Source organism: Canis lupus, chromosome 16 (assembly GCF_048164855.1).
Source record: "Canis lupus baileyi chromosome 16, mCanLup2.hap1, whole genome shotgun sequence".
In the NCBI taxonomy this organism is placed as follows: Eukaryota; Metazoa; Chordata; class Mammalia; order Carnivora; family Canidae; genus Canis; species Canis lupus.
Genome location: NC_132853.1, coordinates 2,617,621 through 2,848,981, shown reverse-complemented (window position 1 = coordinate 2,848,981; position 231,361 = coordinate 2,617,621). Strand labels below are relative to the sequence as shown.

General features: G+C 39.5%; 1 protein-coding gene, 2 long non-coding RNA genes and 1 other non-coding gene across 13 annotated transcripts; 1 reads left to right on the top strand and 3 right to left on the bottom strand.

Moving 5' to 3' along the window:
* Window positions 1-598: 598 nt before the first annotated feature.
* Window positions 599-222,595, top strand: NR6A1 (nuclear receptor subfamily 6 group A member 1). Of its 4 annotated transcripts, XR_012008275.1 has the most exons (11): window positions 599-888; window positions 40,061-40,102; window positions 186,102-186,344; window positions 193,815-193,870; window positions 201,600-201,754; window positions 203,061-203,288; window positions 204,727-204,981; window positions 213,044-213,165; window positions 214,943-215,095; window positions 217,356-219,408; window positions 219,499-222,595. XR_012008275.1 is itself a non-coding variant. In XM_072777881.1 (10 exons), the coding sequence occupies exons 1-10, from the start codon at window positions 789-791 to the stop codon at window positions 217,442-217,444; spliced, it is 1,440 nt and encodes a 479-aa protein (XP_072633982.1). In that variant the 5' UTR covers window positions 599-788; the 3' UTR covers window positions 217,445-222,595. The 4 variants fall into 4 exon arrangements, 3 of the variants coding, with proteins under 3 accessions (XP_072633982.1, XP_072633980.1, XP_072633983.1); XM_072777881.1 differs by having other exon boundaries at window positions 203,064-203,288; window positions 217,356-222,595; XM_072777879.1 differs by having other exon boundaries at window positions 217,356-222,595.
* On the bottom strand, window positions 41,679-113,048 carry LOC140605712 (uncharacterized). Its single transcript, XR_012008283.1, has 3 exons — window positions 112,686-113,048; window positions 77,858-77,958; window positions 41,679-41,922 (listed from the first exon to the last, which is right to left on the bottom strand). It is a non-coding gene; the product is annotated as an uncharacterized lncRNA (long non-coding RNA).
* Window positions 199,645-225,620, bottom strand: LOC140605711 (uncharacterized). Of its 7 annotated transcripts, none has more exons than XR_012008278.1 (7): window positions 225,511-225,620; window positions 224,008-224,136; window positions 221,919-221,958; window positions 217,345-217,416; window positions 211,720-211,860; window positions 200,036-200,154; window positions 199,645-199,936 (listed from the first exon to the last, which is right to left on the bottom strand). It is a non-coding gene; the product is annotated as an uncharacterized lncRNA (long non-coding RNA). The 7 variants fall into 7 exon arrangements; XR_012008282.1 differs by having other exon boundaries at window positions 200,044-200,154; XR_012008279.1 differs by having other exon boundaries at window positions 200,036-200,151.
* On the bottom strand, window positions 224,492-224,598 carry LOC140607592 (U6 spliceosomal RNA). The gene has a single exon (XR_012009560.1). It is a non-coding gene; the product is annotated as a U6 spliceosomal RNA (small nuclear RNA).
* Window positions 225,621-231,361: the final 5,741 nt, after the last annotated feature.

Genomic DNA, 231,361 nt, shown 5'->3' with positions numbered 1-231,361 from the left:
CCATTCCGTTGGGCAGGGGAAATGAAAGAGGAGGAAGAGAAACCGTAGTCTTTCCCGCCCACCCGGAGGTAAAAGGCTTTTAAGAGTACCCCGGGAAGCGGAGTTTTATAGATTCCATTTGCATACGAACGCGGTCACCTGGAGTCAAACCCCAGCCCTTTAATCTCTGGTCCAATTTGTCCCCAAGGCGCGGAGGAAGTCCCTCGTGAAGATCCCCAAACTCTGCCCCCTAAGCCCCGCCCACAGGGCTGGGCTTCACTGCACGTGCTCACCCGGCTCCTTCGCGATCCGCCCCTAGGAAAGACTCATTATCTAGGTGGGGGGGGGATACGCGATTCGTAGGGAACTTTGATATTGGAAAAATCAAATAAAGAGAAGGCGCTGATTTGTCAGACTCTTTAAATTTCACCAGAAGTCTTTATCACGGCTTGTGACACTGGCAGGCCTTGGCCTTCGCTTCCTAGGGCTGCTTATCCTGTCGCTCACCCCTGCAGTTGGTGCGGTCCCGCGTGGCGAGCCTCGCCAGGCGCACTTCAATTCCCAGCGTGCCCCGCAGGCCCGTGCGTGGCAGCGGCGCGTGACGTCGGGGGAGGGAGCTGGCCAGTGCTGAGGGGGCGCGGCGCGGAGGGGCGCGGGGCCGGGCGGCTCGGGGCCCAGAGAGCGCCGCGGCCGGGAGCCCGCCGGCCCCTGACAGCCTCCTCCCCCCCGGCGGACGACGGCGACGATCAGGACGAGGGCGCCGGTCATGGCGGAGCAGCGAGCCGAGCGCGGGCCCTGAGCACCGCCGCATGGAGCGGGACGAACGGCCGCCTAGCGGAGGGGGAGGCGGCGGGGGCTCGGCGGGGTTCCTGGAGCCGCCCGCCGCGCTCCCTCCGCCGCCGCGCAACGGTGGGTGAGGGGCGTGCGGAGCCCGGGTCCGGGAGGGACCGACTGCCTGTCTCTTGCCCCGGGGGCTCCCCCAGTTCTCAGCCGACTCTCCGGGAAGCCGTGGCGGCTCTGGGTCTCCTCAGCGTGGACCTTCACCCCGGTTCCCTCAGCGCGGACCCTCTCCTACATGTGGACCCTCCCCCCTCCTCCCCGGTCCCCCTCAGCACGGACCCTCCCCCTGCCCGGTTCCTTCCACCCGAACCTTCGTTTCCTCCTCCCCCCGTGTCCCCTCAGTGCTGGCCTCCCCTCCCCCCGTCCCCTGTGCGCGAATCTTCCTCCCTCCCCCCAGGTCCCCTCAGCGCCGAGCCCTCCCCTTCCTCTGGGTCCCCTCAGCGCGGACCCTTCCCGCCCCCCCCCTCCCCGCGTCCCGTCCGGTCCCGTCAGTGGGGGCTTCTCCTCCTCGGTCCCGTGTGCTCACAGCCTCCCCCCTTCTCCTCTCGGAGGGTCCCTTCGGCGCTCTCCCCTCCCCCCGGCACCTCGGCGCCCTCCCACGCGGGTGCTCCCTCCCCCTGCGGACGCCACACCCTCGTCCCGTCGGTCTCTGTGCCCTCACCTTTCTGCAGCTCCTTTCCTGCTCCTCTCTAGTCCCGCGCCTCCCATGCCCCCCCCCCCGCCCCCGGCCCCGCAGGCACCGCGAGCCTCCACCTCAGTCCCGACCCCTAGTTGGTTAGCTCCCGGCTTAACGCCTCCTTGTCGGACTTCTCGGTGGCTGCTTCACACCCCGTTCCTCTGCTCCCGCCTCCGCCGGTGCTCAGACCCCCTTCTCTGCTGGCTCACATCTCTGGCCCGACCGGGCCCCCGGGACACCTGCCTGTGTCCTTTCTCCCTCCGGCCCGTACCGGTCCGTGCCCGCCCGAGCTCAGCTCTCCCCTTCCCTTTCCCGGACCCCGGCGCAGAGAATTCCTCACCTGGCCGGGCCCTTCCTCTCCCAGTCTCCCCCTTCCCCCACGTCCGGCCAAGTCCTCGGGTTCCTCCGGGCGAACTCACCCTCCTCCCCTCTCCCCACCACCCCACCCCACCCCCCCTCCGGCTCCCTCCCTCTGCGGAGTGTTTTATTTGTATCTGTTTGATATTTTCCTCCTCGGTGTTTGCCGCGGAATGTTTTTATTGGTAACGTGTAAGGAGCTTTTGTGAGGTCGTAAAAGGTGAACTTTTGAACTTGGAAAGCGCCCTGGAGCAATTAGCGCAGGCGATAGCCCCGGGAGGCCTGCATTACAAAGGGTGCTCGCACCGGCAGGCAAACGCTCCGGCTGCAAACCCGATTTATTTATTTATTTGCCCTGCCTTCCACCTTTCACATCTCATTTCCGAATAAAGGGCAGGCTCTCGGAGATCCGCGCCTCCTCCCCTCTCTGCGCCATAAACTCGCAATTCTCTGAAAGATCTAGGACGGAACAGTGTCTAACAAGTAACAGATTTCAAATTGAATGCAAACACCCAGGACAGTTAGGAGGCACTAAAAATTAATTGCTTCAGCAAGAAGTTTCTCAATCAGGACAGTGACCTGGCAGGTGTGAGGAAAATAACCTGAAAATAGGTCATTTAGGCGCTCAGTTGTTGAATGAATGAAGAGTTACAGAAGGGGAGAGAGAGATCTGGGGTAAATCTGCGCCTCCTTGTACTTACAAACTCATCAGACATTTACTGTTAATTCAGTAGATCCGGTATTTTTACCAGTTAGGGGAAAAGTCTGTTTAGAAGAGAGCCTGGTTAACTTCACTTGATGTTGCTGACCAAATAGTGGTATGTTTTAAAAGCCCTTGTCCTTTTTTAAGATGTATGTGCTGTGTGGTATCTAGGTGGCTGGCAGTCCCGTGGGATGTCTTTGGAGAATAATTTCTGAATGTGAACATGTTTGAGATCAATAAAATTCCCGTGTCACAAAGGAGGAGGCTGGAATCCATTGAGGGTAGAAGACAGTGTCATAGGAACAAAGGATTTCTTTAATGCTTTTGACTTTTAAAGCTTATTAAGTAAAGATTTGTTTTGATATTGATGTATGAACGTTGTAAATCCTGATCCAATATTTACGCTGATTTTTTTTTTACCCAACCTGTATCTATTTTATAGACCATATTAAATACATATATTTTCATAATGTCTTTCTACATGTGTGTACTTCCTGTAGCACCTGTGCATAACCTGTAGATGATCGATTTTACTGCAGACATTTACTTTCAATTCTACTTGAGAATGTTGTAAGGGAAGCCTAGGAACTGCATTTGCTATTAATTATTCATTAGTACATTTTAAAGAACTCAATGGTAATTTTAACTCTTAATCAAATTTCCCATTCATAGTCTCATTTCCTCAATTGGTCAAAACCATTTAAAAGAATGTTATCGAACATTCCATTTAGGCCAAGGTGGCGTTAATATTTTACATCAGTCCATTTTAGTGCAACAAATATTTCCTTTTTGCTGAAAACACAGTGGGACTTTGGGCAGTTTGATGGGCTTAAAAGAAAATACAGGAAACATTAGACTGTTGTGGGATGTCTTATTTTTTCAGTATAAAAACGAGTATTGTATACTACTGTTTTACGATTTATCACAGAAGAATTACCAAAATAGAAAAAGTTAAAAGAAAGTTTACCTTTGGAATGGTGGGGACTTCCCCCCCACCTTTTATACTTAGTAATATTTTTCTCCAAAAGTAAATGAGACTGCTTAAGTTCTAAGCAGAGAAAATGAATTCTCCTGACTTTTTATCCAAGGACTGATACCCATTTTGTATGAAATATTTGCAATAGATAGCTATCTAGATATAGGAAGTCTTTTAGTTTGTGTCATGATGAAATTAACTGGAGGTGGAATTTTAGAAATGTTTTCCTGCCAGAAACGCCCTTGATGCCGAATTTACGGTCTTGTAGATGTTTTTAGTTGCTAGTAGTTGTTTTTGATGCACCATAACTCTTTCAGGAATTTCATGTGCTGGCTGTGCTAGATATTTTCAGTTGTTGCTGTAGGTTTTCATAACAAACACGAACTCATTTAGTCATAATAGAGGACTGCTCGCTTTTTGGGGTTTCAAAGGAAGATGAATGATTTGAGGAAGTATATGCTGGCTTACATTTGTTGTATTTTAACAGAATGAAGTAGTAGTCTTTTAGATATTTTAAGTAGAAGAAAGGTTATAAGCCATTATTAGTAATTAAAAGCATGTTTTATGTAACTATACTTTAGAGGAGATGGGGAGAAATTCGCTAAATAACTTGAAGCCTTTTTCCTGCATGACTGTGTCATGCAAATGTTTATCCCTGAAAATATGATATTTTCGATTACACTAACTTTTCAGTTCTGTGACTTTATTATTTTATTTTATTTTTTAGTTCTGTGACTTTGAAAGTTAATTCTGAATCCCCTCAGAATTTTCTACTTTCATTGGAAAAAAAAAAAAAAAAGCATACTGGGGTACTGTTGTGTATACAAATGGCACACAGGTATTTTTTAGTAAGTTCCACGACTTCCAAAGAACACTGAAAGGCAACAATGAACTGATTCACTGGTGATTTTGAGCAGCTGAGGTGCGAGATGGCATTTCTGATCTCATTTCACTATCCACCAAAATCTTTGTGAGCATTTCTGTTCCTTGTAATGAAAATATGGTTGTGACATGCTTCATAATCTTGTTATTCTGAATTCCATAGCAAAAAGGTGTGTGGATGCATGTGTCTGTGTTAGCATGTTAAAGGAAGTTCAATGGGGAGGATGAAGGGGAGCTAATGAAAAAAAAACTGCTGGTAGATTTCCTAAACTATTCCCAAATCGTGCATTTTCAAATTTTATTCATAATTTCTTGGTTTCTCATTTTTTCCACTTTCTCCTGAGGTGGTGGGGGCAAAGGTAAAAAAAATAAGCTTTAGAGTAAAATAATTTTAGGTTAGCGGAGAATAGGGGTTAGAAATGCCAACTGCTACTGTGATATTGATAAAGAAATTTCTTATACCACTTGTAGTATAAAAGTATTGTAGTGCTTGTTGTGCAAGTTGCCTTAAATTACTAATGAATGTTTGTGTGTTTGGGGGCCCGGGACTGTGTGTGTTCATCTTGTATTAAGACACTATCATTTTGTTTTTATAATTAGGTAGATATTTATTGGTTTGTGCTGAACAATTTAGTCCGTTGATGAATTGTCTTGAGATCACAACCTCTGGCTTCAGAATTTCAAAAGCCAGGGATAGCTCCTTCCATATCAGGAGACTTCGTGTTCAACAAGCTCATTTAGGTCTTGCGGCCTTGTCATAATTTTTGGTTCTTGTATTTACTTTTGTGTTATAGCCAAGTTAAAGGACACTTTGTTTCAGTTATTTATTTTCATGTATATAATTAGGTTGGAAGTTAAATTTGTAAAGATGCCTTTTAAGAATAAATTCTACATTTTTGGTCAAATCTATTCTTTTAAAGTAGGGCAATAAAAATGCCTTATTTTGTGTGAACCAATCACCTTATATGTGAAAAAGGGTCACAGAAAAATTAAAGTTCTGAATCAACAGTTAAACAAAATTTGCATTTCTGCAAAAAAAAAAAAAATCCTTGAAACAATTTTAACAGAGGGTAGCTGCTGAATATGCCCATACAAACACCTAATTCTTTGCAGTTCTTTGAGCGTATTTCCAAAACCAAGATTTTGTAAAAGAAAGTGTTTTGTTTGGAACTTTTTAAACTTTTTTGTTTCAAACTTTTGTATTCTTAAGGTCGGCTTTTTCCTGACTCAGGTAATTTCTTATGGGTTTACTGATGCCTTTGATAACTAGAGTTCAGAAATATCAGAATTATTAAAAGTCGGCAAGAAGTGCTGAGCAGGTAATTGATTTTTAGGTGTTGAGCCCCTGTTACAGCCAAAGTTTTGGATTCATCTGAGCTTAACCTTAGAAAAAAAAATCTGGGTGTAACTTTGATATATACATTATTACTAGAATCAAGGCTGGTATTTATTGCTTGTTTTCCAACACAGCTTGTCTTTACAAAAAAGAAGGCTGTTAGACTATGGATAGTGGAAAATTAGAAGAAAACCATTGTGAGATGTCTAACCTGCTTTTCAGTGTGGTTTAGAACTAATTTTGTTTGAAAGAATAAAATATTTCTGAATTATTTCATCCTTCCTTTATTACCTGCCGTTAAATAGCAGTCTGTGTAGAACAGCTTCTCGAGAAAACAAGAATTTTTTGCTAGTTCTGCTTATTTAAATAAAACTTTACTATGTAACCCGGTAATTTTGATTAACAGTGATTTAGTTGGGGAGAGAACCAGGATTTCCTCAGCTGGCTGCTGGGGAGCTGAATTGCTTTTTTCCCCACCCCCAGCTGCACCAAATCTTTTGATCCCTAAGCTACAGTGGTTGTCAAGTGAAAATGCAATCTAAGAGAAAATAAGTTGTGAAAATAGCCTACTTTCAGGCTTAACTTGCATTTCTGAATTTTTGTTCTTGAAAAAATTATGGGGATAATTGAACCTTGAAAATTTGTCTTGAATGGAACAAACTCTCATGTCTAAGTAGAAAATTCATTAAAAATACATTTCTTTAAAAATTTTGGAGTTGAAATAATAGTGAAAGGGAATATAAGGGAAGGGGGAAGAAATGTGTGGGAAATATCAGAAAGGGAGACAGAACGTAAAGACTGCTAACTCTGGGAAACGAACTAGGGGTGATAGAAGGGGAGGAGGGGGGGGTGGGAGTGAATGGGTGACGGCACGGGGGGGGGGTTGTTCTGTATGTTAGTAAATTGAACACCAATAAAAAATAAATTAAAAAAATAAAAAATAAAAAACAAAACAGAAAAAAAAATTTTGGAGTTGTTTTAGTGTTGATAGTCACTATTTCACAAGAGAAATTACCCTAATTATAAATTCACAGAAGACAGTCAAGTGTTTTGAATTTCTTTAGGAATGAGTGTTTGGGAAAAATGAGCCTTGATGCAAGGGAAAAATTTTCATTTAAGGTAGTTTGTAGTTTCTCCATCAGTATTATAGAATAAGTTCAAATAGAGAATCCCAAATTCTTATGTCATACGCTAAATAAACTCTACAGTTTGTTACATTAAGAGTTAGCTTAAAATATATTCAAATAATGAGGTCTTTGGATCTTAATTGCAAACTGTACACCCTTCAATTTGTTTATGCCACAGAAGCTATTCAAGCATAAACCACAGATGGCAGTAGTAGCGTATTTTTCTATTTTCTGGAGAGATTCTTGCCTTAAATTGGTGTCCATTCTGTGGGCACTGTTGATAAGTCAGCTGGCAAGTGTAATGTTTCCAAAACCCAATTCCCTAGGCAGCAACATGTAATCTACTCCAGAAACAAATCTGAGTATTTGATTTGAAGATCTACTCTGTGGGTGGTTGGAACCAGAATGGTGACTTTGTCAAAGGGCAAAGTTATAAAAAGAAGTTGTTAGTAATGATAGAGGGCATTGTTTGAATAATAAGCACATTGGAACTGTAACTGTGGTATTAGCAAGATGTATTAACCATAGATATTTGCTTGAACAGCTGTTTGCATAAGAAAATTTATAATTCATTTAAAATGATATTCAGTCATACTTTTGAGAGAAGTATCACAACTAAATTCTTCATGTGGAAGAGGTAGCTAGTCTTCTCAGCTTTTATTTGCAACTTCTTACATTTCATAGTATCATGGGATTCTAGATCTGTCTATAAAGCATTTCAGAGGTCTATGAGTGGGTTCTGCTTGCTTTTCCAGTCCATCTTTATAAGTATCAGAATTTCTGTGTTAATTTCCTCCTTTAAAAACATTGAAAAAGGATATGATTAATCAAATTTTTAAACCACCTTTATTTCCTTTGCATTCAAAGGAAACAGAGGTATTACCCTATAGTTTAAGACTGAGGAAACAGTTCAATAACAAATCTGTGCCAAAATGAAGGACAAGGGAACTGTCTTAACCTAAATATAGTTTTCATTCAAAAAATTAATTTTATGTAACTCATGCACTCATTTCAATCTTGAAGCTGTGTCATCCTGGAAGGATTAAAAATTCAGTCTTAACCATTTTTGTTAACTTCTTATAAAATGCAGTGTTCTTGGGGATCCCTAGGTGGCTCAGCGGTTTGGCGCCTGCCTTTGGCCCAGGGTGCGATCCTGGAGTCCCGGGATCGAGTCCCGGGATCGAGTTCTGGGATCGAGTTCCGAGTCGGGCTCGGGGCATGGAGCCTGCTTCTCCCTCTGCCTGTGTCTCTACCTCTCTCTCTCTCTCTGTCTCTGTCTCTTTGTCTATCATGAATAAATAAATAAATCTTTAAAAATAAATAAAATGCAGTGTTCTTTGTATAACAGTTAATTATTCAGTTTAGTTTTTTCCCTTACAAAAGAAAGAGGACACAACACTTCTATGAAGTCATATACATTTTTTATTTGGCTTTATCTCTTGCCTTTAAAATTTATAAATCATTAATGAAATAGTACTTAGTTGGATTGTATTATTTTCTATCATTCATCATTTGTTGGTCATTCATTTCTGGATTGTTTCAGACTTAATTTCTTCCTATTCATTGGGTCCTTAACTCTGTTTTTTTACTATATTATCTAAACCAGTGATTTTCAAAGTGTGGTTCAAGAACTTCTGGGAGAATCCCTAAGACCCTTTCAGGAGAGTCTTGAGGTGAAAACTATTTTTATTGTAACATTGGCATTGTTTGCCTTTTTCACCATGTTGACATTTGTACTGATGTTGCAGAATACGACAATGGGTATAAACCGTTCGCACTTTAGAAGAATCAAGGCACCAAACTGTGCTAGTAGTCATTGTATTTGTCACCTTCATGCACTTAATATTTTTTTAAAAGCCATTTCACCTGTCTGACTTTGATGAAGGGGTAAAAATGATTAATTTTATTAAATCTCAGCCCTTGAGTACATGTTTTTGATATTATATTTGAGGAAATTGCAAGTAGGCAAGTACACACAAAGAATTTCTGCTGCATACCAAAATAGAATACTTGTTTTAAGGCAAAATGCTGGGGATCCCTGGGTGACTCAGCGGTTTAGCACCTGCATTTGGCCCAGGGTGTGATCCTGGGGTTCTAGGATCCAGTCCCACATTAGGCTCCCTACGTGGAGCCTGCTTCTGTCTCTGCCTCTCTTTCTCTGTGTCTCTCATGAATAAATAAAGTCTTTAAAAAAAAAATAAGGCAAAGGACTTGTGCAATTATGTTGTAAGCTGAAGTAGTAGCTGCTTTTTTTCATGGAACATCATTTTCACTTGAAAGAACAATTGACAAACTATGGTTTATTGGGACTTAGGTATTTGGCAGTCCATTTTTTTTTAAAATGAACATGAGCTAGTTACATCAAGGAAAACGGACAGTATTTGTTTGTTGCTGGTGAGTAAAATTTGAGCTTTCAGAGGACAATTAGAATTTTGGAAAACTTGCCCTTGTCACTTTGAGCTTGACAGCTACCCAATACTTAAGGCCTTTTCTTTTCTTTTCTTTTTTTTTTTAAAGGCTTTTTCTGATGAAGAGAAGTATCACTGTTAACAAGTTTGATTTTTCATTGATACTGTGTGATGAAATATGCTAACATTTTGAAGTTCATATGTCAGTGAAGGAATATTTTCCTTTGTTGGTGTGTGATGTTAACAAAATTCTGCGTGGGTAAAAGGATCTATCAGATTATCAGACCAATGGATTTTATTGTGACAGAATACACAAGTTTATTGATATGGTTTTATATTTTGCATTGAACTAACTTTTTTTTTTTTTTAAGATTTTATTTATTCATGAAAGGCACAGAGAGAGAGAGAGAGGCAGAGACACGGGCAGAGGGGGAGAAGCAGGTTCCACGTAGGGAGCCTGATGTGTGACTCGATCCCCGGACTCCAGGATCATGCCCTGGGCCAAAGGCAGGTGCTAAACTGCTGAGCCACCCAGGGATCCCCTGAACTAACTTTTTTAATATTAGTTTTACAGTGCAGGTGAGGGTGGGATGAGGTGGGGGCGGGGGGCAGAGGGAGAGGAAGAGGTTTTTTTGTTTTTTTTTAGATGTTATTTATTTGACAGAGCAAGAGAGCACAAGCAGGGGTAGCAGCAGCAGGAGAGAGAAAAGCAGGTTCCCTGCCAAGCAGGGAGCCCGATGCAAGGCTCAAACCCAGGACCCTGGGATCATGACCTGAGCTGAAGGCAGACACTTAACCCACTGAGAGACACCCAGGCACCCTGAGAGGGAGAGTGTCTTAATTTTTTTTTTAATTAATTAATTTATTTATGATAGTCACACAGAGAGAGAGAGAGAGAGGCAGAGACATAGGCAGAGGGAGAAGCAGGCTCCATGCACCGGGAGCCCGACGTGGGATTCGATCACGGGTCTCCAGGATCGCGCCCTGGGCCAAAGGCAGGCGCCAAACCGCTGCGCCACCCAGGGATCCCCGAGGGAGAGTGTCTTAAGCAGACTCTACGTGGAGCCAGATGTGGGGCTCGATTTCATGATCCTAAGATCTTGATCTGAGCCAAAACCAAAGGTCAGTTGTTTAATTGACTGTACCACCCAGGCACCCCTCACACTGAACTAACCTTTTTAAGAAACTACCACTTACTAAGTCTTGGCGAATTATCAAAATACACAAATTTTAACAAGTAGATACTTCTTCCTTTTCCAGTTATAAATCAGGCCAGATTTTCTGCCTATACTTCAACCAAAACGGCTTAACACGTCGTACTGAATGCAGACACATACAGGAGAATCTAGCTGCCAGGATTAAGCCAGATGTTAGTACCAAAAAAATATAAAACAACGCTCTTCTTCTCACCAGTTTTTATTGTTGTTAAAAAGCTTGTTTTTCATAAAAACATGTTATTTATATAATGTGATAGGTTTATTGTTACTTTAAATGAATAGATATTTTTGGGACACCTGGGTGGCTCAGTGGTTGGGTGTCTGCCTTTGGCTCAGGTCATGATAATCACTCAGACCAAAACTATGTGTAAATGAATTTAAGATGGAAGAAAATGATGACCCCATAAAATCCTATTGTTAGTACTTTGTTGCTTTGGGTTGTTTCGTCTTTCTGTCTTTCCTTCTTTCTTATTTCTCCTCCATAAAGGGACTACAGAGGGGGGATAAATGAAAGAGTTCATATCATTTTAGGTTTTCGTTGCTTGAGACTAAATGAAGTGTGTCATAGTTCACCCTCACTGAGTTCTCTGATAAGGCTTTTGTTACCTGTTACATGAAACCTGTTACTTAACTGTTAATTATCTTGTGGTAGAAATTTTCCAACAGAACCTGTTTCCTCACTAAGGGGAGATTTATAATTGTGGAAATAAGTCTTGTAACACAAAAATATTTAATAGGAGTCCTTCCTATAAAAATAAAGGAATACTTACATGAGATTTTAGAAGATCCTATCTTGCTTTTTAAAACTTGCAGGAGTAGCTTGCTTGTTTGCTTTCAGACAAGTTTGGCTTTTGTTGAGTCTCTTAAAATTGAGATTTTGGCAACGTCATTTTGTAGATTGGTTTGCCTTTTAGCCTGGTTTTCACTGAGGGAGGTGGTAATAAAGCCTATATAGAAGAAACATCTCCTCTTCTCAAAGAATACCCTTTCCTAGTGTGAGTAACATTTTAGTGTAAGTCAATTACTGTGTTGTTAAAGAATTAGGGATTTACTCCTAAGGGTAGTTGCTAGGTAGAACTCATTTTGTAGTGAGCTTGCTGGCAGAAGAAATGTCACATAACAATGTGAATAACAATAAGGAATTACTGGATCAGATCTTAAGATGAAACTTGGTGGGTGATGAAAGATCAGTGAGATATTTGGGCTTCTTTTCTTAAAGAGCTCTGTAATTTGATGTTCTTGGAGTTTCATGTAAAATATCATTTAAAGCATTTTTGTATTCTGTGGGGGTTGCAGCTTTATAAGAAGATACAAGTCTTTCCTTTTTCCTATTAATATTTCAAGTTTCAGATGAAATTTTTAAATCCATCAATTGAGTTGTTTTAATTACTAAAATTAATAACTGAGGCAGATTATTTTTTCTTCCATATTCTTGCTATAAAAATCTAACCTGTCAGGAGACTTCCTCCCTAGCCTTACAATCCTTCCTCCAAAATCGCTTTTTAGCAGGATAATAAACCACCTGGGGGAAACCCCCCACTGATACCTATTTAGAGGGCTTTGTTTTTTGGAAGTGGCAGTAGTAGTTTCTGTCAGGGAGGAAGGGTTTTGGTTAGATGGTGTGAGAGGGAAAGAGCATGGACTCTGGAGTGTGGCAAAACAAAGATCACAGCTATGTGACTTTGTCACTTGACTTCTCTGAACTTTGGTGTTCTCATTTAATTATAGCAGCTAACATTTATATAATATTCTAAGCGCCTTACATGTATTAACTTAGTTTATCCTCATAACTCTACGAATTAGGTGTTCTGCTATCCTCTCCATTTTGCAAGTTTGAAAACTAAAACCCATAGAGGTTCAACCCCAAATTTTATAGTTAGTAACATTGTAAATAATTGTTCCCTAGATTTAATTCCTCCCAACCTCCATACTTAACGTTTTTGAAATTGACTGTAGGGTTATTAGTGATTAAGGTCTATAAAGTACCAAGCAAAATGGCTTTCGCAAAGCACACACTTGCAAATCCAGGCCATTTATAGTTGTGGAGGCCCAGAATTCAGCTTTCTGTAGATAGTCACAAGATCCACTTTTAGAATTCCAAGTGACTTTTTTCATTCTCTTATGTTGGCTTTAATAAGCCAACCAGAGAACAATTTTGTGGAGTCAGGGACAATCCTTGGTGGCCCTAAAGGGTACTAAGGAAAGAAAAGTTTTTGAGCTACTCAGGGCAGGGATAACCTATCTTGCATCTGTGTCCTCAAGACTAAGCACAAGGAATTGATGTTTTATGAATGTTGAATGAATGAATGAATGAATGAATGAATGAATGAAAGAACAGTCAGGTCAGGAATCTGAGTCTTGATTTTATCAGAGATCTTTGAGTCTGAGTCCTTTGTTGGTATTCAGAGAAAGTCTACAAAACATAAGGGAAGAGAATGTGCTTCTCAGTCACTTGGGAAAACTGGAGCCAATATCTAAGTCAAGAAGTGTGTTAAAAGCTAAATCGAAGGTTTGATGGGCCCTCCAACCAGAATGTAGTTTCTGTTTGGAAATGTGGCTTTCCTTGTAGGTACAGTGATTAGATGCACCAAATTAAGATGAGATGACCAATAACTCCTGGCTGTTTGACTGCACTGGGGAATTCAGTTTAGGAAAGATGGCTTTGTCCTTTTTTACCGTTTTTAATTCTGCCACACAAAAGTTAGCTTTACGGAGGAGAGGAGAACCAAATCAAGAAGGTTGATGTAACTTTTTGGAATTGGTAGTATAAGAGCCAGTTGTCCAAAGCTTGTAAAATATAGAAAGTGATTTTCTAGCAAAGAGAGGTATAGTGAGAAAAATGTGGCAGTGTGGGTTAATAGATTATGGTAACAGTATAGTCTGAGTAGGAAAGGACTTGAGAGAAAAGGCCAACCAACCATATTATTTGGGGAGTTTTGACACCCATGAACTAGTTAATAAGGCCTGGGTTTTGTCTGGGTTCTGATTCTAATTCTGTTATGAAGTCCTGTTTATATGTCACCTGTAAAATGAAGGAGCTGAATTATAAATTAGATAATCCCTGAAGGGATTTTCCAGCTTTATTAGGGAATGAATTGGGTAAAACAGGAAGTTGCAATTTAGGAAGCCCTGCCTAAAGCAAATAGCTATTACACAGCACAGATTCTCTGGCATGATTTGGATTTCAGATACTGTTCAATCATCCCTCAGCATTTGTATTTATCATACATACTCTGTTTCCCTGTTTTGATTTTAGGACACCTGGCTGATTTAAAGTCTGTAGGATCACATAATTTATGTGCAAATTCCATTCTATGTGTACTTTTATAGAAATTTACAATTTCTAAAAAATTTTAAATTTTAGAAATTTACAATTTCTTAATAATCTATTTACAATTAAAGCTCTAATGCTATAATTTGTAATGTAAACTTGAAATTAGACTTTTGGTAGACTTTTTTTTCTTTTTAAAATGATCACTTTTTTCTCCATTTATAACCCTTTCATGCTGCACTTTTTTTGTAAGTACAATTTCATTCATTGAGTCAAACCTATAGCTAATTTCATTTTTTCCCTTATTGCTTGTAAAGGGATTTTTATCTGCAAAACTCATTCAGCATTGGGAAGAGTCCTATCCTCTTAAGATTAAATGCCCTGCATTTGAGAACTTGGATTCATTAAGGAAAATTGCAAAACCTCCTTAAATGCTGTAGATTCTTAAAAAGGGAACCCAGCAGGAAAGGGGCAGCAATGCATGGGGGAAGGGGAAAAATGGGGGGAGCGGTAAGCAGGAGAGCTGCAGTTGAAATATTCATCAGTCATTTTACTGGCATCAGGAAACCTATCAGCCTTTTAGAGGAGAGAAATTACAATTACTTTCCCACACACACAAAAATATTCTCTTGCTGACAAATCAAATCTGAAAGATAATTGGGCTGGCCAGAATCCAGAGCTAACCAAAAGTACTACTGTGATGAAGAAATGCATTTAACATTTGTAGATAAAATTTTGTCTGTTTTGAGCCTTTCCAAATATTTCAACGTGAGTTTGCTTTCTATACAGTGTGTTCCATTAATAAGAAACTATTACCAAGCACACATGGATAATACAAAGTATGTGAAATACTGTAGATTTATTCTTCAGTGCTAGTTTAAGGAGCATAGATGGGGCTCCTGGCTGGAGAATACCCAGTGTTTCTAGTACCTCATTTGGAAAGCAACTTTAGAGTGTTGTCTGAGGGACACATCCTGGGGAACACAGTTGGAAGTGCTTGCATATAAATAAAAGCAGGAGGGATTTAGCTGTATCTTGTATTTAGATTTTAAGTGGCGTGATCCCTGAACTGTGTGCTTGAATTGCCTATGGCTGTTAGATACTTAATGTGAGCTGCCCTGGAATCTGTTTTTAAATTAGAAATGCATGATCATTGTAGAAAATACAGAAAGTGGGGGGAAAATAACCTATATTAATCTTGTATCCAAGCAGTTTTCATTAACATTTTCTTATTTTTCTCTGAAACTTTCTTCAAATCCTTGTTTTTTGCTTGTTGTAATCATACAGTAGATGCTTTATGCTTCTTGTTTAATTGTAAGCTTTTTTCTCATGTTGTAAACTTTATTCATTCAACATGAATTTATTTAAAACTGTTAATAGTATATCACAGCCCATTGTTTTTAATTGATGGACATTTCTTACTTTGTAATGATACTGCCTGAACCATTTTGTGCTCTTTTTAATTTGGCTTATTTTGGAGGGATAGATTTTTAGAAGTATCTATCTTGTTGTACCTTCTTTAACAACCAGTTTAATTTACACTGAGATATCTAGGTCTGTTTGCAGTACTTTTTTTTTTTTTTTTTAATGTCTGGTGCTCAAGATAGAATTGAGATACTGTGATAGGCTATTCTCTTCTCATTTTTTAGAGAGATAAAGTCCTTCCCAATGCCTTTCGTCCCCTGAATCTTTTAGATTTCTGGCACCAGGCCTCCCTCCCATGCACATTGCTTTCCACCCCCCACTCCAGTATCTTCAGCCTCATCAGACAAGTGTTTAGGGACCCTTCTGAGGCTACCTTCTTTCTCTTATAGATTATTAGGGAATGGTTGGCAAAGACGCTTTGGAGCCTTCGCTGGTTGCCTCTAAAAATCTCAGAAGGATGGATTAGGGTGTGTGCATGTCTCTCTCTTTCTCTCTTTTTCTTCAAATACAACAATATCACCTCCTCAATATATTCAGAAACTTACAACTGAATTTGGTTAGAAATTAAATACATGGAAAGAGAAGTTAAACTTGCATTCCTTTAGAAATCTGCATAATCCTCCTGGGTTCTTCAGTGGCTTTTATCCTGATCTTGCATAGAGTTTGATAGTGAAAAAGAGCAAAATCTTGTGCTAATTTGAAAGGCATTGGCAGTTTTTAACAGGGCTGGTTTCAGAATGGAAATAGTAACATTTAGGGAGGCTGGCTATCTACAGATTTTGAATTAAAGCATACATTGTACTTGCTAAAATTAAAGAGTCTTACAGTAATTTGTTAAGTTTATGTTGATTAAGGGTAAAAACAAATGTTTGAAGATCATTTGCTCTGCTTCTTTGTTCTCACCACTGGTGGTCAGAGAACTTGCAATTTGCCAAGACAGTTTTTATAATGCTCTTTAATAAGAAAGAGAATAAGCCAGCTGCTCTTTCCCTTAACTATACCATTTGCAAACCTCCTAAAGAACTGGTTAGTAATTAAAAACCTTGTGATGACCTTGAATCTAACTGAATTACAAAAGGCTGTATGAAGTTAAATTTATAGCTTTTGTTGATTTCAAAAGAGATTAGGAAGAATCACATTCTATTTGCTAAAAACATGAAAGGTAGCCTTGGATGATGTACATTGAAGATCAGAAATAATAGGCATTATTAAAGTGCAAAAAAGAAGACTGGAATGGACTAAAAAAAATTAAGTTTGTCATCTTTTTGTTGAGCATTTAAAAATGTGTACTTGAAAAGGTTAAAGATATGGTGGTATTTTTTAGACCGTTAGTTTGTGATATTCAGATTTTTAGAAAATCTGTTCCCCCCATCCTAATATCAAAGAAATGTTTGAACGTAATGGAAAATTGGAACAAATGTTTAATGCTTTTTAAAAGTAACAGCATAATTGGTTCTTAAAATATTTTACAGGAGTGGGAACTTCGTTAGTAAAAGTTTCTGATTAGGGATCCCTGGGTGGCGCAGCGGTTTGGCGCCTGCCTTTGGCCCAGGGCGCGATCCTGGAGACCCGGGATCGAATCCCTCGTCGGGCTCCCGGTGCATGGAGCCTGCTTCTCCCTCTGCCTATGTCTCTGCCTCTCTCTCTCTCTCTCTCTCTCTCTCTGTGACTATCATAAAAAAATAAAAATAAAAATAAAAGTTTCTGATTATACTGAGGCAGTGTAAAAGTAAAAAATACTATTTTAAAAATGCTTTATATAATAGGTCATATCATAAGATCTATGAATAAAGAATTGTTCTGTTTACCAAAAAAGGCAGAATGCATTTTTAAATGCTTAGATAACCTTGAACTCTCCTATCTTATTGATAGAAAGAGACTTGAAATTGTCACTGTTAAGTCAAGTTTTATGTGTAATTGGTGAGATAAGACATGTCTCCCAGCATCATAAATCCCTGAAGAGCCCATTTTGTAAGGCAAATAGTTTGAGCAAGCACTGATGTCTTATATAGATCTTACAGATCTAAGGATTATTTTGGTTTTTACATTTATTTAATGAGACTAGCCTACACTATGATCAAAATAATTGATCATAAAATTGTATACTTGTGTGTGTGTGTGTGTGAGAGAGAGAGAGAGGGGAAAGAAAGAGACAGAGACCCAAGATAATTTAAAGCAGGGGTTGCCAGTCTGGGATCTCTAGGTATGGTAATGGGGATTCTCAAGCAATTGCAGTTATTTGTTCTAAAATCATATGAAAAATGATGTCTGGCTAATAAGATCTTTTGACTTTTGGCTGAAATTATTCCAACTTAGTCTGGCAGCACTGCCACTCAGCGTCTGAATAGCAGGTAGAAATATTTCTAGAAAAGGGTAGAGTAAGTATTGTGTAGCATGATAGACAAACTGCACTGGCAATTAGAAATGATTTCAGTGAACTATTATTATGATACAGTGATAAGTAGATATATTAGAGCATGAGCTTCAGAGTTAGACTTGGCTTTAAATTCTGTCTGATCTAATTTTGTGGGTTTTTATTTGGAGGGTAGTGGTGGTGAAAGAATGTTAGAATCACCACACACCAGATTAGTGGTAAATGAAATGGTGTAGTGTGTGAAGAACCTAGAATATGACTGTATTACTTTAGAAAAGTTTTAAAAATATTTGAGAGAGAGCAGATGTGCACATGAGCAAGAGAGAGAACAGCTGGAGAGGAAGAGGGAGAAGCAGGCTCCCCCCTGAACTTACCACCAGGTCCCCTGCTTGAATAGGCTTGCGCAGGCTGGATCACAGTCCCACAGCCAGCCAGACGCCTTTGTGCAATTCATATAACATGCCCAGCTCGGTGCTTGGTGAGGCTGGGATTTGAACCACATCTTGCTGTATCCAAAGCATGTGTTCTAAACCACCTTGTTTTCCTTTCTTCCTTTCTGTAATGGACTAGATGATTTTTGGTGTCTTTTGACAGTATCCTTTTCTTGTAGAATTTCTTCCAAACATATGAGCATCCATTTTGCCTTTTTTGGTATCAAGAACTGTGAAATTGACTGAGATGTCACCCTACTTGTAAGCTAACAAGTTAGCCAGCCAATTTCATGGATGCTGGCAGAAGACACAAGCCTGCTGGGTCAGAGACAAAGGACTTTATTACTCATAGCAGCCGGAGTACCTACATTTTCTTGAGATGATTCTCCCAGCACCAGTTCCTATAGGGTGACACAGTGAAGACCAGATAGCACCTGCGCACACAGATTGGGGTATTTTTCAGGAGTGGAGCCCCAAGCTCAGAGAATCTGAATTTTTTATAATGGGCACTGAACACGCCTTCCCTACTCTGGAGGGAAGATCTCTCTCTCTCTGTGTTTCAAGGCTGTTTCCTATACAACAAGATGTCCTGGAACAAAGATAGTCAGTGCCTCTGCATGCAAGACATGCAGCGAAAAGCAAGAGACCCCTGAAAAATTGTCTCCAACATTTGGCTAAAGGTGTTTTATTATTATTTATTTATTTATTTATTTATTTATTTATTTATTTATTTATTTATTTATTTTATTTTTTATTAATTTATGATAGTTACAGAGAGAGAGAGAGGGAGGCAGAGACACAGGCAGAGGGAGAAGCAGGCTCCATGCACCGGGAGCCCGATGTGAGATTCGATCCCGGGTCTCCGGGATCACGCCCTGGGCCAAAGGCAGGCGCCAAACCGCTGCGCCACCCAGGGATCCCTATTATTTTTTTAAAGCGAAAAGCAAGAGACCCCTGAAAAATTGTCTCCAACATTTGGCTAAAGGTGTTTTATTATTATTTTTTTAAAGATTTGATTGATTGATTGATTGATTGATGAGAGAGTGCCCCCAAGCAGTTGGGGGAGGGACCGAGAGAGAGAGAGAGAGAGAGAGAGAGAGAGAGAGTAAGCAGACTCCCCGCTCTCAGCAGGGACCCCATTTAGGGACTCAACCTCAGGACTCTAGGATCACGACCTGAGCCAAAGGCAGATAGATGCTTGCTTAACTGACTGAGCCATCCAGGGGTCCCTACTTTAGGAAAGTTCTTTAACATTTCTCAATTTCCTTATCTATAAGTAAGGTTAAGACCATCTACTTCATGGGTAGGCAAGCTAGTTCACCAAAATCCAAGTCATTGAAACTAGTTTGCCAATGCCCAATTTGCCCAATATGTAATTTAATAAAAAGCAATTTGCTGAACCTCATTTTTGAACTCAATTTGTTGTCACTCTCCCTCTCCTTAGTTGCTCTTACCATTTTTTCCTTATTCTCCCCTTTTCCTTTACCTTCTTTCCCCCATCACCTGCAGCCCAGACAAGGCTCTATTTTTCCACCAGCAGGAGACCTCTCTGCCCTGGTTCTTTGCAGCCACAGCAGCAGACAGCTGGGTTAGAGACAAATTGAACGTTATTGAAAATGCTGCTATCCTGTCAATCTTAATTTGGCAGACATACTTAAAAGCTAATTAAACTGTCCTATTAATATGCATTGTTATAAACCGTATAAATAGTTAAAACAAGTTTTTGGTAAATTTAGAGATTTGGCTTTTTGGAGATTTGGCTGGCCATTTGGTAACTTGACTAGTGACTATAACTACTCTGACCTTTCTCTCTCTCTCTCTCTCTCTCTCTCTGTCTCATGAATAAATAAATAAAATCTTAAAAAAAAAGAGAGATGCAGAGGGAGAAGCAGGCTCTCCATGGGGAGCCTGATGCGAGTATCAATCCCAGGACCCTGGGATTACGACCTGAGCCAAAGTCAGATGTCAAACCATTGAGCAACCCAGTGCCCTCCTTTCCACAACTTTTTGTTGATAGGTAGTGATAATCCCATATTACAGATGAGTTAACTGAGTTGGGAATAATTTACCACTGCTTATACCACTATTCCACCAAACCGATATTTTCCAAACTTTAGTTTTTCTTGTATCATCATTTTTGTTATTTCCTACTATATTTATTTAGTATTTTAAATATTATATAGTTAAATACTTTGCAACCCAAAATGTATTTTAAAAGGAAGTTTATTAATCTAAATGGAAAATTATTTGCCAGAAATAGTAGGTAACAGTAAAAAGTAATACTATGTTAAATTTTAGCTAAGATGTTTGCCCAAGTCTCTCTAATCAGACCTTTGTTGGAAAAGGGAGATTAGCAAGAATGGGAGAGACAATGGACAAACTAGTACTAAACTGAGGTTTTTTTTTTTTCTGATGTAATTAGAAGTATTAAAAGAATTGAAAAGGTGACAAACAACTTTGGAATGTTTTAAAATGTTTTCTGTTTGTACCACTTAAAATCTTCTAGTGATCTCCTCACTTTGGGAAACACTGAATAGGTGATGGTGTGCTCATTTTCTAAATGAGTAAACTGTGGAGAGGAAATTTGTTTGAAGTTGAACCCATAGTCCCACAGACCTTATTTATCTAGTCACCCTCCTCCTCCCCTTTACTTTTCTTTCCTGTTTTCTCATCCTTCCTCTTTTTCTTCTGTATCCTCAAGGAGAATTCAGAAGATCTTAGATGGATTTTTCTGATTTTTTTAATTTGTTATTTTAACTGCTAGGAGACAGGATTTCATCCTAAGGAACTCAAGTCTTCCTCCAAACATTGTATTTCTTGGTTCTTATGGGATTATAGAAGTTGGGTGTACAATATACAGTAACTTTGTAGGTATTTGTACCCCTACATAAAGTATTTATGGAAGTAAATCTCAAAACATCATAAGCTTCGGGGATCCCTGGGTGGCGCAGCAGTTTAGCGCCTGCCTTTGGCCCAGGGCGCTATCCTGGAGTCCCGGGTTCGAATCCCACGTCGGGCTCCCGGTGCATGGAGCCTGCTTCTCCCTCTGCCTGTGTCTCTGCCTCTCTCTCTCTCTCTGTGACTATCATAAAAAAAAAAAAAAAATTAAAAAAATTTTAAAAAATTTAAAAAAATTTTAAAAAATCATAAACTTCCTTTGACTACTAATTAGATAATGTTGGAAAAGTAACCTTGAAAAAAAGATACTGCCAGCAGTTTGTTTTTAAAAGATTGTATTTGGGATGCCTGTATGGCTCAGTGGTTTGGCACCTGCCTTCAGCCCAGGGCGTGATCCTGGAGACCCAGGATCAAGTCCCGTGTTGGGCTCCCTGTATGGAGCCTGCTTCTCCCTCTGCCTATGTCTCTACCTCCCTCTCTCTGTCTCTCATGAATAAATAAATAAATCTTAAAAAAATGTATTTATTTGAAAAGGAGAGAGCACACACTGGGTGAGGGGCAGAGAGAGAGGGAGAAGCAGACACCCTGCTGAGCAGGGAGCCTGATGATAAATAAACCTTAAAAAGAAATTGGGGGACACCTGGGTGTTTCAGTGATTGAGCATCTGCCTTTGGCTCAGGGTGTGATCCCGGGGTCATGGGATCAAGTCCCACATCGGGCTCCCTGCAGGGGTACCTACTTCTCCCTATGCCTGTGTCTCTGCCTCTCTCTGTGTATCTTTCATGAATTAAAAAAAAAAAAGAGGTGGGAGGCAGCCCTGGTAGCTTAGCGGTTTAGCGCCTGCCTTTGGCCCAGGGCGTGATCCTGGAGACCCGGGATCAAGTTCCACGTCGGGCTCCCTGTGTGGAGCCTGCTTCTCCCTCTGCCTGTCTCTCTCTCTCTCTCTCATGAATAAATAAATAAACTCTTTTAAAAAATAATAAAAATTACATGCTCTACTGAGCCAGCCCAGGCGCCCCCTGAATTATTATTATTTTTTAAAGAGTTTTTATTCATGAGAGACACAGAGAGAGAGCACGAGAGCGCAAGAGTGCCAGAGACACAGGCAGAGGGAGAAGCAGGCTCCATGCAGGGAGCCTGGCGTGGGACTCAATCCTGGGTCTCCAGGATCACGCCCTGGGCCAAAGGCAGGCGCTAAACCTTAGCTCAGTCACCCAGGCTGCCCTCCCCACTGAATTATTTTAAATTGGATCTTTAAAATTCTTCATGGAGGAATCCCTGGGTGGCTTAGCGGTTTGGCGCCTGCCTTTTGGCCCAGGGCCTGATCCTGGAGTCCCGAGATCAGGTCCCACATCGGACTCCCTACATGGAACTTGCTTCTCTCTCTCTCTCTCTCTCTGTGTCTCCCATGAACAAATAAAATCTTAAAAAAAAATTCTTCATGGAAATATTTTGTACTTGGAAAGAAATTTTGAGGAATTTTCTTAGAAAGCACAGTTATGAGGGAACCCTGGGTGGCACAGTCGAGCATCAGACTCTTGGTTTTGGCTCAGGTCATGATCCTCAGGGTTGTAAGAGAGAGCCCTGCCTGGGCCCTTTGAGCTCAAAGAGGAGTCTGCTAAAGTTTCTCTTCCTCTTTTTCTGTCCCTCCCTATGTTCACACACGTGTGGGAGCGTGCTCTGCTCTGTCTCTCAAATCTTAAAACACAGTATGATAATATGTAGATCTAAAGATAATATGCAAAAAAAAAATAAAGATAATATGCAGAATTTATTTGGTGACAATTTTCCTATATCTTTTATTCTCTATGTTATGTAATATCTTAGAATATTTACTATGAATTCTTGATAAATCATCTTGTGAAACCTATTCCTAATAGGTCTATAATTCCAGGGACCAGGCTGGTATAGTATATGGTGGCCTAAATTTGGTTCAACGGATATTTTAATTAAATTTTTCTAATATTTGGCATAAACAAAAATATATGATTTGCTGCTCTGTGACATTCTGAATCCGTTTCTTTCTTTCTTTTTTTTAAAATTTATTTATTCATGAGAGACACAGAGAGGCAGAGACATAGGCAGAGGAAGAAGCAGGCTCCCCGTGGGGAACCCTATGCAGTACTTGATCCCAGGACCCTGGGATCAGGACCTCAGCCAAAGGCAGATGCTGAATCACTGAGCCATCCAGGTGCCTTGAATCTGGGGTTTTAACCCAGAACTTATCCCAGGGTAAGATTTGTCATTGTGCTTGCATATATGGATTAACGAAAACTTCAGACCAAAGAGTTTGAAATTTTATTAAGCTCAGATGTGCTCTCATTTAGAATTTTATTTTTTATTTTATTTTTAGATTTTATTTATTCATGAGAGACACACAGATAGAGGCAGAGACACAGGCAGAAGGAGAAGCAGGCTCCATGCAGGGAGCCTGATGTGGGACTCGATCCCAGGTCTCCAGGATCAGGCCCTGGGCTGAAGGCGGCGCTAAACCGCTGAGCCACCCGGGCTGCCCTCATTTAGAATTTTACCACTTAAAGTTTAAGTAACAAAAATTTTATTTCTCTCCTCCTGAGTGGACATTGAAATATTTGTGCCCTTGTTAAAAAGAAATTTTTTGTCTCAAACTGCTTGCTTAGCTGAATTGTATATTCCTGTGTACAATTAGCTAAATTGGTAGTTTGTGACCATCGTCTTTCTATGAAAATTTTGTAGGTAAGGGTTTGCCTTTTATTTTTTCTTAAGCTGAAGTTTATTGTGTACTCTCTTGGTATTATGTATAGCAGTCTTTTTTTTTTTTAATTTTTTTTTCAATTTTTATTTATTTATGATAGTCATAGAGAGAGAGAGAGAGAGGCAGAGACATAGGCCGAGGGAGAAGCAGGCTCCATGCACCGGGAGCCCGACGTGGGATTCGATCCTGGGTCTCCAGGATCGCGCCCTGGGCCAAAGGCAGGCGCCAAACCGCTGCGCCACCCAGGGATCCCTGTATAGCAGTCTTATAAGGGAAGTAATGTTATTATTGTCGTTTTTGCAGATGAGAGAACTGAGAGCATTTAATGTGACTTGGCCCAGTCAGTGGTAGAAATGGAATTCAAATCCAGGTCTGTCTAATTCCAGAACTCACACTCTTGGAATCTCAGCACTAGTTCCTTATAGGGGACAATCCTAGGGGCCATTTGTACCTTCAAGAGTTGAATATTTAGAAGACATTGTTATTTATTTATTTATTTATGATTTTATGATTTTATTTATTTATTCATGAGAGAGACAGAGACACAGGCAGAAGAAGCAGGCTCAGGGCAGCCCGGGTAGCTCAGTGGTTTAGCACCGCCTTCAGCCCAGGGCCTGATCCTAGAGTCCCAGGATCGAGTCCACGTCAGGCTCCCTGCATGGAACCTGCTTCTCCCTCTGCCTGTGTCTCTGCCTCTCTCTCTATCTCTCTGTGTCTCTCATGAATAAATAAATAAAATCTTTAAAAAAAGAAAAAAAGGCAGGGAGCCTGATGTTGGACTCGATCCTGGGTCTCCAGGATCACACCCTGGGCTGAAGGTGGCGCAAAACCGCTGAGCCACTGGGGCTGCCCAGAAGACATTGTTTTAATAGTGGATGCAAAAGTTATAACCAAAATTCATGGGTGCCTGGGTGGCTCAGTCAGTTAAGCATCTGCCTTAGGTTCAGGTTGTGATCCCTGGGTCCTGTGTGTGTAGGGGTGGGGTGGAGGAGTGGTCCCTGCTTAGTAGGGAGTAGTCTCCTCCCTCTCTCATTCCTCATGCCCCCATACTTGCTTTCTGTCTCTAAAATAAATAAATAAATAAATAAATAAATAAATAAATAAATAAATAATATTTTAAAAGTGAAACCCCTCTATCCACTCTTGTGTTCTCTCTCCCTCGAATAAATAAATAAAAATGTGTGTGTGTGTGTTTAAAGATTTTATTTATTTGAGAGAGAGCAAGTGAGCACTACTGGAGGGGAGAGGCAGAGGGAGAGGGAGAAGCAGACTCCCCACTGATCATAGAGCCCCACGCAGGACTCCATCCAGGACTCTAGGATCATGACCTGAGCCACAGGCAGATGCTTAACTGAACCACCCAGGTGCCCTAGTAAAATCTTGAAAAAAAGAAATCTAAGACTCTTGACAACCCCTCAAGTTAGACATGATTTGTTCCCCCTAGAACATACAACTGTCAACTTTTATAAACTCACAGACTTTAAAACTAATAGGAATATTAAGAAAATTGGCCAGATATCCTTTTACTGAAGAGAAAATACAGAGGGAAGTACAGAGGGAGTGATATCAGAACTCCCTGAAAAGTACAGAGGGAGTGATATCAGAACAGGGTTGATGTTCAGGTGTCTTGCCTCCCTTGCATATCACTTTAATGCTGTCTAAATACTAGGAAATTGTTTTAACATCAAAGTTGGTATAGACATTTTTAAAATCTCTGTATAAAGAGTTAGAGTTTGGGGTCACCTGGGTGGCTCAATCACTTAAGCATCTGCCTTTGGCTCAGGTCATGATCATGGGGTCCTGGGATGGAGCCCCGCATTGGGTTCCCTGCTCAGTGGGGATCCTGCTTCTCCTTCTGCCCCTCCTCCTGCTCATACTTTTCTCTTTCATTCTCTCTCTCTCTCTCTCTCTCTCTCGCTCAAATAAATAAATAAATAAAATCTTAAAAAAAAAGAAGAAAAAAAAAGATGGGCACCTGGGTGGCTCAGTTGATTAAGTGCCTGCCTTAGGCTCAGATCATGATCCTAGGGTCCTGGGACTGAGTACCTCATCAGGCTCCCTGCTCAGCAGGGAGTCCACCTCTCCCTCTGCCTCTGCCGCTCCCTTGCTCATGTTCTCTCTCTCTCTCTTTCTCTCTCAAATAAATAAATACAGTCTTTTTAAAAAAATAGAGTTTGGAAATAGGAATTTATATATTACCTTTTCCAAGCTTCAGGATGTGTTAGGAAAATAAACATTGCAATAAGTAGCTTTCCAGATATTGGATTTATTCCTATAATTAAGGTTGTGAATATCATGCTACAAAGTTGAAAATGGGGACCCAAAAGAGGAATTTTGAGTAGAAACTCTAAGTTCTAGGAAGTGAGAAAAGAAAGTAGCAGGGAGAACAGTTATAATTAAGATTCTAGTGTGGTGAAAAGGCTTGAACTAGGCCTGTGGAGATTTGAGAGAGAATGAAAATACTGTGGTGATTGATTAGATTAATTGAGGTGGGAAGGTAGGGGAGGAGGATGATAAAGTGGCAGAGTAGTAGGAATCCCTTAGGGATTTTTGGCTTAGGGGTGAGAGTTGGTGTTATTTGAAGTTGGTATAGGAGTGGAACACAGAAAAAGTAGGTTTTGAAGAGAAAATAATAGATTCAGTTCAACATGTTGAATATGATGGAGCCTATGGGGTATCCTCATAGATATTGACAATATGCATTTGGATAGGTAGGGTCTGTATTTTAGGAGAACAGTCTTATCTGAAATTGAACGTTTGGGGGATCATCAGTTGGGAAGTATAGGTGAAAATGTGTGTGGTGAGACCAACACAGGATGAAAGGTTAGTGTGTGTGGTGAGATAGGCCTTTCTTGCCCTCTTGACTTCAGTTAGGGAAGAACATGTCTCAGACAGGACCTTTTATAATCTTCATCTGACCATTTAATCTTCATATGACTACCTCTGGGGGAAATACTTGCCAGCAGAGTGGGTAAGGACAACTATCTAAAAGATATACATGGCTTACTGAATGTTATTGACAGTCTGTGTTTACATTCTCCCTTTCCTTCCTGACTAGCCTGATTAAAGTACCACTTGCCATCAAAGTCTTTTCCAGTTCTCCCTAGAAAGAAATAAGTGCTGTTTGGCCACTGTTACTAGTTTCTCCATTAGGACCATTGCTTCAAAATTCTGTATCCAGTCAGTTATCTATTTTCTTTTTTAGGTTTTAAGTATCTAGGGGTAGCCTAGATACTTAAAACCTTTGTATCCCCTCCCCCCCTTTAAAATTTTTTTATTCATTTATTCATGAGAGAGGCAGAGACATAGGATGAGGGAGAAGCAGGCTCCATGCAGGAATCCCAATGCAGGACTCAATCCTGGGACCCTGGATCATGCCGAGAGTCAGAGGCAGATGCTCAACCACTGAGCCACCCAGGCGTCCCCATCTTTGTATCCCTTATGTAATAATCTAGCACAGTGCCCTATACATTCAAATTGCTAGGTTAAGTGTTTGTTGAATTCAATTTTAAGATGTAGGAATATTTATTTTTATTTTATTTTATTTTATTTATTTATTTTTTTAATTTTTATTTATTTATGATAGTCATACAGAGAGAGAGAGAGAGAGGCAGAGACACAGACAGAGGGAGAAGCAGGCTCCATGCACCGGGAGCCCGATGTGGGATTCGATCCCGGGTCTCCAGGATCGCGCCCTGGGCCAAAGGCAGGCAGGCGCTAAACCACTGTGCCACCCAGGGATCCCTATTTTTATTTATTTATTTTTTTAAAGATTTTATTTATTCATGAGAGACACACAGAGAGAAGGCAGAGACACAAGCAGAGGGAGAAGCAGGCGCCATGCAGGGAGCCTGATATGGGACTCGATCCCTGGACTCCAGGATTATGCCCTGAGCCAAAGGCAGATGCTCAACTGCTGAGCCACCCAGGTGTCCCAGGATATAGGAATATTTTATATTTATATTTATATTTATATTTATATTTATATTTATATTTATATTTAATTAACTTCAGTGAGAGAAGCAGGCTCCATGCAGGGAGCCCGATGTGGGACTCAATCCCGGGTCTCCAGGATCACACCCTGTGCTGAAGGCAGGCGCCAAACTGCTGAGCCACTCAGGGATCCCCGGAATATTTAGATCTAAGAAGCAGCAAGAGTTTTCCACCTATAATCCTATTTGTAAAGTATCCTTTGTATTATGTAGTGCTACAAACATAGGTTGGTTGTTGCTCTTTTATCTTAACTTCAAGTTTTGTTAGTTTTTAAATATCTTTTGGGGTTATTTCATTGATATGATTAACTAGATTTGCTTCAGGTTTGAAAGATCCAGGGGTGAAAGGTTAAAGATGTTTTATCTTGTTGCCACACAATGGATTTTTGAAGCTGGGAGATGAGAGATGGTACTGAGCTTTAGGCATTAATGACTAACTAGTATGTCAGAAAGATTAGTGCCCAGAATTTTGTTTCTAATAAGTAATTTAAAAGTCATTTAGATGGACGCCTGGGCTCAGAGGTTGAGCATCTGCCTTTGGCTCAGGGCATGATCCCAGTTTGAGGATCAAGTCCCACATCAGGCTCCCTGTGAGGAGCCTGCTTCTCCCTTTGCCTGTGTCTCTGCTTCTCTCTCTGTGTGTCTCTCATGAATAAATAAGATCTTTAAAAAAAAAAAAAAAGTCATTTAGAGAATGTGTGGTAGATTTTTTTCCCCTTCAGTTTAAGTGGTCAATTTTAGAGAATTAAGCCAAATGATTTTGTGATCATTGGGATAAAATAGACTAAAATGTGCTTTGTCATGTATGTATGTGTCAGAATAGCTGAGCTCATCATGAGAGTACAGTTTTACACCTTTTTTAAAAAGTGGCATTTGCCCATTATAAAGTCTTAATTTTTTAATTTTTTCTTTTTTTTTTTTTTTTAAATTTATGATAGTCACAGAGAGAGAGAGAGAGAGAGAGAGAGAGGCAGAGACACAGGCAGAGGGAGAAGCAGGCTCCATGCACCGGGAGCCTGACGTGGGATTCGATCTCGGGTCTCCAGGATCACGCCCTGGGCCAAAGGCAAGTGCCAAACCGCTGCGCCACCCAGGGATCCCCCCATTATAAAGTCTTGATAAACATTTAAAATGTTTGCAAAATACCCTCATTGAATAGGTGTACCATAATTTGGTCATTCTGTGTTTGGATTTTTTTTAAAGATTTTATTTATTCATGAGAGACACAGTAGAGAGAGGCAGAGACACAGGCACATTCAAATTGCTAGGTTAAGTGTTTGTTGAATTCAATTTTAAGATGTAAGAATATTTATTTTTATTTTTATTTTATTTATTTATTTTTTAAATTTTTATTTATTTATGATAGTCACACACACACAGAGAGAGAGAGAGAGAGAGAGGGGCAGAGACACAGGCAGAGGGAGAAGTAGGCTTCATGCAGGGAGCCCGACGTGGGACTCGATCCTGGGTCTCCAGGATCATGCCCTGGACTGAAGGCAGCGAGCGCTAAACCGCTGAGCCACGAGGGCTGCTGTGTGTTTGGATTTTTAAGTAGCTTTTTATTTTGTACTATTTATTTCTGGCCCTTAGGATAAATTTCCAGGATTCATCCAGAGGGACAAACCTCTTCAAGGGCCTTCATGCATCCATGTTGTTCTCTTATTATATGGGAGTTTTCAAAGAGAATAAGGAAAAAGTTCATTCTGCTGCTTGTGAGACATCTCTTAGTCGCATCTGCTTCTTACTAATTTCCTGAACAGAGCTGACTTCTACTCTTGCATCAAAACATCTGTTGATGATATGGGGCACTTTCTAAGATGACCTCAAAAGCTTTCTGACCATGTTTAAACAGACTTCTTTGTAAGATTCTTTTTCAATTAGTTTTTAAAATGAATGAACAAAATATCTCCATCACTCTCACTACTCTTGCTATTAGCAAGTTAAAATTTTTCAAAAGAAGCTAGTTCTTGCCTAATTATTTTATTTATTCATTCATTTAAAGTTTTATTCTTTGGGTTTGACCTGGTTGGTGAAGTCACTCTACCTTCTTCTGACATGGACATTTTGGATTATTCAAGAGAAGTTTCTAAGTGGATCCATCTGAGGTGTGTATTTCTTCTTGAACTCTAAGGCCCTGTTGTTTTGGGAATGTCAGGGTTTATTCTTTGAAATAATGTCAAATTCCCCTCTATCTGGCTGTTGCAAAGCACATAAGTGCAAAGGCAGGGTTTTTATTAGCCCTACTGCTCTAAATACAGGTTCCTTTGTTTTGACTTTTGTTGCTTTTTCCATAAAGAATTATAGAGTTGATAATCTCTTTAAATCTATAAGATGGGGATAATACTAGCTACTTTTGGTTAGAATTCATGTAAAGCACCAAACCATTGCCTGGTATATAGTAAAGATTCAATAAATGGCATTTGACAGACTATTTTATATATTTTCTTATATGTATGCATTTTGAAATTACTTTAACCTCTAGGCCAAATGAAGAGTTATCAATAATCCCTTCCGTTACTTTAGAGAACCAGAAATTGTAAAAGAAGAATGTCAGAGGCTCATCAGTTCATGTGGTTTTCTGAGAAATGCCTGTACTATATTTCCATAGAAACACTAGTGACCTCTGACATCTCAAATCGAATTGCCTTCCTAAACTGTTTCCACCTTCTGATTCTGTGGCCACAGCCTTGAAGTTGTGTGTACTGTTATTTTTTTTTTAAATGTCATAAAATTGAAATGTCATGATCTTAGGCTAGCTTTTCTGCCTTTAGTCTGATTTCAAGGCTGTAATTTACAAAGCTAGAAGCTGAAAAACTGTATGAAAGGTGATGCATGTTGATTAGATGGAAGTTATTAATGTTTCCATAAAAATGTAGACACTTCTTGTAAGCAACATTTAAGCTGAGCAAATATGTGGGTGTAGTAGGTTATATAATTGAGAATCCTTGGCTTTCCTTCCCCCTACTCTTTCTTTTGCCCCTAAGATTTCACATTAAAATGACATTGGAAAAGGGCATTGTTTTTGTTGTAGTTTTTAAAATGTGACCTTGACATTTATAGGTGGAGAAAGGGAAATAGGACTTGAAGCTCTGCCAGCCAGCTAGCTTTTGCTTTGTGGACTGTGGTGCTATGTCCCTGCATTCAAAAGCATTTTCTATTATATCTGAAGTATGGTTTGTCAAGTTGCCTATGAGAAACAAAAGCTAATGGCCCAAGTGGTACCCCACTCACTGGAAAGAAAGGAAAGAGGCAAATGTGAATTTAGGCTCAGCCAATTCTAAGAAAAGTGTTTCCATATCTGCTTAGGTCTGGGGCTAGCTTACAGGCTGCAACCTGGTTGTAGGGCAGGCCTTGGTCTGACTAGCTAATGTTTGCTTATCTCTTCCCCCCCTCCCCCACTGCCCACTCTCCTGCCCCAACACACATATTTCTTCTTAGCCTCTATCCAAGCCATTCATTGTACCAAAAGGAGCCTAGAAGAAGCAGTTGGGCAAGAACCCTGAAAAAATGGGAAGAGTTCCTAGAATTTAAGGAGCTTTATCATGTTTATGTTGGCTAACCCCACAAAGCTCTTTTAGATTTTTTTTTTTTTTGATTTTTAAAAATTCCTTGTGTTTTTAGTTTCCTGATTGAAATATTATTTTAAAATTTTTTATGTTTTGGTTGAAATTTTAGAACCACTGTATTGAAGTAGTCAGAGTTGGGCTGGGATTGACAAACTTTCTAGGTATATACATATATTTCCTTTACTCAGTAACTCTGTTGCCTATAGAATAAAAGCCAAAAATTCCTCATGTATGGCCGTTAAAATTCTTTGTGATATGGTCCTGCCTAGGGCTTCAGTAAAATCAAATTACTGGGTAACATTCTGTTTCTGCTCTCTGTGCATGCCGTTTACATCCAGCTTCCTTTGCATATGTTTCTCAAATAGCCCTGTTTGTCTGGTGGATGCTTATTCCTTCCACATATGCCTCTAGCCCCATGGCTACTTTCTGCTCTCTCACTAATACTGATCACAGCTACCAAGCACTTTCCACTGATCTAAGTGTATTTTCTTATTGAATACTTACAACAGTCTATAGGAGAGGAAATTGGCTCAGAGAGGTGAGGCCACTTCCTGAGCTAACATAATTAGTAAGTTAGGGTGCCAAAACTCAAATCTATTCTGATATCAAAATTCTCTTCACTGTGTTCCATTTGCATCTTGTCCATCTGTCTCCAGTTATCTGCTGCAGTATGGGCATGTACTTAATGACATTTGAGGGAATAAGTGTATTTGCAGGCTGATGAAATTATTTTTCTTTTTTTTTTTTTTTTTATTATAGTCACAGAGAGAGAGAGAGAGAGAGAGGCAGAGAGAGAAGCAGGCTCCATGCACTGGGAGCCTGACGTGGGATTCGATCCCGGGTCTCCAGGATCACGCCCTGGGCCAAAGGCAGGCACCAAACCGCTGCGCCACCCAGGGATCCCATGAAATTATTTTTCTGATAACCTATAAACTTGTAAATTGGAGAGTATTCTGAAAAAAAATAAATTGGAGAGTAAATAACACTAGCCTGAGCATTTCTGTATTTTAGATTTTTTTTTAAAAGATTTTATGTATTTATTCATAGAGACACAGAGAGAGAGAGAGAGGCAGAGACACAGGCAGAGGGAGAAGCAGGCTCCATGCAGGGAGCCCGATGTGGGACTCGATCCAGGGTCTCCAGGATCACACCCCAGGCTACAGGCGACACTAAACCATTGTGCCATGGGGGCTGCCCATTTCAGATTTTTTAAAGTTATAACAGAATCCAAAAGGTGGCATAACAAGTTTAAAAGGAGGGATGACCTTTTCCTAGTCTTACATTGTCCATCATCATAGGGATTGGCCTTATGTAACTAGTTTAATTAAAATTTTTAAAAGTTTAAAATTCAGTTCCTTAGTCACACTACTCACTTTCCAAGTGCTCAGTCACATGTAGGTAGTGGCTACTGCATTGGAAGATAGAGATAGAGAACATTTTTCACTGTTGTAGCAATTTCTATTGGGCATTGGTATTCTAGATATTAAAGGTAGAGAACAGTGAAACTGTTCTCTCAGAATTTGATATGGTAAGAAATTCATTGTGGTGGCATGTTTATTTAGTACTATTGCTTTTTGGGGAAACTGTTCTTCAACATTTACTGAGCAGCCTTTCCTGGGATCCAGGAATATGTCTCAACTTTAGGGCTAGAAAATAAGTAGGGCTGAGACCAGATCTGACTTAAAGAAGGACACAAGTTTCATTGAGTACCTAATCATGATCAGAGGAGACAAGACAGATGGGAAATGGATACAAATGACCAGAGCTGGTTGGTTCAGAAGGGATCAGTTAATGACTGTTACATATATCAGTACAAATCCTGTGTAAAAATTTTTAGCTTTTTGTTGAGTGTGGAGAAAGATTTCTGTGGACTCTAAATTTGCTGTCATTGGCCCTATTGTGTGGTGTGCGAAGCAAAAGAATATGGAAGTACAGAGTTAGAGACACCTAATTAACTGGAGCAATTTCCTTTTTCTTTTCCTTTTTTTTTTTAAGATTTTATTTTTTAATTCCTGAGAGAGAGGCAGAGACATAGGCAGAGGGAGAAGCAGGCTCCCTGCAGGGAGCACAGTCAGGATTCGATCCCAGGATCTTGGGATCATGACCTGAGCTGAAGGCAGACACTCAACCATTGAGCCACCCAGGGGCCCCTCTTTTAAAATTTTTGTTTTTTTTTTTAAATATTTCATTCACGGGACACCTGGCTCAGCGGTTGAGCATCTGCTTTCAACCCAGGGCATGATCCTGGAGTCCCGGGATCAAGTCCCACATTGGGCTCCCTGCATGGAGCCGGCTTCTGTCTGCCTCTTTCTCTCTCTGTGTGTGTCTCATTAATAAATAAATAAAATCTAAAAAAAAAAAAAAAAGATTTTATTCACTTGAGAGAGAGAGAGCACAAGCAGGAGGAGAGGTAGAAGGAGAAGGAGAAGCAGACTCCCCACTGAGCTGGGAGCCCAACTTGGGGCTCCATCTCTGGACCCTGAGGTCAGGACCTGAGTTGAAGGTAGGCACATAACCATCTGAACTATCCAGGCGCCCCCTAACCAGAGCAATTTCAAAACCCTTTTTAGATCCCTGACTTCCTTCTGGGAAGTCCTACTTCACTTCATAGCTCACATTTAAAACAATGTGTAGAACTTGAATGCAGTTGACAAGTGAAAAAAATACCAGGTTGCTTACTTAAAACATTTAGTGTAATACTTGCAAGTCTGGTTTGTTTGTTTCTTTGATTTTTGTTTCTTTTTTTTTTTTTTTTCTTTGATTTTGAAGCCAGGTCCCCCCCCCCCACCCCAGAGGTCCCTGAAAAACTCCTAGGTTCAGTCATTGTGTCTATAGTGCCTTATTGGACTTGAGTGTATTTAGGAAGGGAAAGGATTGGAAACCTGAGCTGAGCCCTGACATGAGTGGTAAGAGAGGGCTCAGGGGGAGAAAACAATGTGTACAAAGGAATGGAGGCTAAAGATAAAGAGCATGTTGAATTTAGGGAGCTACCGTGTAGTACCGTGTGGATGGAGTGTACACTGTTGGATAGGATGGGGTAAGAAGCAAGAGATAAAAGTTGAAGTGGTAGGCAGATAATGAAGGATATATGTTGTCTATTTTGGGTAAAGATCTGATGTTTGATTAGAATTGTAGAATTTTGCCTTTTAAGAGCCTCATCTTAATTTTGCCTATGTGCCGCTGAGACTTCAGAGTAGACTGAGTGGCATACAGTCAAATTAAATCAAAATATTCCTAGAGTAATATTTAACTTGATGTTGTAAAAGACACATAGATTAAAATAACTACTGTTTCAGCTTAAATTTATTTACTGGTGTTACCCATAGCTTTTATTTGTTCACATTTGGATAAAAATGGATACTCATAGTTTATTTATGATCCTCTTGTGGTAAATATATGATTTTTCCATTATCAAAATAAAACTAAAGAAAAAGATCAGTAACTCTTTCTTTTATCTTTGCAGTTAGTCACAGATGGAGGAGTCATTAATCTTTTTCTTTTTGCCAAATGCCTGTTGGAGAAAAGCTTGTCAATTGGATCTTTTTTTTTTTTTTTTTTTTAAGATTTTATTTATTCATGAAAGGCACACAGAGAGAAAGAGAGAGGCAGAGACACAGGCAGAGGGAGAAGCAGGCATCATGCAGGGAGCCCGATATGGGACTCGATTCTGGGTCTCCAGGATCACACCCCAGGCTGAAGGTGGTGCTAAACCGCTGAGTCACTGGGGCTGCCCTGGATCATCTTTTTTATTAAAGAAAATTCCTAGACTTAGAGCCATTTATTGATGATCACTTGCCACAAAGTAGGTAATTTATGTATATTCACCAAATCTTATGACAATTGAACAAGGTGATTATTTTTATCCCATTTCAGGAAATAGACCTAGTTAGTTAATTGAATAAAAATAGTGGCAAAAATCTGGGATAAGAACCTAACTCTCAGACCGGTGCCTGTTTTACTATGCATCTGTTTTTTTAAATTGAACCATGGTAAGTCAGTATAAGCTTTGCACTAAATATCAGATTGCTTATGAACACACTGACTTGGTGATATATATCATCTTAGGAACCAATCTGTGTTTCTTGTCTGTCCATTTTTAAAACAATTTGAATCAGTAGCCAAAGGTCTTGGATTTCTCAGAACATTTCCTAATTTGTTTAATATGTGATATTTTGTGAGGCAGATGGTTTTGCGGGTATGTTCGTGCATGTATTTATGTGACTTTGGAGTCTGTTTTTTACTGAAAAACTCTTGATAGCCTTTGCAGTTGTGTTGAATGAATTGAACAAATAATTGGGGTTACTTCCAGCAGTGAGTTGGATTCTTCTAGCTATGAATCATTTTGCTAGCTAGATATGGTGGTTGAGAATCTAGGCAAGACTCTAGGGTAGCCAGATCCAGCCATTCATTCCATTGACTTGTTGTCAGGAGATAGGATTAACATTGTTTTACATATCTCCTCAGGCTTCCTGCACTAGTGATGATCTGTAAAACCAGAGATAGCATTATTAGCCAGTGGTCTCAGGGATGGATGGAGGGAATATAGATACAGTTACTGACATCCATAATCCTTGTGACCATTGGAGGAATTTATTTTAGGACAAAATATAAAGACCCTCCTTTCCTAGGGATAGCTTATGTTTGGCATTACTACATCAAGCACTTTATAAGCTCAAAATACTAGAAGGTTCAAGAATCACCGCAAGTAACTAAAGTGACCTAGAGTTCCACCCCAGGGCTTTGAGGATGAAGTCATGAATGGGTCAGTAGTTCTGCTATGTACTGTTCTTTGCTACCATGGACTCAGCACTGAGTTGAATGGACCCTAGGATTACTTAGTAGTAGTTCATATGTGTTGAGCTCTGACTTTGTCAAGTACTGTGCAAAGCTTTTAGTTTAATATTGTATTTTTTTTTTTAAAGATTTTTAATTTGTTTATTCATGAGAAACACAGGAGGAGAGAGAGGCAGAGACACAGGCAGAGAGAGAAGCAGGCTCCATGCAGGAAGTTCGATGTGGGACTCAATCTCGGGTCTCCAGGACCACACCCCGGGCTGCAGACGGCGCTAAACCGCTGCGCCACCGGGGCTGCCCAGTTTTGTCCTTTCTTGAGACTTCTAGTATAGTTCTTTCATTTAAGGTTCAGAATCTGAGATCCTGAATTGGGAGTGTCCTGCCTAAAGTCATGACTAAATCGAAAGACTTTAGGAAAGACCTAACTTTCCCATTATATTACCCTGTCTTCCTGTGCTTTTCACCTGTTTTCAAGTCCATTTATATTAAGTAAATGCTTATTCTCAGTTCATTTCTGGCAGGATGTCTTGTATTGAAACCATGTGTAATGCTGAGTTGTTTCCTTGTTGCCATGCATTTCTCTACAGCTTTTCTCATTCTCCTCACCTTCTTGTTTGTAGAAAGGCTTTGAAGTTGCTTTGAGGTGAGCCTTCTCATGCATCTTAGCCACTTTTAGCAGCTTCCAAACTCTGCTGTTCCAGGTCTAATTCTCTTTTTCAGACCTTCCACACAGTTTTCATTCTAGACTTAGATTTTCTAATTCTGTGACTGTGATGTAGAAGTAGGATCGTGTTTTCTGTTTAGTTCATCCTGCATTTGAGCACTTTCCATAATGTATTGGCAACTGTTCTGGGCATAGGAGCAGCCCCTACAAATGGTGGAGCATGGTTCCTAATCTTGAAGAGCTCACTATCTTATGGAGGAGGCATTTACTGAAATTGTTCCTGGGGCCCCTGGGTGGCTCAGTCGTTTGGGTGTCTGATTCTTGGTTTCAGCTCAGGTCATGATCTCAGAGTCCTTTTGATCAAGCCCCATGTTGGGCTCAACACAGAAGTCTGCTAGTCCCTCTCCCTCTGCTCCCCCCACCACTCCCTACCCCTCTGCATGCATGTGTGTGAGCTCTCTCTCTCTCTCTCTCTCTCCCAAATAAATAAGTTAAATAAATAAGTATCATTAAAAAATTTGTTCTTTATCCTTTGGTGAATGCAGGATGGGCCTCTCCTATTTTCCATGTTTCATAGTGGTGGTTGATATTTGAGCTGAAACCTGAAGGATGAATAATTCTTTCCAAATGGAGGAAGGAGGAGGAGGAGGAGACACAGGCAAGAAGGGATGTGGCATATTTAGTGGATGGCGTGGTCAAAACAGTCATGATTGCACAAGACTTTAAAAGTTGTGGTTTTTGAATCATCTCCCTGCTGTTTTCAATCCTTCTTCTCATGATTCCCAGTGGCTGGTCCAGCTTACGGTGGCCCAGATATGATGACAGAAAATGTTTTCACAGGGGGTGGGGAAAAAGAGGAAAAAAAGAAGAAAAAGAAAGATGAAGAAAAAGAGAATGCTTTCATATTCCTCCAGTCCTAGTTTTGCTCCTCTTTTTTTTTAAATTAAATTAAAATAATTTATTTATTTAATTTTATTTTTTTTGCTCCTCTTTTTTTAAAAGTAGGCTCCATGCTCAACATGGAACCCAGTGAGGGGCTTGAACTCATGACCCTGAGATTAAGACCTTAGCTGAGATGAAGAGTTGGACTCTTAACCGACTGAGCTACCCAGGAGCCCCTGCTCCAGTATTTTTAAATTGACCATTGAGATATTATAGTTGATGTTTGTTTATTTACTTTAAATTTTGTTTTTTTATTCATGAGAGACAGGAGAGAGAGAGAGAGAGACAGACATAGGCAGAGGGAGAAGCAGGCTCCTGGTAGGGAGCCTGATGGGGGTCTCGATTCCTGGACCCTGGTATCACATCCTGTGCCAAAGGCAGATGGTCAACCGCTGAGCCACTAGGCATCCCGATAGTTGATGTTTATTGCACCGGTTTGTTGTGCTAGTCTTGGGGGGTAATTCGGATATAGTTGTGAACAAGACAGGCTTGTTCCCTTCTTGTAAAGAACAGTTTCATAGTGGAGTCAGAAATTGAACAAATGATTTGTTGATGAGTGCACAGGGTGTTATGGATAATTATAATAGGGTGCTTTGACCTGTGCATGAGAGACAAGGGTACAAGAGGCAAGACAATTTTTTTTTAAGAGTTTCTTTCTTTCTTTCTTTCTTTCTTTCTTTCTTTCTTTCTTTCTTTCTTTCTTTCTTTCTTTCTTTCTTTCTTTCTTTCTCTTTCTTTCTTTCTTCTTTCTTTCTTTTTAAAATTTTATTTATGATAGTCACACAGAGAGAGAGAGAGAGAGAGAGGCAGAGACATAGGCAGAGGGAGAAGCAGGCTCCATGCACCGGGAGCCCGACGTGGGATTCGATCCCGGGTCTCCAGGATCGCGCCCTGGGCCAAAGGCAGGCGCCAAACCGCTGCACCACCCAGGGATCCCTAAGAGTTTATTTATTCATGAGAGACAGAGAGAGGCAGAGACATAGGCAGAGGGAGAAGCAAGCTCCCTGCAGGGAACCCGATGCCGGACTCCATCTCAGGACTCTGGGATCATGACCTGAACCAAAGGTAGACTACTCAACCACTGAGCCACTCAGGTACCTGAGGCAAAATAATCTTTTCTGAGGAAATTTTTGTTTTGTTTTGTTTTTTTGTTTCATGTCTTTATTGACAAAAAAGTCACAGCATTTCAGACTTTAGTTAAATACACAAACAATAACAAACGGCACCCACAAGTGACAGGCATGGTCCCTCACCTCTGGGTCAAAGGCCATGCTAGAGGGTGTGGGTGTCCTCTTGGCCTTACCCTCCCAGCATCTCTGTCCCTACCTCCCCTACACCTCGCTGACACCCCTGAGATCAGTTAAGACTGCAGAAACGAAGTCACTCTAGAGGAGGTTGGGCTGTGCCTTGCTGCCAAGGAAAAAGCAGGTTCTGAGGGAAAGACGGAAGCGCACTATTGTGGCCCCTCCTAGGAGAGGCCAGGCTGTTTTGTGAGCTGGGCCTGTATCGCCTGCGGCCTCAGGCCTGGGCACAGAACAAAGAAGGAAGACACTCTCCTGGCAGCACTGGGCAGTTGGAGAGAATGTGGGTCACTGGCCATGTGACACCCCCAAATCGATGGCCAGACCTCTCTCCGAAGTCATTAGCCAGACTCTCCCAGGGGGAGAGGGCTTTCAGGAAAAAATACTGACTCGGTTCATAAAGGGCTGGGGTGAATACTTTTCCAGAAACCTTAAGAAATGAATCATCCTCAGATTCAGGAGCACTGGAACAATCGTCATTGGGTAGGAAATTTTTTTCTTTCCTGAGTAAATATTTAAACTGAGGATGAGTAGAAAGCAAACTGGAGAAGGTAGGTAGTTGTTCCTTGGAAAAAGAACTTTCATCAGCTACATATAGAACACCTATAGTGTGTTTGCTATTTGCTATGCTTGATTTTTCTCCACAGTATGATAGCTACACACTAGTCAGACAGATGTAGCTCAGACTTTTTGGGCCTGAAATGAGCTTTGAGAGATATTTATTCCAACCTGGACTGCATACTTATTAATGGAAAATTGCTTCCATTTGTGTAGGTAAAATTTTCAGTATTTGTGAAAAGTTTAAGTAGAATACCTTGTTTGATATTTTTCGTAAGTTCATATTTTTTTGGGGAGGGGGAAATAATTGAGAACGTTAAGTAGAGCATGACAGATATTTGATGAATTGTAATCTTTCTATGAATTTTTATTCCAACTAACATTGGCATGCTTACTCAGGCCTCATCACTATCTTGTCATAAGTGCTATTACTCTTTTCATTTTTTTTATATGATGATGATGAAATGGAGGTTCAGGGAGGGATACGTAGTAGCTAAATGTAATAAAAGTAGTATTCAAATCCAAATTTGACTTCTCAGTCAGAATTTTTGAATCACCTTTGCGTAATTCATGAATTGTAACCTTTTTTTCCTATTGTTTTCTCTTTAGGTTTTTGTCAGGATGAATTGCCAGAGCTTGACCCAGGTACTAGTAAGTTCTGAATGTTCTCCAGTGTTCGTAAGAAAAAGATATATGTGTGTCCTTTTTAATATATAACTTGAGGGTGTTATTATTGGTGGCCATAATGACTCAGATTTTATTTCACTTTGTTTATAATTAATGGGGAGGGTATTCTAGCTTTTCTCATTCAGTGGCCAGAAATGTAATCATTTAGTAGAAAATTGGTTTGCTAAAAATTTCTATTTAATATTAATCTCCTTTCCCTGTTGTTCTCCATCTTCCATGAAACCAACAACAAAAATTGTGCTTTGAATGCACACATACAACCGTATATTCATAACCACTTCTCTAAAGTATTGACTGGCTTTGACATAATTTTTTATTTCCTGAAATGGCAATGGGGTGGAGGTGGAAGGCATAATTTTTTAAAAAGAGGGATTATGCTTGATTTAGGTATTTATAATCAATAACCTTTGTACCACAGTTTAATTTCTAAAGCACCTTTAAGGTTATGAGGGTGACCGTTTCAAGGTCTAATTAAATGATGCTCTCCAGGACTTTTTTTTTTTCCCCCCAGGACTTTGTCTTGATCATAGATAATCATTGGTATTTCCAGTTGCTCTCAAAATGTGGCATACACCATTCTAGGATATGGTTTTAGCTGTTGGAACTAGGACATGGGAATATTCAATATCTTTGTTTTGCTATAATGCCAGAAGGTCGAATGATAATTCAGACTTGAGAATTCTTGAGATGATCTAGAATTATTTTTCTAGTTCTGGTACTTTTTAGGGTCATGAGACTGGCTATTTATCACCAATCTGCTGTCGATGTAAGCGGTAAAGTTTACCTTTTCATCATCCTAGCTAATATCAGCTCTTGAGGATGCACACCTTTTTATATATTTTTCCCGCCTATCTTAACAGTATAAAAATTCATGTCTGTTCAACTAATAATTAGTAACTGCAAGACCAAATAAGTCCTACAATGCTTATCAAACATTCTTTCTAGAATTCTTTCTGGAAATTGTAGAGTTCAGAGTCAGCTTTGTAGGCAATATGGGGTTCCAGTACCTTTAAGTGAACATAATATTTTCTCTTTGCCCTTCTCTTATGAATAGCCTTCATTTAGGAGGAGGAAAAGTAAATTCTTGTCATGGCCTTTCTTGGATTTTTTTTAGCATTAGGAAGGATATTGAGATGCCCTGAAATCTTTCAGACAGAACTATACAAAAAAAATGTGGCAGATAATTGAGGACTCTGTTAAGCATTGCATACTCTATTTACTCTAGGCTTAGTTCTAGGTTCCAGGGATACACAAACAGCGAAGTCTGAATCCTGTCCTCATCTATTAAGTTTATTGGAAAGTATTTATTTGTCTAGAATTACTTGAGAAAGCATATTTTAAACCTCTCATTTAGCACATAATATTCAAATGTATTCTCCTTTTCTGCACTTAATAGCAGTTGAAAACAGCTCCTGCTCATCTTCCAGGAAAGGCCTTCATTAAGATTATTGTTACATTATTCTTCTTGCTGGGCCAAGTAAGCCTAACTCATTTAACATTTCTGCATAGAATCTCTAGCCAAATGTGATTTAGACAATTCTTTTTTTTTTTTTTAAGATTTTTATTTATTCATGAGAGACACAGAAAGAGAGGCAGAGACACAGGTAGAGGAGGAGAAGCATGCTTCATGCAAGGAGCCCAATGCAGGACTTGATCACACCCTGAGCCAAAGGCAGACGCTCAATTGCTGAGTCACCCAGGTGTCCCATTTATACTTTTCCATTCCATGAGAATCAACAGATATCGAATCGTAATTTTATTTATCAGTGTAGAATAGGAGTCACCTAAAAAAAAAAAAAAAGCACTTTTAAAAACTGTACTTAGCTTATGTGGGCAATATTCTCAGCAATCCCCGTGTTATCTTTGTGAAGTTAATAGTGTTTTATTCCTCTCTGTTTTATAATATTCTAATACTAATGTGATAACAAATGGGCAGAAGTAAAAATTCATCATCTGTCTCAACCTTCTTGGGGATCAAATGAACATGCCCAGCTGTATGTAACAAGTGGTAGGAGACCTCAAGACTAATATGGACTGTTTGTGTTGTCTTAAGTTGGTTATGAATGTTAATATGCAAATTCCATGGCTTCTGACTGAGAAGGAATAACATCTTCTATGTTAATGTCTCATGACTATTATATATGAGATTGAGAACAATGGGGATTTCTCTCTGATGCCGCTTTGAAATTTAGAGGCCCTTATGTTGTCTCTACTCCTCAAATTCTTGATAGGGAAAGCCTGCTCATACTTATTTTGGAACAGGAAATACCACTGTTGCTGATTTCCCATTGTGGTTGGCCATGGTTGTAGATAGTAAGTTTGGGACAACAGGTAGGATGTGTTGGAACATAGGTGAGGAAAAAAATCTGACTTTGTCCTGTTCAGATGGCTTTTTTTTCCTCCAGCCTTTTCTATGATAGAGCAGATGGGTAGCCATGCTTAGAATATGGGCAGCTGTTCACACTCTGGCTGCCTTCTTATGATTCCTGGGCTTCTTAGAGTCCAATGTTATGGCACAGGTTCAGGCTAAGTTCATTTCTACAAGAAGCATCTCTGTACCCTGCTCATTAGCATAAGCTAGGGACAAGGGCAGTCAAAGGTCAAGAAAAGTTCAAAACAGCATAACCTTTCTATGCTTCTGTTTCCAAATAACCCCAGTCTGCCTTGCTCCCTGAGTTTTTTCCTCAACCACCGTGTTTACTGTGTAGTTGTAAAACTCAAGAGAACAAGGACCAACTTGATACAAGGGAAGTTAAAGAATAGAAGTCATTGTTGCTTAAAACAGGAGAAATAATTGATTTATGTTTGGGGGCCAATTAGGCTATAAAACAGGAACAGTAAAGGGACCTATGACTTTAGGACAGCTACTTGCTCTGATTTCTGTCCCACAGACAAGGGGCTCCCCAATAAAGGCTGTCAGCTTTCTAGGCTAAGTTATTAATTCCTTTCATGCCTTTCAGGGATTGTAAACAGCACATAATACAGGAAAACAATTGATACTGTTCAGTTATTGGCCAGATAGAGGGTCAAAGGGTAAATAGTTGGATTAGCAACAGCTGGTCTTCCTCTTCAGTCAAACTTTTGTTCCTTATTATCTATTTCAGCAAAGTCCTTCCTGAGTTTTTGGCCTCTAAATAGTTAAATCCATTTCTTTTCTTGTAAAATAAGCCTACAAATAATTATTGATCAAAATTGAAAATACTCATATTTTAATTCAGTTTCCAAAGTTGAAGATGAGCATTCTCTTTGGTTGACTATGTGTTGACTGTGTTGATATTCAAAGGGTATTATCTCAAGGAAAATAACTACCTAAAGTTAGACAGATTAGAGGCTTTTTAGCTATTTTTACTAACTGCTTAAAGATCTTGGTGCAGCTTGATTTAAAAAAAAAAAAGTTGTCTTTACTTAAACTGATAATAGTAGGATAACGTATATTCATTGTGGAAAACACTAAGAGAAAAATATAAACACTCCTGATCCCACCACCCAGAAATAACCACTGTTTCTTACTTGAGGGTATATCCTTCCATTCCAGCTTGTGTCTGAGTTTGTTTTTTACATAATTTGGAATCATAATACATGTACAACTTTGTATCTCCCCCCCGCCCCATCGTTATATTGTAAGCATTGGCCCAAGTCATAAAACATTTTTCATAAGTATTTTTAGTGGCTGGATAATATTTCATTGTAAGGGAATAATTTTGCCATGATTTATTTAACCATTCTCCTGTTTGGCATTTAGGTTTACAGATTTTTCTATATTCTATAAACATGTTTTTGTATAAATTTCTTGTCTACATTTCAAATGAACTCTTTAGCATATAAACCAAAACTCTTTTGAATTAAGAGCATAACCCCCGGCTCAAGATTGCTTGGGTTCTGTTTGGATCCATTATTTACTGCTATGTAATCTTGGCTAAATTATTTAACCTCTCTGGGCCTCAGTGTTTTCATCTGTAAAATGGGAACAATAAAAATTTATTTCTACTTTACAGGGCTGTTGTAAGGATTATATGAAGTAATAGATACATGCCCATATATTTATATTTAAAACAATGCTTGGCAAATGATAAACAATGTTAAGTATGTGCTGTTCCAGGCTATGTAACATAATGTTGAAATTCTTAGTCTTTCTGTATTAATGGACTATTGTAACTGCACTTTATTCAATTAAACTAGCCTGTGTTTCTTAATGACACAAAGATAAATCATTCCAGATGTTAGCAGATGTAGGTTACTGCTTCAAGTAAATTGTTCCCTCAGAGGAGCAGAGCTCATATATTGCTGACTACTTTGGCCAAGACTGCTCTTTACTGTCTGGTTAACTGTTAGGGTGTTTTGGTCCCCTTCCCTCAGCCAGCAGCAGGTAACCTCCCAAGTGACCATCTGCCAGCCCATTTTTTTACGTCTTAGGAAACTAAAGAAGTTAACTCTCTGCTTATTTAAAACACATACTGAGATTATATACTCTTTGGTTAATACCATGCGTATGTTGGGGGAAAAATTTGTGCATTTAGAACCTGACCATTACTATTTTAAAAACACTGGGATTCTTAAAAATACTTGGGATTCTTGCTGACTCAGACTACACGCACACATATACACACCCGTTTTTTGTTTTTGTTTTTGTTTTTTTTTTTCACTTTTTACTGATCAAGGATTTAGGTATAGATAAATGGACATTTAAAAAGAGACATGAGGGTGGCTCAGTCTGTTGAGCGACCCACTCTTGATTTCAGCTCAGATTATGATCTCAGGTTTGTGAGATCGAGCCCCGTCTTGGTCTCTGCACTGGCGTGGAGCCTGCTTAAGATTTTCTCCCTCTCCTTCTACCCCTCCCTCTCTTAAAAAAGAGAGAGAGAAATGAAAGTCTGTTTTTGGAGTCTTTTGCCATGATGATGGATGCCCACCAAATAGGGATCTATTGGTGCTGATTGGATGCACAGGTGAGATAAAAAGCAATTTCAGAATCAAAAGCTAACATCACTGGCTTGCTCTGGTTTTGCATTCATCTGTCAAGTGTTTTGGGATCCCAAGGAGATTTATTTTTAAGATATTTATTTATTTATTTATTATGAGAGAGAGAGAGAGAGGGAGAGAGAGAACAATCAGGAGAGAGGAAGAGAGAGGGAGAAACAGATTCCCCGAGGAGCAAGGAGCCCGACTTGGGATTATGACCTGAGCCAAAGGCAGACACTTAACTAACAGCCACACAGGAGCCTCTCAAGGAGACTTTTTGTGGATTCTTCAGACTACAAAAGAAGAATATACTTCTCAGCTAGAGTACCCCTGGGTTCTGTTCAAAATTCTAATATTCTGTATCGTGTCTTAATGGGTTAATGCCTAGTTGTCAAACTATATGTCACAATTTTTGATCTCAGAAGATACTTCATATAAGCTCAGGTGTGATCTGCAGAGAGTGAATTTAAGGCTGGGTGTTAGAGATCAAGGAAGGAAAGAAAATTAACATTTACTGGGTATTCCTTATGTGCCAAGCACTTTGCATATATTCAGTAGGAGTGAGAAGGATTATATCCTATAAAATTATCTAATTTTAAGTTTGACTTTATAAAGATTTTGTTTATTCATGAGAGACAGAGAGAGAGGGGCAGAGACATAGGCAAAGGGAGAAGCAGGCTCCATATAGGGAGCCCTACGTGGGACTCAATCCCAGGACTCCAGAATCATGCCCTGAGCTGAAGTCAGACACTTAACCACTGAGCCACCCAGGTATCCCCTCAGTTTGACTTTATAATACCTTGTCCATTGTTCTTTTCTTCCCTCCCCACTTCTTTTCTCTTTGATGTGTGTGCCAAGCTGTGACAAGCTGTGACACAGTTCATGCCCTGAAGGACTCTGGTTTAGTCAGTAAGACAGACATGAAACTAGATGATATGTGCCTACTACTACTACCACTACTACATAGTAGCTAATATTTATTACGCACTAAATGCTTCACATGCAAGCACTCATAAAATTTGTTTTAAAAGATACTATCCTTATCTTACAGATGAGAATGTTAAGGCTTGGAGAGGTTAAAAGACTCACTCCAAAATATAGAGTGGAGAAGTATCTGAGATTTGAGAACTGTTTTTTAAAAAAATTATTTTGGGAACCCTGGGTGGCACAGCGGTTTAGCGCCTGCCTTTGGCCCGGGGCGCGATCCTGGAGACCTGGGATCAAGTCCCACGTCGGGCTCCCGGTGCATGGAGCCTGCTTCTCCCTCTGCCTATGTCTCTGCCTCTCTCTCTCTCTCTGTGTGACTATCATAAATAAATAAAGAAAAATTAAAAAAAAAAAAATAAATAAATTATTTTATTTTATTAAAATTTAATTAACTTGTAGTACATTATTAGTTTCAGAGGTAGTTTAATGATTCATCAGTTACATGTAACATCCAGTGCTCATTACATCAAGTGCCCTCCTTAATGCCCATCATCCATCTCCCTCCCACCCCCCTCTCTACCAGCAAACCTCATTTGTTTCCTATGGTTAAAAAAAGTCTCTTATGGTTTCTCTCTTTCTCTGATTTAATCTTGTTTTATTTTTCCCTCCCTTCACCTGTGCTCCTCTGTTTTGTTTCTTAAATTCTACAAGAATGAAATCATATGATACTTTTCTCTGATTGACTTATTTCATTTAAATTCTCTTCTATCCTGTCTTTAGTTCTCTTGACTGTGACAGGCCTCAAATGCTACTGGAAGAGCTTAAAGCAATATAATGATTTATAACATACATCATATTTTTTTTTGTATACAGAAAAATATACTATTTTCTAAGTGTTATTTGAGCTCTTTTTTATATATTAGAATGATTTTGGATACAACGTAGGATAATTCACTGTGGAGTACGTTCCCAAAGAGATTTCTTCTCTGGCTCAGGTTCAGGATTATTCCACTATTTGTCAGACAGGTTCTTTCCTGAAACAAATGAAGATAAATTCACAGATCTCCCTTGTTTTTCCCTTTATGTCCCCTTTCCTTCACAAAACTTATTTCGTGAGTTTTTCACATTCATAACTGTTCCAAGAACCTTCTTCCAAAACTTCAGCTGGATCTGCTGTATCAGGTCTCTTGAATGTGGGTTTTTGCTGGGGAGTTCTCTTCTGATAAGAATTCTTTTGAACAGGGTAGGGATGGGATGAGATTCAGAGCTTTAGGCTGAGCTCTCATCCCCTTGACCTCTGCCCCTATTACAGAGTTTATACTGACTTGGTAGGGACTCCCTATGGAGCCAAGAGTTTAGGACTTGTTTACAATTGATGAAAAGATAGTTGCATTCAAAGGCTGTTGTTGGGTCCTTGGATGCTCACGGATCTCTGCCATTATCTCTAGTGGGTGCAGGGAATGCTGGAACATCTGGGTCTGGAGATTTGTAATGGATGACTAAGAAGGAATGAGAATAAACTAAAGCTAGATAGGTTTCTGAAATTGTTCTTTCTACAGAAGCTGTATATGCAGTAACATTTTTGAGAACGGAAAGATTTGTACAAATCTGTGCTTTGTTTCATTAAAAAAAGCAGAAAGTGGTTTAAATTCAGTATATGATATAAGAGGATGTGTGAGAATTCTTTCTTTTTTGATGTCTTACCAGAGAAAATTTGCTGTTAGGCAAATGTTTCAGGTAGTAGAGGGAAATGCTAGATTATTAAAGCCATCTTCTTCAGAGTTATGCATAGTTTTACAAATTAGTATTTTCTCTGAAAATCTTGTGGTTTAAGTATGCTGGGGGAGATTATAGCAACTCAGTCCCAACAGTCTTCATATACCTTTACCAGCCACACTTTGATCACACTTTTTTTAGCCTCAGTACCTGAAGTTACATATCTTTTTTTGGGAGTGGGGGTGGGGGGTGTCCAGTATTTGTTGTAGATGTGAATCTGGGGGTGGGGGGAAGATAAGCATCTTCCTTTGAAGGGTGCTGACAGTCACTATGAACCAAAACCATACATCCTTTGTTGGTAAACATAGGAAAACAAACTTCATGAATAATAAGATTCAAAGTGAAAATACAGTGTTATTACATCTTTTTCATCTCAGCACAAAATTCCATGTACTAAATGTAGTCTGGCCTATGGATGTATTTTTGTCTGAGTAACCACATATTCAAATAAATCATGTTGTCAACATTTAAAACCTGCAAGATTTTCATAAAAATTTGGAGTTTTGTCCTTCTTGATAAATTCAGCTTGGATTTCTTCACAACATCTGTTGGCTGGAATAGAATAGTGGCTGCCCTTCTTGATGTGAGCATGCACTTTCAGGTTTGTCACGGACCTAGATGGCCTCCTTCATCCAAGTATGTCTCCTGCACATTCTGTAGGCTTTTGAGTTTGTAGCTCCTATACTAAAGAATGATAATTGTCAGTGCAGCTGAAGGTGTGGGAAAATAGGAACCATTATGACTATAATATATCAAAGCTGAAAATATACGGGTTTACTTTTGCAGATTTAGTGATTTAAAAATTAAAAATTACAGATGTAGCATTTCATGTCTCAGTCTTTATCCTATAAGAAATGACAGGTGTGCAAAATATATAGTCAAAGATACTCCTTTCAGCATTTATAATAGCAAAAAAATTGGAAAGAGTTTAAAGTTTAACAGAGGACTGCTGGTTTCATAGACTCTGGTTATCCATGCAATGGAGTACTACTATAGAATTGCTAAAGAAAAGGCAGATTTTAGTCTGGAAGAAGGGTATACTGAACTGTTTGTTAACAGTATAATATCTTTGGGCAAATAGTATCACAGGGCAACTTTCATGATTTCTGTGTTTAAATTTAAAAAAAATAAAGCTCTTGTAGTTTTATTTTTTAAGAGATTTTATTTATTCATTCATGAGAGACACAGAGAGAGAGGCAGAGACATAGGCAGAGCGAGAACCAGGCTCCCTGCAGGGAACTTGTGTGGGACTTGATCCTAGGACCCCAGGATTATGACCTAATGAAGGCAGTGCTCAACCACTGAGCCACCCAGGTGCCCCAAAACTCTTGTATTAAGAAAAAATGGGATCCCTAGGTGGCGCAGCGGTTTGGCGCCTGCCTTTGGCCCAGGGCGTGATCCTGGAGACCCGGGATCGAATCCCACATCGGGCTCCCGGTGCATGGAGCCTGCTTCTCCCTCTGGCTGAGTCTCTGCCTCTCTCTCTCTCTCTGTGACTATCATAAATAAATAAAAATTAAAAAAAAAAGAAAAAATGATACATATTTAATTTTTTGAATGAGAGAGTGAGCGTGTGTTGTGTGCATGGGTAGAGGAGGAGCAGAGGAAGAAGGAGAGAGAGAATCTTAAGCAGGCTCCATGGCCCAGTGTCAAGCCTGACATAGGGCTTGATCTCATTACCCTGAGATCATAACCTGAGCCAGAATCAAGTGTTGGGATGCTTAACCCCTGAGCTACCCAGGTGCCCCAAAAGAGATATATTTAAAAAAAAAAATCTCTGGCTCTCATTTCTTTTACCAAATTTGTAAGGCTATTCTACCAAATTGAGCTACTCGCATTCTAGCTTTCCACCTTAGATCACAGGTTTTTGCATTCAGAATTCTCTTATCTTGAAATTGCTCTAAGGAAAGGGAATTGGTATCCTCAAGTAGCAGGACCCATCTTGAAGCCTGAGAACAGGGTAGAAGCCTAGAGCAGTGTTTGCAGGCTTCTACAGTCTTGCAGTTCTCCTTCCATCCACAATCAAGCTGTCCACATTGGCCAGCTTTTCAAAATCAGGCTTGACACTACCATACTATGGAGAATAAAAGGATCCTTAATAGCTTCTCATTTGAGTGTGTTGCCCTGGCAGTTGCAGGGTTACATTGCTGGAAATGACCTTAATGGAAGATAGCATGGTGCAGTGGAAAAAACATGAGTGAGAGTTTGCATCTTGGCTTTTGTCACTTCCTTGCTGAGTGACCATAGGTAACCTGTGAAGCTGTTTCTTTATCCATACAACAGTAATAATCCCTGTTAGGGGTTGTTTTAAAAAAAAAAGTGAGATATATATGAATTCTCTAGCATCTAGCCGTTCTTGCCAATCCTGTATGTTTCTTCTTTGCTGAAATACATGATGAAGGGTTTCTAACTTTTTTGGGTAATATTTAGTGAGCATTTACTCTATGCTAATGGTTTTAAAACATTATCTCATTCTTGTAATTTTTATAATGTTTTCAACTCTTGTTCCCTCCATTTTACAGATGAAGAAACTGACAGTTTAACACTTGGCCAAGGCCACAGAGCTGGTAACTGGCAGAGCTGGAGTTTGTGTGGTTACAGAAACAATATAATTTTTATCTTTTTAAAACAGTGGTATGATTTACATACAGTGAAATGCACAGATACTAAGTATAAGGTTCAAACACTTTTTACAAATGCATGCGCCTTTGTAATCCATGTTCTGTCAAGATACAGAACATTGCCATCTCTTCAGAAAATTGCCTTATGCTTTTTTTCTCCATCAATTCCACTGTTCTACCCTAAGAAGCATTAACTTCTCAACTCTGTAATGATAGATTAGTTTAGCCTGTTCTAAAATGTCATAAATGGAATCATACAACAGGTGGTCTTTTGTGTCTAGTGTTTTACAGCATAATGTTTGAGACCTAGCCATGTTGTTCCAGGCTTTAGTAGTTCATTTCTTTGTATTGCTAAGTAGTATTCCGTTGACTGTGTCACAGTTTATCTATACATGTGTTGATAACCTGTGCTGTTTCTATTTTTTGGCTATTACGAATAAAGCAGCTGTGAAAACTCTTGTATGAGGTTTTTGTGGATGTATCTCCATATATATATATATATATTTTAAGATTTTATTTATTCATGAGAGACACACAGAGAGAGGCAGAGACATAGGCATAGAGAGAAGCAGTCTCCCTGCAGGGGAGCCTGATGTGGGATTCAATCCTAGGACCCCGGGATCATGACTTGAGTCCAAGGCAGATGCTTAGCCACTGAGCCACCCAGGCATCCTGTGGATATATGTTTTTATTTCTCTTAGACACATATCTAGGAATTGTTGGGTTATATGGTAGATGGTATGTTAAGCCTTATGAAATTGCCAGTTTTCCAAATTGTTAATATATTATACAGCTCCAGTAGTGTAAGAGTTGCAGTTGTTCTACATCTTTGCAAGCATTTGGTGTTATCAATTTTCAAATTTTAGTCATTCTAGTGAGTCTGTAATGGACTGATCGTTTTTTGTTTTGTTTTTAAATATTTATTTGAGAGAGAGAGCATTAGTTGGGGGAGAGGGGGAGAGAGAGAATCTTCAAGTGGACTCCCCACTGAGCGTGGAGCCCAATGTGGGCTTGATCCCATAATCCATGAGATCATGATCTTGATCCCATAATCTATGCATAATCCATGAGCTGAATCCAAGAGTCAGACACTTAACTGAGCCACCCAGGCGCCCAGTTAATTTGCATTTCCCTAATGACGAATTATGTAGATCACCTTTTTATGCTCTTACTGGCTGTTCATATATCACTTTTTATTCAGGGGTGCCTGGGTGACTTAGTTGGTAGTTGATTAGGTGTGTGCCTTGGGCTAGGGTCATGGTCTCTAGGCGCTGGGATTGCCCTGAGTCAGGCTCCCTGCTCAGAGAGGAATCTGCTTCTTCCTCTCCTTCTGCCCCTCCTTCCACTTGTGCACACACAAACTCGTGCTTTCTCTCGTTCAAATAAATAAAATCTTAAAAAAGAAAAAAAGTATCTGTTGAAAGTTTTTTTACTATTAAAGTTCTATTCTCAATCCTGTTTTTGAGCTTTGTTTTGTTTTTTTAATTCGGATGCAAGTCCTTCATCAAATAAGTGATGTGAATATTTTCTCCCAGTCTGTGGCTTTCTGTTTTATTAATATGTTTTTTTGATTAGCAGACGTTTACATTTCTAGGAAGTCTAATTTATTAATTTTTACTTTTATGCTTAATGCTTTCTGTGTTCTAAGAAATCTTGGCCTAACCTGAGGTTGCAAAGGTGTGCTGTTCTTTATAAAAACTATTTTTAGTTTTTATATTTACGTCTATAACTCCTCTAAAATTAAAATTTTTGTATGGTATGAGATAGAAGTCCAAGTTTTTCTTTATAAATAGTCATTTGTTTTAGCACCAATTGTTGAAAAGACTTTCTCATTGAATTTTTGATGCACTTGCTGAAAAATGAATTATTTATATGTATGAGTCTATTTATAGATTATATTATCTTTCATTAATCTATTTATCTTTCCCAGTACTGCAGTGTCTTGAATACCATAATAACTTTATAATCAGTCTTGAAATCAGGTAGTGTTAATGTTCCAACTCCATTTTCCCTTTAAAGTTGTTCAGGCTATTCTAGGGTGTTTGCTTTCTTTTCATTTCTCTACAGATTTTAGAATCAGCCTGTCAATTTTTTCTTTTTTTAAACAAAGAAGCCTCCTGGGATTTTGATTGGATTATATTGATCCTATTAACTTCGGGAGAGTTGTCATTTCAGAACTGAGTCTTCTGTGAATTTAGTGTATCTTTTGCACATATTTAGGACTTACTTGTTTTTTCTCATCAGGTTTTTGAAAGATCACTGTTGAGATGTAGTATATCTTTCTTTAAACTTACCCTAAATACCCTTTTTAAAAAAATGCTATCGTAAATGGTATTATTTTAAAATGTTGTTTTCCCATTGCTTATTGCTAGTATAGAAAAGCAGTTGATTTTTGTATATCGAATTTGTATCATATAACATTAAATTTGTTTCCTAGCTCCAGTAAGTTTTAAAATTCCTTGGGACTTTTTATATGTATATCTATGAATAAAGACAATTCTGCTTCTTCCTTTTTGATGTTTATGAGTTTTGTTTATTTTTATTACCTTATTGCATTGGTTCAGATTTCCAGTCTAATAGATAAAAGTGGTGAGAATAACATTCTTGTTTTGTTTTTGATCTTAGGGGGAAAGATTCAGTATTTCACTATCAAGTATGTTAGCCATACTTAGATTCTTTTTCTTCTTTTTTTTAAAGTTTGATAAAAATACACATAGCATTTGCAATCTTACTAACCAATTATTTATTTATTTATTTTTAAAGATTTTATTTATTCATGAGAGACAGAGAGAGAGAGGCAGAGATAGACAGAGGGAGAAGCAGGCTGCCTGATGTGTGGGACTCGATCCTGGGACTCTGGGACCACGCCCTGAGCCTAAGACAGACGCTCAACCACTGAGCCACCCAGGCATCCCATTAACCAATTTTTTCAATGTACGGTTTAGTGCCATTAAGTATGTTCATACTGTTGTGCAGCCATCACAACCATCCACCCACAGAATGTATGTAACACTTTCATCTTATAACACTGAAACTGTACCCATTAATAATGGTTCTCCATTCCCCTAGCTTCTAGCAGCCACCATTCTACTTTCTGTCTCTTGTGAATTTGACTATTCTAGGTATTTGATATAAGTAAAATCATAGTATTTGTCTGGTTGTGTGTGGCTTCTTCTTTTCTTTCTTTTTTTTTTTTTAAAGATTTTATTTATTTGTTTAAGAGAGAGTGCATGAGCCAGGAGGAAAGGGTAGAGGGAGAAGGAGGGGCAGACTATCTATCTGCTAGCCTGATGTGAGGCTTGATTCCAGGACCCCAAGATTATGACTTGAGCCAAACCAAAGGCAGACGCTTTAACTGATTGAGCCACCCAGGTGCTTGTCTATCCATTCATCTGTTGATAGACACTTTGGGTCACATACACCTTTTGGCTATCATGAATAGAGCTGCTGTAAATATGAATGTGCAGATATTTCTTCAAGTCCTTATTTTCAATTCTTTTGGGTATATGCCCAACACTGGAGTTGCTGGATCATTTGGTAATTTTGTTTTTAATTTTCTGAAGAGCCAATATAATTTTTTACGGTGGCTGTATCATTTTACATTTCTCCTAGCAACGCACAAGAGTTCCAATTTTTCTACATCCTCACTAACGCTATTTTCTGTGTTTTTGATAGTAGCCATCCAAATGGGTATGAGGTGATACCTCATTGTGGTTTTGATTTGCATTTCCCTAATGAATGATGATGTTGAACATCTTTCATGTGCTCATTGGCCATTTAAGCTTTTCCTTGTTTTCCTCTAAACGTTTTATACTTTTGGGTCTTACATTTAGGTCTTTGATCTGTTTCGAGGTTAAGTTTTGAGCATATGGTGTAAGGTCCACATTCGTTCTTTTACAAGTGGGTGTTCAATTTTGCTATCACTGTTTTTTTTTTCTTCCCCATTAGATGGTTTTGACAACCTTGTTGAAAATTATTGACCATATATGAGAGATTTTTTAAATTAATTTTTTATTTTTTAAAAGTGATTTGATTTATTCATGAGAGAGAGAGAGAGAAGGAGGGAGAGGGGAGGGGGCAGAGACATAGGCAGAGGGAAAAGCAGGCCCCCCACAGGAAGCCCAATGCAGGACTCCATCTCTGGACCTGAGGTCACTCCCTGAGCCAAAGGTAGATGCGCAACCGCTAAGCCACCCGGGTGTCCCTATATGTGAGAGTTTATTTCAGAGCTCCATATCCTGTTCCATTTGTCTGTATGTCTACTTTTATGCCAGTACCACACTGTTTTGATTACAATAGCTTTGTAGTTAAGTTTTGAAATCAAGAAGCCATACATTTTTTTGTAGATGCTATTTATCAGTATGAGGAAGTTCCTTGTATTCCTGTTTGCTAAGAGTCAAAGCCTGGGTTAAGAGATTCTTAACCTCAGGCCATACTACCTCAAAAGATTTTTATTTAACTCATTATTTTGGATACATTCAATTTATTTTGTGTGAATCTATTTTTTGTGTAGCCATAAACCAACTAGTTAGTTTTCTAGGTTAGTTTGAGAAGTCTTTTATTTCAAACTTTAAGTCACTATCTAGTGGTGGTCTTCTGGAAGGAAGCACAGAGGTGAGAACTTGTGGTAGTGCATTGAGATTTATTCCCACTTAGTCCACAAGGTGGCAACAGGCCCTAACTGAAGAACCAAGAACAAGGAATCAGACTGAAAAATAAAAGAAAATGCTTGTAAATTTCATAATTAAACGACAGAAAACCAAGATTTTCTGATAAGTAATACTGGTAAACCTTAGAATTTGAGAGAAAGAATGAACCTTTAGCTCATTCTAAAAGCATGCATGAAAACTCTAAAATATGTTGGAACCCATTTTGCCCCCTCCTTTTCCTTTCAGACTTCAAAATCGTGACTTATTCAGTAGTAGCTATCCAGTTGTTTTACTTTGAATATTGGGGGGAGGGAGGAGTAAGGTGAGAGAGCCAACCATTAATGCAAAGGGATCTGAGTTTGGGGGTGGAGACAAGAAGGATATGCACTTATATCTGTGAGTTGAAAATCTACTTCCAAGAAAATGCAAGAAGAGGTAGTAATGGCTCCATGTTGTCCTTTGAGTCTGAGACTCCTTTACTTGGCGTAAAAAAAAAAAAAAAAAGGCCTTTTTAAATGAATGTTACAGTCTAATGTGTGGGCTTTTCTTATAAAAATGGAAATTGGGGGAAAAATGGAAATTGGGAGAACAGAGATATTCCTGGTTAAGGAATTAAGATAATGATGAAAGAAGAAAGTCCTTTAAGGGAATATGAGATTCCAGGAAGTCATGGGCAGAATATATGGGGTTCAGAATATATGAGGTGAGTTTCTAATGCTCCTTAAGGTAGTTCAGAGAAAAAGTTTGGGAAGATTGCTAGGCTGGAAGTAATGTGACCTGATAACCTAGAGTAGCTTGCTTGGTTATAGCACTGATGACATCTTTTTTGACCTCAGCCAACTTAGGCAGAACCACATTACCTACTTAACCTTACTGTTCCTGTTTTCTATTGGATATGGAATGTTATGCACAAATAAATTTGGGGTAAGGATGATAAATGTGCTTTAGCAATTGAGGTATGACTCCTATTTCAAACATGACATGTACACATCAAAGTCTAATTACTAGAAAATTTAAAGTAAAGATAGTGTTGATGCAGTACCCATCATCATACACAACATTTATCAAACTGATTTGAAAATAACATTGCTAGGTGTGTCTAGCATCAGTCAGTTGAGTGCCTGACTCTTGGTTTCAGTTCAGGTCATCATCTCATGGGTTGAGAGATCAAGCCCTGAGGCAGGCTCTGTGCTGGGGTGCGGAGGGGGCGGGATTTCTTGAGATTATCTCCCTCTGCCCTTTTGTACAAGTGTGTTGAGTGCTGTCTCTCTCTCTCAAATAAATCTCTGAAAATGACATTGCTGAATGACCCATAACTGAAGATTAAAAAGCAAGAATAGTAGCAATTGAAAACTACCACTAATTCCTTCAGCAGTGATATTGGAGTTCTTCTGAGAACTGCAAGATTTCCAACTGATTTTATATGTGTAGTAGGGTTTTTGCAACATTGTCACCCATTTTGTAGCAGCCAGGCTTTTTAGTGGAATACTGAAGAGTCTTCTTAATTTTAGTTCATAAACAGAATTTTATTAACAGTTAACAAGTTACTTAAAATAGCCTTTTTTTTTTTTCTTTTAGAGATTTCATTTATTTATTCATGAGAGACACACACACACAGAGAAGCAGGCTCCATGCAGGGAGCCTGACATGGGACTCATCCCGGGTCTCTAGGATCACGCCCTGGGGTGAAGGCGGCACTAAACCTCTGAGCCACTGGGGCTGCCCTTAAAATAGCCTTTATTCATAAGTAGAAATGAATTGAACATCAGCCATTCATATGGTAAATGAATGTTGGATTAATTCACCACAAGGATCCTGTAACTTCCTATCTTTAGAATCCTGGAGCTAAAAGATTGGGAAGGAAGAGGAGAAGGTAGAAAAATAGAGGCTAGCCAGAAGGAGGCTCAGTCCAATGGGCCTTTGGAGCTAGGTGTGGATTAGAATAAGAGTGTTCTTCTGAGAATTAAAGCAAAATCTGACCATTTTAGGTGTATGAATATGTGTGGTCATTGTTGTATCCACAGATATTTATAATAATAGCTCTAATATTGTTTTTTTTTTTTTTGTTTTAGCTCTAATATTGTTGATAGAATTATTCCTCATAATGTGGTCAGTCCTACTGACAATTACTATTTGTTATATGAATCTAAAACCAAATGATCTGGGAATTGTTTTTCCTTATGTTGAATGGAGTAGATCTGTGTAATTGAGAAGGAAATAAAATCCTTTATGTAATGATTTTTGTGCTGGGACTTTTGTTGATTTGTTTGGCGTCTGGATTATTTAGCACCTTAGTTGTCCAGGAATCTGTCAACATAACTAAGATGCAGTAAAAGCCAAACCATAAATGTAACTTTTATCAAAATAACCTAAGCTGTGATATTTAGTCTCTATCTCTGTCCCTTACCCCCTTTTTCTGTTAGAGGTTTTGTTTGACAAAAACTTAAAATGCTTTATAACCTTTCCTAAGAGTAATGATAATTTTGGCCCTTGATTATAATTCACTAATAAGATATTACATTCTCTTCACATAAATTTGATAAATGTGATTTTTGACCAATTAGTTTCAACCTCTGACTTTTGTTTCTATTTTTTTTTTTCAAACAAATTGGTAAAAATATCAGTAAGCAAATCTTATAAGCGACATTGGTAAATGTAAAACTGATCCTAGAAATGCAGGTGAAAGCCGACAGGATCATTTTAAAAACTTCAGAATTACAATGGGACTAGAAACAAGTTTCAGAGAAATAGATATTGATTTGGGGAGTTGGTATGGCTGTTCACAAGTTAAGATTATAGTGCTGTCATGTGAAAAGAATACTATCCAGCAGGAATACTGTTGATTAGTCTTCTTAATATGGCTGGTGCCCTTCAGATCTTAAATATCAGTGAAATAATTTTTACCTAATGTTCATAATGTACACATTTAGTCCATTTAATACTAAAAGAAACTACCTTTAGTAGGGCTTCTTGTGTGTCAAGTGATGTGACAAGGACTTTATTCTCACCTTTTTTAATTCCTGTTACAAATTTATGAAGTAGGTGGTGGTTCTCAAGTGAGAAGCTGAGGGTAAAAGGTGAAGATCATACCACCTTTCATTGCTTGTTCATCATAGCCAAAGAAAACTCCAGAGCTTCTAGAATAGGATCTAATCTTAGAGGTTTGTAAAGAATCTTGGTGTAGCAAACAAAACAAAACAAACAAACAAACAAAAAACATGAGCTGAACACAAGGAGCTTTATAGATTCTAACTAGAGTGTGAGTGATGTGGATTTCTGGGAAATAGAGGCTGGTAGCAAGAGAAACCGGAGGTGTTAACTGGAGTAGTTCAGTTGTGAGGAACAGAACACCCACCCCTCCCCCTTAAGCTACTTTGAAATGAGGACACTAGTGGAAAGTACAGGGTTTCTCTTGTGGCCTTTTGAATTTCATGAAGAATTAAGACCAGAATTTCTTTCCCATCTCTTTGTGGTCAAATGGAATCTTATTTTTCCTTTTCTGGTGCCTCTGCTTCATATTTCTTTTTTCCTTCAAACTGATATTCTTTGCATCTGTATCCACTATAGAAAATGGCTGCCTCTGCTCTGCCTTGTCATGGGTGTCTTTCCAGCACCCATGCCCAACACAGGCTAACTGAAGCATTTGTGTTCAAATTTTTTTTTTCCCTTTTAAAAATTTGTTTGTTTACTTGGAGAACATGTGCAAGTGGGGAGGGGTAGAGAAGAGGAAGAGAAAAATCCAAGTAGACTCCTCACAGAGTGAGGAACCCGACACGGCTCCATCCCACAACCCGGAGATCAGATTTGAGCCAAAATCAAGAGTTGGATGCTTAACTGACTGTACCACCCAGGCACCCCTGTCTTCAAATTTTAAATGCTCAGGAAAGAAGATAAGCCCAGCTTGAGTTGGTGTCCATTTGTCCTGTCAGGGGCTATAGCCCATTGACTATTTAGTAGAAGGTACAAATATATTTTAAGGAGGATATGAATAGAATAGACAAATTGTCAGACATGATGGAGGTTTTCTAAATTCACCGTCAAGTCCAGCATTGAGGGACAGTGGCAGGGCAAATTCAGGGGCATGGTTGATTACTAATTATTTGTCAGCCCTGGGGTAGGAAGGCATGGGGAGGTGACAAATGAAGTGAAAATCCGGGCATTAGGTGATGCCTGAAGTTTGGCAAGTAGAATAGATAATTTCAGACTGTACTCCCAGACAATAACTGGTTAAAGTATCTAAGACTCAGGACTTTGGGTCTTGAGATGGTAATGACCAGAGGGGCCGAGGAGAGTTAAGCCCAGGCTAGTAAGCAAGGGACCCATGAGATGGACACTTAGGCATGCCGATGGGCATAACTGTGGTGGGCAGGGCCAGCTGTAACACTCAAGTGTCCTTTGTGTAGGACCTATTTAATATGTACTTGGTGACAAGATTTGAGGCTATGTACTCTTGTCCTAACCATGATTGGCTTTAGGGCTGTTGAGATTGTATATACATCTACAGAGTACTAGTGACTGCAATAGTTAGGGCTTTTGGGAGGTGGGAACTGAAAACAACTACCTGATATTCGAATTTTTGTATTATTGTCTTCTGGAATTGAAAATAATTGCAATATTCCGAGTAACTTTATTCCTTTGCTTTCCCCAGGGAAATTTTTTCTCTTACGTATTTTTTTGGAATTGAGTTGTATTTGAACAATTTAGGTATTTCCTAATTAATTTCCTAATTTCCTAAATAATTTCCTAATTAGGGTCTAATTCCAGGGAAATAGATTGGATTTCAGACTGTTTGGCTTTACCAAGGTTAGGATTTTTTTTAAAGATTTTTTAATTTATTTATGATAGATAGAGAAAGAGAGAGAGGCAGAGACACAGGCAGAGGGAGAAACAGGCTCCATGCCGGGAGCCCGACGTGGGACTCGATCCCGGGACTCCAGGATTGCGCCCTGGGCCAAAGGCAGGCGCCAAACCGCTGAGCCACCCAGGGATCCCCAAGGTTAGGATTTTATTAGGAGATTTATAAAAACATATCTGAGGAGGAGATTCATTTCTGGTATGAGTGAGTGAGCAGGTCAACAAATCCTGCCCCCCAAAAGCAACTATAAAGCTGGAAAAAACTGTCAGAAACAATTATAGGCTTTTAACAAGTTGAGAAATGTTTATTCATGAAAACCACTGAATTTTACATAAAACGCATTTGTGATCTTGCCCAGGATAGCTCCTGTTTTTTCAACTGTGATAGTGTAGTAGTTCAACTAGGGTGGGTTGGTTGTGAAAATCAGCAGCTTAACTACTCCAGTGGGAGGGGACTCACTTGATTTGGAATATTATCAATTAAAAGTGATGATCTTGGTGGCAAGTGAAATAAGGAGAGCCAAGCAACTCTACTAGCCTAAGGTTACAGTCCTGTTTGGGGCAAACAGTGGAGCAGACTAGACAGGGCTTTAATAGAAAGATCTGGGAGGTAACGCAACTACAGGGAGTTGGATAAGCTCTCCTTATATCCTGGGTTGCTTGGAGGCTTCATGCACAGTTAGAAACCAGTGCAACCCAAGCCACCTACACATTTTGGCCATGCAAAGGAAGTGTGAGAAAGCCCAGCAAAAGGTAAAGTTTATAGTAGACGTGAAGGCCTAAAATGAGAATGTGCTCCCTATCCCAACCACAGGTCCATCAACAGAATAAAAGGGCTCAAGGTGAGCACCACCTCTGGCCAGTCAGTAAGTTATGCAGATAGAGGGGTAATGCTTAGAAGTCAGGCTTCAAAATAAAAACAAGGGAAAAAATCCTGAGCCATCAAGCACCATACGTTGTAGGAGAGAAAGATTTTACAAATTTATTCCTGAAAAGTTGGTAAAAACAAAAACAAAATCCCACCATCATCACAAAACCTTAATTGGGAAAAATTCAGAATCTACAGTTGTCAGTAGTACCTTACTTTAAATGTTTAATATTCAACAGAAAAGCTAAAATTTAAGACATGCAAAATAACCTATACTCAGAAAAATCAGTAGAAACTGTCTTTAGTGATCTCAAATGCAGAATCTGGCACACAGATACTTCAAAGCCTCTATTAGAGATGTTTCAGTGAAATAAAGGGAATCCTTTTTATAAAGGATTAAAGGAAACATGATAATGACTCAATAGAGAATCTCAAAGAGAAATTTTAAGAGAAAATGAAAGTGCTTGATTTGAAAATTATAACTGAAATGAAAAATTAACTAGGACGGACTCAACAGATTTAAGATGGCAGAAGAAAGATTATTGGTGAACTTGTCACCAATAGGCCGTTAGGTCAATAATTATAAAGAACAGAAAAAAGCTTGAACAATGAACAGAGCCTCTGAGATCTGTGGGACAACATCAGATATATACCTAAGAGTATACATACATAAAAGGAGAGGAGTGAGAGAGCAGCAGAAAAGATTATTAGAAGAAATAGTGGCCAAAATTTGCTTTCCACATTTGAGGAGAAGCATTCATCTACAGATACAAGAAGCTTGATAAACCCAAGCATGATAAACCCATATCAGAGTCAAATTGTTGTAAGACAAAGAGAAAAATCTTGAAAACAGCAAGAACAGAATGATTAATCACATACAAGGGAATAACACTAGAATTTATGGCTGCCTTCTCATCAGAAGCAAAGAAATCTGAAGAGAGTGGGATGACATAGTAAACACGTGGAGAAAAAAACATTAACCAAGATTTCTTTATCTAGCAAAACTCTTCTTCAGAAATAAAGGCAAAATAAAGACATTTCCACATAAAAAGGGGAGAGGATAGCAGACCTGCCTTAAAATACTAATGGAAGTCCTTAAAGCTGAAAGGAAGTGACAGCAGATGGTCACTTGAATCCATAAGAAGAATGAAGAACATTGGAAATGGTAAGTATATAGGTAAATATAACTATTTTTCTTTTAATTTTTAAGATTAAAGCAATAATTATAATACTATATTACTGAGTTTATGATACATATATAGTAAAAACAGAAAAGAGATGGAATAGGAGATATATTGGAGCAAATTTCTGTATTTCCTGGAGTTAAGTTAGATTGTGATAAGTAAAAGATGCATATTGTGATATCTAGAGCAACCACAAAGAAAAGAACAAAAAATAATTGTGAAAAAGTCAATAGAGGGATTAAAATGGTATGTATATATATATATATATATAGAAATATTTCACACACAAAAGATAGTAATGGAGGAAAAGAGGTTAAAGACAAAGACATGAAACAAAACCAGTAAAATAGTATACATAAATCCAGCCATGTCAAAAATTATATCAAATGTGAATGGACTAACTGCCTATTCAAAAGGTGTAGGTATTGTCAATCTGGATAAAAAAGCAAGATGCAAATTTATGCTGTCAATAAGAGACATACTCTAGATTTAAAGACACAAATAGGTTAAAAGTAAAAAGATGCTAAAAAATAGATCATACAAACAGTAACCATAGGAGAGCTGGAGTGACTATATTAATAACATATAAAATATAATTTAAGAAATAACATTAGAGAAAGAGGGACATTTCATAAGGACAAAAGAGTCAATAAACGAAAATATAACAATTATAAAAATATACCTAACAGCACCAGAATATCTGAAACAAAAACAGGACTTAAGAGAAATAAACTCAATAATAATATAGATTTCAGTACCCCACTCTCAATAATTGATAGAAGAACTAGACAAAATTAGCAAGGTTATAGAAGACAACGCAGGCAACCAACTCATTTATTGAATACTCTATGCAGAATACACATTTTTTTAATATACATTTTTTTGAGTGTACATGGAACAGTTTAAGAATATTCTGGGCCATAAAATAAGTCTTAATTATTTTTACAGATTGAAATCCTACAAGATACGTTTTATGACCACAACAGAATTAGAGATCTATAACAGAAAGATATTTAGGATATCTCCAAATATTTGAAATTAAACCAAATTACTTACAAATAACCCATAGGTCAAAGAAGAAATCCTAAGGCAAATATAGACTAAATGGAGGCAAATGTTTGACTAAATGAAAAGGAAAATATTTCATCGAATGCAGCTAAAACAGTGCTTATAGGAAATTTTATAGCTTTTAAATTTACAACTATATGAGGAAAGAAGAAAGGGTCTCAAGCATTAACCTAAGCTTCCACCTTGTACCACACTAGATAAAGATGGGGTGCCTGGGTGGTGCAGTTGGTTAAGCATCTGACTCTTGGTTTTGGCTCAGGTTGTGATCTCAGGAAGGTGTGATTGAGCCTGGCTGGCATAGGGCTTCACAGTCTACAAGGAATCTGCTTAAGTTTTCCTCTCAATCTCCCTCTACCAAATAAATAAATCTTAAAGAAAAGAAACTAGATAAACCCCAAATCAAGATGATCATTTTGGGATTTTAAGAAAATATTAATATGGAATGATACAGAGGTCAGCAAACTATGACGTGGGACAGTTTTTTTTTTTTAAATAAAATCATTAAATAGAGAATTAAAAATAAAACTGTCTTTATACATAGATGATATAATGCCATATTTAATGCCATGTTTAAGTAATTCACAACAGACTAGAAACAAATAGAACTAATTGACTTTAGCAAGGAAATCACTCCAAAGAAATAAAAAAGATTGTAAGAGAAAATTATGAATAACTTCTTCTCAACAAATTAGACAACTTAAATGGAGTGGACAAATTCCTAGACACAAATGCCTAAGGCACAAATTACTAAAACTAACTCAAGAGGAAATAAATAAATGAATAGATCTATAACAACTAAAGAATTAAACCAGTAATTAAAAACCTTACTGCAAAGAGAAGCCCAGGCCCAGTGGCTTCATTGGCGAATTAACAATTAAAGAAACGTTTTCTGTATCTGTAACAATGAAAGAAAATGAATCAGTAATTAAAAATCTTACTGCGAAAGAACCCCAGGCTTAGTGGCTTCAATGGTGAATTCTGTTAAACATTTAAAGAAGCACTAAAACTAATCCTTCACAAACTTAAAAAGTAGAAGAGGAAGGAACACGTGGCAACTCATTTTATGAGGACCCAATTCCCCTGATAAAGCCAGACAAAGATATAAGAAAACTGCAGAACAGTATCCTTTATGAACATAGACATAATAATCTTTAATAAAATATTAGCTAACTAAATTTAGCAACATAGAAAATGGATTATATACCATGATCAATTGGGTGTTATCCCAGGCATGCAAGATTGGATTAAAATGTATATACCAACATACCAAGGGTCAGCAGATGTGCTCTTAAAAGGCTAGTTGGTAAATATTTTAGGCTTTTGGACCATTACGGTTTCTGTTGAAACTACTCAGCTCTGCTGTTATACTACAAAAACAGCCGTAGACCATATGTAAATTTAAATAAGTGGATGTGCCTATATTTCAGTAAAACTTTACCAAAATAGCTAGTTCACAGGTCAGTTTGCTATCATATAATAAACCATACTGATAAAAGGTTTCTTTTTAGATTTATTTATTTATTCATGAGAGACAGAGAGAGAGAGGCAGAGACATAGGCAGAGGGAGAAGCAGGCTTCATGTGGGGAGCCCGATGTGGGACTTGATGTGGGACTCGACCCTGGACTCCAGGATCACACCCTGAGCCGGAAGGCAGACACTTAACTGCTGAACCACCCAGGTGTCCCCTAATAAAAGATTTTTTTTTTTTTTAAGTAGTTTTTACCCCACAGCTTGGTCAGACTCAGTCACTTCTTTTTTTTAAGATTTTATTTATTCATGAGAGACACAGACAGAGGCAGAGGGAAAAGCAGGCTCCATGCAGGAAGCCTAACGTGGGACTCGATCCCCGGTCTCCAGGATCACGCCCTAGTCCAAAGGCAGGTGCCAAACCGCTGAGCCACCCAGGGATTCCCCCCTAATAAAAAGATTTTTGGTTTTTTTTTAAATAGTTTTTAAAGAAAATCCCACATGATCATCTCGGTAGACACAGAAAAAGCATTTGATGTAATCCAACACTCCTTCCTGACAAAATCTAACAACAAACCAGGAAGAGTAGGCAATTTCACCTTGATAAGGGGCATCTGTGAAAATCCTAAAGCTAATGTTATACTTAATGGTGAAATATGAAGGCTCTTCTAAAATTGGGAACAAGGCAGGTAAGAATATGCACTCTTTTTTTTTTTTAAGATTTTATTTATTTATTCATGAGAGACACAGAGACAGGCAGAGACAGGCAGAGGGAGAAGCAGGCTCCATGTGGGAAGCCCGATGTGGGACTCAATCCCAGGACTCCAGGATCACGCCCCGAGCTAAAAGCAGAAGGTCAACCACTGAGCTACCCAGGCGTCCCAAGAATATCCACTCGTAAGTCCACTCTTAGTGCAATGGGGTGGGGGAGTGGGGGGAGGCATCTAAATTGGAAAGAGTTAAAAATGTTTTATACATAGACGACCTAATCCTCTATATATACCTAAGTAATTCACAAAAAAGCAAAAACAGATCTGAGTTTAAGCAAGGCTACAGGATACCAGATCAATACACAAAAATCTTTTGTGTGTGTGTGTGTGTGTGTGTGTGTGTGTGTACTAGCAACAGTCCAGAAATGAAAGTAAGGAAAAGAATTTGATTCATGATTGGCATCAAAAGAATAACATACATAGGAATAAATTTAACAAAAGAAGTAATAAGATTTGTACACGAAAAACTAAAATATTATTGAGAGAAGTTTTAAAAGAACTAAAAAAGTGGAGATATTCCATCTTCATGGACTACAAGTCTAAATGTTGTTAAAATGATAATTATCCTCAATTTGATGTATAGATTCAATGTAATCTCTCTACAAAAAAATTCCAACTGAATACTTTTTTTTTTTAAGATTTTATTTATTTATTCATTGGACAGAGAGAGAGAGAGGCAGAGACACACAGGCAGAGGGAGAAGCAGGCTCCATGCAGCGAGCCCGATGTGGGACTCGATCCAGGGTCTCCAGGGTCACACCCTGGGCCAAAGGCAGGTGCCCAACCCCTGAGCCACCCGAGCTGCCCCAACTGAATACTTTAAAGAAATTTAAACCGAAAATTTCTGTGGAGATGCAAAGGTCCTGAAGTAGAGTAGCCAATGAAATTTTGAGAAAGCATGATTTCAGAAACTACCATAAAGTAATTATAATCAAGACAGTGTGATATATTGGTTTAAGGATGGGTACTAGAACTGGGTTGAGGGTTCAGAAATGTATCTTTACATATATGGTGAGTTGATTTTTGACACAGGTGCTAAGACAATTCAGCAGGGTAGGGGGAGAGTAGTTTTTTCAGCAAATGATGCTGGGAAATTGGGTATCAGCATGCAAAAAAAAAAAAAGAACTCAGGCCTTTATACTAGACAAAAAATTACCTCGAAGTGGATCATACACATAAATTTAAAACTACGAAATTTCTTTTTTTTTTTTTAAGATTTTATTTATTTATTCATAGACGCAGAGAGAGAGAGAGGCAGAGACACAGGCAGAGGGAGAAGCAGGCTCCATGCAGGGAGCCTGATTTGGGACTCGATCCCGGGTCTCCAGGATCGCACCCCAGGCTGCAGGCGGTGCCAAACCGCTGCGCCACTGGGGCTGCCCAAAACTACGAAATGTCTTGAAGAATATCTGTGACTTTGGGTATCCTCACCAGTGGCACAAGCTATTAAAGAAAAATTTGCTAAGTTGGCTTCATTAAAATGTAAAAACTTTTGCATTTCAAAAGACATGATTAAAAAAGTGAAAAGACAAGCTCCAGAGAGAAAGATTTGCATATCTGATAAAGGAGTGTCCAAAACATATAAAGAACAAGATCTTACAAATCAGAAGACAAACAAGCTGGTTTTAAAACTTATTTTTTTAAATAAAAATTACTTTTTGTTGTAGGACTCCATTTACGTGCAATAACTAGGCAAATTCATAGAAACAGAGTAGACTAGGGGAAGTGGTCAAAGTGTGGAATGGATAGTTATTTAATGGGTAAATTTTGAAAATATTCTGGAAGTGGATAGTGGTGGTGGTTGCACAGCCTTTTGAATTTAATGCCACTGAATTGTACACTCAAAAATGTTTAAAATGTTATTACAATAAAAATAAATGAAAAAAACCAAAAACATGAGATAAAAGAACAGACATTTATTTTATCACATAAAAAAGATGTTTAACATCCTGTTAATTATTAGGGAAATCAAGTTAAATTCATAATGAATTTCTATATACCTTCTGGAGTGGCTATCGTCAAAAAAACTATAAAAACGTGTTGGTAAGGATGTATAGGAACTGGAAACCTTGTGCATTGCTATGAGAATATAAAATGGTATAGTCACTTTATTTTTTTATTTTTTATTTGATTTGACTTTTATTTCTCTGAATTCATATCTTGAGTTTTTACAAAGTAAATAATACAAAACTGTATAAGAATATTTTGGGCAGCTAGAAAACATCATCACTGGTAATATGCTTTACTTTCGATCCAAATACTAATATATGGAATATTTTTTTCCAGCTTTATGTAGGCATCATTGACAAGTAAAATTGTATAAATTTAAGGTGTCCAATGAGTTGACTCGTATCCTTACATATTAGAAAATGATTACCACTATAGCATTAGCGAACCTCTTCATCATGTCATGTAATGACCCTTTCTTTTTTGTGATGAATATTTTAGATCTGTCCTCTTGCCAACTTTAAAATATATTATACTTGTATTTTATAGCTTAATATTACTTTAGTCTTATTAACTATAATCACCATTCTGTCTTGCCAGAATTTGTCTGTCTTATAGGTATAGTCACTTTAGAAGTCAGTTTGGCAACATCATTAAGTTAAACATAGGGGCGCCTGGGTGGCTCAGTCGGTTAAGCATCTGACTCTTGATTTTGGCTCAAATTGTGATTTCAGTGTGTGAGATTGAGCCCTGTGTCATGCTCCACCTTGGGTATGGAGCCTGCTTAAGATTCTCTCTCTCTCCCTCTGCCCTTCCCTCCCTACTCTATCTCTTAAAAAAAAAAAAAAGTTAAATAGAAACTTACCATATGATGCAGCAGTTTCATTCCTAGGTATCTACCCAAGAGACATATAAATGTATGTCTACACAAAAACTTGTATATGAACATTTATAGCAGCATTATTTATAATTGCCAAAATCCAGAAACAATCCAAATGTCCATTAGCTGGTAAAGGCATAAACAAAGTGTGGAATATCCATATAATGGAATGCTATTCAACAGTAAAAAAGAATGAACTACTAACATATGCTACAACAGGAATACACTTCAAAAATACGCTAAGTGAAAGAAATCAGACTCAAAAGACTACATTTTACATGATTCTATTTATATGAAATATCTAGAAAAGGCTAATTTATAGAGACTGGATGCAAATCAATGGTTGGGTCTAAAGGTAGGAGTGGAGATTGATTGGACACAGGCTCAAAGGGAGTTTTGTAGTGATACTGTTCTAAAATTGGATTGCAGTGATAGTTGCACAATTCTATAAATGAGTAAATAGAAGTCATTGAATTGTACATTTACACTGGATTCATTTTATGGTACACAAATTAAACCTAGATAAGGGATCCCTGGGTGGCGCAGCGGTTTAGCGCCTGCCTTTGGCCCAGGGCGCGATCCTGGAGACCCGGGATCAAATCCCACGTCGGGCTCCCGGTGCATGGAGCCTGCTTCTCCCTCTGCCCCCCACCCTCTCTCTCTCTCTCTTTCTCTCTCTGTGTGTGTGACTATCATAAATAAATAAAAATTAAAAAATAAATAAATAAATAAACCTAGATAAAACTCTAAAACTAAAAAGTACCTAAGATTAGTTGGAGACTTTTGCATAAACCAGTGTTTTGTGGGATTTTTGGAGAAAATGGTTTTAAGTGATGTCCTATTGATTTGTGTGATATCTCAGATTAGTCTTTCACTTGGAGACATATACCATCCCTGTTCCCAAAGCCTTACCCTGTGCCCTGCTTCATAAAAGTCCATCAGAAAGACCTTTCTCTTTGTTTGGGAGAACTGACTCAACTGTTTGGAATGTGGCTCTCATGGACTATTTAGGCAGATGATACAGAAAAATGCCTTCTTTCAGCACCAGGTTATAGATCAATCCCAGCTAGACATCTTGCAAATATGTGCTGCTGATTGAGAAGCAGGTGAGAATTTGAGGAATGAAGATCTTGTCTACTGAAAGAGGAGAGCCCGTGGAGTGGTACCATCACATACTAGGATGCTTTGGGTTATATTGCTATGTGCTATTCGTAGTGCATTTTCACTGTTTTTTTTTTGTTTGTTTTGGTTTTTTTGCTGAGGTCTCAAAATAATCCTGTGAGATAAGAGAGGTATCCTTAGTCTCCATTTTACAGAGAAGGAAGGCTTACAGAGTGACTCACTTGTCTAAGAGCACACAACTGTGGCAGAGTTGGATTTAAATTCAAATTGTTGGGGATCCCTGGGTGGCGCAGCAGTTTGGCGCCTGCCTTTGGCCCAGGGCGCGATCCTGGAGACCCGGGATCAAGTCCCACGTCGGGCTCCTGATGCATGGAGCCTGCTTCTCCCTCTGCCTATGTCTCTGCGTCTCTCTCTCCCTCTCTCTCTCTCTGTGACTATCATAAATAAATAAAAATTAAAAAAAAATAAATTAAAAAAATAAATTCAAATTGTTTTTTTTTTTTTTTTTTTTTAAGATTTTATTTATTCATGAGAGACAGAGAGAGACAGAGACACAGGCTGAGGAAGAAGTAGGCTCCCTGCTGGGAGCCCGATGTGGGATTCTATCCTTGGACTGGGATCAGGCCCTGAGTCAAAGGCACATGCTCAACCTCTGAGCCACTCACGTGTCCCATTAAATTCAAGTTTTCTGACTCCTTATCCTAAACCACTTCTTTTAAACTCTCCTGTTTTACACCTGTTCACCGGAAAGAGGAGCAGAGGGGGATGTGATTTTGACTGATTGTACATGTTGTCACTAGATTTAGTCTGAAGAAAAGGATTCTATAGCAAGTATACTAATCAAGGACATACCCGATAACCTGGTAGTTATTAAAATTATACCTGGGTTGGAACTGTAATCATGGCACAGATGGTTTAAAGGTATCCAGTACTTGGTTCAAAGAGCAGACCATTTCCTGAGTTATAAATATAACTGTGCCAGAGATCGTAAGGAAATTCATTTGACAAACATGTACTGAGTGTCCATGCCAGGCTCCTTGCCAAGATACAGGATCACAAGATCCAGCTGGGTCCTATTGAGATACAGCCTGAGAGAACAGAAGTAGGCTGGAATTGCCTTCATCATTTTCATTCTCTGAGGCTGATGTGTCTGCCCTCCAAAGTGACCACATCCACATGGATCTGGAGCCTGTCACTTTCTACTATCCTTGTAGCTGTGCTTTCTACAGGTTCCCTGTCTTGATAAAAATAGTCTATCTTTTCTTCCTTTTCCACTGTGGATTCTTCCATCTGCTTTTCAGCCAAACATAGGTAGATCTTGCATCTAAAACACATCTTTGCTTTTAGGGATGCCTGAGTGGCTCAGTGGTTGAGCATCTGCCTTTGGCTCAGGGTGTGATCCTGAAGTCCCGGGATCCAGTCTCACATTGGGCTCCCTGCATGGAGCCTGCTTCTCCGCCTCTCTCTCTCTGTGTCTCTCATGAATAAATAAGTAAAATAAATCTTTGCTTTTAAAGAAAATACATTTAAAAATAATTTTTCTTAATGGTTTAAATAGTTTATGCTTATTGCTAAACACTTGGAAGACATAGATGAGTTCTAAATAATAAACATAAAAATCACTTTTAATTCTACAACTTAGAGATTTCAGTGATTAACATTTTTGCTTCCAGTCTGCTTTTTACTTCCTATCAGCCAGTGTTTGCTTGTACATGTGTGTGTCTGTGCACATACATGCAATTTTAGTATTTTGTTGTGTCAGGCTCTGTGTGAAATAATTTACACGTGTTCTTCTCAAGTAGCCTTGTGAAGCAAATACTGTTACCATATCTCCTATTTACAGATGAGACAGATTTCAAGGTAAGTGACTTGTCCATGTTTACATAGTTGATAAGTCACGTAGCAGGAATTTTTACCCTTACTTAGCTCAAGCTCTTCACCACTCTTCACCACTACCTTTCCAGAAATCTATTTTCTTCTGTGACTATCACTCCAAGATTGTTCTTTACAACACTTATCAGTAGCTGTTTCTTTCATTCATTCTTTCATTCATTTATAAATATTTTATTTATATCTTTATTCATGAGAGACACAGAGAGAGGCAGAGACACATCTGTTCCCTCCATATCTCCTGGCTTCTGTTGCAGTCCAGGTGCATGGTTTGTGTTCAATAAAAGAAAATTCTTTTTCTTTCTGTACTTAGCTTATTCACTCTTAGCTTTATGCTTGTAAATCACAAATGTGCATCCTCTTTTCAAAAAATGAACTTCTCTTTTTTCCATTTTGAAATTGTTCATTAGTGCACTCCAGGCTCCTAATCTAGTCGAGAAAGTTAGGCACCATTTTTAACTCCTTGATATCTTTTCTGTTTAAGCTGATTCCTTGGAAGGTGAATCTGGTCTATTGATCTAGAAAGATGGCCACAATATTTTAAGTGAAAAAAGCTTCCAGTACAATATGTATAGTTTGGGCTATTTTCTCTAACTACAGATATGTGTATTTTCAACATTTCTGGTATTTATATATGGGAGGGTATTTTTTTTTTAAGACTTTATTTATTCATAGAGACACACAGAGAGAGGCAGAGACACAGGCAGAGAGAGAAGCAGGCACCATGCAGAGAGCCTGACATGGGACTCGATCCAGGGTCTCCAGGATCACGCCCTGGGCTGCAGGCGGTGCTAAACCGCTGCGCCACCGGGGCTGCCCTATATGGGAGGGTATTATACACGCAACAGGATGATGTGAGGGGGGCCAGTTAGTGGACCTTAATTTTCTCTCTTTTGAATGACTTTTTCAGTAACTACATAGTACCAAAAAAGAAAACAAATCTATTTGGAAAAACAGAAAATTACCAAAAACAAAAGAAAAATGCCTTTTGGAGATATCCTTTCTATTCTTTCCACTCCTGCAGCCTCAGTTTTAGTTCATTTCATTTGTGGAACATCTCTCTCTCTCTCTCTCTGTCTCTGACTCTGTCTCTTTTCACATTTCTCTTTCTTTCCTTCTGCTTCATATACTTGGTCAGTCTTCCCAAAGTCTTGCTTTCATTATCTCTTTTTGGAGCTCGGTGCTTAAAGTGGCTCCTTGTTGCACTAATTCTGAATATTTCTGCCTGGCTCACAAGGTCTTCTGTCATTTGTCCTTCTACCTTTTCAGTGCTGTTCTTCATGACTCCCCAACACAATCTCTGAACTATTCTGCTTATGTTCCCTGTATATACCACAGGTATTCTCCATTGCGAGTGTTTATTTACAGTCTTAGCTGCAAAAAATACCCTTAAACACATAATTGTTTCCCTTCCTGTAGCATTTAGTTTTATCCAAGAGAAACTACATAGGATTTTGGTGGCTGAAATGTGTTATTTTTTATTGGCATATTTAAAGACTATTGATTCTCTGTGTAAATAAGTAAGTGGCATACTTATGCTGCAGGTACATTTTCCAAAGAACATGTTGGACAGTCTTTTCTAATGTTTTCAGAAAATTTGAAAGTAATTGGTGGGTGAAAAATAATCACTAGAATGCTTGTTAGAATACAGATTCTAGGGCAGCCCCCGTAGCTCAGCGATTTACCACCACCTTCAGTCCAGGGCGTGATCCTGGAGACTTGGGATTGAGTCCCACGTCGGGCTCCCTGCATGGAGCCTGCTTCTCCCTTTGCTTGTGTCTCTGCCTCTCTCTCTGTGTGTGTCTCTCATGAATAAATAAATAAAATCTTTTTTAAAAAAAAGAATACAGATTCTTTTTCAGGACCCTATATCTGGTGTAATATAGAAATCTGCAATTTTTAAAGCAGCCAGTCTAAATGATTCTGATATACAACCAGATTGGGAAACAGTAGCCTGAACCCTTTGTTTTCCCTGAATTCTTGTCATTTTTTTTTTAATTTTTCTCTTGCCTTTGATTTTTCTTTTTTAGTTCTTGTCTACTATACCTGTACTTCTGCACTTCTACTTCCTTTCTATCCCTGATTTTGGAAGGCTAACCTGATAAGTCACTTTTCCTACTGCTTTATTTAGTTTGACTTTGCTGTGAGAATCTGTTTTTCTCTTAGACTTTTTTTTTTGATAGTCACATAGAGAGAGAGAGAGAGAGAGAGGCAGAGACACAGGCAGAGGGAGAAGCAGGCTCCATGCACCAGGAGCCCGATGTGTGGGATTCGATCCCGGGTCTCCAGGATCACGCCCTAGGCCAAAGGCAGGCGCCAAACCGCTGCGCCACCCAGGGATCCCTTCTCTTAGACTTATGTGTATGATTAAATTATTGGTGACCAAAGCCTTTATTTTCCTGTCATTATCATGAAAGATTTAGTGGCTCATCTCATTTTATGTTACAGAAGTCAGAAATGGTACTATATTACATTTTGTTTAGAAAAATGTGCATTTCCCATTTCACTTAGGTTATTTTCTTGTTTGAGGGACATTGCAAAAGTTGGAATGAATGGGCCTCATAGTTTGAGTCAAAAGAGATTAAGCATATCTGAATAATAATAACCAGGGCATTCATACTAAGGCATAGTATATAGTCATTTAAAGAACCAGTACAAATATGACAAGATTGTTGCAGAAGGCTATTTATAATAGCTGTCTAGTATAGCTGAGTGAAAAAGATTGTACAGCAGTAAATATAAAATGAGCTCATGTTTGTTTAAGCCATCTCCCAAAAGCCCCAGAAAATTATAGATAGGTATCTATCAGTATGTGCATGGATAAGGCCTCTAAAGACTTAAAATGTCTAGTTTATGGTATTTATTATTTTAATGATAAATACTAGATAATATAAGTTTGATTATAACAGGTTCTTAAACTTATTTATTATATTTATAGGTGATTTCCATTAAGGAAATGGAAGATGATGAGGAAAGAGATGTTCAATTTTTACTTTATATATTTCAATGTTTGAATTTTAAATAGTATGTGATTTTTTTAGTTTAAAAAATTATGAAAATATTCGTTTTTTAATACTGTGTGATATCAAGCTATACAGTTTGTTCTACCTATAAAATATCATTTCTTTTGGGCAGCCCGGATGGCTCAGTGGTTTGGTGCTGCCTTCAGCCCAGGGTGTGATCCTGGAGATCCAGGCTCGAGTCCCACGTCAGGCACCCTGCATGGAGCCTGCTTTTCCCTCTGCCTGTGTCTCTGCCTCTCTCTCTGTGTGTGTATCTCTCATGAATAAATAAAATCTTTAATATATATATAATTTCTTTAACTCTAGAACATCTTCTAAAAATAAGAAAAAGAAAAGCACTAGGAATTTAGAGTGCTTATTTCATATTAAGAACAAAAGAGAGCAAGAGAGGCTTTAGCTGGTGTATTGGAGACAGCATCAGCTTCCACCCAGCACAGTAACTGATGCACTCAGGTGACTCAGCTTTTGCTTCCCTTAGGTTGTTTGGTCCGCAGTTTGCATTCATTGATCAGTGAGTTGATTCAGACTCAAACCCACCGACAGCAATGAATGTTGAGTGCAGCCATCAGTGTTTCCATCTTGGCCCTCCTGAATTCCTGGCTCTTCTTTCCACACGGGTTCTTTGAGGTCTGGGTCTGGTGTGTCTCTTGGTAACCAATGATTGAGGGTCCACATAATGATAGCTAACATTGATACTGGAGCTGTGAGAGAGTCTTTAAGACAAGAAACTATGGTTCAGAGAATGGAAGGAACTTGTGGAGAAGCTAATAGATAGCTTTGTGACCACACAGGCAGTTCTTGCATACCTGGTAGATGTAAACAAGAGTCAAGGGTCCTGACTCTTCCTCTCTGTTTTGGACTGAGAAATATGAGTGCTTTTCTAGGTAAATTAGCACAGGATATGTTTTGGGTTAAATAATAATAGTAGTTACGTATACTGAATATTTGCCGTGTGCTCAGAATGGTGCAGAGCACTTTATGTATTAATCTCATTGAATTTCAAAACTCCATGAGGTTAAGTGTTCTTATTATCTCCCATTTTATACATGAAAAAAATGGAAACTCAGGTACTTGCCTGTAGTCACATAGCTAGTTAGGGAGTTGAACCAAGATTCCTCCCAGATATCTGACTCCAGACCTGACTTTTTCTTGAATTTAACAAATATTTGAATAAGCATATGTGTGGATAGAAATAGACAATAGTTGCTTTCAAACAGCTCGTATTCTAATAGGGTTGTCAAAACTTAACCATATTAACTGTAATTGGAGGTAGACTGTGATAAGGGCTGTGCAAGATGTTAGTTATATGCTACTTTACTTATTAAATCCTTCTCTTGCCCTTAATTAAAGTTTTGAGGGGATGTGGGAGAAATGGGTGTAAAATACTTAATTGGATTTTGCTCAAGATCAATATATATTTTTAATCTTTCTCCTTGCTATATCCTGTTTCTCACCAGAGTGGCATATTTCTAGGAGACATTTTTAAGTACATTAAGTATTATAGTGGAGTTCTCCTTATCTTGTTAAAATGAAACGCTTATTTGTTAAGAACACAACAAAGAGGAAGGAACGATGGGCAATATAAATAGGGCGAGCTCTTACAAAATTCACTGGACCACCTTTGGGGGATAGGCAGCAGGACTGGTTCTGGTGATCCTGTGTGACATATGAAGGTACAGCCTGCTCCTTTGCTTCAGGAAATGTAGTGTTGTTTGTAAGGACCCCAAGGTACAGTCAACGGTCGGTGGTTTTTTCAAATCCCAAACTCACCGACAGCGTTGAATGTTCCTTGGAGTCCTCTGAAGGCTGGGTTCTGGCCGTGGCAGCCCTTCTTCAGCCTGTACCCATGTTCCAGGAGCCAATGAGCAGTGAAACCACTGCTTATAGAGGCACTCATACTCTTTTCCAGGTTTCAACTTGAGAGTATTTAGATTATGAAATCAATTTGTGTACAGCAGAGAGCTAATGAACTTAATGAACTTGCGAGACTGTAGTTATTTATACAAGCAGTCTCCAATGGATGGCTGAGAAAATGGCTTTGAGTGGTATTATTTTTTAATTCTGAAAATGTCAAGTGCCTCATTTTATAGTAGGTTCATTATTAAAGGACATGAATAAGAAAGAAATTAACACATATTGTGGACTCTATTATGTGCTGAGATTTGTGTATTTTTATCTCATGAAACTCAAAACAACCCATTTGTACTTCAGGAAAAAACTGAGTCTTAGATGAAGTGATTTGCGCAGTTACATAGCCAGGAGTCACAGTTATAAGCCAGAACTTGAATACTGGACTTTATGAATGTGCAGCTAACTGATCATATCACCTCTTCCTTGTTCACCACAAAACTTACTGTTCTATATCTGAGAGTAGCATCTTCAGTGAGAGCTATATTGAACGAGTAAACTCTTTCTCCTTGTTTGCCTGTATGAAGAGTAGGTGGGTCTGTAGGTGAAATATTTCATAAAGAAGATGAAAAAAATTGACCTTCGTAATTGGTAATCTCTCTGGCTGAGATCCTGGATCACTAAGTTACCACAGAGATTTAGTGGTAGTCTACAAGTTATTTTCCATATTGAAAAAACAAAAACAAAAACCCCATCACCTAGTAGAAAGCCTCTATTTCTCCTCTGTACGGTCACAGTAACTAAAATGTCAGGTGTCTTTGCCTTTGGTATAAAGAGTATTGGTACATTATAGACATGCCATGCAGGTTATTTTTTATTGGCTACTGAAGGTCCTTGATTAAAAATCTGGAAAATGAATTAATTATATGAGTAGAGATGGAGGGTTTCAGAACGTAGGATTTTATTATGGGAGGGATTGAGGAGTGAGTGCTCAGTTGAAGAAAGGCTTGCAGAACTCCTGGCTGAATTAAGGTTAATCTTTAATCAGGGATAGTTATTGTCATTTGCTTTGAGTTTAAATATTAAAGGTTGACTCTCTTCAAATTCATTTTCAAAGGAGCCAAATGGTACACATTTAAAAAAAAATCAGGCACTGAAAATTTGGTTTGAATGTAAACTGTTTACATTCTATGTCAATTTAATTATTTCACCCTCTGTCACAACACTCCAGTTAGCCAGCTTTATTGAGTTCTCAGTGTTATGACAGTGAATTGTATACAAACGACAACAAAAAATCAAACAACTGTTACTGTGTAGTAGTTTAAAAACTCTTTAATGTGTTTAATTTAAACAGTTTTCCCCTTGGTCTGATAGTATGAAGAGATGTTGGTACCTTATACCATTTGGATGGATGTTCAGACTTTAAAAAAATACTGACTTCTGCTCCAAGCCATTAGATGTTTACATAATACCATTGCTTAAATTCATTGCATTCTAAGAAGAATGCTTTTCATAGACTTGAAAAACTAGAGCAGAGTGAAAGGCAGGTTTCTAGAATGACAGGGGTATTTCCCACTGTGTTTGAGATCATTAATTTTCATGGTAGGGCAGGCCACCATCATCCTCATCCTTTAATTTGCTTTAAGTCCTTAATTTTAGTTTTTATCATCAGGCAAGTTTGAGGCATACACTGCATATTTTAAATGAATTTGCAGGGATAAAGTCTAAGGGCTAAAAAAAACATAAAGAGTTAAATTAACCAAGAGTTATAGGAACTACAAATTTAACTACAAATTTCATTCTTGATTTAGATTGGTTTTCAGTTTGTCAGAATTCACCATGCTATCCTTTACTGTTTCACTTACCTCTTTTCCTTTTCCAGAGATTCTACAAAATATTGAAACCCGCATTGCTCCATGTTGGAGAAGTAATTGTTTTCATAGTCCTCTTGAGGCCTCTTGATATACTTGAAAGAAACAAGAAGCATAGACTCAATAAAAGATTTTTTTTTTTTTTTTTTATTTATGATAGTCACAGAGAGAGAGAGAGAGAGAGAGAGGCAGAGACACAGGCAGAGGGAGAAGCAGGCTCCACGCACTGGGAGCCCGACGTGGGATTCGATCCCGGGTCTCCAGGATCGCGCCCTGGGCCAAAGGCAGGCGCTAAACCGCTGCGCCACCCAGGGATCCCTCAATAAAAGATTATATTTGAGGGATTAGTAGCATGGGAGAGAAGAGGAAGTCACTATCTCTGGTGGCTGTCTGTTTAGACACTTCTCAAAGCTGTAGACCAAGATTTCACCATCCAGTTTTGTCATTGGTGTAATGTTGCTACTTTTGCAGCTTGTCACCATCATGTAGTCACGTCTTTCCCTATGCTCTAACCTATAATGTAATCAAACAGTGATAACTGGACAGTGATGATCACTGGAAAAGTAGTTATTAGGCCTCATCAAGTTCTGTACTCAATTGCAGATACCAACTATTAATTAAAAAATCTGTGCTTATACAATTAGAATTTCTAAAAGAAATTGCCAGATGAGAAGTTACACAAATATTTGAATGAATTTAACATACTTTGCAACACCCCTCCTCACTTCCCCAGCAACCATTTGGTTTGGATCTGATCCCAGCACTATGACTACTAATTCTAGCCTTAAGTTAGGCTGAGAGAATGTGTTGTTTCACGGCAGTGCTTACAAAGCCTGCTGGATCCAGAGTGTTTACTTGGATATTAGGGAGGAGGAAAAAAGTACACTAAAGATTGCAGTTGTATATGGAATTTTTGGTCATTCTTATGTTTAGGCTGCTTGAGGTTTTACCAGATAATTGAGAGGTAGAAAGAAATTTAAACTCTGCAGCTTGGAATGTTTTGCCTTTTTTTTCTTTAAGATTTTATTTCTTTATTTGAGAGAGTGAGTGTCAGGGAGAGAGAGCATGAGCAGGGGAGAAGGGCAGAGGGAGAAGAAGCAGAATCCCCGCTGAGCTGGGAGCCTGATGTAGGACTTCATCTCAGAACCCTGGGATCAGGACCTGAGCGGAAGACAGACACTTAATGGACTGAGCCACCCAGAACCCCAGCAGCATTTTACTTTTTGACATGGCAACTTTGTATCAGGTTATTTCAGATATTTTAGATGAGTGGGAAAGACAGGAGGAGGTGCCCAGGCTAACTCACTGAAATAGCAAATTGGCCTACTGCCAAAAGACAGTATTTTTTTTCAAATGGGACATTTCTTTTCAAAATCTATTAAAATATTCTTAAGGTAATATATGTCAAGTGTGACATATATTACCACCTGAATTTTCTATCCCCTAGTTACAATGACTTGATGTGTTAAGATTTTACTATTTTAGATTATTTTGCAAACCCACAGGAAGCAGAACTTAACATTTCCATGGTAAATTAATTCACAGGGTATCTGTAATCAATGAACAACTCTTCTAAGTAACTCTGTACCAAGGATTGTTGTTCAGCCAAGCTGAAGGAGTGAATATATTAAGTGAGTTGGGAATGTAAAGTTATAAAAGAAATAGGAATCAAAATCATGCAGTAGTTCATATTCATGGGCATTAAGCTGGAAAGAATCTTGGATTTTATTGTGGTATGTGAAAAGCGTTGGCAGAGATTTTAGAAGTCCTTGAGAGCCAAGAGGCATGTGTTTTGCAATAACCAGTTAATGAAATAAACTAGAACAGTAATCAAAGGACTCAATGTTTCCTTTTTTATAATGACGAAACCCTGATGAACTTTCAGTAATATAAGAATTTGTATTTCTTTCACTGTCCTGTTTGAGTTTATTGGGTCAAATTTAATCATATGATACTTTATATGCTTTAAAAACTTGATGTCTGTTCTTATAAAGTATATTGTTTCAGGTAGATTATAATGTTAAGACATTGTAAGTTATAGGTAATTAGACATTCATTCTATAACTTTTTATTTTGAACTTTCAGGAAAAAATGCTTTTTATTATGTATATGTATGTATGTTTGCTTGTACGTAGGTATATAGGCTCCGCACCCAGCATAGAGCCCAATGCGAGGGTTGAACTCACAACCCTGAGATTAAGACTTGTGCTGATAACAAGTCCAGATGCTTAACCCACTGAGCCATTCAGGAGCCCCTAGGGAAAATGCTTTTTAAATGTTGGTTTCCTTGGCTATTTCCAGCAAATAGTTGAATCTTTGCAAAGTATGATGTCCTAAAAGTTTTATTTTTGGATGTATATTTTCTAGAAAAGCTATGTTTAGATCTACCTCATACTTTCATAAATGAAATAGGTTGGGTAAGCTATTAATACATGACATTACTCGTTTTAGAGTTATTTTTCCATTGCTAACCTGAAATTGGACAATCCTGATGTTTGGTTAGGAATGCTAATCATGGATAGGGGAAAATTCCTGAGATGAAAGAGTAGAAAATAAGTTTCAATCTATAGTTTTATAACTTTAAAAGCTATCAGGAGTCTTAGAGGTCATTTAGTAGTGATTTCCAAGTCTGACTTTGCATCAGAATTAAAAGTGTGATGATGGGAAAAGTGGATTGCTAATAATGCAGATTTCTAGACTTTGCCCTAAGCTAAATAAATCAGATCCTCTGGGAATGGATTTTATAGTTTTCAGAAGCCCCCAGGGGATTGTGATTTGCCATTTCATGGACATTTGGGAATCTCTGATTTAGATTTCTCTTTAACAGATGAGGAAATGAATTTATTATTATTATTTTTTAAAGATTTTGTTTATTTGAGAGATAACAAGCAAGAGAGAGCATTAGGGGGAAGGGCAGAGGAAGAGGGAGAAGCAGACACCCTGCTGAGCAGGGAGCCCAAGGTGGGGCTCCTCCATCCCTGGACCCTGGAATCATGACCTGAGCCAAAGGCAGACACTTAACTGACTGAGCCACCCAGACGCCCTGAAGAAATGGATTTAGAATGGAAATGAAGACCTGGCAGTCATACAGTGGGTCAGAATCAAAATCCTTGATTCTGTGTGTGTGTTGGGGCGGGGGTGGTGGTGATGGTGCATGCACGGGCATGGCTGTTTACTTATACAATACTGCCTCTCCAAATGAAAAGGCTTGCTTTTTGCAGAATTTTCCTGCTATCCTATTGGCCATCTGAAAAGTACTTGAAGTCTACCTGCCTGGCAGGTCAAACATCTTAGCCTTAGGGATGCACCCAGAACTATTGCAAATGGACCATTGACTTGAATTTAGCATCCTGGCCTGAAGTATTTGACTAAGTAAGTGATGCTGAGTGGTGTTGGCATAAAAACTGTCCGTGGTATGAAATGAGGAATAGCTGTAAGTGATCAAAAGTCTGTGAAGGCTCTTCAGGCTCTGACATTTATCAGGTGCTGCTACACTTTAACACTGTTCTCTAATCAAAGGTGACTACCACTAGATGGAAGAGGCTTACAGAACCTTTGGCTGCTCTCAGGGGAAGAATTTATTTTAATTGCCAGTGAGAAGGTAGGAATGATTTCAGTAAAGATCAAGAACCTCCAAATCCACTTCAGCTTGGGCTCCTGGCCAAGTGTCCATCCTCTGGAGGGAGTTGGTGTCAGCTGCTGTCTTATGACTTGAGGTTTTTCAAAAAAGCCAAAGGCATTACAGAAGCCTTTCCTGAGTTGGCAGGCAGCAAGGGCACCAGGAATCAAGGCCTGACACATGTCATCAGCCTGGAAAAAGTGGAGTTTGGACACTAATGATGGCTCTTGTCAAGGCTTAGTGTGATAAAGCCAGGAGGACTCAGCTTGGGGGTTTGTTTGCATAGAAGAGAAGTTATAGCTTCTCACCTGCCAAGAGTTTTCACTGCCCCAGCTGTATGTCAGTGACAAATCCTTCACCCTTGACTCCTGTCACTTCTTTTTAATTGTTGATGGTAGAGATGCTGGATGGGTAAGGAAGAGAAGGAGTCTGGTTATATCTAGCACATTTCCTTATTTGCTTGTCTTCTTGCTATTCTCTGTGTAGAACTAAATTTATGTGGCCATACTCCAGGCTAGTGTTTTGTTCTCTTTATATCTGACGGTGTACTGGGCCAGAGTCTCAGGTCCTTTATTTCTATAAATGCCATTGCTGATGACCATACAAATGTTTTGATTGGCTGTTATGAGAAAGCTTTTTTGCTGATATAGCTCTTTGTTAGAAGTGTTAATTTTCAAATCCCAGCCTTGCCATGTAATAGCTGTGTGATTTTTGGCAAGTAGTTTAACCTCTGTTTCTCATCTGCAAAATGGAGGTAAGTAATTAATTGTACTTATACCACTGGGTTGTTGTGGGAACTAATTGAAAGCAGGAGTATAAAAATACGTGACACGTAACATTTCAAATTTCAGTTATTATTGTAATTATTTGGTTGAATTTCCTGCCTACTGGGAAGAATGCAATAAGAGTTCTCTAACCCATTGTCTTAGTGACTAAAGGAATCTTGATGCAGAGTAAAGGTAAAATTAAAATCAGGAGAATCCAGGGCAGCCTGGATGGCTCAGCAGTTTAGCGCCACCTTCGGCCTAGGGTGTGATCCTGGAGACCCAGGATCGAGTCCCACATCAGGCTCCCTGCATGGAGCCTGCTTCTCCCTCTGCCTGTGTTTCTGCCTCTCTCTGTCTCTGTGTCTCTCATAAATAAATAAATCAGGAGATCCAGATTCAAGTCTTGACTCTGCTATATATTACTTCAATTTCCATACTTTATCATAAAAAATTTATACCAACTAAAGCAAACAATCGGGCAGCCCCGGTGGCACAGCGGTTTGGCGCTGCCTGCAGCCTGAGGTGTGATTCTGGAGACCCGGGATCGAGTCCCACATCGGGCTCACTGCATAGAGTCTGCTTCTCCCTCTGTCTGTGTCTCTGCCCCTCTCTCTATGAATAAATAAATAAAATATTTAAAAAAATAAATAAAACAATCAGGATCTTTGAGATCTTGTGTCACACACAAAAAACTGACATTCATAAAAATTATTGTGGTTCCCAAGAGCTTTTGCTTATAAGGGATATACCTATCACCTTTCACTGTATTAGAAATTAAGTTGAGGGACGCCTGGGTAGCTCAGCAGTTGAGCATCTGCCTTTGACTCAGGGCGTGATCCTGGAGTCCTGGGATCGAGTCCCACATCGGGCTCCCTGCATGGAACCTGTCTCTCCCTCTGCCTATGTCTATGCCTCTCTCTCTGTGTGTGTCATGAATAGATAAATAAAAATCTTAAAAATTAAGTTGAGAAAGTTAAAAATATTTATTAATTCATTTAAAGTAAAAATAATAAACCTATTATATAGCAACATTAATAACATCTTAAAATAAAAATAACTAAAAATATCTATAGCTTCCTAAAAAAAACCCACTTTACTGAGAAACGTGACATTATTTTTGTAAGTCTCTTTAATATCTAGTTTTACAAAGGACAACTGAATTTTCATATCTGCGTATATCTGTATCTGCATTCTATCCGTTTCAATATATTGTTTTGGCTCAAATATATGAAGAAAATCCGGCCTCTATACATATATATGGGAAAAGGAGAATTTTTATAGTTTGGATAATTGTGTATTTTCTTCTTGATGTTACATCAGATCTCAATAGTTGGTAATTTCTTAAAGGTTATTTGCACTGCGGAATGTGAAACCATATCAATGAGCTTTCATACTCTATTCCATTAAAATCTCCTAATCTGTCTTATACTTTGCTTAAGTCTTTTACCCATGAATGATTTTGTAACCTCATGCTTTGGTCATTTGGAAAATACTGGTTTAACAAGTTACCGAGATTTTCTAAATATGGACACATTTCATCATATAAAATCCAGTAAATCAATTTTCTTAATATTACCACTAATCTCGGAAATACCTTCTGAGTAGCTGTGAGGCTCACAGTGGCAAATACAAATTTTCCAAAATTTTAATTTTTGTTTAAAGGCTTAAATTTTATCCCTGGCAACAAATACTGCCAGTTGTTTTTCTCAAAATGACATGCTTGCTTTGTTCATTTTCAAGATAATAATTATCAAACATCCAAGTCTGAATCACCATAATTTTCTGTTGCTTTTTTCAAGTAAAATGGTGGCCCATGAAAAAATTTGCTAGTTGATGTCACAACTCAAACAGTAATTTCAAGTGCATTTCCTCCAAACAGAGTATGGAGTGATTTAAGTGTATTTTCCATTTTGTCACACAAAATATTAAAAAGTTGCAGAGTCAAGCATTGAGATTTAAAATCAGTAAATCTTATTGCTTCATCAAGGACATTCTTAAGTTAAAATGGCTTTTTTTTGGTAGTGTGTGGTGGTGGTGACTACAATAATGACTGTCAATACATTTTGATTAGTGCTAAAGCCAGCAGTTTAACCCAACTTTCGCTTTGCACCATCATTGTAAATGTCAACGTAGTGAAAACGGCAAATTATGTCCTTTTATAATTAGTACAAAAATAGTTTTGACCTTGCGGGCTCTCTAAAGGGTTTTGAAGACATCTGTAGATTACACTCTGAGAATCACGGCTATGGAGTCCAATTAAGAAACTCTAGATGGAGGGACGCATGGGTGGCTCAGCAGTTGAGCGTCTGCCTTTGGCTCAGGGCGTGATCTCGGAGTTCGGGGATTAAGTCCCACATCAGGCTTCCGGCATGGAGCCTGCTTCTCCCACTGCCTGTGTCTCTGCCTCTCTCTCTTTCTCTCTCTCTGTCTCTCATGAATAAAAAAAAAAAAAAAAAAAAAAAAAAAAAAACTCTAGATGGAGCGCCTGGGTGACTCGGTCAGTTAAGTGACTGACTGGATTTTGGCTCAGGTCATGATCTCAGGGTTGTGAGATCAAGCCCTAAGTTGGGCTCTGTGTTGGACATGGAGCCTGCTTAAGATTCTCTCTCCCTCCACCCCTTTCTCCACCCTCCCCCACCCCCCACGGTGTCTGTCTTCCATCTCCCTTCTCTAAAAACCCAAAAACAAAAACTTTAGGCAAATGGTTGAAACTTCCCTAATCCCTTCAGGGTTAAGACTGTGGTGGGCTATAGGAAAGATGTTCCCTGGGATCTAGTTTTGGTTTAGCATAGTATTAAGAGGCTGTTTGCATATACTGGAAGCTCAGTGAAAGTTGCTCAGTCAATGCAGATTGCCTAAATATTGCATTTAGGAACTTTTTTCTTCTATATCTTATGAATCAGTTTTTTATGTTCTCATTGTAAATACCACACATTTTCCAAGTCTTACTGATTCCTCTGTTAAGGATTCTACAGTATTATTGCTATGTATGTTTTATTCTCCTTGTGGGGGGATAAGAAGTAAATCACATGGCATTTGTTCTTTTTTATGATCTTTGGAAAATAAAAGCAGTTAAACTTTAAAATAAAATAAAAGTTAAAATAAAAGCATACCACGGTGTGTAGACACAGAGGCACTATTTAAAGTTAAACTTTAAAATAAAATAAAAGTTAAAATAAAAGCATACCACGGTGTGTAGACACAGAGGCACTATTAGTCTGACATAGGATTAAGCTTTTATTTTTTATTTTTATTTTTTTAAGATTTTATTCATAGAGACGCAGAAAGAGAATGAGAGGCAGAGACACAGGCAGAGGGAGAAGCAGGCTCCATGCAGGGAGCCCGAAGTGGGACTCGATCCAGGGTCTCCAGGATCACGCCCTGGGCTGCAGGTGGCGCTGAACCGCTGTGCCACCGGGGTGCCGGATTAAGCTTTTAGTAAGCATTTGTAATAACTACCTTCTCTTGAGCATCCTTTCAGTGTAGGCACTGTGACTTGTATATGTAAACACACATATTTATATATAAATCTATGTATATTTGGGCAGCCCTGGTGGCGCAACAGTTTGGTGCTGCCTGCAGCCCTGGGTTTGATCCTGGGGACCCTGGATTGAGTCCCACGTCAGGCTCCCTGCATGGAGCCTGCTTCTCCCTCTGCCTGTGCCTCTGCCCCTCTCTCTCTCTGTGTGTCTCTATGAATAAATAAATAAAATCTTTAAATAAAATAAATCTATGTATATTTAATATATGTATAAATCATGTGAATATATATTATATATACTTAAGTGTATAGATTTATATGTAAGTAGATTAAAATATTTATTTGCATATAGATATGTATATATATAGATAGTATATATAAGTTTTACATAAATACATAAATCATCCACATTTAATTTTCTCAGAAGTCTGCCAGGTATTTGGTATAATCCTCACTTTCTGTATGACGAATGAGACTCTAATAGGAGTATGATTTGCTCAGAGGAGTGAAAACAACATGGGCTAGATTGAGTAGAATTAATTATTTTCCCAATGCCAGATTCTTTGTAACGCCTTCCCAGATTTCTCCCCTACATCTATTCCTTCGTCCTTGGTTCTATAGCATGTCTCATGATGTACCTTATTTTAGAATTGTGTGCAAAGCTTTTCTACTTTAATATAAACTCAGTGAAAATAGCCATTTTGTTTAGATATACAATATATCAGGCACTTGATAAGTGTTTATATTAAACTGTAAGTGCATATCCCTTGCTTTTTCATTGTATACCTGAAGAGTACATAAATGACATAATTTAAGTATACTGATTTTTATTTTTTTATTTTTATTTTTTTTAAGTATACTGATTTTTAAATCCATGCAGGATTTCCTTTTGAGATGTGAATAACCCTGTAATCTATCTATTCTAAAAGTTTCATTGTGTATCTATTTTGAGGGGGTGTGTGTCAAATGTTTCCAACTCCTAAGTTAGAAAAATCAATGAAAAATGTGAACATTTGTTCATATTATTGTTGATTAAGTAGTACCCTTTTTGACTCCTTAGAGATGACTCTACAAGAGGATGGGGGGGAGGTGCTTACTTGAGTTGATATATTTATTTTTTAGATCAAAGCACATGGAAGAAAGTTATAAAAGTCTAGCTCACTCCTTTTTTTAAAGATAGGAGTCAGTTTGCAGCTTAAAAAAATCAATTTGGAAATCAAAGCATCCTCTATAAGCTGTCAGTTGCTGTAAAATCAGTAACTGGCAGGTGATTATTTCTGTCTTCAAAATAAACAGTGATCAGAAGCAGTTATAATAATTGCTCTATTTTTGTATAGTCTCTATAAAAAGATTATTTGAAGAGTAACATCTGTATAAAGGACTAACCATAAATGCTTAGCTAGCATCCTGAGTGGAAACTTGAGATTTAGGTGTAGGAAGGAGAGTGGTGGTCATTTCTTGGTAAGCCCACATGAATTTGGGTACTTTTGCTTCCTGATAATGCCCTCAGCATATCTTTTGTTTCTAGGAAGTTCTTTAAGGCTAGAGCTCTTCCCTTTGGGGCTTTCTTACCACCTTCTCAAAGTTTTGTTTCTGCAGTGGTGTCTTAACTAGGTTATATGAAAGCAGACTCATGAAAGGAATTTATCCCAAAGCTTACTTCTTAACTCTTTCAGAGATAATTTGGTTCACAAATGAATTTGTGAAAGTTTTGTTTTGGCTGCTAGTAATAGAATCTTTATTTGTGCTGCTTCAGGATATGGAGGTGAGGAGAGGGCATTTCTGTCAGATCACAGCTTAGTCCATGTAGGTCTGAAGGGATAAGAACTGCTGAGGAGGTGAGAAAAGTAACACCCTTTCTTTGTGTTATCTTAATTAATGCTCCCAACAATCCTTCTGATAAGATAGTTGTTATTGCATTTGTCACTATACATAGATATTCTATTCCACTCCACTCCACTGTTTTCCATGTACAAAAATAATTTATAGTCCTATGTTGTCCAGTCACATGAACATGTTAATTGAACAGTGGTATATATTGTTGAATATATCAGATCAACTAGGTTGTGTTGTTTGATTCAAATACTAAATTCTACAGTTAACGTTACTCCATGAAAAAGCTGCTGATTAGGACACTTTTCAAATTCATGTATGTATACTGGGGCTAAGACTGTAGGATTGTGGCTCATTTAGGGGAACTGTCAGCTTTCAGGCATGAGAGCGTGGCCTTAAAATGGTTGTAAACTCTAAAGAAAATGTCTTTGGAGTGGGATTTATTCAGACACTGACAAGCAATAAAAATTAACATATTAAGGGTTTATTTTAGATTTTCAGTTGAATATTATCTTAAATATGGTTTAGACGCGTATACTGATTACAATATTTATTGTTTACAAAAAATTAGTGCTTTTTTTTTTTTTTTAGTTTAAATCAAAGTGAAGTCTACTTTTCCCATTGGTCTCTTCTGTGCTACCATTCTCCGCTTTCCTGCTCCTTTAAGAACGTTGGGAGGGCTTATTTGTAGTCTAAATATGTGGACTTTTTTTTTTACTGTGTTTTTTAGGTGTTTTGCTTATTTTTACTATTACTACTGGTATTAAGAGTCTTATATAAACTGCTTTTTAATGGGGTGTGTAATTGAAATAGACGCTGGCAATTTATTCAGGAAAACAGAAAAGTAAAGGCTATATCTGATTATTAGTGGTAAAGGAAAACCTAACAAAATAATGCTATGTGAGTTCAGAATAATAGACACTTTCAGGGGAGAAAGGTCACATGAAGGAATCTTGTGAGCTGCTATAAATATTCTCTAATTTGTTTTGAGTGCTGGGTATGTGTTATGCATATATATGTAAAAATTCATCAGACTTAAACTTGATTGTTTACCTTACCATATATATATGAATTATACCTCAAAAAATAAAATAGTTGTCATCATATCTGAAGTATATGTGGCAAAATCTTGATTATGACTATGAGTGAGGATTCATTTTACTATTATTAGTTTTAATGAAAACAGTGATAAAAATGAAAGAAAATCCTGTCATTATAAACATGTCAAATTATACCTCACTTATGAGTGTTAAAGGTTTTTTTTCTCTTTTCTTCTTTAACCTGTTATTTTAAAGGTGTGGGATTTTGTCCTTGGATGTTACTGGAGAAGTTTAGAGAATGAAGTCTTGTTTTTCTGATATCACTTGTTTAAAGAGGACAAACCCAATCTTGATCTTGAAATCAACTTATATATAATGTTTTTCCATTCTTGAATTTTACTAGAGAAGAGCTAGACCACTTAGCTCTTTTACGTGTATGGTAGTTCTAATTAAATACCAATTTAATTTATTTTTATTTATTTATTATTATTATTTTAAAAAGATTTTATTTATTTATTCATGAGAGAGACACAGAGGCAGAGGGAGAAGCCGGCTCCATGCAGGGAGCCCAATGTGAGACTTGATCCTAGGACTCCGGGATCACACCCTGAGCCAAAGGCAGACACCCACTGAGCCACCCAGGCATCCCTAAACACCAATTTTATTTTATTTTTAAACTTTTTTTTTTAAAGATTTTATTTGCTTATTCATGAGAGACATAGAGAGAGAGGCAGAAACACAGGCAGAGGGAGAAGTAGGCTCCATGCAGGGAGCCCGACGCGGGACTCAATCCCAGGTCCCCAGGATCAGGCCCTGGACTGAAGGCGGTGCTAAACTGCTGAGCCACCCGGGCTGCCCCCTAAACACTTTTATTGTATTTTATTTTATTTTATTTTATTTTATTTTATTTTATTTTATTTTATTTTATTTTATTTTATTTTATTTTATTTATTTTATTTTTTAATTTATTTATTTTATTATTTTATTTTATTTTTATTTTATTTTTTATTTTATTTATTTTAATTTTATTATTTTATTTTATTTTATTTATTTTATTTTATTATTTTATTTTATTTATTATTTTATTTATTTTATTATTTTATTTTATTATTTTATTTTATTTTTTATTTTATTTAATTTTATTTATTTAATTTTATTTATTTTATTTTATTTATTTTATTTTAATTTAATTTTATTTTATTTTTTCAATTTCTTTTTTCTTTTTTTTTAAATTTTATTTATTTATTCATGAGATACACACACACAGAGAGAGAGAGAGAGAAAGAGAGAAGCAGTCATAGACACAGGCAGAGGGAGAAGCAGGCTCCATTCCATGCAGGGAGCCTGATGTGGGACTCGATCCCAGGTCTCCAGGACCACACTCGGGACTGAAGGTGGCGCTAAGCCATTGAGCCACCCGGGCTGCCCTAAACACCAATTTTAAAGGTTCTGTCTTTCATAAGCCTACCTAATACTTACTGAGTATTACTTGATATTGTGAGAACTATCTTGTAGAGTAATATTATTTCATTTTGCATTTGAGGACCCAAAGAATCTGAGGTCAAGTAACTTATACAAGTTCTCATGGATGAAGTTAAGGAGGGCTTCCCATTCTTGGCCTGCAAAAGATACCTAAGCTGCCAATTGCAGTATAAGTATGAAGATAATTATCATTCTTTATAACTGACTCTATTGCCACAAATAGATCATTCTATTTTAAGAGACATTCATGTACTGTTTTAGAAGTCTTTTTAGAGCTTGTATTGAATGGTCTTTAAAATCTCAGAATTATTTCCAACACTTTATTAATAACTTAGGAATATAATATGGCTTTGTCCTTTAAAACAAAATCTGGAGTAAATATTTTCATTTTCTTGTTGTATGAAAAAAGGCTATTTGTACGTCATCTTTTTTAAAAAGGCAAGAAATTCTCTCTCCAAACCACATTAGAACCCTTGCCAACTTGGTACAGGGCCCTTACCAGAGTAATGATGTAAGAATTTGAAAGAGTACATAGTGCAGCTGCCAAAACTCACACTGTTTAGTATCAACACCGTCTGTCTGCAAGAGTCCGCAGCTCAGTATTTTTTTCTGTATGCACCAAAGTATTATCACATATATTTATCTCTTTGGGGTGGGGAAATAAAGAGTTATTGTTTGATAAACTTAGTGGTTTTGAGGTAATGATGCTCTTTTGCCTCTCATGTACTTCATGAGAGGTACTTAATGAGGGAGTGCATCTGTACCCCTCAGACTAATTCCCAAGTATTTATTCTCTTGGGTAGATTCTTCCAAAATGTGACACAGAGGGGCAATACACATCTTGCCTAGTTTATATTTTGCAAGGAAACCCTTCCTTTGCATGATTCTCTATTCAGGAAGACCCATGTGCTACATTCCATCCATTTGCCAAGTCTTGGACTCTTATCTAAAAATACAGTATTTGAGTATGCAATTGCACATGCACATAGTGGCAGCACATACTTTTTCCTGGCATCTCCTAGAGAAAGCTCAAAGCCAGAGGAGCAAATCCAGATGTTCTTCTGTCTGGCATCCTCAGTTCTGAATTTTAGATGGCAAGTCTTCATTTGGAAGTGTACCAAGCTTACTCAGCACTTGCTTTTGCTAACCATCACATTTTTATGACCAAAGATTCTGGAGTTTGCCTCCTTTGCTGAGCAGAAAGAATACCATATCAAAGCTGCCTATGAAGTGACTGCCCGTCATTTGAGAGAAATATTTGTTGCTTCAGCAGGCACGCAGAAGAGGCTAGCCTTGCTATGGGAATAATTCTGAGATGAGAGCAGGTGCAACTGCAGCTGCAGCTTCTTAACCAAATCTGGCCTCATTTAATTTTTAAATAGTCTCAAACATTTGGCATCAACATAAGTGAACCATTATGAGCTCTCTGGCACCTAACATAGTACCTTGCGCAAGAGGGGAGGTGCTCACTGACTATATCTAATAACCATTTATTGGACACCTTTCATGTGTACCAGGTTATGTACTAAAGGCTGGTGATGAATAAGATCTTTTTTCAAAACACCTGTAGCCTTGTAGGCATAGACTCTTAAGTCGATAAATTACAGTTCATCAATTTTATTTGTTGTTGATGCCGTTTAGTATTTTCTTTCTTTCTTTCTTTCTTTCTTTCTTTCTTTCTTTCTTTCTTTCTTTCTTTCTTTCTTTCTTTCTTTCTTTCTTTCTTTCTCTTTCTTTCTTTCTTTCTTTCTTTCTTTCTTTCTCTTCTTTTCTTTTCTTTTCTTTCTATTTATTTATTTTATTTTGTTCACTTCGTAAGTTAGCTACAGATACCAATCCATAGGATTGACTTCATGACCTTCTAAGAATAAGTATAGAATTTCCCTTCTTTTTTTTTTAAAAAATTTTTTATTTATTTATGATAGTCACAGAGAGAGAGAGAGAGAGGCAGAGACACAGGCAGAGGGAGAAGCAGGCTCCATGCACCGGGAGCCCGATGTGGGATTCGATCCCGGGTCTCTGGGATCGCGCCCTAGGCCAAAGGCAGGCGCCAAACCGCTGCGCCACCCAGGGATCCCTAGAATTTCCCTTCTAATTCTAAAGTATGCTTACTTGCTTCATTTTTCCCTTTAGATACCTCTCCTGACTTGTCCAGGGATGAAGATTTGTGGGGTATGAAAAGAAAATGCTAGTATAATACAGAAAGACATTTCTTTTTTTTTTTTCTTAAGCTTTTTAAATTTATTTCTTCATGAGAGACACAGAGACAGAGGCAGAGACATAGGCAGAGGGAGAAGCAGGCACCCACAGGGAGCCTGATGCGAGACTTGATCCTCGAACCCCAGGATCATGCCCTAAGCCAAAAGACGCTCAACCACTGAGCCTTCGTATCCCAGAAAGGGATTTTATTTACTTATTCATGAGAGACACAGAGAGAGAAGGCAGAGACATAGGCAGGGGGAGAAGCAGGCTCCTCACAGGGAGCCCGATGTGGGACTCGATCCTGGAACTCCAGGATCAGACCCTGAGCCCAAGGCAGATGCTCAACCTCTGAGCCACCCAGGCATCCCCAGAAAGACATTTCTAAGAAGGCTTACAAAATTGGTTATTCTGTTCTACGTGATGTTTCCTTTCTATAAAAATGATGTGCAGTTGCATCAGTCCTTCTAGTTGTGTTGGTTATCAGGCTGCTCTAAGTAAGACTAGGAAAAATGATTTCTTTCTTTCTGTGGAAAGTAGCCTGCCTTCATCTGAATTTTTGCATAATTAGGGCAGAACCAGAAAGCACTTTTTTTTCCATAATTATTTCTGTATAGATGAGGTCACGTTTATTTAGTAATGATGAAGTTCCTCTGTTTTAACTTCTTTTTCTTTTAGCCTCCCCCCCCCCCACACACACACAATTTTTGAGGTTAAGAGTATTTCCATTGGGCTTCTCTTAACCATAAAAAGAATATTAAATTACTTTCATCCAAACTAAATTTCTCACTTCATGATGGACACCAGTCTCAGACAAAACGTGTACTATTAAAATAAGAAATGGTAATACGTATATAGTACTTATGTTCCAGATTTTATTTTTAGGGCTTTGTATATAAAGTACTTAAATGAAGGGTTGTCTAATCTTCATGACAACCCAGTAAGATAGGTACTTATTATTTTTTCCATTTTACAGATGAAAACAGAAAGGTGGGGTATGCCTGGGTGACTCTATTGGTTAAGCATCTGACTCTTGATCTCAGCTCAGGTCATGAGTTCAAACCCTGCACTGGGTTCCACACTGGGTATGGAGCATGGAGAAAGAGAGAGAGAGAGAGAGAGAGAAAGGAAGGAAGGAAGGAAATAAAGGAAAAGGAAAGAAAATAGGAAGGTATAGTGAGGTAAATACCTTGCCCAATATCATAGCTAATAAGTAGCAGAGTTAGAAGTTGAATTCAGGAGTTCCAAACCCATTGTGTTCTTAATCAGTGCACTGTGTCACTTCATACTCAGCTTGACACTGAATGATACAGAATTCCCTAAAAGTAGAAGAGGATAATATCTACATATCTACCATTTGATTTCTTCCTGTATAGCTAGGCATTATACATGTCATTTTACTTCTTTTTAATCTTCTGGATGTGTGCATTGGTTCCATTTTATAGGTAATATCCGTTCACATTTATGGAGTACTTCCTATGGATCAGGCATTGTGATAAGTAGTTTACTTGTGTTACCATTAATTGTTCACAGTAGTTCTGTAGGTAATTACTAATATTCTCAAAGGTGGAGAAGGTCACTTGGCTTGGAGTCAGATAGCTAAGGAAGACAGAATTAGGATCTGAATGTAGGTTTGCCTGACTCCAGACCCCAAGCTCTTAACCATCATGTAATATTTGGTGAGAAGCAGTACTGAGGTAGATATTCTAGTGATGAGGTAAATCTCAGAGGACAAAGCCCAGCTCCCAATCTTGTTTCTCATCCTTAATCCTCATATAGTTTGCTGATTAGTTGTGACCCTTGCTTTTCTTACTTTTTCATGTTGTCATCATACAGAAACTTGATATATGTATGAGATGGCCTTCTTGTCTGAAAACAGATGATTCTTGTCTAATTGATGTTTATTTAAGCCTTTGATTTTTTCTTTAATTCCATTTGCTGAGACTCAACACTCTTCAGATTTCTATCTTCACAGAGATTTCTGAAAGTTATAGTGGGGAAATTTTTTTTTATATAGCGGGGAGATTTTAAACATCTCTGAGGTTCTAGCTTTGAAATACTGTACTTTATCTTGCCTCCTTAGGATTGTAAATCTATTTTCCTTGCCACCAAGATATGATTGGTGTTGAACATTTTCATTTTAAATTATTCTTTTATGTGGAACCTTTATGTTCTCTCTTCTTACTCTCTCAGGAGTAGAGTTGTAAGGTTTCATTTTTTATTCTGTGTACTACTTCTTACATTTTAAGTGATTTTTCAATAATATTTTAGGGCAAGCTTTAAAAAAACCTATGACATTGATGGAGGAAAATGTTAAGTAGCATGACAAGTAATAAGGTAAGATATTTGGGGCCATGCAGAATGTTGTTGCCCTACAGATCAGATTGTATTTAGCCATATTCATTTTACCGTTTGGTAAAATAGCAAGAGACATTGTTCAGAGGTTGAATAGAGCAAAGAGTTAAACCAAACCAAATATAACAAAAAAATCTTCGTCTCCCCTTTGCATTTTTTTAAAAAATTGTGGTAAAAAACACATAAAATTTACCATCTTAACCTTTTTAAAATGTACAGTTCAGTAGTGTTAAGTATATTTATAATGTTAATCAATAGCATGTAAGAACTTTGTCATCTTGGGGGCACCTGGGTGGCTCAGTTGGTTAAGGGTTTACCTTTGGCTTGGGTCATGATCCTGAGTCTCAAGATCAAGCCCCCATGTTGGGCTCCCTGCCCAGTAGAGAGTCTGCTTTTCCCTCTCCTGCTGCCCTTCCCCTGCTCATGTTCTCTCTCCCACTCACTATCAAATAAATAAATAAAATCTGAAAAAGAAAGAAGGAGAAGGAGGGGGAGGAGGAGGAGGAGGAAGAGGAGGAGGAGGAGGAGGAGGAGAAAAGAAGAAGAAGAAGAAGAGGAACTTTTTCATCTTGGAAAATGGAAACCCTGTACCCATTAAACAACTCCCCATTTTCCCTTCTTCCAGCCCCTGGTCACCACTATTCCACTTTCTGTTCCTATGAATTTGACTACTTTAGATAACCCATATAAGTGGAATCATACAGTATTTGTCTTTTTGTGACTGGCTTATTTCACTTAGCATAATGTCCTCCAGGTTCATCCATGTTATAGCAAGTGACATCTATGTTGCCACCACTGTGGTCAAAACCATCATCTTTTTAATTTGAATGACTGCAACAGCCCACATGGCCCCCTTGCCTCTAGTCTCACCCACCTCGAATTCATCTTCCACTCAGTGGCTAAATGCAAATTTGACTTTACTTGAGAACTTGATGCCCTGACTCTTTAGGATGCTTTAACCTGACATGGCTTTTACTGTTTGGCCCTAATAAACTATTTCCTAAGCTACATCATTTCCTAATAGCTCCCAAACTAGATACACTCTCTGCTTCATCCATTCTGAATTTTTTCCTTGATCATGCTGTTTTATATTCTCAATAGTATTTATTGACAGTGAATCATGAATGAACCATGACTTTTACTGAAGCTTACTATGCTTGTCTGCTGCCTCTGCATGGAACTAACTTGGAGACTTAATGTCAGAATGTAATAATTTATCAATAAAATACAGACTTCCAGTTCTTTTTTTTAAATATATATTTTTAAAGATTTTATTTATTCATGAGAGATACAGAGAGAGAAAGAGAGAGAGAGGCGCAGAGACACAGGCAGAGTTGGAGAAGCAGGCTCCATGCAGGGAGCCTGACGTGGGACTCGATCCTGGGACTCCAGGATCAGGCCCTGGGCCGAAGGCAGGCGCTAAACCGCTGAGCCACCTGGGCTGCCCAGAGACTTCCAGTTCTCAGAGCTTTTCTCAACTAAAAATAGTCTGATCTGAAAACAAGATACTTAAGAAATATGCTGACCAAATTCCCGTGAAAGGGAAAAAAATGATAGGGAATTTTTTTTTTTAAGTCTTCATTTCACTTGGCCCTTTAATAAAGAATACATTAAAGGTCTCTCTCTTTCTCTCTTACTGTAATTTAATTAAGTGTTTATTGAGGGCCTGCTATGTACTTAACCTATGAGTCAACAAAGTAAGAGTCTGCCAGAGAAGTTTGGACATCTTGAGGAGCTATACATATTTCAGTAATTACCCAGTTCAGATAACTTTTTGGTTTCTCAAGCAGCAGCATTTCCTGACTGTTTGATGGAAAGTAATTAGTGTTTGGAGCTCACATACCCATCATAAAACCAAGTATGTTGTATGTTCTTTTTTTTTTTAAAGCTATTTAGGTTGAGGACAAACTAGCACGTTAGACTCTCAAATGGGACTGAAGTAACCCTCTTTATACAAGTTGAGTGAATTACTGCATAGGGTTGGAATGAGTTTCACAGCTTGATCTTGACAAAGGAAATCTCTCCCTGCCTTATCAGACTTCTCTGTTTCCCTGGAGCTCCAGCCACATTGCATATATGGTTTCTTGAATATATGATTTGGTCTCTTCTGGCAGTACTCTTGCCCTTACTATTTCTTGTGCCTGAAAAGCTCCTTATCTTTTTCTTTTCTATAAATTCTATGTATCTTTCAGGTCTCATCTCAGGTGTTCCTCCTCCAAGTTGTCTTCCCCTTACCAGGTTAAGTGCTTTTACTTTGGACTTCCTTAATCCTGGGCTTTTCTTTATCATAGCACTTAGAACACTATATGTAGAACACCATATGTTATATGTGTAAGGTTTGTCCCTACTACGAGACTGTGATCTCCTTATGAGGTTTAAGGCATTTTTGTGCTTGGCTTGCTGCCACATAGGTGCTCAGTGATTCTTTGAATGAATTATATTGTTATTGAATGATTTTAAAAAGCATGACTGAAGGAATAACAAAAGACTAATCCCAAACCTACTAAGAACCCAAGTGATTTCTAATTATGTTTTGGTCAGTGCAGTCCTTGTTCCTATATAGGCCTTATCCACCAGCAAACTTAGACATCTGTCTGACTCTTATAGAGAGAGAGAGAAAAAAAAAGAAACCTCTCTAAAGGGAAGAGAACTAACAATAATTGAATACTACTCTGTGTTGAGCATTTTGTCATTTAAAACTCTCATTTAGGGGAATGCCTGGGTGGCTCAGCAGTTTAGCACCTGCCTTCAGCCCAGGGCATGATCCTGGAGTCCTGAGATCCAGTCTTGTGTCTGGCTCCGTGTGGAGCCTGCTTCTCCCTCTGTGTCTCTCTCTCTGTCTCTCATGAATAAATAAAATAAAATCTTTTTAAAAAAATAAATAAAACTCTCATTTAAGAACTGCTGGGTGGCTCAGTTAATTGAGCATCTGCCTTTGGCTCAGGTCATGATCCTAGGATTTTTTTTTTTTTTTTAAAGAAAAGAAAAGGTAATTATAAATGTTTAAGAACTACTTAATTTTTTTTAATAATAAATTTATTTTTTATTGGTGTTCAATTTGCCAACATACAGAATAACACCCAGTGCTTATCCCGTCAAGTGCCCCCCTCAGTGCCCATCACCCATTCACCCTCACCTTCCAGAACTACTTTATTTAATTAATTTTGAATTTTTTATGTATTTGAGAGATTGAGAGCGAGCACATTGGGGGGAGGGGGAGGAGGAAAAGCAAGCTTCCAGCTGAGCAGGGACCTGAGCCCCCCCCAACTCAGGGCTTGATCCCAGGACCCTGGGATTATGACCTGAGCCAAAAGCGAATGCTTAACTGACTGAGCTACCCAGGCACCCCTAGGAACTATTTTAAGGCAGAATGAATGCTTTAATATAACATTAATGATAATTTTGCTCTACCACTTACTAAGGGCTTTCACATTCACATGTGATAATGTAGAGATGCATTTTTTTTAAAGATATTATAAATTCTAGGCCCCTAGGTGGCTCAGTCAGTTAGGTGTCTGCCGTTGGCTTGGGTCATGATCCCAAGGTACTGGGATTGAGTACCCCATCTGGCTCTCAGGAAGTCTACTTCTTCTTCTACCCCTCCCCCCTACTTGTACTCCCACTCTCTCTCAAATAAATAAAATCTTTTAAAAAATTATAAATTCTTACAAATAACATTATAATATTGGCACAGAGCATTGACACAATGGAAACTGTAGTCTCTTAATAAATACTGTATTTCTCCAAATCAGACTAAATTGTTCATACTTCAGTAACTTTTTAAAAGAAATCATAGTTTTTCTACTTTTTCTGAAGCATTTAAGCCTAATAAATAATATCTAGCTATTTTTAGAAGTTCCATGCATAATTTAGACTGTATACACTTGGTCACATCCAGAAATCTATTTTCATCGTTTGCGAAATTATACTGTCCATGTTCTTGTGATCTTGGAAATTAGTTCTTTTCAAAGTCAGAGAAAAAAATTTATCTAGTCTCTAACAGGAAAAAATTTAAAGGAAGGAAAAAGTACCACCAAACCATGGAAAATCAGACTGCTGTAGCAAAATGAACAGGTCCCTAAGAGGCAGTTATCTGCATTCACATCTGGACTCTATTGTTTCCTAGCACTTTTGACAATGGACAAATAATTTCTTTCCAGCTTCACTATCTTCATCAATAAAATAAAGGCTAGTGCTGATAATAGTATCAGATTTTTGGGGGTGGTTTCGATTATAAAATGTCATGTTTAGAAAAGTATTACCTAGGGCCTGACATTTAGTAGGCCCTTGATAAAATGTTACTTGCTATTATTTGGAGATGGTGTATTTCTGAAACATACAAGGTATATGCAAGAATCAAAGTCTTTTAGCAGATGCAGAAGTTTATCAGAAGTCTGACCTTTTGGGATACTTGGATGGCTTAGTAGTGAAGATCTGCCTTCAGCTCAGGTTCTGATCCTGGGGTCTGGGGATCGAGTCCCACATCAGGCTCCCCGCAGGAAGCCTGCTTCTCCTTTTACCTGTGTCTCTGTCCCCGCCCCCGCCCCCCCCCCCCCCCCCCCGTGTCTCTCGTGAATAAATAAATTTTTTAAAAAAGTCTGACCTCTTACATTGAGCTGATCAGTTTTTATTTCTGGAGGATGAAGTTACTGTGACAGTTTCTTTCCTATGTGGTACAGTTATGTGCAGGAAACTGGGAGCATTATTTTCTGTTAAGGAGAAATCCTTCTTGTAAGACTCAAGTTAAGCAGGATTTCCAGGGGAAGTTCAAAGAAATTAAAAATGATAGTTTTGTTATTTTGTGGAAAGTGAAGTTTTTTTTCTTCTGTCAATATTTGAATTCCTCTTGACTGTAGGTACTTGGGTAAACATCACTATGTGCTGGTGTGAAGCCAAGTGAGTAGAATCTATTCAATTGGATAATATGACTTTGGTTGTTTTGTTTTTCCCTCTCAAAGAATTTTGATTTTTAAATTGATCACTCAGTATAGTGTCATTTTCTTTTTTAGTCATGGCCTGAGATATATGACATTTCAACAGTTAGGGCAGATGTTACATTTTTTTTCTTTAAGATTTTATTTACTGGGATCCCTGGGTGGCGCAGCAGTTTGGCGCCTGCCTTTGGCCCAGGGCGCGATCCTGGAGACCCGGGATCGAATCCCACGTCGGGCTCCCGGTGCATGGAGCCTGCTTCTCCCTCTGCCTATGTCTCTGCCTCTCTCTCTCTCTCTGTGACTATCACAAAAAAAAAAAAAAATTAAAAAAAAAAAAGAAAAAAAAGATCTTATTTATTTATTTATGAGAGACAGAGAGAGAGAGAGTCAGAAGAGAGAGAGAGTCCGAAACATAGAGGGAGAAGCAGGCTTCATGCAGGGAGCCAGATGTGGGACTCAATTCTGGGACTCCGGGATCACACCCTGGGCCAAAGGCAGACACTCAACCACTGAGCCACCCAGGCGTCCCCAAATGTTACATTTTAAAGGGCCAGATTGTGAAGGATTCTAAAGGCAAGCTTTTTTGAGGAAAGAACTCTTACTAACAACTGCATTAAAGTACCTGAAACAAAGTTGTCATTCCATAAAGATTTTTTGAATAAATTATATTCTTGGTGATCTTCTTGTCTTGGTAAGAATTTATAGAATTTTCTGTTACATTTGGGACACGAAAAATATATTTCCATATTTATATTTTTGCTCCTAAAATATGAAAATAATTTCAGTATGAAAACAATGGCTTTTTTGTCCATCTCAATTTATCAATACCCATTTCATTTTTATCTCAAAGGTAGAACTGATTCTTGATTCGTGGCATTGTTTTCAAGTAACAAAACACATCCATGAGATTGAGCATTTTTTTGTTTTGTTTTGAATTGATTTGTTTTTGTGTGTGTGACTTTTGGAACCTGATGATAAACTTCCCTGTGTCCTGTTGGAAGGTTTTCAAGATTTCTGTCAGTTGCTCAGCATGTTTAGGGATGTCTATTTCATTTACTATGGAGAGCCTTCTAGTTTCTTCCCCTATTTGAAGTTTTCCTTTAAAACTCTCTTCTCAGGGGATCCCTGGGTGGCGCAGCGGTTTGGCACCTGCCTTTGGCCCAGGGTGTGATCCTGGAGACCCGGGATCGAATCCCACGTCGGGCTCCCGGTGCATGGAGCCTGCTTCTCCCTCTGCCTATGTCTCTGCCTCTCTCTGTGTGTCTCTGTCATGAATAAATAAATGAATCTTTAAAAAAATAAAAATAAAACTCTCTTCCCTTGGGGCGCCTGGGTGGTTCAGTCGGTTAAGCAGCTGACTTCAGCTTGGGTCATGATCTCAAGGTCTTGAGATCAAGCTCTGAATTGGGCTCCTTGCTCAGTGGGGAGTCTGCTGGAGATTCATTCTCTCTCTATCTCTCTCTCTCTCTCTCTCCCCCACTCCCTTTACCCCTTCCCCCACTCAAGCATGCACTTTCTCTCACTCAAAATAAATTATAAATCTTAAAAAACCTTTCTTTTCATTATTGAACAAACTTTATTGTATTTAGGTGGCAGCTAACTATGTATAGCACATTCTCAGTATTTGTGAGCTCAGGGTGAGACAAGTGGTATCAGTCTCTGTTGGCAAGAGTAAATTAGACCAAAAAAAAAAAAATCAGAAATGTGGACAGTGATATTTGTATAAATATGTTTGCTACAGGGACGCCTGAGTGGCTCAGCAGTTTGGTGCCTGCCTTTGGCCCAGGGCGTGATCCTGGCATCCCGGGATCATGTCCCACATCAGGCTCCCTGCATGGAGCCTGCTTCTCCCTCTGCCTGTGTCTCTGCCTCTTTCTCTCTCTCTCTCTCTCTCTCTGCATCTCTCATGAGTAAATAAATAAAATCTTAAAAAAAAAACCAAAACACAATTTTTTTTTTTAAAGATTTTGTTTATTTATTCATGAGAGACACAGAGAGACAGAGACACAGGCAGTGGGAGAAGCAGGCTCCATGCAAGGAGCCCGATGTGGGGTTCGATCCCGGGACTCCCAAGATCATGCACTGGGCCGAAGGCAGACACTAAACTGCTGAGCCACTCAGGGATCCCTTAGAAAAAAAAATGTTTGCTACAGGATTTATGATAAAGAATAAGTGGAAGCTACCTGGATATCTAAAAAGTCATTTTATTTTATTTTTAAAAGATTTTATTTATTTACTTATGAGAGAGAGAGAGAGAGAGAGAGAGGAGACAGGCAGAGGGAGAAGCAGGCTCCATGCAGGGATCCCAATGTGGGACCTGATCCTGGGACTCTGGGATCACGCCCTGAGCCAAAGGCAGACGCTTAACCACTGAGCCATCCAGGCTTCCCTACAAAGTCATTTTAATGACTTCATACAAATACTTACATGTGAACAAATCAGAATCAGAAAACTATAGAGAATTGATTTCATTTCATATGAGCTATATCAATATATTAATAAGGATTTTCTCTGTGGGTAGAATTGTGGATGACAAGTTTTCATTTCCTTTTTCTTTATTATGTAGATTTTTATATAGATCACATATGTATAATGACAGAAAAACTACTAGAGTCTTTAAAAAATCACTAATATGTTAAATAACTACAAAATAAGACTAGAAGGCATTTATTAAATATTGACAATGGTTTTCTTTAGATAGATTATGAATGACTTTTTTAGGTTCATAGTTTTTATGCTTCCCAGTCTACCTGCAGTAAACATACTCTTTTTATAAGATGAAAAATAAGTTATTTTATAAAGTATATCACTGCAGTCAGCTAGGAATTTGCCTTCAGAGAAGTTTCTTTATGAGACTTTTGTAATAATCTTTAGAGGAAAGACATGCTTTCTATGCCTTTTTTGATGGCTGTGGTAAACTTGAGATCCTGAATTTTTTTTTTTAAGATTTTATTTATTTATTTGACAGAGAGCATAAGCATGGGGGAGCAGTATGCAGAGGAGAGGCAGGAGCAGACTCTCAGCTTGATGAGGGAGCTTGATGCAAGACAAGGCTTGATCCTGGGACTCTGGGATCATGATCTCAGCTGAAGGCAGTTGCTTAACCTACTGACCCACTCAGACACCCCAAGATTCTGAGTCTTTTTTTTTTTTTTAGATTCTGAGTCTTTTAAATATGTTTCTTCTATACAATTTCTGATTAAATTAGCTGAAGTAGTAATACTACTAGTGATAAAGTGTCTTACCCTTTGAAATCTGTGACCCTCATTTCACTATAGATATAGTGAATCAACTTCACTATATGCCAGCTTCAAAGTATTTTTCTTCTATACTTTTGCTATCTTGTGTTTAGCATATGCAGCCAGGAGCTCTTTAATAATCAGAAGTAGTATTTCATCTATAAATGGCTTATTCTGCTTAGCTGTTAACAAAGATTTTAGATACATTTAAGCCTTTGAAACCTGTTATTTTAAAAAACTAGGGTTATTCTAAAAAAGATGAATATTAAAGCAGGATGAATAATAGTAATATCTATTTGTAAAACCGTAGCTACTATTTGTCAAGCATCTGTGGTGTTTTAGGCACTAAATCAGACACTGACAAACATAACTCACAACAGCTCTGTGAAAGTTGTATTACATTCCCCTTTTTCCCCTGTAGAGGGAGGTACCTGTGGTTCAGAGAGAGATTTGTCTAGGGTCGCACAGTCAGCAAGTGCTCAAGCTGAGACTAGATTCAAGTCTGTGACTACAGTGCCCAAGGATAGGACCTTTGTCTTGTTTCCTAGTGTGTATCTAGTTCCTAGAACAGGAGTTGTCATGTACTAACCACTCAACATATATCCTTCAAATGAATGAGCTGTATACCTAGAAGCTTCTAAGTGAGTGGCCAAGCAAAAGAAATTGTTCTTTTCTAGTAATACAGAATTTATATAGAGAAATGAACCTGACAAAATATAATGCTGTTAGCCAAGTGGAGGTACTTATACCAAAATCTGGGTCATAATAACAGATGATCAGATTCGGATCCTCTTTTTTTTTTTTTTTTTTTTAATTTTTATTTATTTATGATAGTCACACAGAGAGAGAGAGAGGGGGGCAGAGACACAGGCAGAGGGAGAAACAGGCTCCATGCACCGGGAGCCCGACATGGGATTCGATCCAGGGTCTCCCGGATCGCGCCCTGGGCCAAAGGCAGGCGCCAAACCACTGCGCCACCCAGGGATCCCCGGATCCTCTTTTTTAATATAACTTTCCTAATTTGTTCTGAGTACATCTACCAGATCTCTTTTTCACATGACTTTGTTTTGATATTGAACAAAGAAAAAGCAAAAGACACATGATACCAAATCTTTACCAATGAAAAAAATGTAGGTAGAAACTCAGGTTCTGTAAATACCAAGAGACTAGATTGGGAATTTCCTGATTGGAACATTGGGAACCTCAGGTTTTGTAGAAATAACATTCTACCATTGTGGTATGTGGATATACTTTATTTCATTGGAAACAGCAACTTCTTTTTATAGGTCTGTGACAGTGAATACTAAATTCCAATTAGAAGAAAGGTTAATATTTAGGCTCCTTGTAAGCATAAGTGGTTCTAGTTTTTAAGATGAATGATTACAGAAGCCTAGTTGTGACTCTAGCCTTATCTTCTCTTCATATTTATTGTGCATGTCTCAAATATTCTTGGTTGCTAAACACTAGCTGAGTCATGGGTTGAGTACTCTGAGTACACTAGCTATGTAATCATGATGGTCAAAGCACGTGGCATTGAAGGAATGGTAAATGTTACAAACATAATATTAGGGAAAGGGGTGAAGGCAATATATATCATATTTAATGCTCCAGTGTATCATGATCTCCTGGAATGTCTTGCCTATACCCTTTTACTGTCTCCCCTGCAGAAATTATCTTGTTCTTAATCATCCATTAAAAGGAGACAGTTTTTGCATGAGATATGGTTTACCACAGATCTGAGTAATAGTCATTTTAAACCAGCCTGTGTGTTTCAAGGTATTTCATGTGCTTAATGGTTTAAAAACCATTAGGATCTTGTAGTTTAATGTAACTCTTCACTTGAATCAAACAGAGCTGAGAGTGCATTCTTCCTGTTCTTATGGACTGTGTTAGTTCAGCTTCAACAGATGGCTGGGCACTTTCCCAAAAATCACTGGATTCATTCTCAAAGTTTCTTAGATCCCTGCCACTTTTTAAATGATAGAGCTTCTAGCCATGGTCTTCTTAGTTTATAGTCAGCCTCACAAGGGCAGCTAATATATCTATTTTGTTCATCACTCAACCTAGGTCTAACACTGTGTATGATACATATTGGGAAGTTAATATTTGTTAGATGAATGACTAGATCTGTTGATCAGCATTTAGTAAGAACTCAAAAACACTGCCTGCTAAGGAACTTTTCCTTTGGTTACCTTTTGTCATTTCTTTGTGTATGTTAATGGCGTCCATGGAAATCTTTGCAATCCAATTTATCTTATCTATCTTTTAAATAAAGCTATCTTTCTTGTCTGTCTTATCTATCTACTTTAAGCAATCTTATAAAACCTTTTATGGTAACTGAGGCTTTGCTAGACTGAATTTGAATACACTCTTGTAAGTATAAATTTCTCACCTCTAAGTACTATCTATCCATTAGCCTCTAGTATGAATTTTTTTTTAATTTTTAAAAGATTTTATTTATTTATTCATGAGAGAGACACAGAGGCAGAGACATAGGCAGAGGGAGAAACAGGTTCCCTTGGGGAGCCTGATGCGGGACTCCATCCCAGGATCCTAGGATCCTAGGATCCCAGGATCATGACCTGAGCAGAAGGCAGACTCTCAACCACTGAGCCACCCAGGTGCTCCTGGTTTGGTGTTTTTTGTTTGTTTGTTTTTGTTTTTTTCCCCACTACTCATAACAAGGACTTAGAGATGACTTTTTAAAAGTCACCTAGCTTGATAATGGCTCAGGTGAGATTTGATATCCTCTATCTAATCCAGCCCATTTCTGGGAGGTAAATCTACCTTTTCAGATGTCTTAACTATACCTCACTATCTCCCTTATAGTTCTTGTTCTTGTTTTTCTTCTCCTCCTTCTTCTTACTCTACTACTCTCTTTACTCTAAAGGTTACGTGTCATGTCCAACATTTTTATTTAAGAAAATAAGAAACACGTACTATTTCTAGTTCAACTGGATTATTTTCAACTTTAAAATTAGTCTACAGATAGTAGTAATTAGTCTACAGTCTGGTAGTAGGATTACCCAGGAAATCTTTTTATGGCTTTGATTTTAAAAAGATATGAATTTAAAAAAAAAAAAAAAAAGATATGAATTTTCTTTCCCTTACCTGCAGGAGACTGTTTTCTCAATGAGAGGCAGTAGTTTAGAACTTCCATATTTTTGTTTTAATCACCAAGAAGGATGAGTGGAAATCTTATTCCAAAAAGAAGTATTATTTCTTAATTTAAGAAAATGTTTCTTATGTATTTAATATCATCAAATTAGTATCAATATTGAATTATATCTTATAATATTAAAATCTGAGGTTCCAGATAGTTATCCTGTATTTTTTCAACCATTTTATTATCTATGTTTCTTTTTTTAAAAATTTGTTTATTTTAGAGAGAATGCAGGGACGGGGAGGGGCAGAGGTAGAGGGAGAGAGAGAGACTATTAAGCAAACTCTGCACTAAACCTGGAGCCGCTGCAGGGCACAATCTCACAAACCTGAGATTATGACCTGAGCCGAAACCTACAGTTGGATGCTTAGCTGAGCCACTCAAGTGCCCCTAATATTTGTTTCTGGGACTTGAAATTCTTTGTGCAGTGTTGACAGTTTTTATCTTCATGCTTATTTTAATTTTTTTTTTAATTTTTATTTATTTATGATAGTCACAGAGAGAGAGAGAGAGGCGCAGAGACACAGGCAGAGGGAGAAGCAGGCTCCATGCAACGGGAGCCCGATGTGGGATTCGATCCCGGGTCTCCAGGATCGCGCCCTGGGCCAAAAGCAGGCGCCAAACCGCTGTGCCACCCAGGGATCCCTCTTCATGCTTATTTTAATTAAAATTTATTTTTAAAAATATTTTATTTATTCATGAAAGATACAGAGAGATAGAGAGGCAGAGACACAGGCAGAGGGAAAAGCAGGCTCCATGCAGGGAGCCCAGTGTGGATCCCAGGACTCCAGAATCATGCTCTGAGCCAAAGGCAGACGCATAATCGCTAAGCTACCTGGGCATCCTATATTCTAATTAAAATTTAAACCGATAATGGCCTGTGCTATAAATCAGCCTAGAGCCCTTCTGCTTCCATTCATGTTTGGGAAGAGCCAGACAATGAACTGGATCTCAGGACCTTACATGTGTTCACAGAATTGACATGTTTATGAGTGGTTTCCATGTGCCAGGATGTTCAAGATATTTTATGTATGATCCTTGAGCTTTAAAACGATTGGCAGGAAGGCTTTAATATTCATATCTTATCCATGAAGAGTCTGAGACAAAGAGAGGAATTGACTTATTTAGGATCCTGTAGTAAATAAGTATCAGAGCTAGGATTCCGACCTACCCATGTTCACTTGACACTAAAACCCCTGATTCTTGCATCTTAGCAGGCATAGGATATATTGAGAATGACATCAGAATTTAAGAACTTCATATCCATGTTTGTCATGTCCAATTTATTTGATGGTAGATTTGAAAGGTAAGACATGGTCATGATGGAATCACTTGGATTTTTTTTTTTTTTAAACCACTAAAGCCTTGGAGAGACACCACTCATTACATCTGGTCTTGACCAGATACCCAGTTCACAATAATTAGAGGCAATAAGGCATCGGATGTTTTACCAGTTCGTTATTATTATACTGAGTTATTTAAATATTCCTTGAAGGGGATCCCTGGATGGCTCAGAGTTAAGCATCTGCCTTTGGCCCAGGGCGTAGTCCTGGAGTCCTGGGATCGAGTCCCACATCAGGCTCCCTGCATGGAGCCTGCTTCTCTCTCTGCCTGTGTCTCTGCCTCTCTGTCTCTGTGTCTATCATGAATAAATAAATAAAATCTTAAAAAAAAAATTCCTTGAAAAAAAAAGCCTCAGTTTAATACTTGAAAAAAAGATTTCTATCTACAGTTTTTCTCTGTGCTTTAGTCATTTCAGCAAGGGAGAATGAGGTTATCATTGCATTTCTAAAATAACCATTTCCATTTCCTGTCTTGTTTTTTTAAAATATTTTAGACACAAATGAAAGAGAGGAGGCAGAGACCTAGGCAGAGGGAGAAGCAGGCTTCTCACAGGAAGCCCCATGTGGGACTTGATCCCCAGGCCCCTGTACCCTGAGCCAAAGGCAGACGCTTAACTGCTGAGCCACCCATGCATCCCCTTTTTCCATTTTCTTGAATAGACATCCCAGGTTCCCTATTTGGAAGCCATTTTTAAATATTCACCTAACAATGTATGCATCCCTTGGTAGAGTTTACTTTTTAGCTATAGAATACTCCTTCTATATAAAACCTAAGCCTAGATAAATACATGACTCTGAACACACAGGGACCATGCTTGTTATTTGAGCCAAGTAAGACATGAGATTGTTGTAGTAAAAAAGCCAGGATACATGGAGCAGCATTGTCACATTTTGGCTGGGGAAAGCTCTCTGGCATACAAATATTTCCATTTTATTCCAGTTGATTTACTGAGTGGCCAGCGTTAGTATTTTAGGATACCTGTTTATAATAGTTTATTTCGTGTGTTTAATAGTATCTGTCAATCTATAGCGAGTCACATTATGAAGATTTAGGGGGGGAAATATAATAATAAATAATAGGTACCCCTTTTAAAATTCCCACTACATGCCTAGCACCTTACTCTGGATGCTCTATGTACTTCATTGTGAGTCCTTCCATATATCATGCAGGTTGGCTATTTATCCATTTTGTAGAGAAGGATACTAAATCTCAGAGAGGTGGATTAATTTGCCTAATATTTTCTAGCTAGTAGGGTAGATACTGGTAATCAAACCCAGGTCTGACGAACTTCAAGCCCCTTGTTCTTTGCTGTTTCATTTGTCCATGACAGTAATGTAAAGGAGACTATGGAATTATTTGCTTCATATGTTTAGGAAGAACTTTTTGCCCTTAATTTTATTTTTTGTTTTTAAGTATACTCCAAGCTGTCCAATATGGCGCTTGAACTCACAACCCTGAGATCAAGACCTGAGCTGATATCAAGAGTTAGATGCTTAACTGACTGAGCCACTTAGGTGCCCTCTAGGAAGAACTTTTTGTTAATAAGTACTATTCTGGAACATTTTTTTTTTTTTTAAAGATTTTATTTATTTATTCATGATAGTCACACAGAGAGAGACAGAGAGGCAGAGACACAGGCAGAGGGAGAAGCAGGCTCCATGCTGGGAGCCCGATGTGGGATTCGATCCTGGGTCTCCAGGATCGCGCCCCGGGCCAAAGGCAGGCGCCAAACCGCTGCGCCACCCAGGGATCCCCCTATTCTGGAACATTTTAATTACTTTGGCCACTCTTGTCTGCCTCTACTGCCTTAATGTTCTTCATAACCTCTTTATTATGGACCAAGAAAAAAAGAAACCTTTGGTTTCAAAATGCTTTTTAGATATACCTCAGGTATCATGGTGCTAGCTGCCTTGTTTTACTTGTCATTATATTTTTTACTTAGAGATAAATTTCTTTCATGTCCAGCTGGATATATAGTTGAAGATAGGTGTTGTGGATTGAGCATAGCCTAGATCATTGCTGTCCAGTAGTACTTTTTGATAGAAATATCCTGTATCTGTGTTGTCCAGTATGTAGTTACACGGGGCTGTTGAGTGTATGAAACGTGGCTAGTGTGACTGAAGAAATGAATTTTGGGGGGAACCCCGGGTGGCTCAGCGGTTTAGCGCCATCTGCAGCCCAGGGCGTGATCTTGGAGACCCAGGATCGAGTCCCACGGTTGGGCTTCCTGCATGGAGCCTGCTTCTCCCTCTGCCTGTGTCTCTGCCCCCCCCCCCCGAATAAATAAATAAATCTTTTTAAAAAATGAATATTTTATTTAATTTTGATTAATTTTAATTCAAATAAAAATAGCCCATAGAGCTGGTGGCTAATGTATTGGACAGCAACACAGCTTGAGGTCGTAACTAATGCTTGTGTTTAGTGGGTAAGGATAGAATTTGAAGAGATCCAGTAATTGGTAGTTTAAAAGTTGCTGATTTGTTTTCCAGCAGCATTAAATTTAGCAGGCGTTCGTCTTAAAGCCATGGGACCAAACAGAGTAGAATAATTTGTGTTTCCAAAGCACCTTTTGATCATTCATGATCTCATTTAATGAATATTTCCGGTATGATATCATTTAGGATTTGGATCTGCTAATGGATCACAGAAGAAAGCCAGAAGAACAAAATCATTTACAACTTCCTTGTGTAGGGTCTCCTCCTGTTGAAATGGACACCATTCTGGTGTGTGGTGCTCAGGTTGCACCATGAGGGTCTGGACAGGAGCCTGTGCTCATTGATTAAGATTAGAGAATTAGGTCTCTCCCCTCACCTAGAATTCCATTAATTTTATTTTTTGATTCTAAAGAGAGAGAAGTAGAGGCAATTTCTAAATTTAGCCAGAGAACTACAATAATTTGATAACCAACAAAAGAAAATAAAGTTTTCCATTCTAATATACCAAAATAAGTCCTTAGGGCATTGATTTTAGTTCTTTGTTTTGCAAAATCCAACTCAGAACTCAGAAGTGTTCTGTGTAAGATTAGTTTTTAAATTGATATTTATCTTCTGAAGAAACTTTTTATTGAATTACAGATTTCATATATTTTAAAGAAAAATTTGCTTCCCTGGAGTCTTGGAACATTTGGTTTCATTTTGGTCTTGTGAAATAATTTGTAAAAGATACTACTTTTATTATATGTCAGTTGTGTCAGTAAGCATATTTTTTTCTCTGACATTTTATTTGTAAAATATTCTTCTCCTTTCTATCAAAGCTTACAACTAATAAACTTTGGATGCTTTTGATTTTTCTAACTGTGCCAGGGCATTGAATGAAGTTCCCTATAGTGAGAAAAGAGAGCACATGGGACTCGTGACTTTATGTACTCCAACAATAGAGCTTTTATGACATTGGAGGTGGTTAAAAAAGCTAGAAGTAGGTCTTAAACATGGCATCTCTGTGTTGCCTTTTTTTTTTTTTTTTTTTTGTATTCTCAGAGCTGCCAGGAGTGCATCGGGCCTGTAATTTCCTGTTCTCTGAATCCCCCATCTTTCTGCAGCTCCAAGCTTTGTGTCCCACAGCCTGTGACTCTGTGCTAACAAATCGCTATTGTCCAGTGGGGCGAATGGTGGCTGGAACTAAAGAATTGCTGTCTGGTTTCTATTCAAATCCAGGTAGTGAGATATATGAATGGACTTTTCGAATCGTCATGTGAATAATGTCTGCTCGGCATGAAGGCTCAGAGCCACATTGGAAAGATTAACTCCTAGGCTGACCACTAACATCCTTTGTGGTAGGAGGTAGAAACATTCCCAAGTATCATTTTATTCACACTTAATTTTCCGTTTTATCCTCTAAAAGCAGGGTTAACCATTCAGTTATTTGGCTACTTTTCTCCCAAGTTTTAGTGTTTCTGTTGATAATATGGAAGTTTAGGGAAATGCTAAGTTTTCACCTAGAACGCTGTATTATTTTCTGTTAAAAGTTTTCTACCTTACATTAATTACGGCATAAAGTTCTCTTTATAGTATTCATACAAAAATGAGAAAGAAAGAGCTGTTTTTCCTAGGAAACCAACCCTTGAAAATGCTTTTTAACCAATGAAGGGAAAAAAAATATATATATATATATATTTAGTGCATTTTACTTATCTGCATTTTCCCCCAAAAGTCCAAATTTATACAAAGAAAAAGAAACAACTTCAAATGCAGCATATTAACCAAACAAGCCTTATTCAAATTAGGAACCAGTTTTAACATTTATAAGTATAGCAGAATCAGGATTTTTTAAAAATCAGATTTGGAAGCCAGACTCTAAGTTATAATTCTCATTTATCCTTTGAATATTATTATTTTATCTTTGTCTTGTATACCTGAAAAAATGTCGATAGGATAGATAGAAGGGCCCTGCTTTTTTTTTGCACTCCTTCCATATCGCAGGTACTATGGAACGGAGAGCCTTTTATGTTTCTTTTTGTCTTAAACTCAGACAGCTTTGTAAGCAGTAGTGTGTAGATTACAAGAGTTAGACAAAAGCAGGCGCGACTGAGAAGAGTTGGGGGGGGGGAGCTTGGGGCACTTCCTGTCACTCAACACATTCCAGATCACTAAAAAATTTCCACACCCTCTGCATTCCCTCTTGCCCACCCCAGATCCCAGTATTTTCTGATTCCATATGTTGTGGTATTTATCACACTTCTATCATTGGGCTCTGGCAAGACTGCTTCAGAGGAGATGCATTCCTTTAGATTGCACAAAGCATAGCTGGGAAAATGGCTGGCAGTTTCAGAATCTAGTCACGATCGCATGCATGAACACCTCACACATCCATGCCCCTTTCCCCCCCTTCCTGCCCCTGCAGCTGGCTGACCTGTCTCACCCACTGCTGGCCTATCGAACGGCCAGGACTGTCTGGTTTGGCTCATGCCTTTGTCCATGTCTGGCTTAGTTCCTCTCTGTCTACGCTTGCCACTACCCCCACCGCCCCAGGCAGAGCAAGTGTTTGGCCACACAAAACTACAGATAGAAAAGGTGGTAAAAACTTCAAACTTTTTTTCTCCAACAGTTTATTCTTTTGTGAATTTCTCCCTTTTTTTTAACTACTCTGTTTTAAGAAAACAAATACGAAATTAATTATCTAAAGGCAAAGAATGCAAAACAACCTTTGTGTTCCTTATAATAACTGACTTCATAACTCTCTCCAGCTGCGTTATGGGGTGTGTATAAAAAGCTTCTGTTCTGAGAACAAAGGAGCACGTGCAGAAATGAGTCTAAAAAACTCCATTGACAGTATTTCACTACACAAATTACTTAAAAGATTTTAGTTAAGCTTCTCAACAGATTCAATGTTAAAATGGTTTTTAGTTTAAAAAAAATGAAAGTGCTTACCCAGTAAAAGAACCGAAGTAGTCCTGAACTGTTACGTAAGACTTTTTACAGTTGGATCTTTGTCAAAAGGGGGTAGGGGTGAAGGGAGAAAGCAGCAACAACAATCAAAAAAGTTCGAGCTGCTGTGGCTAGAGGACAACTTCTGTGTTTCCAGATAGGATTCTTGCTGTAGAAATGGAACTTCCAGCCAGCACAGCATCCTGTCCCGGTAGAGAAATGAGTTTGTCAGTAAAAAAAATTAAATACTGGAACCCAGGCTAGACGAGGTATTGAACTGCGCCAGATTTCCTTGCAGCCCTGTCTGCTCAGCTCGCATTGAACTATATATGACCCAGATGATGGACAGAAGCACATTCAGTCATGTGCACTCTGGAAGAAAGCGGATTTGCTGGTCCCTGGCAATGCAGGGGTTTGTCTTCTGATTGGGCTGTGCCCTGATCAGTGAAATGTGAAGCCCTCACCATTCAGAGCCCGTAATTCAGGACTGGCAGTTTGAGTGTCTGGCTGCCTCTAGTTACTGAGAGAGACTTTGAAGGTGTTGCTTTTGTTTGGTGGCATTACCTACCCAGAGGTTGCTTTACACCTATGTACTAGTGTCAGGAGCAATGCGAGTCTTTCTGAAATGCAAGAAGGCAGCCAACTTTGCCTGAACCCTGTCATCTTATTGTTGATGAACTTGGCTCTAACTTAAACCAATTATTTGCTGATAGAATTGTGATCCTGACCAAGGGCTCGTGTCCACACCACGCCCTGGCCTTTATTCTAGGGTTTGGTAAGGTAAAAATAAAGGTGGCATTTGACTTCCTAGATGATATAAATTGGTCTTACTGAAAATTGGATGGATGGATAGCAGAGAAGATGGATAGTTTTGGGTTTTGGAGTCTTTGAACATACTATACTAGGAAGGAGGTTTATCTCCTATGATCCTCTTTGTGAAGCTGTCACTCTTATTCCAGTCCTTAGTCACATAGGGGACTGCTGGAGGGAAGCTACCAAAGTGTAGACCTGCTTGGGCTGCAGCATAGCCTTTAATCATGCAAGATAGCCAGAATCTACTCTCTCTAGTCTTTCTGAACTAGGGTCATTGGGATTTTTTTCCCATCTTTCTGGGCCACTAGGAAACCAGGTCATTATACAGTACTGTCAGTTGTGACATTCTCGTTTAGAATATAAAAGTTGCTTTGTTTAATGAAAATTAACACTTTTTTTTTTTTTTTTAATTTCAGGCAGTAAAGTATTATGAGACATTGGTACTTATATATGAAATCCACTCCACATGGGCCAGTTAGGAATGAATTTATATAATCCTAATCTGGCTTTTGGACATACAAATACTTTGATATATTTTTTTGTTTCTTATACTTGTAGAAATAAACCTGTAGTCACTGTATAGCAGCTATGTATTCTGCTGTAAATTTTGAGTTTGGATGTTTGGGTAGTTGTGATTTCGTAGATGTTGACTACATTACATAGGGTCCTATGTTTGAGGATTGCCCCAGATTTCTTGTCATGTGTTAACCTGGGGAAAGCTGGCTTGAAATGCTACTAAATATAAGAATGATCAAAGTGGGGGGGGATCCCTGGGTGGCTCAGCGGTTTGGCGCCTGCCTTAGGCCCAGGGCGTGTTCCTGGAGTCCAGGGATTGAGTCCTGCGTTGGGCTCCCTGCAGGGAGCCTGCTTCTCCCTCTGCCTGTGTCTCTGCCTCTCTGTGTGTCTCTCATGAATAAATAAATAAAATCTTAAAAAAAAAAAAAAAAGAATGATCAGAGAACAGGGGGTGCATGCTCTCTCTCTTTCTATAACTCATAGGAAAATTATTCTTTTTTAAATTGTAAAATATACATAACTTTTACCATTTTAACCGTTTTTAACTTTATAGTTGTATAGTATTAAGTATATTCACATTGTTGTACCATTATCATCATCTGTTACCAGAACTTTTTCATCTTTTTCCCCAATTGAAACTCTTTATATAACACTTAACTTCCTCCTTCCCCCCAGCTCCTGGCAACCATGTTTCTACTTTCCGTCTCTATGGATTTGACTACTCAAAATACTTCATATAAGCAGAATCATAGTCTTTTTGTGACTGCCTTACTTCACTTTGCATAATGTCTACTATGCTCATCCATGTTATTGCAGGTATCAGAATTTCCTTCCTCTTAAAGACTGAATAATATTCCACTGTATGTATGTACGTGTGTGTATATATATGTATATATACATATATATATCACATTTTATTTATCCTTTCATCTGTCAATGGACACTAGTTGCTTCTACCTTTTGGCTGTTAAGGCATTTTGACCATTCTTCTTACAGTCTTGTGAGGGCATCTTTATAGAGCTGCCCTGACCCATCTTAGAAGCCATTCCATTTTATAAATTGGAAGGGTTTTGATATACCTATCAACTCTAGACACAAACCAGGCCCTAATACTAGATTTGCAAGAGAGGAGCAGATTCATTTCAGCCTTTCTGGATGAGATAATACATACTACCCTCCTACTAGTTCTTTTATACTTACTTTTTATGGGTTTATCTTTCCTGTTACACTGTTGGTTCTTCGTGGGCAGGGACTGCAGCTAATTCTTCTTGAATTGTGCCTGTGCCCCAGTATAGACACAAAATAACAAAGTAGACATTACTATTAGTTGGAAAAAAGATAAATGAATGAAATAATAATAAATGTTAATTTTTACTGGCTTTTATTATGTACCGGACACTGTGACAGGTATTTTATATACATAAGCTTATTTGATCTTCAAAATAACCCTGTGGTATAAGCCCCATTACCTTCATTTAACAGATAAAGGAGTTTGCCTAAGGTCTCACAGCATATAAAAGATATAATGAGGATTTGAACCCTTGTCTCTTTCAGCTCCAGATCCATAATGCTAGGGGCAGATTTCATAGGTGGTGATCAGTGGGGTTTAGCCTAAGCATTGATTCCAAGTCAAATATTCTTTCACTGGGTATCAGAAGCTACAGCCTTATGTAGATGTAATTCATGAGTAGATACTCCGAGGAAAGCTCAACATACTAGTAACTTGGACCTTTTATAGATTTTTAGCCGAACAACTTCTTGTTGAACTCGATTCACAGATATTCCTTTGTATGCAGATTCTTTCTCATGTTATTTTGAAAGTGCCATTAAATAGAATGCACTAGAATGAATTTATCCAAGTTCTTCATTTTTCATTTGGCAGATAGGTATCCATATACCATATGTTTATGGTGTATATGTGTTATATGTATATAGGTGAGTAAAATCTAGGTGCTAAGGAGAGCTCAAGAACAAAACAAAACATTCTTATGGAACTTATATTCTAGTGAGAAAACAAAAAATAGGTTAAAGTAAAATGAAGTAAAAGCATGCTGTGAAGAAAATAATCTGAAATTGACCAGTTAAAAGGAACTTTCTCAGTATTTTTAAATAAGGTTGTATCCAGATGTTCTGATTCTAATAAGGTTATTTGCTAATATTTGGCCCACTTTTTTTTCAACTTCTCAAATACTCTGAAAAATATAGAAGATAACATTCCCCACCTGATAGTCTCATTTTATAGGTCAGTGACTTTCAGGTTTTATTTACTATTACCCACTGAAAGAAAGATTTTATGTTGCAATTTATTATACATATGTTTGTGTGTATATATCTACATATCAATAAATATGTACCTGAAACCACTTTCATGAAATAGTACTTGTCTTTATTACATATAGTGTCATCTGATATTTTTCTTTTATTTTTTTACTTTAAAAGAAATGTTATTTGCAAGCCACTAACTTGGTTTTACAACCCACAGAAGGGGCATCCTGAACTTTGAAAAATAGTATATAGATGAGCAAACTGAAACTCTGAGAAGTTATGATTTGTCCAGTGTCACATAGCAAGGAAGTGGCAAAGCTAGGACTTGAATCAAAGCTTGATTCCAAAGCCCTTATTTGTCCTACTACATTATATAGCTTCCCTAGTGATGCTAACCTTTAATGAAACTGAACAACAACAACAAACCACAAATAACCTTTAATAATCATTACATAAAATGTAAATTTCCCAAAACAGAGGCTACAGGAAGGAGCAAAAATGGTCTTCCTTTGATCTGATCTGTCCATATGTTGGACAGAATACAGTTGATAGTACTCATTAGTTATGCTGGGAACCCATAGATTCCCAAAGCATTTGTATCTCATTATGCAGTCTAGCCCTGAGCTAACCATGGTTCTTAAAATAATAGCTATGATAAGACCTAGCTTCTGAATGTGAGAGTATGGCTTTCAAAAGTGACGTGTTATAGTGTGACTTGGAGTCAGGACTCATATATGGGAAAAGATATCTAGAGTTTGAGTTCAACCCTGCTCTCTCTGACCTGGCTGTGGTACTGGTTAATTTTGTGGAAAGGAAAAATCGTGCCCTCCTTTCTCCCTAGAGCACAAGGCTGTATTGAAGGGAGAAGGAAAGGAAATTAATGACTTCTGTCTACTATGAGCCATGCACTGTACTCTAGGCACTTCTGACATGGGTTTTTAATTCTCACAACAGTTTTGTGAGGGGGATGCTATGTTCTCTATTTTGCAGAGAAGAAATTATTTTATTTTATTTATTTATTTATTTTTTTAATTTATTCATGAGAGACACAGAGAGGGAGAGAGGCAGAGACGCAGGCAGAGGGAGAAGCAGGCTCCATGCAGAAAGCTGGATGTGGGACTCAATCCTAGGACTCCAGGATCACGCCCTGGGCCAAAGGCAGGTGCTAAACTGCTGAGTCACCCAGGGATCCCCAGAAGAAATGATTCTTAGAATCCCAGTCAGGTAGTAACTGAGGCTGGTACCGGAACTCTACTATACCTGAACTTTAAAAATCATACCCTTCACCTTAGAGCTAAGTTAGAGCTCCAAGCAAATGAGACCGTGTAGACAAGATATTCCAAGAGTTTGGAAATGAAGAGTTATGTCATAAGATGGAAGTCTATGAAAACTAATAGTGTAGAAATAGAGCTGCTTTCTTACTCCTGTGCAATGTGGGGTGTACCTTGCTAGCTTTTAGTCTTCATGCAGGGGCTTTTCAATGAAAAACAGTTGTTTAATCTTCTGGTTTCCATTATTAACCAGCAGAGTTGTTTTCTTCTCCTTTTTCTGCCATGACTTAGACATTGTTTTGTTTTTCCTTTTTGGGCTTAAATTAGATTGGCTCTTCAAGGCTTCTGGATCTCCTTATTTCTTGAGTAGGCAAAAATAGTCAGGTGCTAGTGTCTGCTAGGGAAAAGGATAAAGTAACATAACATGGGCAGGATTGGATTTCAGGCATAGGCCATAAACCACTTCTCCAATGGCTGCAGGAATATGCTCATTTTTTTTGTGAAAAAGAGACTGTGACCCACTGTTAATCATTTGACTGTATAATTAAAGCCAAGGGTTTTGGATAATTTCCTCAGATATATATATCGGAAGGCCCATTTTTTTCTCTTCCATTTTGTCTTCCCACAGATCACATTAAGGGTAAAGATGGCAAAGTAGATAAGGCAAAAAGAGACAAGAACCACCATGGGCCAAACCCCATGGTAGGTGCTTTGTAAAACTGTTACTTTGAATTCTTACAATGTTCTTATTGGTATTGCCATTTCCTCTTTAAAAAAAAAAAAAGATTTTTTAAAAAGAATTTTAATTTCTTTATTCATGAGAGACACACAGAGAGAGGCAGAGACATGGGCAGAGGGAGAAGCAGGCTCCCTGGGGGAGCCCGATGCAGGACTTGATCCTAGGACCCTGGGATCACGACCTGGGCCAAAGACAGACCAGAGCCTATCCCAGGACCCCAAGATCATGACCTGAGCCAAGCATATGCTTAGTCCACTGAGCCACCCAGGTACCCTAACCCCCCACCCCCACCCCTCGCTGCCCATTTTCTCTTTTATATAAATGAGGAAACTGGAGTTTGGAGAGGATAAGTAACTTTTTCAAGATTCAGAAGGTAGAACCAGTAATCTAACTCAGATTTTTTTATGGGTTTTGTTTTTATGGCTCCAGAGCCCTCTCTCTTTTCTCTCTTTCTCTCTTTTTAAAAATATTTTATTTATTTATTTGACAGCACAAGCAGGGGAAGAAGCAGGCTTTAGGAGATGTAGGGCTGATGTAGGGCTCCATCCCAGGGTCCCGGGCTCATGACCTTAGCCAAAGGCAGAGGCTTAAACTAATCAACTGAGCTACCCAGGTGCTCAAAGCTCTCGCTTTTTCTTATCTATTTACTGTCTTCACTAAAGTACTTCCATTTTCTCTCAGGGGCATTGCCAGAGTTCAGAGAATGTTGGTAGTGATTTTATCTCCTAGAACAGACTCTTTCAGAGTGGGGTTATGGTAACTTTATCATTTAAAATTCAGGCCATCAGGTGTGCCTGAGTGGTTCAGTTGGTTAAGCATCCAACTTTTGATTTCAGTTCAAGTCATAATCTCAAGGTCGTGATCTCAGAGATGTGAACCTGAGATCAAGCCCTGCCTTGGGCTGCGTTTTGTATAAGCAGGTATATAGCCTGCTTAAGAGGTATATGCTTAAGCAGGTGTATAGCCTGCTTAAGATTCTCATTCTCTGTCTCCCTCTACCTCTCCCTCCTCTAAAAAAATTCAGGCCATCAAAATCTTCAGGAGCTGATTATAGCATGAACCATTGAGACCACTTTGGTCTGACTTCCCATTTGTATTGCCTTCTACTAGGCCTCCCTGAGCAGCTCTGTTAACCTTTTATATAAAGATCTTGTCCAGGAGATACATAACACCAAAATAAACACACTTTGTAAAAGGTTACATGTTCACCATTCCTATTAAAATCACAAGTGCCCATTGAGTAAGATGGCAGAGATTAATTTAAGCAATTTTTAGGGAGTCTTTTTTAACTTACACATTTCTGAATAGTTTTCTTCTTGGTAAAAATTGTAACCTCTCATTTTTCTCTAGGCTTGTAAAGACAATTAACTAATACTTGAAAACTTAGAAAATTGGTATTTTTTTCTTTCATAAGTATTTTATTTAGTACATTTTATTCTTTAGAGCAGTTTTGGATTCATTTCAAAATTGAATGTAAAGTACAGAGTTCTTATATACCCTCTGTCCCCAATGTGCATAACCTTCCCCATGTCAACATCAAGCACCAGAGTGCTACAGTTGTTAGAAGTGACAAACCTGGGATCCCTGGGTGGCTCAGCAGTTTGGCGCCTGCCCTCGGCCCAGGGTGTGATCTTGGAGACCTGGGATCGAGTCCCACATCGGGCTCCCAGCATGGAGCCTGCTTCTTCTCCCTCTGCCTCTGTCTCTGCCTCACTCTCTATCTGTGTCTCTCATGAGTAAATGAATAAAATCTTTAAAAAAAAAAAAAAAAAAACTGACAAACCTGTACTGACTGACACATCATTATCACCCAAAATCCATAGTTTAGTTTAGGGTTCACTCTTGGTGTTGTACATTCTGTGGATTTTAACAAATGTTTAATGACATGTGTTACCATTGCAGTATTGTGCAAAATTGTTTCATTGCCTTAAAAATGCTCTGTGTTCTGCCTTTTCATTCCTCCCTCCCTCCTAACAACTGGCAACCACTAATATTTTTACTGACTCCATAGTTTTGTCTTTTCCAAATGCCATACATTTGGAATCATACAGTAAGTGTGTGACTTTTTTTGATTGGCTTCTTTGATTTACTGATAAGCATTTAAGCTTTTTTCCATGTCTTTTTATGGCTTGATAGCTTATTTATTTTTAGCAATGGATAATATTCCATTGTCTAGATATACCAGCTTATCCATTTACCTACTAAAAGCCATCTTGATTACCATCTTGATTACTTCCAAGTTTTGGCAGTTATGAATAAAGCTGCTGTGAGATCCCTGGGTGGCTCCCAGGGCACTAATCCCAGCGGTTTAATGCCTGCCTTTGGCCCAGGGCGTGATCCTGGAGTCCCGGGATCAAGTCCCACATGGGGTTCCCTGCATGGAGCCTGCTTCTCCCTCTGCCTGTGTCTCTGCCTCTCTTTCTCTCTCTCTCTCTCTCTCTGTGTGTGTGTGTGTCTCTCATATGTTATGTTATGTATATATGTATAAATAAATATATATATAAGTATATATGTATAAATCTATATATTATGTTGGTCTGTTTTTGGGCTTTCTCTTCTGTTCCATTATCTATTTGTCTATTCTTTTCCCAATATCACACTGCCTTAATTACTGGATCTTTGTGGTAATTCTTGAAATCAGATAGTGCTGTCTTCTGACTTTGTTCTTCTTCAATATTGGTAGTGTTGGCTATTCTGGGTCTTTTGCATTTCTTTATCAACTTTAGAATCAGTTTGTCAATACCCACAAAATACTTTGCTGGGCTTTTTTTCTTTAAGATTTCTTTACCTATTTTTTTTTAAGATTTTATTTATTTATTCATGAGAGACACACACAGAGAGAGAGAGAGGCAGAGACACAGGCAGAGGGAGAAGCAGGCTCCATGCAGGGAGCCCGATATGGGACTCAATCCCGGGACTCGAGGATCATGCCCTGGGCCGAAAGCAGGCATTAAACCGCTGAGCCACCCAGGGATCCTCTTCTTTACCTATTTTAGAGAGAAAGAGTGGAGGAAGGAGCAGAGGGAGAACATCCCCAAGCAGACTTTCCTGCTAAGTGCAGAGCCTCATTCAGGGCTCAGACCCTCATGAGATCATGACCTGAGCCGAAACCAAGAATTGGACACTCAACCGACTGAGCCACCCTGGCACCCCTTTATGGGGTTTTGGTTGGGATTATGTTAATTTATAAATCAAGGTGGGAAGAACTGGCGTCTTCACAATATTGACCCCTGTTATCCGTAAACATAGAGTATCTATGTTTATCTATATCTATCCTGGATCTTGTACATATTTTATTAGATTTAATGCCTAAGTATTTCATTTGGGACGGGGTGCTAATATAAATGGCAATGTATGTTTAATTTCAAATACCACTTGTTCGGTGCTGGTATATAGGAAAGCAGTTGTCCTATTTATTAACCTTGTATCCTACAACCTTGCTAACATATCACTGCTTTTAGTTCAAGGAGTTTTGGGTTTTGTTTAGATGTGTGTGTGTGTGTGTGTGTGTGTGTGTGTGTGTGTGTGTGGACTTTTTCCAGATTTTCTACATAGACTGTGAACAAAGACAGTTTTATTTCTTCCTTCCCAGTCTGTATATCTTTTATTTCCTTTTCTAGTCTTATGTTAGCTGGGACTTCCAGAACAATGTTGAAAAGCAGTGGCGAGGGGATCCCTGAGTGGTTCAGTGGTTTAGCACCTGCCATTGGCCCAGGGCGTGATCCTGGAGTCCCAGGATCGAGTCCCGCGTCAGGCTCCCTGCATGGAGCCTGCTTTTCCCTCTGCCTGTGTCTCTGCCTCTCTCTCCCTCTCTCTGTGTATCTCATGAATAAATAAATATAATCTTAAAAAAGAAAAGAAAAGCAGTGGCGAGGAGATACATCCTCATTATTTCTGATCCTAGCAGGAAAGCTTTGAGTTTCTTTAAGTATGATGTTAGCTGTAGATTTTCTTTATCAAATTGAGGAAGTTCCCCCCAATTCCTAATTTGTTGAGAAGTTTTAGTTGAACAGGTATTTGATTTTGTCATGCTTTTTCTGCATCTATTGATATGATCAAATGATTTTCTTCTTTAAAGCCTCTTGATGTGATAAGAGTACATTAATTGATTTTTAAATGTTGAACCAGCCTTACATACCTGGCATAAACCCTACTTGGTTGTGATGTACAAACCTTCTTTACATTGTTGGATTCCAGTTGCTAATATTTTGTTGAGTTTTGCATCTATATTTATAAGAGATCCTGGTTTGAAGTTTTCTTTTCTTGTAAGGTCTTGGTCTGTTTTGGTTATTGGCATAATGCTGGCCTCATATAATAAGAGCTATTCCTTCTGCTTCTAAATTTCTTGTATATTCTTGAAGAGATTATAGAGAATAATTTCTTAAGTGAACCCATATGGACTTGGTACTTTTTGGTAGGGGGAAGATTATTAAATATTGACTCAATTTCTTTAATAAAGGCCTATTGAGATTGTCTGTTGCTTCTTGTGTTGGTTTTGGCAGAGTATATCTTCAAGGAATTGGTCCATTTCACCTAGATTATCAAATTTGTGTGCATAGGATTGTTCATAATATTTCTTTATTATCTTTCTGATGTCCATGAGATGTGTATTGTGTTATATTCTCTTTCATTTATATTAGTAATTTGAGTCTTCTAGCTGGTAAAACATTTAAGAATAAGAAAAATAGGGGTGCTTAGGTGGATCAGTTAGGTGTCTGAATCTTGATCTCAGCTCAGGTCTTGATCTCAGGGTTGTGAGTTTAAGCTCTGCATTGCACTCCGTGCACAGCCTACTTAAAAAAGAGAGGGCAGCACGAGTGGCTCAGCGGTTTAGTGCCGCCTTCGGCCCAGGGTGTGATCCTGGAGACGCAGGATCAAGTCCCACGTCAGGCTCCCTGCATGGAGCCTGCTTCTCCTCCCTCTGCCTGTGTCTCTGCCCCTCTCTTTTTCTCTCTCTCTGTCTCTCATGAATAAATAAATAAAATCTTTTAAAAAAGAGAGAAAATAAAAACAAGGTTTTATTTCACCTTCACTATTCATTTTCCAATGTTCTTCCTTTCTTTACATAGATCTGAGTTTCTGACCTGTATTTTCCTTCCCTCTGAAGAACGTCTTTTAACATTTCTTGCTGGGCAGGTCTACAGGCAACAAATCAGCTCATTTTTGTTTGTCTGAGAAAGTCTTTATTTTTCTTTCACTTTTGAAGGGTAATTTTACAGGATAGAGAATTCTAGGTTGAGGGATTTATTTCTCTCAGCACTTTTAAGAATCTCACTCTATTCCCTTCTTGCTTGCATGGCTCTGAGGTTAATTCATTTTTTTAAAGATTTTATTTATTCATGAGAGACAGAGAGAGGCAGAGACACAGGCAGAGGGAGAGGCAGGCTCCATGCAGGGAACCCAGTATGGACTCGATCTTTGGAGTCCAGGATCACACCCTGAGCCGAGGGCAGACACTCAACCACTGAGCTATCCAGGCATTCCTCTGAGGTTAATTCAGATGTAATTCTTATTTTTATTTGTTCATCAATAAGTTGTTTCTTCCCGGGGATCCCTGGGTGGCTCAGCGGTTTAGCGCCTGCCTTTGGCCCAGGGCGGGATCGAGTCCCTAGGCGGGCTCCCTGCATGGAGCCTGCTTCTCCCTCTGCCTGTGTCTCTGCCTCTCTTTCTGTGCCTATGATGAATAAATAAAATCTTAAAAAAAAAAAAGTTTCTTCCCTCTGGCTTCACTCAAGATTTTTTCATTATCTTTAATTTTTGAAGTTTGAATATAATATCCCTAGGGGGGTTTTTGTTTGTTTGTTTTTGCACTTATCCTGCTTGGTGTTCTCTGAGCTTCTTAGATCTGTAGTTTGGTATCTGACATTAATTTGTGGAAATTCTCAATCATTACTGCTTTAAATATTGCTTCTGTTCCTTTCTCTCTTTTCCTTCTAGTAGTCCCACTGCATTTATGTTCTACCTTTTGTTGTTGTCCCACAGTTCTTGGATATTCTTTTTTGTTTGTTTGCTTCAGTCTTTTTTCTCTTTGTTTTTCAGTTTTGGAAGTTTCTATTATCATAACTTAAAACTTTCTTTAGCCATTCCCAGTCAGCGTAATGCTGCACAGCTACAAGGATCACATTTTCTGAATCCCAAATTGTGACAACAGATCTCCTATAAGGATTTTTTTAAAGATTTATTTATTTATTCATGAGAGACACAGAGAGAGGCCGGGGGGAGGGAGAGAGAGAGAGAGGCAGAGACATAGGCAGAAGGAGAAGCAGGCTCCTCACAGGGAACCCGATCTGGGACTTGATTCCGGATACTGGGATCAGGCCCTGAGCTAAAGGCAGAGGCTCAACTGCTGAGCCACCTAGGCATCCCTTTTTTTTTTTTTTTTTAAACTTTTATTTTTATTTTTTATTTTATTTTTTTTAAACTTTTTTTTTTAAAGATTTTATTTATTTATTTATTCATGATAATCACAGAAAGAGAGAGAGAGAGAGAGAGAGAGAGAGGCAGCGACACAGGCAGAGGGAGAAGCAGGCTCCATGCAGGGAGCCCGATGTGGGACTCGATCCCGGGTCTCCAGGATCGCGCCCTGGGCCAAAGGCAGGCGCCAAACCGCTGCGCCACCCAGGGATCCCTTTTTTTAACTTTTAAATAGACTTTTTTGAGAGCAATTTTAGGGTTTTAGGTTTATAGCAAAACTGAACAGTACAGTGAATTCCCATAAACCCTTTCCCTCAACCTCTTCTCATTAATATTCCACACACTGGTGTAATACATTTGTTATGGTCAGTGACCCTACATTGACCCAATATTACCACCCAAAATTCATAGTTTATATTAGGATTCACTCTTGATGTTTTTACATTCTGTGGGTTTTGACAAATGTATCATGATTCAAGTGAACTTTTTATTTTAAGAGATTTATTTTGAATTCCTGAATATTGGAATTTAGAAAACATTGGTTTGTGGAAACCACAGAACAGAATATTTTTGGAAAATCCTGAGTACAGTTATTGTATGTGTAGATGCCTCAGATGAGCTCCAATGCCTATCTGTTTTGGCTGGTGTTTTGAGAGGCTTTGATACAGACTCCATAGCAGGTGAGGAGCACGCATATAGTCTTGTTTGCTCAGGTGGCTTGGCAAAAGCTGCAGGAACTGCCATGGGGGGCTAGGAAGGACCTGGGGACTATAGAGTCAGATCTGGCTTCTCCTAAAGGTATCATGCAGCTGGAATGTGAACATACATCAGTTTGAATTCCATTTCTTTTTCTTTCACTAGTGTCTTAAAATATGTGGCACATATTAAAAGCTCAGAAATTGGTTTAATCTTCAAAATTATTGGTACATAACCTATTTTTCAGTTTTCTAGCAAAAGGATGGAAAACTAAAAGAGAGTCCAATCTGTACAAATCTATAGTGATTTTTTGTCTTACCTGCTTTTTTTTTCCTTTGGAAGAATTACAGTGTAATTCTTTCTGAAGATAGAATATCTTTTTTTCTGATCTTAAAGGCAATATATAGTCATTGTCAAACATTTCTTTTAAGTTTATCCTGAGAGCTTTGCAGTTAAGGCATGTGATTAGTACTCACTTTGGAACTATTAGATAAAACTGGAGACATAGAGTGATTTTGATATTTGATACATACACCTGCACTGACCCTTCTCATTGACTACAGGCCAGAATTCTTTTTTTGAGAGAGAGAGAAAGAGCACGCATGTGCACACACAGACTTGTGCGGGGTGGAGGCTTGGGGGGCAGAGGGAGAGGGAGAGAATCTTAAATAGGCTCCATGCCCAGTGTGGAGCCTGATGTGGGGCTCAGTCTTTCGACCTGAGATCATGACATGAGCCAAAATCAAGGGTGGACGCTTAATGCACTGAGCCACCCAGGTGCCCCTGGGCCAGAATTCTTAATACCTTTCAGATATTTGCTTGCCCCTCTGGTTCCTCAAACCTGCATGTTCTCCTGTTGTTCTTATTTCTTTTGGTGGCATAAATCACATTGAATTAAAGCTGTGGTCACCTCTGCTACCACCTTTTTCATGGCCTCCATATCCAGTCAGCCAGCCAATTTGGTCATCTCAGTCTTTGTCTTTTATATGTATGCTTTCATCATTATGTGACCACCTTCTCTTCCTTTCCTTCCCTGCAACCATTTTTTAAAGCTTATATTTACTTACCAGTTTACGTATCAGAAACTATGACAAATGGTTCTCAACTGGAATTTGTTTGGTAGTGTCTGGAGACATTTTACTTAAGATACTGTATGTGTGTATATTGTATTTGTGCATTAAAAAAAATTGGGTAATTGCTTTACACACTGAAAGGGCTAAATGTGAGATCTGGTTCTATTGGTAACTAGCTGTGAGACCTTGAGCAAGTAACCTAACTTCATTAAGTCTATTGTTTCACCTGTAAAATTATTTTTACAGGTTTTTGGAATTCAGTGATAGCTTACACGTAAAGTGCTTAACACAGGGCCTGGCACAATGTTGAGTGGGCAATGAATGCTAGTCTGTTATTAGACCCTATTATTGTTATTTCACTACTTCTTTAATTCACACCTCTGTATCTCTAATAATATATGTGCTCTGGAGTCACAATTCTTGCATTTAAATCCTGGCTCTACCACTTCCTAGTTGTGTAAACTTAAACCACCTAGGCATTGTGTGCTTCACTTTCAATATCTAAATAAAGTAAAACTTGCACCATAGGGCTCATTTCAGTATTAAATGATAATATAAATAAAACACCTAGACTAGGTCTGGCCCATGATTAATGCTCACTTATGTTAGCTCATTATTACCACTCTTCTAACATTTAATACTTCTTACCAGTGTTACACTCATTTGTATACTTGTAGCTCCCTTATCTGAAAGGTAGTTCCTTGAAGAGAAGGATTATAAAATATTCACTTCTGGCCAGAACAGTATTTTAAACTTAGCTGTAACGTCATTATATTTTACTTGATAAAGGACTTTCAGAGACATCACTTCATTTGGGCCTCACAAAAACTCAGTGAGTTAGGTAGACAGAATGCTAGCTAAGTATGTACATAACTAGGAAAGAAAAGGGGAGGCTTGGGGCCTCTCATGCTCTAAGCATCGAGTCCTTCCTTTATGTTATTCTATGTAATTTTCATAGCTATCCTGAAAGGTAGTGTTTATTAATACATTGTAAATATAAGGAAGTTAATGTCTCAGTAACGTGACTAAAAACTCAACCAGCTAATAAGCTTCAGAGCCAGGACGTGTTGCCACAAAGCCTTGTTTTTCGTTACTGAATTTTCATGGCCAGGTGTCAAATTTGGTGGTATCTAAACCACAATCTCATTCAGATCCCTTCTCTGTTTTGGGAAGCCTAGCTACCTTGCCTCCTGAAAGCTATTGATGTTGAAAGCTGAAGTAATGTCAGGAGAGAGAAAACCTTCAGACAACGACCATTGGAAAAATTAATCTTAATTATCCCTGTATTTTAAAGACCATTAAAAAAGAGTAGATGAATGTACTCAGTTTGATGCCAATGATTTCAAAGGCTCCGTGAACATTTTTATACCACTCGGTTTGCTGTAGAACCACCTGAGAATGTTCTGAAATTTATACATAATAACCTGTAGTATGTTGGAAAGAGCCCTAGGTTGTTTGAAGTCAGAAGACCTAGAGTTGGATCCCTTTTTGCTGAGATTTTGTGTAGTCTTTGAATCCAAACAGATCTGATTTGAGAAAGTTAACCTCTCTTGAGCCTTTCTTTTATATGTGTACAATTAGGAGAAAAATACCCATATAGAAGAGTTTTGAACATTAAATGCAGTGAACTAACTATAAGACATATAAGACACCATACCTACTACATAGTAGGTATATAATTAAGTAAGCCATGATAATAATAAATATATGTTATTAACTACACAAAGAAGTTTAACTGTTTAGCTTGGTTTATATGACCTTTCCTGGTCTGGCCTTCCTCAGCATCCTGTTATCTCTTCTCCAGCCACTCACTACTGTGTCTTAAACTCTAGCTGCACAAAATTACTCATGTTTTCAAAACAACCAGTGCTTGTATGCTGCTATATCTTTGTACATGCTACTGCTTTTGCCTAGAATGTACTTTCTACTCCCTCCCCCTTCTCTATTAGAAGTCTACTTCTTCAAAACTAAGCTCAGTGCCACTTCTGATTGTTAAGTTCTACCAGATGTCTCCTCACTCCTACAGATTTATCACTACTTCTTGTTAGTTTCCATTAGCACCTTGTTTGTGCTTTTCTTGTGACACTGTAGATCATTTCTAGGTCTGTCTCCCCCATTGTCTCTGGAAGACAGTGACTTTATCTTAGTATTTTTTTAGAATTCTGAGGTAGCAGAGTGTATGACTGTATCCCACTTGGGGCTTCCCTTTCAGTTTGAATTCTAAAGGTAAAAAATGTGATGGTGCTTCTCTTTGTTTTAAAACTCTCCGAGGTGTAGGCAGTCCACATAGAGGTTAATCTCATTGCTCAGATTTGGATATCACCATGTGTGCGATTTCTTTAATCCTCCTCTAGCTATCAAAATGGATTTAGCAGTTGGCATCCTCTTTTTTCTGTCTGGGGCAATTGGAGCTTTGTAGAATTTGGCCTAGGGGATCAGTGACCTTGCCTCCCTGATTTAGGATGATCCTGGGGCATAGGACTGGATGTCATTGAGGACCTAGCATGGCCTCAGTGTGGGCAGTGACAGTACTGGGGGTCCTGCTTATGTTTATTCAGGAGACTGGGTATTACTTTCAGTCCCTGATTTAATTTTCTGTGACACATTGAGTCTATGTTTTAGCCTACAGAACACTTACAGCTGTGTCCTAATTCTCCCCACTTTACCCCTTCCCTACCTTGTGATCTTCACATCACTACCTTTTAAGGCATTGCTATTCTTGGCTGATTGTCTTGCATTGAAAGTCATCATAGCACAGCGGAAAAGACAGCTCTGAATCATCCATGTAAATGGCAAAAATCACCACTAGAAAGGAGCTGAGAGCAAGGACGGGTTGGGATCAGTGGTAGGCAAGGCCATCTGTTCTTGGGACTCACTGGTGCTTCTCTGCCAAGTGGGAGAGAGATCTTAATGAATAGGAACAGAGTTGCATAATTTGTATAATGACCAGTCTGAAGAACAATAATTATAATGATAGCAACAACCATTTTCTGAGGGCCTCCTCAGGATGCTAGGTACTAGAGGCACCGAAATAGATTGGATAAGGTACTGGTTCTAAAGAAATTTGCAATCTAGTAGGGGAGATAGATTCATAACATTAGTTGTCATATTACAGCAAAATCAGCTTAGTGATTTTGAGAAGTATAGGATGCCATGAACAGCAGGGAAAAATGTGTCTGAGACTTATGAAGCAGAAAAGTCTAGGCCATTTTTTAGAAAGATATCCTGTGTTTGACTTTTTTTGTGGGTAGTTTGGTCTTTTCCCACCCTCATAATGTGCATAGTTTGAACCCCACCGCACCCCCCAGCCAAGTTAGGTCTCTTCATTGTTAAACATACCTCTTGCCCTTATCATAGTTATCACACTTATCACAATTAACATTAAATATTTCTTTACAGAAATATTGTGCCTTCTACTAACCTGTAAGGGTAGAGACTATGCCAGTCTTATTTGCGTTGAATACCTATCATGAGGATTGTAGGTACCTAATAAATATTTGTTGAATGAGTGATTGAATCATCATGCTCATCAAGTCCTTGGATTTTCCCAACAATGTATAGTGTGTCTGAGGTTTAGGAAGGAACAAGCCTATAATTTTGAGGGAGAAACATCCCACACCGGGTTAATTTTCCTCAAAGTGACATTGTTAGGTGGCCAAATCTGGTTCTTTTGCAGGGAAATCCCTTAGGTTCTGAGCCACAGTGCAAAATAGATGACTCTGACACTAGGCTTTCTTTCTCTTGCATTTTCTGCTTTGTCAGTTTTTGACTAATGATGCAGTATTCCCTGAAAAAATCCACAGGAAACAAACAAAAGAAATAAGTGCTAAAAATGGCTGACATAGTATTTTGATTCCCAATATCTCACCCAATAGCTAGCTCCTCACTCAAACTCAGTATGTGATTGTTTTTCTTTGAAACTGACAACTTTGCAAAGGCATTGGAGTAAGCTAGGTATTTCTCTAGGTTTACTCAGCATGTACTGAGTACCAGATATGAGGCTGAAACTTTTTACATTCTTTCTACTGAATTTCAGGGATTAGGGTTTGGAATTGACCTGGGCAGGATCTGCCCTTGCCTTGAGGAGATGCAGGTGAGACTTTTGTCAGGTGTGTAGCTGTCATCAGCTCACCATTCTATCCCTCATATCTAGAAAGGTGCCAGTTGTATAATAGCAGGTATTTAATTCAATAAGTATTTGAGTGAATGCATTTGTAGCTTATGTAGCACACAGGCTGTTACCTTGACTTCTGTCCAGTTTTTTCAGGCAAATATCACTTTTCTCTCTTCTCACCAGACCCTTTCCACCCCTACTCATGGTAATTGTCCTTGTGCTTCTTTAACAGTCAACAGAAAAGATACTGGAATTTCTCCTATTTAGTTTTTGGGTTTGTTGAATTCTTTGTTAGGTGGAAAGATTGCTTATGAAATTGAGACTGAAACAGCTCAAAACATAGCTTAGCTGGAAAGGGGTGTTCTGTCTTCTGGTCAGCATTTTGGAAATTTGGAGGCTCAGAAAATCCTAGAGCATCATATCTGAAAGATAGCCTTCTATGGCTATCTCCTATAATTTTCTCATTATGCAGATGAGAAAACTGAGGCCCTGAAGGGGCATACTGTGCTTAGATTACCAGGGACCCAGTCCTGATCATATTGCCTTTCGTTTTTGTTTCTGTTTTTAAGACTAACTGTGGAGAGGAGAATTCACAAAACAAAAGTTTTTAAAATGAACTTGTGTTGAAGCAGTAATTCCAGATCATTTGTGACCCTTCTGTCATAAGCCTATTAAAATCAGTACTTTGCAAATTTGGGAGATTTCACAGTCCTCACCAGTCTTCAGAATTCCAAACGCTTGCCCTGTCCTAGTCCAGAAGGAAAGCAGCTGAAATTTAAACAAATTTCAATTTTTCATCTTTACAGGAGCAAGTGCCAGTAGAGTTGCAGTGATCTTTGGGGAGAGATTCTTGGCCCCATTTTCCTTACAATGTATGCATCTGACAGCTGGCCCATCAGTCTATTTTTAGACATAATCTGTGGGATTACAGAGTGCTTTCATTTCTTTTAAAGCTGTACTTAGAAATGCAAGCTGTGTGGAAAATGGTTGTGCTTTGAAACAATTTGGAGACTATTTAGTATATAGATTTTTAACATTTTTTTTTGTTTGATCAACTAATGTAGACTCCTATCCAGATATTTCATCCTAATGACAACTTCCAGTTGTAACTGTATTCTAACTAATTCAAAAGAAATAAATGCTAAAATACAGAAATACTAGAAATGGAAATAAGTTTTGTTACTTCATTCATTCATTCATTCGTTCGTTCAGTAGGCTCCATGCATTGTATGCAGCCCAATGTGCAGGGCTTGAACTCACAACCCTGAGATCCAGACCTGAGCTGAGATCAAGACATGGACGCCTAACTGACTGAGCCACCCAGGTGCCCCAAGTTTTTACTACTTTAGATAATATAACTAATTTTCATTTTCCTCTCTCTGGGTCATAGGAGGAAAAATAGACATATACTTTATAGGGCTTTAAAAACAATAAGCATTCATTAAGCACCTACGGCCATTTATTGAATACATCTGTATCTCAGATACATACATACATACATACATACATACATACATATCTAGATACAATAACCATAAAAGGTAACGGATTGTATCCCAGTTTTGTATGAGAAAACTGAGACTTTAAGCAGTTGAGTAACTTGCCCAAGAGTCAAAAGTAAGACTTAGTAGAGCAAGAATTAGAACCCAGATCTGTCTCATCTCAGAATCCATGCTCTTTCCTTGTAGTAGGCAACCTCTGCTAGTTTTAAGAAGAAGCTGATTGGCAGAAGTAGAATGGCTAAGTTCAGAAAGGTGTAATAATTCAAAATATAACTCTAGGGGGTTTTATGTAGGTGCTGTTTTGTAAGACTGAATTCACAGATAGCTCTGTGCTCATATTCACTTTGATTTAAATCTATCATTTTGCAGTTTCTCTCTTGATTACATGAGTGAAAAAATTTAGAAAACATGGTTTACTACTTTAGCATTTCAAAAGTTTATCTGGAAAAGCCTCTTGCTTTTAGTTCATAAAATGTTTACAATTTAAGAAATGAGGGGATCCCTGGGTGGCTCAGCGGTTTAGCACCTACCTTCGGCCCAGGGCGTGCTCCTGGAGTCCCAGGATCAGGTCCCACATCAGGCTCCTTGAATGGAGCCTGCTTCTCCCTCTGCCTGTATCTCTGCCTCTCTCTGTGTGTGTCTCTAACGAATAAATAAATAAAATCTTTAAAAAAAAAAAGAGAACAATTTAAGAAATGATTAATGAGATAAAATTGCTCTAAAATTTGGAGGGAAAAAATCAGTATCACTGGAGGTTAATCTTTCCTCTGCCAGTGACTACTTTGTCTAGAAAAACTATGCCAATGATTTAGAACCTAGCAGGTATGACTTTGTTGTTCTTTACATTGGAATGTCTAAGAAGCTACAACTACAGTAGTGTTTATCCAACATTGTATACAGAATGATGTGTTAAGACAACAGGAGGAAACTATTCTGTTCTCCCAGGAAATGAAGGAAGTTAGAAGCAGGAGTATATCTCAAGGAAGTGAGTGGCTTAATAGATAAGACCTTGATAGCTTTGGGAAGTGGCCTTGACAAAGGAAAAAAAGCACTCAAAATTTGGAGTGGGGTCCCAGCTCTGCCTGCTTAGGCATTTGACTCGAATTTTGAGTGTTGATTTCTTCATTGTGTTAAAATGGGATAATGATATCTTACAGAGTGATTTTGAAATCATGTTTATGTGGATTTTTTTAATGATCAAGATGAAGGAGAATGTTTTGAAACTTTACCAGTGATGTAATTCCAACAATAATCACATTTAAATAACCAGCAGTCACACTTTGTTACAGGAAAATACCTTCTAAAGTAGCTGGTTTCTTTCCTTTTTTTTTTTTTTTTTTTGTAGCTGGTTTCTACTTGGCCTATTTTAATGTAGTTGAAATTGAATTTACTTGGCTCAGTAGCAAACAGTTCTTGTTTCCTTACTCATCATCATTCTGCAGATTTCTGTCCTTGGTTGGTGGGCTTTGCACAACAGTTCAAAATGCAGAATTAGTTTCCCCTTTTAAGTGTATGTATTTGTGGCAGGAAGAATGTGAATTAAGGATGGATCCAGAGAGACCATCTGCAGTGGGTAAAAGCTCGTTGGCCTACCTTTGGCTTGACTTGCAACTTGCACTTGAAGTGGTCAACACACAGAGGATGTGCTGACCTGTAAAGATTAAAAACAAAGGCCAAATAGGGTTCCCCGCCAATACCATCTTTACCCCATCTACATTTAATTTATTAGGACCACTGACTTTCTGTTGCTGTCCTTTATAAAACAGAAACAAAAACCTTTCTTGGGCTGCCTGGCTAGCTCAGTCAGTAGAGCATGTGACTCTTGTTTTTGGGATTGTGAGTTCAAGCCCCATGTTGGGTGTAGAGCTTACTTTAAAAAAAAAGAAAAAAGAAAAGAAAAGAACCTTCTCCTGTATGTGAAGATGTTACTGTTTACATCTAATCTTTATGGAACTGCTTGCTTTGACATTGAGCTGAAAACCCCTGTGGATTTCCAAAGGCTGTAGTAGCACAGTGCTTCTTATTTTCTACCTTTTGAGCTTTTTGCAATTCTACATCTAAGAGTGAGTGGAGGGACGGAAAAAGGTACATCGCTTCCACTTTTTTTTTTTAATAAGAGTAGAAAGTAGGGATCCCTGGGTGGCGCAGCGGTTTGGCGCCTGCCTTTGGCCCAGGGCGCGATCCTGGAGACCCCGGATCGAATCCCACGTCGGGCTCCCTGGTGCATGGAGCCTGCTTCTCCCTCTGCCTGTGTCTCTGCCTCTCTCTCTCTCTGTGACTATCGTAAATAAAATAAAAAAAAAAAGAATTAAAAAAAAAAAAAAGAGTAGAAAGTATTTAATACGTCTAGATTCTTTAGTCTGAGGTAGGTTAGGAGTGTCTGATCCCAGCTTTACCACATTCTAGTTGTGTAATCTATGCCAAAACATGTCATTTCTGAGCTCTGCCATTTGCAGAAATGGGAAACATTGTCTTTGTTTTGCAGGTATTAAGTGTTGAATAAAGCAATATGCATGAAACTTCTAGTTCAGTGTTTAGTAATACAAGGAAATACTCAATAAATGTTGTATTTTTTTCTTCCAAAAGTGTTTTCTAGGTAGAACAATACTGATTCTTGCACTTAGCCAGAATGTATTAGTCACTGTATTAGTCATTCATATAAGGGTAGCTTCTTAATCTTTTTCTGTTTCTTTCTTTTTTTTTTTTTTTTAAGATTTTATTTATTTATTTGTGAGAGACACACAGAGAGAGAAGAAGGCAGAGACACAGGCAGAGGGAGAAGCAGCCTCCATGCAGGGAACCTGACGTGGGACTCAGTCCTGGGTCTTCAGGATCATGCCCTGGGCTGAAGGCAGCACTAAACCACTGAGCCACCCAGGCTGCCCCAATCTTTTTCTTATATTCCATTTTATTTTTTTTATTTATTTATTTATTTATTTATTTATTTATTTATTTATTTATTTATTTAAAAGATTTTGTTTTATTTACTCATGAGAGATACAGAGCGATAGAGAGAGGCAGAGACACAGGCAGAGGGAGAAGCAGGCTCCATGCAGGGAGCCTGATGTGGGACTCGATCCCGGGTCTCCAGGATCACGCTGTGGGCTGCAGGCGGGCTAAACTGCTGCGCCACCAGGGCTGCCCCTATATTCCATTTTATTATTGAGAAATGCCTCTTAAGTTTCAGGCAGCTGCTTAAAAGGGACTTTGGGAACATATATAGTTTATAAATCAGGATCTATTATGCTGGAGCATAAAAGTCTCTGGAGACAAACCTAGATTTAATTTGTGCATGACATTTGCTTATTATTAGAGCTTAGGATGGTCATTGTGAATTTTAAACAGCAGTGTATCCTAGTTGTGTTAGTCAGGATTCTCCTTAGAAACAGAACCAACGTGTGTGTGTGTGTTGTGTTGTGTAGGTAGGTAGGTAGGTAGATGACTGATAGATAGATAGATAGATAGATAGATAGATAGATAGATAGATAGATAGATAATGTGTTGTAAGGAAATGGCTCACATGATTTTGGAGTGGGCCAGCAGGTTGGCGACAGGAAAGGCAGTGGTGGTATAGGTTCACTCTAAAGGCTGGCAGGCTGGAGCTCAAAAAATCAACTCAAGAGAGCTTGATTTCCCAGTTCAAGTTCAAAGGCAGTCTCCTGAAGAATTCTTTCTTTTTCAAGAAAGGCCAATCTTTTTGTCTATTTAGGCCTTGACTGATTGGATGAGGCCTACCCACATTGTGAGAGGCAGTCTGCTTTACTCAAAGTCCACCAATTTTAAATGTTAATCTCATCTGAAAATACCTTCATGGAAACACCCAGAATAACAGTTGGCCAACTATCTGGATACCCAGTAGCCCAGCCATGTTGACATGTAAAATTAACGGTCACACTAATGTAACAAAGAATATAAGATTAGAGATTCTTGTCAATATTGGTCATCATTTTTGTGCCTGTTAATAATAATATGACTGCAGCTCTTTCCAAAGTATTTTCACATACATTACCCTAAGTGAACTTACAGTAGCTCTTATGAGGTTATCAGAGTAGAGATAAAACCCTATTTGTGCGCAGAGAGTACCAAGACCAAGACATATTTGGAAACTTGCTCCAGGTTTCATAGCTAGTTAATAGCAGAACTACAGTTTTCCCAAGATCCTATAACTTTAAGCCCAGGTATTCCCCCTTGGCCATTTTCTCTCTAGCAGCTGGGGAATTCTGGAACTGGTTTTGAGAGCCTTGTGGCTTTTCTTCTTGCAACTAGTATTATACTTCTCCTTGGAACCATTTTGTGATAGAAAGTTAACAAAATATATGTTGGCAGAACCTAAAGATCTTCTTTTCATATGACTCTAATGATGCCCTGAGGCAGAAGGAAAGGGTGGGGAAGGGAGGGAAACAAAGTGGGGAGAGGGACGGAAGGACGTTAGCAAAAAGAGTAATGTCAAAAAGTAATTAGAGCAGGACAAATGGATTGTGCTGCCATGTTCAAGGCTGTTATTTCTGTAGGCAGTGAGGAGGAAGGGCCCTAATGCAATGTGACGGATCTGGAGCAAAACCCAGGGCACTGCGCAAATTGCAGAGACTCGACCAATGGCAAGGCTCAAATTGCAAGGTTTGACTGAACAATATTTAGTATCTCAAAGAGTTGTTTCATGTTGTTTGGAGAAACTTGTGTCAGGGGACCTACTTTCTTGATTTCAGCTTTTGGGAAACAGCCTCGTAATCCTGTGTAGGTAATCAGTGTGTCCTAGGATAACTCCCATCCCAGCATTCTGTCTTTGCATATCCCCAGGTTAGGCAGAGACATGATGCCAACAGGGATTTTGGAAGAAAAGATGCCTAATATGAAACTAATTGGGGTATTACGTATTTAGAGGGAATGAAATAAAAAGGTAATATTATCGGGATGCCTGGGTGGGTGGCTTAGCGGTTGAGCATCTACCTTTGGCTCAGGGCATGATCTTGGGATTTGGGATGAGTCCCACATCGGGCTCCCTGTGGGGAGCCTGTTTCTCCCTCTGCCCCTCCCCTCATGAATAAATAAATACATATTTTTTTAAAAAGTAATATTATCAATATGCTTGGTATTGGAAGGTCGACCTATTGAAATGGCCGAAGGTAATAGTTTCCTCTAAGGACAGGGTGCTTTGATTTGCTAGCCTAGCTAACTTATGAGTAGGATCCTACTGCTGCCACCATGTACAAGAAAACTGCCATATCCCTTAAGAAAAATAGAGCTTCATTGCCTAGAAGAAAGTCTTCATAAATAGATTGGCTTTCTCCTCTGTAAGTTAATCATACCTTTGAGATCTGTTATTAATTGCTGCCACCATTATGTCATGTTAGGTAAGAGCTTGTGCCTTAGTATTAGTACTTAGACATTCTTGGGTTCATAATATAACTCTGCCCTTTATGAGCTGTTAGATCTTGGGAATTTACCTAACTTCTCTGAGCCTCGGTTTCTTATCTCTAAACTGAGAATAATAAGCTTATTTCCAGACTTCTTATGAGATTTTGGTGAGATAATACACAAAACATTTAGCATTGGTGCCAGGCACAAAGTAAGGGCTCAGTAAGGGCAGGAGAAAAAGGCCTCAAATAGGGAGTTAGACACCTGTTCTTCAATGCTCTGGTCTAAGCAGACATAAATGATTTTTCTCTCAAGACCCCATAGTACAACTGAGGTAGGGCTAGAATGATTAAACCAGGCTTTCTTAATAGGCAGTAGGAAGGAGAAATTAAAACAGAATATTATGAGTCTAAAAAATTGGGCTCACAGGTTATAGATAATTGCTCTTGGCCTTTTGAAGAGAATCACCTATACTTCCTAGCTCTTGCCTTCCCTGAATTGCTATCCACTCCCCACCCACCACTCCCACCCGAAAACCCTGTGACAATTCAGAACTGACTGGTCAAAGATCAAGTCTTGGTACCCTGCCATTATTTCCTTACTTTTCTTTTTTTCTTTTTTTTTTTTAAGATTTTTATTTATTTATTCATGAGAGACACAGAGAGAGAGGGGGGCAGAGACACAGGCAGAGGGAGAAGCAGGCTCCCCACAAGGAGATCCCGGATCCTGGGATCCTGCCCTGAGCAGAAGGCAGATGCTCAACTGCTGAGGCACCCAGGTGTCCTTTTCCTTACGTTTCTTCAACTAACTTCATTTTGACAATTCTTTTCCCTTTTTTGTCATGCCACTCTCTCTGCAGAGTCCTGACTGCTAAGAAGGATAAAGAGAATCCTGTTCCCTCCCTACCCCCTGCCCAGAGACATACCTCTTATTTGTCTCATTGCAGAGGGAAATGTATTTCTAGAACTTTAGATACTCTATTTGGTGCTGGGTTCATAGCCCCCTAATTATGATTCTTTAGTTTTGTTACAATGTGAATCTTCTGAGGTACCCCAACAACCATGGGTTTATCTTGGAACAGTTTTCCAAGATACCTTTCTCTATGTGTAAAATCATGTAGAAATTGAACCCACTTGTTGGTTGTGCCATACTTGTTCAGGATCTACATCTCTATGAGAAGGCCCCAGGAACCAGAGTTGAGTCATTTCCGGCTTTTTGGTTAGATTTTCCAGTACTTTTCTTGGTTTGTCCAGAATTCCAAAACCCTGTTTATTTATGGCTTCTGGCTTCTTCCTGATAGCCTTTACATTCTCTAGGTTCTCAGATCATAAAGAATATAATACCGGGTATGGGCAGCCCAGGGCATGATCCTGGAGTCCCGGGATCGAGTCCCACATTGGGCTCCCTGCATGGAGCCTGCTTCTCCCTCTGCCTATGTCTGTCTGTCTGTCTGTCTCTCTCTCTCTCTCTCTCTCTCATGATTAAATAAATAAAATCTTAAAAAAAAAAAAAGAATATAATACTGGGTATACAGACAAAATAAATCCCAAATGTGTTAGATTTGGCCCAGGATTTGTAATTGCTGATCTTGTATTTTTTCTAGTTTACCTCTAAGAGCTTTCTTTTCAGAGAATATGATTAGGTAAAATTACCTCAGTTGTTAAGATTTAGTACAAAGTATTTTAATAAACTCGAGCTCTGATCTTTTTAGCATTCATCAACAGAAAATGCTAAGGAAGCTGACATTGTGCCTATCCGAACTTACTTTTCCATCTTTAAAATGGGAGTGCGGGATATCCACTCACATTATCAACCCCGTTTAGTGTGACAGACACAGAATTTTTCACACAGAACCAATTCTTTCCTACTGCAGTTCTTTGCACACAGTCAATAAAAGAGAAAGTTGTGCGAACATACTGATTGGTCATACTAGTTTTCATTGCTTTCTCAGTTGCTTTCCCACTGCTGGGAAGGCCTATAGAGACTGCTGATGCAGGCAGCCTTTTGTACCTTTTAGTAAAATGGTTGCCAACAATTAACCATCTGGCAAAAAAAGAATTTCCATATGGCTTATGGTTTGAATTTTATCTCTTTTCTCTACAGTCTTCTTGTACAAAATGAAATGTGGGATGCATTTAGAATAATGTCCAAATTAATTTTTAAAAATGTACAGTTTATTTTTCATAGACATTAGAGGCATATATTGAATCCCTACTATGTGCTGGGCATTTTACAAGCTACTGAACCAACACTTTCTTGTTGCTTTTGGGAATGAGCTCATGTTTAGCCAGAGTTTATAAGGGGGTAAAAGCATCTTTAATGAAAAATTTCTTACTGTGCTCATTTATTCAAAAAATTAAAGAATTTTTTAAAACTCCTGTCCTTTAGTATTAAGCCAAAGTGTGATCAGTGTGTGGTGATTATCCCTGGAATCTTGCAGTCTTGGCATATTTTTACTGACATTTATTGATTTACTTATGTTTTAGACCTGGGCTCCAAATGCTTTACTTGCTAGCAGTGGCTAGGGGCAGTTATATAACTTCTCTGAGAATCATTTTTCTTTTCTTTTCATGATCCTTACTTTGTTTACTTCACATGATGCTTGTGAGGGTCACATAGGATAATGCAAGGGAAACTCTTTTTCCAAGGAGCATTTTATGAGAATAAAATAATGCATGGTTAAAAGGATCTTTTTTCCAACTTTTTTTTTTTTTTTTTTTTTAAGATTTACTTATTTATTCATGAGAGACACAGAGAGCAGGAGGCAGAGGGAGAAGCAGGCTCCCTGCAGGGAGCCCGATAATAGTACTTAATCTTGGATCCTGGGATCATGCCCTGAGACAAAGTCAGATGCCCAACTGCTGAGCCACCCAGACGTCCCACCAACTTTTTTTTAAATGACTTCATTGAGGCACATTTTACTTATATAATTCATTCTGATTGTACAGTTCAGTAGTGTTGAGTAAATTTACCCAAGCTGTGTAACCATTATAATAAATTAGTTATAGAATATTTCCATCATTCCAGTAAGATCCTTTTTGTCTTATTATTAATCCTATTCCCAAATCCTGTTCCAGGTAATCCCTAATCCATCTTTCTCTATAGATTTGTCTTTTCTGGTCATGTCATATAAGTGAAATTATACAATACATGTTCTTTGTATCTTCTTTCACTTAGCATGACAGATTTGAGGTTAGTCCATGCCATAGCAAATATGAGTAGTTTGTTCTTTATGTTGCTGAATAGTATTCCATTGTATAGATACATACCTTACATTTAGTCTATCCATTCATTAATTCCTGGACATTTAGGTTGTTTTCAATTTTTTATTATGATAATGCTGCTATGATCATTTACATACGTGTTTTAGTGTGGGCATATGTTTTCATCTCTTCTGAGTATAAAGATATTTTTAATTGTAAAAGTAATACATACTTGTTATGGAAAATTCTTTATTTACAGAAGTATAAATTTGGTGCATTAGTTACCACCCTAATCATGCTTCCAGGTGTGGTAATGGTAGTAATGATTAGTAGTAGTAATGACTCATCATCTTCTGAGTGTTCTGAGTATTTGCTACACGTCAGGCACTGTTCTGACATGTTTATGTGTGTGCTCATTTCGATTTGATTATTTCGTATATATATAAACGTAATACTATTCTTCCCCCCCCCCCCCCCCCCCCCCCGTTTTATAGAGGTGGAAACTGAAGTTTGAAAGATACATTGTAGGGCAGCCCGGGTGGCCCAGTGGTTTAGCGCCTTCAGCCCAGGGTGTGATGCTGGAGACCGGAATTGAGTCCCACATCGGGCTCCCTGCATGGAGCCTGCTTCTCCCTCTGCCTGTGTCTCTGCCTCTCTCTCTCTCTCTCTCAAATAAATAAAATCTTTTTTTTTTTTTTTTTTTTTAAAGAAGATACATTGTAAAGTTACACTTCTAGTTAAGTGGCAGAGCCAAAATTCGAACTTGGGCAGTCTGGTGTAATGTCTTTTAGACTTTCCAAAATGCACAGTTTTTAAGAGCAGAGGTTATATACTTATTTTATCCTGTACCTTGTTTTATTTTACTTGACTTAGACATTGTATCATGGTAAATTTATAGATCTATCTCATTATTTTTTGTGGTTGTATGAATGGATATGCCAGGCTTTGTTTAGTTAATCTTTTCTTAATGGGTATTAGGTTGCTTTTATTTCCTCTCTGTTATGAACATGGCTGCAGCGAATGTTCTTGTATAATACGTAGCTTACTTGGGGAATTACTTTCTTTTTTTTTAAGATTTCATTTATTTATTCATTCATTATTTATTCTTTATTCATGAGAGACACACAGAGAGAGGCAGAGACACACAGGCAGAGGGAGAAGCTCCATGCAGGGAGCCCAAAGTGTGACTCGATCCCGGGTCTCCAGGATCACACCCTGGGCTGAAGGCAATGCTAAACTGCTGAACCACCCAGGCTGCCCATACATTTAGATTTTGGTGTTAAGTTTCCCCTCCCCTACAAAAGGTGGTAAGTAACACCCCGCTCCCTTAACTTCCTCACTCTTGCAATCAAGATAAAGGAGAGCCTGTTTTTCTCCCCTCATCAGTGCTGCATTATTATCTCTGTAATGTAGGCTACAATCATATAAATGTTTCAGAGAGAGGTCAACATATCAGGGCGAGGCAGTAGTGAATAGCTGGTATAGCAACAGTGATTCCCAGTCTTTTGATAGGTAAGGATTATCATTTACCTAGGCTCTCAAGAGCTGCAGTGTTGGAGTAGTCCAAACTGTAGTTCAGGTTGATTTAGAGTGACTCACTTGGTCGATGATCTAAAATGAACACAGACATTTCTGTACCCCAAATACTAGGGTCTGACTCCAGTATTCCTGCCTTGCCTCCAGCTCAGTTTAAAGTGAAGCTAAGAAGACACTATACAAGAACTTGAACATCTGTGATTGATAAGTGTGTTTGGCCTTTTCATTCTTTCCTTTAACAAAAACTGCCAAAATGAGGTCAACACCTTAATGCTATTCTTTTTCAGTCTGTCCAGGGGTAAGGCTCCAATCATCTCTGTTGCTGGCAGGATCTCTGTGGCCAATTTGGCATGGTTTTGTGGCCAGTATAGCACTATATAGATATCTCTTTAAGGAGAGATAAGTTTGACATTATGGTGCCAGTAAAGGAATCCAAAGACATGAGTTAAATGTTGCTAGTTGTGGTTGATTCGGTTTTCCTTCAGGAGCCAGGACCTACCACAGCTTCCAGTTCTTGGGAGCCCTGGTTAGCCACTACCATGAGGATTTTGCTTCTGTCAGAAGATCATCCCTTTCCTCTCCACTCTTCAGGCTTGGTGTCTTCATTCTGAGGCCCTGTTAGTTTGGGGGCTGCTGCCCTCTTCTGGTGTCCTGCAGGATAGCCACAACAGTTTGGATGGTCTGATTGTTAGGGGAACTGACAAACAAGGCTGTGTAGAATAGAGACTTGAAGCTTTCTGTAGTATCCAACTTCATGAACCAGTTCTAAGACTTTTCTATGAAAACAATTTGGCAGGCATTAGAAAATAAACAAGAATAGAGACTCACTGTAACACTATAGTGACAAAAGAATAAAACCTAGATGTCCAGCATTTGGGCTTATGCTTACAGCTGCTAAAATTGGCTATATAAAAGACAACATAGGGACTCCTAGGTGGCTCATTTGGTTAAGCATCTGCCTTCAGCTCAGGTCTTGGTCCGGGATTGAGCCCATGTCAGGCTTCCTGCTCAGAGGGGAGTCTGCTTCTCCCTCTCCCTTTGCCTCCTCCCCCCTTGCTCATGCTATGTCTCTCTCTCTCTCAAATAAATACATAAATAAATTTTTAAAAAGTCAGTATAGAAGAATGAAAACATTTATCACAAAACAAAAACCATGCAGAATATACCAATTATAAAAAATATATATATACCAATTACAGCCATGGGAGATATCTCTTATGTAGGATAATGGCTAATCTGCAATCCTTAGAACTAGTTGTCAAAGCTAGAATGATTGTCTTTAATATTTCATTTATAGTTAGTAAGACAGTATGCCCATATTCCCTAGCATTTTTATGTATATATAGCTGTCTTTTCTCCTGAAACAAATACTTGACATTTGAGTGGCCTGCTACAAACATCTCTAACTTGTAGCTCTCCTCCAGACCTGATTTTTCTGGGACAGTAAAGTGGTACCTAATGCAGGCACTCCAGCTGTAACAGGAATTTCCTAGGCAATCTTTTTACCCATGGTGTCTTTTATAATAGAGGAGGCGCAATAGAATGTAGACCTTCTTTTGTGTGATTTGATAAGGGTCTGACTGGCCTCTGTAGTGTGTGTCTCTACCTCAAATGATGCCCAGTGGGCTGGTGACAGCCTATAGGTTATCTGATACTTCTGAGAATTTTCTTTTTATAAAGAGTCTTAAGGAGGGAAAGGAGCCTTTTGAAAAACTAAAACTTCTGTTTTCTGAAACAGCATCTCATCGTACAACATTTGGATGGGAATAAAAAGTATTAACTCATATGTCTTAATCCTTTTTTTAACAAGTAAATTATTCAGTTTTTAACAGGACCAGGACTAGAGTGATGCAAATGAGATATCTGCAGTGCAAAGTTGAAGACAACATTCATTCTCAGGATCATACAATTGCAAGATCAGCCTAGTTTATCTTAAATAGTCCCTGCATAACTACTGTGTCAGGCCTTGTGCTCAACTCTGGGGAAAACCTCATTCCTGGTGTGATGGGATAGATTATTCATTACCCTTTCTTAGACTGAGCCTAGGGCTCCTGGGCCTTGGAAGCAGCTCTTTGGTTGAGCAGGTTTTGATCAGTCAGTTGGCTCTCAGCTATAGGTTTAACATAACAAATAGTTCAAATAGTTTTTTTTTGTTTTTTTTTGTTTTTTTTTGTTTTTTTATGCGTACCACATCTCTTTATTTCTTTGGTTTTCCAACTTGACTCTTGGACAATGCAAATTCAGTTACTTGCCTGCCAGGTCACTGTATGATCCCTCACTGATGGGGCCCAGGCTCAGGGGAGAGGCTCAACAGAAGGACGAGTGTCCCCAAGAGCCATCCAGACTGGCAGAGGACTAGAGGCTCCACAGCAGATGGGCCAAGCACCAGCAGAGACTCGACGCTCTCCCCCAGCCCCTTACCAGCTCCTTGCAAGAATGAGTTCATTCTTTAAAAAAAAAAAAAAAAAAAAAAAAAAAAAAAAATATATATATATATATATATATATATATATATATATATATATTTTATTATTCATGAGAGACACAGAGAGAGAGAGGCAGAGGGAGAAGCAGGCTCCATGCAGGGAGCCCGACGTGGGACTCATCCCAAGTCTCCAGGATCATGCCCTAGGCTGCAGGCAGTGCTAAACCATTGCGCCACCGGGGCTGCCCTAATGAGTTCATTCTTGAAAGTGTATTTTGCACTTGAGATAGTTTGGTGCTGTGAAATCAACAGATTATTACAAATTTCTCTAAAAATCACTGTCAGCATGCGTTGCTTACCTACCTCTGACCCCCTGCCCCAAGATATATTTTTGCTGTCCTACATTCTACTTTCTAAAGGATCTTCACAGCAGGAGAAATGCCTGGGAGTGGAGTCTGTCCACATTGTTGGGGGAGGAAGTGATTGAGGGAGACCTGTGCAGGTTATCAGGGATGGATTTCCTGCCTATTGTCTGACTTCATTCTAGGCACATAGCAGTGGGGAGGGAGGAACTGGCTGAATGATTAGCTGAATGACAGCCTGACTAAAATCCAGAATGAGTCTTGCAAAGTGACCAGGTAAGAACTAATAAGTCTGGTTTTGGGGCGCCTGGGTGGTTCAGTGGTTGAGCATCTGCCTTTGGCTCAGGGCGTGATCCCGGAGTCCTAGGATCGAGTCCCTGCATGGACCCTGCTTCTCCCTCTGCCTGTGTCTCTGCCTCTCTCTCTTTCTGTGTCTCTCATGAATAAATAAATAAAATCTTTAAAAAAAATAAAAATAAAAAGTCTGGTTTCTTTTCTCCTTAAGCACTTCCCTATTTCTTGGCTTTTCCTATATTGATAAATATTTTTTTCTACCTTTAGAAAATTGTAAGATGTTCCAATGATAGATCAATCTATCCATCTGTCTATATCTTTGTGAACATGTACGAGTATTTCTGTAAAATGAAGTAGTAAAAATGAATCCTTGGGTCAAATCTGTCTATACTTTAAATGTTGATAGATACTGTAAGCTGTATTCAAGCTGCATATTGATCACTGGCAATGTATAAACAAACGACTTTGTATTTTCTCAGCCTTCTCCAACACTGAAATATTCTCAGCATTTAATTTTTTTTTTGCCTTTTTGATGGATGAGAAATGGTTATTATATAATAGTTTCTTTATTTTGTGTTTGTGTTAGTGACCTTTTTGTTATTATGGCATCTTTGCTTGGTCATATTCTTTGCCACTTTAGGGGTTTGCTTGTCTTTTTCTTATCCAACGGTAGGGCTTCTTTATGTTTATAACTGTGTGTATGTGTTTGGGTATTTGCCGCTTAGAAATTAGACATTTATATAAATGCAGATGACTATTTTGTCCTTAATGATGTCTGGGTTTTATATTATACTTAGAAAGACTTACGTAAAAAAATAAATATGTTCTCTTGTTTTTCATTGAAATGCTTTTCCAGTTCTCAATGCGTGTGTGTGTGTGTGTGTGTGTGTGTGTGTGTGTGTGTGGTTCTTTTATAGCTTATGAAATTCCCATTTCAAGAACTATTGATATATTTTATAGCCAAAGAAAAAAAGTGAATTTTTAGTTTAGAGAGGTAATAAAAACTAAAGTAGTATGCCTTTTTGGTGATGATTGCTTTTCAATTATAGACTTGGGACCAGGCTACTGTCTTCCCTGCCCCATTACACCAATTATATTTGTCTTTTTCTTAACTATCTTTTTTAGAAATACCTATTACTTTTACTAAAAATAATAATTATATGGCACTTGTGCTTATAAAATGTTTCCATACACATTCTGATTTGTTCCTCAGAACACTCTTGAGTTAGGACAGTAAGTATAATTAGATAGATCTGTATAATATAGTTAGAATAGGTCGCTATTTTTTTTAACGATTTTATTTATATATGAGAGACACAGAGAGAGACAAGCAGAGGGAAAAGCAGGCTCCCTGTGGGGAGCCTGATGCAGGACTCGATCCCAGAACCCTGGGATCACAACCTGAGCCAAAGCCAGACAACTCAACTACTAAGCCACCTAAGTGCCCCAATAAATAGGTCTCTATTTTATAGATAAAGAAATTAAAATATATAAGATTATATGTAAGTAATAAGTGGCAGAGTTTTTCTGACTCCAATTCTAGCTGCAGCTCTTTTTAGTTATCTAAATTCTAAGAACATTTGAATATTGATATATATAATCATTCTTCTATTGTTCATCTTTTTAAAAAAGATTTGTGGCTTATAATCTACTTACAAGGTTTTTGCATCCTCCTGAAAAAAGGAAAAAAAAAACAAAACCCTTAAGTTTCACAAGTGTTTGTTAGATGCTTAGGGACTGGAGAATGTTAGAAGGTTGGGATTACTGGACTTTCCTGGAGTTGAAATAAATATTGTGCTGCTGTTTGTTTAATAGCCTTTTGCAGTTTCCAGTGTCTGGGCTCTAGAATTCACCATATGCATACATTTAGAATTAAAGGAGCAATGTTTTTTTAGTAGCCCAGGATTTCACCTGTTCTTTGTATCTGGCTCCCACTCCAGAACCCCAACTATATACCTGTCCCAGCTCCCTCTAAGAGGTCTATCCTGTCAGTATCATTTTGCTGAGTGTTAATTTGCAAATCATTGTGACTCTTGTAGTGAAACATTTACTGTAAAAAAGCACCTTATCCAATGTTTCTGTTTAATTTCTCTTTTTAATAAGACCATTAAAATGGCATTGCATTCGATGTAGCATCTTAGCCTGCAAATTTAGCAGTTTTTTTTATACTGCATTCATCTCTTAGAATTCTGTATTACATGATAAAGGACCTAAACTCTCTAGTTTTGTTTTAACTTGATCTGAAAATAGATATTTAATGAATCCAAGTTTTTTTATTTGTGTGAAAAGTGAACTTCGGCCAGGACTGAGTAAACACCATTAAAAGGACAATACCAGACTTTGAATCCATAATTACATCATTAGGACCAAAAGGGCAAGGAAGATTGTGAAGAGTTGTTTTCCAGGAATAAGCTCAAAAGGATTGCCTTAATGAATTTGAATGTCTCTTACAAAGAAGATAAGGTAAATGGGAAGGTCTGTTCTGAGTTATAGAGGCTTGAAAAACATCCAAGCAAAAAAGGGAGAATTTCAGTGTGGCTGACCAGGCCATTAAAGAGGGGTGAGGATGCTCTTATCTTCATAGTCATTTTTGTGCTGGGCTAATTTACAAAAGGGACTTATACTTTTAGTGGTAGATTTTGTCTGTGTCAGGATGAGCCTGAGGCAAAGTTTATTTTTAGGATCTGCTCTCTGAACCTGTTGGACTTGCCTCTCTGGCTTCTGCTGACTTTATCCATCTCTCATCCCAGAAACCAACCATCACCACTTGTCTTAAATTCTAACTTTTATGAATTGAAAAATGACAAGTAGCTAATCTTAGAAACCAGTTAGTGCTTTTAGGTGACTACCTAAGGGCCAGGTGTCAGGGATATATGAACACTAACCAGGACCTTCAGGCAACAAATAGTCTCATCTTCAAAGTTTTCCACTCTGGCTGGTGAGAACAAGAACTATTCCTGGCCCTCTATGAGCCCCCAAAATCATTTCCTCTACTCCTTTTGGGTGGTGTCCTTTTTCCTTACACACATGCACCTACTTGTCCTCAGCTGCAGACTCAGGAGAGCCCTCTGCAGATCCCAGTCACATGCTGTCTGTGCAGTTCTTTCTTTTCCTGCCCTCTGCCCGTTAACTCCAGCTTCTCTGGCCTTTCACACTCTCAGCTCTGAATCCTCAACTTGGGGAGATTTGTTGGACTGTACAGGCTCTCCCTTCCTGTGTTCAGTCCTGGAAACTCTGAAGGCTGTTAGGTGGGGCATTCACAGGACTTTTCCTCTTCGTTTCCCCTCTCAGGAATCACGGTCCTTTGCTGCCTAAAGTCTAATACTTGACAAAGTGTATAAAAGAATGATCTTCAAGTATTGTATAAACACACAGGAAAAAAAAGATATCAGAAGTACACCAAATGTAACTAATATTTCTTATGGTTCTGTCTAGGTAGTGAGATTCAGTGTTTTTTTTCTTTATATTTTTTGTTTTCTGGTATTGTTTTTTTTTTTTTTTTAATTTTTATTTATTTATGATAGTCACACAGAGAGAGAGAGAGAGAGAGAGGCAGAGACACAGGCAGAGGGAGAAGCAGGCTCCATGCGCCGGGAGCCCGACGTGGGATTCAATCCCGGGTCTCCAGGATCGCGCCCTGGGCCAAAGGCAGGCGCCAAACCGCTGCACCACCCAGGGATCCCTGTTTGTTTGTTTTTGAAATAAGCTCTATGCCCAACATGGGGCTTAAACTCATAACTCTGAGATCAAGAGTGACGTGCTCTGTCAAGTGAGCCAGCCAGGTATCCCTGTTTTCTGAGGGTTTTTTCTTACTGAATATATGTTCCTTTATGATAAGAAAAGAAACATCCTAAATAATAGTTTCCTGAGAATTTCCTTTATGGCAAGCATTGTGTTAAATATTTTTCATAAGATTATCTCTTAAAGATTTTATTTTATTTTAAAAAGATTTTTATTTATTTATGAGAGAGAGAGGAGAAAGAGAGGGAGGGAGGACACGCACAAGCAGGAGGAGTGGCAGGGAGGGGAGAAGCAGACTCCCTGCCAAGCAGGGAGCCTGACGTGGGCCTCAATCCTAGGACCCTTGGATCATGACCTGAGCTAAAGGCAGGTACTTCATCAAGTGAGCCACCCAGGCACCCCTTAAAGATTTTATTTTTAAGTAATCCCCACATCCAACATGGGCCTTGAATTTAACAATCCTGAGATCAAGAGCTGCTCATTCTACCGACTAAGCCAGCCAAGTGCCCCAAGATTATATCTTTTACTTCTCAGAGACTCTATAGAATAGGTACTGTTGGGATGCCTGGGTGGCTCTGCAGTTAAGTCTGCCTTTGGCTCAGAGTGTGATCCTGGAGTCCTGGGATTGAATCCTACATTGGGCTCCCTGCATGGAGCCTGCTTCTCCCTCTGCCTATGTCTCTGCCTGTGTTTCTCATGAATAAATAAATAAAATCTTAAAAAAAATAGAATAGGTACTGTTAACTCATTTTATAGATGAGGAAATTGAGACCGAACTTAGGCAATTTGCCTGAAGTCACAAAGCATGTAAAAGCAGGATCCAAAATTTGAATCTAGATTTAACCCTAGAATTTGCTTGTTTGCTCTTTTTATTCTATTTTCCTATTAAGCAGTAGTCCTGCATATGAGAGAATAGAGCTTGAGTTCCAGCTTAAAGATGTCCTGGAGCAGCTTAGAAGGTTTATTGTCCCTTGTGCTGGAGTATGTATCCCATATATTTATTCCCTTTACTCAGCATGTCTAAAGGTCACAAGTTGGCAAAAATCTGAATTCCAAAGCCCTGGATTGGATCATATTTCAGCATTTGTGAAAGAGAAAGATGAGTGGACATACACAGAGACACAGCAGGTAGTAGGAAAGTATCAGGGAAGCAAGGCCCCTTTCCTCAACTTGACCAAGCAGTGGTAGTTTGACTCTATTGATAGGAAACATGTCCAAAGCCTTTGGAATTAGATAGGTTTCCAGGGGGAAAGGAGGGCACAAAACTAATGGGTCTAGGAGTTTGCTAAATCTATGACATGTGAGGATTGTGTTGTTAAAGATAATTTTCATTATTTTCATTATTTTCATCTGTCTACTTATTTAATCAGTAACCCTGTGGAATCACTGTTCCATTTAATGGGTATGGAAACTGACCTCAGAGAATTGACAGTGCACTGCCAAACCTCTGCAAGTTGTGTACTTGGTATTTGATTTTGTCTAACTCCAAAGCATGTAATTTCAGACTGCTTTTTATTTTCATTAGCTGTTTCTGTAGAACTGTGGATTTCTTGGAAGCCTATGCTTTTTAAATGATCATTATTAGATTTTATACATACATAGAGATACATAAGAGTAATATAATGAACCCATGTACCCAGCTTCAGGAATCATCCAGTGTCTAATTTTGTTCCATCCATACATCCACCCACTTTCTCCCTTTCCATATTGTTTTGAAGCAAATCTTAGGTATCATTTCATTTCATCCATTAATATTCCAGTATATACCTGTAAAATATTTTTTTTAATCTACAGATTTCTTCTCCATCTTCTTTTTCCATCTAATTTAAGAGGTTAATTTGTCATGTTGAGTTTACCACAGCCCAGATTTAGCTAATTGTGTCTTTGTGTTGTAGATGAATGTGTTCCCTATAGTTCTTTTACTTAGTAGTTGGATCTAGAAGCTTGACCATCTTCAGATTCAACTTTTTTGGCAAGACTACTATTTAAAAAAAAAAAAATACTATTTCATGGAGGTGTTGAATTCTTATATCAGAAGATATATTACTACCTTGTTCTCTTGTTATCTTAGCTGTTGGTGGTTAATATCTAAGATCCAATATTTCGGGGATCCCTGGGTGGCTCAGGGGTTTGGCACCTGCCTTTGGCCCAGGGCGTGATCCTTGAGTCCTGGGATCAAGTCCCACGTCGGGCTCCCTGCATGGAGCCTGCTTCTCCCTCTGCCTGTGTCTCTGTGCCTCTCCCTCTCTCTCTCTCTCTCATTCATAAATCAATCAATCAATCAATCAATCTTAAAAAAAATAAGATCCATTATTTCATAGTAATATTTTAATTCCAGTATTTTTTGTTCATTTATTTGTTGGAATGCTTCTATAGAGAGAAATTTTTCCATTGCTGTTTATTACCTTGTGGTATATTTCATTTGGGTAAGGCAGGATAAATACATGATTCTTTGCCTTTACGTAAAAATTTTCAAAATGCTGTGTTGGTTCCCTACCATCTTTCAGAGGTGGCAAATTAATTTTGTTAGAATCATCAATAACTTATGGATTTAAACATTTGTGCTTCAGTTAATTGTAATTTTTTTTAAGGTACTCAAATTGTCCCATCTTTGGTTAGAGAGTGGCTCTTCTGGCAGCTTTTTGAGGGGATAGAAAAGACAGGAATGATGACAGGTTGAATGTAGATGAGGTCAAAGGGGAGAAAGGAATCAGGGAAAGAGTCCTTCTAGCTTGGGAGGTGAGGCCCTTCACTGAAACAGGGAGCACAGAAATAAGAGCAAGTTTTAAAGAGAGGACATGTCTGGACATGTCTGAGGTGCTTATGATCTCTAGGTGAATTTGCCCAGAAGGCAACTAGATATCAAGATGTAAGGCTCATGGGAGCAATCCATGACTCTAGGACCCAGGATAGGGCTCAGTTGCTATGTGTAGTTGACTCAAATTAGAATTATGTGTGTTATATTTTGTTTGATAAAAATCAGTCTCCTTGCTATCTGAAGCTGGGTTCTATCCCAAAGCAAGATTAGTAAATCCCTATTGCTGTCTCCTTTTGTTATGCCTATTCTTAGAGAGTCAGGTTCAATCTCTAGTAGGATGGGGTTGGTTGCAGTTAGGATTGCCACTTGGCCGGTTTACAACCAGTCCTATTGGTTTTCAGATTTATTGCACCCAATCTCTCAATTAGAGGAGAGCTCTGTGTATGGGTAGGATTTACTGGCGTTGGAATTGAGGTTGGGTGAACTGGTTTTGGTTTTGCAGGAATGGCCTAGTGTAACCTTTTTGGGAATATTTGTATTCCTGAAATTTTCTTTTCCTCTTCCACGTTCCTGCTCTCTGAAGCAACTATTTTCCTTTTTTTCCCCTCCTTTACTCAACAAATATTTATTAAGCACCTCCTTCATGTCAGGCGCAAGGGGATATAATGAACAAGAATAAGGGGCACAGTCTCTGCCTTCATATAGCTTGGAATCTAGTGGGAGATATATATGTTAATCAGAAGATCACCAGCAATGTATGACTCCACACTAATATAGGAACTTCGCAAATAGGACATACTGACTAGAAATTTTGGACAACCAGTGCGGACCTTTATTTATTTATTGAAAGATTCAGTGTCAGGTAGGCTTACAAATCATAGAAAACGAAGGATCTGACACTTATGTAGGACTCTGAAGTCGAGTTCATCCAAGGGAAAAAACTTCCTATGAAGTAAGGTGAAAGAGAAAATGTGGAAATGAAATAGAATTTTAACACACGATTTAAGTTTAATAAAAGAACTACACACTATCCACTCACCCACACAATACAGACACCAAGAGCCTTCTAATTGGTTTAGCGTATTGTGAATGCCTACTGTCTGCTGAACCCAAGGCTGGACTCTGGGATTACCAAGGCTTTACGCTTTGGGGAGTACATTCAGTTTAATACAGAAGATAGAACTATAAAATAAAAATACTAAGTGATTTGTATTGTCATGGTATATTTTAGGGATCCAGGCAGAATGGAAGAACGGTGTGATTTGACTCTAATTTGAGGGCTGAGAGGATAGAGTCTTAGAATGCCTCACAGTGGGGCACTTGGGTGGCTCAGTGGTTGGAGCATCTGCCTTCAGCTCAGGTTGTGATCCCGGAGTCCTGGGATCAAGTACCACATCATGCTCCCCACAGGAAGCCTGCTTCTCCCTCTCCCTATATCTCTGCCACTCTTTCTGTGTCTCTCATGAATAAATAAATAAAATCTTTTTTTTCTAAGATTTTATTTACTTATTTATAGAGACACACACAGAAAGAGAGAGGCAGAGACACAGGCAGAAGGAGAAGCAGGCTCCATGCAGAGAGCCCGACGTGGGACTCGATCCTGGGTCTCCAGGATCACGCCCTGGGCTGCAGGCGGCCCTAAACCGCTGAGCCACCAGGGCTGCCCAATAAATAAAATCTTTAAAAACAAAATGGAAGTAGTAAGAAGAATCACTCCAGGCAGATTGAATAGTTTAGCATGCTTGCACTACAAGTGGGTCAGTATTGCTGGAGTGATGGGCACTTACAGAGAGTGGTGATAGATGAAGCTAGAGAGATCAGCAGGGGCTGGATTATAAAGGGTGTGGGTACCTGGAAGCCATTGACTGGGCATGGTGAGATTATGCTGCAGTTATTGGTGGCAGGTGGGGGTGGGAAGAGGGTGGTGGTATACCTTATAGGCCTTTGCCCAGATTCCTCACTCACACACAACTTAATTACTTATCAACAGAAACCTCTTGTGTTATCTGACCTCCCCCCCTCCTCGCTCTGGGTTAGGCAGATGGATGGATGGAAAATTAACTTGAGAAGTCAGGGTTGACACCAGAGTCTGGAAACTACTAGGCTTCAAGTGGATTTCCTTTTTAGAAGCACCAAAAGAGAAATCTTCTCTGTTCATTTGACCTGTCCCTAAGTCTGGTTTTTACTACTTCTCTCTCTCTCTCTCTCTCTCTCTCTTTAAACTTCATTTGCACATGTGGCTCAATAGCAATTTAAGCTATTGCTATATACAGACCTACAGTATTTATTTCCATTAATCTCTGGGCTGGGCTGGGTTTTAGTTGTGAAGAAGATAAATAGGGATGCTATATGGGACCAATTAGTCCCAACTTTTTCAGACTTCTCAGGAAACATAATAGTTGGCTACATTTTTGTTCGTACACATTTTGTGTGTTTGAACTGTATATCTGGTTCTTTTCATTCAAAAGGGACAGATTTATTCATACTATAATCTGTTCTTGATTATGGTGCTTTACAATTTCACACACAAGATCTCGACTAGAGAATTATGGAGATTTTTCAGCTTACTCTTCCCAGATTCTTCAATCTGTGGGTGGAAAACTGATCTAATTAAATACACTACCCATATTTAAATTGTTTTGATGGACTCAAAAATGTCTTTCTATACTTGATTTGGGCAAAACACGATCCAAATAAGGTATATGCATTGCATTTGGTTGTTATATATAAGGTGATTTTTAAATCACACCCTATAGTCTTTTCTTCCTTAAGCCAGTGATGTTCCTTTTCTGCATAGAGATTTCATTCCTGACTTTATAGCATAGGTATTAAAACGTGTTTTGAGATGTTCCCTGTTCTGTCTATTCCTTCAAGTCCTGAAATACCTTTGCTACCTGTCTCCTTGCAGAACTACAAGGTTCACCTCAAATGTAAGGCCCTCTCGATGGCTTCCCACTCCAGTCTAATGAATTATCCATTCTTCTGACCACTCATAACATCCTATTATCAGTTATCTGTTCAGTATATTTGTACTACAAGTGGGTTAGTGTGAAGTGGTAGAAAATGAAGCTGGAGAAGTCAGCAGATGGTGAGCACCTCTAGGGCAAGGATCACATATATTAATTTCAGTCATCTCAGGTACCATAGTCCCTAGCTTATAGGAGACATTCAACTAATATTTGTAGAATTGGATGAAAAATCCCAGTTTCTGAAATATTTTTAGTTTCCAACTCTGAGTTGTTTGTTTGTATCTTGCTTCCTGAACTATAAATTCCCTTCTTCAACTCCAGGATAAAAGGCAATATTGGAAATCATATCTAAGTATGTTCTTTCTTGTTCTTTTTTTTTTTTTTCCTTGCACTCAGGAGGTTTGCTTGTTAGCCCTAGATAATATGGATTTCAGCTGGCTGTGTTTCATTATTCCTGTTGAGTTGAATTCAGCTCTTTCCCCTACCATAGAGAATGTTTGTTTTTTTGTTTTTTTATTAAAGATTTTATTTATTCATGAGAGACACAGAGAGAGAGAGAAAGAGGCAGAGACAAAGGCAGAGGGAGAAGCAGGCTCCATGCAGGAAGCCTGATGTGGGATTCGATCCCGGGACTGCAGGATCATGCCCTGGGCCGAAGGCAGGGGCTAAACCACTGAGCCACCCAGGGACCCCCCCCCACCCCCCATAGGGAATGTTTGTATCAAAGATCTGACAGATGAGAAACTGAGACCTTGGGCTCTTGTTTTTTTGTTGTTTGCAAGGTTAAAAAGGAATTTAGAATATTCTCTGCGTATTTCTTGTTTTCTGAAATGGATAGAGATTTTCTAACTAATCCTCCTCCATCATGGTGGTCACATGGCTTTCACTTTGCATCAGACTTTCACTGAAACTTCGTACAAATAAGGCTGAACTGATTCCAGTGATTGTGTGACCACTAGAATGGCTCTCTTTTGTTTTACATTGAATCTTGATACCTCCCTTTAGCTTCAAAATCTGCAGTCTTCTTTGAAAGCTGCCGTTTGAATAAACAGATAGGAAATAATGTTGAATAGTAACATCTAAGAAGAGGGATTATCTTTTTCTGTTCAAGTTATATGGTATAATGGAAGAAATAAGGGACTAGGCTATGTAGTTTTCTTCTTTGTTGGTCTTATGACTACTTACTGCCTCTTCCTTCCTTCCTTTCTTTTTTTTTTTCTTTTTTTTTTTAAAGATTTGATTTATTTATTCATGAGAGACAGAGAGGCAGAGACATAGGCAGAGGGAGAAGCAGATTCCGCGTGGTGAGCTTGAAGCAGTACTCGATCCCAGGACCCTGGGATCACAACCTGAGCTGAAGGCAAATGTTCAATCACTGAGCCACCCAGGTGTCCCTGCCTCTTCCTTTCATTGGCCCTCAGTTTCCCCATCTAGAAAATGAAAGTGGAACAAGTCTCTTGCAAGATTAAGGTCTGCCACAATTCAGACTCAACTTTTGAATTCTCTAGATATATAGTATGTAAGTGGTTATTTATTTTTTTTTTTTGTAAGTGGTTAGATATAGAATTTTGTTCTGCTTTTTTTCTATATTACAAATCTAGTATTAGCAAGTAAAACTTTGCTAGTTTATTTTCTTTGTCTCTCCTTCCCATTCATAAATTCTCAGAATCCTTTTAATCTTTTAAAATTATTTTTCTTTTATGCAGTTGTTTTTTAACAATCTCACTGGGACCTCTAGTTAAGATTTACAGTTTGTCTTTTGCATTCACATGGTAAATGAAATGTATGTTCATGTTCTCTTTCCCCTTCCTCCCAGTAAAGGACTTTTTAAAAAAAACCTGTGGAACTGAGGATGCTGAAGATTATGACTCTATCCTAAGATTAAGATTTACCCATCTTCTTAAACTATGTTAAAGATTTGTTCCCAGGCTTATGGGTGTATCAAAGATTATTACTAAGGGATCCCTGGGTGGCGCAGCGGTTTGGCGCCTGCCTTTGGCCCAGGGCGCGATCCTGGAGACCCGGGATCGAATCCCACATCGGGCTCCCGGTGCATGGAGCCTGCTTCTCCCTCGGCCTGTGTCTCTGCCTCTCTCTCTCTCTCTGTGACTATCATAAATAAATAAAAATTGAAAAAAAAAAAAAAAAAAAACAAAGATTATTACTAAGACCTGCCCTTAAAAATTAAGGGCATTGCTTCAGTCTTGATATGGGAGCCAGGCTAAATAGTTTCCCTTTTCATCTTTCTTCCAAAGGATGGTGCAATAAAGTAAAGATGCTTACTACCTGTACTCTGTACTCTGTTGTGTGTAGGTACTGGCTTTTAGATATACCTGTATTCTTTTTTTTAAGATTCCACTTATTTATTCTTGAGAGAGGCAGAGACACAGGCAGAGGGAGAAGCAGGCTCCATGCAGGGAGCCTGACATGGGACTGGATCCCAGGTCTCCAGGATCAGGCCCTGGGCTGAAGGTGGCTAAACCGCTGAGCCACCCAGGTTGCCCTATACCTGTATTCTTTAGGGAGACAGAGCTCCCCTTTGAATGAGTGTTCCCTTTTTTTTTTTTTTAACGATTTTGTGTATTCATTCATGAGTTGCGGAGAGAGGCAGAGACATAGACAAAGGGAGAAACAGGCTCCCTGCAGGGAGCCTGATGTGGGGGGCCGCTGGGGGTGGAGGGGGTGGGAATGAACACTCCATCCCAAGACTCTGAGATCATGCCCTGAGCCTAAGGCAGATGCTCAACCGCTGAGCTACCCACCCAGGCATCCTGAGTGTTCCCAATTGAATAGCTTTTTGCTGATTGACTTTCCCCTTGTTCAGGTTTTCCCCCCTCATTCTTTTTATAGTCACTTTACTAAAATTATAAGAGCTACCTTAAGTTCCACAGGGACTGAGAAGAAAATCTCTATTAATTTCCTATATGAGCGAGAGTGGGAAAAATGGGTGGATGTGTTTGTGTTGGGGTGAGGTATGTGGTCACAGTGAGAGAACATATATTTTTAGGCAGACAAAATATAGCCTTTTCTCCTCTAAATCATTGGTCACTTTCTCTTTAGGTCCTACTTTGTAAGATGACCCTAATGGTCTCTTGGTTGGAAAGCCCTCTAGCTATATTTGCCATTCAGTTATATGGCTGCCAAGTGACAGATTCCACTCCCACCTCAAGAAGGGTCTCTTCTTTTTTCTGGAACACTGCTAATAAAATGTGTTTAGCCCTAAGTGATTCCCAAGGCTAGGCCAGGGAGAAAGAGCGGTTTCATGGGGTGAAACATTTTGCACAGTTAAAAAGCATTTATTCCTGGACTCAATTCATCTTTAGGTCATCCCGCCTTTCTTGAAGAATTGGCCCTGTAATCAGTGTTCTGCTATCTGAATGGATAGCTGAATGTTTGACATCATATGTCATTAGCATATGGCTCTGATTTGCCAGCCTCTGCCGCTCTTTGGCAAGGTTTGAGCATGTATATGCATACACATACTCTGCTCTGTCATGGGGATGGTTCACCATCAGGGAGGCATAGCATAAGATTGCCTAAGATCTTAGGAGTTTTAAGGGAATGAAGCAGGAAGCTTCAACATTTAAGCTTTTGGCTGGGGGCAGGGGATGATATTTCTAAACTTTGTGCTTTCTAAAAGGATTTTGCGACCTAGTTTTTCTTTTTCCACATTCTTTCAGACTATTGTGTATAACCAGAGCATGAAAATTAAGGGCCGAAATTAAAGTGAACCCTGCAAAATAACTCAGAGCTCCATGTTTTAATTTTCTCAGAAGAATTTGCCTTGTCATTGTTTATTATAATGACAAAAAGCAGGGAATCCCAGTCTTACCCTCCCCCCCCATATATACATAACCTGGTATTTTTGTTTTGTCTTTTCCTTCTGCCAAATATTTCAATTCTAAATTTGTTAATCCAGAACACAGGAACATAGGGTATAGAAGAATAGCTCTTGAAAGAAAAAAGGGAAAAAACTCACTAGAACTCTTTTAAATTAAATGAAAATCAAATCCTCTAAACTGCTGACTTTTAATTTTAGGATCTCAGTTTAAAGGAGATCAGAGGAATATTTCTTATTAAATGTTCCTATGATACTTTTCAGAGCACATTCTAGGCAGTATTGTTAACTAAAGAAAATAAGTCTATCTGTTCTACTTAGATAACCTTTGGTAATAAACGAACTCCATACACGTTGTGACCTTAGCGCCTGAACTTTCTAATCACATGACTGGCTTGTAAACTGACCTGTGAGGATGACTGTCTTAGTCCCAGCTAAGAGAGAGAAATTGGCCAAGTGTCGGAAGGGTGGTCATCAAGCTGGACTTGTCCTGTAATCTCTGTTTCTTCATGGCTGCAATAGAACTTCTCAACAGACTTCCAGAAGCATGAAATGGAGACATGGGAAGGTAAGAGAACTGTTGAAGTCTGGGCCCAAATCTGAGGTTTAGAAATTTTCTTTGAAGACTTAGAACAAATAGTAGCCTTGAGGGAGGAGGGAGGCAGTCCTCTCCGTTTTTTGTGTCTTAGCAGAATTCAGCCAACAAGTTTTCATGTGTAGCAACTGGCTATAAATGTTTTGGATTGTAGAAAAGTGAGGGTGAAATGTAGTAAATTCATTGTTGTGGTTGATGATTTTAAGAGAAAGAGCAGGCAAAAAAAAGAAAGAAAATCTGGATTTAAATTTTATAGTGACTTGAAAAAAATTTTAACTTGATTTTGCCCACAGTCCTTAGGTAAAGTTTACATTGTAAAAAATTGTTCTGTTTACCTCTTGACAGAATTTGTTTGTATTTTAAATTCCTTAATCCAGTTCGCCATCTGTGAAAGTACTGTAATTATAGATAGTATTGGGGTCATGAGGCCGTTGATAAGACAGCCTCATTTCCTTTGGGGGAATTTAGATATTTTACGGTTTGGGGTATAAGACTAAGCCATTGCTAATTTCTTTTTAAGTAGGTTGTTTTTTAAAATGGGTAAATTCATTCTGTGTGTGTGTGTGTGTGTGTTTCATCAACAGCAACTAGTTAGTATTATAATTATAATTTGTATATTTAGAGATAGCCTCCTACTTGTGTGAGAAACCCCAGTGTCCCACAACTTTATTACTTGTGCCAGAAAGGACATACACAGCTAAAGAAACAGCTAGAAGATGAATCTTAGCATTAAAGATTCGCTGTATTTGTTTGCTGTGTTTATAAAATATAGAGTCTAAGACTTTGCCAAAGGTTTTGGTTTCTTGTAGGCATGCTCTGTTGAGCTATAGCCAGAAGAGTTTCATATTTGAAGTAATTAGTAAATTTCTAGGACATTAACTAATAAAATAGTCCTAGGAAAGCGTCCTAGCCCCGTGCAGCATGGCTAACATCTGCCACAGGCAGCTTTGCAGTTTCATTCTCACTCTGAGGATGCACAAATCAGGGAAGTGGGACTGACCTTCTCTCAAGCAACATTATTCTTTATAGTAATACTCCCTGTATATTCTCTCCCAGCACCATATATGCCAGAATTATTATTATCTCATTGGTTTTTAGTCTTTGTTAGTGGAAACAGCAACGTTTGTAGAAGTTATCAGTTACGTGCAAAACCTGTTATTTTTAATTTCGAGCAGCTTCCTCTTCTTCCCCCTATATATACACAGAAATTCTTTGTATTCTAGATATACTAGCTTTTCCAGAAAGGAGTCATTTAAGAAGTATGATTTGCTCTGGACCCATTGGAATAGGAGTTTAAGGGTAGGCAAAGATACCAGAGCAGTGATTGCATAGGTTTGGAAGGGATAGCCCTGGAGGATTTGGATATTTTTCCAACTAGCTTGAATCGGTAAGTGTTGTATAGTCCACAAGTTCTGAAAGAGAAAAAAGATTTGAAGAGAAAGTTCTCCTTCGGTTCTTATTAAGTATTGAAACTTTGATTTTTCTTAGCTGTTCAATGACAGAAAATAACTTATGGTACTAAAACAAGAACTTTTATAAAACAAGGAAGTGAATTTTAAATTTTTCAATGGAATCTTCCATATAAAATTCTAGTAAAGCAAAATGAATTATCCCAGTTGAAGATCTTTGGAAGCTTAAAAAGCAAATTCAGACTTCTTACAAAAGAGTTGAGGGAAAATGCTACTGTAAAAAAGTGTTGCCTGGTTTTAGATATTGGGCGCTTGTCCATTTAAATTAACCTTTGTCACAGCTGGGCATACAAATGTTTTGTTTTAGTTCACAGAGGGTTAACTCTATTCAAGCTTTCACTGTGGCAGGCCTGATCTGTGGAGTCATACAATCTGGTCTTTCAGCCCAGCCAGTCGCTAGGCAGGAAGTCTTATTTCTTAAGCTATCTTTCAGAATGGGGGGTTGGGATTTGGAGAAAGGTGGGGGAAGGGCCTTGGAGCATCTGTAAGGATCAATAACAGAGTGAGCCGCAAGAGAGGCCATTGTGCACACTTCAAGATAGATGCAGCCCTTGTGCATGGCCCCTGCTTGGCAGGACAGACACCTAAAACCAAAACAATGCCACCAAATGAATTCCTTGTGAAAATCAGATTGCTCTTAAAGGAAAAAATATTTAGAAGAGTGCCCTTTTAACACTGGGAATATTCTCATTCCTCAACTTGCTAGGATCATGCAATCCCCACTAGAAATAACTCCAAATTGATTTTTAAATGCCTTTTGTCCTCATGCTAATACTGTATTGAGTTGGGAGGGTGATCATTTGGTCTTAGTCACATGCATCGATGCATTGAGTAATCTATCATCTTTCTCTTTCTCTCTCTCTCTCTCTCTCTTTTTCTTCCTTTCTTTTATTCTAACATTTGCTTTACCCTACTTCGGTTGGGAGCATCATTAAGGGGATGAAAAAAAACAAAATTTGGTTAGAATTAGAGTAACACGTGTGAAATCCCTCCTCCAACAGCTGGTATTGGCTTTTGAAACTTCATCTGAACCAAACAGATGCTCTTAGTGTTATTTTGAGATCATTTAAACCAGACTCATAGCCAAGAAATCTACAGAAATCATAGGTTTTATTTTAAAATGCGTTTAAGTCATGATATCATGCCACATCTTATTGCATATTATATATGGGTATTGAACAGGGATACCTGAGCTTGGGAAAGTGAGCAGTTCCACCAATGAAATTATGATTTTAAAAGTACTACCAAGTTTGTTGTAATTTTACTCCAGTCCAGTTTTTCAGTTTTTGAATTCGTCTTTCCCAAGCCCACCTGTAACATTCCTGTTTTACTGTATTATTTTTTCAGAGGCCTAAGGCAGTTGTTCCATAGGTCCTTTTATGATGCAAATTCTTTATGGCTGTTGGAAAGAGTAATGGAGTCATTGCCGCCTCTCTCCCACTAAACCCCCAAAGTATTGGTGACAACTGATGGTAACAGCTGTGGAAAATGGAATCATAAAGAGCCTCTAATATCATTCTCCCCATTTGAAATCTTTCAGGAATAAATGCATAAACCAACTTGGGGCCCATAATGTGACTTGGAAACATACTAATGGAATAAGGGCAGAGGTGGGGGGCAGGGAGAGAGACCTCCAGTTGAAGTGAGCCCCAAGTTTAATTTATTTTATGCTTCTTGAGTTGAGACCTGACATATTCTCCTGCACAGTTTTGAGGCTTAAGAGAATATATAGACAAACACTTAACAAGATCATCTGGATATATTTAACCCATCTCTCACCTGTACCCTTTTCTGGGGAAAATGATGTATTAAAAGAATACCTAAGTTAATCATCACAATGCCTCCTTGATACCATTGTTTTGCTTCTCTGATACATTATAATTCTGCATTAATATTTAAAGGATCAATTCTTTTAATGGGCATTTTCCAGAGAGATACAAATATTACTAACAAAACTTGGAAGTTCAGTTACCATTTACATTGTATTAAAATGGGGTATGAAACCTACCATGACCCTTTTGAACAATGTGGTCTTTAATGTGCTTTAACGGGGAGGGCCTACTGAAGAAAAAGCCATAAAAGTCTTCAGAGTTCAAGATGAGGTTGGGATTTTAGCTCATTGCTTTTGTCATTTTCACACACAAACATCGCTGCAATCATGTTTGATTTAGCATCTTTAGTACAATGAGGTGAGAGAACAAAAGGATAGTAGAGGCACAAGTATGGAAACCAAACATTCTCCCTTACCCCCCAAATTTTTTCAGATGATTCTTTGTTTTCTGTCTCCCCTGCTACTGGGATTTCTTTTTAAGCCAAGGAAATCGGTCTATAAGATTCTTATTTCTGCATGCCTCGGTGATTTGCCTGGGCAATTGAAAAACAAGCCACTCCTCAAATATTTTTTTAGCCACGTAAAAAGTCATGTCCTAAAGACTTGGTAAAAACACCATAATTAGGAAAAATGCATCTACTCCTATTTTAAGGTTCAGAATTTGGGGGCGTTCCCGATGCACAGCTGTTTTACATATTTTGAAAAGCCTGATAGATGTAAAGGTCATTGCTAACTCTAACAAGGTCTTGATGCTCACACTGTCATCCAAGGACCTTGCATTAATTAGAATGAGAAGCATGGAAGGTCAGGAGTCAACTGACTGGTGGGCCTCTGTGGATTGTCACTGGGGCCAGTAAGAATTCCTATAGGATTTTTAGCCATTAAAACCAAACAAAAACAAAAATAAAACCTGCTGCTTTCATGGCCTCTGAGCAGACCTCTTGGTCTGTATGGTAAGGGCTCATCCCCTGTTGCCCAAATGGCTTCTAAAAACTTGGCTGCATCCATTGCTTTGCTACAGGATTCTCAGTGTTGGGGAAAGAATCTCAGCCACCGGGATCCCTGGGTGGCGCAGCGATTTGGCGCCTGCCTTTGGCCCAGGGCGCGATCCTGGAGACCCGTGATCGAATCCCACGTCGGGCTCCTGGTGCGTGGAGCCTGCTTCTCCCTCTGTGTCTCTGCCTCTCTCTCTCTCTTTCTGTGTGACTATCATAAATAAATAAAAATTAAAAAAAAAAAAAAAAAGAATCTCAGCCACCTGATTCTGTCACTTAGCCAAGTCACTTGACATCTGTGAGCCTCAATTTCCTCATATATACAAAAGGGGTAGTAATACCAATCTCACAGGATTGCTATAGGAGTTAGATAAAAGAACCTTTATCACAGTGCCCAGCACATACTTAACATGCCTTGAAATTGGGCAGCCCAGGTAGCTCAGTGGTTTAGCACTGCCTTCAGCCAGGGCATGATCCTGGAGACCCAGGATCAAGTCCCATGTCAGGCTCCCTGCATGGAGCCTGCTTCTCCTTCTGCCTGTGCCTCTGCCTCTCTCTGTGTGTGTCTCTCATGAATAAATAAATAAAATCTTTAAAAAAAAAAAAACATGCCTTGAAATTAAAATGAGTTTTACAAAGTGGCAAGTTTAGGGAGATTAGGAAGAAGAGGATTCTTGGGTGAGCCGGTGGCTGGTACTGTTTAAATATTCCAAGTAAAAAAATCTGCCTACCCCCAATGCCTCCTTTCAGCGAACAACATTCAGGGCGGGGTCTTTTGGAAATTTAGCCTTGAAAATGTTGTATAACAGGTGAGACGAGCTGCTGAGTCTTTGCTTTACAGCCAGTTACTATGCTAATAATCTGTTCCTGGGCTAATAAAAATAATTAGTAATTAGAGTGTCTCTGTGAAATTGGTGAATTTATTTTTGTCCCTAAGAGAGTCTCTTAACAGTTGTGGTTTTGTTTTTTTGTTTTGTTTTGTTTTTTAAGTTATGTTGATTAGAAGAAAAAGAGAGGATGGGTTCTAAGCACACAGATTAAGTGATAATTAGGAAAGGAAGGATAGTCAGATTAGTCATCTCCTTCCATGTGTTTGCTAGGTAAATAGATGCCAAGACAATGGCCATGGCCATGTTTAATAGCCCCTTCTCAAAAACTTTACCATGAAGTGGTAAAGTTGGAAATATTGTTAGTATACTAATCACTGCCCTACTTAACTTTGGAATCTTCAGTCTCCCTGCCTTCTAGGGGTTGAGAGCTTATATCAGTGGCTGATTATTATGATCTCTGTGTATAAAATTATAATTTTTGTAGACAACATTCATTGAGCATTTACTGTGTTCTAATCCCTAGGAACACAGGTGAATTAGAACCGCAGCTCTTGGATTTGAACTACAAAGAGGGAATAATGTTAATGTTGCTTAACAAATATTAACAATTGTGGGGAGAGGAGGAACACTTGGCTGCAAAAGCATTATTCAAAACCTGCAGAAGGATTTGTTTTCACTTTGGGAGGCCTGTCTTTCTTTAGCTTTTTTTACTAAACTTACCCTACATTTCTTGAAATGTTTTTGTTCTTCCAAAACATGGAAGAACAAAACGTATGGCTCCAAAATAGAACATTCCTATATTTTTCTTAGCATAGTAAAATTAGAGGCCTGGGTTTCAAATGGCAAAAGTAGGGAAATATTCTAAGCATTATTACTCTGTTTGCATCTTATTCATTGTTAGCAAAAGCATTTTCCTTTTTTGAGGTTTCAACATGTTTCCTCATAGTAATGGCTACAGCAACCTAGCTTTGCTTTTCAAAGGAACTAATAAGTTATAGGTAATTTATGGAATGTCAATTACAGTTCATTAAATAACCACTCTACAGCAAATGAATGTTTTGGACATTTGAAAAAGAAAAAAACACCATCCCAGTGGCCATTTAATCCCAAAATACATGCACATGAGTCTGTGGGGGAAAAAAGGTGTGTTAAGAGAAAAGCTTGGCCCCCAATAGGTGCTAGTCACAGAAGTCTTGGATATGTCACTGTTCCAAGATTCTGTGTACGTGCACACACTCTCCTAAGCATTGATGGTTTTTGTTAAGTTTGCCATGAGATAGTTGTAAATTATGTAAGATTCTAGGTTCTTTTTGAATATGTAGAAATTAATTCTTAGCACCTTTGCTAATGTCTGCATGCCTTTTGAAATCATGCACACTAAAATATTTGCCGTGAGTTTACCAATCTGATACTAGAGAGAAACTACCCACCATAGAATAGTTTTAATATAGAAATTTCATCATATGTCATATGCTGAAAAATATTTGGATTCAGTTTCTTCGTTCTTTATTTCTATGAACCATTAGTCTTACCCCAAAAGATGAATGTCTAGGGAGGAGTAGGGGAAAAGAGTGCTAGTTTTATGAAATACTGATTCAGTGCCTCAGGGAAGCAGAACCTTTAGCTACCTTAATAAAATTGTGCGTGTGTAGTGTGTGAAGGAGTACTTACATGCCTTGTTTACGTTTCATGATTTTTGGTCCTAGTGGTGAATGTAGAGAGAGAGAGATCCTATCACTTAGAACATAGTTTTACACATGGAAGTAGTTACAAAAGCACTTTTTGGCAAATAATATGAGAATCTCCAGCAATGAACATGTCTCTATTCTGGCCCCATTAAACTAAATCTGGCCAGAAGATTTCCTTTTAGTAAGGCAAAGGAAAATGTGGCAACCAAATCTTCCACTCTTCTGGAACATATGGTTTTACTAAAAGCATGCTAATTGGTCTCTCTCTCACCAAGACCTTAGAATCGGGGGAACCTAGGGAGCTGAGTACTGAGCTTTTAGGTATTGGTTCAAAGTCTCTGCGCTGGGCCACTAGTTAGTCATCTGAGTTCTTATAAACTCTGCACTTTGGTTTGTTAGTAAAGAAGCTATACTCTTCATTCAACTGACATTCACTGGTGGTTGTTCTGTGTTTGGTATATATTAGAGATGCAGAAAAAATAAAAATCTCTCCTTGTTTTGTGGAGCACATAGTCTTGTAGAGGGAGACAAATAGGTAAGTGCAACAAAGTGTTGGAGGAACAATGCTAGCAATCCTGGAGGGTACAGAGGATATGCAGAGATAGGAGTGCTCATTTCTGTTTGGGCTATCAGGTTCCTTCACCCAGGAAGGCATCATGAGAGGTTGGTTGACATTTGCCAGGCTGGTAAAGTGAGGAAGGCTCCCCCAGGCAGAGAGCAGCATGAGCGAAGGCATAGCTAAATAAAACAACCTGACAGGGTATCCTGTGAATTATAAGCAAGGCCCATATGGATCAGAAAGATTGGTTGGTTCTAAATGCAAGGACAGCCCAAGAGAGAGCTTTAATCTGTGAATGGATACCCTTACCAGTTACCTGTTGAGCAGAAGAGAACCCTCTTCACATTCCTTTTAATCCACCTTTGCAGGTATGTTGAAGAGATTAATGTAGCAATTTGCTAGAAGGGAACACAGGTCTACCTCAGAGCTGGAAGGCTGTATGAGACTTACTGCTGGGATTTAGGGAGAGTACACCTTAACCTTATTAACCTTCTTACAAATTGCCAGTTCCTATAAGAAGGAGAGGTCTTAGTTAAATTTGGTTTTAAAAAGTTATACTCGCTGCCTAGGGCCATCTGTGCTTTGTGGGAATGTTCCAAATAGAAAATGGGGTCTGTTGTATTTCTTTAATGAATGGAGAAATAGTCTTAATAATATATTGTCTTAATAATATCTTTTATTCGTTAAGACTAAAAGTTTCTTTTAGTTTTTTAGGGCAAGTGATACATGTTTTTACTGAGATATTCATTGTAGTTTTACTTATATATAGGTAAAATAGTTGGTGGTTAGTGACCAAAGTATTATAATGTTTTTGGTTAAGTAGTATTAGTTGTTTTTGTTTTTCATTTTAAATTTTATTTTAAAATTAACAGGCAGTAAAATTGAGGCATTTTTGAGGTGTTGTGCAGTTCTATGAATATAGATTTGTGTAACTATCACTACAGTCAAGTTTTGTTTTGTTTAAAGATTTTATTTATTCATTCATGAGAGATACAGAGAAAGAGGCAGAGACATAGGCAGAGGGAGAAGTAGGCTCCCTTCAGGGAACCTGATGCGGCACTCGATCCCAGGACCCCGGGACCATGCCCTGAGCCAAAGGCAGCGGCTCAACCACTGAGCCACTCAGGCATCCCTAAAGAGAGAATATTGATAGAAAGTATCTTCAGAGACTAACCCCTGAAGATATGCCAACATCCAGGAGTTCCAAAGATACTCAGTATAAGAGATTGAGAAACTAATAGTTTGAGAGAAAGTAGGAAAACCTGGAGAGTAATATTCTGAAAGCCAAGGGAGATAAGTGTTTCAAAAAGGAAAGAATTCAGATGCTTGTCCGATTTCTTTCATTCAGCAAACAGTGAGTACTTTCACCTTGTAAAGTTCCATGAATAGGCCCCACAGTGATCAGGACAGATGAAGTGCTGGTCCACTTAGAGTTTACACATATATTTTTAAGGATTTCAGTGTAAAACTAGATTGCAGTTCTGAGGACCCAGCTATACTTAATTCTGCTATTTACATTTCAGAAAGTTGCCTTGAACACTTTAACACTCGAGATGATTCCATGGTAATCCTAATTTCTTTTTTTTAAAGATTTTATTTATTTATTTATTCATGAGAGACACACAGAGAGAGAGGCAGAGACACAGGCAGAGGGGGAAGCAGGCTCCATGCAGGAAGCCCAATGTGGGACTCGAACCTGGGTCTCCAGGATCACACCCTGGGTGAAGGCAGACGCTTAACCGCTGAGCCACCCAGGCGTCTCGGTAATCCTAATTTCTGCGAAGAGTTATTACTTTACTAGAATAGAAAGTTTATTGCGTAAATTCATATGATCCAGAATAGCAGCCATTCAGTGTTGTAGAAACATAGGTCATTTAAAAACTAAATGAAGTAGTGTTAGAAGTTATTAATGCAAATATGCCCAAGTTACTTTAATTCTCTGGACCTCAGTTTCTCATCTGTATAGTGAGAATGAGGAATTTGTGTACTTTAAAGCCTCCTATGGCTTTGAAATTTAATGACTCCATAATCTAGGATCAAGTAATCAGAGAAGCCACAAATGTCAAGATATGTAACAAACACTGTCAACTCTCAAAGTCACTAATATCCTCATCATTGAAACCTTCAGTAGCCAAATCAGGCTCTAATTCAGTGTTTGACAGTGGAAGCAGAAAATGGTAACAGTTGGAAGCTACACTATAATGAAAGTCCTTAGGAGTCTCTTTGGAATAAGGGCAAAGACAATTTTGTGTATGCACATTTTCCTAAGGGAGATTTTGACAACTCTGGCTTAACTAGTATAATTTCACACTGCGTATTTACACCTCTCTCAAAGGAACCTGTAAATTAAACTCAAAATTCATGGAAGATATCTCTTTTTTCTCTCTCTCTCTCTCTCTTAAGATTTTATTTTAAAGTAATCTCTACTCCCAATGTGAGGCTTGAATTTGCAACCCCAAGATTGAGAGTCTCGTGCTCTATCGACTGAGCCAGCCAGGAGCCCCATGGAAGATATTTCTAAAAAGTGCTATGGACCACAGGTGGAGAAATAATAACCATGACATAATAAAATGCAACTATATTTGTTGATCCATATCTTCATTTTTAGTACTCTACGGGTCTTTTACATATTTTAATCCTTTCATTTTCACAATTCTGTGAGATGAATATTTTTATATTTTATAGATAAGGAAACTGAGCTCAGATTATCACGCAACTAAAATAGTGACTAGCTAGAATGCAAAGCTGGGGTTGCTTTTGCTTTTAACTTTATAATTACAGTAAATAAAATATGCAACAAAAAACTTTGCAATTTACTACAAAAGCTCAATAAATACATTTTTAGTTCTCTAACCCAAGTAATAATCTCCAAAATTGCAAGTAGAGATGAAGGGGGCTGCTGAAGAAAGCCAGCTATTTGAAGCTATTCTATCTATACCTGACTGGTAGGCAAACCCAGTAGGCTCCAGGCATACCAGAATTAGACATCACTCAGGTGATTTACCATCTGTCTTCATAGGCATCCTGAAGTTTATAGTATTATATAGCCCACTTTCTTATGCATTCCTATTTAGTCCTCATAAGAACCTTTCTGGGGGAATCACTGACAAGTATCCTGAGACAAACTGGTGATATGATGATAGTAATAATAGTAGCTCAGGGACGCCTGGGTGGCTCAGTGGTTGAGCACCTGCCTTGGGCTCAGGTCATGATCCCGGGGTCCCAGGATCAAGCCCCACGTTGGGCTCCCCGCAGGGAGCCTGCTTCTCCCTCTGCCTGTGTTTCTGCCTCTCTCTGTGTGTCTCTCATGAATAAATAAATAAAATCTTTAAAAAAATAATAATAGTAGCTCACATTTATTGAACTTTTTTTTATTTAGGGATTTTATTTTTTTAAGTAATCTCTACACCCAGTGTGGGCTTGAAATGAACAACCCTGAGATCAAGAGTCACATGCTCTACTGACTAAACCAGCTAGGTACTCCTATCGAGCATTTATTATGTGTCAGAAACTTTGCATATATTAACTCTGTTCTAAGCACATTACATGTATTAACTCAATTCTCACAGAAACCTAGTAACAGGTTTTACATTACTAAAAAAGAATTTAGAGACTTTTACATTTCACAGAGTAGGGAACTGAAATAATAGGACCATACATTTAATAAATGTAAAAGCTGAGATTTGAATCCAGACAGTTTGACTTCACGGCTCATCCTCTTAATCAGTGTATTTGTGGTAATTATTACACAGTATGTATAAGTGAGGTCATTAATCTGGATACCTTACATTTATGTAGTGCTCTCTGCCAATTAAATCTCAGTAAACTGGGGATCCCTGGGTGGCTCAGCAGTTTAGCACCTGCCTTCAGCCCAGGGTGTGATGCTGGAGTCCCGGGATCGAGTCCCATGTCAGGCTCCCTGCATGGAGCCTGCTTCTCCCTCTGCCTTTGTTTCTGCCCCTCTCTTTCTCTCTCTTTCTCTCTCTCTCCCCACCCCTCGTGTCTCTCGTGAATAAATAAATAAAATCTTTTAAAATTTTTCAGTAAAACTTGAGGGAGTATAAATATAAAAACATAGCTCAAAAAATAAAAATTTCAATTACTATATTATTTTTTGATGTATAGAGAAATGATCAGCCTGAGATCACAAGCCTAGCTTTTTTTTTTTTCCACAAGCCTAGCTTTAATCCTTACCTGTTTTGCATAAAAGCTGAGGTACAGATGTGAAATATGTGTCATTTGCTTCTACTGATGATCCAAAGCCAGGTAAGAAAGCTCATACTGTCTTAATAGTCAGGACATTAGGGCAACTCAGACAAGGCAATAAACAAAGTCTTTTTTTTTTTTTTTAAACAAAGTCTTATATTTGGTGCCTAGGCCTAAGCTTTTGTCCTTATAGGATGTGAATGAGGCAGCTTTGCAGCAAAACATGAAAAAAGGCTGAGAGATTTTAGTTCTTATATGCTTATCTTTCTATGCAGTCATATAGTGTATTACTTTCACAAATACAGTTGCCTAAAGGAGAGAAACTGGATTTATATTAATTAAAAACATAGTAGGTGTACCTGGTGTCTCAAGCAGTGAAGCATGCGACTCTTGATCTTGGGGTTGTGAGTTAGAACCCCACATTGGGTGTAGAGATTACTTAAAGAAATTAAAGAATCTTTAAAAAATACAAAACAGGAGCACCTGGGTGGCTCAGTTGGTTAAGCATCCAACTCTTTGTTTCAGCTCAGGTCATGATTTCTCAGGGTCATGAGATCAGTCCTGCATCACGCTCTGTGCTCAGCTCAGAGTCTGCTTGGGATTCTTTCCCTCTGCCCCTCCCCCCTATTCACATGCTCTCGAACTCTCTGTCTCTCTCTCTCTCTAAAATAAAACAGTATACAAAAAGGAATAGATGAATAGACTCCCTCTCTGTTCTGTACTCATCAAGCCACAGTAGATTTTTCTTTTTTTTAAGTAAACTCTACACCCAACATAGGGTTCAAACTTAACAACTATTTAGGGATTTTTTTTTTTTTTAAGTTATCTCTGCACCCAGTGTGGGGCTTGAACTCAACAACCCTGACTGAGATTAAGAGTCGCATGCTCTACCAACTGAGCCAGCCAGGCGCCCCAAGCCACAGTAGATTCCGAACAATTTATTTTCATATGATCTTTACAAGCAGGAACATGTCCAGAGGGAAAGGCAGATGATCAGAATGATAAGGGGACTAGAAATCATGTAACTATGTAGGTCACTTGTTGAGACTAGTGGTATTAAACTCCAAAGGCTATAAAATTCTTGGTGGAAAAAGGGAGGAAGCAGGCTTGTTCAGATTGTGAGTGTCCACAGACTGAACTGAGACCAGTATGTTTTAATTACACATTTAAGCTTCAGGAGCCGTAGCAACTACTCTCAACCCTTATGAAGTCATGAGGTATAGCTCCTCTGTTTCCCCACCCCTCATTACCACCACATACCACAGAGATGAACATCATCTCCTTTTCTGGAACAAGACCATCTCACCAGTCAAATTCACAATTCCAGGCTCATCAGAAGCTAGCAATCCTTGTGTCCTCATTACAAAATCTTGGGAATAGAGAATTTCATTGAGCCAACTTGGGCCATTGACTTTTTGTAGTCCAGTTAGCAGTAGCCATTATCTCTTATGCTCCAGTCAGCTTATCTAGCAATGTAAACCTAGTGCCTTACAGGCTAGGGCAGTGGCTGTTGTCAAAGAAAAGAATATTGGTTATGAGCTGAGCAGACAGTCCAAAAGATAACCTATTACAGAGTCTATTCTCTTACCATACACTGCCTTCTGGCAATCTCATGTATGCCTACAGCCTCCCTACAGAAGACTCCCAAGTCAATCTGACTCCAGATTGCATGTTCCAGCATTCATCGAGGCCTTCCTCATCTCCATCTCAGATAACCACACTCCTAAACATGTTTAAATGCCTACAGCCAGCAAGCCTTGTTGCCTATACTGTTCGGTTTCCTTTGACATACTTCTGCTCTAAGGCTTAGTTCAGGTGACACCTCTTCTAGATAATCTTTCCTTCAGTTTCCTCATCTAGCACCAAAATCACCCACTTCTCTGTGCCCAGTGTACCTTCTCTTTCTAGTTTAATGTTGACTGCTCTGTATTGAAATTATGGGATTGATGTCTGTCTCCTCCACTATTATGAGGTACATGTGAAGAGTGCAGAGGAGCTCTCAAATATTTATGCAGTGAATATATGTCACAAGATGATTTCAAGCAAAAAGTAGTAATTATTACATAGTGAATCATTGTCTATATTTCCAACTTCAAAAATATGTACTTGTTTAGAGCTCTCGTGCGCGGATCAAGCTATCCATTAATGAAATATCTGTATATTTCTATTTTTTTTCGGAGAAGACTCCCCAGGCTCAACCAACTCTTTTTCCCCCGTAAATGAATAAGGGATCCTTAAAAATTTCCAGTAGCAATCCAAATAGGACAAACCACAGATCTGCTTATTTCCAACTGGAAAACCTAAATTTACAGGAATATGAAAAGTCTTATACCACAAATAGAAACTTGATTCCTAATTTGAAGGTTCCTACACATAAGAGGCAAGAAGAAACTAGGACTGTGGTCTGACTTTTTCTTTTCTTGGCCCCACTTGTTGAATGATGAGGTAGCATTTTCCCTGGATTTATTTCCATGGCTCCAGCTAGTTGTAATTTGTGAACCATTTTATCTTTGTTTTCAGGCCTAAGTAATGGCAGTAACATTTTTTTTTTTTTTTTTAAGTAAGCCCTACAGGCAGCAGGGGTCTCATACTCACAACCTTGAATTCAAGAGTTACCTGCTCCACCAACCAAGCCAGGCAGGCACCTCTCTTTTGTCTTTTTCCCATCTTTCTAGTCAATGACTTGTAAGGATAACTCCTAAAAGTTCAGTCCATACTGATCTTGTGAATTACTCACTTGTTTTTTTTCTTTTCTAAAGACTTTATTTATTCATGAGAGACACAGAGAGGCAGAGACACAGGCAGAGGGAGAAGCAGGTTCCCTACCAGGAGCAGTAGAGGAGAATTCTTAAGATTTTCACTTATTTCTGTTTTAAGTTCTATGTTTGCAGATGAAATTTTGAGGGTACCTGTTCCCAGTTTCAAGGATTTCATTTCAGATGGTGGCAACCTATGAAACTGAATACAGTCAGTAGTACTTAGAAGAATGTGCAGCTGATCAGGGGAGTTAGATCCAGTAATGCAGTTGAAAATGTTTTAAATACCCTTTGTTTTAAATACCTTTTAGCTAGGCAAGTTCCAAATTGCCTTAGTTGTTAGTATAATTTTGGTCAAGTCAGCAGCTGTACTCTCCATTTCCTAAATCTGGCCTTCATCACAATCTGAAGAGCAGGTTTTGATAAAAATCAGTTTCCAATTGTAATTTGCGTAACCTGAGCCCTTGGAATGAACAAAATGTCCTGTTTGAGGTGGGGGAGGTATTTTTATAATAGTAGGGCTGAAAGGAGAGATGAGTGCAAGAGGAATTTTGGTTTCTTCTATACTTAGCCAAATTAAAGTAGAACTAGTTGCTATATGGAAGTACTAAGTAATACATCTAGTTAGTTCTTTGCTTCACAGATTGTGTTGTGACTCCTGTTGTTGCTTTGGTTTGCGGGAAAAAAAGGCAGCAGTAATACTGAGGCTCAATTTTTATATATACCATTCCTTCTCTTCCTGCACTCCACCCCTATAGGAGGTAGTGTGGTATAATGGGAGGTCTGTCTTTGGAAAAGTAGTGAGACTGAAACAGCTCCATTTTGACTCACTTTGTGATCCTGGGCAAATCACTTTACTTTTCTGACCGTGGCCAAGTAACTTAACCTTTTTCTTTAATGAAAATAAAATACATAAGGAAAATTTAAATGTTAAACTGTTTTTACTTTTCATATAGGTTTTTATTTTGAGCATGTCTAAATGATAGTCCATTCTCCTCTGAAAAGCCTTTGTTCTTGGGGCACCTGGCTGGCTCAGTTGGTGGAACATATGACTCTTGATCTAAGGGTTGTAAGTTTGAGCCCCAGGTTGGGTGTAGAGATTACTTAAAAAATCTTTAAAAAAAATTTTATAAAGCCTTTGTTCTAATCTTTATCTTCTAAATGCACACGAATCTCCCCTAGTTAAAAAAAAAAAAAAGTATCCTTTTAAAAGCTGTTGCTTCTTCCTACAAACTGTTCTTCTGTTACTTTTAAATGAGGTGACACTACTCAATAAAATACTGCTTATTTTATTTCTTTACCACTCATCTTTTTTTTTAAGATTTTATTTTTTAAGTAATCTCTACACTGAGCATGAGGATTGAGCATACAACCCTGAGATCAAAAATCACAAGCTCTTCTGACTCAGCCAGTCAGGTGGCCTACCACTCACCTGTTTTTAACTCAATATGATTTTTGTCTCATCAGTTTACTGAAAATGTTATTAGCCCTTTGAGCCCTTTGTTCTTCCTCACACTTTTTGACCCACATTGCATTTGACAAGTACTCTCTTTATGAAACCCTTTTGTTTCTTACATTTCTCTTTATCATGGATTTATATTCCACCTATGCCTTCTTTGATCATGTCACCCCACTTTCCATCCCTAACTTCTTACCTTCCCCAATGTCTTAGTTTTATCTTATTATTGCTCCTCTACACATCCCCTTCCTCCTTAGAGTTCTAATCTATTGCCATAGTTTCAATTCTTCCAGGTATTGACTCATAGATTTTTCATCCTAACAATGGTTAAACATTGTCCCCTACATAGCTGTCTTTGGAATATTTCTGCTTGACTCATCATCTTCTCTTAAATTCAAGAGAGGATGATTTTGTCCCTCACTCAGCTTTTACTTTCCTCTTTTGTATTAGTGATACCACATTTCTCAAGCCACCGTGGTGTAAAACCTCAAGTTCATTTTTGACCCTTTCCTCCGTTCCTATTATGGGATGCCCATGCCATTCATCTTGTCGCAACCTGCACATCATTGTGAGATTGATATTCCTAAAATACTACTTTGATCCAGATATATCTCCATTTAAAAATCTCAGTGGCCTTTTTTAAAAGATTTTATTCATTTATTTGAGAGAGAGCTCGACCGGGATGGTGGTGGTGGTGGTGGTGGTGCAGAGGGAGAAGCAGACTCCCTGCTGAGCAGAGCTCCATGTGGGGCTCATCCCAGGACCCTAAGATTATGTCTTGAGCAGAAGGAGATGCCTAATGAACTGAGCCACTCAGACGCCCCTAAAAATCTCCGTAGTTTTTTATCAGTAGGATAAAATGAATTCCAATGTATTCCAAACAGTTTTCTAGACTTCTGTATGACCATTCCTCTGTAAGATCTTTCTGCTTAACTATATATCTACATAGTTTGCCCAAACATACCTTACATTTGCTTCCTTTTTTTTTTTTTTTTGGCCACTGATGATGTCCTTTCCCTTACCTAAAGTGCCCTGTTATCTTTTGTTTCCAACTTTTTTACCATGAAATATAACACTTGGAGAAAAGTACACAAAACACAATTTTACAGCTTAATGAATTAATATCAAGCAAGCATCACCCAAGTCAAGAAATAAAACATGGGAGATCCCTGGGTGGCTCAGTGGTTTAGTGCCTGCCTTCAGCCCAGGACATGAGTCCCACATTGGGCTCCCTGCATGGAGCCTGCTTCTCCCTCTGCCTGTGTCTCTGCCTCTCTCTCTCTCTCTCTCTCTCGAATAAATAAATAAAATCTTAAAAAAAAAAAAAAATAAAACATTCCCAGAACTCAAAAGCTCCTCTCTACCCCAGCACTGTTCTCACTATATGTTCCTTTACTGTCTGAGCCTGTTTTTATTGTTGTTGTTGTTTTAACTTATTTAAAATGAATGGCATACTATGAATGGTTGGTTTTGGGAGGTTTTTGTTCCATCTGGCTTCTTTTACCCAACATTTGTACTAGTCATCCAAATTGTTGCAGTCATTCAAATACCTTTTTCTCCTTTTTTTTTTTCCGTTTTTTTTTTTTCAAATACTTTTACAGCTGTATAAGTATTATATTGTATGAATGATACTATTTATCTCCAGTAATATTGATAAATATTTGGGTTATTTTTTTTAAGATTTTATTTGAGAGAGTATAAGCCCCACCCCGGGAAAGGAAAGGGAGAAGCAGACTCCCCACTGAGAAGGGAGCTTGACATGGGGCTCATCCCAGGACCCCAGAATCATGACCTGAGAGTAAGGCAGACGTTCAACCAACTGAGCCACCCGGGTGCCCCATATTTGGGTTATTTTTAATTGCATCTTTGACAAAGCTTGTCATAATGAACATCCTAGAATTTGTCATTTCATATACATGTGCATACATTTCTCTTGGGTCATATATATCTGAGAATGAGTCATAAAAGAGGTATATCTTCAACATTAATAACAACACACTGTTTTCTGTAGTAGTTGTACCAATAAACATGTTTACCGATAACATAAGAAAGTTAGTTTTACCAAATTGCCACCATAACTTGAAGTCTTTTTTTTTTTTTAACCATTGTCATTATGGTTTTAATTTGCATAGCCTTGATTATTAATAGGTTGAACATCTTTTCTTAAGGTTATTGATGATGTGGATAGTCTCCTCTGTGAAATGCTTATTCAGGTTTCTTGCCCAGTTTTCTACTGGTTTGCATTTCTCTTAATGTTATATAAGAGTTTTACACATTTTGAATATGAGCTCTTTATAGGTTGTATGTGTTGCATATATCTTCTTCCACACTGGCTTGCCTTTTCACTCTCTGAACATTCTTCATTTTAATGTAGTCTGATTTTATTGAAGTTTTCCTTTATGGTTAGTGCTTTTGTGGCCTGTTTTAAAAATCTCTTCCTAATCCAAGATCATGAAGATTTTTTTTTTATTATCTTCTAAGAAGTATATTATTTTGCTTTTGCTATTTGGGTTTTCAGTCTAGTTGGAATTAAATATTTTGCATAGTGTGAGATAGAATCAAGTTTCATTTTCTTTCTGTATAGGTATCTAATTATCCCAGCACTGTTCACTGAAAAGACTTGTCTTTTCCTCATTGCTCTGCAATGCCACCTTTGTCATAAGTTAAATATCCATAATATACCTGGGTATGTTGGGGTATGGTATGTCTTCATTCAGTTCCTTTGGTTTGTTTGTCTGTCTCTGAGCCAATAAAGCATATCTTAATTAACATAGCTTTATTTTTTTTAAGATGTTATTTATTTATTTATTTATTTATTTATTTATTTATTTATTTATTTGAGAGAGAGAGAGAGATAGAGCACAAATGGAGGAGGAGAGAGCATCAGGTGCTACCCACTGCACAGAGAGCTTGATGTAGGACTCAGTCCCAGGATGCTGGGACATGATCTGAGCCAAAGGCAGACACTTAACCAACTGAGCCACCCAGATGCTCCTCACCATAGCTTTAAAATGAATACTGATACATGGTAAAGTCTTGTTTTTCTTAAACATCTGTGCTGTTGGAGCACCTGGGTGGATCAGTGGTTGAACATCTGCCTTTGGCTCAGGTCGTGATCCCAGGGTTCTAGGATTAAGGCCCACATAGGCACCGTAAGGGAGCCTGCTGATCCCTCTGCCTATGTCTCTGCCTCTCCCTCTGTGTCTCTCATGAATAAATCTTAAAAAGAAATCTATGCTGTTTTTGTTCTTTTGCATTTTCCGCATGCATTTTACTTTTAGCTCAAGTTATACATGAACACGCAGGATTGGGATTTTACTTTATCTATTGATCTTTACAGTAATAACTTAGAATCTGTGAGTGAAAAAAAAAAAAAGAATCTGTGAGTGTAGTCTTCCTTTCCAGTTACTGAAATCTTCCTCAATTTGTCTTAGAAATCTTTTATATTAATTGTTTTACAGTTTCTCCATAGATATCATATATGTATTTATTGGATTACATCCTAGCTAATTTATATTCCTTGATACTGTTGTATCATATTCTATGTGTGCCCCCGTTTTTTTAATCTGCAAAATAGAGATAATAGTAGTATCTACTCCATAGAATTGTTAGGAAATAGTGAATTATATGTGATACATGAAGAACAGAACTTATTGCATAGTACCAGGCTCTATGTTAGCTATTATCATTGTAGACTTATGATTTATTCCCTAATAAATCCATGAAGTGAGTATTATGGTTATCTCTATTTTACAGTTGATAGACTTCTAGAATTGAGGCATGTGCCCACAGTTACAGAGCTAGGAACTGGCAGTGCTAGAATTCATACTCAGTGTGACTTAACCACCAATCCAATATATTTCAAACCTTTTACACTTTTACATTTTTCATTCATTTATTCAAGAAAATGAGCATCTTTATAGCAGTCATGGTTCCAGATGTTACTATTAACATCTTTGATTGGGACTTAACCTACAGTGTAACTTTGGTTAGGTGTAATTGGGGTCCTGCTACTTTTATAAAACAAGAATCTAAGTATTGTAAAATTCTGGTCAGATTGATGAACAGATTAGTTTATGACTGCCTTTGTTCTCATTTACTTACTGTTCTTACTAAATGATAGAGATGAAAACATCTGTTTATTTGAGCAGACGCTTGTCGATGGTGCTCTGAAGAGATGTTCATGGGGCTATCTGATTCAGATTGTTATTGATTTTCTATGCCAGCCATATCAGCTGTTTTTATTCATCATTTTTATTATTTCATTTGAACTTGATATACCTACCTCTGAAAATTAATCTGTGTCCATAGAGACCCCAACTGAGCTCTGCATTTGCCCATATCTATCTCAGCAGGAGTGTTAAAATTTGAAGAACTGAAATTTAATGTGATCCTGTTACCTGCACTAGAATAATTACTGTTTTCTAAAAAAATATTTAAGGTTATCCCTAAGGTATGGAAAACTAGCAAAGACAAACATGTAATCTTTTTCCTAATATTGCTTACATATGGTTACATTTATTTATCATTAGTAACCAGCAAGTTCCTTTTAGAATGTTGCTCAGGAACAAATTTGTGGGCATATCATGACTGTCTTACACATAGAGGGGTAGGACATAACCTGATAATGTATCTCTGGATACTTCTGTGTAACTCATCTTGTGATAGTCTTGCTAAATCTTAGTGAACTATATTGGCTGTTTTAGAAAGGAATGAGATTCTTCTCAGGGGAAACCCAAGTTGAAGAGAGGTCTCCAGCTTCAATTTTAAGACATGACTTTATATGCCAATTGTTTTTTCTCCCTGTCCCCTCCTCTGCCTTCATTTGTCTAACTGGTAGTCATATGTCAGAACTCACCTCCTCAAGGAAGTTTGTCATTACCTTCCCTTGCCACCAGACTGACTGAATAATCCTCTGTGCTCATTTTTTGAAGTTTTTTTAGAAAAAAAGAAGACAAACAATAGTAATGTCCAGTAGTTAGAAGTTTACAAAGCTGCTTCATTCTAATACCATGAGGAATCCAGAGCTCCATGTCATTTATAGGCAATCTGTTAATTCCTTGATTCTTAAAACAGTTACTTGAAAAAGTACCATATTATCTGTGTTTTATAGACTAGAAATTGAGGTACCTCTGGAGAGGTTAAGAAACTTTCCAAGGTCATGCAGCTAGCAAGTGACAGCATAGGTTTGAGCCCAAGTTCTTAGTCTCTGTGTTCTACTGCCTCTGTTCAAGATATCTGGAGAGCTAACAGTTGTCTATTTCCTTTCCATCCCTTGGTGGAGATTTGCCTTGCCACAAGCCCTGAGATCAACTCGACCACCCTATCCAAGCCCTGAGATCAACTCGACCTCCCCATCCAAGTGCATTCTATTGACTGCCAGGCTGATCTGTTGACCTAATCTCAGTCTTTAATCTCAAAGTTTAAAAGTTGTTTTTTTGTTTTTTGTTTTTTTTTTAAGATTTTATTTATTCATTCATGAGAGACAGAGGGAGAGGCAGAGACACAGGCAGAGGGAGAAGCAGGCTCCATGATTGGAGCCCGACGTGGGACTCAATCCCAGGACTCCAGGATTGCGCTCTGGGCCAAAGGCAGGCGCTAAACCGCTGAGCCACCCAGGGATCCCCTAAAAGTTTAAAATTCTTAACTGTCTTACTTTCCACTCTCCTCTTTTGTTTTACTCTTGGGGACAGGGGCAAGAGAAAGATTCCAATAGTTTTTTTTTTTTTTTTTAAGGTTTTATTTATTTATTCATGAGAGACACACAGAGAGAGAGAGGCAGAGACATAGGCAGAGGGAGAAGCAGGCTCCATGCAGGGAGCCCGATGTGGGGCTCAATCCCAGGACTCCAGGATCATACCCTAGGCCGGAGGCAGGCGCTAAACCGCTGAGCCACCCAGGGATCCCCTAGTTTTTGTTTCTAATGTTTGATTTTTTTCCCCTTATTACATCAATTTTCAGAATAATGAGTTGGTGTCCTAGTAACCTCCATGGTAACTAATGAGATTTTTCTTTTTAACATTATTGTGAATGCATTGATTTTTATATTTGAAGTGTTTTAATCCATTGCTATTATTATTCTTTTTGATGCATAGGTTGCTCCAGTTTTAGGCCAGTGGGGGGCTTTTTATGTTGCTTTTTATGTCCTTTTGACATGACCCCATTATTAGTCTTGGGTAGCACACTACCACTCATCCTATATGTATATTCTGCCTCAGACCTGGAATCAAACATTTCTCTAAGGAGTCTGGGAACCTCTTTGTAGAAAATGGTATTTTCAAAGTTCACTATCTGAGTCCTTTTAGTACTGCTGATCAAGATAAACATTCAGCTTCTCTGATAAATTAGGTTCTTCTCTCTCCTACTCTATTTTTTTTTAACCATCGCTATTTTTGCAGATAGCAAACTACCTTCAAATACCTATCATTTTTCAAACCCTCAGCTTTTCATCAACTCCTTTGTCTCTTATCTTACTGACTTCTGAGCACCACAGTTACTATTATCCATAGTCTCTAATGTGAAGTACTTATTTGCCTGATTTTTCCTTTCTCTTGTATTTTAGGTAGAATAATACAGATTAAGAACACAGTAGATCGACAGTGGTGAATTAGGAATGGTTATGAACATTTCCTTTGTGTTAGCCTCATTAGTCAGAGAATGCTGTAGATATTATGAATCTGGAATTTGAGTTATGTGATAGTTGTTCATGATATTCTTATGAATAAGATAGAGAAATCCAAGCCAGACTAGAGTTTCTACTCTAGTTAAGAGACAAAGCTAATTGAGCATCTATTTCCAGAATGGTAATGGTTAAGCCAGATTGGAGAAGGGGCTAACAACTTGCCAGAAGGCCACATTCTGTTTAATATTGTTTTAAGGATGAAATTGAAAATAATCTCATACTGACCATACATGGAGAAAAGAAGGAGGTAGGAGAAATAACTAGTTACTGGATGGTAAGACTGGAGCCCTAAAGATTTCAACAGACCAGAATGACATACAGAATTTATTATATATAAAGATAAAATTGATCCAGGATGAATATTACGTTCTGCCCTTGAGTTCAACATTTACCTTCCCAAGAATGGAGTAAAGAAAGATGTGGTTGAGGCACCTCACTGGCTCAGTTGGTAAAGCTAGAGGGAATCCATGCCTCGGGCAAAGGTCTCTTTAAGGCAATTTCCAAGGCACTTTCTAACGCTATAAGATTCCAGGTTTCTGTAATATGGAGATAACGATACCTTTCAGTTACTATGGTGAATAAGTAAGGCCAGACATGTAAAAAACTTCTTGAATGTTGCCTGGGACACAATTAATACTCACTAAATGTTCTTTGTGGTATCTATAAGAATTATCTATAAGAATAATCTTTGTCCTGGCCTGGTTCAAGTGAGATAATGAAAATAAACATGCTTTAAATATCCTTCAGGTCCTCTACAAGAATAGGAGATACAGAAATCTATTATCTGACTTGAGACAGGGCACAGCTGAGGCATTTCACTTCAATTGGTTAATTTACAAAGAGCTTGACTCTTTAGCTTTTTTTTTTTTTTTTTTTTTTCCCCAAGTAAGGAAGGGCCTGACCTACCTGCATATAGTTTAGATAGATTTGCCTTGCTGTGGCCACAGAATGTAATAATGATTAGGTCCATAGACTTTGGAGGTTCCAGCCCAGCTCCCATACTTAACTACCTGGGTGACTTTTGGAAAGTGATATCACCTCATAAGCTTCAGTTTCCTCTTCTATAAAGTAAGAGTACCTTATATTTTATTATTCACCGCAGTAACATATGTAAAGTGCTTGGCACAAAACCTGGTACCCAAGTGATCACTTAGCAGTGGCTTCTCCTGTTTTTATAATCTTTTCCTGCATATTTTTTTTATTTATTTTTAAAGATTTTATTTATTTATTCATGATAGTCACAGAGAGAGAGAGAGAGGCAGAGACACAGGCAGAGGGAGAAGCAGGCTCCATGCACCGGGAGCCCGATGTGGGATTCGATCCCGGGTCTCCAGGATCGCGCCCTGGGCCAAAGGCAGGCGCCAAACCGCTGCGCCACCCAGGGATCCCTTTTCCTGCATATTTTGAGAGAAGTTTGTAAAATGCTTCTTTGAGGGGCTTCACGGTTGATTGGGAGAGGGCCTTTCTCCTGTACCTTTGAAAGATTTTCTTCTGAATTAGTTCCTGGTCTGTGGCTTAGACCAGTGCTCTTTATAGACACAGAACATGGCAGTAACAATAGCTGTGAACAGAGAAGCAGTCATAGGATTCAAAGGGAATTTGACTAGTGCCCATCGGTGGAAATACGGACTCACCTTGACTTTGATCTCATTGTGGCCTTTTAAGTGCTTGTGAAAAGAACAAGCAGTGTTATACAAAAGTAGAATCTACTAAGTAGATTCTTAATAATTCTGTATTTGATTGTTGTTCAGTGGGTCCTTTGCTCTGGATCCAGATGCTGCACAGAATGCCATATGAATGCTTTCTGAAGAGGTTACTGAACTCCAGTTCTGATATTGGCAGAGTAGGGTCAGTCACTTCCTAAATGGACAAGTTCCTTAACTTTTTCTGAGATCTTCATTTTCTCAATTACAAAATAGTAATAGCAATTGTATTATATCCACCTACGGGATTCTAAGAATTTTGTGGCACAGCACAAAGCATAATACTTAGTTGTGGTTGGTACTTAGTAAAATCATATCTCTGAAGAAAGGGAGAAAAGGGTATGGTTCTTCCAGATATTGATTAATGATAACTATTTTTAAATCTATTCTAGTAGACTTCTGGTTTGTATTTTAATGTGTGTGTCTATATATGATATGAATCCTATATGTGGTAGAATGTGAGGTGTGTGTTTTTTAATTCTCTACTGTAACTTTGCTCTAATGTTTACCTTGAGCTTCCTTTGCATTTTTATTTATTTTTCCTTTGCATTTTTAAACAGAAAAGAAGAAGAAAAAGAATGGTTATTACACCAGGGCCATTTTATATTTTAACCAAGTTTCTTTTAGTTGCAAATAACAGAAACATTTAAGTTAGCTGGGGGTGGGTGGGGAGAGTATTACAAGACATGGGAATGTCAATTTGTCGCAATAAGTCAATTTGCCCATAGTTAAGTTCATCCAAGCCTTAGAAAGGCTTGGAACGGTCTGTAACTAGGAAATATAGAGTCCTCAAGAGCCTAGGCAATTCCTCTTTCTGTATCTGTCTTTCTCTATTTCCCTAACTGTATGGTCTCCTGGACCTGCTTCTTTCTGTATATCTGCTATTTGCTGTGTGACTTTGGAGCCTTAATATATATGTCTGTTTCCCTGTATGAAAAAAAAAAACATTGTGTAATTGTTCCCTGTACTGCTGTTAAAAATTACCACACATTTGTTTTTTCACAGTTCTGGAACCAGAAGTTTAAAAGTTAGTATTGCTAGGTGAAAATAAAGGTGGGCAGAGCCATACTTCCTCCAGACACTCTAGGGGAATTCACTCCTTGTCTCATCCAGCTTGTAGTGGAAGCCATTCCTTGGCTGTGACTACCTTCTTCCTGTTTCCACATTGCCTTCTCCTCTGTACATAACGTGTATGTGTGCATGTGTGTGTGTTCTCCTCTTCTATTTATATCAAATCTCCCTCTATCTTTCTCTTATAAAGACCTGTGTGATGCAAATAGGGCCCACCTTTATAATCGAGAATAATATTTTAACTCAGGATCCTTAATTTGATCACATCTGCAAAGACCCCTTTCCCTTACAAGATAACATTTATGGTTTTTAGGGATTAGGACCTGTTATATTTGGGTGGCCATTATCCAGCCTGGTACAAATAGGGATAAGACATCTCAAAGTTGGCATATGATAAAAGTTGCCTAAATGCCTCCTTCCTTCTCTACATCTCTTCTAGATAAACTGCCATGCCCCTCCTATAACATTTCTTTCAACTGTTTTTCCTTTCAGGAGTATTATTACATTAAGCATGGATCTCTTTGAGAAAATAATGAAAATAATAGCTGTCATTTATTAAATATCCATTGTAGCCCAAGCATTGTGCCAAGTACTTTATTTATATATGTAGGTACCATTATAATCCCCCATTTTACAGATGAGAGAAACTGGATTCAGAGAGGTGAAGTAACTTAATTTTACCAAATTCAGTCAGTTGGTAAGTATCAGAACTGGGGTATGAATAAGGATCTCTCTCAAACTCTTAGGACTGTGTTCTTAATCATTTTATCTTGCCTATTACTCAGGAGTATGGTTCAGATTGCTGGTTTCTTGCCTTGGCTTCTGATCAAAAACTTTTCCTTCAGAGGTTTCTTGGCACCTGTTAGCAAGATCTGACATCACAGTTCACCAGGGCACTTTTTTGTCATATATCCGTTCTTTGGCAATTGCTTGATCCTGAGTAAATGAAATTTGAGACCAGAGGAAGTTAGCTATATTCCAGCCTGAATTTCCTCTTTGACTAACTTGTTTGTTGTGAGGCGGTAAGTTCCTTAACTCTGTGGATCATGATGATTGATTTCTGAGCACCCAGTACTGGACATAGGGCCTGGACACAGAGTAGATATTCTGCTAGAATGTAAGCTTCACCAGGGACTTTTATTCACTGCTATATCCAGACCTTACAACAATGCCTAGAATACAATAGTTGCCCAATATCAATTTGTTAAATGGATGGAAGACTGGTTGGCTGGCTGGGCCTAGTTAAAACTTCTTCACTGGTTAATAATTATAACTTTCATTTATTGGGTGTATGCCATTTGCTGGGCACTTACATAACTTATCAGTAACCCTTATCCACCTTTCTGCAGGGTAGAACTAAGTGATAGGCTCTGGCTGAGGAAGGTGAGGGAAAGGGAGGAGTTGAGGATATCTCCCCAGTTTCTGACCTGGATACTGGTCCAAGTGATGATGAAACCCCAAGAGAGGAGCATGAGTTATTTTTTTAGATAGGCTGTGTTTGTGATATCTGCAGGTAGATGCAAGGGTCTGTTCCTAGGACAGAGGCTCTAAAAATGCCCCATTTGTCAATTAGCTGGGAAAGGTGATATTCTTGATCTTTCTAGGACAAAGTTGCTTTTTTTTTTTTTTTTTAAGTTGAATTGCAGGCTTAAAGCCATCATTTCCATGTGTTCTAATTTGAATATGTTCAGTTTCTGTTCCAGATGATCGGGCTGAACAACGAACCTGTCTCATTTGTGGGGACCGTGCCACAGGCTTGCACTATGGAATCATCTCCTGTGAGGGCTGCAAGGGGTTTTTCAAGCGGAGCATTTGCAACAAGCGGGTATATCGGTGCAGTCGTGACAAGAACTGTGTCATGTCTCGGAAGCAGAGGAACAGGTGCCAGTACTGCCGCCTGCTCAAATGCCTCCAGATGGGGATGAATCGGAAGGGTGAGTGGTGCTTGTGGCTGTACTACCCATCCTTCATCCATCACTTTACCTTTAGGGTTAGCTATTAAGCCTTGGAATTTTTTATTTCCCAAGCCTACACTATATGCCTGGTCTTATACTGTGTACTCATAACCCAAAACCAAATTTTGGCACAGTTCCTTGCCTACAAGGAATTCCCAGACTAGGTGGGAAGAAAGACTAGTCAGATGTTATGGATTCTTTGAGGATGAATTCATGGAGTGGCAAGACACCAATGAATAATCAGGTTCTAACTCAAATTAATATACTCTACTAGTTCTTCTTTCAAAGCATGATGACAGAACGTAGGACTTTTAGGTGAAAGAAACAGAACAGTATGTTACTCGAATGTGATATCATTTTGTTTGCTAGAATCAAGGCATACTCAGAGGCTAGACATGTCTAGAAATCTGCATCCACTTTGGTGAAGAATTTGGAGTTTATTGGGAAGCTTTCCGAGAGCCATTAGTGTGAGATTATGTAAATAAACCAGTTTTCTAGGAGGATTAATCCAGGGCAGGCTTTGAAGAATGGATTGGTATGGGGAAAGCAGAGAGGCCACCTAGAAAGTATTTAGAAGAGTCTGAAGAAAGGAGTGAAGAATCTGACAGAGGGGTAGGAAAAGTAATGGCACAGATTGGGAGATGGGGAGAAGCTTACCTGATAGGAGTTGATAACATACTGGATATTGGGCAGCACCAGAAATTGAAGTTGCAGATTTGGATTAATAGTAACAGCCCTACCAGGAAAAAAATAATCAGGCTAAAAAGCAGGGTGGGACAAAATGTTGGCCTTGGCAGTACCATTGTTTGAGGTATCTAAGACACATTCAGTGGTTCACCAAGGAATTTGGATGTGTAGGATTGGAGCTGAAGTGAAAAGTCCTGCCTTCAAATAGAAGTTTGTGGAACTTCTCGCCATCAGGTATTAAAATTTTGTTAGTGTATAGAAATCATCAAAGAGAACTTGGATACAGAAGAGGAGAGGGCCAATGTGAGAAACTCAAGAGTATTCTCATGGAGGGTGGAAAGTAGTACAGTACATAGAGTTCAGTAGAAAGAATGGAGGCAGAGGTTGGTGACAGACTAGCTCTGTGACCTTGGGCAGTTTGCTTTATGTCTCTAATGCTCAATTATCTTACCTTTTAAAAAAAGTATGATAGGGCAGCCCCGGTGGTGCAGTGGTTTGGCGCCACCTGCAGCCCCGAGGTGTGATCCTGGAGAACGGGGATCAAGTCCCATGTCAGGCTCCCTGCATGGAGCCGGCTTCTCCCTCTGCCTGTGTCTCTCTGCCTCTCTCTCTGTGTGTCTCTCATGAATAAATAAACAAAATCTTAAAAAACAAAAAGTATTATAATACTTAACTTTTCAGAGTTGTCTAAAAGATTAAATAGGACAATGTATATATAAAATACTACTCAGCAAGGTACTAGGGTTCATAATAGCAGTGTATAGGCATAGGCGTTAGATTTAGTGAACTGTTCAAATTGATTTTGTCTGGGGCAGCCCAGGTGGCTAAGTGGTTTAGCGCCGCCACCTTCAGCCCAGGGCCTGATCCTGGAGACCCTGGATTGAGTCCCAAGTCAGGCTCCCTGCATGGAGCTTCCTTTTTCCTCTGCCTGTGTCTCTGACTCTCTCTCTGTGACTCTCATGAATAAATGAGTAAAATCTTAAAAAAAAAATTATTTTGTCATATTAATAAATGCAGACAACCAGATATACTTTTTTTAAATATTTTTTTTTCTTTATTTATTTATGATAATCACAGAGAGAGAGAGAGAGAGAGAGAGAGAGAGAGGCGCAGAAGCACAGGCAGAGGGAGAAGCAGGCTCCATGCACCGGGAGCCCGACGTGGGATTCGATCACGGGTCTCCAGGATCGCGCCCTGGGCCAAAGGCAGGCACCAAACTGCTGCGCCACCCAGGGATCCCCCAGATATACTTCAACTGGTTTTTTATTATATGTGGGATGAGAAAAATCTCTTGAAAACTTGCCCATTATGAAGAAAAATAAAGTTATAAAAGGACATTTAAATAAATTTAGGTCATTTATAATTTATTTATAATACTAATATTTTTTTATTACTGTGTATATCAGAAACTTATATACTTCCTGTGCATTATCACTGAATATGCACAAATCTATTATTAAATATTACCCTCTGTTTAGGGGTGCCTGGCTGGCTCAGTTCGTAGAGTGTACAACTCTTGATCTTGGGGTCATGAGTTCAAGCCTCACATAGAGATAAGTATATCTTAATTAGTATAGAGAAAGTATAGAGATAACTTCAAAAAATCTGTCTTTTTTATAAAGATTATTTATTTATTTGACAGAGAGAAAGAGAGTGCACAGGCAGGGGGAGCAGCAGGCAGAGGGAGAGGGAGGAGGAGGGTCCCCGCAGAGCAGGGAGCCTAATGTGGAGCTCCATCCCAGGACCCTGGGATCATGACCCGAACCGAAGGCCGACATTTAACTGACTGACCCACCCAGGCACCCCCCCAAAATAAAATCTTTAAAAAATATATATTACCCTCAGTTTATAGGTGCAGCTTGGGGAGGTAAAATGACTTACCAGTAGATAGATTAGTGGTGATTATGTTGATAATAATTATGAAGTTGTTATTAATCACAGAGAGATTGTACCTAACCACATGGACAACATGCTGCTTCACATGTCTACTGTATGGCATAGCTACTTGCATGTTGGAATGCCCGGTGTTAACTGGATGATAAATCCCTATAGTAGGGCATTTAAAACCTTGCCATCTTTGTCCTCTATGTTTCTAATCTCATCTTCTGTGTAAAACTTACATACTGTACCTCAAACTTGCTTTGCATTATCCTGCCTGTGCTTGGGTTTTCTCAGCCTAGAAATCCTCCCTCTTCCCCACTGTTCCCTCTTATAGAAATCTTTCCTAGCCACCAACACCAAACAGGTAATGCCTTGAAGAGAGAGTCTGTGGCAACCTACCCACTTTCATCTGATTTGGTCTTGGTTTTGTTTTCTCATCTCCCTTTGTTGTCCTTACTGTTTTATCAAAGCCTATTTGTGGGTTGCATCTCACTTACTCAGTTGGAGCATGAGATTCTGGGGCTTCTAACCAAACTCTCCCACTTAAGGGAAGAAGAAGCTTAACCTCCTAACTCCTGTAACCATAGCCAGAAGATGACACTTGGAGTGTGGGGGGTGGGAACTGCCTCTATGTACCTTTATATTCTTTACAGGATGGCTTATTTGCCTTGTGAAGGCTGCCTCTCAGAGAGAAACCCTGCCACCTCCTGGTTGGTGCTGAGAAAGCAGAATTAAAATTACAATTGCCATTGGAATATTTTTGGATTGATGGAACTGTTCATAGGGAACTGTGGTGTTGTTCAACATATAATTTTATGCATTTTTCAAAACCTACAGAAATATACACCGCTAAAGAAGTGAATTTTAGGGACACCTGGGTGGCTCAGCGGTTGAGCATCTGCCTTTGGCCCAAGGCGTGATCCCAGGATGCTGGATCAAGTCCCACATCAGGCTCCTTGTGGGGAGCCTGCTTCTCCCTCTGCCTGTGTCTCTAACTCTCTCTCTCTCTCTCTCTCTCATGAATAAATAAATAAAATCATTTTTAAAAAGTGAATTTTACTGTATGTAAGTTTGTTTAAAAACAAGTATATTAGGGAAAAGACAGAATGTAGACTGTGATAAATGAATATGATATTACAAATAAATCACATAGCCACACTGAAGGAAATGGGAAGAAAAGAGCTGACCTTGGGAAATAGTGTTTTGACTATATACTGTATACTATAGGGCTGAAGACAAAAAGAACTGTATACAAACAAAGCTCTCTAGTTTGTAAATTTATTTCTCTCAAGGTTATGGGTTGGGAATTCTGACACTATATATATCCCAGGGTTGAACCAACAAATAAATACATTGTTGATAATGGAAGTCAGGTTTCTCACACCAGAGAAAGAAGTTATAAATCAGGAAGGGGGAAGGCTAGACCGAAACTTCTGGTGCTAGATTGGAAGTATCAATATGAACTCATATTTAGAAAAAAAAAAAAAATGGAAAAACCAGATCTTGGTTTCCAAATATCAAAAGGAATCAGGCCTCTTTGGAGAAATGGTTGATTCTAGGATTGGGGCAGGAAAAATACAAGATGAGCCTGGAGCGTCTTGTGGTACCAGAAAGTTAGAATATGCTTTTTTTTTTTTTTTTTAAAGGAGAGGGCAGGAAGGTAGCATTACCAAAAGATCATAGAAGCCAACCTGAAAGTACTTCTAGTAGCCAAAGTTGGAAAAACTTGAGTAACAATATAACTATGTATTAGTTGAAAAAACAAAGAGTAAAATATCCATGAATTCATACTGATAAAACTAACTAAATAAATAGAGGGTGACAGTTCTTTTTTATAGAATGCTATAAACATGAGGGAAATAGAAAATCACCATTAAAACACAATAGTAACAATTGCTATAGATAGGATCTACTTATGGATGCTAAAGTAAGAGAGCATAGTTTTATTTTTAGTTTTTTAAGATTTTATTTATCTATTTATTCATGAGAGACACAGAGAGAGAGAGGCAGAGACACAGGCAGAGGGAGAAGCAGGCTCCATGCAGGGAGCCCGACATGGGACTCAATCCTGGGTCTCCAGGATCACACCCTGGGCTGCAGGCGGCACTAAACCACTGCGCCACTGGGGCTGCCCTAAAAAAATTTTTTTTAAATCAAAGTTAATTTTCAAAGGGAATTTTTATCACCTTAGTGATAATTAATATTAGTGTATTTTAATGCACATTAGGATAAGTGTGTAATTAAGAGTTTATGCCTACCTAAGATTTTGTTTCTCCAATCATATGTAGACACACTATTGGAAAAACTAGTTGTGGAAAGAAATCTGGCCTTAGTCTAATAGTCTGGACTCCAACCTTGATTATGCTGTTTAGTTTCTATTACCGTAAACAAAATACTTAATTTTTCTGAGCCTTACATTCATCTTTTCGGTAGAAGTGATACTGATACTTCCCCCACATTCTTTTTTGTTTTTTGTTTTGTTTTGTTTTGTTTTGTTTTGTTTTGTTTTGTTTTACCGGAGATAGTATCCAAAACATAGTACCTATCCATCATATAGGAGTTTCCTTAGTCCAGGTGGGGTTGAGAGACAACATGAGCTTTTAAGTAACAGAACAAAAAATTGGTAAGATGTAAATCTTTTTTTTTTTTTAATTTTTATTTATTTATGATAGTCAGAGAGAGAGAGAGAGAGAGAGAGAGAGGCAGAGACATAAGCAGAGGGAGAAGCAGGCTCCATGCACCGGGAGCCTGACGTGGGATTCGATCCCGGGTCTCCAGGATCGCGCCCTGGGCCAAAGGCAGGCGCCAAACCGCTGCGCCACCCAGGGATCCTGGTAAGATGTAAATTTTTAAGATTTGTGGTCCTTGGGATCCCTGGGTGGCGCAGCGGTTTGGCGCCTGCCTTTGGCCCAGGGCACGATCCTGGAGACCCGGGATCGAATCCCACGTCAGGCTCCCGGTGCATGGAGCCTGCTTCTCCCTCTGCCTGTGTCTCTGCGCCTGTCTCTCTCTCTCTGTGACTATCATAAATAAATAAAAATTAAAAAAAAAATTTTAAAAGATTTGTGGTCCTTTAAACAGAAAAACATGTTGAGTTCCTTCCTCACCTCCAAGGCAATGAGAGTGAGATATCAAGTAAAATGTATTCACTGTTGGATCTGCTGATGGTAGTTCTTTATTCTGTACCTGTGAGATGAAACAAAGACATGGAGAACTCAGTACTGGAAATAGAAATGTCTGAAGACTGTCATTGACTCTAGAACAGCAGAGAGAGGGAATTTTAAGGATTTTTAGAACTTGAAATTAGGTTGAAAGAAATCTCCAGACAAAAACCAGTATGCATCTGGCTCTGATGATATAAGCTGTGTATATTTCTCACTCCAGATTCACAGCAGTCTTGTAATGCAGATCTGTTGTCTTCATTTCATAGATGCTTCGAAGATGTTAAAGCTCCAGCAAAGCGGGGAATGGAATCTTGATTTTTTTAATTACAATTGTATACGTAGAAAAGAGGCTGGATAGAGGGAAGGATTAGTTACTGAATACCTACTTTATGTACCAGGCCCTATGCTTGGTGCTTTAGCTATGTTATTTTATATGTAATCCTCACCATACCCCATAAGATAGGTTCCAGAGTAGCCCCTTTTATTGTTCGGTAAACTGAAGTTCAGAGAGGTGAAGAAACTTGTCTGTAGTTAAACACCAAGCAAAAACTGGTTTTAGACCCAAGCTTGTCTAATTCTGAAATGTATAATCTTCTAAGAATACCAATAATGGTGTTTACTTTAGGAAGATGAACTTCCTGTCAGCCTTTCACCTACCACAGGAACTGAGTGTTATGCTTGGAACTCTCAACCCTGCCCCAAGGACTTTCTAGATTCTTCATGTTTTAATTTTTTGAAAGCAAATATATATTTATATATAGCAAAGCTTACTCTCACATGAAGCTGTTAGCTTATTACCTTCTGTTGTTAACATTGCCTCCTCCAAGCCAGCCTCCACAGTGGCCATCACAAAGATTTTTTGAAAATGCCAACCTGACCACATCTCCCCCTGAATTCCATCTTATCCTCAGCTTCCTCTGCTGAAGTCCATATGCTTACCTTGCCATTAACAGCTGTGATCTGGTCCCAGTTGGTCTCTCCAACCTCCAACTTCATCTCTTGTTTCTCTCTCTCTCTCTCTCTCTCTCAGACACACACACACACACGTGTGCGCGCGTGCACGCACCCTGCATGGGTGCATCCCATGCAAGTGGAGGGGGCTGAAGAGGGAGAGAGAATCCCAAGCAGACTCCACACCCAGTACAGAGCGCTACACAGGGCTCAATCTCACAACCCTGAGATCATGACAGGAGCCAAAACCAAGAGTTGGATGCTTAACCCGACTGTGCCACCCAAGTACCCCTCTAATGACTGCTTTTATAGGAAGAAACCAATCAGATCAAAATTTTGATTAATTTAAAAAAAATATCTGTTCTCCTCATCCTATAAATTAGACTCAAACTTAGCCAGGAAATAAAAAATACTTTCTTTCTATTCCTCTCTTTGGATTTACTGGAGCCTTCAGGTACATCATTCTGGTGGGATATTTGTAATTGTGCAGAGGACTATTAATGCTATGACCTTTGCTGAGCATATTAAATGTATGCAGCGTGTGCAGTGTGTGCCCATTGCCTTGGAAGCCCAAAAGTCTCTGCTGCCTATGAGGTAGCCTAGAATAATGCAAAGAGAAAGAGTACATACTTTGGGTCCAGAAAGACCTATGTTTTAATCTTGATTTCACCAATTATTAACTTGTGCTTTTGGCCAAATAAGTTCTCTTTTTGTGCCTAGACTTCTGTCGGTATGCTTTTGACTGTTGACTTATGTTTCCTTCCAGCAATCAGAGAAGATGGCATGCCTGGAGGCCGGAATAAGAGCATTGGGCCTGTCCAGGTGAGTTCTAGGCCTCAGTCTTTGTGATCTATCCTGGAAGCTCAGAGCTTCAGATGTCCCTGTAGCTGTTTACCTTGAACCTCTCATCTCCTGATGGGGAAAGCCATCTTGCTTTCATTCCTGCAAAACTGCTCTTAGAACCTGGTTCTGAAAGTGCTTTGAAAATCTTAAATCTGTAACATAATGATTAAAGCTCTTGTAATTCCCTCAGTCCTTCCCAGGGATTTCACAGGAAGTAAACTCAATTCTGGCTCTAAAACATCCAGAGGATTTTTCCTGTCACTCACTTAAGGTTGTTTTGTTTTGTTTTTCACTTAAAGTTATTGATAACTTAGCCTGGCATAAAACAGCAAAGACTACTTTGCAGTTCAGTATCTCTAAAGATAAATCAGCAGAAAGTTCATTGCCTTACTTGTAGAGTAGGAAAGATAATGCCCATTCAGTCTCACAAATATTTAAGTATTTACTTTGTGCACATCCTTTGTACTGTGAACTCAGTCTAGTGGGAGAGTCAGATGTGTAAACAGACATCAGAGTACAGTGAGTGGTAACAGAGGATGCCCAAGGAGTACAGAAAAGAGGGACTTCTTTTCAGTTTGAATTGGAGCTGTGGTTGGGGACTGAAGACATTCAGGGAAGCCTTCCTAGAGAAGGTAAAGTTTGGGGATACCTGGGTGGCTCAGTGGTAGAACATCTGCCTTTGGCTCAGGGTGTGATCCTGAGGTCCAGGATTAAGTCCCACATCAGGCTCCTTGCAGGCTCCTGCTTCTCCCTCTGCCTATGTCTCTGCCTCTCTCTGCCTATGTCTCTGCCTCTCTCTCTCTCTCTCTCTCTCTCTCTCTCTGTGTGTGTGTCTCTCATGAATAAATAAGTAAAATCTTTTTAAAAAAAGAGAGAGAGAAAGAGAGAACATAAAGTTTGAACTAAGTCTTGAAGGAAAAAGAGGAATTAGCTATGTTGGGAAGGGGTGGGGAGTGTATCTTTTATTACTATTAGACAGAACAGACTGTAAAAGACCACAAGATGAATCTTTAAGGAATCACGGAGAGTTTATGCAGTCAGGCTGGAGCACTGGGCTCAAGTAGTGGAATGGCAGGAACTAAGGCAGTCCTTGAGTTTGGAATCTATTCTCTAAAGAATGGCCTTCAACTATCTTTGATTATAGTTTCTTAGGTAAAGGCTTTGTAGGGCTAGCCTACACCAACTTGTTCTTACTTGCCAGAAGAAGAAACTTCATGAAGGTAGGAAATTGAATCTATTTATGACCCAACCAGTGAATCCCTCGCACACTAGTGAGCAAGCCCATGCCTCAAGGATTATTGGTGTGGACCAAGAGGCAACTACTAAAAGCTTTTAATAGAGAGAGAGACACATGGTCAGATTTGCATTTTTAAATGATTATTCTAGGGATCCCTGGGTGGCTCAGAGGTTTAGCGCCTGCCTTTAGCCCAGGGCATGATCCTGGAGACCCAGGTCCCACATCAGGTTCCCTGCATGGAGCCTGCTTCTCCCTCCTCCTGTGTCTCTGCCCCCCTCTCTCTCTCTAGGTCTATCATAAACAAATAAATCTTTTTATAAATAAATAAATAAATAAATAAATAATATAGATAGATAGATAGATAGATAGATAGATAGATAGATAGATAGATCGATCATTCTAGAGGGACCTGGGTGGTTCAGTTGGTTGAGTGACTGACTCTTGATTTCGGCTCAGGTCATGATCTCGCGGACATGGGATCAAGCCCCATATCAGGCTCCTTACTCAGCAGAGAGTCTGCTGAAGATTCCGTCTCTTTCTCTCCTGCTGCCCCTCTCTCTCTCCATGCATGTTCTCTCTTTCTAAAATAAATAACTTTTAAAAATTTAAAAATTATAATTTAAAAAGATCATTCTAGAAATAAAAATGGTGTTTGAGGAACTGGGTAAGGGTCAGTGAAACTGGGAGCAGAGAAAAAGCAGTTCAAAAGGTTTTATAGAAGTCTAACCAAGAGATATCGATAGTGGTTTTCAGTAGGGCACTGATAGTGCAAATTGAAGGGAAAAGAATAGATTCAAGAGATACTTAATAGGTAAAATTGATAAGATTTATCCAGGTGAATGTGAAGGAATGAGAGAAAGACAGGAATTCATAGTTGTTTTGAGACATATGTTGATGAAATATGGGGCATTTTCTATCACATGAACTTAATATGTGCACTCAAGTGGGCTGTGGGTGTGTGCTGTAATCATTCTTTTTTTAAAATCAAACTTTTTTCATGTTATTCAAATCATATCTATTTCTTGAAAATTTATTTTGATATATATCCATACGTGTTCTTTTGTGTGTGTACAGTAAAAAACATATTAACATGAAATTTATCTCCTTAACAAATTAAGTGTACAGTACAATATTATTTACTATGTGCACATTTTTGTACAGCAGATCTTTAGAACCTTTTCATTCTATGACTGAAACTCTATACCCATTGAGCAGCAACTCATTTCCTCCTCTCCGTAGTCTCTGGCAGCCACCATTCTACTTTCCCTTTCCAAGAGTTTGACTACTTCTGATACCTCATATAAGTGAAATCATGCAGTATTTGTTCTTCTGAGACTTTCTTATTGCACTTAGCATAATATCCTCAAGGTTTATCCACATTGTGGCATATGCTAGGATTTCTAAAGCTGAATAATACTCTATTTTATGTATATACTATCTTTTGTTTATCCATTCATCCATCAATGGATATTTTAAGTCGTCTCCATCTCTCGGTCATTGTGAATAATACTGCAATGAATGTGGGAGGGCAGATACCTCTTTGAGACCCTGATTTCAGTTCTTTTGGATACTCAAAAGAGAAATTACTGGGTCATATGGTAGTTTTATTTTTAATATTTTGAAAAACTGTTTTCCATAGTGGTCACACCGTTTTACACTCCCACCCAGCAGTGCATAAGGGTTCCAAGTTTTTGCATCTTCCTTAGTACTTCCTATTTTCTGTTTTTTTCTGATAACAACATTCTGAATAGTTGTGAGGTGATAACTCATTATGGTTTGGATTTGTGTTTTTCTGATGATTAGTGATGTTGAGCATCTTTTCATTATGGCCATGCTGTTCATATGTCTTCAGGCAAGATATTTTTTTTGTATGTCTATTCAAATCTTTTGCCCATTTTTAAATCAGATTATTTGGGGTTTTTTGCTGTTGAGTTATAGAAATTCCCTTTAACTCTTGGATATTAACCTTTATCAGATAAATAAATGGTTTGCAAATATTTTCTCTCATTCTCTAAGTTCATGTTGACTTTCCTTTGCCTTGCAGCTTTTTAGTTTGGTGTAATTCCATTTGTCTGTTTTTGCTTTTATTGCGTATACTTTGGATATCATATTCAAGAAATCATTGCCAAGGCCAATGTCAAAAAGCTTTTTCTCTATGTTTTCATTTAGGACTTTTATTGTTTCAGGTCTTACATTTAAGTCTTAATCCATTTTGAGTTGATTTTTGTATGAACTGTAAGATCGGAATCGAATTTCATTCTTTTGCATATGAATATCTAATTTTTCCAGTACTACTTGTTTAAGAGATCGTTGTTGTTAAAGATCTTTTGACTATATTTATGTGGGTTTATTTTGGGCTGTTATTTTCCATTGGTCTGTAGGCCTGTCCTCATGCCAGTACCATACTGTTTTGATTACTGTACCTTTTTTTTTTTTTTAAGATTTTATTTATTTATTTATTAATGAGAGACAGAGAGGCCAAGACATAGGTAGGCTCCCCGTGAGGAGCCCAATGTGGCACTTGATCCCAGAAGCCCGGGATCATGACCTGAGCTAAAGGCAGATGCTCAACCACTGCACCACTCAGGCGCCCCTGATTATTATAGCTTTTAATTTGTTTTGAAACCAGTAAGTGGGGATCCCTGGGTGGCGCAGCGGTTTAGCGCCTGCCTTTGGCTCAGGGCGCGATCCTGGAGACCCGGGATCGAGTCCCACATCGGGCTCCCTGCATGGAGCCTGCTTCTCCCTCTGCCTGTGTCTCTGCCTCTCTCTCTCTCTCTCTCTCTCTCTCTCTCTCTGTGGCTATCATGAATAAATAAATTAAAAAAAAAAAAGAAAAGAAACCAGTAAGTGTAAGGCCTCTAGCTTTGTTGTTCTTTATCAGGATTGTTTTGGTGATTTGGAGTTCTTTGAGTTTCAATATTGAATTTTGGGTTTTTTTTTTCTATTTCTGCAAAAAATTGGAATTTTGATAGGGATTACACTGAATCAGTAGATCACCTTGGATAGTATGGCTATTTTAACAATAATTGTCTTTTAATCTGAGGACAGAGGATATCTTTCCATTTATTTATATCTTTAATTTCTTTCAGCAGTGTCTAAGTCTTTCATCCCTCTAGTTACATTTATTCCTAATATTTTATTCTTTTTGATACTATTGTAACTGAGATTGTTTTCTTAATTTCTTTTCCAGATTCATTGTTAGTATATAAAAATGCAAGTGTTTTTTTTCCTGAAACTTTGCTGAATTCTTTTATTGTAAGAGTTTTTTTTTGATTTTCTACTTATAAGATCATGTCATGTATGAACCAAGGTAATTTTACATTTTTTTCTGATTTAGATGCTTTTTTTTTTTTTTAAAGATTTTATTTATTTATGATAGTCACAGAGAGAGAGAGAGGGGCAGAGACACAGGCAGAGGGAGAAGCAGGCTCCATGCACCGGGAGCCTGACGTGGGATTCGATCCCGGGTCTCCAGGATCGCGCCCTGGGCCAAAGGCAGGCGCCAAACCGCTGCGCCACCCAGGGATCCCTAGATGCTTTTTATTCCTTTACATTTCTAATTGCAATGGTTAAGACTTCCAGTACTATGTTAAATAGAAATGGTGAGAGTGGACATTTTTGCCTTGATCTTGATCTTAGAGAAAAAGCTTGTAGTTTTTCATCATTGAGTATGATGTTAGCTATGGGCTTTTCATTTATGGCCTTTATTTGTAGTCACTTATATTTAGATGCAGTAGAGAGTTTATCTATTGGGAAGAATTCTACAGCATTTCTTCAATGAAAAACCTTCCTCAGTATTACTCAGTGTCTTTTGAGTACCCTTCTCCCACCAGAGCAGGGATCTTCAATAGCTTACATTTCTAGACTCTATGTTCTCTCTAGGATGGAGAGAGCTGATGCTCAGAGAAATCTATTTCATCTGTCATTGCATTTGACTTTTTGATACTGGACATATAATTTTTACTTTTGTCTCTTACTTTTTTAGGTAGTGTGTTAGGAAGAGAGAGAGAGGAGAGCTGTGATCTCCCAAGTTCTTAACTGTGTTCAATTATAATTAAATATAGGGACACCTGGGTGGCTCAGTGGTTTAGTGCCTGCCTTTGCCCCAGGGCGTGATCCTGGAGTCCTGGGATTGAGTCCTGCATCAGGCTCCCTACATGGAGCCTGCTTCTCCCTTTGCCTGTGTCTCTGCCTCTCTCTCTCTCTCTCTGTCTATCATGAATAAATAAATAAAAATCTTTAAAAATATATATAATTAAAAATAAGGGATAGAATTTCCATTCATTGAGCAACTGTTGTATACCTGTACTTCATAACTTTATCTTAGATTAACCTCTCAAGTCTGATTCAGTTCTGCACCCTAAGAGTGAGCCCAAGCTATGAAAAAGGTGGTATTATCTTCATTTTACAGATGAGAGAACTAAGGCTCAGAAAACTTGAGTGACTTGCCCAACAGTAAGCAGCCAGTTAGGAAATGACAGATAAAATCTAAACCTAGATACAAGCCCTCCTGATATGTTCCATACCTTTAATGCATCAGTGATTGCCCAGTGTCCTGTGGAACCCATAGGGAGATATAGATGCATCCCAACTTTGGCTCCCAGCTGGAATAATCTGATTTACCCAGGACTAGTTCTCTTCACTCAGCCCAAGCACTTCCATGCCCTCTAGGCTGTGGTCTTGCTCTCTCACTACCATCACTGAGGCTGCTTCAGTCAGGGACTCTGTAGATATCTTGTAGTTCGATAGCATCTTTTGTCTTCATATCTCTTATAAAATCAGAGACTTCAGTGTTCTAAAAATCCCTAAGAGAAAAGATTTGTTTGTACATGTTATTGAATAAAGAAAGACTACCCCTCTAATTCAGTATGCAATCTAAGTTTTTTTAAGACCAGTCACTCAACTTGTGTACCAGTTAGATGTTTCTTGTTTTCCCTTCCAAGTCCTGTGTGCTGTCTGGCTTCCAGTTCTCAATGCCTCCTGTATTTATGATCAGAGAAGCTCAAGGTTTCCTCACAGGCTACTGGAACAAAGAGTTATACAAGTTTGAGTCAGACTTGAGAGAACATGTTCTCCCAGGTGTTTCTTTTCTTTCTTTTTTTTTTTTTTTTAAGATTTTATTTATTTATTCATGAGAGACACAGAGAGAGAGAGGCAGAGACAGAAGCAGGCTTCATGCAGGGAACCAGACATGGGACTCGATCCTGGGTCTTTAGGATCACACCCTGGGCCAAAGGCGGCGCTAAACCACTGAGCCACCGGGGCTGCCCTCCTCCCAGGGTTTCTTATAGGAATAAGAAATAAAATTTTATCTGGTCCTTTCTCCTTCCTGTTCATTCTCATTCTTTGCTGCGTTTAGCCAGTTAGGCTTCAACTCTGAGTAAAACTTTATAGAAGACGTGTTTATTCACTTCCTATATGGTATGATAGATGGAGCCATGGACTAAATACTTGGATACTTTGGCTTCTTCCTCAAACTCCTCCCTAGATCCCTAGACATGATCTTGGGTAAGTCAGTTCACTTGGCTGAGCTAGAATTTCTTCTTTTTTTCAGTAGACTTGGGATGTCTTTCTTACTAAGAAAATCCATGTGAAGTTTCATGGATAGTACTTAATAAGTGAACATTTATTTATCCAACATGCATTCTTTTGAGTACTTTTTTCTAGGTTCTGTCATAGCGTTAGGTCTGACAGAGGGCATTTTTATGATATGTTACTATAAGTGCTATAAAAATAACAATGATGGTGAAGATATCATTGTCAACCTTCCCTAATTGTTGCTCTGTTAGGCCCTTTTCTAACCTGTGTAAATGTATTGACTGATTTAATCCTCACAACAATCCCATGAGACGTATATTATTATTTTTCTCCACCATGCAGGCATTTTTGGTTCAAATTTTGAATTTTAGTTCAAATAGTTAAATGACTTGCCTAAGATTGTACAACTAGAAAGTATCAGAACCTGTGTTAGAACAAAGGTGGTCTGACTCTAGAATTCATCCTTTTAACCACTATGCTATTCTGCCTATCTCAGAATACACAGAATTATAAGTGGATAGAAAAAGGATCTAAAATTTTGTCTAGGTAGTGATAGGATTCACAAAGCAGGTGACATTTGAATTGGGTCTTAAAAGGCAAGTAGGAATTTATTATTGAGTGATGTTTCAGGGGTAAGAAAGAATAGACTCCAGCACAAAGTGTTGAAGAACGTGGAGGCTTTGTGGCTTGAGAGGAGGGTAAATGGACAAGAGGAAGGCCATAGTGAGCTATGGTGCTGGTAAGCAAGCAACTAAGCTGTCCTAAGATTAGTGAGAGACCCTGGAATATGGAGGTGGAAGGGAGAGCATCTGGGTGTCTTTCTAGAGAGTTCTGGGAATCCTTGTAAGGTTTAAATAAATTCTTAGTCCTAAAGAAGGAACAGAAGATATCTGAGCACTCAATCTAACATATATTAATTCATTGTCAAAGATATCAGAGGAAGAGATCGAAAGGATCATGTCTGGGCAGGAATTTGAGGAAGAGGCCAATCACTGGAGCAACCATGGTGACAGCGACCACAGTTCCCCTGGGAACAGGGCTTCAGAGAGCAACCAGCCCTCACCAGGCTCCACACTGTCCTCCAGGTGAGCTTTAAGGCAAACCCAGTATCCTTTAGGAATCACCCAAAGAGTAGACCCACAGGGAACCTCTGGGCTGGGTATTCCTGCCAGTTTGTCTCAGCTATTATATTCTTGCTGCCTCAGTCTTTTGGGGGAAGGGCCAGGATGACACAAAGCAGCATTTCTCAGCCTGCTTTTTGCTAAAGACCTTGAAAATATCAGCAGTCTCTTCTGCAGGCTAAGAAAGTGCTATAGCTGCTGTCTATACCCATACGTTCTTTACCTAACAAAATGCCATTTTAAATGTAGCCCTTTCCTCACATCACTGAAATAAACCACACTGACAACATTAAGTCCTAATTTTTCTGTCTCCGCAAGAGTGAAGACTTTGTAAATTTTAAGAAACTGAAAATTTTTAAGCTAATTAAATTTGCTGCTATCATGGAATACCAATTTGGAGACTCTTGGTTTAAGAATGTTATCTTAAGTTAGTCATTAGGTGTGAAATGTAGCCACCAACTACCAGGGAAGATTTCTTTTTTGCAGAAATCTTTCTTATAGGACAGTAATTGATAAACTTTTTCTGTAAAGGTCAGATAATATTTTAGGCTTTGCAGGCTACACAGTCTGGGTCTCAACTACTCAGCCCTACCATTATAGTGCAACAGCAGCCAGAGACTAAATGAATGAACGTGGCTGTGTTCCATTAAAACTTCATTTACCAAACAGGCCATAGGCTATAGTTTGCCAACCCCTATTATAGGAATTGCATCTAGATAAAGCCAGATGACTTTTGTTTTAGGTGACAGAGTGGTTAGATTTCTCCAGGAAAGGGAAGAAGATAAGAATCTTCCTTTCTCTTATTATAACTTTTATCATTTGATTATTCCTTTTTTGTTCCTTCCTTTAAACGTTTAGGGAGTTCTTGCCACATGTGAGATTCCTTGCTAAGTACTGGATTTCTTTTGTGGCCTGACAAGGCCCTTAGCCTGTCTATGCCTTAGTTTTCCTAGCAGTAAAAATTATATATACCTCTACCTTTGTGGATCAGAGTCTGAGTATCCATTAAAATCTCTTCAGTTGTGGCACCTATACAAAGAATTTATTCAACCACTCTTTATTCAGTACCTATTTTGCCAGGTCCTGAGTGTCCAATGATCAGTTTCACATACATATACCTGCAGAGTCCCTCTCTAGTAGGGAGACGTGCATGTAACCATTCATTATGTCCCTGATGAAGACAGACTGCATGGCCAAAGAACACCTTAGCTACCTTGAGCCGGCAGTAGACCTGACATGGTTCTGCTTGACATGAGACTCTTCTCTTCAGTAGGTCTGTGGAACTAAATGGATTCATGGCATTCAGAGAGCAGTACATGGGGATGTCCATGCCTCCACACTATCAATACATACCGCACCTTTTTAGCTATTCTACCCACTCACCGCTCCTGCCCCCACAAGCTCGAAGCCTGGATCCTCAGTCATACAGTCTGATTCACCAGCTGGTATCAGCCGAGGACCTGGAGCCATTGGGCACACCCATGTTGATTGAAGATGGGTGAGTGCCCCGTTTAACCCTTGTAACTCCAAAATGATTCCTATCCCATACCCACCTTCCTCCCTAGCCTCTAATACCCTAGGCTTTGGAATGAGTCAGGGGGATAATGAGTAATGACTCAAGCATCAGAGGACAAACCTGTATTTATCTTTGAAGTCAGTGGTCACTTATTCATCTCTTGAGCATCTTTGTTCAGAGTTGGGGCTGTTTATCAATCCTTATGGAATTGGGATTAAAGGACTTTTGTTTCTGCTTGAGCCTGGGTAAACCAAGCCCTGAGCCAGAGGTGGGCTTTAATTCTGGGAATGATTATACATCAAGTCTAGGCTCATTAACAAGGCATTCAAGGCACTAACTGGTTGTGGACTGTCTGCATCCCTAGCCAGTGTACCCCTTGGTAGCCTGATGCCCTGTGCTCTGTGTGCAAACCTGAGTGGGTGTCACTCCTCTGTCCGCTCAGCCCACCACTTTCTGCACCTATTACTCCTTAGGGCTGAGGCATAGGTTATTTGTTATCAAGCTTAGACCCCTCAGATGTATCTGGAGATTTCTCAAGCTAGTCTCCAGTAGCAGAAGAGGTAATTCAAAAATATACTTACAAGAAGACCATACAAAATCTTTATAAACCTGGGTATGGGGGTATGGGTACGAGTCATGCCAAGGGGCCTTGAGAGAAGAAAAAACTGAGATCCTATTTCATCCAGCCCAGAGATGATAAATGCCCTGCTCCTTCCATTCAGCAGTAGCTCACCAGGGCTGAACAACGTTAGTTCCTAAACCACCAGGGGGTGCAATGAGAGCAGGAAAAGCTGAGCATGTTCCTTTTAGCCATCTGGCCTCAGGCTCATTTCTGTGCCAGTCCCTGATTTGGGTGGGCACCAGATTCCCTGAAACAGAGCTTTCACTGCCAAAACTAGTGCAGGAATGATAAAATTTTCTCTAACACATGGAACATTAGTAGGCACCAACATTAAAAGTCATACTCCCAGGATGCCTGGGTGGCTCAGAGGTTGAACGTATGCCTTCGGCTCAGGGCGTGATCCCGGAGTTCCAGGATCAGGTCCTATATTGGGCTCTCCGCAGGAAGCCTGCTTCTCCCTCAGTCACTGTGTTTCTCATGAATGAATGAATGAATGAAATCTTTTTTTAAAAAAAGTCATACTCCCTAATAATTGTACAAGTTTCCAAACTTCTTTTCCTTTCTTAAATCTCTTTATTCAAGAGATTACCACACCTGTCTCTCCAGCCTTGAGCTTGCTGCTGGCCCCAGTCCTGCCCTTTTATCATTATATTCAGTTGAATGGAGTTCGAGACCCATAGTCAAGGGCAAGGAACCTACTGCCAGAGACCTTTTTTTACTCTTGGGAGTACCCTCCCTTTGTGCCCCCATCCTTACCTGTGGCCACTAGAAGTGATTTTCCATTGTTCCTACCCCCAGGTATGCTGTGACTCAAGCAGAGCTATTTGCCCTGCTTTGCCGCCTGGCCGATGAGCTGCTCTTTAGGCAGATTGCCTGGATCAAGAAACTGCCTTTCTTCTGTGAGCTCTCAATCAAGGATTACACGTGCCTCCTGAGCTCTACCTGGCAGGAATTAATCCTGCTGTCTTCCCTCACCGTTTATAGCAAACAAATCTTTGGGGAGCTGGCTGATGTCACTGCCAAGTACTCACCCTCTGATGAAGAACTACACAGGTAAGGGTTGTTGGCTGGGGAGAAAGTCCCGAGCAACCAAACCATTGTCATCCCTGCAAGGTGGGGATAGAGTATCCCCACTGTCACTCCAAAAGATAGGAATTAAAGCCACACACAGGGCTGGCTTTGAATCCTCTGCCACTAACTTTGTTACCATGGTCAAGTCTCATCACTATTTTCTGAATTTATAAAATGGGAAAATACCAATAACTCCCCAACAAGGGAGTTGTGAAAAACAAATTGTGTGGCAAACCTTAACAGAGTGGTACATTATTATTATTATTATTATTATTATTATTATTATTATTATTATTTTAGCTTTTATTTATTCATGAAAGAGAGACAGAAAGGCAGAGGGAAAAGCAGGTTCCATGCAGGGAGCCTGATGTGGGACTCGATCCCGAGACTCCAGGATCACACCCTGGGCTGAAGGCAGGTGCTAAACCACTGAGCCACCCAGGGATCCCAATTATTATTATTTTTAAATCACATCTGGATTACTGAGGTAGGAGAATATATCTGGGAAAAACAAAAACTTAAACTCTAAACTTCATCTATAAAGTGAGGGGCTCTGAGTTACTGTTTACAACTCAAGAACAAGATCTAGAAGTCACTGTGGTACCTACTATATGCTAGGCTTGGTATTTTATATTCCTGTCTTATTCTTTTCTCACAGTCTTTAGCATTATAGATGTTGTTATGCCTATTTTATGGATAAGAAAACTGAAGTTCAAAGAGAACTGCCCTTTAATATTTTGGGATTGAACCCAGAGTATGAATTTGAACCTATGCCTGCCTGATGTCAAAGCTTTGGCTTTTTGACTGCATCTGAGATGCAGTGAGATGGTAACGGCATGGTGCTAAGAGACCAAGCCATTCTCTTCAATGTTTTCTGGCATAACTTCTCACCCTACCTGGCCAGAATTCTAATCTCCCTGTCTAGCATAGATCTTTTACTCACTTTGAATATGTGGTGACACTCCAAAATTAGGACAAATGATCTGTTGATACAACTTCTCTGGCTTATTAATTTATCATGTGAAAAATAAAGCTTAAATCACATTTAACTAGACATTTCAGTAATTCACCTTATGGGACAGTTTTGAAAAATGGAAGTCATGGGATTCCAAAATACCAAAAAAGAGAGGACGAAAGATACCCCCATCAATGAAAACTGGAGAAGATGGGGTACTAGCCCCCATACTTCTCTACACAGGACCAAAGTGCCTCCCTTCCGTCACCCAGTTGCCATAAAGACAGGCTGACATTTAGGCGGAGAGTAAGTAAAGCTCCAAGACCCTTAGGGGCCCTTTGCACAGCTGAGGGAGGAAAGAGTCTGGGTGCTGACACTCTCTCCTGGTTTTCTAATATTTCCTTTTCAGTCATGCTTACTGGCTTCAGGGTAATCTGTAAATGACAGAGTTTTGACCTTAGCTGACACTTTATCCTATAAACAGAGCTATCTGATTTTGTGGGTGACCTAACTCCCTGTTTGGAGCCTCTAATTCATTGTTTCCATCAAATTCCTATCTCTTGCTCCTTAACTCAGGGCCAACTGACTATTTGAATTGCAGTCAGCAGGCTTTAATATTGTCAGGATTTGCAGAGCTGGACCAGTGAGTCTGGCCTCCTTATTCACCTGGAATCCACCAGTGTAGCCTAGGGGTGTCTATAAAAAGTCAGCTTGTGGGCTCTAGTTCTTTTAGAATGATGGGTTTTTCCCAGGCCCTCTGCAGGTAGTCAAGAGTCATTGGTCATGCAGGGCCCTTTGTGGCTTTGAACTTCATGAAGCCCCCTATCCCACTGTACCCAGTCCCTTGAGCCCCAAGAACAAGACAGGGGCCAGAAAGTTAGTGAGGGAATGTTTATTTCTAGGAAGGCTCCTTAATGAGGAGAATATAGAGCTGTACTGTCCAATATACAACTGCTAGCCTGAGGTGACTTTCTAAATTTAAATTAATTAAAATTAAATAAAATTAAAAATTCAGTCCTCATTTGCACTAGCCACATTCCATATGCTCACTTGCCACATGTGGTTAGTGGGTACTGTATTGGACAATGCAGATACAGAATATTTCTGTCACCTCAGAAAGTTCTGTTGAACAATGCTGATTCTAGAACATACTTTGTGCAAGAAGCATATGGAATTGTTCCATTGAAAAAAATGAGTTGAATTTCAACATGTTAGTTCTGATTCTTTGCCCTGTACTTAGGACCCAGTTGTGTGTGTCAGAGGGAGGGATGTTGGGATTATAGATGATGCAAACATGGTTTCTGACTCTGAGGTGAAGAACCCTTATTTTTGGCTTAGGGGGTTGGGAAACAAATAGAAACATAACAATCTATAATCCAGGGGGATACTGGTAGAGATTGGGGGACACATGAGGGACTATGCAAGCATAGCTGAGATTTAAGTACCTCTACTTGGATAATCAAGTAATGATTGCCAGAGGATAAGACATTTGAGCTGCATCTTGAAGTGGGTTTTCTAGGTAGATTTTAGAGAAGCGGGGCGGGGAGGCGGTGGATGGACAGGAGATAAAAGTCCTAGAAGCTAGAAATCCTGGATGGTTGGTTTGTGCAGGGAACCAAAGCAATTCTGTGGTTTTAGGGTATAGATAGAACATATCTGAGAGACAGAAATGAGAGAAATGACTGAAAAAAAAGTATAAAAAGGCAGATCGTGAAGGTGTTCAAATGCCAATCTAGGGGCGTCTGGGTGGCCAGTCAGTTAAATGTCCGACTCTTGATTTCCACTCAGGTCGTGGTCTCAGGGTCCTGGGATCAAGTTCCACATTGGGCCCCCCATTTAGTAGGGAGTCTGCTTGTCTCCCTCTCCCTCTGCCCCCTGCTCACATGCCCATACGCTCTCTCTCTAAAGTAAATAAATCTTTTAAAAAAAAAGATTCATGGGGCATCTGGGTGGCTCAGTGGTTGAGCATCTGTCTTCAGCTCAGGTTGTGATCCCAGGGTCCTGGGATCAAGTCCTGCATCAGGCTCCCCACAGGGAGCCTGCCTCTCCCTCTGCCTATGTTTCTGCCTCTCTCCCTCATGAATAAATAAATTATTTTTAAAAAAAGATTCATTAAATGCTGAGCTAAAGAATTTGGATTATATTATGTAAATACTGTTAAGTCATAATATGTTTTTATGTGGAGTAATGACATGGTCAGGTATCATTTTTAGAAAAATTCCTGTTGGCTATAAAGCTCAAGATGGCTTGGCATGGACAATGCTAGAGGATGGTGACTGGGTAGGAAGTTTTCCATCACCCAGGTGAAAGAAAATAAGGCCTGGCCAAGCCAGCAGTGACCACGGGAATAGAGAGGGCAGCACAGAGTTAAGAGATAGCAAAGAGGTATAGTCAGTGGGACTTGAGTGAGTGGAAAAGTTGGGGATACTGCCAGGCAGGTGAGTGCCAGTTTTCTTAGCCATGATAATGGAGCCTGAGAAGAGCAGGCTAAGTGACGAGCCACTCTTAGTTTGGTTTGGAGCCTGAGATGCATGTGGAGCTGCCAAGAGGTCACAGGAAAAGGAAGTATGAGAAGCTCTGGAATCAGGTACATCAGAGTAAAGCATTCCTTACTCTGCTAGAAACCCGGGGTGCAGAGTCTGTAATTGGCCATAGCTCTTTTCTACCTTGCCTGCTCCTGCATTACTCCCACTCCCCCAAAATGCCTTTACTTTTTCACAACTCTTGAGTGCAAGTGAGTTCCTGCTGTCATGAAAAGGCTTTTTCCCTGATGATACATGACCACCTCCTTTTCTCTTCTCAAATATTGAATCAAATTTATGGTACCCATTTTCCTTAATCAGGCTGTTATCAGACAGTGAGCTGGGCGAATTTGATTTAAAGCAGATTGTAGCACCAGCCAGTGACTGCTCCTGGCCCTAATCAAGACTCCTTCACTCTGAAGAGAAGATGCCTTGCACTGGATGGGCTTTAATGGGCACTTCTATCTCACAAGCACTAGCTCCATTTCTGCCAGATCTCTGAAAAGTCGCCTCCCAGCTTCTCTGCTCACACCCTAGCTGTAAGATTCAAGAAACAATCTTTTCTTTTTGTTGTGATAACAGGAACGATGATGACAATGCAATTAATAATGATAGTAGCTAACAATTAGGAACTGTTTATTGTGTCAAATTCCATCTTAAGTGCTTTACAAACATTATTTGTTTAGTCCTCACCACCCCCCACCCCCCCCAAACAACTACACTAATGTTATCCTTGCTCCACAGATGAGGAGCATGAGGTTCAGAGAGGTAAAAACAACTCAGGGCTACAAACCTAGGAAGAGATAAAGTTGAGATTATTACCTAGATCTGTTATACTCCAGAGCACAGAATCTGTAATACCATTATCCTCTACTAAATTATTTAGCCTTCTAGAAAGTTCACCTTTCTGAATGTGTCCTGGAGTTGCAGTCTTACTTTCAATCTTGAGTGTTTACGTGGGTGCAGAGATGACAATTCCTTTGAGCTAATGACTGCTCCTAGGGGTAGGTACACTTAGCTGAATGAAAAAGAGACAACTGGGCCTCTCAGCCCCCTTAATGGGACATAACTTACATAGTGTCAGCTTCAATTGCTAACTGAATGGTCCAGTGGTTTGGGGGATCCTCGCAGGAATGTTTTCTTTGTCCCAGCATGCTTGTGTAATGGGAACCTCGAAGAAGAATGGATGTGTTTGTCCAACTTTCTGGCTTTAAATGCTGATAATTTGCAGACAGGGAATACAGGGGCGTTAGAACTGTGGAGTGGGCAGATGTGGAGGAGGCACGGCTACAGGAGAAAGCAGGCCCATGGAACAGAGAACAATTTGTTTATCAAGGGGTGGGATGCGGGGTGTGGAGGAAAGCTTTGCAGTCGGGCTGTGGAGACTGAGTGGGGGCTACCGGGCTGACTGCCAGCCCCCCACCACTGCCAGGGGTCCGTGATGGTTGCCTATCCTAGGAAATGTGGAAAAAAGGGTACATGCTGTCCCCAAGAGAAAGGGCAGATTTGGGACATATGCTCACGCCAGGCACTTGGGAGCTCCTTTGTGTCCCTCACGTCACAACTCAGCTAGCAGTTAAGTTCACACTGCTGGCTGGGGGTCTGGCTGATAACCACACACCTGCAGGTTCTGCAGTGCCAGAGGGAGCACTTGGGGCAAGCGGTTGCTGATTAAGGGAGAGAACATTATCTTTGTTTGCTACACTGCTCGGCCACAGACAGATGCTGGCATTGCCGCTCTGCTTGTGTCCTCCTTTTTGATGCCCTACCACATTTCATCCTCACACCACCCCTCCAGATATTAGAGGGAATTCGCAGTAAAGACCTTTTTCCTGTCTAGAACAGAAGTAGTCAACAGAGTACTGTGATGAGGCATGATCTTCACTCCCAGGCCCGCTGCCTCCTGCATATCTCAGCAGCTTGGAGGCACTGGAGCAAACCCTACGCCCAGCTGAGTTGGGCTCTGGGCTGAGTTGCTGTGGGAACACAGAGCTCCTGACGTTCCCTGTAGTGGCATGAGGTAGCCTTTCCCAGCTACCAGTTAAGAGGACAGGAAGTGGATAGTCTAGTGCTAAGAAAGTAAGAGGCTTGGAATTAGAAAACTTGGGTTCAAACTTTGGCCCCACCCCACCAGCACTTACTTACTGTATGACTTTGAGGTAGGTAAGATGTTGTTCTTTTGCTCTCCATCCCTAGCTAGCCGGTGATATACTTATCTCACAGGTTGTCAGGAAGGTAAAATGTTAGAATATGCAGTAGGGGCACATAAATAACCTCTCTGAGCTCTGTTTCCACATGTGAACAAAGAGGGTTATAATACCAATTTTGTAGATTTATTGGTAGTATCCAGTGAAATAATGTGTGTGGAGTATTTAACAAAGTACCTGGCAAGTAGCAAATATACAACAAAGGGTAGAATGGTAGATAGAGTTAGTATAGTAGTTATTCAGTATAAATTTGTCTATCAGCGAGTTTGGGAAAGTATTTTTTTTTAATTTTTTTTTTAATTTTTATTTATTTATGATAGAGAGAGAGAGAGAGGCAGAGACACAGGCAGAGGGAGAAGCAGGCTCCATGCACTGGGAGCCCGATGTGGGATTCGATCCCGGGTCTCCAGGATCGCGCCCTGGGCCAAAGGCAGGCGCCAAACAGCTGCGCCACCCAGGGATCCCTGGGAAAGTATTAATAAAGTTGTAAAAGCCATTGGGCCAGCCACAGAGAGAAATGGAGTCAGCCGTCATTGTTCACATCACCGGATAGAGGAGAGAAGCCCCAGGTCTTTTTTTTTTTTTTTTTTTAATTTTTATTTATTTATGATAGTCACAGAGAGAGAGAGAGAGAGGCAGAGACACAGGCAGAGGGAGAAGCAGTCTCCATGCACCGGGAGCCCGATGTGGGATTCGATCCCGGGTCTCCAGGATCGCGCCCTGGGCCAAAGGCAGGCGCCAAACCACTGCGCCACCCAGGGATCCCAAGCCCCAGGTCTTGACTGGACCTTGAGGCAAAGGGGTCAGGCTCTAGATTGTGGGTGGCTGTTCCTGTAGCTCCCCCTGGTGCTTGAGAAGTGCAGATGCCTCTGGCCCCAACCAGGCCTGGCACCTCCTCCCCCCCACCCCACACCCACCCCAGGAAAAAATGTGCTGCTTGCCCAGGAGGCCAAGCCTTACACAGCCTTCAGAGTCCACATAAAAGGCAGTAGAATGCAGGCAGCAGTAGTATATCCCTAGGTGTTCAGGACCTTACCCAGATAGGGACTTCTTGCCAAGCATAGGGCTGTAGTACTCAGATCTGAACTTGTCACCAGGAAGCAGTCCCCGGAGCTGAGCATGTTCTCTGCATGAGAGTTGCATCTAAGGCCCATCTGGAATTCTCCTTAGTCCACTCCTAGAACACAGAGACTGATCCTGATCCCAGCTATTTTTGTAAGAGGTATTCCCCACTATGACCCAGAGTATTAGCATTAGTCCCCTAACCTGGGATTCCTTTTTATAAAACTTGATCTTTCCCCAAGGAGCTTACTTCTAACCCAAAGAAAGGAACATGGTCTGCATTGAGTCCTATATCTGCTCTTGTATGATGCTGCCTTAGATATTGGAAAAACCAATGGCTTGGGAAGTTAGCCCAGGTTCCAAGTTCTAGCTCTGCCACCAACTAGCTTGTGGACAGTCCCCTCTGCCCTTTGAACTTCAGCCTCCCATCTATACAGTGGTAATGATAATCTCACAAAGCCCATATTGCTGAGAAAGTTAAATAAGAAAGTGCACATAGAGTGCCCAGCACAGACTGGCATGTCATGGAGGCTTCCCTTCCTCCCTAGCTAAAGTCAGAGATACCAATAAAATTTTTCATTGTGCCTAATCTCAGCCCTGCTGGAAATAGTGAGCCTAAAAAATAAATCATCAGCTTTTTCTTCATCGTGGCAGAGGCTCATATAGTCACCATGGCAGCTGCCATTGGTACTGGAGTCTATTGCTCAACAATAGCAGCATCTTAATAATGTCATATCTTTCCACATTTACATTTCAGACCACTTTTGGCCCTTGTTATCCCAAGCAGGCATTATTATTTTACAAAAGAGGACCTCAAAGCTTAGAGGGGTCAACTGATTGTCCCAAGGTCTTACAGCTTTTGTATGTTGGAGCTGGATTTGAACCTAGATTTGATTGACCCCACCTGACCTTGAGAACAGTAGCTTGTATGACCTGCCTTGGCCTCTAGACAAACCATGGGTCTACCTGTCCTTTACAAATGATTCTGGATTTGGGGCAGCCCGGGTGGCTCAGTGGTTTAGCTCCACCTTCAGCCCAGGGCCTGATCCTGGAGACCTGGGAACGAGTCCCACGTCGGGCTCCCTGCGTGGAGCCTGCTTCTCCCTCTGCCTGTGTCTCTACCTCTCTCTCTCTCTCTCTCTCATAAATAAATCTTAAAAAAAAAAAAAAAAAGATTCTGGATTCGATTTCCCCCAGGCTCAGGCTCTTTTCTATCTTAGATGCCTTGGGGAGCTGTAAGGGACCTTCCTTGACCTCCACTAGTATCGGAACCACTCACACCTCTTTCTTTTCCCCAGATTTAGTGATGAAGGGATGGAGGTGATTGAGCGGCTCATCTACCTATATCACAAGTTCCATCAGCTAAAGGTTAGCAATGAGGAGTATGCTTGCATGAAAGCAATTAACTTCTTAAATCAAGGTAAGTAGCTGGAGGTGAGAAAGGGGGGCTTTTTTTTTTTTTTTTTTGGTCAGAGCATTTTCCCTCCTGTTTCACACACTACCTCCCACCCCTTTACTCTCAGGACTGCCACACGGAATCTGCCACACCATGTGGGTACCAATCTTAAAAGGCCTGTGTTCTCCTCATCCTGCCCCTCTATAGTGCAGGGCATAGGGCATGCTTTGGATTTTTTTCTTCAAACCTAAATGCCACAGTCTCTATAACTCATAGAGGAAGGAAGAGGATTCGCTTTGTTTAGTCAGTTTTAATGCATTTAAACACAGACACCAAGGACAGTACATGCGTCATTTAAAATATGTACCAAGTTTACTAGGCTGAAGAAGAGCAGGGTGACTGATGAAACTATTGGAGATAAGACATCTGTGACAGGCTGGCAGTGGTTCTGATGGCCCCTTCAGGACAGAGTGGGGGGGTGCACATAAATTCACACAATACATACCGAGCATGGCTTTTAATAAGAAGAGTGCTGGATGTGGTTTATGGTGGGGTATCACCTGCAAAGTGGTACGTGGTAGCTGTTAGTAACTGGAGTATGAAGGAGAATTTGTAGTCCCATTTATTTTCCAAAGTAGCATTTGAGTGCTCTATTCTCACAGTGGAACTGGGCTATTTTGCTTCTTGTGACATTGAAATTGTCCTGTTACTGTATTTATTCAGTTTCCTAGTCCAGAGACTTCTGATCTCCTCCTCTTTGCTTACTTCTCCTGCTGCTTCTCCACTGTTCATTTATCTTCTCCATTTATCTGCTGTTCCGTGTGCCTCCTCTAGACCAGGCACTGTGTTGAACATTAAAGACATTAAATAAAATAGATCCCAGGTCTCTGGCCTTAAGATGTACACAATCTAATGGCACTTGACACATTACTTGAGCCTCAGATCAAGGGAGATCAGCAGCAGCTACTGGAGAAGAAATCTGAGCTGGACCTCAAAGCCTGGGTAAGACATATATAGAATATTTATATCTTATTATATATATGTATAAATTATGTATATATATTATATATACATATATAAATTAAATCATTATATATTATATAATTATATATACATATATAATTTATGTATATATATTATATATGTATAAATTATATAGATAAGTTATAAGTTATATTTGTGTATAAAAAGGTAGTGTGTACATGTATGTATATACACACATACATATACACTATATAGATACACATAAACATTTACATATAAATAAGTGAGAGAGAGAAATCTATATAGAAAAAAGATGGAGTGACAGCCCAGGTAATAAGAGGAGCAGAATCACATAGGAGACCATGTGTAAGTATATGTAAGCATAAATATGTAGGTATCAGCAAGCTTTCTGATTGGCTCCAGCAAAGGCCAGTTTAAAGATTCTGTGAAGGCTATATTTTGAAAGGTAGATTTTTTTTTTTTTTTGAAAGGTAGATTATTCATTCAGTTGTTCAACATCCACTGGTGCCTGTTTTGTGTCAAGCCCTGTGCTGGGAGTTGAGAAAGATACAGCCTACCACTCAAGTGTCTCTCAGTCTAGTGACTATCCTTTATAATTATTTCCTTCTTTATCTGATTTCTCTTCCCTTATCCAGAGTTTTGTTCTTCAATTTTTGCTCCTCCAGTTTTGTTCTTCAGAAAGAAAAGATCTCCTGTTAGAACAATATTTAATAACTTTTAATCGAAAGATGCACATACTCAAGGTCTTTCTTCCACCGTAGAAAGCCTCTCCATTTCCTGTATGGTTTTTTCACAGATATCAGGGGTCTGACCAGTGCCTCACAGCTAGAACAGTTGAACAAGCGATATTGGTACATTTGCCAGGATTTCACTGAATATAAATACACTCATCAGCCGAACCGCTTTCCTGACCTCATGATGTGCTTACCTGAGATTCGCTATATTGCAGGTAATATTATATTCTTTGGCTTCCAAACCTTCCTTGCTTCTCTTGGCTTGTGAAATGAATGAGACAAGCAGTATTTTCAGGACGCGCATTCCAGGCCCTTCACCAACCGCATAAAAGAGCTATGACCATTGCTCTCAGAAAAGCTATATTATAATGAGTAGTTTGTGTTTTCTTTGTACGGAAGAAAGTCTAACATTTCCTGAGTGCCTATCATGTGCAAGGTACTTTGTGGCCTTATGTTATTTAATCTCAGAAGAAACTCTGCAAGGCTGGTTGTGGTGATACTATGGTCATTTTATGTATGAGGAAATAGGCTCAGAGTTTCTCAAATTAACTTCATTTCTTGAATATATACTTTAAAATATGTGCTTTAAAGGGTGTATTTTATGGTATGTGAATTAATTATATACATCAATTTTTAAAATTAACTTCATTTCATAGAATTTCCTATAGATTTTTGAGAAACATTTAAAGTAGTATTTTTTTTTTTTTTTTAGATTTTATTTATTTATTCATGAGAGACATAGAGAGAAAGAGGCAAAGAGACAGGCAGAGGGAGAAGCAGGCTCCATGAAGGGAGCCCAATGTGGGACTCGATCCCAGGACTCGGGGATCACGCCCTGAGCCAAAGGCAGATGCTTAACTGCTGAGCCACCCAGGAGTCTCTAAAGCAATATCTTTATAAAGTAATTCTCAAAATCCTACCTTTGCAAAGGAATTTTTGTTATTGTTTTGCAGTCTTGACCCCCTTCTGAGCTTTTTGACATTTAAACAGGTCCATTTCCGTATAAAATCCTGGGTTTTGTTGTTTTTTTGTTTTTGTTTTTTATAAATTTAATTTTTGTTGGTGTTCAATTTGCCAACATATAGAATAACACCCAGTGCTCGTCCCTGGGTTTTGTTGTTGTTGTTGTTGTAGTAGTTCTTCTGGTAAAGATTCTTGTGTATAGTAATCCAGCACATACTGAGGGAAAGCTCAGAAATGTGACCTCTAAGATAAAACTGTTCCTGTCAAATTCAGCCACATAATTTTGAAGGAAAAAGGTTTTATCTGACAAAGGAATTTTTGTTTCTACTTTTTGGGCCTAGATAGTGTAACAGACCTGAAATATTGGATTTTTAGGGGTGCTTTGGCAGTTTATGTTTCTGCATTTTCAAATCTGTTTTACTGAATGAGATATTAACTAGATCCTCTCTGAAATAAAAGGAAGTCAGTAGTTAATACCCCACTCACCCTAACAGAGTTGGATTATCAACTCTGGCAACATTTTGAATCACCTGGGAAGCTTTTAAAAAATAGTTGTGCTTGTTGAATTACACCTCCAGAGATTCTTTTTTTTTTTTTTTTAATTATTCATGAGAGAGACAGGGAGAGGCAGAGACATAGGCAGAGGGAGAAGCAGGCTCCCCATAAGGAGCCTGATGCGGGACTTGATCCTGGACCCCAGGATCACGTCCTGAGTCGAAGTTAGATGATCAACCGCTGAGCTACCCAGGCGCCCCGCACCTCCAGAGATTCTGATTTAATTCGTATGGAGTGGACCTGGGCATCAGTTTTTTTTGTTTTTTGTTTGTTTGTTTGTTTGTTTGTTTGTTTTTTGACTCCCCAGGTGACTCTAAGGTACTGTCAGGGAAAAGACAGCCTCAGATATTTTACAAAGTATATTAGCATACTGAATGCTCTGAGAAGTTCTCCAATAAAGAAACCTGTGTATCTTTCTTAATCCTGAGTTTCTCAAATTTATTTGCCCCTTGATTACCCCCCTCCTTTTTTCCCCAGTACTTTAACCCATTAGACTATTCTAAAAAAAACAGTGCTTTATAGAATGCTAGCTAGAGAATCTACCAGGAAAAAAAAGGGATATGTTTCTCATGGTATTTTAGCTCTAAGAGAACATCTAGGAATACCTTTCAGTTTAAGATTCCTCATATATAAAATGGGGATAACAAGTAATATCTATCACATAGCAATATTATGAAAATTAGATAGTGCATTTAAACATCTAGCACAGAGTAAGTAGAAGGTAGCAGTGATTATAGCTTGTACCATTTACTAGACTCTCTAGGGCATCAAAATGGGTCTGGATATCAGAATAATAGCACCGTTTGTCTGATATTCCTGTCTTTGTGATACTTCTGGCACTTTCCTTGCCCCAGTCACTCAAACAGGCAACATTCTCCCTTTACCAGCCCAAGAGGAGTCAGATACACTCTTCCACTGCAGTCACTGCTAACTCTTCTTTTCCTACCTTGTTACCAGGAAAGATGGTGAATGTACCCCTGGAACAGCTACCCCTCCTCTTTAAGGTGGTACTACATTCCTGCAAGACAAGCGTGGGCAAGGAATGAATGACCTGTTCCCAGCAACCCTCCTCGGGCCAACCACAACGCCTTGGGTGGGCAGGACAGGCTCCAGAAGAAAGAGCCAGAGAGACCAAGATGGAGGCTGTGAAGCAATGTTTCCAATTGCCTCCATAGCAAGAAGAGTTTTTGTTTGTTTGTCTGTTTTTTTAACCTCATTTTTCTATATATTTATTTCACGACAGAGTTGAATGTATGGCCTTCAACATGATGCACATGCTTTTGTGTGAATGCAGCCGATGCATTTCCTTGCAGTTTACAGAATGTGAAGATGTTTAATGTTATAGTGTTGTGATTGTTTAGAGATAGTTCTTTTGTATTTTGAGGGAGAGGGTGGGATGGGGCTGAGATGAATATTTCCATAATGTTGACAAAGACGACTACCTCAGTGGAAAGGGAGGGATGTAACCATCCCTACTTTTTCCACACGTTCTCAGCAGACACCTACATTAGTCTGTCAGAGAGCAAACTGCCTTTTTCTAGCCACAGAATTACCAGGTAAAAGTAAAAGAGCACACCATAAAGGGACAAAATGGTGTTGGGAGGTTTATTAAGCAAGTGGGTGACACACTGGAAACAGGGCAGGAAATGAGGATTTAGCCATCTTTTTTCCTTGGAAAGCCTGATAGTTGAGTGAGTAGGTTACAATGACCAAATCAAAATTAGGTGTCCTCCCTCCAAACAACTCTTCAGGGAGAAGAGTTTCTATTCTCACCATGCTGTGGGCTTCCCTATGCCCACTGTCCAAACCACCACTATTAGTTTCTTCCACTGTCAACTTTTCATCCACACATGGTCCTAGCAGTAAGTTAATTCTTGGGACTTGTCTACGAGTTCCCTTGGGGCTCACAGCTACCTAGTGTCTTTACCTGGATCTACCAAAGTCTACCTTCCTCAAACGCCTTGCCTCTTATAAATTTGACTTCCTATTGGCTCTTTGAAAAAACAACTAAACAAATGTCATGCTCTGAATCCTGGTGCCCACTACTGATTTATTCTCCTTTCACCTTGCTTTCTTCAAAGGGTAGTGGGATAAAGGCCAAATTGCTAAAAGAATAAACAGTCTTTTTCCTGTTACTCCCCTCACCCCATCCCATCTCACCCTCAGGACTGAATCCCAAACCTGCAGTCTTTCATACAGTGGGAAGGACCATTCACCCATCAGCTGAACAGAAGTTTTGCCCCTTCATTCTACTCCCAAATTCTCCTAATCTCTCCAAAATGAGACCAGGTTTCCTTAGAACAGTAACCCCAAGTACCAGAGTGGCCCACCTGCCCATTAGATTATCAGTGGCCTGGCTAACCAAGGCCTGGAGGGCTGGAGTCCAAAGCACCTGGAAGGGACGGGGGGCCTTGAAACTACCTCATATTCCTAAGGGCCTGGCTGCCCCCCTCTGCAGATACAGCCTGGACCTCCTGTTCTTTCACTACCTGCCCTACCCAGTCCTGGGAAATGTTCCTTACCCTCTTGGCTTTGGTCAATGGCCACACTGTGTCTCTCCTAGAGTTCTTTCGGGTGCTTTTCCTTTCTCTGCCTTACTATAGCAATTGTCCCTGCCTTTACCCAGTTACTTCCCACAGCCAATGCAACAGACTGACCGCTTAGCTAGGTAACTCCCTGGGTGGGCTTGAGGGGCCTACAGCATTTTGTTTTGCGTGTTTGGTCAAAGGCCGTTTGCTCTCTTCCCAACCCAGCCTAGCAAATTTACCTAGTGGGCTACCACATTGTGTGCATACCAGGTAGTCTGTGTCGAATTATAATTTTTTCTTTCCAGTGAAATGTTACGGGTACCAGCAAAGTGATGACTTTGTCCCTTGGTGGATCTAAAATTCAGAGCATTATTCCTTAATGCCATTTCCACAGCTGCTCTGAGAAAGAAAAAAAAAAGACACGTTCCTCAGGAAAAGCTCCAACCAGAATATTTTTCACGTGTTGATGGGAAGATTTTTGTGTGTGTATCTGTTTATTTCTAAGTTCACAATATTTTTGTTTCTCTGATTTTTTTATTTAACCAACTCTAGATCACATTCTTTGGCTACAGGTCAGACTCCGAGCTGCTTTCCTCAAGATAGGGGAGGAGACACATATCAGAGTCCCCTCTCCAAGACTGCTCCTGTGTACAGTATCTTTTTTGCTCAGACTTCCATCTGTCAAATTATTATGATTTTCTGATATTACCTTTTTCTTAAGCATTTTACCGGTTGTGTTGAATATCAAAGGAAACTGCTCTCTGACAAGACAAGAACATGTCTCTCTAATAATGCAGCATTAAACAGAGCAAGTTGTTAATTTGTGGAGTGGGGGAAAGGTTCTGCAAGTTGCCATTGTACAAATCCATTTTTACAAATGTTTGCAGCAGATTCCACAGAACAAAGAGCCCATTCATTGCCAAGAGCCCTGCAGAATATCTGAGCCAAGTGGCCGTGTGTTCCAAGTCGGAGCCTGACCTGTGGACAGCCTTTAATGTCTTCTGCACCCAGTCCTTTTATGACGTGGGCTTTTTTTAAACAGGGTAAAGTGAATGTGTTGCATTGCAAACTCAGGTATTATGAGGAGAAGGTAGGACTGTAGCTAGCAGCGTGGAGACATTAGGTCAGCCACTAGATGTATTTGTGAATTTGGTTTGAAGGACACAGAGAAAGGTTGGAGGGGGAGGTTTGGTGTGTTTGTTTTTTGCCTTTCTTCCCATAATATTTGGTTAACAGGTAGCCTTTTTGCTAGTGGAAGAAGAAAAAAATTGTGCATGTTGTCTTTAATTCCCCTCTCTTCTGTCCTCTCTCTGATCCCCTGCTACCAGCAGCACTCACTTTGAGTGAGAGTTTTTCCACCATAAAAATATAACTCTGAAAGCTGTGTGGTAAAGGAGAATCCTTCCTCCTTGCACTGCATTGAAACACACAGGCTTTTCCTTTCCTTTCCTTTCCCTTTAACTGTTTTCTTGACCCAGGACAAAAGTTTAGAATCTTGGAACTTTGAATCCTACAACTTACGCTCTCTGGCTCCTTTGTAGAATTTTGGAGTCTTTCAAAGGTTTGGTGGTCTTGCCCCCTAGTCTGGAGAAACTCCCCAGAACCTGTCTCAAAGCACTCCACCTTGCTCAGAGGACACCCAGCCCCATCCTTGACCCATAATTGAGGTGGGCAAACCTCCAAGGATAGAAGGCAGCATGCAGGAACCTCCTTATCTTGTTCCAGAACCAGAGGATAGATAGAAGGAATCTAAGGGTCTCCACAGCATTGCTGACAGTCACCCACTTCACACTGACCTGCCTCTAACCTGCCACCCCTTTTCAGGGATGTGAGTACCTGCCATAGCCAGTATGTCACCAGGTCCTTAAAACCTGGGGCTCTCTGAGCTACTTTGCTCTGCTCCCCATTTCCTACCTTTGTTCTTGATTTCCTGGGGAATGGGACAGATGGAGACAGATGGACAAACCTAGCCTAGGCAACATCTAAGCCATGTCCAAGGTTGGCCAAAGTAAGGGGACCCTGGCCTCCCAGCAGGGCAGGAAGTTGAGCAGTGGTTCCAAATCTTTAGCTCTGAGCCCCTGGTCTATGTCTTTTTTTTCTTGTTGGCTTTTAAATTTTTGCAATTTTAAGAAATCTAGTCTTTCAGATCAGCTCTTTTATTGAACTTTAAATTTTCTTTATTGATTATTTTAAACAAACAAAAAAAACAAAAACATTGCTCTCTCTTTCCCAATTTGATTCTTGAGAATCCCCTACACTCCCCTCTACCTTTGCAGTTGATCATTCCTTCTTTTTTCCTCAGCTCGATGCATCTATATGTCCAGTGTCTGTGAAGTGTTTTATCTGTGTCTCAGGATGAGAAACGGCAATCATTCCACCAGGTGCTGGAAACTGATTAGCCTTGAGGCAAAGGTTTCTAGGGCCACAGCTCAGGGATGTGTATTTAATTACAGGGTCCCCAGAAACCCCTCTCTTGGCTGCCACAAGCAGCAGCTTCTTTTTTGGCTTGACAGCTGGACCTGGACTGTTTCCTCAGAGGCAGGAGCCCCAGAGAACATGTGGAGTTGAGGAGCTGGGGCTTCCTTCTTGGCTAGACATGGGCTACCTTGAAACTTGAAGACTTCTGGCTGTCCTGCAGCATGAGCCACAGTGGCCCTGCCTCTACCAGCTCATATAATCCCTGGTCCCTCTGCTCAATCCAGTGCCCATCTGGCTTCCTCCTTCTAGGCCTGCAGCTCTAAATGGAGCACAGCCTGCTCAGGAATCAGTTGCAGGCTCAAAAGGAAGCTGTGAATTGGGCCAGAGCTTGCTCCAAGCCCAAGAAAAAAGTTGTGTTATTGGTGGAGGCTAGTCTTCCAAATCCTGGAGCCAGCCCTGCCAGCCAAAGGATTGTTTTTACCCTTTGGTGACCATTTTTTTTCTTTCTCTGAAATGTCTTATAATAGGTAATAATGTTGTTGACTCAAATTTCCATGAAAAAGAAAAAAACTACCTCTTGAGTGACATCCTGATCGATTCCTCTCCGAAGAATCCTGTGGGAAAAGAATATTATAGCTCCTGCTCTGTTTACATGTTTCTGTCAGGAAAGAAACCCTGCCTGTCCTGGGATGCTGGTGTTTTTGTCTGTGTTGCCATCCCAGGCTTGCGATAGGGGCTTGTGGCTACATTGTGATGTCTGGGCCATATTTGGGGAGTCCCAGCCACCTGCCCCAGCCATGGACTAGCCACCCCCTTGAAAAGACCACCATTTCTTTTCTATGATCCAAGGCACAGGGAGCATCACTTCTCAAAACCCCGCCTTCAGGGGCTGTGATGATAGCACATGCATCAGTGAACGTATCCCTGGGCTGCCTACCCTAAGCCCACTTCTCCCACAGTCCTGTGTAGGAATCGCATAAATGGGATGTCTCTGAGCCCTTGTCCCCAAAGGGCCGGCCAAGGGCTGCCCGCCAGCCTGGCTTCATCAACCCTGCGTGACCAAATGATAGTTGGTGGGCTCTGCAGGCTACCCAGGCCCTCTGCTACCTCCCACCTTGCCAGCTGGCAAGGGATGGGCCCTTTTCTGTGAATTGACTACCTGTGGAAATGTGACCAATTAGTGTGAAATGCATGTTTAGCAAATGTTAGGTACTGTATTTGAACCAATAAATGTGAATCCTTCTGCACATAGCCTCTGTCTGTGAAGCTTGTTTGGGGTTCTAGGAAGGGACAGTGGGGTATCCTAAGGAGCTGGCTGGTGCCTCCAGACCTGTTGTTCCTGCTTGTAGCTAACTCCCATTCCGTTCCTATTGCTGAGGGCCTGGCAGGGGGCTCTCAGAACTGCTTGAATCAGTGAACCAGTGCCAAATGAGATGTCTGCTCTGGGTGCCAGGCACTGTGTTGGGACTTTTCACAAACCTGAACCTCCTTGAACTTCAAGGATTATTACTTCCATTTTATTTAAGTGAGGTGAAGGGACTCATTGAAAGTCAACCAGTTAGAAAGTGGCATAACTAGACTGGTGGGGAAGGCAAACACAGACCTTTGCAGTACAGCGGGATTGAGTTGTAGTTAAGGACATACATGAGGTTGTAGGGATCTAGAGAAGGGAATGGCTTGTTCTCAGGAAGTCCTTCACAGATGAGCATTGAAGGTGAGTCTTGAAGAAAGACACTAGGCAGAAAGAGGAGGCTAGACCAGATAGAGGTGAGAGGGATCAGCAGTATGCTGGAAGGGCCGCCCAGCTATGAATCAGAGACATGGAATATTTGGGTATAACAAGGGATTGCCATGCAGGAATGGTGGCAGATGGAAAGGATAGCAAGACTGGAGGTTGGAGAAGCACTTGGGGACCTTGAATGCCACATTCAGGAGTTTAGGAAGGAAAGCCATCTGCTAAGTCTCAAGAAAGAGAGCCACATCTCCGTGACAGCAGGGTGCTGGTGGTGGCCTGCCTGTTATGTCACTGTGGTCCAGCCTATTAATACCTGTCTTTCCAGGAAATAGATGAGGTTTTCTAGAGTTGAGAAAATGGAGGCTCAGAGGTCTAGGGATGTGCCCAAAGTCGCATGAGAAGTGTCAGAGTTAGAGGACTTGAACCCGGATCTGCCCAACTATCCTGTAATCCTGCTGTTCATATGATCAGAGAAGTGGCAGAGTTTGGGTTGAGGGTTATATGAAGACAGGAAAGATGAAGGCTTCTCAGTTGGAAACCATCAAGGCCGAAGAGAGTCTGATCAAAGTCCATTAAATCCCCATGTGTGAAATGAGGGGAAGCCCAGCTGCCTTCCCACAACCCAGCCTCCTCCCAACACAAGGGACCAGAGAGCCCTTGAGGTTTGAAAGAGGTGGCTTTAGAACAAAGGAAACACTGCAGAACTAATTAATAGACTCTTCCTTGCCCCACAAGAGGGAACAGATAAGACACAGAGATACAAGAAGAAACACGTTTGCTGAGCGCCTAGTGAGTGCCAGGCATTATGATCGGTGCTTCACATACATGCATTGTCTCCTGTAATCCTCATAACAGTTTTACAAAGTTCAGATCTCTGCCCCATTTTACACATAAGCAAATTGAGGCCCAAAGAAATTAAGCTATTTACCTGAGGTGTGCTGAGGTGACACATGAGTAAGTGGCAGAATCGGCTTTTGAATCCAGGTCTGATACCAAAGTTACAGCGGGCTTCCTCTCTGCTCTGCCTCAGCAGTTCAGTAGTGCTGAACATGAATGTCTGCAGTTTGTAACAAAATCAGTAATGGCCTTTGGTTGAACTTTTTGCTATTAGCAAAACAAAACTATTAAACTAATAAAAGACTGATATCTGTAAGAGGTGAGTGAATAGACCCAATCAAATTGATTGAAAAGTAGTGCTCTCCCCAAAATACGTATGCTACAGACACCAAATCTGGTTTCTCAACATAGGCAACCCAACAAGGTGGCTTCAAGGAAAAAGAAGTAGGAGTTTCATTGCCAAAAATCTGGGAAATAACTGCACTCACACTCTACCTTCCTCTTACTGTTTCCCAACCTTTGTTGGCATATTAAAGGCTCTGAAAAAAAAAATTTTTTTTTCAAAAATCAAAAACAAAAATACGGAACGCTTCACGAATTTGCGTGTCATCCTTGCGCAGGGGCCATGCTAATCTTCTCTGTATCATTCCAATTATAGTATGTGTGCTGCCGAAGCAAGCACAGGCTCTGAGAAATCTTACCTGAAGAAAGTAATTCTTTTTAGCCCAGGGCTTACCAAAAGTGTTTAGGCATGGAATCTTTTTTCTTCCTGTTTAAATTGTTGGGACAGTGTTCGTGGAATAAAATTTAGAGCACTGCTCTGAATTTATAAATTGCTACTGAACTAATGCTGAGCTTTTGATTTCCTTGAGTGCTAGGAAATAATCTGGGAGAATAATTAACATGGAGCAAGGCAAAGCACAGTACTAAGCATTTTATACACATTACATTACTGATTCCTCAAAGCCACCCTATGAAGTTGATGCTATGAAGATCCCATTTTACAGATAAGAAAACTGAGGCCCAATAAAGGTAAGTAATTTGCCTAAGTTTTTATGCCTTGTGTGTAACCTCAGAAATGAATATAAGCAAGCACTCCTGAAGACCTCTCGTTAGCATCTGTGCCGAGATCCTTATCCTTACACAACTCCCTGAGGTAAATAAGATCATCTCTATGTAACTGAAGAGGAAACAGAGCTCTGGCCTATATCAGAGTCGAAAGCCAGAACCCCCCCAGAAATGATGGTTTAAGAAAGAGTGTTGGGATCAGGTTGGATGTGGCTACATGGAGCCCTCTCTCAGGGACCATTTTCCTCAGGCAACTTGTGTGACAGGCACGTCAGGGGGTCTCGCCATCCGAGGTCTAATTCCAGCTTTCCCCCTTCCCAGTTATGTGTGGCCTTGACCCAGATAGATACCTCTCACTTTCCTGGCCAGATAAGTGGAGATGATGTGCTTGTGTTTTAGTCCAGGAGGACTCGCTGTGGCTGGCTCAAAGTAGGGGCTTAATTAAGTCAATCCATAAGGGAAAGCTGCAGGAGAGGAGCCTCAGCCCTCACGCCCCAATAACAAACCCAGGAGAGTCAGAAGCTACCTCTCTGGCTTTTGCCTGCCCATCAGGATTTTGGGTCCACAGTGGTAATCAGCCTGTCTGAGATCCTGTGGCAAAAGTGCCCAACCGTCAGACCCAGGGCTCTTGGAGTCTTGTTCCCTTGGCAACAAGTCTCACCATGGAGACCACAGGCCCATCCTTGCCCTCCCTGCAAGCTCCCTCTCCACAGACCTTCCCTGTTCAATACCTAGTCCTAGGAGAAGTATAGGAACTGAGGAAAGCTCCAAGGAGGCCCTTCCTCAGAGTGAGGAGTTTGAGGCACAGCCAGCAAGAGAGTCAAAAGGAACTCCCGTTGGGACACCCGGGTGGCGCAGTGGTTGAGCATTTGCCTTGGGCTCAGGGGCTAGAGTCCCGCATCGGGCTCCCTGTGAGGAGCCTGCTTCTCTCTCGACTTGTCTCTGCCTCTGTGTGTGTGTGTCTCACGAATAAATTTAAAAAATAAATCTTAAAAAAAAAAAAAAAAAAACTCCCATTTTTGTGTCCACTCTGTCCCTGGCAAGGTTCTGAGGAGTCTACATGTTGTGGTCTCATTTTGGTTAAAAGCCCGGCACTTACCCTATTTTACATAGTGGAAACTGAGGCTCAAGGAGACACAGTGGACCAGCCCAAAGTCTCACAGCTGGTCGTTGTTGGAGCTGACACTTGAATCCAGGCTTTCTGATTCAGGAACCCTTGTTCCCTCTGCAACTCCCACCCACACTGTTGAGGCTCGGCTGCTGCACACTGGGGAGGGTTGGACAGTTGGGCTAATTCCCTCTGCCCTAGGCCCTGGTGGTTGCACGAGCAGCAGCCAGCAGCCCTTTGAGGCCTGAGCTGGTTCCTGCAGCAGCAGAGGAACTTGCACTATTTTAAGCCAGGGCCAGCAGGCCCCATGTGGGCACAGGGAGGGTGGCCTCGGGCCCTTGGCCAGCTTCCCGGAAGTCACCATGGCCTCCCTTCTCTCCCCTGAGCAGCTTTCTGAGGCAGTCACTTCCCAACAAACAGGAAGGAGGCCCTCAGGCCAGGAGACCTCTAGCCCCAGCTTCTTCCTCCTACACCCCCGCCCCCAGTCTTCTCTACATAGGGGAGCCCACCAGCCACATACCCTGACCAATGTCCGTTATCTGGGCTGACTCAACAGGTGAGTGTCAGGGGATCTGGACTTCTGCTTGGGCTGCCTCGGTTCACCTGTCACCCATTACCCGTTCACCCTGTGGAGGATCTAGGGCCTCCACTTGTCCAGGCCCTTTGCCCCCTCACCCACAGCCTTGTTTCTCACATACACTCCCATTGAAGCTGGCTACTACAAGCCAGAGAGCAGAGCAGCGGGATCCTTAGACTTGGCCCTGCTCAAGGACCCTAGAGAGAGACAGACTAAGAGAGTGAAATGGAGAGAAACAAATTGGGACGTTCCCAGAGAAAGATTGAAGCAAAAATAGTGATAGACACAGATTAATCATGGCAGAGACAAAATTAGAGAGATCCTCAGAGACAAAAGCAGAGAAAAACAAAGAGACAGCTGCAAAGGGCTGGGGCAAGAGGCCAGCGAGATGACCACCCCCCAAGTATGGGCCATGTCTCAGGGCTGTGGGGGGCCCACCGGCTGCATGGCTGAAGAGGAATGTGGGGAGCAAGGCTGGGTCACCCCTTGAGGGCCAAGCGTGTGCACTATGAGATAAACTACCCCAGGAAAGGGGCCCCAGCTGCGGCTGCAAGCTCCAGGAGAATGGTGGAGAAGCCAAGGCCCAAGGCTGGAGCCTCAGCCCTGCCAGACACCCAGCTCCTGCATCTGCACCTGAGGATCTTCACCAGGCCTCAGAGTCTAGAAGATCCCAGGTCCCTCAGCCCAGACCTTAAGGACATGCAGATTCTGGGAGTCTCCCATTTGTAGAAGAGCAGGGTGGGCCCTGGGAACTCTGCCAGCCACAGAGCCTTACTTCTCCAGCTCCAGCTGCAGTCCTGGCTCAGGTGAAGGGGTGACCAGGCAGAGCAGGGGCTCCAGCGGAGGAGTGCTGTGGCGAGGCAGCTGTGCACAGGCCTGTGAGTTGTCCCATACAGCTTTGTGCACTCGTGTGCCCCAGTGTGGGTGTGTGCGCATGTGTCCATGTGCTTCCACACACACGGGGGCTTGCACACATGTCCACGTCCACGTGCTGCCAGGAGCCGCACTCTGCCTCCACAAGTCCCTGCTCTCAGGCTAGAGAAGTAGCCCCCAGAGGCACCTGGTGGCTCCCACTCCCCAGAGAACCAGGAGGCACAGGGAGAAAAGCAAGCAGGTCTACCGCTGTCCCCCAGCTCCCCTCCCTACACTGCAGCTGAGGCTCCCGCCGGCCACGGCCTTGACCTGGCACTATGGACTTCTCTGACATTGGCATCGGATCTGAACATCTGGCAGCAGGCTGATAAGGGGTGCAGCGGAAACAGCCTCTGCTGCTGCCAGCAGCCCCGCCCCCTCCACTGCCCTGCGAGGGGTCTCCACATCCATACTCCCTCTGCCTTCGGGTCCTGGCCCCACCCCCATCTCTTTTTTCATTCTCTGCCTCAGTCTCCCTTTCCCCATTTCTACTTTCTCCCTTTCTAAATCGCTCTCATTCTTTCCGCCTCACCTTCTCTCTCCTTCCTATGTCCCACTCTCTCTTTCTCTCCCCCACTTCTCTCCCTTCCTCTCTTTCTCTCTCATTTAGGGGTCTGTTATGCTGTCGGTGGGATCTCTCTCCTCTCGTTTTCTGCCTCCTCTTTCTGTACTGTGCCCCAGCCCCAGCCTGATCATTCTTTCTCCTCTCCATTTCAGTTTCTAGATCTCTAGTTTGTTTGTTCCTTGTTCCACCTCCAGGAAATAGGCCTGGCACTTTGGGAAAGTCCCCACTTAGAAGAGAGACCCTGGGCTTTGTTTGCTTGGAGAGGCAGGGAGGGGGGAGCCTGGGTCAGGACACCTCTTCTCCTTCCCCTCTGGGTGGGTCTCATGGCCTGGGACCACCTGGGCTGGAGCTTGAAGCAAAAGACAAATAGGCCACCCAGGGGCTCTGGCAGAGGAGAGAGGATTCTGACTCTGCGAGCCCACTGCCTGGATTCAAATCCTAGTTCCATTACACCCTTGTTTTGTGACATTGGGAAGATATTTCCTGTCCCTGAACCTGAGTCTCCTCACCTCTCAAATGCTGTTCCTGGAAGGTGAGGGTAAAATACTCCCTACTTCCCAGAATGGTGGAGGCTGACCACAGGTGTGCAATAGTAGAGGACCCAACACATAAGGCACTTCTGTGTTAGGGCCTTGCCGTTCCCCTGCCTGCCTCACCCAGTAAGGGTGCGGGCCGAGGAGGGGCAGTGCAGAGGAAGGGGATGCCCTTAAACACATCCAGGGCCATCAGAGGTGAGCAGCGCCCTACGTGAGTGGTGGAAAGTTTCTGCTGACCGCCCACCAAGAAGGCAACAGGACAGGAGGGCTAGGTGGCAGAACCGTTACCCCCATAGGCAGCAGGTGGGCCCTTTGGTGCAAGTAGTCACTCAACAAATGCTCACTGATGCCTGCTCGGCGCTGGCTGCTGGGGACCCGGAGATAAATCAGCCCTGAGCCTTTCCTTGAGGGCTCCCCAGGCTGGGGTGAGTCACTCTATCACAGAAGGGCAAACAGTTGTTCGCGATGATGGTGCAATCTCAGACTCAACACAGAAAGGGCCTCTGAGGACGGACCTGCCAGCCCTGCGGCTTGTTGTTTGTTGGGGTTTTGCTAACATTTATTGAGCATACATGACATATCAGGCAGCCCCTGAGCTTGATACATGGATGGTCTTATTTTGTCCCTTTTTTTTAATTTTTTATTTATTTATTTATGATAGACACAGAGAGAGAGAGAGAGGCAGAGACACAGGCAGAGGGAGAAGCAGGCTCCATGCACCGGGAGCCCGACGTGGGATTCAATCCCAGGTCTCCAGGATCACGCCCTGGGCCAAAGGCAGGCACCAAACCGCTGAGCCACCCAGGGATCCCTTTTGTCCCTATTTTATGGAGAGGATGGGAGGCCCAGATAGGAAAGTGACTGGTCCCAGGTCACATGGCTGGGAAATGGCAGAACTGGGATTTAAGACAGTCTCACCCACTAATCCTTCACATTTCTCCTTCTCAGGGCTCAGAGCCTCACTAGGAGACTGACAAGACCAAAATAGTTCTTTCCATGGCACCACAGTGTTGCAAGACCCTGTTTGTCTTGTTTAAGAAGGCAGTGAAAGTCGACCCCATTTCACAGTCTCCCGTCAAAAGAGGTGCAATTGCCATCACTGTTTTTTGTTGTCACGTGTATGTGACATATCAGTGCTATAAGGTGATGCTGGGATATTTCTTTCTTAAATTCAAGGATGAATGGTATTAATCCAGAAAAAAAAATCATTGCATTAAAATGGGGAGACTAGGGGCACCTGGGTGGCTCAGGGGTTGAGCATCTATGTTTGGCTCAGATGTGATCCTGGGGTCCTGGGATCGAGTCCCACATTGGGCTCCCCGTGGGGAGCCTCCTTCTCCCTCTGCCTGTGTCTCTGCCTCTCTCTGTGTGTCTCTCGTGAATAAACAAATAAAATCCTTTTTAAAAATCGAAACTTAAAAATAATGGGGAGACTAGTTTCAGTCATATGCAAGAGAAATACACTTATAAGAACTTCAATGGGTGAAAAAGACATAATTATGCAGTTATGCTTGTTGGGAAATAAGTTATATGTTATGTCATAGGTAGAAATTAGAATGAAAATATAGTAGTCCCCTTGTTGGCAGAGGATGAGTTCCAGGACCCCCACCAGATGCCTGAAACCATGGATAATACTAAACTATACACTATGCTTTTTCCTATACATATAGCCCTATAACAAAGTTTAATTTATAAATTAGGCACAGTAACAATAGCTAATAATAAAACAGAACGATTATAATAACATACTGGTAATAAAAGTTACCTGGTTTCTCTCAAAATACTTTGTACCGTACTCACCCTTCTTCTTGTGAGATGATAAAACACCTACGTGATGAGAGGTGGGGCGAGCAGCAGAGGCACCGTGAGGTAGCATGAGGCTACTGTGTGCTGACCTTCTTATAACCTGTCACAACGAGATCATCTACTCCCTGACCCTGGTTGACCACAGGCAATTGAAACAGTGAAAAGCAAAACCACGGATAAGGGGGACTACTGTATATTTAATCCGTAGAATCAGTTAGTTGACTGTGAATAAAATTGTCTTGTATGTATTTTTGCAATTAAAAAAAGATGTGGGATCCCTGGGTGGCGCAGCGGTTTGGCGCCTGCCTTTGGCCCAGGGCGCAATCCTGGAGACCCGGGATCGAATCCCACGTCGGGCTCCCGATGCATGGAGCCTGCTTCTCCCTCTGCCTGTGTCTCTGCCTCTCTCTCTCTCTCTCTCTGTGTGTGTGTGACTATCATAAATAAATAAATAATAAATAATAATAATAAAATAAAAATAAAATAGAATAAAAAAAAGATGTGTCAGGGGCGCCTGGGTGGCTCAGTCAGTTGAGTCACCAACTCTTGGTTTCGGCTCAGGTCATGATCTCAAGGGTCGTGAGATGGAGCCCCGGCGTGGGGCTCCACGCTCAGTGTGGGGGTCTGTGTCTCTCCTTCTCCCTCTGCTCCTCCCCCTGTGCTCTCTCTCTTTCTTGACTCTCTCTAAAATAATCTTTTATTTTTTTTGAGATTTTTTTGACTTATTTGACAGAGAGAGCACAAGCAGCTGGAGTGGCAGGCAGAGGGAGGAGAGGGAGAAGCAGACTCCCTGCTGAGCAGGGAGCTCCATCCCAGGACCTCGGGATCATGACCTGAGTCGAAGGCAGAAGCTTCTCTGACTGAGCCACCCAG

Excerpts from the sequence above, each read along its gene's own strand:
- NR6A1 (XM_072777879.1), top strand. The coding sequence starts at position 789 with ATGGAGCGGGACGAACGGCCGCCTAGCGGAGGGGGAGGCGGCGGGGGC. Across the intron at positions 889-40,060 it reads CCCTCCGCCGCCGCGCAACG|GTTTTTGTCAGGATGAATTG; the intron begins GTGGGTGAGGGG and ends TTTTCTCTTTAG. Across the intron at positions 204,982-213,043 it reads TCTGATGAAGAACTACACAG|ATTTAGTGATGAAGGGATGG; the intron begins GTAAGGGTTGTT and ends TCTTTTCCCCAG.